At 39.3% G+C, this 262,252-nt stretch overlaps 1 protein-coding gene and 1 long non-coding RNA gene across 10 annotated transcripts; both read right to left on the reverse strand.

The window, feature by feature from the left end:
* Positions 1-672: 672 nt before the first annotated feature.
* EML4 (EMAP like 4) lies at positions 673-160,046 on the reverse strand. 9 transcript variants are annotated; one of them, XM_025994298.2, is made up of 24 exons: positions 159,763-160,018; positions 91,806-91,988; positions 79,288-79,417; positions 75,282-75,455; positions 73,299-73,427; positions 72,505-72,530; positions 72,274-72,306; positions 56,899-57,022; positions 55,512-55,661; positions 54,497-54,566; positions 53,060-53,170; positions 50,964-51,059; positions 45,989-46,123; positions 45,736-45,871; positions 35,232-35,383; positions 33,616-33,741; positions 33,398-33,529; positions 32,632-32,699; positions 18,870-18,958; positions 17,453-17,550; positions 7,646-7,733; positions 7,049-7,147; positions 3,832-3,962; positions 673-3,486 (listed from the first exon to the last, which is right to left on the reverse strand). In XM_025994298.2, the coding sequence occupies exons 1-24, from the start codon at positions 159,785-159,787 to the stop codon at positions 3,016-3,018; spliced, it is 2,976 nt and encodes a 991-aa protein (XP_025850083.1). In that variant the 5' UTR covers positions 159,788-160,018; the 3' UTR covers positions 673-3,015. The 9 variants fall into 9 exon arrangements, with proteins under 9 accessions (XP_025850083.1, XP_025850084.1, XP_072623316.1 ...); XM_025994299.2 differs by lacking the exon at positions 72,274-72,306 and having other exon boundaries at positions 159,763-160,046; XM_072767215.1 differs by lacking the exon at positions 72,505-72,530 and having other exon boundaries at positions 72,274-72,330; positions 73,295-73,427; positions 159,763-160,044.
* A 55,559-nt stretch (positions 160,047-215,605) lies between these two features.
* Positions 215,606-224,730, reverse strand: LOC140600003 (uncharacterized). Its single transcript, XR_012003154.1, has 3 exons — positions 224,667-224,730; positions 224,092-224,192; positions 215,606-221,861 (listed from the first exon to the last, which is right to left on the reverse strand). It is a non-coding gene; the product is annotated as an uncharacterized lncRNA (long non-coding RNA).
* Positions 224,731-262,252: the final 37,522 nt, after the last annotated feature.

Raw genomic sequence — 262,252 nt, forward strand, 5'->3', positions numbered from 1 at the left:
CTAAGTTCTGTCTAGGAGTTCCACCTCCACCTTTGTGTGTTCACAATCGATTGCATAATTTCCCCTTTATGAATCTCCTTTTTACCGAGAGGAAAAATCTAATTGTTCAATGGGTTTGTTCTGATGCCTGTCATTTTGTCTCAGAATTGGTGAAGTAATTTCCACCCCAGGCAGCCTCTCAGGGGTTAGTGTACGTGAGTGGTTGGGAACATATATTCATAGTCACCAAAGATGAATAAGGTAACGAAAACCCCATCATCTCCATGCTTTTAAGACTAAGGAATGTATGGAATGCCCCCATTCTGATTATTTAGAAAGAAAACTTTGTAGCAGCCAACTTATAGCTGTGGCGTGGAGAACATGTCACAAAGCACCACAGGAGAGCTGGTGAAAGCCAGGAGAGCCAGGACTTCACAAAGCAGACACCAGGGGGAGGCAGTGACAGGAATATGTCAGGAAGGTAACCAAGATTGCCAGGATCATCCAGTGTTAAACATTAGAGGACGTGTAGACATGAAATAAAAACGTTATGAGATGGAGCTAGCTGCGACCGGAACACGGTGGTATCCCCAGCAGCAGCAGCAGCAGACAACTGATAAAAAGCTGTGTCTTCTGATAATTGGACAGTCATGAAACTAGCAGTATCAATGAAGTAAGAGTCAAGACATGTGAAACATTTTGATCATTTTATTTTATAATCTTCAAAATTTTCTGCCATGAGACAGGAATGCATGATAGAAATGGCTCAACATCTTCACATGAAACACTTGGATTCATTTTCATTCACAAGTTTTTCTAGAAACATCTACAATTTCATAATCCCACCCACTTGCAACCATTATCACAGATTTAATTGACCATTAAACAGTAGTTGCCAGCAATAGAGAGCTGGAACGCTTTCTGCGCATTAGTAGTGTCTTTTGAAACTACCACCCAAGAGTATCACGATTTTGTAAATCTCATTGTACACAGCAACCCCAAAGGTGACTGGTGTCCTAAATAAATTCCCTGCTTATCATGGAGAGCTCTATCCCCCAGGGACATAAAGAAATGCTTTTTCTTCTAGAACTACTTGTTCTGTTCACCTCAGTATTTTTCTTGCAGGGAATAGCACATGCTGACCTGATGATTTAATTACACTCATATATAGGCAAGTATATATGCCTTATATACTTATTGATGCTCTCTGATAATTCTGAATAGAACATACTGAAAAAAGATGGATTGCTTGGAATTGCTCTTCTTTTGAAGAGAACTACTTTGAGGTTTTTTTTTTTGAACAACTGTAAACAAAAGGAAAGAGATATACATGGACATATACCTATACACATAGAGATATACACTGAGTATTTTCAATGTGGCGTATATCTTCCTATATAGATACACACAAACAGAGTGTCTACACTCACCCCTTCACACATACCCACACCCTTACATACAGCATGTGAATATAAATGTGAGTGTCCTTGGGAGTTCACTGGAGTTTGTATATTAATTACCAAATGATGATGAGATACCTGATTTGTATTACTCCTGAGAAGATACTAGAAGGGAATGACAGTTCTGATGCACTTTGGAATGGCACAATCACGTAAACACTTGCATACTTATACTTAAGACTTCTGAACTCATTCAAAGTTTCTAAACATGATCTAACAACAACAAAACAATTCAGCAAAAAATCAAAACAAAGTTTTTTATAATCAATGTATAAACAAATATATAAGAAATGCATATCTGTCAGCAATTATAGTAGGAAACATGTAAGTAAGAAAAACAGTCATCTGACAACAAAACTATCCAATGCATAATACATGCATTGCCCAAAATAGCAGAGAACAGCCACATCAGAATTGCAAGGGTAAAAAAAAAAAAAAAAAAAAGAAAGAATTGCAAGGGTTACAATAACTCTACTGGAGAAAAATGACCATATATAGCAAGTCTGTTATGTATGCAATTTATAAAAAAATTACTGTGACTGTTACTCATACTTCTATAAAAAAAGAATTTGTAATTTGTGGAGTGTCTTATCCCTCGATATAATCTGTATAAAAATTACAACTAAACCAATGAATTTCAAGCACCAATTCAAACTTACTGTATTTATATTTCTATTATCAAAGGAACAAATTATGAGGAAGGCTAAGCTAAAATTAGCCAAGTAATTCTTAGTTTTATAGGCATGCGGTTTTTCTTCTTCCATTCACTTGAATGCCAAACATTAAAAAAATGTTTAGGCCAGTAAAGGAATCCTTGGAGGAATCCATTATTTCTGAGTATTAATGGTTTAGTATACATTAAAAGCTCTTTAACAAACCACTGCTTTCTTAGTTCTAAGATGAAATAGATTTGCACACAAGAAATGAAGGGACTGTTCCTCATGATCATGACGACTTAGAAAAGGCAGCACCCAGACAGTAGACTAATGAGCACATCTGGACATCTACCGGTAGTGTGAGGAAACGGCGTTAGGACTCAAGGCAACACCACTGCTCGCAGCAATACTGAAGTTTTTAACTAAAAAATTTCTACTAGTCATTTGGGTGGGAGGATATCTCAGTGAGAGAGTATTTTTTGTTTTCTCATTTTTCTGCATCAGGGAAAAAAATATAGCACAGTCTGAGCCAGTAGATGAGTAACAGTGTTTGTGATGCCTCTGGTTGTTCCTGAAGAAAACTTGTTCAGATAACAAGGGGTTGATTTTCAATCCATACAACTGCTGTTTTTGTTTCCAGTATTTACATCATACCACTTACATACACAGTAATTTCTGAGAAATTAATGTGTGTCTTTCCTGTTATTTAGAGTTTGGTTCATTTTCACACCCACCAAACTGAACCTTTAGATGGGCCGCATCTGAGAGACCGCAGGTAAGAGTACTGAAAACAGATCACGCGGGAACCAAGATCTGCATCACTAGTGATCTATCTCCATTACTCCCCAGCCTGTCATCTGAACTCTATCCCAGGATCACATGTAGCTGAAGGAGAAGAGAGTCATGCTGAAGGCCTGGGGTTAAGACAGGGGTGCGGGGTCTTGCTGGTCCTCTGGAGGAGGGGCTGCCCTCTGCTCCTTGATCTCCCTGGATGGCTCCTCATCCAGAGGCTCACCCAAGTCCTCACTGCCCCCTTCACTCTGTTCCTCCATGTGGTCCTCGCTGGGCTCCATAGTCTGCTCCAGGCTGTTCTCCAGAAGTGTGGGAGAATTGCTTATTCTACTTTCTTCTTCAGCTGTCTCATTTAAGGGCTGGGAAGGAGGTGGTGTGGGAGTATCAGACTGCACGGCACTTTCGATGGAGGAGATGGGGGCTTTGGTTAGAGTACCATCGGGTACAATCTCATTTTGAGGCAAAGATAACTTTTCTACAAGTTTCCATTGAATGATGCTCATGTCTTTTCCACCCGTTGAAATCAAGTGACTGTCATTATGAGTAAAGCTGACGTTGGTGACATGGCTGCTGTGGGCACTGTACTTGTGACTGGGAGCCTAGATGAAACAAATCAGACAGGAAAATTAACCCCCGTCTTTACATGCCTATTTACAGCAATGGAAGCGACTTGGTAAGGAAGGTAATTCAAATCAAAGCCAGAGTCATCAAATCTGAGGAATGGAGCTAGCAGTAATTTCCCAGCCATCTTCTGTAATGGTCTTCTCCTTGACCTTACTGGTGAAGAAGTAAATACACAGTGCCGGCCTGGACGCTTAAAGGTGCTCTCCCCTGTGCCCCAGGGCATCACAGGCAGTGATGAGTAACTCTACACATCTCATCATCGACACAAAAATATCCCGATAAAAGGCCTACAACACTAGTTTTTATTAAACTGACTTTACCTTTGCTTTGGAGCAGGGATACTGAAACAGATGAACTTTGCAAAAGTCATCAGCGACAGCAATCACCTTCCTGTTGTGGGATCGTACCAGTGCATTGATATCGGTCCCATCGGATCCTTCTGGCCAGACACCTTTGATATGGAAACACCGGGGTGTAGAAAAATTAGTCTAAAATGTAACTGTGATGCTACATGGATTTTAGAATCTTATTAATTTTCATCTGTGTTCAAACTTAGCTGTTTCTTAGTGCCTGAACATTTCTTAGTGCCTTCACTATAAGGATGAAGTTCTACCCCAAATCTAGTAAAATTAAGTGAAAATAGTCTCAAGATGGAAAATATAAAGGCACAGAAGTACTCACTAGTAACCAGCAGGTGGTGCTAACAAATCGTTTTAGCTTAACTCACCTCAGCATATAAGCTCTTCCTTTTTAATTTATATTTTAAAGATTTTATCTTTATTCATCAGATAAAGCACTGAAATAACACCTATTTTTTAAGACCAACAAGAAACAGGCTTTGAGGTTTTTTTTTCTTCAAGATTTTATTTTTATAAATTTATTAATGACAGACTGAGAAAGGCAGAGGGAGAAGCAGGCTCCTTCCAGGGAGCCTGCTGTGGGCCTTGATCCGGGTACTCTGGGATCACGCCCTGGGCAGAAGGCAAACGCTCAACTGCTGAGCCACTCAGGCATCCCAAAACAGTCTTTGAGTTTAAATTCTGTGCTTGTTTTTAATTTCTCCCTCCCTCCCCCAAGTCACATTTACTGAATCATTGGTTCTTTCATATTTTCCTAGTGATTTAATTATTTGCCAGGGTAGGAATTATTAAAAGTTGATTTCTTGTTTCCTTAAGTAACTCCTATTAGATGCATTTATGTTCAAATGAAGCCCTGAAAATATTGCTTGTTGCATCATAAATTTAATTATGATGCATTTCACTATTAAGTTTTTGATATTTACAATTTTAAATTGACACCAATATTGTTAAATATTTCTAGTAACAAAAAATAGAAATTTTAAAAGACGATGAAACAAAATTGTCTCTCTCATGAATAAATAAAGATAAAATCTAAACAAAACAAAGTTTCTAGGTGGAGCGGAAATTCTGCTAGTTGTATAGCAAGGTGCAGAAACTAAGCCACAGCAGTTTTTCAAAGTAGACTCTGGGGAAGCTGTGTAAAATGTACACACTCTCTTCTTTGCTGTTCCTTCCCTTCAGGTAGGCACTTCCAAGAAAGCCTTGGAAGATTCTTTCTTAATGGAATGCACAGGCCATCCACTAGTCTACCATACTATCCCATAGAATTTTCATAGAAATATTTATGTCCAGAGACATAACAAATTTAATTATTCTGAGTCATTATGAGACACTGGTGATCATGTTCAACATAATTAGCACAAAACTCTATTAGGATTAGATAGAAATTATTGCATACAGAAGGGCTGATATGCTGGTTCAGCGCCATTCTTGAAAAGAAGTTTTTGATAAATTCGCTAAAACAAGTCAAAACACTTCTTAACTGACATCTCTTAAGTAAATATTGTTTCATTACAAGAACGAGGTAAATTACCAGCTATTGGCTACTGTTTCATTTTCACCCAGAATAATGAAATTGTACCTGGCTCAGTCAGGGTTGTTTTTAACTTCTTGCTAGCCCTTACTTGCCTCTATCTTTAGCAGTTGTGTTTAGAACAAGGGCCTATAATGGATAATTTTTCTAATGTACATAGCATGAAGAACTGTTCTCATCTACAATCAGATTGGAGGAGAGAGCCCCACTGTCAGAAGGTAGAGATGTGGTTAAAGGGAAAGTACTAATATTCTGGACATTGCTTTAGGTATAGATATCCCCCCCCCCCCAATATATCCAGCATTCTAATTACTGAGTAGAACATCTCTTTTTAATTCTTTGCAGACAAGGCCTTATTATCTTAACTTTTCCATTTGTCTTATAGCTTTTTCAGAAGGATACACCCAGACTGGGAAAGACTTAGAAAACTGTCACAGAAAAGATTGCAAGAAATATCTAAAACATCAGATCAGTGATTTCCAAATTTTGCCTTTAAATAATGTCTACTAAAAATGCCTTTATATTTCAACAAATGGTGCTGAGCCACCTGGACATTCACATGCACAAGAGTAAGAACTGCTGACAAGATGTGGAGAAACGGAACCCTCTTAAATCACTGGTGGGAATGTAAGTGGTGCAGCCACTTTGGAAAACATTTGACAGTACTTCAGAAGGTTAAACACAAGGTTACCAGTGGAGTCTGGAATTCCACTCCTAGGTATATTTCAAGGGAAAATGAAAACAGGTCTATACAAAACTCTCACATACTTGTTCACAGGAGCATTATTTCTATTAGCTGAAAACTAGTAACAACCCAAGTGTCCATCAACTGATAAATGGATAAACAAAATGTGGTTACATGCATACAAGGGGGTATTATTCAGCCATAAAACAAAGTGCTGATACATGCTACAATGTGGATGAACTAAATCCAGAATAGGCAAGTCATTAGAGAATGAAAGTAGATTAGTGGCTGTTGGGGGCAGAGGGAGGGAGAGGTGAGGAGTGATATAGAACGTTTCATTTTGGGGTGGTGAAAATGTTCTCAAACACACTACAATTCCAAAACCACTGTACTGTATATTTTACTTTTCAAATAAAGATATTATTAAAAAAAAAGATATTATTTATTTATTCATGAGACAGAGAGAGAGAGAGGGAGACACACAGGCAGAGGGAGAAGCAGGCTCCTTAGAGAGAGCCTGATGCAGGAGTTGATCCCAGGAATCACTCCCCGAGCTGAAGGCAGATGCTCAACCACTGAGCCACCAAGGCATCCCTGTACTGTACACTTTAAATAGGTGAATTACATAGTATGCTCAATAAAGCTGTTTTAAAAATAATGCCCTTACAAATTAAAATGCTTCAATTTTCAACTGGAGGAAAAAAATGGGAAGGCAGTCTGTGCTATTATGTAAATTTCTTTAAAGTGTCTGATATTTATCGAGGACCAAAAGTTTGCTGGATTCTGCAGAGAACTTTAAATTGGTTTGATCTTAATACATTGAATTTCTCTGAATCTGGCATTAATAGTGACAGCACTGAAGAACACATGCAGACTCTTTTTCATTTGGAAATGTAAGCAATTATTATATATAGAACTCCTAATAAACCATCTTTCCCCATCAGTTGTCATGTTCTTACCAAAGACTTGAAAGCCCAGTACACAGGTGTATGTTGTCCAATCAGTGTCCTTACAATCCGACCGATTCCTGATTAGTTTGCAGCCACTTGGAATGTCCCCTTTAAATTTAGAAACAGGGAGTATAATCATAATGCCTGTGTACGAATGTATTTGAAAGTGTATCCTGATTCAAACTAGTCATGTTTATTTGTATTTATAGTCCATACACAGAAAAACATTAAGACACACTTAAAAAAGAAACGGTTTATAAAACTTCAAAACTGTTCTCCACTGAAACTGTTTTTTCTTTAAAAAGCATAAATGCCCATGTATTATATTCTTTCCTCTCTCCAGTAGAAGTTAAATACAGAGCCATATTAGAGCAGCAGTCGGAGTAATTTCTTATGACTATATGTCTCCACATATAAATTAATTCGTTGCTTTCTTGGAGAAGTGAACCATATTTGAGACTCTTCATTCCTTAGCGTGCAGAGAAGCACATGCCTTATCGAGTCAGAGAGCCAGCATGCACTCTCTGTACAATTCAAATTCTGTACAGCCGTTCATTTGCCTCCCTGATAGATACATTTCAGTTGGACGTGATCATTCATACTTACAGTACAATATCTCATAGTCTCCTGAGTTAGACATTATATACTTGTTGTCTGGGGACCAGTCAAGATGTGTGATATAGCTGGAATGTCCCTAGGGAGTAACAGATCGACTATTAGAAAGCAGTTAGCATTTTGAAAAATAAATAGTTTAACGACCAACAGATTTTCTAAGTAGCCATTTATCTGGATTTCCTGAAGTGTGCAGAGGAGTATCACAGCCTCTAGAACTGACCAAGGCTCACAGCAGTTCTTTAGTTCTTTTTCACCCTATTTTGTTGGGAACCAAAGATGCAGGTGTGTGAAGATGCCAGCCATACACGAAGAGTTCTGGTAGAACTCTGCAACAGGGGCGCCTGGGTGGCTCAGTCGCTTAAGTGTCGGACTGCTGGTTTTGGCTCAGGTCAGGATTTCAGGGTCGTAGGATCAAGCCCTCTGTCGGGCTCTGTGCTCAGGGTGGGGTCTGCTTGCCTCTCTTCCTCTGCTCTTCCCCTCTGCTCATGCATTTTAGCTCTAAAATAAATAAAATCTTAAAAAAAAAAAAACTGAATGAAAGAGATCTCAGCACAGTGGAAACATGCAGCACCTGGAACCTGGCAGTTTCCTGCCGACCTCTCCACCTAGACAACAGTAAAAATCACCTATCACCTGTGTTAGCCTTCCAAGAAAGATGAGTCTTGCAGACTTGTGCCTTAAAGGACACTTCACAGATCACCTACCCTCAGGCCTTAGTTCAAGTCACTGGTGTCCCCTTTAGAGGTACTTCATTTTAGACAATGAAGGATTCCAGGTTGGTCACAGAGAGTATGGTTTTCCTGGGCTGCTTCTTGGCATCCGTGGTACACCCCAGAGGCTGGGGAATATGGCACAGATACACAGGCATGTGGAGTTCTCCTAGAAAAACTCTTCTCTCCAAAGAATATTTTTTGGAAAAGGTCACCCAACATGAAAAGAACAGCTGGATCCAGTATGATCATCTGGCTCATTAAAACATTCCTTGAACAGGAAGACACAATCTTTTTCTGCTCCAGTTTTTACTAACACTGTGGGAATTAAGACTAAAAACTACTAAATGCTGTATTCTGCTGACTTCCTATATAAGCATTTGATGATTTCTAAGATAAATCACACACAGTCTTAATGATTTACCATAGTCAATGGAGACTCAAAAGCACTTTTAATTCCTACAGTCTGTGGTAAAGATTTAATTTCTATTGTACTTTTTGAATTACTAGCTTTCTGCACATGATTAAAATTAAAATTAAAAAATTCAAAGTACTCAAGTAGGGTTTTTAATGATTCATACAAAGTATTATTCCAGTACCTTTGAAGTTTAACAACACCTGTCCGGAGCTATGATCTCCCCCATGGTGCTGTATGTCGAATATATTTATATCTTTAAATAAATTTAAATGCTATGAATTTGAGCACTGTGAAGCTCCTGAAATCAGCAGAGATTAGGAGGTATACTGGAAAACAGGTTGGAGATCACTTTCTAGGCACAATGGAGACCTACCAACTTCACAAGAAATCAAGTTTCAAAACCAGAAAGATATATGTGGTTACTGGGTATTTTCTGAATTTGGCAGGGGCGTAAGGTTTACACAAAAACTTTTCATGGTGTATAGGAGTCTGATGATGTCTGGCTCTGGCGTCAGGAGCAGCCATGCCTCTCAGATAAGAGAACTGCTGGCTAAATGCATGAAGGATTTTGCCAGATTAGACAGGCAAAATGCAGTCCTCCAGGAAGCATTCACACTAATGTAGAAGTATTTAAAAATATCACCTGGATTGTTGTGAAAAGGCTTTAATAATATCATTTAGAAGAGCACTGGGCCCCTGGGTGGCTTAGTTGATTAAGCATCTCCCTTAAGCTCAGGTCAGGATCCCAGGGTCCTGGGATCAAGTCCCACATCAGGCTCCCTGCTCAGCAGGGAGTCTGCTTGCTTCTTCTTCTACCCCTCCCTTCCACTCGTGTGCATGTTCTCTCTCTCTCCCTTTCTCTCAAATAAAATCTTAAAAAGAAGAGGAGCATTAGAAGCAATGTATATATAATATTCATGTAGTTTCATCTATATGGGACACAGAACATATTTAGAAGGTAAATCAGTATAAGTATTCTCACAAAGAACTCCTGAGTAACAAAAGTACTCAAATATAGAAAAGACCTTGTGGAAGTTATCAATTCATACCAGAAAACCAAAGTGAGTATTTTTCCCCCTCCTATGGGTAGGAGGCAAAGAGAAGATTAAATGTAACTATTTGGGGGTCTATAATGTTACCTTCCCAGATACGTCCTTGCCCTATCCAACTCACAGGCAACAGAAGGTACATGCATAGCTTGGCGGGGGTAGCCTCCAAACACTATCCCAAGGGCACAGACACAGTTGGGAACAAAATCTAGTATACTTCCTTGAAAAGAAACAGTAAAGTACTCTAAGCTGACACTTTCATTACTGCTATGAAATAATCATAGTAATAATCACAAGTAATGGAGCCCAAAAGAAACTACTCTGAAAAAAAATAAAATATTTTAGCTAAATCTTTGTCAACTGAAGGATCATCTTCATCAGTGGTTGCAGCCCTGGTTATATATTAAAATTACATGAAGAGTTTTTTTAAAAAGTAGCAAGGCCTAGAGTTAGGAATCTAAGCTTTTCCCTAAGAAGGTATTCAGGTGTGACCCTCCATCACCATCTAGGAAAGTGCTATCCAATGGAACTTTCTGCAGTAATGAAAGTGTTGTCCACATACACAGTTCAGTGCAGCAGCAGTGAGCCAGCTGTGGCTTCTGAGTACTTGAAATGTAGCTAGTGCTCCCAGGGAATGGGATTGTATATAATTTAATGAACAGAAAGTTGTGATTAGTAGCTGTGGTGCTGGAAAACGCAGGCAGAGAACAGTCCATTCTTACTCTACTCATTTCAAATACCTCTTATTATCTAGTAGATTTCTATATAAACTGAAATGTTTCTGGATCCTTTTTTCTGTTCAAGTAGTCTATCTGCCTATCTCTGCCCAACTGTGATAGTTTTGTAGTTATGTGGAAAATTTCAGATGAACTTTAGAACCATTTTATCAATGCTGAAAGTTTAAGACTATAAAATTTACAGAGTAATTTGTAGAAAACAGGTATTTTTATCATTTCTTTGTATTTCTATGTCTCTTATTTTTTCAGTTCTTTTTTTCAACCATGTTTCCTGTGCTCTACTTGCTAGTTTTATTCTCAAAACATCTACAGTTTTTGTTGCTATTGTGAACATGATCCCCCCCCCCCCCAATCATGTTTCTGATGTACTTTTGCTGGTTCAAGGGAAAGTTATTTTTTTAAATAAATATGTTTTTATTAATTGTAATCTCTACACCCCATGTGGGGCTCAAACTCAACAATCCTGAGATCAAGAGTTGCATACTCTTCCAACCGAGCCAGCCAGGCACCCCAAAGGAAAGCTATTCTTTAGAGTACAGACTGTCAGCTGCCTAGTCAAGCCACATTCTGCACCCCACACCCCCTCGCCTTAGGTACCCAGCTGAAACACTGGATTTCCCAACCTCTACTGCAGCTACAGGTGGCAGAAATCACTGAGTGGTGCTTTCAGGGAAACTTGAAGAGAATGGACTTAGGGGGAGGAGTACCTTTCCCCTTGCTCTGATCCTTTCCTCCTGGAACTAGGATCTGATGACCAGGGGTGCCCAGGAGGCTTTAGTCAGTTAAGTGCCTGCCTTTGGCTCAGGTCATGATCCCAGGGTCGTGGGATCCAGCCCCCCATCATTGGGCTCTCTGCTCTGTGGGGGCGCTGCTTCTCCCTCTCCACCATTTGTGCTATCTCTGTGGCTAGCTCTAATTAAAAAAAAGGGGGGGGGGTCCTGATGACTGGAAAATGATAGAAAATAAAGAAAGATTTTGGGTTCCTGATGGCTTCTGCTTAAATAACACATCCCTCCATTTTTTTGAAGTAATACAATATATCCTGTTACAGTAACACTGAATCCTAATACCTTACTGAAATATTGGACTAGTTTTATGGATTGGTTTCCTGGAGATTTCTAAGTAGTTCAAGGCTTTTTTATTCTCTTTGATGTATATTTTCAATTACCAAAATCTTGGCAAAAAGAACACTTACTTTTACTAGCATTTCTTTCCTATCCTAACAGACTCTGTAACAGTACATCACTGCAACTTCAATATACTTCACTTCCTATGCTACCTTCGCAGTGTTAAAAGAAACAGGAATTGGATGTCAAACAGAAAGTCAGGATGTTGGTGCTCAGGTGAATAAAATCATCTTAATTCTACTGCAAGGAGAGTAGAAACTTTAGGTCAATCAGAACACTTAAACTCTTTAAAGGAAAATCCATGATTATACATAATTAGAAAACCTCTTGAACTTTCATAGATTCAATATTATAAATGCTGAAAAACACCCTTAAGTACAACTCATCTAGTTAACTCATCTACTTTTTCAGTTAATGAGAACAATGCTAATGCTGCTGCTGCTGCTGGCACCCAACATTGAGCAAAGAATGTTCTATGTGTAGGGCATACACTGTAACCTCTAAATCTCCCAGCAGCCTGAATGAGTCCCGCATCGGGCTCCTGGCGTGGGCCTGCTTACCCCTCCTCCTGTGTCTCTGCCTCTCTCTCTCTCTGTGTGTCTATCAGGAATAAATAAATCTTAAAAAAAAAAAAATCATGCTTATCTTTTAACTCATTTCTCTAACACTGAAGATGAGCAGGAAGTACTTTCTTTTTTTTATTTATTTTTTATTTTTTTTTAATTTTTATTTATTTATGATAGTCACACACAGAGAGAGAGAGAGAGAGGCAGAGACATAGGCAGAGGGAGAAGCAGGCTCCATGCACCAGGAGCCTGACATGGGATTCGATCCCGGGTCTCCAGGATCGTGCCCTGGGCCAAAGGCAGGCGCCAAACCGCTGCGCCACCCAGGGATCCCCAGGAAGTAATTTCAAAGTAGCATTTTAAGAAAAGGAATTTACAAGTAACAGGACTTTTCCAGTACATTTTCAAAATAGCACAGGAAAGGCCGAGATAAAGAAACACTTTATGGAAAGCAACAAAACTTAGAAAACCTCATAATCCTCAACTCCTATTACTCAAGAATATTTCAGATAACCAACTGACAGTCTTCAAATTCTTTTTAGCTATTAAATCTTTCTTACATATTAAATCTTACAAGAAAAGCCCAATATGCAGAGCAAAGAAAATCATACCCATACCAGCCCAGGCCAGCCAGCCCCATCCTTAGGGCTTTGCAGAAGTCAAGTGGAAAAGAGCTTCTATCTGAATCCAAAGCTTTTTTTTTTTTTAAAGATTTTATTTATTTATTCACGAGACACACACACACACACACACACACACACACACACAGAGGCAGAGACACAGGCAGAGGGAGAAGTAGGCTCCATGCAGGGAGCCCGATACGGGACGATCCCAGGTCTCCAGGATCCCGCCCCGAGCGGAAGGCAAGCACTAAACTGCTGAGCCACCCAGGCTACCCAATCCAAAGCCTTCTTACAAACTTTTCTATAGCAGGAGTTACAATATTAAACCACTCGGGGCAACTGGGTGGCTCAGTCAGGCATCTGACTCTTGATTTTGGCTCAGGTTATGATCTCAGTCATTTGATCGAGCCTGACTCTGCACTCAGCACAAAGTCTGCTTGAGATTCTCTCTCCCTCTGCCCCTCCCTCCAATGACTGCATGCATGCACGTGTGTGCTTTTTCTCTCTCAAAAATCAAACTGCTTATACAGTTTATGATACAACCATGAACCCCTGAATCCTACAGTTTAGTCAAACCACTTCTAATATGTACTAAACACTAAGAAGATGGATGTTTTCATGGGAAAGAAAGAAAAAAAGGTCATTCTAAATCACAGGATCTAATTAAGGGCAGAAAATGCCACAGATCTGGTCAAGTAGGCTTGAGGGGATGCAGAAAGCCCAAGGGCAGCAGGAAGACAGTGTGCTCCCAGGGGCAAACATGGGACGTGAGAGGGCAGAGACAGGTCACAAAAGAGAAAATAAAAGGCTGCCACAGACAATATAAAGGGATGATGACTCCATTCTCTTCCTCTCCATCCCTCAGCTCGCCCAGAAAGCTACACTTCACAATCAATACAAAATAAGTCAAAGCAGAAAAAGGCCAAGAAGTAAGAATCAAATTGGTACAAGGCCAGCAAGCAGAGAGTACAACCTGACTGCATGTACGAATCTGTCCAAAGAAGTGTTATTCAGGTGGGGATGGTGGTAAGGTGGTCAGCAATGAGTCACAGAGGCAAACCTGGATAGCACCCACCTAGTCTAGGGTAGAGGGACCTGAACCAAGACCAGTTCCAGTGGCAGCTATTGACCTACTGGGGATGTAGGTGCCAAGTTGGCTTACCTCCTGATTATACTCTGTTTTCACATGCATGTTTTTGCCTAAAGAGAAGTATTGGCTGGAGGATATGTTTTTGCCTAAAGAGAAGTATTGACTGGAGGATATGCATGTCCTCGGCATTTATATACCTATTTATTTATTTAAGATTTTATTTATTCATGAGAGACAAAGAGAGAAGCAGAGACATAGGTAGAGGGAGAAGCAGGCTCCCAGTGGGAAGCCTGATGTGGGACTCGATCCCAGGACCCTGGCGTCATGACCTGAGCCAAAAGCAGATGCTCAATCACTGAGCTACCCCAGTGCCCCTCTATTTTTTTTTTTTTTTTAAGATTCTATTTATTTGACAGAGAGTGAGAGCACATGCACACAATCAAGCACAAGCAGGGGGAGCAGCACACTCCCCACCAAGCAGGGAGCCTGATGCAGGTCTCAATCTCATGATCTTGGGATCATGACCTGAGCTGAAGGCAGGCACTTAACTTATTGAGCCACCTAGGCGCCCCTATATATTTTATTTTATTTTAAATGAATAAACTACCATTCTGATTCTGAGTTGGCTTCTTGAGGCTTACTTATAGAGAGAAAACCTGATGGGTCAGAAGAACCTAGGATTTAGTCCCTCACCAGTTATAGCTTTTGTAAACTGGAATGTTAGAATACAGCTCTGGAGAACCTGCATGAATTAAGTCCATTTCTCTAAAATGGAACTTGTTTTGTTTCTTAGCTTATGACTGTGAGCAAGGCCTCTGCCTCTAACAACCTTGTCAAGCATGCCACTAATGAGGCATGCCAGCTGCCCTTTATCATGAAGCACTCCTTTGTGTTCTTGGGTACCAGTCATCTCAACGGACATTTGCACATAAAATGATGCCATGAAGAGGGACAGGCTCCAACTGCTTGGTTAATTTAGGAGAGCGACATTTTCTTTCTTTTTTTTTTTTTAAAGATTGTATTTATTTATTCATGAGAGACACAGAGAGAGGCAGAGACACAGGCAGAGTGAGAAGCAGGCTTCATGCAGGGAGCCGGATGTGGGACTTGATCCTGGGTCTCCAGGATCACACCTTGGGCCGAAGGCAGGCACCCAACCGCTGAGCCACCCAGGCTGCCCGAGAGAGACATTTTCTAAAGTTCTAAATATACTTCTGCATCTATGGTGGTTACTTAAATATTAACTAGTAAGAGGAAAGTATTGGAAATAAAATAGAAAACATTTGTATTTGCAACTCTGAGAGTAATTCCTGATCTCACAACAATCCTATATAGTAGGAGCTGTTATTATGTCCAATTTTAAGATAAGAAAACTAAGATAAGACTCAGAGAAGTTAATGAACTTGTCTAAAGTCTCAATCTAATAAGTGGCAAAAATCAGCATTAGCTCAGTTCTGTCTGTCTTATATACCCTAGCAGACAAAAGATAAAAGCAGTTAATATGAAATTGTAAGACCAGCTGGTAGAAGCAGACAGCAAGGAGAAGTGACAGCTGGAAGCAAAGCATAGAACATAAGATAATTAGAAAAGCAGAGTAGCTGAGCCTTTCATTACAGCCTCAAACAGTATGATCACCTTTAACAGTTCCTAAGGATATCTCCAAATAATACTTTCAAATGCTTTAAAGACAAAAGCTGCCTAACTGGAGAAGGTGAAGTCTCATGCATTGATAAACTTGCTATTTCTCAACACTTCCAAGGTCATTCTCATTATTCAGTGTTACACACTGTTGTTTCCTTTCTGGATCAGTTGTACTATAAGAGCACAGGACAGTGAGATACATATTGAAAAACCTGAGGCATTATCATTATACTGGAAAGTCTGTTCTACTAAGAGGAGAAGAGGGTTCAGGCCCTGGATTTGCCATGTCATGATGCAACCAAGGACAAGTCTTTTATCTTCTCTGAAAGTCAGTCTCTACATCATAAGAGCTGAGTCAAGTGTGTACTACAAGGCTACCTGTAAAATTTTCTGATTCCACAAGATTAAAATTTAATTGATATACTTTCAAAAAGAGTGAGGTAAAAAATTAAGAAAAACTTAGTGCCTAGTAGGGTAAACTTCAGTAACCTGAAAATTCCTTTTGTGGAATATTTCATTTGCTCACGTGGTATAATGAGGCATTATTGTACTATACCATATCACAAGAATTATGATAATAAGTCAATTAGAAGAGATATTTCAATAAATTAATGGATAATGATTCAAAATTATTGTCAAAGCAAAATTATTTTGGATAAATTCTAAAACTTTGATGTTATTTGTAGACCAGTTTATAGGATGGTTTTAGCCTATGGTACAAAATACGCCAAGTACGTGCACACATGCAAGTGCACAAAGTAAGTATGTTTCTTGTTTGAATAGCAAATGGCCTGGGTTTTGCTTATGTATACGCTTCTAGAAACTAATTCTTTTATTTATCCCCCTAAAACCATTTTGTGATCTGTGCTACCACTAATCATTAATTCGTCAAGTAATTTCCTAATCACTTCCTAACATACACACCGAGATACCTTTTTCTATAAAAATAATAGTTAACACATTTTGAGGACCTATTATTTCCCAGGCATGATTAGAAGTATTTTATATACATTAATTTACTTTAATCCAGTAAAGCAGAAACTGCTATTATCCTCATTTTACAGAGGAAAAAATTGAAATAGAAAGTTTAAGTAACTTGCCCAAGGTCACACTAGGTTGTAAGTGGTGAAATAAGGATTTAAATCCAAGTAGTCTGATCCCAAGTGTGTGCTTTCAACCATGATGCTGTATACATAGAGCCTGCCTTTTTTGTCCTGCCGTCAGCTCAAATGTATATTTTTTAAGGACAAGGGATAAATCTTACATATATTCCTGGTATCTAGAATGTTTCTTGAGTTAGAGAATCCCTGCCATAGGATAAGTACTCAGAATGTCTACAGAACTGAATTGAGCCTTTACCTTACAATGATAATGTGGAGGAATTGAAGGAAGTATGTCTCTGCTAATAACTCTCTTAATGCAGACAGATCTCCATATAAATTACTTTACTTTTAGTGGTAACAGGTGATAAAGGAAATTACAGGATGTTGGGGGTGGACAGGAATGTGGGACACTGGTTTAAAAGTGAGATACCCTTTTATTTCTGACTCACTCCATTTTCAAAAAGTGTTATTCTAAGGGTTTCCCTTGGAAATAGCTTTAGAAACTGCCTTATATCTAGTCAGAAAGCGACAGGTATTAAATTCCCATAAGAAGAAGAAACATTTCTAAAGCACAAAGAGAATTGCAATATTCTGCTATTAAGTAATCTGTTTTCAAAGAGATTAAAGCAGTTAAGGATAGAAAATAATGGATACGTCAATGTAAACATTTAACATTTTATCTCAAGTAAAATTTTCCAACACTTTTATAGCTTAATTTTACTTCAACTACTTACAGTGCACTTTCCATGTCTGCTATATTTTCTTCCATTTTCTGAGACTACATAGAGGTAAATAAAGTTGTCATGAGATCCTACAGCCAGGAGGGTACCATCTAGAATGAGACAGGAAAAACTGTTAACTAGAGAAATGTGTTGACAGATTTGCTGCTATTTTATTGGACCTGTACTGAGTATTTTATAACTTTTGAAAATCTCAACAATTTAACTATTATTTGGTATTGGATGAATGAATCCTTCTATCACTAAGCACACTTGAAAAACATGGCCATCTAGTACAGTCATTTTTTGGAGATACTCCTAGGCCTTGGACTTGAGGCTCATCTTCTTTTAGTTAGCTACAAACTGGCTCCAGGGAAGTTAACCTGCTCTTATGGGTCTAAGTACATAGTACTCATAGGCTAAGTGTACAACTGCTCATTTTGGCTGAGCACATATGACCTCTCCAACTTGGGAAGGGACTATGTTCTCTTCTTTTATGGTCTCTTCTATTATTCTTACCATATAACAGATGGTCAATAAAGTCCAACTGATCTTTGGATTTTAATTGCTATGTCTGTAGTAATTTGCTAGTACAGCACTAAAAAAGCCAAACCAAACAGAAAACTTTTCCTGCTTTAAGATAACTTGCCGGGCTTATAGTGTAAAGCAAATACTTTTCCTTCCATGTTCAACTCAAAGAATAGTATTCTGTGCTTCCTTTGAAACAACTTGGAAGCAATCAAAAAGATCCTTTGGATCCCACACCAATCCAACTATTACTGTAATATATTTTCAAATAGAGGCAAATGTTACACTAACTCATAAGGAGGATATGAATCAAAACCATGTTGATTATGGGAAAGGGGAAATCAGAATATTATGGAAACATAATTAACATTCTGAATAAAGCATAAAGAATTATTCAAACAGGGCTAAACGAATTTATCAAATTCTTGTAAGTGGCTATTTTATCTCATTAACAAAATCATTACTATGTAGCCAGTAACAATGCAACTAGATTTTAAAGAACTTGAACAGCCTATAATGTATTTTGAATATTACTATAATTTATGTTTTCTTACATATAAAAAAAGATTGTTAAATAGAAGTAACATTCAGCTTAATACCTATCCAAAATTCCAAGTATGTGTAATTCCCCCCAAATGGGATTTGACTGTACTATATTCTGCTTTCAACTGCAAGTGCAATTGTAACAATTCATTCTAAATTTGCTCGATAATTTAGAATGTTGTTTAACTTTAGAAGATCTTTTGCAGTTTCCTGCAGCAGAATTTAATCTGATGTTGGTGGAAACATATTCAACAGTTAACAGGTTCAGAGAGTAGAGAAAAAAGTAGTTAGCTTTAGTGGAAGTGAAAATATGCAATGACAGAAATGCTGTAAAAGCCAGAATGGGGGTAAATCCTCTTACCTACTGAGTAGCGCATCACAGAGAGCTGTTCATTCCCATCTGTGTGGATAGAAACTAGATCTCTGGTTTCCGCATCCAGAACAAACCACCTGTTAAGAAGTAAAAATCAAGGTTTTCTTCAGATATTAGCACTTAAAAAAAGAATTGCTTTTTCTCCCTTTTAACAAATTTTAATAATGCCCTTTAATATGACATGTTTCCATCTTCCATTGAAGAATAAGTTCATTTTGCAAAATGCTGGTAAATACAATTTAAGTATATGTGCCTAGGCATGTTCTCATTTCTGTTTTAGGTACTCAACGCCAACTGTATCTCTTTGCTAAGTACCATTTAAACAGAAAGTTAAGATGATAGGATCAGTGTTCTTGAAGATTAAACTAGAGATGGGAAAAAAGAAATGAGCTAACTGAAACAAAGACCAAGAGGAACTCAGAGAAGGGAAATGAATGATAGAAGACACAGAATAACTTTCTGGAAGGGTAGAGAACAGGTCGGGCTGAACACAGAGGGAAAGAGGTACAGGTGGTTCAGCGGCAGGAGGAGTGACAGCTGCACAGCTATGGAAATGGGAAGGAGCACAGACAGTATGAAGGTGGGAGGGGAAGGCAGAGGGCCCTTCTTTTGGACTGATTTCAAAGGAAGCAGCAGGGGGCGCTCTGCCTCTCCAAATAACTCCGCATGTGCACACAGCTCTGAATTCTTTCAAAGATAGTTTTTTGTTCACATTAACAGGTAAAGTCAAAATGTAAAAGCTTTTGAGAGGTAAAATAATGGTTAAACTCAACTATATAATAAACAACTTTTCAAATCTTTTAATAAGAGCACTTGAAGGGATGCCCAGGTGGATCAGTTGGTTAAGCCTCAAGACTCTTGGTTTCAGCTCAGGTCCTGATCTCTCAGGGTGGTAAGACGGAGCCCCACATACTGGGCTCCCTGCTCCATGTGGAGTCTGCTTAACTCTATTCTTCTCCCTCTGTACCCTCCAACTGTGCTCACTCGCTCTCTCTAAAATAAATAAATTTTTTTAAAAGGGCACTTGAAGGCAGGGAGATGGTGCTTCAGAAAAGCACAGCAAAATATGAGGTATAGGGCAGCCCGAGTGGCTCAGTGGTTTAGCACCTGCCTTCGGCCCAGGGCGTGATCTTGGAGACCCAGGATCAAGTCCCACGTTGGGCTCCCTGCATGGAGCCTGCTTCTCCCTCTGCCTGTGTCTCTGCCTCTCTCTCTCTTTCTCTGTGTCTCTCATGAATAAATAAATAAAATCTTAAAAAAAAAAAGAGTATAAAGCAAATGTTGGCAATTAGAGACTGGGTAAGTGAGAGGAATGCAGGGTATAAATCACATACACAGCTGCTTGGAGGGCTTTAGAGTTGTGCATTGCCTGGCTCAAATCAGTCACTAAATAAATATTTGGAGAATGAATAAACAAATATAAAGTAAGTCTTGAATAAACAAATATAAAGTAAGTCTTGAAAATGACAAAAGCCAAGTTTTAGGAATAATTATTTAATACTGTAGTGTGTAGGAAGAACTATTTGGTGTGGAGAGAATGGAACAAGACTAGCAAGTCTTGTTTTTAAGATGGGGGAAAAATCCACCACTAAAAGAAGCCAATATAGAAATCATAAGGACAGTTCCTTGTAATTTTGAAGCTTCAAAACTAATACCTGGAAAGAGATCATTTCCATTTAAGCCTAAAAGAAATACTAGTTAGGTGGGAGAAAATGACAAGAAAGAACTTATTTTTTTTTTTTTTTTTTAAATTTATGATAGTCACAGAGAGAGAGAGAGAGAGAGAGAGAGAGGCAGAGACACAGGCGGAGGGAGAAGCAGGCTCCATGCACCGGGAGCCTGATGTGGGATTCGATCCCGGGTCTCCAGGATCGCGCCCTGGGCCAAAGGCAGGCGCCAAACCGCTGCACCACCCAGGGATCCCCACAAGAAAGAACTTAAAAAAATGTTTAGTGATGTTGCTCAACATGCCTTAGTGCATGCAAGGCAGAAGGTGAAAGAATGAAAGACACCAGCTCTTACCCATCAGTGAAATCCCTCTCTAATGAAAAATGCTCATGCGTGAATTTTAGTCACTTGTGAGCTAAGGGTTGAAATGTCTAGGTAGCTAGCCTAATTCATAAATTCTGTCTTCTACGTTGGTAAAAGAAATAGCTTCTATTTGTGAATACCTGAATTAAAGCCAAGAGTCAGAAAGTGGCACCCTGAAGCTCTATGCTCTATGTTTAGTGGTCACTTCCATTCCAACAGGTGTGTTACTTTACTACAGCTGTACAGTACCCACAGATTATAGGTTTCTTTTGAGAATGTAGATTAATCAATTTTTATGGCTACCATTGTGAAACTCCTCTGAGCCAAGAAATGCCAAAGCTGATGCCAAGTGAATTGCCTTTTCAGAGTAAGGGCACAAAATATTCAACTCAGACTCATCAGACAGACCTAAAGAACAATGAGAGACAATGCCACTCTGCAGGTATCAGGTTTCAAGGGTTTTTTTTGTTTTGTTTTGTTTAAAAGATTTCAGGTTTTTAATGAGTTTATGGAAACTTTATTATACTTTCTTTGGCATCTGAATAATTACCATTACTTATTCATGTATTTATTTACTTAATATTTTATTTATTTATTCATGAAAGACAGAGAGAAAGAGAGGCAAAGACACAGGCAGAGGGAGAAGCAGGCTTCATGCAGGAAGCCCGATGTGGGACTTGATCCAGGGACTCCAGAATCACGCCCTGGGCCAAAGGCAGGCGCTAAACCGCTGAGCCACCCAGGGATCCCCTTCTTATTCCAGTACAGAGTATATAAACTAGAACACAAGCTTCTGCTTTAAGATAATTTGGAATTATTATCAGGCTTTATATGACCTAAAGGACCTGATGCATCCTTCTAAATATAATTGCTCAGTATCACAAATGGGAAATCTTTGGTGATTGACTGATTGATTTTTAAATTTTTTAAAGATTTTATTTATTCATGAGAGACACAGAGAGCGAGAGGCACAGACACAGGCAGAGGCAGAGGGAGAAGCAGGCTCCATGCAGGGAGCTTGACGTGGGACTCGATCCCAGGATCACGCCCTGGGCCGAAGGCAGCACCAAACCATTGAGCCACTGGAGGTTCCCTGGTGATATATTTAAATTGCTCTGACTTGTGGGTCAAGTATCTAAGCATAGCACTATCATTTATCTTGACTTCTTTTTTATAAGATTTTATTTATTTGAGAGAGAGCATGAGAGAGATCACAAGCAAGGGGGAAGGGTGGAGGGAAAAGCAGTTTCCCCACTGAGCAGGGAACCCGACTTGGGACTTAGTGCCAGGACCCTGGGACCATGAGCTGAACTGAAGGCAGATGCTTAACCAACTGAGCCAACCAGGCACCCCTTTTCTTGACTTTCTAGAAAGACACAATATTGATTTCTTTAGTGGCAAGAAAAGAATCAAGATTTTAAAATTGGAGAGTGTTCTAGCTTAAAGTCCCTAAATGAACATATTTATGAGTTAAAAAAATATTCATCAAAATATATAGTGTGTCCTCTTGGTGGTAGATTTGTAACCCTCTCACCTTTCCTGTGCTGTCCCCCCATCTTTTACTTATAAGAATAGGAATGATTTTTATTAGAAAAATGTAAAGTCAAAACAGGAGGAAGAGAGTCTAATTCAACCCTTTTATTTTACAAATAAAAACAATGAAGTGTTCTCATTTCAAAACATCTGACCAGTCATCAACCAACTAGTTAATTGATAGAGCTTCTGGCCCTTGTGCTTTTCACTAATAACACACAGGGGAAGGGTATGATTCCACACAAAGTGTTTTCTATGTCTTTGAGATACATTAATATTTAAGGATCCAGAGAAAAAGGGATAGCAAAGGAGGCAGAATAGTTTATAATCTAACTGGGGAGACAGAATGAATTCACAGTGGTAAACAGTTCAGTGTAATATGAATTATACAAGTTACAAGGATTACAAAGTCTCAGAGTGAGGAGTACTCACAGAGGAGATGGGTGATCTAGGATTTCATTATGTCAAATGTGGTAAGAAATAAAGAGGCAGAGAGCAGTAGATAAGAAACTACAAAAAGGGTTGGCATGTATATAAAGGATAACTTGACCACTCTGGTTGGAGTGGTGAAGGAAAGCTTTACCACTTAATGAACTTTAAAGGCCAAGCTAACAAATTTGGATTCCACTGTTTAGGTATCAAGAAGAATTTAGGAATGTGCTAATCCAGTTAGCTCATAGTTTCCCACATTTGCTCAATCCATTTTTCCCGCTTAACATGAGCTCCTCACTCTTCACTGCTTCTTCAAGATCCAAGAACTTCAAGGCAGGACCAATCCCTCCTCTGTGAAGTATTCTCTGACCACTAAGGCTCACTGTAATTTCTCTGCTGATCTTTAAGCATCAATGCCTGTTTATCCAAGCAATATTACATTATTAATAGGTTATGTTCTTTATCTCTTCATGTATTATCTAATTAGGCTATAATCTACTTGGGGTTTGGACCAGGTCTCATATTTCTTTGTGCTACCCACTGCATCTAGTTCAGTGCTTTACAAGTTGCTGGAACTCAATAAGCAACTGGACTTACAACAAGGCAGAACTCAAGGAAATTCATGCTGATGGAGTTCAAAGACATTATGCACAATAGAAAATGAGCTCAGAATATCCGTGGGCCAAGTTAACACCAAATTATAGATGGAAAAAGCTATTTTTTTTTTCTAATTAGAAGCTTTCTCTTTTAATTATGTCAAAGAAAAGTCTCAGCTAATGCTAATATGTTTTTGATTATCACCCCTTTTGAACAGCAGGAGCATTTCTTATACTCAGAACTTTACAGTCAACAGTACTTTAACTACATTGCTGGCTTGCCAAAGTGACGGTCACCATCAATATTGAGGAGCTGAGCCAGATCACTTAAATCTCTCCGGGTCTAGGATTTTGTGATTTCATGTCAACAATTAAATTCTTTACCAACCCACTCACCAAGCTCCCTTCCCAGCCTGCTGCCCTGTCAAAGCTGTCAGTATCACTATAGACCAGAAACTTTGGGATCTTCATGAAATCGTTTCTCTTGGTCTGCCCACTCCTCTTCTCATCCATATATGTTATATATAGTATGTCCTAAATACTAACTCAATTTTATGTATTTCTTTCTTTGAAACAATTTCCAACTTTATTCCTTGCTTTTTATTCTTCTTGTCATCACACTTCAGGTCTATTAATTTCTCTAATTTGGGTGTCTTATCTCCATTTATCAGCCTATAAAATGACTATAGCAAAAACTGTTGATTTGGAAATAGAACTGGGTCCAACCAAGACCAAAGTTCTGTAAACTGTGTAAACTGCTTGGAGAATTCTTTTTTTTTTTTTTTTTAAGATTTTGTTTTTATTTATTTATAGAGACACACACACACAGAGAGGCAGAGACACAGGCAGAGGGAGAAGCAGGCTCCATGCAGGGAGCCCGACGTGGGACTCGATCCCGGGTCTTCGGGATCACACCCTGGACTGAAGGTGGCACTAAACCACTGAGCCACTGGGGCTGCCCTGCTTGGAGAATTCTGTCTGAGTTGATATAGACCTGACATCCTGATGGGATGGTAAATTTATCTGTGGTTCCTCTGAGGTCTGGTATATAGGTTAGGTGTCTTTTGAGAAATCAGTTTCACAAAATAGGAAGGGGAAGGATGATCAATTGGTATCTTGGAAAAATGAAGCAGAATGTATTTTTAATAACTCAGAGATTATAAGCTTTCAAATTAATAATAGTTCAGGTTTATACACAAAAGACATGGTGTACAATGGGAAATGAGCTCAGGAGTACCCATGGGCCAAGTTAGCTTTATGAAAAACTTTAAATTCCAACAAGAAGCCCTAATTTCAAAAAAATGAGACAATGCAGTAAATATACAATGGAATACTAATCTGCCACAAAAAAAGGAGATCTTACTATTTGCAACAACATGGATGGACATAGAGGATATAATGCTAAGTAAAGTAAGTCAATCAGAAAAAGACAAATACCATGAGTTCACTTATATGGAATTTAAGAAACAAAAAGAAAAAGAGACAAATAAATAGGCTCTTAAATACAGAGAACTGGTGTTTTCCAGAGAGGTGGGATGAAATTGATAAAGAAGATCAAGTGTACACTTATCTTGATGAGCGGTGAGTAATGTACATAATTGTTGAATCATACTGTACACCTAAAACTGATATAACACCATATGTTAATTGTGCTTCAATAATAATTAAAAAAAAGAGAGAATGTTATCTTCAAAAATCATGTGTGGGGTGCCTCATTGTAATTTATTAATTAAATGGTTTTGGTTTGACAGATCTAAGATTTTGGTAACTAATGATTAATAATTATAATATGTACTGATATTTATTCCTTTATAAGCTTATTATCCTAATACCAAAACCAGACAAAGGCATCACAAGAAGACTACAGACCAATATCCTTTATGAATATAGAGGTAAAAATCTTAATAAAAAAATATGAACTGAAGCCCGCAACAAATAAAAAGAATTAAATACCATGACCAAGTGGGATTTACCTCAAGAACACACGGTTAACATCTTAAAAATAATATAGTACTCTGTACTAATAAATGACAAAAACATGGTATTTGACAAAATCCAAAACCCTTCTATTCAACAAACTAAGAACAGAAGGAAAATTCTTCAACATGACAGGTGGCATCTATGAAAAAGCCACAACAAACATTATACTTAGTGGTGAAAGGCTTTCCTTCTAAGAGAACAAGAGAAGGATGACCACCCTTGCCGCTTCTATTCAATATTGTACTGGAGATTCTCCTACTTAGGACAATTAGACAAGAACAGCAACAAAAAAAAGGATTCAGATTGGAAAGAAAAACAATTTGTAGATTAATTACATGGTCTTGCCTATAGAAAATCCTAAGGAGTCCACTAAAAAACTATTAGAAGAAATGAGTTTAGCAAAGTTGCAGGATACGAGATCAAAAGATGAGAAGTAGTTGTATTTACATACACCAACAATAAATATTCTGAAAATGAAATTGTTTTCTCATTTAAAATGGCATCAGGAGAATAAAATACTTAGGTACAAATTTAACAAATGTGCAAATCGGTACCCTAAAAACTAAAAACATCTTGAAAAAGAAAAGCAAAGCTGGAGGCATCACAATTCTGGACTTCAAGTTGTATTACAAAGCTGTTGTCATCAAAACGGTATGGTACTGGCAAAAAACACATATAGATCAATGGAACTAGAACAGAAAACCCAGAAATAAACCTACAACACTCTGGCTGATTAATCCTTAACAAAGCAGGAAAGGCTATCCAATGGGAAAGAGTCTCTTCAACAAATGATGTTGGGAAAACTGGACAGCCGCATGCAACATAATGAAATGGAGCCACTTTCTTACATCAAAAGCAAAAATTATTTAAAAATGGATTAAAGAGCTAAATATGAGACCTGAAACCAGAAAAATCCTAGAGGAGAACACAGGCAGTAACCTTTTTGACATTAGCTGTAACAATTTCTTTCTAGATGTGTCTCCTGAGGCAAGGGAAACAAAGGCAAAAATAAACTATTGGGACTTCATCCAAATAAAAAGCTTCTGCAAAGCAAAGGAAATAACCAACAAAACTAAAAGGCAACCTATGGAATGTGAGAAGATATTTGCAAATGACATCTATGATTAAGGGTTAGTATCCAAAATCTATAGATAACTGACAAAACTTAACTCCCCCCCCAAAATGAATAATCCAGTTAAATATGGGCAGAAATCTTTCCAAAGATGATATATATATGGTCAACAGATACATGAAAAGATGCTCAACACCACTGATCATTTGGCAAATACAAATCAAAACTACAACGAGAAAAAAGAAAAAAACAAACTACAATGAGATATCATTTTACACCTGTCAGAACAGAATGGCTAAAGTCAACAACAGAAGAACAGGTGTTGGTAAGGATGTGGGGAAAGAAAAACTTTCTTATGCTGTTGGTGGGAATGCAAACTGGTACAGCTACTTTAGAAAACTATAGTATAGAGATTCTTCAAAGATTTAATAACAGCACTACCCTATGATCCAGCAATTGCACTACCAGGTATTTACCCAAAGAATACAAAAATATTAACTCAAAGGGATACACACACTCTAATATTCACAGCAACATTATCTACAATAGCCAAATTACAGAACAGCCCAAGTGTCCATTGACTGATAAATGGATAAAGATGTGGTTGATATACACAATGGAATATTGCTTAGCCATAAAAAGAATGAAATCTTGTCATTTTGCAACAACACAAGTGGAGCTAGAGATTGTTATGCTAAGGTAAAATATGTCAATCAAAGAAAGATAAATACCTTATGATTTCACTCATGTGGAATTTAAAAAACAAAACAGGGGCATCTTGATGGCTCAGTTGGTTAAGCATCTGACTCTGAATCTTTGCTCAGGTCATGATCATCTTGGGGTCATAACATCAGCCCCACGTGGGACTCTGTGCTCAGTGGGGAGGCTGCTTGGGATTCTCCTTCTCCCTCTGCCCCTTCCCTGGTTTATACATGTGCACACGCCCTCTTTCTCTCTCTCTCAAATAAATAAATAATCTTTAAAAAAAAAAAAACACAAAATGGGCACCCGTTTTTAATCAGTTGGTTAAACATATGCCTTTGGCTCAGATCACGATTCTGGGGTTCTAGGATTGAGCCCCACATTGGGCTTCTGCTCAGCAGAGAGTCTGCTTCTCCCTCTTCCTCTCCTTGTGCTCTCTCAAATAAATAAATAACAATATTTTTTAAAAAAATAAAACACAAAACAAATGAGCAAAGGGGGAAAAAAAGAGAGGGGTACACCAAGAAACTATAGAGAACAAATCGATGGTTTCCAGAGGGAAGGTGAGTGGGGGGATGAGCTAAATAGGTGGTTGGAATTAAGGAGTGCACTTGTGATGAGCAGGGTGTATGGAAGTGCTGAATCACTAAATTGTATACCTAAAACTAATATTACACTGTATGTTAACCAATTGGAATTTAAATAAAAACTTAAAATTTGAAAGAATTGGAAGATCTGAATAAATGGAAAAACATCTGTTCACAAACTGAAAGACTTTAATACTGTTAACATACTTACATTCTCCAAATTGATCTACTAAAAAAAAATCCCTATTCAAAATGCCAACTGGCCTCTTTATAGAAATTGACAAAATTGATTTTAAAATTCATGTGGAAATTCAAAGGATCGTGAATAGCCAAAACAACCTCAAAAAAGAAGAAAGTTGGAGGTTAGAGGATTCACACTTCCCAATTTCAAAACTTACCACAAAGCTACAATAATCAAGGTTGTGATACTGCCACAAGGATGGACATATATAAATCAATGGAATAGTATTGCAGAGTCCAGACAGAAACCAATACATTTTTGGTCAACTGATTTTCAGCAAGGGTATCAATATCATTCAGTGGGGGAGATGGTGTTTTAACAACTGTATATCCACATGCAAAAGAATGAAGTTGAGTATCTACCTCATACCATATACAAAGATTAACTCAAAATGAATCAAGAGACCCAAAGGTAAGAGTTAAAACTATAAAATTCTCAGGAGAAAACACAAGAGTAAATCCTTATGATCAAGAGACAAGAGGAAGAGTAGATAAACTGGACTATATAAAACTTTGAAATTTCTTGTCACAAATGTTACTGTCAAGAAAGTGAAAAGACAACCTTTGGAATAGGAGAAAATATCTGCAAATCTTTTGTGTAAGTTACTACACATCCAGATAATATATGAAGAATCCTTGCAACTTAATAAAAAGACAAAGCAATTAAAAGACAGGCATAGGATTTGAATAGACATTTCCTAAAAAGGCTATCCAAGTGGCCAATAAGTGCATAAAAAAGGTAACTCAATATCATTAGCCAACAGGGGAATTCAAGTCAAAGCCACAAAGAAAAAGCATTTCACATCCACTAAGATGGCTATACTCAAAATATAGACAAGTGTTGGTGAATATGTGGGGAAATTTGGTCCCTTATACTTTGCTGGTGGAAGTGTAAAATGATGTAGCTATTGTGGAAAATAATTTGGTTATCACATGACCCAGCAAGTCTTCCTTGGTATATGCTCAGCAGAGCTGAAAACATGTCCATACAAAAATTTGTATATGAATGTTAGGTGAAAGAAACTAGTTACAAAAGACCACATATTGTAGGATTCTACTTATATAAAATCTCCAGAATAGACAAACCTATAGAAACAGGAAGACTAGTTGCCTAGGGCTCGGGGAAGTGGGTGAGGAAAAGAAGATTGACTGCCAGTGAGTACAGGGTTTCTTTCTGGGATAATGAAAATGTTCTCAAAATAGCTTGTGATCTTACTAAAAACTACTGAATTGTATACTTTAAATGGATAACTTTTATGATATATATCTTAATAAAGCTATTTTAAAAAAGAATCCTTTGGGACGCCTGGATGGCTAGGCGGATGGCTAGGCGGATGGCTAGGCAGTTGGGCGTCTGTCTTTGGCTCAGGGTTTGGTCCTGGTCCTGGGATCAGGTTCCACATCGGGCCTTCTGCTTCTCCCTCTGCCTGTGTCTCTCTGCCTCTCCCTGTGGGTCTCTCATGAATAAATAAAAAAAATCTTAAAAAAAAAATCCTTTATTATGTGAGGATCAGCATGTCAAGTAAGAACTATGTCCATTTAGGACTACACATTTTTTTCCCCTTAGAAATGTTTAACAGGAATACATTATTTTATTTTATTTTTAAAAAGATTTTATTTATTTATTCATGAGAGACAGGGGGCGGGGGGGGGAGAGAGAGAGAAAGAGAGAGAGAGACAGACAGACACGCAGAGGGAGAAGCAGGCTCCATGCAGGGAGCCCGATGTGGGATTCGATCCCAGGACTCCAGGATTACTACCTGGGTGGAAGGCATGTGCCAAACCGCTAAGCCACCCAGGGATCCCCAGAATACATTATTTTAAGTGACAGTTTTATTTATTACTGTGATAATTAACCCACACTTGTGCTTACTACTACTTTGTGTGTGTGTGTGTGCTTACTTTTAATTCCAAGAAGTAAATTTCTAGATTTGGAAATGAAAGGATCTTTAAACATTTTGCTAGTCACCTTTTTTGGATACTGCACAATTTGGACATTCATGTGCTGTATTATATTAAAAAAAATTTCTTGTCCAAAGTGAGACTTTTTTTTAGGCTGAGGGATTAGTGATAATAATCTTAATGGCTACACTGAGGAATTTTCAGTTTTAGATACAACAACCAGGTATTCAGAGACCTATATAAAAAATAAAAATAAATGGAAGTTCTCCAAGAATCAACAGAATCTACCAGATGTGAAACCAAAGACAGGAATAATGGTTAACTATATCTCCATGGACAGAACGTGGATAACTATATCTCCCCTAGGTTCTAAATAATGTCCACTTTTTATTTAGTTATCACATCACTCTAATTAAAAAAAAAAAAAAAGGAAACACCTTGTAAAAGTTTTTGTTATTTCAAAGAGAAAGTGTATGCATAAACAGGGAGAGGGAGAAGCAGGCTCCTTGCTAAGCAGGGAGCCTGATGTGGGGCTGGATGCTAGGACACTGGCTGGGAACATGACTTGAGCCTAAGGCAGATGTTTAACCTGTGAGCCAGTCACTCACAACTCCAAGAGGAAACTGGCTTTAGTTTAAGTCATGTAAATTAAGTGAGTGACTTTTCATTTTCAAGCTTATTCATGACTATGCAGCTACATAAATCTTAGAGAGTAACTTCAGTGAATTTATATCAGATCAGTTTCTCCTTAAAAATTAAGGCTCTACAGAGTGTACACACACACACACACACGGCTCCATTCATCAAATGAAGCAATGTGTTTTAATGATTCAAATCCCTCTAGTCCTTGCACTTCATTCAGTGTTTAATTCCTTTGTATATATAGTAAATTTTTCTAAAGTACGTCAAAGCCAGTGATTTAATCTTCAAAGGGAAACTTTCCTTATATTTCTAAGTAATACACCAGCACCGTAAGCACATGTCAAAGAATATTCATGGAGTAGTGGAAAGCAATCAGCTTTGGAACCATACAGAATCTGAGTTCAAATCCTAGTTCAATCACAAGTGAAAAAAGCTCTATGGGTCTTGGTTTTCTGTCTGTGCATTGGAGATAAATGAATATTTTGTTGCACTCTTGTGAAAATTTAAATACATAAAAATAATTTGGTACAAGGTCTTCACTTCAGCATTTGTGATATTTGTTTTGGGCCCAAAAATCAGAACTCTGTAGTTTTCTGGAAATGAGTTTAGTACTACAGTTCAGTTTGTTTTTAATGTGCTTAACACTTTTTTTGTAAAATAGAAAATAGTTTCCTTCAAATCCTACAAAGTGACCTGCCATACACTTGTCTAAGGTGAAGTAATAATCTAATACCAACATGCATTTTGGAGAAATCTGAGATAGTAAAACCATCTATGTTTGCAAGTGTTCACCATTCACTCTCCCTCCTTATCAGCCTAATCTAAAATACAATTCTTTCAGAATCAAATAGCATCTCTTAAAACAAAACAGAAACAAATAGCATCTCTAATTACATATCCGTGTTTCAAAGTTTATCACCAGAGACCTGTTTTTCCATGATTCTTTTTAAAAGTAGGTTCCATGACCAGTGTGGAGTCCAAAACAGGGCTTGAACTCTCGACCCTGAGATCAAGACCTGACCTGAGATCAGAGTCAGATGCTTAACTGACTGAGCCCCCAGGCACCCCATGATTCTAGATTTTGTAGTGCTGTATAGGAGAAGGAATCTGAATGTTTTGACCTTCTAGAGGTATTAATTTGTATCCAACAACCAAAGGGGAAAACCTGCTATAAAAAAATCCAAATAACTAAATTTAGAATTAAATGAACTGGCTGATTTGAAATATCTGTTACATAAACTGTTTATATGTAAGTGTGTTCACAATAGTTTTACCTCATTAGAAATCAGCATTCCACATTTTCTAGGGTTTAACTTTTGAAAATGTACTTCATATTTTTCTTCTGCCTCTTTAATAGAGAAATTAAGTTATTTAACTTACTCAAGGTACTATATAAGGTCTGTAAAGACAAGTAATTAATAACAATTTCAGGAAATATACTTTTACAATCTATCTGTGTAACATCAAAAAAGGATGACAAACCTACAGAACAATTTATAAAAGCTCAAGTAGGTTATTTCAGTTTCAGTTCCTTTCCCTAAAAGAAAATGAGGATAGAAATTTTCTGACACCACAGAAAATTCGACAAAGGAGGGTCAAGTTGGCTGACTTACCACCTTCTGAAGGAACCTATCCTGACCACTCTATCTTTTCCAAATGCAATCCCTCCCAATCCCTCCTTCTCAATGGCCCACCCCCATGGCTTTTAACATTTTCTAAACTTAGTTATACTGTTTATTTTTTATCCTGTCTCCAACCACACACTAAAAGGTGGCTCCAAAAGGACGGGGATTTTTGTTTTGCACTCTGATGTAGCCTGAATGCCCAGAATAGTGTCTAACAAATAGTAGGAGCTCAAGAAATAATTACTAAATGACTGAATGAGGATACACAACAGATAAGAAAAACAAGCATATTCGTGTGCCACTTAAAAAAGATTAATTCTCCAGATCAGATCGAGAACATTCCTGAATAATGATTAAACATCCCACCACTTCAGATTACTCAGCTCACATTTCCCTTCAAGACCCTACCTGCCTGAGTGCGTTCCTATGGCCACCACTGTGCCACTTGGATGAAAATCTGCACAGTGTCCTGGTTCCTAGAAGAGAGACAGACAGCTGTTGGGGAGTACATGAGAAAGTCTCCCTAAATCTATGGGAATAGTGGCAAAAACATCTGAAAATAATTGGTTTTATATAAACATGGAATTCTGATCAATTTTATTGTAGCCAATGAAAAATACCACATGGATATGAGAGGAAAAAGAATTCCAGAGCAGGAAGGGGTATGTTGGCAAAGTGGTGAGGGAAAAGGACGGCCAACTTGTGGCTAGGCAGTGGGAGGGTAAGGATAATCACAACAAACATGTATATAGTTCTTTAGTCTGCAAAGAACGTATATACACCTTTGGGTAGAAAAGGTGGATGTCTGGGTTGGGCAGGGAGAAAATATAGTAAGAGATCAAATCCAAAAGAAGACAGGAGAATCCGTTAGTGAGCAGCAACACCGCCAGAGGCACAAACATTTCTGTTACAATTTAATGCTCCATAAATATGTCAAATCTTTATTTTTTCTATTGAAACTGACAGAAAAACTGAGCTTTTGCCCTAATTTGCTTCTTTAGAGTGGGATCATGTTACAATTTGTGACTAAACATTCTTCCCTACCTCATCCCTTTACTGAACTGTATAAATACACTTGGTTTTAACCAATGCTGTTCTTTTTCCTTTGCTGCTCCCAACTGCCAGTTTAGGGAGTTTCTGTGGGGAGATTATAATCACATTTTGCTTTACTCACATCTACAAGCCTGGTCCATTCTAGCCTGTGATCCACTGAGTTCCACATGCACACCTGTCTGTCCTGAGCACATGTCAAGAGCAAATCTTTGAAGGGATGTGTGGCAAGACCCCAAAGCTCATCTGTATGACCCTGAAAATGAAATATATCCATTTGTTATAAGAAACAGAGGGTATCATCAAAAATACTCAGTTAATGGTTAAAATCACACATCTTACCTGTACTTCTATTTGGAAGCCATCATTAAATGTTCCCCGTAAAATGAAGTTTCGTGATGTGCCTACTAAAAACTGATCTGTCTTTCCTTCTGCTACAGCTCTAATTGTCCCATATTGATCAGGAACCTAAAAAATAAATTTATAAAGTCACCATACACATAACAACATGTATTAATTGCTATCTGAAGACTGCATTTTTAGCTGTAAGCAATGATGGGGTAATAAATGAAAGAATTTCAAATCTAAAAGTCACAGGGTAATATTATACTAATAAGTTTATTTGTTCAATTACATTGTATAATACAAGTTATAATGCATTATATCAACATTCTGTGCTTTAGTCAGTTTAAAATTTGTTTTATGTGTCTTCAAGAGCTAAGCATTAGAAGTAGGGGAAAAAGGAAAAAGTTCTATTAGACCACATGAAAAATGTGGTCTGGTTTTTTTATTCACCAGTTATTTTAGGTACATCATTTTGTGTAAGACAGTTTTATCTATAATATGGGGAAATAATATATACCCTACCTATTCCTGATTATTATAAGGATGAAAATGTAAGAGTAACACATGTGAAATTTGTTAACTAAAAAGCAACATATTGCAAAGTGTTATAACTGTTCTTCATAGGACTCCTTGGGAGATCAAGCTCACTTAATGCACTACATGGTATACTCGAAGTGAATGGTGTATTAATAAGATAATAAACCCAAGCAATAGCCCTGAAAGAATGCAACTCTTTAGAGAGGAGGACCCAAAGTGACTCCTAAAAGCACAAATAATTGAATTCTGACGGTAATCCAAACTGATGTTAGAAATGGCAAAAGGAAGAATAAATCAGAAGGTGTAGCTTTTTATAGGATATGAATTATTTGTGAAAAAAAGAAGTAGTAAAGGAAGTGGCATTTCCACTATGAACTTAATTGTGATAAAGTGACTCTTCTGACTTCCTTGTCTTTTTGGAAATAAAACCCAAGAGCAGTACTATTGGGATCCTCCTTTTTAGAAAAAATGTTATCCAGAAAACATACTATGTGTTGAAAACACAGAGAATAAATTCAAAATTTATGTCACACACAAAAAAATAGAAGCAATACTAAACTCTGTGAAATTTGCCCTTGCTTTGAGAATCACTGACTTACAGAATACTATTCTTAACCATTTCACTTCTGGAGACAATTCAATTGGCAAACTTTCCCTGAGCACATAATACTTGTCATATTGTGGATACACTTGGTGCATGACATGACACATACATAGATAATTAGTGATTATTATTAAGTCCTCGGTTTAAAACATTATTTTTAATTTTAAAATCAAACTGGCTATTTTTTACACCTTAGAGTTGGATACTGTATCTGATGAATTTTTGTTTAATTTTAAGTCTGCAAGATTATATTTTTGGATCACTAAAAAGTAATCTCAGAAATAAAAACTTAGTCTCCCCAGTATACATATATATTTTTACTTTTTCAAATTTTGTCTAATGAATGGTCCTTTTTTCGAAATGATAAAAACATGCACCACTTTTCCAGGAAAGTGTGTTAACTTAATGTGAAATGAAAGGTAAGCATTTAGAGGACTTAAGATTTTAAATCTTCATGTTGTTTCATTCTTACCTCTATTTCTCTTTCAGGATTCAAATCATGATCCCACAGAATTATTTTTCTGTCTTTCCCTCCTCCAGTTAATAACATTCCATTTCTCATCTGACAAAGTGTGAACACACTGCCATCATGAGCTTTGATTTGTTTGCTGATCTGATAAACACCTAATAAGATGAAAGAAAAATAAAAACACTAGTGATATTTTCCATCAGACTTTAGTGTCTTTTTGGAAGAAAACTTTATAGAGTCAGTAATCAAAAGTTCCTCCTTCTGCATTCAAGTCAATATTTAGTTACTCTGAAAACATTTCAAAATAATTCTTACAAAAAGAGAAGCTGAAGTAGTGATAATTCCACAGACAAGAGAGAATATGAGCTTCAGAACTTACTATCTCTTATAATCATCCTATATGGTAGGGAGGGTAGGTATTACTCTTCTGATTGATTGATTTAAAAGATTTTACTTATTTATTCATGAGACACAGAAAGAGAGAGGCAGAGACCTAGGCAGAGGGAGAAGCAGGCTCCATGCAGGGAGCCAATGTGGAACTTGATCCTGGAACTCCAGGATCATGTCCTGAGCTGAAGGCAGACGCTCAACTGCTGAGCGTAGTAGTTAGTAGGTGTCCCTACTCTTCTGATTTTAGAGCTGAGGACACAGAGGTATTTAAGTGGCTTAACCAATACCACATAGTTAGTGACAAAGCTGTGATGAGGATTCACATCTTCACTCAATGTTCCTTTAAACTTCCCCCAAAGTCTTCATTTCCTGCTGAGGTAACAGCTATAATATTTAATATCCATTGCTGACACGGAGGTCTTCTGCTCTGCCAACAATTGCCCCCTTTACTTGTGAAGAAATGGAGGACTAGGAAAGGTATTGAGGTGGAAGTAGGCACTGGTAGCCTGAAGCAGTGGTTTTTGATCAACTAGAGAAGTATTTTAAAAACTGGTCTGGCTGTACCAATGCGATGGTTGAATGATAGCCCAGCTTTCTTATATGCCCACAGCACTTTTTAAGTATCCAGGAGGGACAAGACAGGTCCATAAAAAAATATTTTCAATAAAGTCCACGTGAAGATTAAAAAAAATTAAAAACAAACAAACAAAAATTATTTATATACATACAATTGGCCCCTGAATAACAGAAGGGTTAGGTGTGCCAACCCCTTGTGTAGTCAAAAATCTATGTATAGCTTTTGACTCCCCCAAATTTAACTACTAACAGCTTACTGTTGACAGGAAGCCTTACTGATAATATCAATAGTTGATTAACACATATTTTGTATGTTGTATTATATACTTACTGTATCCTTCCAATAAAGCTAGAAAAAATATTAAGAAAAATTTAAGAGGGGCACCCTGGGTAGCTCAGTTGGTTAAGCTTCTGCCTTCAGCTCAGGTCATGATCTTAGAGTCCTTGGGATCGAGCCCAACATTGGGCTCCCTGTTCAGTGGGGAGTTCGCTTCTCCCTCTAACCCCTCCCCTGCCCTTTTGCTCTCTCTCAAATAAATAAAATCTTTAAAAAAGAATGCATTTACAGTATTGTAAAAAATGTGTATATGAGTGGACCCATGCAATTCAAACCCACCTTGTTCAAGGGTCAACTATGTATGCATATGTGTATATTTTATATAATCAGACACTCTTTTTTATTTTTTCAGTAGGCTCCACGCCCAATGTGGGGCTCAGACTCACAATTCCAAGATCAAGAGTGGCATGCTCCACTGACAGCACCAGCCAGGCATCTGTCAGGTCCTCTTTATTCAGGGTGAGGATAAGATTTTAGTACTCAAACTATAACCACTTCATTTCCTGAGAACTTTTTCTCTGGTATTTATAATACTGTAACTCAAAGAACTTCTTTATCTGGCTAGTGAGCCTGACATAGCAAGAGTAAAAGCTCTTTGGAAGATACCTGGTAGAATTAATTAGGTTAAAAATGGGAAGGTACTGCTTTGTTTCAATATGGCCAAAGTCAATGAATAGATCTTAAATCACTTGCAAAAGTGAAAAAAAATTACAAGCTTAAAAACTATTCACTGGGAGAAATGGGTGAAGATGGTTAAAAGGCAGACTTCTAGTTATAAGATAAGTAAGATGAATAAGTTCTTGGGATTTATTTTAAATTTTTAAGATTTTACTTATTTCAGAGTACCAGAGAAGAAGGGAAGGTGAGAGCGAGAAGCAGACTCCCCTGAGCAGGGTATCCGACACGGGGTCAATCCTGGGACTCTAGGATCATGACCTTAGCATAAGGCAGATGCTTAATTGAGCCACCCAGGTGCCCCCATTAAGTTCTTGGAATTTACACATAACATGGTGATTACAGTTAACAATACTGTATTATACATCTGAAAGTTAAGCTAGGAGTAGACCTTAAAATTTCTCCTCAAAAGAGAAAAATCTGTAACTGTGACGTGATGGATATAAACAAAACGTACTGTGGTAGTCTTTTTGCAATATAAACATATATCAAACCAAATCAAATCATTATGCTATATACTTTAAATGTATACCAAGTTATATGCCAATTATATCTCAATAGAACTGAAAAAATTCATTTTCTAGACTGTCCATCAGCTGGATGGATAAACAAAATATGGTATGTTCATAATATGTAATAATATTATTATTCAGCCATAAAAAGGAATAAGGTACTGATACATTTCACAACATGGTTGAACCCTGAAAACATTAAGGTTCCAATAAAAGAAGCCAGTCACAAAGTGCCATATATTGTATAATTCAATTTATGTGAAATGTCCAAAATAGGCAAAACCATAGAGACCCAAAGTAGACAACTAGTTACTAGAGGCCAACGGGAGGGAGAAATGGGAAATGACTGCATTATAATGGGCCCAACGTTTGTTTTTGGGGTGATGAAATGTTTGGAAATTAGATAGTGGTGATGGGTGTAAAACTTCATGAATGTACTAAAAATCACTTAATTGTACATTTTGAAAGGGTAAATTATATGGTATGTGAACTACATCTCAATAAAGCTGTTACTGAGATTGTTCACTTTTAGCTGCCACTTTATTTAAAAATTAAATAGTCCTAAAATTTGTAGGACTTTGGTATTCTGGAAAAAAGAATGCTACAGCTAACTCTAAAAATTACTCAGTGTGAGGGATCTAGTGATACAGGTATTTAATAAGTGGGTATATTTGGCAGGAAGATAGGAAAGGGCTTGCCTGATTTGGAGTAGAGCTTGCTTGAATCAGCAGAGCTGGGAGAACTCCAACAAACCTGCTATTCATACCAACTGCTCAGCTTACGTCAACTTTCATCACCTAAAAATACTTTGAACACCACTACAATTGTGTCTGGTAAGATAGCCAGACAATGATCTATCATGGCTCAGATGTGACCAAGAGAGAAAGGACATGAGAAAGATGTAATTTTTTTTTTTTTTTAAATAGGTTCCATGCCCAGCATGGAGCCCAGTATAGGGCTTGAACTCATGATCCTGAAGATCAAGACATAAACTGAGATCAAGAGTTGGACGCTTAACTGACTGAGCCACCCAGTCACCCTGAAGTGTGACATTTTTAAGAGTACTGTTGGCTTTGTTTGGGCATTAAAAAAAAAAAAAAGCAAAGGGCTTACTTTCTTATGAATAGTCAAATTAACAAGAGTAGTATGAAAGTATTATGGTACCATGCAAGAAATTACAAAAAGCAGAGATGTGGATTTCATGGATCTCCATCAAAATGTAGAACAATGCAATACAGTTTTTCTATTTTAAATTCAGTCTTCATACTTCCATGTGACAAAAACCTCATTAAACACTTCAGATCTTCCTAGAATGATGGAATGTTAGAAAACAGAAAATAAACTTGAGGAACAAATACTTCATTAAGAATAAAAATACAAAAAAGAGAGAGAGAGAGAGAATAAAAATACCTAGGTAGTATCAGCTCCATGAGATTTCCACTCTCCACCTCCTCCCCCTTAAGAGCTATTTCCTGAGGAGGACCTAATATTAATTGAGATAAAATTTCCGTGCTTCAAATTTAAACACATTACCAAAGTTCCCTTTAGATAGTATTTTTTTTTATTTATGATAGTCACACACAGAGAGAGAGAGAGAGAGAGAGAGAGAGGCAGAGACACAGGCAGAGTCTCCAGGATCGCGCCCTGGGCCAAAGGCAGGCGCCAAACCGCTGCGCCACCCAGGGAACCCCTTTTAGATAGTATTTACCAATAAAACAGATTATCGATCGAAAAATTCTTTTCATGGGCCTGTATTTTTGATCTTCCAATTTAAGCCAAAAATACCTACCAAGAAAAGTAATTATCCTTTAATTTGAAAACCTATTATACCTCCAGGTGTAATTACAGCCAAGTCTATCCAAGGTCAATCGCAAAACCCTTTTCATTTCTAACAGAAAGTTTCCTTAAAAAAGCAGTTTACCTTGATTGCCAAATAAGGATAGTTTGGGGGGTTTTCTGTGTCTGTTTATGGAATTGAGTGTCAGATTTTGAAATTTATGTTATACTATTAGCAACGGGTCAAATGTGCCTATGTTGATTGGAGAGCAGGTAAAATGGTGTTTCTTAGTTTCTTTCTTTCTTTCTTTTCTTTTTTTTTTTAAGATTTTATTTATTTATGAGATAGAAAGAGAGAGAGAGAGGCAGAGACACAGAGGAAGAAGCAGGCTCCATGCAGGGAGCCCGACATGGGACTCGATTCCAGGTCTCCAGGATCACGCTCTGGGCCGAAGGCGGCGCTAAACCGCTGAGCCACCCGGGCTGCCCTGTTTCTTAATTTCTTAAAGGTATTTGGAAAATATTTAAGAATAATGGAAATTTAATGATCTTGTAACATTCCCCTCTCCCCCCACTGAAAACTTAAGAATTATTTCATGAAAGAAAATTTTGAACTTTCTCATGTATGTAGGAAATAGGAAGTATCTTGTACTCACATGAGAAACAGAAAATACTGAAACAATGTAAGTGTTGACTGGCAGATGAACTGATAAAATGTGGTATATGCACACATACACAATGGAATAAAAAAAGAGGAAATCCTGCCATTTGTAACAACATGGATGAACCTTGAGGTATTATGCTAAGTGAAATAAGTCAGACACAGGAAGGCAAATGCTGTGTGATCTCACAAGTAAAAATTTTTAAAAATGAACTAATAGAAACAATAGGCTGGTGATTGTCAGAAGTGGTGGTGGTGGAAACAGGTGACAATGATCAAAAGGTACAAACATCCAGTTATAAGATAAATAAGTCCCGGGGATATAATGTACAGCATGGTGACTACAATTAACAATACTATATATTCTACATCTGAAAGATCCTGAGTGTAAATCTTAAGGATCTGTGGTAATCATTTTGCATATATACAAATATCAAATCATGATATTGTTTATTTTTTATGTTGTACACTTTATGCAATGTTATATGTCAATTATAGCTCAATAAAACTAGAAAAAACAGAAAATACTAATTACTTTGAAGATTCATGTTAATTAAGTTAAGGAAAAATATTTTGGATGCAAGAAGAAAAAATACAAGAGAGCTTATGAAGCATAAAGTATAGTTTTGGTCTCTTTTCATATCTCCCAGATTACTTCTGCCATACAAAAATATCCCTTTATTAGACGTTATCACTTATCACGGTATATTCAGATCTTGGTTGAAAAGAATGCCAGCCACAGATGCAGAAATATCATACTAGGGAATATGCAAAATGGATCAATCTACTGAAATTTTGGCAAGAATTTAAAAATGGAGGGGCAGGGATCCCTGGGTGGCACAGCGGTTTGGCGCCTACCTGCCTTTGGCCCAGGGCGTGATCCTGGAGACCCGGGATCGAATCCCACGTCGGGCTTCCGGTACATGGACCCTGCTTCCCCCTCTGCCTGTGTCTCTGCCTCTCTCTCTCTCTCTCTCTCTATCATAAATAAAATAAAATAAAATAAAAAATGGAGGGGCAGCCCAGGTGGCTCAGCGATTTAGTGGAGCCTTCACCCCAGGGCATGATCCTGGAGACCCGGGATCGAGTCCCACGTCAGGCTCCCTGCATGGAGCCTGCTTCTCCCTCTGCCTGTGTCTCTGCCTCTCTCTGTCTCTCATGAATAGATAAAATCTTTTTTTTAAAATTTTTATTTATTTATGATAGTCACACACATAGAGAGCCTTTCTTTGCAAAAAGGCTAAGCCCCAAGTTTTTCAGACAAAAACCAAAATAAAAACCTCTCCCTGGTTTGCCACCTCAGCACACATTAAGGCTAATGAAGGGTACATTTATACCCAAATTCTGCTTAGTGTTGGAGGATGACATGTCAACAATTTTGATAGACAATGCTGTTCCCTTGCATTTCTAATACTGAACAAACGAGCCCAGGAAAAAGAAAACAGAGATGAATGGGAAAGGATTTTTTGAGGGGAAGGGGGTGGATTTTTAAGAACCCTCAATCCACTGCCATTCCTTCTCATGACTTTGAACCTAAAACTGGACAAAAGAAGCTAAAGAATGCATGGCCAGTGACTGAGATCAGGATCACTGGTAATACAATTTAAGGGTTAATTTCTATTCAACTTACCTGCCAAAGAAATTCAGCTAAATGGATAGGGGAACACACTACTATAGCATCTCAAAAAGTATATAGTATAAAAATCTGCACAATTGTAAGAAATCTATGACACTTTCCATGAAAATAGTGCTTTCATCAGTACCACTTAAATTTTATTCCTACACTAAAACCCAAAGGTGATTAAAGTCATTTCTTTAACGATTAACAAATAATTTTCAAGCAGCTAGTACCAAATGCCAGACATTGTGTTAGTCCTAGGAAAGTCTATTAGGAAAGACAGACGTAAACTAGGGTTTTTGTTCTGAGCAGAGAAATAAGGATTCTTTTACTCCTAAGTTATTTGTGGTGAGTCTGATGCAGATTCCAGAGAGACAAAGCGAAGCTGTTTGTGTGTTTAGGGTGAGGTGGATGAGTAAGAGAAACAGCTGTACTCCTCTGCCATTCCCTAGGGGAAATGTCTCAGAAAGCCCAGGTTGCTTTCCTGTCAACTTCCACCTCTTTTCTTGTGTATTCTCAGAGTCTGATTGGTCTAGCTAGTTTTCTTTCTGCTGCTACCACTTGTTGCTGCTAATAAAGAATCTTCCTGTTCCCAGCCCACTGATTTTAGAAGATCTCTAATTTTCTCTCATAACCTTCTACTTTGAAGGAAGCATGGTACTCTGGACATTTTTTCAGCTTTACTTTTCTTAAGCAGTAAAAAATAATAAAAAGTAAAAAAAAAATGAGGTTTTAAAAAGGCTATTTTCAGTGCTGTTCCTCCAATTTTCTCATCTACCATAGAAAAGGGCAAAATATATTTGTGTGTCTGGGTACAAATGGGACTTAGGAATATATCTGTATTGGGGCACCTGGGTGGCTCACTTAAGCATCTGCCTTTGGCTCAGGTCATGATGGTGGGGAGCAATGCCACATGCTCTGCTCAGTAGGGAGCCTGCTTCTCTCTCTCCTTCTGCTGTCCCCCCCACCCCCACTTGTGCTCTTTCATGCCTGCTCTCTAAATAAATAAATCCTTAAAAATAAAAAAGAATATATCTGTATTTCTGAGGACAATCAATTCAAGATAAAGCTAAAGAAATGCCAAGGCCCACTATGGGGGGTGGGAAGAGGGGCTGTAGTAAGAAAAAGAATGGGACCAAACTATGGGTTTATTCCTTTTCCCTCCTCTCTCATTTTATGGCCTCTTTCTCACATGGCCATGCATAGTGCCCTCAAAGAAACCACCAGACCCAAGGGAGATTGAACCCTCTAGTCTGTTGGTAAGTTGTGAAAAGGAGAAGAGAAAGGTAGGAAATGTGCCACAAATATAGTAATCAGGAATCATTCATTAATACTATACCATAAATAACTGCTAATCATCAGCTTTCAAGATCTTTAATCTCAAAAACAGGCTTTTGAGAGTTGGAAAAGATAGTTTTAATCAACAACTGTTTAGAAAATAATACCTCTAAATTTATAGGATTTTGGTTTTTTATTTAAAATTCATTTATTGGGATCCCTGGGTGGCGCAGCGGTTTGGCGCCTGCCTTTGGCTCAGGGCTCGATCCTGGAGACCCGGGATCGAATCCCATATCAGGCTCCCGGTGCATGGAGCCTGCTTCTCCCTCCGCCTGTGTCTCTGCCTCTCTCTCTCTCTCTGTGACTATCATAAAAAAAAAAAAAAAATAAATAAATAAAATAAAATAAAATTCATTTATTATAATATGTTCAATATCCATAGATAAGACAAAGATTTCAACTGGATCCTAATTCCAACAAGTAGAACTCTGAAGTAACAGTCTGATTATGTAATGTTTTACTACATTACTATTCTTTTTTAATTCATTAAAAATAAAAACTTTAATACAAGTCGTCTTTTTTTTTTTTTAGATTTTAATTTATTTATTCATGAGAGTCACACAGAGAGAGGCAGAGACAGAGGGAGAAGCAGGCTCCGTGCAGGGAGCCCAGTGAGGGACTTGATCCATAGACCCAGGATCACCCCCTAAGCCGAAGGCAGACGCTCAACTGCTGAGCCACCCAGAGTTGTCTTTACTGAGAATAGTGTCATCCTGACCCTCCCCCACCCCTCATCTATCCACATAAGACATCATAACTTCTAGAGCTCCAGTCTCAGAATTAAGATGGAGGCTCTTGCTCTTTTTCAAAGATAATTCTTCCTCATGCCCAATCCAGGCATTCTCATCTAAGATTTTTAGTCTCCTCTTTACTGGCAACTCCCATTTTACTTTCAGGTTCTAGGCAACCTTAAAAAGACTACTGACTGACTCTAGTAACTCTCTACTTCCCATTCCATTTTCATCTTGGATTCTCATTTGAGACCGGCTCCTCTATACTTAGCTGTTTTGGGGCTTTAATGTTCTGTTGATATTGCAAACTACTAATGGTCATTTCTTGGTTTTTATTCTTAACTTCTCTACAGCACTGATAATCCTAGAAACTTTCTCTACCCTTCTTCAAAGGCACTAAATAAAGAGTTCTATCTCAATTTTTTTTTTTAATTTCACTTCTACAATCCTTGCAGGGTCTTTTTTGGTTATCTAACTGGGAGGATAAAGGACCCCTGGCCTCATAACTCTTCCTCTATGGTGAGCTCACCTCACCTAGAATTTATAGTTTTTCCTCTTTTCTTTTTTGGTTACTTATTTATTTGACAGAGAAAGTGCGAGAGAACACAAACAGGGTGAGTGGAGGGGCAGAGTGTGAGAGATAAGCAGGCTCCCCACTAAGCAGGGAACCCGACATGGGGCTGGATCCTAGGACCCTGGGATCATGACCTGAGCTGAAGGGCAGACACTTAACTGATTGAGCCACCCAGGAACCCCTAGCTCAACTAGTGTTAAGGCTTCTTGTGTATAACTCAAAAAAGCTGTGTCTTAAGCCCTACTTAAATTATCAATTTTTTAGTATGTATTAAAATTGATAGGAGAAATTACAAAACATTACTTTTAAAATCAAATTTCCTTCAACTCGGCTATCTATTGTCTCTGTTAACACTCTTACATGATAAACTAATTTACCTTATCCTGGATGCCTCACATTCATATCCATCCTTCCACCTCTGCTTGAACTGTTTCCCTAAACTGGGATCAAGGTTCCATATCTTTTGTAGTCTTGTACATTCATTATGGTATAGCTTAAATAAACTGTTTCTTTTGTGAAGGCTTTATAAAACACTAATGATCAGGATGATTTCTCTCTCTCTCTTTTTAAAGATTTTATGTTCATGAGAGACACACAAAGAGAGGGGCAGAGATATAGGCAGAGGGAGAAGCAGGCTCCATGCAGGGAGCCTGACGCGGTACTTGATCCCGGGACCCCAGGATCATGCCCTAGTCCGAAGGTAGACATTCAACTGTTGAGCCATCCAGGCGTCCCAGGATGATTTCTCTCTTAATCTTTATATTGTTTAAATTAACATGTATCTATATCATCTCTAATTACGTTGTATTAGCCTCCTAGAAGGAAAGGTTGAATATAGTCAAATATAGGCTATATATGCTCAGCTAATAACTGTGTATAGAATTTAATTTTAAAAAACAGATTCCATCGGGATCCCTGGGTGGCGCAGCGGTTTGGCGCCTGCCTTTGGCCCAGGGCGCGATCCTGGAGACCCGGGATCGAATCCCACATCAGGCTCCCGGTGCATGGAGCCTGCTTCTCCCTCCACCTGTGTCTCTGCCTCTCTCTCTCTCTCTGTGACTATCATAAATAAATAAAAATTAAAACAAAAAACAAAAAACAAAACAGATTCCATCATGAAAAATCTTAAAAACAAAATGCATTTGGAGGACTTTCTCCTGGTCTGGGTAAGAGCCAGCCTGCAATAGCCAGACATGTGCTTTAAAAGTGAGGACTTTAAAAATAAATAAATAAATAAATAAATAAAATAAAAATAAATGAATGAATGAATGAATGAATGAATGAATGAATGTGAGGACTTTAATGTGAGAATACTGTACCTTTAGGCCCTTTCCCAGGGGTGGGTTCTACAGTAGTTTTGCTCCATATAAGTATGACTCCACCTGAGTCGCCAGTAAGAACATCTCCATTCCCCAAGAATGCTAAACATTGCACAAATTTTGGTTTTTCATATTTCTGCAATGAGACAATGAGAATTTTCAGTTTTTTTCTTTGCCATGATGGTTTTGTTTACTCAACAATTTAAAAAAAATCAAAAGTTTTATAATGAAGTTATAACATTCTGATCCTTACCCCAAAAATTCCCTGTTTTCTTGTTAGTGAATTACCACTCCAGGTCCAGAAAAAGATATGAGATTTACCACATGTTATTATGGTGTTTGCATCTGTTGGATGGAACTCCACAGCCAAAACAACTTCATTTGTTGTCTGTGGATAGAGAAATAAAGCTTTAGATGAATGTATATCCCATCTCCATCAAGCACCAGTTATAGCTGCTGACAATCAAAGACTGGGAAACATTTTGAGAAAATGCTTTTACTTCCAAGATCAATTTTCCTAAGAAATTTTAATAGATTTTTAGAATAATGATTTAAATTTGATGTCTTCATACTACTGTATCATCTTTTTTGCTATTTATATATAATAATTGGACTAGGAGAACATATGAATTAGTTTTATATTCTTTTAATTTCTTACACATTCAGGGAAAAGTACATTAAAGCTAGCAAATGCAAGAGCCATGTGCATTCTATCATGAAGACGGACTGTCATTTTGATTAAAAAAATTCTTAACTTTTTTTTAATATTACTATTGACCAAGAAAATATTACTAATTTAGAGATTTGTCATCAGGCTGAGGGCTTAAAGAATAGAATGGTCACTACTGATTCCTATAGAAATGAAAAAACAAAAAACTACGAATTCTTTTCTTATGCTTTTTCCTCAAAAAAATCTAGAAAGGGAAGGAGTTAAATTTAAAAGAATTGGAGAAAGAAAACAGGCATGAGAATCATAAAGGCATTACCAATACAGTTTTTTCACTGAAATTACTGAATTAAGGATATTTTTAAAACAGCATATTTCTATATATTCAGTAAATCACAACTGAATTATCAAATGTTTTATGGCAAAAGCACCTATTCAAACTTAACAGTGAGGTAAAATATATACGCTTATATGGCTGCTTATTGTTAGCTGATGTGAGTATTCCCATTTTTTAGAAAGATTTATTTTAGAGAAAGAGCATGAGCACATGCACAGGTGGGGGAAGAGGAGGAGGGGCAGAAGGACAGAATCTTCAAGCAGATTTCAACATGGGGCTCCATCCCATGACCCAAGAGATCACGACCTGAGCTGAAACCAAGAATCAGACACTTAACAGACTGAGCCCCCCAGGTGCCCCATTTAATGTCCATTTGTTAACTTAGGTAAGAACTTCAGGTCTATAAGAACACTTCTTTGCAAACCAAACATGATAAAGACAATAATCTCATGGACAAAGTGAGTTAAACATAATACATTTTACGTTTTTTTAAAGTAGGTTCCATGCTGGGTGGGGCTCAAACTCACAACCCTGAGATCGAGACCTGAGCTGAGATCAAGAGTCAGATGCTTAATTGACGGAGCCACCCAGGACCCTACATTTTTTGTTCTTCTACCAATAAAATGACACTTGATCTAAATTTAAAATTTTTCCTATGGCTCCAATATTTCTGCAAGTTTTACTTTTTTACTACTAACATTTGGGTTTGAGGGTCTTACATAGACACATATATAAAACCCAAATCTTTTTTAAAGTTTGTTTGTTTGTTTGTTTGTTTATTTATTTATTTATTTATGATAGGCACACGAGAAAGAGAGAGAGAGAGAGAGAGAGAGAGAGAGAGGCAGAGACACAGGCAGAGGGAGAAACAGGCTCCATGCCAGGAGCCCGACACAGGACTCAATCCTGGGACTCCAGGATCGCGCCCTGGGCCAAAGGCAGGGGCCAAACCACTGAGCCACCCAAGGATCCCCAAGACCCAAATAATCTAATCTGAATGCTTTTTCCCATTAACCAGAATTCAGATTATAAAATGAGGCAAAAGAGCAGTAACTTTTCTTGCTATATAATTCTTCATGATTATATATACACCTAGTAGGTCAAAGTAAATTCTAAAGATAATGTTAATAACAAAACAAAAATTACTTATCTTTCAGAGATGACTTTTTTTTTCAAAGTAATCTCTATGCCCAATGTGGGGCTTGAACTCACAACCCCAAGGTCAAGAGTCACAGTCTCCCAACTGACCCAGTCAGGTACCTCGATATTGCCTTTTAAAAACTGCAATGCTGGGATCCCTGGGTGGCACAGCGGTTTGGCGCCTGCCTTTGGCCCAGGGCGCGATCCTGGAGACCCAGGATCGAGTCCCACATCGGGCTGGCTCCCGGTGCATGGAGCCTGCTTCTCCCTCTGCCTGTGTCTCTGCCTCTCTCTCTCTCTCTCTATCATAAAAAAAAAATAAATAAATAAAAAATAAAAAATAAAAACTGCAATGCTGAACAGTCCTTAGTTTTTACTTAGACAAGTCAAAACTACTTCACAGTTGAATCTTATGCCCAATGAATTAATCGAGGGTTATAAAACCAACTACAAATATTTCCAGTATACAAACCCATAATGCTAGTGGTAAGATTCAATATATAACTTGAAGTAATCTATGAAATTAAATCACTTGGGGTGGTGACAATCTTACAGGAGATTTTACTTTAATTTTTATTGATGTATATTATGTATACAGAAAAGTACTCAAATCCTAAGTACATAGCTTGATAAATTTTCACAAACTAAACACTTCTGTACAGCACTTCATATGGGTGCATATATTGTAATTTGTCCATTCTCATTACTGTATTGTATTCCTTTGTATGTAAAGACCACAGTATTGATTTATCCATTCTCCTACTGACTGGCATTGGGGTAACTTCCCTTTTTTGGCTATTTTTCGATTACTTGTCTTTTGGTCAACACATGGAAATACTTCTGTTGGGTTTATATCTAAGAGTGGAACAGGATGGTAGAGGTATGCACATGTTTATGATAATTCAACTTTAGAAGGTAATGCCAAACAGTTTTCCAAAAATGGCTGTGCCAATTTCTATGTTCAACATATAGCAATGTATGAGAGTTTTAGTTACTTCACATTCTCATCAACATTGTTTTGTCTACTCCTATCCTTTCATATTTCCACATATTCTCAGCTTATTAACTTCCATGAAAATCATGCTGAGATTCTATGTTGCCAGTACAGAACAATATGCAGAGAAGTAAATATTTTAAAATTTTATTTTATTTATTCATGAGAGACACAGAGATGCCAGACACACAGGCTGAGGGAGAAGCAGGCTCTCTGCAAGTAGCCTGATGTAGCACTTGATCCTGGATGCTGGGATCCCACCCTGAGCCAAAGGCAGACGCTCAACTGCTGAGCCACCCAGGCATCCTGGGAAGTACTATCTTCATAATACTGTTTCCTATCCATGATTATTATATATTCTTCCATTTACATAGGTCTTCTTTAATTTCTGTCAGAAAGGTTTTAAAGTTGCCTTATTGAATTTTAAACATTTAAATTAACTAGGTATGTATCAACTCCTCAAATTTCTGGGACTTAGGCAAAAATAGAGCTCACCTACAGTGGAGGAGAATAAGGTCAACAATACACGAGGAAAGGAGGAGAGACAAGAGAATCAGTGACCCAGTTCCTGAACCAAGTCATTCCTGAGACAAAATTCCTCTTTAACCTTTACTAACGGTGTTCTTTTTCTCCTTAATCATGAATCAATAAATTCTCTTTAAGTTATCTGTAAGTTGTTTTCCAGTCACTTGCCCTGGAAAGAGCTCTAATACAGACATCTGGGATACAGAGCTTAGGGAACTTTGGTATGAGAAGTGAGGGGGAAAAGGGTTTCTACCTTGTGCAAGAATGTGGAATTTAGTGAGAGGTGAAACTGACTGGGGGCTAAGGAAGATGACTAGTATAGATTGGAACATGTTGATTTTGACTTGCAGGATAGGACATCAAATAAAGATGCCTAGCAGGCAACAAGAAATATAGGTTTAAGTGTGCAAAAGAGATGTGGGCTAGAATTAATTGATACGGGACACAGAGATAGTAACTAAGGCCACAAAGGCATATATATGATATACTAGTGGAAGACATGGGACATAACTCTGAAGAATACCAACACTGAAGGTCCTGAAAAGGAGATCAAAGAGTGGCCAAGAGGAAGAAAACCACAAGACTTCCTCTGGTAGCCTTTACTACAAAGGATCAAAATTTACCCATTTCATTTCAGTATAATGTCCCAATGTTTCAATGCTGAATTACTCTGAATGATGGCTGAAAGACAATCTATATCCTCATTTGTTTTTCATGGTTTGAAGTTTCCTGGCATGTCATATTCTTTCCCAGTAAAATCAATCTACTCTCTTTCTTTCATAAGATTAACTTACACTAATTAAAAGAATGACTCTTCTCGACCGAGCTGAAAGCTTGAATTCAAGCTTATACCAAACAAAACTGCTAAGAGAGAGTAGTACACAACTAAAGAGGAATGTGATGTTATTTAAGAGTACAGCAAATATGTCATAGGCTTTTTATAGTCATCTTGTCACTCTGAATCCCTCTGAAAGCCAGTAGGAGGGAGGCCATTTCCACCCATATGAATACAGTTGCAATGTTAACCTCTTCTTTTACAATTTACAGCCTGATGCACACCAAGGGATCAACCCTATAACAATTATAAATGCTGTAGCATTTTATGTAGTAATCCCATAAATGTAATTAAGACTAAAAAAACTTACTGTTACATATGCACATAGGATTTTTGGTATGTCATTTATATTTCTAAGATGAATTTTTCTGTTAGATTTTAAAGATTAAATGAAGTAACAAATTTTGTTAAAGAAGCCAGGTCGATAGCCCTCTACTTTGGCATTTCAGTAGCACAACGTGCCTGAAATATCACCAGAATTTGGTTGAAGATGCTTGACTATTTTATCTTAAGATACTTTAAAAACTGACTTCAGAATCTATAGATACTATCACAGAAACAACAGATTATAAATAGGTATTATTTAAAAATACCATTAGAATGATGGCAAATCAATAAATCTAATGAATATGGCCAGTTGCTATGCTCTTGTAATTTAAGGATATGCAACATTTTTCTAAGGCTCTACAATATATTCTAAAAATAATAATTAAAATTTCTTTTGGTTTACCTTTATTTCCGCTCCTTTTGATTTTTTCTGCCAATCCCATACGGTAAGCATGTGCTCATTGGAGTCATCGATAACACATAAATGAACACCTGAATCCTAAAGAAAAGCCGATTAAAGGCATTTAAAAATTTTCAGACAACGCTGACTTTCTAAGAAGAAATACCATATTACTAAAACTGCCAACATTAAGATAATCCCAAATCCTTTAAACTCACAACTCCTTGAAAGAAAAGGATTATACCATTTCCTGACATTTTCTTCAGAAATATAATGAGGATTCTTGAAAAAATATTTTCTATTTTTAATTTTTTCCCCTAGGTTAATTTCCACTTGCCATCTAGTTACTTCTGTTATTCAGAGATAGCAGTTTAGCTTTCCATGATATACCTTACATTAACATAATATAAATAAAACAAATCCTCTTCTACTTTATAAAAATATTTTTTAAACTCTTGAGAGAGAGAGAGAGAGAGAGAGAGAGAGAGAGAGAGAGAACATAGGGGACAGGGGCAGAGGGAGATGGGAGAAAATCTCGCGCAGATTCCCCACTTGGGTGGAGCATGACGTAGAGCTTGTCTCATGATCCTAAGATCATGCATGACTTGAGCTGAATCAAGAGTCAGACACTTAACTAAGCCACCCAGGTGCCCCTCTTTTCTATTTTTCTGAAACCATTTTCATTCACATAATTTAAGTCTCAGTTTAAGGGGAAAAAAAGGTGGATGATATTTAAAAATTACTTGTTTTCTAGTAACATTTGCAGTATATGCCTAATGATGCATATGGGAGAAAGACTGTGGTAAAGAGTAAGAGGTATTAAGGGAGGGGAGAGCTTACTCTCTTCTATCTTTTAGCCTATATTGGAACAATTACCTAAACTAGGAAAAGTTAGAGTATGAGGCAATACAAGAGAGTCTTTTTTTTTAAAAGATTTATTTATTTATTTATTTATTCATATGAGAGAGAGAAAGAGGCAAAGACACAGGCAGAGGAAGAAACAGGCTCCATGCTGGGAGCCCGACATAGGACCTGATCCCGGGACCCCAGGATCCCGCCCTGCGCCAAAGGCAGGTGCCAAACCGGTGAGCCACCCAGGGATCCCCAATACAAGAGAGTCTTAATGGTACCAATAAGATGATAAAAGTCCCTGCTACAGAAATTTAGGGGTAAAAAAGGTAGTGAAAGTCCTTCTGTCTGCTTATCTCCTTATATAAACACCTTTGTCACAATTCTTGTCTCACTGGATTTCTGGACATTCAGTACCATCAAGCTAGCAAAGTTCCTATGTCCACCCAAATTTATCTTTCTGTTCTAAAAATGTCCCTTCCACTTCCATGTCCCACAAAACGCCCATAATCCATAATAAACCTGCTGACAGCTAGGAAATGAAGAAGTAATATGAATACATATAAAGTGTGAATGAGGCCAAATAAAATCTGGAGGGATATCTGTATCTGAAATTTAAAATCACGGAACCTAAAATGTAGATCTCCCGGACAGTCTATAATAATTACATACAATTCAAGAATAAATACAGTGTTTCAATGGGTAATATCCTTGTTTTATTTTCCCCTCAGAATAAAGTCTCAAGGTTTAAATAAGATTGTTAGGTACTCAATTTTAAGCTCACGTGGTCATCAATTCAGAACCAAGATAATTCAAGATTTTAGTGAGTACAAAGGCCTGATTATTTCATTTGTTCCAACATGACATCAAGCAAAGACAGTAATTGTGCAGAATCGGCCAACCTTCCTGTCTGTGAATTTCCTAAATAAAATAGATTTATATGATTCAAGCTGAAGCAAAAGCACATTCTACTGCTTATTTCAATTATATGCTATGTATATATTCCTCTAGCCATCTCCTGCAACTACACAGGAATCCTATTTCAGAACAGAAGTATAATTAGGTATAACAACTTATAACCCAAATAAACCAAAGTACTTTAGTACCTAGGTTAAAATGCTGGTCATTGCTAAGCATTAGCTAACAATTCAGAGTTAGCACTTTCTATAAATGTGCGCGCGCGCACACACACAACTGAGTTTTCTGCTTCTTTGTGCAGCCTGCTTACTTCTTGAAAAATTGTTACTTACTGCTTTTGAAAAATCCAGGCATCCTACTCCACGCTCAAAGGTCCCAAGTCCAATAATTTGCAGTGTGGATAAACTAACTGAATCCCACACTCTGACATGGGGTTGCAGAGGCTGCAAAAACAAAGGGAAAAACACAAGATAGCAAGACTAACTGGTATTCAGGGGGGTACAAATAAATACTACTACCACACAGAACTGTCTGCTATCTTTAAAAAACAGTAGAGATGGATAAATATCTAATATAAAATAGCTACTACATTAGACATGATCCCAAAGAATCTTGAACAGGTATTTTCTTCTCATCGTATGAAAGTAAGAAAATAACAGTGATATTAGTAGTAGCAGCAAATGATGTAGTATTTACTATGTCATATACTCTTTTTTATAAAAGATTTTTTTATTTATTAATTTGAGAGAGACAGAGAGAATGAGTGGCAAGAGCATAAGCAGGAGGAAGGGTTAGAGGGAAGCAGATTCCCCACTGAGCAGAGAGCCGGATTCAGGGCTGCTCCATCCCAGGACCCTGGTATCATGACCTGAGCCAAAGGCAGACACTTAGCTGACTGAGCCACCCAGGTACCCCTGTCATATACTCTAAGTACATATATTAATTCATTTAATCCTCATAATCTGATGAACTTATGTACTACTATAATCACCATTTAACAGATGAGGAAACTGAGATACAAAGAGTTAAGTAATTTGCCCAAAGTTACACAGTTACTAAAAGGCAGAGTTAGAATTCTGACCCAGGCAAATTTGCTCTGGATACTCTGCTTTTAACATTACTTTCATTCCCAGGAAAGTAATAGTTTTTTTTCTAAACAGTGTCCAACAAATTGCTAAACAAACAGCTCCTAAATAGAATTGGAACTGGTAGGGGTCTTAGAAGTCATTTAATATGACCATCCCAACTCCTTTTTCTAAATAAAATGAAGCCAGAGAACGTCATGGGTACAGTCAGACATATTAATAAGTCATCAAAAATACTCACAGTTGATCCTTATAAGTAAGGGACTTATTATGTAAACCAATTTAATAACATTGAATAGGAACTGAAAATTTTTAAAGTGTTACCAGTTCTAGGCATCTATAAAATCAAGAAGTCCATCAATGTAGTGAAACTTCTGGCAAACACTGATAAGTTATGCTATGTTAAAAAAATAACAAGCTTATGAGTCCTCCTAATTTTCCAAGTAAGTAGTTTCCTTAGGGTGAATACTTATTTTTTGAGAAAAACATTTAAGTAGTATGATTCTCAAAATTTTATTTTCTGGAATGTTCTCACATTCTAGTATTTTTCCCCCCCACTTATACTAGAAATCCCTTAGTTGCCATTTAAGAGAATGAAATAAGCAAGCTGTGGTTAAAATTATGATTAATTCCATTCTAATGGCAATGTCACTGGTACAGCACATAAAACACTATGCCACTCACCCTTCCATCTTTATCCACTCCAGCTATCTGTCCAGTTGCGATCCTAATTTTGTCAGGATGTATAGCAAGGCTAAAAAGCAGTATTAACAATTTTAAAAATGGAAAACATGTGAAACAGCTGAAATATGCCTTGGTATCAACATCTGTCAAACATTTTTCAGTTTTTAATCATTAAAAAATTCTCATTGTGACCTGTTTTATTTTCTTTAGCAAATCAAGTATCAACCATCTAGAGGATTTCTTTTCTAACTTTTTGGCCATACTTTTTCTTTTTTTGCTAAACTAAATAGAACACTAAATTCACAATTGTGACAGAATAAGTTAAACTGTCTTAATCTGTTCAAGTTCCTTTCTAGTCCTGCACATGCACAGAGACAGATGGTTTTTATCATAATGAAGAAGCAGTTGTGCACGGTGCAAATGTTATCTATTACATAGTCAGCATTTTCCCTGTTTGCTATCTAATCCTTATACATATTATTGACTTAACAGCTCTATCATTTCTTCTCTTCTACAAAGGAGCACAGTGAACATATTCACACATAGTACCCCCAACCTTTTAATTAGTTCTTAATGCTAAACTCTTGTAAGTCAAACTTGGTGCAAGAAACTCTTAAATACAAACTGAAAATATTGCAGCATATATGCCCACAGGATAAACATATGAGTGACTAGCAAAATATTTAAAAAGATGTCTTCCTATCCATATCTAGGCTCTACATCTTGCAGCCAAGGGGTAAGCTCATCAAGAATGTAAATTTTTTGTAGTAGGTATTGCTCATTACTTTCCAGAAGAGTACTAATTTAAATTGTCCTAAGAAATAAAAATGCTTTAAAAGTTCCAACTTCCCCATATTAAAATGCCTCTTTTTCAAATATACTCTACAGAATGCCTATAGTATTCTTAAGATCTCAGTTCCCCACAAGAAACCATTTCTAAAAAAAAAAAAAAACCCAAATTAAAAAGAAATGCAAAAATGACAAAGAAAATAGAGAAGTGTTCAATGATACCAACCATTTCACACAGTCTGTGTGACCCAGGTAGTGTCGCTGAGTTCTCTCCTCATAATTAAACAATACTACTACTGATGCTATGAAATACACTATTTCTCCGGTAGGAAGAAGGTAAACATTAGCACGACAGTCCTTTCCTCGATAACCATATCTTAATCACAAGAGTCAAGGTTTTTAATAAACACAATTTTTAAGGTGTAAACTAACAAGTTTTGCATGGATACCTAAGGGAATCAGGAAGGTATAAAGAAAACAGGACTGTCAGAACTAGGAAACTCAAGTCCTGCCACTATTCAGGGTGCAATCCTGAGTTTTTAATTTGTATAAATCTTAGTTTCCTCATTCCCCAGACAAATACCTATTGAGTTCTTAATACGTGGCAGATATAAAGCTCAACATACAGTTCTGAACAAAACAGAGACTGGGTCCCTGGGGCTATGCCCTGGCAAAGATGACAAAAACAAACACCAACTATATCATTAAAAATCATGGAAAGAAATATAACAGTATCCTAGGAGAAAGGATAGAAGAAACACCTAATTTAAAGAAAAGTGAAGAGAGGGATCAAAAGAAGGGATGAGAAAATGACATTTATGCCTGACCTAAATAATGAGTATGACAGTCAGGTACAGTTTGGTAGGCAGAGTGTTTATTAAAAAGTAGAGAATTACAGGACTGGTGAGTTTTCCCAAGCTAAAATCTGCAGAAATGAGGGAATGAATGAAAGAGCAGAGGAAAGAGGGTATAGAAGAATGGAGGCAGAAAGCAGAATTCAAACTACTAACTCCATTCTGCTTCATGGAGTTTCTCAAAGGTTCTAAGAGAAAAATTTCTCAGTGAAATTAAGAAAGCTCTTTTATATAGTCATTTTTTATAAAGTCTGGCTGAGAAATTAATTCTGGAATTAGAATCGATCTTATTAATTTGAGCTATTAATAACATAATTTACATTATTTCACAGGTTACAAAATGCTTAACTGATGTTTCCTTATTTAATTCTTATAACAGCTAAGTAGGAGTTATTAACCTCTTTTTATAAGGGAATTAAGGTTCAACTAGGGGTGGCAGAGCTGAGACTCAAACACTAGTCTTCCAATTCCAGTCCAATGTCTTCTCTACCACACTGAAGTCGCTGCCAAAACATTCATATAATCCTGTTTGCCCTATCCTAAAGATATTAATTTAGGTGGTTTTATATTGCTAATAGCAAAATATATATAATATGTGAAGGATGAAAAGTAACATCTCTTTACTTTCTCAAGTGGTTGCTATGTTTATAACATTTTTTTTTTTTGTATAGAGACAATTTTGATAGACATTAGGTAAATGAATTTTTCTTAAACTGAAGACAAAGCAAACAAATTTGCTGTCATAATACAGAAGGATACACCCACTCCAGTTTCAGTTTCTCAGGAGGCAGTTCTGTTCTGATGTCATCATAGTTTTCAACATCAGAAGGAATGAACATCGTAATTGGCCGACCTCGCATAAACATTTTAACATATTCTCCTTCTGTTGAAACACAAGACAAAAATTAAGTCAATTTTCTGAATAATCATAGAGAAGTGGATTATTAAGGTGATATAGTAAGAACAAGACAAAAAATAGCTAGTTCAGAGTTATATTCTTATTATACATAATTATTTTTATATAAAGACCTTGTCTAAAACATTGTAGGAAAAAACTGTTGGTCATTTCCTTAAATGATAATAACTATGTTCATAATTAAACTAAACTAGACAAGAAAGCCAGGAGAAATGAGGTAGAAAAATGAAAAAAAAAATTATGATGAAAGTTTTTCTGACAGTTGAAAATAAGAGATTATCAGGGCAGAAAATAACCATATCCACCATAGTACTTGATCAACCTACTGATGTTTAATGATATACAAAAAACCTGACCTGAGAATATCTCATGAGGAGAAGAGTCAAACAACGTCCTCTAAGTCAAGATGCGAATAGAGAACAAGCTCTGTCACACACAGCGAGTACAGCTGGAAGGGAAAGAAGACCAACTTCCCTCACTTCACAACTGTGCCTACAATCAGGGTTGGGTCTAAATTTAATTCAATTACAATACACTAACATTTTGAGGTGCCTGGGTGGCTCAGTGGTTGAGCGTCTGCTATTGGCTCAGGTCATGATTCCAGGATCCCGGGGTCAAGTCCTGCATCAAGCTCCCTGCATGGAGCATTCTTCTCCCTCTCCTATGCCTTTGTCTATGTGTCCTATGTCTCTCTCCGTGTCTCTAATAAATAAAATCTTTCAAAAGCCAAACACCAAAAAAACCCAACACATTAACAGTTTAAAGACAGTGCTAGGAAATAGTTTTCTAATTAGCAGCACAGGTTGTAAGACATCTTTTATTTATACAAAGCAATGGTTGTTTATAAGATGTGCCACAATCAAAAACTAAAAATGTTAAAGTCTAGAATCAAATCATATTTATTGTGTATCTTTAATAAAAGGAAACAAAGGGATCCCTGGGTGGCGCAGCAGTTTAGCGCCTGCCTTTGGCCCAGGGCGCGATCCTGGAGACCCGGGATCGAATCCCACGTCGGGCTCCCGGTGCATGGAGCCTGCTTCTCTCTGTGCCTGTCTCTCTCTCTCTCTGTGACTCTCATAAATAAATAAAAAATTTAAAAAAAAATAAATAAAAGGAAACAAAACTTCACTAAGCAGATGAGATTGTTTCTTAAAAACAAAAACCAAAAAGCAACACCCATCCTTGGCCCCAGCATCCCAATGACCTACATATAGATAAGTTTAGTAGAGGGGAATGGTGATGGTGAAATGAAAAGAAAACCTAAACAGGAAGGAGAAAAGCATGGGACTGAGTACAAAAGCACAGCATGTGTCTAGCACCTACCAACTGTTCAGCATGATATGAAAAAACAGCATTAGAAACAGACTGGAAAACACACACACACACACACACACACACACACACAGACTGAAATGTGGTCATCAACCAGAGGCTGATACAACTCTAGGACCTCTAATAATAACCAAAGCTACTAAGGAGAAGAATACATAATAATTCAATAGTTTAAATAATGCAAACCATGGAAGAAGAAAGATAAATTACTTGATGAATGTCTGCAAGTATTTGCGCTTGTTATGGGTGAAAAGTTCAAGTTATTTTTATTATTATTACTCACTTGTGCTTGGCTTCATGGTTTGATCTAAGAACAGGCTAAGACCTCCCACACCACAGTTTTCACACCACATGAGATAGGTCTTTATTACTTCGGAATCTAAGAGTGGGCTCTGCTTCCTGATGATTTTTAGCATTGCTGGACTCCGATGAGAACGAAATGATTATCAGCTGCAACTATTTCTCTTCTGCAAATCATCTCTATCTGCATTCTCCTTGTCCTTTCTTATAGGTATCAACTTGTTATATAATTGTCCTTAAGTTTTTTTTTTTTTTTAAAAGCATAAATTCTTGGGGTCCCTGGCTGGCTTAGTCAGTACAGCATGCGACTTGATCTTGGGGTTGTAAATCGAGCCCCACACTGGATATAGATTCCTTAAAATCTTAAAATGTATATTTATAATAAATATAATAAATCATAAAATATAAACATATTTATTATAAATATATATTATTTCCCCCCTTAGAGATAAATATTCTGTCCTTTGGAATTTCCCCCAGGATCTTCATCAAAATGCTTTCTGGATGGAAAAAAATAATTAGAAGATGAGTCTGCCACTAAAAAGAAATTAGATGTCCAAAGGAAGGGATTTAGAAGTGGTATCAAAGAAAACAAAAGCTCTCCCCTTTGCTAATAGAGACAGCTCAGGATACCTTATTAATGTCTCTGCCAGTTATCCTTTATCAATTATTCCTTTATCCTTAACAGCACAAGAAACTAAGTAAAAGCAAAGAAACTATCTAGTAATTGTCAACTTTTCTAATATAAAAATGGCTATGCAGGTCAGGGTAAGAATATTTTCTCTGCCTAGAAACTGGCAGTATATATGTTGAGGGCCTAAGATGTAATCTAGAAACCATGAACAATTCCTGAGACTGAGGGAGGCAATATCTTACAGTGGAAAGAACATGAGCTTTGGGAAAAGACTGAGATCTGCATTCCAGCTTTACTGCTGACTAGCTGTGTGACTCTGGTCTCGTTTTCCTAATACACAAAATGATACTATTACCACCTGTAATTATGATTCACTAAATAAGACATCACACTGTAAAGGATAATATGAGATCCTCAACAAATATTGATTCCCTTACCTTTGAGAAGGAATTGTGACCATTCTGAACACTGTCTAGGAACTGCTTATGTGATTTAACACACTGTAGTATCCTCTTCATAAGCTTTAAATGGTCCACAGAACAGTATATATAGGTAAATAAGCTAGACTTCTATCATGTACACTTTTAAGATTTTATTTATGTGTGAGAGAGAGAACATGAGTGAAGGGTGGGGCAGAGGGTAAGGGAGAAGCAGGGCTCTCTGTGAGCAAGGGGCCCAACTCTGGGCTCAATCCCAGGACGCCAGGGGTCAGGACCTGAGCCGAAAGCAGATGCTACACACCTTCGGCCTGCATATAGCACACAGGTCACTAGTCTGCGATCTCTCTCTCTCTCTCTCTCTTTTTTTATTTTATTTTATTTTATTTTTTTAATTTTTATTTATTTATGATAGTCACAGAGAGAGAGAGAGAGGCAGAGACACAGGCGGAAGAAGAAGCAGGCCCCATGCACCGGGAACCCGATGTGGGATTCAATCCCGGGTCTCTAGGATCGCGCCCTGGGCCAAAGGCAGGCGCCAAACCGCTGCGCCACCCAGGGATCCCTCTCTCTTTTTTTAAAAGAACATCATCTTTACCTTGGGAATCAGATAAGATATGGTGTCAAAGAAGAATCTCTTCTCAACCACTGTTGAGTACAGATTTTCACCACAAACTTTTTCTTGAGACTGTCAGACTTTCTGATTTTATAGTGAAAGGACTTAACAATTTGCTTTATCCCAACACTACTTTCTGGCTGTTCTCACTATAAAACTACAGTACCATGAAAGTCAAGAGGGGATGGGCCATGGGACCAAAGAAGATTATGAGATCAGTTACATTTGAGGAAAAAAATGACTCAGCTATTTCATGATCATTAGTAAACACAGTATAGGGCTTTTCAGAATTAAATAAGGAAGTTGCTTTTTACTGAAATATAATTAATCTCAACATTTTATCTCTTACTTGGCACTTTGAAAATTCCTTGGACTGAGTGGGAGGCTATACGGTATAGTGGAGAGAATACAAGATTTGTGATCCAGACAGTCTTGGTTTGAATTCCAGCTTTACGACTTACAAGTTTATGTCAAATAAAAAAACAAAAAAAAAGAATTTTAAAAGAGGTAGGAGGGAGGACCAGAGAGAGAGGGAGAATCTCAAGCAGGTTCTACACCCATTATGGTAAAAACCCTGAGATCATGATCACCCTGAGCCAAAATCAAGAGTCGGATACTTAACCAACTGAGCCACCCAGGTGCCCCTAAATATTCTTAATTGAACCTGACCAATGATAGCTTAATTATAAAATAAGAAGTTCTGTGGATACTATTGATAAAAATACTATAATCAATACCAAAATACCATTGGTTTGTTTCTCTAGACACATATTATGTTGGAACTTGTAGAAATTTAAGAGTTCGCCTAGTGCAACCCCCTACTTTTAGAGAAGGGGAAACTAAGGCTCAGAGAGGTCAAGTAAGTTTTTAGACTGTGTTCCAAAATTTTATTATTTAGAACTTGTGAAGCATTTTCATTCTAAAACTATGTTCTAGACCTGCAGCATCCAAAACAATAGCCACTGGTTACCAAATACTTAGAATGTAGCTAGTCTGAATTGACAGCTCTAAGTGTACAATACAGATTTTTAAGTCTTAGTATGAAAAAAAGAGTAAAATATGTCAATGACTTTTTTGTACTGATCACACATTGAAATGATATTCTGGATATACTGGGCTATTTATTTATTTATTTATTTATTTATGATAGTCACAGAGAGAGAGAGACAGAGAGAGAGGCAGAGACACAGGCAGAGAGGGAGAAGCAGGCTCCATGTACCGGGAGCCCGACGTGGGATTCGATCCCGGGTCTCCAGGATCGCGCCCTGGGCCAAAGGCAGGCGCTAAACTGCTGCGCCACCCAGGGATCCCCTGGGCTAAATATTTTTAAACTTACTTGTATCTTTTTACTTTTTAAAATGTGGCTATTAGAGCATTTTAGTTAATCTATGTGTTATACATTCTATTTCTATTAGACAGTACTATTCAGACATTAGTAAGGTCCTCAGAAGTCCAATTACCTCATAATAAGCTTACTTGTAATCCAAATAGAAGCTGGAGCTTTGGGCCCTAATAGTAGGAAATCAGAGAGTACAAAAGAAGGTGTTTTTGTTCTATTATCTGTGGGAAGAGTAAACGCTAGACAGAATTTTTTTTTTTTTTAATTTGACTGTGAAAACAGTGTGTGCAACCCAGTGTGCAAGCAGGAAAGGAGGGATAGGGAGAAAGAATCTCAAGCCGACTCCATGCTAAACATGGAGCCTGAGGCAGGGCTTGATTCCACAATTCCAGAGATCATGACCTGAGCGGCAATAGTCCATGCTTAATAGGCTGAGCCACCCAGGCACCCCTAGGCAGAAATTTAAAACACTTGATTAACACAGGTTGAGCCACCCAGGCACCTCTAGGCAGAAATCTGAAACACTTGATGTTAACACTTTCCTTCCTTTGTCCTTCCCATTGCTGGCACTTCCCCTTTGGTCTACTTTTGTTAATTCAATCTTCTACTTTAGCATCTCCCCTAGACTGTCCTATGCTGTGAAGTGCTCCAAACTGCAAAACGATCTTCATATTCACCGAACTTTTTAGGATAGTTATCTAAGGTGTTTTGAGAAAAACAGTATTGCTGAAATGATTCAGACAGATATAAATAACTAATTACTAAAGTTACTTAAGTGTTTAAATAGATGCTACCCCAACATGGAGCCCAAACTCAGGACCCTAAAATCAAGAGATGCATGCTCTACTGACTGAGATAGCCAGGTGTCCCATACTTTCTTATATATTTAAAACATACTTATCAAAATTCATTAATAGTGAACTAACAGCGAGGGCAGCCCAGGTGGCTCAGTGGTTTAGCGCTGCCTTCAGCTCAGGGCGTGATCCTGGAGTCCTGGGATAGAGTCCCACGTCAGGCTCCCTGCATGGAGTCTGCTTCTCCCTCTGCCTGTGTCTGCCAATCTCTATCTGTGTTTCTCATGAATAAATAAATGAAAATCTTTTTTTAAAAAAATAGTGAACAGTGAAAGGTAAAGTAGACAGAGAAGTTAGTACTGGGCATACTCTGCTCCAAGATCAGTTCCTCCAGTGCTTTTTTTCCCCATTGCTTGCTCCCTTTTTGGACTCAGAAATTAAACAAACAACAACAAAAAAGGCTTTCAAAGGTAACAGCAGAGATTCAGGGTTTTGGACTATGATTATACTAATTTTTGTAATGAGTACTGCCTATAGAAAATCTTCTGAGCTTCTAGAGTGCTTACAGTTTAACATATCTTCCCCGCCCCCAAAGTTTCCACTTTAGTAACCCAATTTTACTTGTATTTTACAATCTTCAGAACTAAAGAGCCCCCCACTCGCTGAAAATTGAAATGAAAATTTTATATTTAACTATAATGTAGCAGAGTGTGATGCTATCCAATTCCAGCACACAGATAATTGGAGAATCTTAATTTAGTTTAGCTTTTACCAGTTCTATTCCCCAAAATCGTAAGGCTCAAGAACAGATGGGTAAACAAGAGGCTAGAAATACTGATTACAATTTTATAGTAGAAAGTGATGAAGAACATTCCAAGTAGGCTAAAGTCTTTTTTCTTTATTTTTTTAAAGATTTTTATATTTTACTTATTTATTCATGAGACACACAGAGAGAGGGCAGAAACATAGGCAGAAGCAGGCTCTCTGCAGGGATTCTGATGTGGGACTGGATCCCAGGACCACAACCTGAGCCAAAGGCACTCGCTTAACTGCTGAGCCACCCAGGCATCCCATCTTAAAAACAAAAAATTCTCAAAATATTTCAAGTCCTAGTTAATGATCCAGTTATATTGTAATAATTTGATATTTTAAAATTCCAATGAAACAATGTAATCTGTAAAAATCCTTGGACTTTGAAGAAGGAACTTGATTTGTACAAGAGTCTAAATTTCACCCCTTTTCAAAGGTCTAGCTATAAAAATAAAATGTAGAACCCTAAATTTTAAAAAAAGGAGGTGTAACCCTATTTTGCAGATTTAAAAAACTGTTAGTTGGGGGTGCTTGCCAAATATTACGTAGTTTTACTTGCTAGGACAAGAACCCAGGTCTGAAAAATATGACTGAGTAGTAAAATGTTATCTTAATTTTCTTTGTTCCATAGGCAGACTTCTACTGGCTGGTAAATTTTACTGAATTCTTAAATTACACAGGAGCAGGGGTCAGGGTGGGGATACAGAATGAAGATATAAAAGAAGTGAAGCTAACCCCTTAGGAGCTTACAGAGACTGCTATGTAACTGCTAATCAACTGTTATATGTCATAATGACAGTTTCAAGCCCACTACTTCAAGAAAGTAATTACTTTCTTGAATCTAAACCCCCTTTAATCAGATTTCTCTTTGCTATTTTGTTTGTAACTGATTGTCATAAAAATAACTTTAAGTGTTTGCTTAAGTATTCTGGATTATTTTTACTACCTAAAAAAGACTTTCTTTGGGAAAAGATGGGAAGGAGATCTCGCCCAACAATACAAGACACATAAAAACTTCCAAAAGACTTGTTGCTATATTGCTGAAAACTTTTCTGAGCTAAGCAAAATATGGTCGTATTTAAAAAACTCCCTCAAATCACTCATTTATATCCCCAGGAAAGTTATTTTAAGCACTAAATTTTTTTCATTTTATCTGAATATACCAAGTTGCATTTAATTTTTTAAAAATAAATTCAAAAGATAAACCCCGGTATCAAAATACTCATCTCTCTAGATCTTTTTTAAAAAGGATTTATTTATTTCAGAGAGAAAGAACGTACGTGAGCATGAGTGAGGGGGAGGGGAAGAGGGAGAGACTCTTCAAGCCAACTCCCCACTGATACGGAGCCCATAATGGGAGCTAGACCTCATGACCCATGCCATCATGACCTGAGCCAAAACCAAGAGTCCGATGCTCAACCAACCTGAACCACCCAGGTGCCCTGCCTCTACCTTTTTTTCTTTTATTTTTAAAATGATTTTATTTAATTTGGGGGGTGAGGGAGAGGAGCAGAGGGAGAAGGACAAGCAGACTCTATGCTGAGCAAAGAACCAGAGTCAGGGCTTGATCTCATGACCCCAAGATCACCACCTGAGCTGAAATCAAGATGGATGCTTAACTGACTGAGCCAACAGAGGTGCCCCTCTTTTTCAATTAACTATAATAGTAAGAGAACCAGGAGGTCCCAAGGGAGCAATAAAAACCTGTATGTGAAATTCTAATTAAACAGAATTAAAGATGCTTCTACTTTACCTTTAAAATGTTTTATTTATTATTTTTAAAAGATTTTATTTCTCTGACAGAGAAGAGACGAGACGAGACGAGAGAGAACATGCAGAGGAACAGGGAGAAGCAGGCTCCCTGCTGAGCAGGGCGCATGATGCAGGGCTCGATCCCAGGACCCTGGGATCATGACCTGAGTCGAAGGCAGACACTGAGCTACCCAGGTGCCCCGATTTATTTATATTTTTTAAAGACATTTTGGGAGAGTGAGTGAGAAAACAAGCATAAACAGGAGAGGCAGAGGAAGCAGGAGAGACAATCCCAAGCAACTCTGCCTGTGAGGAGCGTGGAGCCTGATGCAGGGCTCAATCTCATGACCCTAAGAATAGGACCTTAGTCAAGACTAAAAGTCAGATGCTTTACGGACTGCACCATTCCGGTGCCCCTATGTTTCATTTTTTTTAAAAAACAACCTGAGTCAAAACAAAATTTAAAGATTTAATAAATACGGATCCTCAGTACATAGGTGCTTGCTATATAACTTGTATATGTTCCTAGAAAGATTAAAATCTTTCACAATCTTCAAATAGTTTAAAAAGCTTTATTAAAGGCAATAGTCAATAACATTTTTGGTAAAACTGTTCCTTGGAGAACCACTGCGCAGTTCAGGAATGTGGCATGTGATGTACTATGGTTCTTTCTGCAATTTGGTATGTATCACTGAATAACTGTACTTCTTTTCTGCTAAGCCTGATCACAAGTTTCAGAATTCAAAGTGCTACAGGAAAACAGTAATAAGCGATAGATTAAGAAACACACATGCAGGCTAACTGCCGTTTCTGGGCAGTGGATTTTGAACTATGCTATCTCAGTTTATGGATGTGCTTGAGGAATGGAGATTTTTTCTGTTTAACTACATTTTCTGGTTTAGATTTTTTAAAAAAAGCTTATGCCTATGGGTTCTGAAAATACAGTACAGATGATGTCTTTAACCAAAACAAAATAAATCTGCACAAGACTAGGATGTTCTGTTATGAAAAGTCATATTCTCCATGTCCAAAAGGGACAGGCTGGGATGTTTCTTTCAGCTGAAGATAAGGAAAAGGGGATGTCAAGAACACATACTCTTAAAAGTTGGGATTGTTTATATTTAAAAAAATAACTGGACAGTCTTTAAACATATTTTAATCTAGAAGACTGCTAACAACATCAAGAAATAAGAATCACTGCTTCATAGGACTTAAAAAAACCAAACCAAACAAAACCAAAGAATCTCCAACAGAGAAAAGGTTCCCCTGTCTGGTTTCCTTTTAAAATACAGGGAATAGGGCAGCCCTGGCGGCGCAGCGGTTTAGTGCTGCCTGCAGCCCACGCCATGATCCTGGAGACTGGAGACCCGGGATCGAGTCCCACGTCAGGGTCCCTGAATGGAGCCTGCTTCTCCCTCTGCCTGTGTCTCTGCCTCTCTCTCTCTCTCTCTGTGTGTGTGTCTCTCATGAATAAATAAAATCTTTAAAAAAATAAAAAATAAATAAATAAAAATAAAATACAGGGAATACGTGGACAAAGCCCAGACCTAAGGACCCAAGTAATGTTTATGTTGCCTATTTAAAATGATCCAATATCTACATTTCAGAAGTGAGTATATTTTTTGGAAGTGCAATACTTGGTTTCCTGCCCTTTCTGCGTGTTGTTCACACTAGAAGAGACTTAAAGCTAGCACTTTTCTTCCTAAATTCTGGAATTGCAAGGTTTTGTATGCTATCTTAGTAATAAGGATAAATTCTACCTGTGGCTCAATTAAGGGCTTTTGACCTTTTTGGTTTGTTTCAAACTGCACACCCTCTCAGAAGGTATATACTCCCTCTCAGTAAGTAACACAATTTACAGACAGCAGTGTCAGTAGAACACTGCTATCCTTTATATTCTTGTAGATAAATTTTAGCTATTCTTTCAGATACAATGCTCAGTTTACAGAGGCGTGATCAGGTTTTAGGACAAAACATGCCTGGAGCCAGAAAGTCTGAAAACAACGCATGGCATGAATAAAAAGCACCTACATTCAAATTCTTTAAAAGATAAATTAAAAGCAAGTTAGCTAAGGTATGAGGGGCTGTCCTACATTTTCTATTTACTGCAAGAAAGAGCTTTCAAAAAGTTATTAAAAGAGACTCTTCGCGACATTTTAGTCTTAGCCTTACTCTAAGTGAAGAAACTGAGGTCCAAGGTCTCAGAGTCATAGGGAAATCTTTATTACCGAATGAATAATGTTTCATTTTTTTTCATGATTTCTTTTGGAAAATTCCTAACTCCCACTCATAAATTTCAACTATTTAGGATTCTGATTCTTTAAACTTCCTATGGTACAGGTCATTTCATCTCTAACTAGGTCTCACGCTTACTATTCTTGCACTTCCCGTTATAACACTTTACTTCCCTTTCCTGAGTGTGTAATGAATCTTCTGTTACTTAAAATGAATCTACATTTAATAAATGTAATGATTAACAAATACAGAAATGTATGTACACTATAATCAATGACTTCCTTGCTGTCTCTTAACATAGCAAGAAAGCAGCTCTTGCTCTTGCTTCAGGCCTTGTGTATTTTCTTTTCTCTGCTCATGAAATTCTTTTCTCCAGATAACCATATACTTCACTCACTTCATATGGTTTAATGTCACTTTATAAGAAACATCTTCCCTAACCACTCTATGTAAAATAGCAATTCTCTCCTCTCCTCATTCTTTCTCCTGACACATTTTTTTTCTTATTATATAGAATATAAGTTCCACCAGGTGGGGGAAAAAAAAAAAGTTCCACGAGTGCAGAGACTGTAACTGCTGTATCCCCAAGTGCCTAAGGGCAGGGCCTGACAAAACAAGCACTCAATAAATATTTGTTAAAAGTGGGACGCCTGGGTGGCTCAGTTTGAGCCCCTGCCTTCAGCCCAGGGCGTGATCCTGGAGTGCTGAGATCAAGTCCCAGTCCAACATCGGGCTCCCTGCAAGGAGCCTGCTTCTCTCTCTGCCTATGTCTCTGCCTCTCTAGGTCTCTCATGAATAAATAAAATCTTTTAAAAATAAACAAATAATAAATATTTGTTAAAAGAATGAATGTTTAAAATGTATATCTGATAAAGAATAATAAAGAAACATACCAGAACTATAATGGCTGTTAAAATGACAACATTACTCAGGTTTGTTTCCCCTTTCTCCAATTTTGTAAAGGAATTTGGTATTTTCAGATTATCTAAACAACTGTTTTGGCTATACCAAATTACTGAAGGGTTTTAGGTAGTATATATTTCAAAATGACTTTTAAAGTATTTTTCATCTGCAGTCATTTTTAGACAGCTAGTATGAGATAAATACTTCTCAATTCTCTAAGATATTATAATAATTGCTCTCTCATCTGAACACACCTACAGTTCCTGTATTGATTTGGTAGCACACATGCATCTAAGCTTAGATCACTGAAGCAGCACTATGAAAGGAACTAAGAGAACTAACAGTGTAATCTGATTTAAGCAGATTTTAGAGTCATTCAGGTTCTCAACATGATCAATTAACTATGTACTAATTCTAAACAGCACAAGTTTAAGATGCTACAAGAGAAAAATAATTTAAGATTATTTAATCTTGAAAAAAAGCCATAATTTGAAGACATTCAGGTTCTCCTCTAGAAAGGAGGACATATGACACTTTTAACATATTTTAAAAATGTAATATACTTGATAACTCTAAGGATGAGTTTAAAGGTTATACTAATTTTATTAGAGAATTTGTCAGATTGTTACCTATTTTCCCCAATAGATAATTTTATAAAAGGCATTTACAGTACCCTATGTTAGCTCAAAAAACTTTATAAATAACTTATAATTATCAAATGTATAGTATGGTGTTAGAACCTAACCTACATCTAACAATGAAAAACTCTATAGGAAAATTTCACAGTTTAACCTGAAGTGCTAAGTCTTTATTTCTCTTGCAGTGGGAGCAGAATCCAACAGAACAGGAGAAAAGTGATGAAGAGAAATTCATGTTTCAGGGATTTGAGTGTAGATAAAGACTGAACTTGGTAAGAATCTTTTTGGTGATATAACCTTTCTTCCCACACCTAACTCAGAGTGTCCTGTGTACATCCCATTCCACTCCACTTCCTACTGCTTTCAACTACATATAGTTCTCTTTCTTCTGCCAGAGTACTGATCAGACATGCAGTTTTATGGCTCTTCTTGTACTCTACTGTGGCTGAAGGATACAGGACCTTCAGGTCAAGCTTCTTCTGCTACCACTCACCTAAATGACCAAATGTAAATAGTCTTCTTCCCAAATCAAAGCAGATGACTTAGAGCAAGTCATATTTGTCATTGTCAAAAAAGAGCTAAAGAAATTAATAAATATTTTTAAAAGGTTGTCCAAAAATGATAGATATTTTGGATATTTAATACCTAAAGTGTAAGAAAATGTGTTGTAAAATATGCCATGCAAAATGAATACAAATTTAAAAAACATATCTACTTCTATCAAATGAAGATAATCTATTTATCTTTTCATCTTACTCCACACATTTGAGTACAAGATTTTACTGTCAGATTTACATATATTAGTAACTAAAATTTACTTGGTACTTTGTGTCAGGTATTACATTTTATTATCTTTAATTTTTATATTAACTCTTTGAGGTATTACATTTTATTATCTTTAATTTTTATATTAACTCTTTGAGGGCTTATGATTGTCTCAATAATGAGAAAACAAAGACTAAAGGTGAAATAATCTCCTCAGGGACACACAGCTAAGTAAATGGTGAAACTGGTCTTTGGACTCCAAAATACATGTATTATTACAGGTATTACATTTTATTATCTTTAATTTTACATGTTTAAACACTGATACTATGCTGTTTGCTACACATCTCTACAAGTAGATTAAGTCTTACTGAAACTGAAAACCACAACTTTTCTTCTTTTTCACACATCTCCACCTCAAATGTTCCTTCATTTTACCTAGTTGCTCAAGCTAGCCTTCACAGATTAGATTCCTGCTGTTCCTTTTCTCCTATATCCTTACCTATCTTATCTCTTAAACCATTTAGAATCCATCTACTTTCTATAGGCTCTGTTTCAATTACGGTTAGGCTTCAACTACCTCACAAGCTGAAGCCCAAGAGTTCTCTATGAAGGTACCTTCTAATGACGGAGTCTGTATCCAAGCAGAATATAGCAGATTAAAATGGAAAAATAATAGACTCAAATTCCAAAAGTAAGGCTTAATGCAAGCAACACTTAACGTTATTAAATTCCAACACCTGCGACAATCTAATTAAAATTCTTGTAACTGAATTTTTCTACATCCTTTTCTACCTTTTTTTTTTTCTACCTTTCCATTTTATCCTTCTTCCTAGACACTAGCTAACACCCTGCTTAGTGGTGCTTCTGTAGCAAAATCCTTCACTCTTAAATACGTTTATTTGCCTGCTTACCTGAATGACTTTGAAAACTGTTACCAATATAAACCACTCACTTACTGTATACTAATCTTATGTTCCTTTTACCTTCCAAAGAACATACAACATGAGAAAGTGGCAGGCAGCTCTACAAGGATTTTATAAAATTTGAGCTCATTAGCAAACTATACAATAATAATAGCACTGTTTTATAGTTTTACAATGTTTTCTATTTTTAAAATGTTTTCTTTTTTGAAGATTTTATTTATTGGGGCGCCTGGATGGCTCAGGTGGTTAAGAATCTGCCTTTGGCTAGAGTCAGGATCCACCCACTACCACCACCCCCGTCCTTGGATGGAGCTCTGAGTTAGGTTCCTTGCTCAGCAGGGAGTCTGCTTCTCCCTCTGACACTCCTCCCACTTGTGCTCTCTCACTCTTTCTCAAATAAATAAATAAATAAAATCTTTAAAAATTTTTGAGAAAGAACAAGCATGAGTGAGGTGGGGAGGGGCAAAGGGAGAGGGAGAAGCAGATTCCCCACTGAGCAGGGAGCCTGATCTGGGACTCAATCCCAGGACCCAGGGATCACGACCTGAGCGAAAGGCAGACACTTAACTGACTGAGCTACCCAGGTGCCCAAAAGTGCTTTCATATACATTACTTCATTCTTCAGTCATGAGGTAAGCTTTATAGGTACTATTCTCAGGTTAGAAAACTAACTCAGAGACATTGTCATTTTGCCTAGGTCACAAGGCTATTATTATGCAAAAGAGCCAGGACCAAATTCTAGACAGAGACTCTGCATTCATAGTTCTTTCCACTATTTATCACTACCTGTATTTTAAAAAAATGTTCTGATATATAATAAGAATTATCTTTATAAATAATATTTCACTTTTTCCTTTCAACCATTACTTTAGCTATATACTTAATTATAAAGGAAGGAGAAAGCAGGACCTAACTATATTAAAATGACAGCAAAATTGAACTTCATTCAGAATTTCTACATAAAAACCAATAATCCAAAGAAGATTACAAATAAATATTTTTCTTATTAGAATCAAAAATGGCAAAAATCCATAGCAATTAAGTTATTAATCTTTAACAAAAATTTTAATCACATTGTATCTGGTTAATAGCCCAGAAAACAAAGATAACACACAGAAATAAGCTGTAAAAAGCAGGCACAGAAAGGACATGCTTTCATTTAGAACAGCATGCTTCAATTAAATTTGCAGGCAATCTAAGAAGAATATAAAACTGATGTAATAGAACTTACCTACTTTGCAATTAAATTAAATACACATTTATAGACAGTCTGCTCTCCTTTTTTGGTCAGAACAAGCCAACAACAGCAAGTAGCCAGAAATTACAATTAATATAAAAGAACAATTCAAGAGGAAATGGATTTGCTAGACTCATTATGTACTCAGTCTTAGCTTTGAGAAATGAGTGATTATTTGCAATGAGGTCGGCAAGACAGGAAATTGAGTTAAAATTTATCAATCTTTTAAATGGCTTTTCTAAGTACTTTTTTTTTTAAAGGGGAAATTCTCTTTAGTATTTTATACCTCTTTATAATGACATTTATTTCTATTGTTGACCATGAATCTTCAGAGCTCACAGAAATAAAATGAATTTTCAGAATAGCTGGATTCACTAGTCCAAATTATCCTAGTTCTCATATTAAGAGGAAAGTCAGAGAGTATAAATAATGAAAAGCCAAATAAGAGATCTAGGAAGAAATTAACTTAGAAGGCGACCAACTGTGTAGCTTATTCTTACCTTGGTTGTTTTTTTCACGGGTTGACATTTTTGCTGGTTGAGACAAAAATGACATATCTTACAATAAAAACTGAGCATTTTCTTAAATGACTATAATAAATGCACTTCTCTTTGATTATTATGAATAAAGTACACTGTACGGAAATAAGCCAATATTCTTAACAATTAGCAAAAATTAAACTGATATAGAAAAAGAAGATAAATATTTTTTCAAAAGAATTTTTAACTTACCTTGGTTGATGATGACATCTTTATGCCTACAAAAAAAATTTCAAAGGCATTTATAATTTTACTTGGCTTATCATAAGAATCACCTAATCATTTCTTTAGGCTTATCTAAAGAAATTATAAAAGCTTCAGTGTCTAAGCCATACCCCAGATAAATCTTTAGAAGTGAAATTCAGACATTAGTATTTTTAAAAGTTTGTCACTGGTCTCAACTATTAATATATACTGTTTAATAAAACAGTAATTAGGGCAGCCTGGGTGGCTCAGCGGTTTAGTGCCTGCCTTCAGCCCAGGGCCTGATCTTGGAGACCCAGGATCGAATCCCACGTCAGGCTCCCTGCATGGAGCCTGCTTCTCCCTCTGCCTGTGTCTCTGCCTCTCTCTCTCTCTCTCATGGAGCCTGCTTCTCCCTCTGCCTGTGTCTCTGCCTCTCCCTCTCTCTCTCTCTCTCTCTCTCTCTGTCTCTCATGAGTAAATAAATAAAATCTTTAAAAAAAAAAAAAATAAATAAAAAGTAATTATTCCATAAGACTGTCTAAGCAGTGAAAGTATAGAAAGAACCTACAAAAAAAAAAATAATCAAAACTTATGATTAGTATAATTTATTTTTTGAGTGGAGAATATTATCACAGAAGGATAGCTTTCTTTCTTTTTTTGAACACTTAAATACTCTTAGAAGAAAAAAATTATAACAGATTTTTAAAAATGATTTGAAATAGGTACATAATTGTACATGCAAGCATTAGAGTCACAAAATTACTAATTTTCAGATATAACTGAGAAAGTGTAATACTTACTTGTCTGCATTTTTTATAACTTTTGATATTAATTTTGATGTTGAAACCGCTCTCAATAATTTATTACGACTCTCATCTGAATTTTCCCATGAATTATGCGATTTTTCAGCTGTTGGTGTTCGTTTTATGCTGAAAGAAACATATTAATTTCTTAGAGAAAAATTCTATGAGTAGCAAGGACATGTAATTGACAGCTTAAATAGAACATAAAAGCAGCAATTAACATTTCCTTTAAGCTAATCCAGAAAAGAGAAGGAAGGATTAGTTGAAAGGTTCCGCCTGGATGAGTGAAGGAGTTAAACAAGGCAATGACCAAGTCTGTTTATAATTTTCACTATTAGAAGATTCACTAGAACAAATATTACTTGATTAAAAAGTAAATCTGTACTTTTTGTTAAGAGAAAATTCATGCTTACATTTCTGAGTAAAATATTTCACATAATTTGTGAAACCGCATGAGTCTGTGGGAAAAAAACGTATTTTTTCATAGTCATTACAAAGCTGTTTTCATCTTTAATATTCCTGTGTAATCAAATGACACTTTCTAAGTAAAACATAGGATTAAAGGTAAAACTCCTATGACATTCTTTAAAGACAATTTTTACCCATGATCAGAAATAAACATGACTTACTTAACATAAGAATGTTATATTATATCAACACTTATTCCATATATTTTTGAATGAAATTCTTTATTTAGAAATGATTTTTAGGCTGCGTTGCTAACTATCCTACCACTCATCCAGTCTCCAATACTTCTTGCAACAGTATATCCAAAGAGCAATTTAGAATGGCAAAGCACATTTCCAGGAGACCTTAAGAAGCTGAAAAAAAGATCTGGGACAAGGATACCAAGTCAAATCAGAACCTTAAAGAGACTGATTATAAAAAAGCCACCTTTAACCACACACAACCCAAAGTTATATAACATTAATAAAATATATCCAAGAAAAACTCCACATGAGACCAGACAAAAAAATTACAAACCATTTAGATAGCATAAGAATCTGCATGAGACACAGGCGAAGCATTTTTTAAAAGTTAAACATGCATCAATCAAATGAAGAGTGTTGTTTTCCCAAATTTCTATTCAGGATTTGAGGCAGAATATTAAATTGATCAAATAAAAACATATTATAAGTCTTTGAGGAATGGTTATCATGTATTTTACTAAATCCTAGCTAGTTCTGGGAATGGTTTAATATATTCCTAAGATTTCCAAGCAGAAGTATGATGAATAAGAGTTATCTATACCTAATCATAAAGATTGAATTCCCATTTTTAAAGTAGGCAAATTTCCTTAAGTTGGTCTAAAAATCTGATTACAAGGCAGGTAATAGCACTGAACTCCCAGCATGCAGGTTTAGATTCCCAATTTAGGTTCACACACATTGTTAGAATGTTTCTCCCTTCTCCCCCTCTCATAACTTTAAAATATTAATTATTACAGACACAGAGAGAAGCCCTCAAGCAAGCCTTTAGCATAGAAAAGACCAGGTGAAATGGATTTCTCTACTCAAGCAAGAACTTATCCTCCCAAAACCCAAAACTGAAACTGAGATGCAGTCACAATGAAGAGCCATTTGCGGAGAAGGGCCCTTGCAAGTTTAAGGTTGTAATGATGCCAAAATAGGAGGATAATTACATATGGCACTTTTCTGTGCATGGTTATAAATTTATGCACAGTTTATATAGATTTTTGTAATTGTACTATAAAAATATTGTTTGGTTATTAAGGCCTTCCGTTTATCAAATTGTTTGTAACTTAGGTTTTCTCTTTTCCAGTTTCAACTGAGAAATTTTGACCTTAAATCTTCTTTCTCCAAAGTGCTAAAATAAAGATTTTACAACAAAGAAGACTGGGGGTGAGGGGCCACCAGGCTTTTCTCTTGGAATCCATGGATAGCTAACTTTTCTCAAGTTGTAGAATTTTAGGTATCATTACAACCATTCCCTAGCTCTGTACTCAGGGACAGTTAAAACCTTTTGGTGGGAGTAGAATTCTTGCTTTCTTGAGTTTGTCTGTGTATTTGGAGAGGCTGTGAAGAGGGCTGGGGAGAAGGTGATGCTCGAATTTGTGGACTTTGATCATTAGAATGAGAGTCCTCTTTTTTTTCCCTCTGTCCTTGTGGTTTTTCTTTCTTTTTTTCTGTACCACTGTAAAATAAAGTATAACATGGAACAACACATATTTAAACAAACAAAAGATATTTCAAACGATGGAAAAAGTGATTACTATAGATTTCAAAATCCTAAATCATACAGCTAATACAATTTACACCGCTTTCAATTAATGATAATATTTCTGTGAAAATTCTGGAAGCTATTAAAATCTTCAGGGAAGAATTTATATGAATTCTAAGGCAATATATCACCTATGAAGATTGCCCTTTGGGACCAAAATAGCCCAATGCATTTTGCCATCTTGGCAGATTTGGGGGAACAATGGCATCTCTCTTAACTGACCTCAACTTACCCAAATCAGAGCATCAGCGACACTTCCCTTTACACATAAAACTCAAGTAGATTATTCTGATTCCCATTTCTTCTATGTTTTTCTCCTCTTGCTGGTTGAGTTTTAAATCTATCAGGAATTATAGATATCCCTCCACTGATACAGAACCTGCTTATGCCACTTGTATTGATTATTTTAATTACATAAATTAAATACAAATAAAACAGACAAAATACACATAGAAAAGAAAAACTAATTTCCATGACAACTAAGTTGAGTGCTCTGGAAAGACCCCTAAAATAAAGTTACTTAAAAAAAAAAAATTGCTATTAAATTTTATATAGGTGAGACAGTTATAAAAAGTTGAGGAAAATAATAAGAGATGGGTTTTTTGCAAAGCGAGAGTTTTACATTTCTTACTGTCTTAAAATTGAAACTAACAATTATAAAAAATAACATGGGTATATTTTATGCAAGACAGTCAAAAAATCTAATCAAAAAAATCTAATCAACACACACAAACAGAGAAGCTTGGCCTTTCATAAAAAAAAATAAAAACAAAAAACAAAACAAAACAAAACAAAACAAAACAAAAAAACCTGATAAATCTATGTGAATATATTTAGAGTTAAACTAAGATATTTATATATAAATTCTTAGGATTCTGCACTTTTGATTCTTAATTAATGAAGCCCTTGCATTCTCAATCATTGGATAAAAGTCCTTTTATGGCACATTTTGGGCAATATTACAAACCAGGTAGAACCAAAATCTGAATTCCATGGTTGAAAAGGCAGAAAACCATGAACTGTCTTCAATTCTTAGAGTTACAATTTGACTATGAGATGCATGATCTACAAGGAAGTGTGTTCAAGAACATTTTAAACAAATATACATAGTAAATACAATTTATTACAGAGTAATAGTAAAAATAAAAATTTTTAATTAATTTAAGAGGGACACCTGGGTGGCTCAGTGGTTGAGTGTCTGCCTTCAACTCAGAGCATGATCCTAGGATTCAGGATCAAGTCCCACATCAGGCTCCTTGTAAGGGAGTCTGCTTCTCCCTCTGCCTATGTCTCTGCCTCTCTCTCTCTGTGTCTCTCATAAATAAATAAATAAAACCTTAAAAATAAAAACAATTTAAGAGTGTATGCATGTGGGGGGGAGGGGGCAGAGGGAAAGAATCTCAAGCACACTCCCTGCTGAGCTGGAGCCCCACAAGAGGCTCAATCCAACATCCCATGAGATCATGACCTGAGCTGAAACCAAGAGTCAAGTGCTTAACCCACTGAGCCACCAAGTGGCCCTAAAATATAATCTTTAAAATGACATTTTATCTGATTGAGTTCTGATACTTTGGACTTCAGACCAAAGGGGGCTACCCCAATTTTCTATTTATTGTTCAGTTCTTTAAAATATGTGCTGAGAAATACAGTTCTACCTCAGAAATATCAGACTTTGAAATTCAAAACTGAGTTAGAAGAAAATAAAATAAAAAAAAACTGAGTTAGAAATTCTTTCTTGTTGGTCTTCATATGATCCTGAATGTACAGACCACCAGTCTTGGGGGGGGGGGGGGGGGGGGGAGTAAAACCTAAAAGAGAATTTCCTCCTGGGTATTTAAAAGCAAAATACAGGGATGTCTGGGTGGCTCAGCAGTTGAGTGTCTGCTTTTGGCTCAAGGAATGATCCCAAGGTACAGGGATAGAGTCCCACATCGGGCTCCCTACAGGGAGCCTGCTTCTCTGTCTCTCTGTATATGTCTCTCATGAGTAAATAAACAAAATTAAAAAAAAAAAAAAAAGGCAAAATATAGAGCCTCTGTATCATGAAGTAACAAAGTCAGCTGGTCTTTTTTTTTTTTTTTTTTTAAGATTTTATTTATTTATTCATGAGAGACAGAGAGAGAGGGAGAGAGAGAGAGAGGCAGAGACACAGACAGAGGATAAGCAGGCTCCATGCAGGGAGCCTGATGTGGGACTCAATCCCAGGTCTCCAGGATCACTCTCTGGGCCGAAGACAGGTGCCAAACCACTGAGCCACCCAGGGATCCCCAAGTCAGCTGGTCTTAAGATTACTTACTATTGTGCACAATACTGATCACTGTACAGGACTATAGTTACATAAGAAAATGGGCTGAATCCAAACTATTACTAAATACAAGGAAATTTATTAAAAATGTTTAAAAATTTTTCCACAATGTATTTGTTTTCTTATAATTTGTCCTTTTCTCCTAATGTGAAGCATAGGCAATACATTTTGGCATGTTCTGGAGAACAAAGTCTGCATTCTACCTATAATGGCAATGCCTTCAAATATTGAATTCTAAGAGGGGATTTTAAAAGGTCTAATGATCAGGGCACCTGGCTGTTCAGTCAGTGTAGATACAACTCTGGACGTCGGAGTTAAGTTCAAGCCCCATGTTGGGTGTAGAGATAACTTAAAAATAAAAGTTCTTAAAAAAAAAAAAAAACAAAAGGCCTAAAGATGTTGTCATTTCTTCACTATTCCTGTAGCCAAATGTCCGGTTAACATTTATAAATCCAGGGGATCCCTGGGTGGCTCAGCAGTTTAGCACCTGCCTTTGGTCCAGGGCGTGATCCTAGAGTCCCGGGATCGAGTCCCGCATCAGGCTCCTGCATGGAGCCTGCTTTTCTCTCTGCCTCTCTCTGTGTCTCTCATGAATAAATAAATAAAATCTTAAAAAAAATTATAAATCCACACTAATGAATAATTCAGTCACTGGCATTAGTTTATTAAGGCAACCATTTTCTATCAGTACATTTTAAATATTTTTCCATTACTTAAGATTTTTCCTCAGTTATTCTTTGAAGAAAACAGTTGTAAGATTATGTAGTTGATCTCTTATGGTCTCTCCAAACTCTATAAGGGATAATTTGCTAAGAATTACACAGAAGTGGAAAAAGTCTGTAAGCAATTTTACCTAAACAACAGATTAATTTATTGATGAAAAGAACATATAGAATGTAAATGTGTAGTTTATTGAAACTGTTTTTCTGCTATATTTCTACTGCTCACCTACCTGCCATCCTCTAACACACACACACCACAGTACTATAATATTTAAATTACGCCTTAATTTTATAGTCATGGTTAAAGAATAAAAGTTATGTGTTCAGCTTCCTCCTAATATATATACTGAAGATTCTATTTTTCCTTTAAAAACTGCTGAATCAAAGGCACTGCTCGCTATAGAAAATTTGCTTATGTAATTAAATATAATAATGCTTATCTGGCCAACAAATGCTTGTTAAAAAGAAACAAAAAATCAGGAAATGAAAATTCTTTCTTTAGTTAGAACAAAAGGCTTCCTCACGCAACTCCATAGATACCATGAATGTAAACCAGGTGATTATAGGCTGGGTGTCTATATTCAAAGCTAAAAGATTCAAAGGACATAATCACTTTAATTCCAAGAGCTCTATTTCATATTTTTTTAAAAAATAGAATGGATTATTACTTTCAGACAATTTTGCAATGTTAGCTTTCCTTTCCCTTATAAATGGGTACCTTTTAGCAGCAGATGAAAGAGTTTCTTTTCTTGCAATTGCGACAGAGCTGGTGTGGCTTGGCTTTCTGTTTGCACCACTCCCGTTGGTTATACAGGACATAGAAATAGCTTCTCGAAGGCCTGGCTGGCCTAAAAGTGGTTAAGAAAAAATTTTACATCAAACTTCAAAATACTCTTCAAAGATTGGTAGTTTAAAAAATTAAGACCATCACAGTTTAGAACTAAGTAAGCAAACTGCCTGTTCTCTGGTATGCAGCATACTATATTGTTGTCTCTAAACTTAATCTCATCAAAACAGACCTATAAAAAGGACATGCTAAATTACTACACTGCAGCTAGACTTACTTTCTAGCTAAATGGTTTGCCCTCTACACAGAGCGGCTTTAAAACATATGGTTCAAAGTAAATCACAAATCTCTACATCACTGATTTTCAGAAATCACTCAGGTTCTACTGAAATCAAATTATTTAGATATCCTAGAACCATAAATGTTAAATCTTAAAATGTTATTCCATATAAATAAAGCATAAGGGTATAAACCAACCTCTGCTTTCTTAATTTACATAGAAGGATTGGAATAATTATGTGATAGGTTATAGTGGTGTGGTTAGGAAGATTCAAAGTTATAAGATAAAACAGGTTTATCTAATAAGGGGCCAGTTCATTTAAAAATTTGAGAATAGAGGGATCCCTGGGTGGCGCAGCAGTTTGGTGCCTGCCTTTGGCCCAGGGTGCGATCCTGGAGACCCGGGATCAAATCCCATGTCGGGCTCCCGGTGCATGGAGCCTGCTTCTCCCTCTGCCTGTGTCTCTGCCTCTCTCTCTCTATCATAAATAAATAAAAATTAAAAAAAAATTGAGAATAGAAAATAGATTTAAATTTCTGGACTCTGTTTTTTCACATACACACAAAATCTAATTTGGCCAGTATGATGTTTGTTTGCTTGCTTGCTTCTCAAACGTACAGAGAACAAAAACCTTTTATGTATAGAGCCTAAAACATCTGGCACCCTGGACTGTTCCATATATGATGGTATGACACTGCATTTTTGACAAGAACAAGCTGCTGGGGGCCACTTGTATCATAATCATCTATAGTGTTTTCTTAATATAGAAATTCCTAGACCTGACCGCAGACCAAATAATTCAGAAGGAAGATGGAGACCTATTTCACTTTCTGAAATTTCTTAGGAAAATTTTCACTTATAATAATGTACAGCATCCTTCAATTATGCTAACATCACTAGTCATCAGATCTGTTGCTAGTCTGCCAAACAGGTGACTTCTAATTGTACTGACAGCTTTTATTTTTATTATTGTGGTAAAATACTTATAACAAAATTTAGCATTTTAAGCATTTAAAAAGGTGTAGTTCAATGGTATTTAGGATAGTCACAATGTTGTATAATCATATCTGATTACCGAACATTTTGATCACTCCAAACAGAAATCCTGTACTCACTGGTCACTCCTGATTCCCTCTTCCCCCCAGACCATGTCAACCATTAGTTTGCATTATCTCTGTTTATCTGCCTATTCTGAATATTTCATATACATGGAATCATACAATATGTGCTCTTTTGTGTCTGGCTTATTTTACTTAGCACAGTGTTTTTGAGATTCAACCATGAGGCAGCATGTATGCATACTTTACTATTACTTTTTATAGCTGAGTAATATTCCATTGTATGAATATACCACATCTTGTTTATCCATTTATCTGTTAAGGGACATCTGGATTGTTTCAATCTTTAGGCAGTATGAACTGTGCTGCCATAAACATCTACACGCAAGTTTTCATTTGAACATCTGTTTCAATTCTTTTGGGTATGTAATTAAGGAGAAGAACTGCTGGGTCACGAGGGTATTTTGTTTAACTTAATAAGGAACCATTAGCACAGCTGCTGCACCATTTACAATCCCACCAGCAATGTATAAAGGATTCTTACTTTACCACATCCTTGCCAACACTTGTTATTTTCATTTTCTTAAAAAAAAAAAAAAAGATTTATTTATTTTAGGGAGGGGAGAGGCAGAGAGAAAAGGAGAGGGAGAGAATCTCAAGCACAGTCCCTATTGAGCATGATGTGGGGCTCAATCTCACTACTCTGAGATCACAACCTGAGTCAAAATCAAGAGTAAGATGCTTAATGACTGAGCCACCCAAATGCCCCACATTTTTTTAAATGATAGCTATCTCAGTTAATATACGTACTATTTCACTGTGGTTCTGATATGCATCATCCTAATGAGAATCTTACTGAGTTTGTTGGCCATTTGTATATTTTCTTTAGAGAATTATCCATTCAAGTCCTTTGCCCAGTTTTTAATAGGACAATATGATGTAAATTGTTCATAATGCTCTCTTACAATTCTTTTATTTCTAAAAGGTGCCCACTTTCATTTCTGATTTTTTTTTCATTTATGATTTTAGCAATTTAAATCTTCCTTCTTTTTCATTCTAAGTTTGTCAGGTTTGTTGATCTTTTAAAAAACCAACTTTTACGGCATCTGGGTGGCTCGGGTCATGATCTCTACATCCTGAGATGGAGTCCCCTGTAGGGCTCCCTGCTCAGCAAGGAACCTGCTTCTCCCTCTCCCCACTACTTGTGTTTGTTCTCTCTCAAATAAATAAATAAAATTTAAAAAAAAGAAAAGAAAAGAAGAACTATCTTTTGGTTGCATTGTTCTGTTGTTTTTCTATTTTCTACTTCGTTTTTTTAATCCATTTTTTTAAAGATTTTATTTATTTATTCATCAGAGGGGGAGGGGCAGGTAGAGACACAGGCAGAGGGAGAAGCAAGCTCTATGCAGGGAGCCTGATGTGGGACTCGATCCCGGGACTCCAGGATCAAGCCCTGGGCCAAAGGCAGGCACTAAACTGCTGAGCTACCCAGGGATCCCCTCTATTCTCTACTCGTTTATCTCTAATCTTTATTATTTCTTTCCCTTTGCTAGCAATGGGTTTAGTATTTGAGATCTTTTTTAACATAGGCACTGACAGATACAGATTTTCCTCTGGGCACTGCTTTTGCTACATCAACACCTGATTTTGAAATATAATTTTTTAAATTTTTTGTTACATACCAAAAAAACCCCTATTAACTACAAACAAACAAACATATAGTCTGCAATCCACTTTCTATGCCTTTCAAGGTCCCAAACCTCATCTCAAAAGGAGATCAATCACACCCACTGGGTATGGTGGTACTATAGCTGTATACCTATTACATTATAGCTCTTACATCAAAGACAAAAACCAAAAAAATTCAAGTGTTGTAAAAGATGTGAAGAAACTGGAATCCCTGTGTACTTCTGGTAGGAATGCACCTCAGCCTTCTGCAATCTGGCTATCATCTAACCACTTCACAGACATTTTTCTTGTCAAGATGGTGATCTCGGTTCTTTGTCACTAAATTCAATGGATACTTTCCAGTCTGTATCTTGCTCAACTTTCCATCAGCACTGAATACTGCTGATCATTCAGGCAAGAATGGTATTCAGGCAAGGGAAATAAATGTCCTTAAGTTCTTTTTCTTTTCTTTAAAGATTTTTTATTTATTTATTCATGAGAGGCAGAGAGAGAAACAGGCTCCCTGTGAGGAGCTGTAGGCAGCACTCAATTCCAGGGCCCCAGGACTACAACCTGAGCCAAAGGCAGACGCTCAACCACTGAGCCACCCAGGCGTCCCTGTCCTTAGTTTCTAGAACAGTGCCTTTGCCTGAATTTCTTCTTAGCTCTCTGATCATTCCTTCTCATTCTTACTTGCTGAATCTTCTTTTCCTGTTTAGATCTTCCCCCATCCCAAAGATTTATTTATTTGAGGGAGAGAGCACACATGTGCATACACAGGCATGCTCTAACAGGGAGAGGAGCAGGGGGAGAGGGAGAGAATCTCTAAACTGACTCCCTGATGAAAGAAAATGTTTACAAAAGAGTAAAAGGCAGATACTGGCATCAAGGAGTTCATAATCTTGCAAGAGAATCATACTGGCAATAAAAATATGTGGTAAGTACAGTAATAGTGATATGCACAGAATATCATAGAAGTACAATGACACATAATTCTATAAAGGTAACTAGGAACACAGAGCTCAAGAAAGATTTCCTGAAGAAATGCAGAACAAAGTGTTAAGCCAGGTAAAATTTGATGATAGGATACTTAGATCTTATTCTAGTATGTGTAAAGAAACAGAATGTAATAGCAAAGTGGAGTGTGTATGTGTACATGGAAGGGAGGAGGTGGACAAAAAGCTCTTTGTAAGGTGAGAATGTGGAAGAAGAGGGAACAGAGTTCACATGGGAGAGGTAAAGAGCCACTCAGATCTTGGAGACTATCTATAGAGGATAGAGACCACTAAAAGGTTTTGAGGGGGGGAGGTGTTACATTTACATTTTAGAGCAAACCCTCTAGTGGCTACCTGAAGAGCAGATTTCAGGGCAGTGGTCCAGACTTAAGATGATAGGGACCTGAAATAAGAGCCGGTAGTAGGAATGCAGAAGAGGAGTCAGTTTTAAGAAATGTTTAAGACTTAAAGAAGAGAATAATGAGCTCAATTTGGGGAAATTTTACATTTATGAATTCTGAAGGACATACACACAAGCAGAACAATCTAGTATGTAGACAGACAATTCTGAAGTGAAGTCCAGATCCAAGAACAATTGGGGAACTGGCACTAGTAAGTGGCTGTTAAAATCATGTCGGTAGAGGAGTACTGATGCCATCTCCTGCAAGGAACCTTCAACTCCAGTATTTATCTTATGTGCTCCCACAGCACCGTTTTACCTTTTTAATATTAATTACCTATTATTTTGTAAAACTGACCTATATTCTCAGTTTATCTGAGATCCTTTGGGGGAAAGGAAGTGAGTGTTTTTTATTTCTTTAATCTCCAGCACCTAAAACTTTGCCTTGTACAGTGAAAAAATGAAGGAAACAGACACTGTCAATACAGTAAGGGGTGGGGAGTAATATTTATTATCAAATGCTTGCTATGTACTAGGCACTGCCCTAGGTAATTTACAAGTGGTATATCCTTTGATCTTAAGCATAATCCTAAAAGGAATTTACTATTATCATCCCAATTTACTGCTGAGGAAATTAGAGAGATTATTAGCAGGTTCAAGTTCTGTTGTAGTAGGCAATGAATGAAAATCTGAGTCCAGCCAGAAGGAATAGTAAGTAGAAAGAAAAAATTCTGTCTAATGTAGAGTGACATTTTAAGCTGTGCCAGGATAAAGATAGGAATTCACCAGAGGGAGTATGGTGAAAGGAAATTCTAAGCAGATAACAGTACTAAATCATCAAGGTCCCCAGACACAAATAAAAATAGCAAGAAAAGGCCAAAAGAAGATTTCATGGACTCTTTCAATCCTACAGTTTAATTTGAGACAGTTCTCAGTAGAGGGAATCCTCAGTATTTGGATGAAAGAGTGAATGATCTCCCCAAGGTAGAGGCAATGCATTAAGTAAAGCAGAGGCAAAGAAAAAAAAAAAAAAGGAACTGTGGGGAGTGCTTGTTTTTCAGTTGGGAAGTCTAAAGTGTAGTCTCTGAAAATCAGGAACTGGAAAAATGGAACATAATTACACAAATTCATGACTAGAAGGCACCGTTACACACACACACAGCCCCTCTCCTCCAGGGCTTGAGCATTATTAAGTCTGAGCTGTAATCTCAAAGATTAGCCTACAAGACTGGAAGCAACAGAAATTTCTAGTGATCAAAGGTACAAAAGTAAAAGTAGTTCTAATTCTGAGCATCAACCCAGCTGAAATAAGGAGGAATTTAAGCTAAATTTATAAACCAGGAAGGTATTTAGTTTAAATAACTGTAGAAACCATCACAATGCCAGGTCAAAGTCAATAATTTTTATACTTTATGATGACATGAGAATACTAACCATGTGGTTTATATTCCTGATGACAGATCCAAGCATATGACCTTTCTGATAACTTAGCCTGACAATTTCTAAATATTAATTTCATTATACTCTAGACTCACATAATAAAGTTATCATGAGAAACTATTGAATATTCAAATTCTCAAAATCCACCAACTGGTGGCTCAGTTAGTTAAGCATCTGACTCTTGGTTTCAGCTTGGGTCATGATCTCAGGGTCAGGAGACTGAGCCCCAAGTAGGGCTCTGCACTCAGTATGCAGCATAAAGTCTGCTTGGAATTCTTTCCTCCTCCTTCTCCCTCTACCTACGCCTGCCCCGCCCCAATAAATAAATAAATTCTGGCTACCCTCAACCATAACACCCTTTTGTTCTTGCATCTGTCCCAATCCCTCTCTCTAGAGTTTTTTGTTTTTTTTTAATCACAACTTTCCACTTCTTAAACTTTCTTCTTCCCACATTCAATTTAACAAGTACTTACCGAGTCATCCCAAGGATAGCTATGTTAGTAAGAAACTGTCTCTGCCCTCAAATAATTCACAATCTATCAGGAACATCAAATATACATACCAAAACAGACATACAAAAAACCTTTTAAATAATTTCAAGAGACAAAAAATGGAAATATTTTCAGGAAATAGTTTGAGCCTTAAATGATGGAAATACTTTTGATCAGGAGGAAGGTAAAAGTGGTCCATGGAGTAAAAAACTCTAGTTGATATTCAAAATCTGTTATTTATCTCAGATTCTCTATCATATGCCCCACAGCTCCAACTGTAGACCTCTTCCACTCTCTTCATCTAGTCAAGCTCCTTTCCTTTGGTCTCACAGGAAGGTGTACTTTAGTCCTTTTAACTCCTAATGGCCACTAATTTTTTAAAAGTATATTTTGAGCTGAGGGCGCCTGAGTGGCTCAGTTGGTTAGCATCTGACTCTTGATCTTTGAGCTCAATGTCATGAGTTCAAGCTGAGCAAGAAGAAAAGACAGAAAAGAAAGAAAAAAGAAAAGAAAAGAAAAGAAAAGAAAAAGAGGAAGGAAGGAAGGAAGACAAGAAAGGAAGACAAGGAAAGAAAGAACAAAAGAATGAACAGAAGGAAGAATGAAAAAATGAATGAATGAAAAGTACATTTTGAGCTGAAATAACCAAAGGATTTGGCTTTCATACAGAAATGGAACTCTGGAAACTGTGATCGCTGCCTGGTCTGAGGAAGTATCCATTCATATACTTCTATATACAAAGAGCATCTTAGAAATCTTGGATCTGCTGTCAATTAATAAAACACTCCCAACTCCTCCTACAATTCAGTCATTTTAGCTCAAAGACCCATCAAGAAAATTTACACTTTCCAACCTGATTAGTGTAATTTACTTATCAATATCATTTACAGCAAACTTTGGCAATCTCTGTCTTCTCCCAAATGTTATTTGGAATAAGAGGCAATGATGCAGACCTGTGCCGATATGCTATCCCAGATTCTACATAATTAGGATTGTTTCTTTCAGAAAACTGACACCCTCTATGTTTAAATTTTGCCTCTGGGTTCTCTCATTTCTCAAGTGGCATTTGCAATGCTTGGTACTTGTGGTTTACCAGTACTTTGCTGGTTTAAAATGACTGATTCTCACCTTCAGATACATTTGATTCCTTTGCTTGTATACCACTGTATGCTAACAGCTTGTCTTCACATAATGCCACTAGACTGTATTCTCAAATTACAGTCATTTGGTCACCCCAAGAGGTCTTAATGGGTTTCCCAGGCACCAGCTGTGACATAATTTGTCTTCCTGGCAGTTAATATTGCCAAAGTGTTCCCTGGACCTTCCCGTTTGTTCCAAAGTACAGGTAATTTTTTTTTTCTTTTGGCAGGAACTCAGTTGCAACTGCTGCATATATTATGAACATATGCCGTCAAAAGGAAAAAATTCTCCAACAGAAAAGAACGTATATGAGAAACTTAAATGACTGGCTACCTTAAAAACTGTTGGGGAAACTTTCTACTTCAGTTAAGCGTCTAGCATAAGAAAAAATGGGGCTTAGCTTTTAATACTGCTGGCACACTGGAGAGGATAAACTGAAAGAAAAGAAGTAAAAACACTGAAATGACTAGTTAGATGTATTTCTGATTTTGGCATTTACTGAATGGCGATAGTACTATGAAGTGACACAGTAGAATGTCATTAAGCCATCAGCATACTTACCATTAACATTTAGTTTTAGTCACACCTAAAGCCAAACCATGCCCTCCATATCAGCACTATCTAGCAACTAGAGGACCTTATCAATAAGGAAGCTGACCTATATTTTTAACCACAGCTTCATCAAGAGGTTTCGCATTCATCTATCCATGGGGGTTTAGCCTTACTTCTAAAGAAAAATCCTCTGGAAAATGTAGCTATCTTAAGAAGATGACAGTGATTATTGTCCTGCCAATAATCTATGTTAAAGTGAGTAAGTTCTACTTTCACAGAGGACTAAAAATATTCACATAAGATAAAATTCTTACCTTTTCAATAAAGAAAAAAATACAAAATCCCCACAAAATAATTTCATTTTTAAAAAGTGTTTTATAAAAAATTTCATTAGAAAATACTTTGCTTAGAATGTTTATTCCAAATATTTGTATCATTAATGTATTAATCCTGTTTAATATCAAACTGACAGTTGATTAAGGTGCCTATGTGGCCCAGTTGGTCAGTTATCTGACTCTTGATCAGGTCATGATCTCAGGGTTGTGGGATCAAGCCTTGTATCAGGATCTATGCTCAGCATGGAGTCGGCTTGTCCCTCTCCCTCTGCTCCTCCTCCGCACTTGCTCTCTCTCTCTTTTACAAACAAAAACCTGACAGTTGATCTATTAGGCTATACACAAATGTCAATAGTGAAGAATTAGCTAATTTTTTCCAATTATTTCTACTGTGTACTACGTATAAATTCCAAGATAAAGCTGTTTAGAATTTCCGATAATAAATTATAAAACTTTAACTACATATTTCTCTTGATGTCTAAATATCAATCTTGGAAAACATAACTCATCAGGCAAGTTTTGCCACTAAAGGGAACTAGAGTAATTAATCCTTAATAATGAATTATGCTCATCTCTAAAATTTCCCCAAATTATTATATAAACAGCCCCCCTATTAATCTATTTTATGGACAGGATTTCAAAGTCTGTGCCTAAAATAATGAAGTAACTTAATAATCACTAATGGACCCCATTTCAGAATGTAACCATATTGGCATCTTTTTTTATTAAGAATTTATTTATTCATGAGAGACACAGAAAGAGAGAGGCAGAGACACAGGCAGGGCAGAAGGAGAAGCAGACTCCATGCAGAGAGCCCGCTGGGGGACTCAATCCCAGAACTCCAGGATCACGTCCTGATCTGAAGGCAGACGCTCAACCACTAAGCCACCCAGGCATCCCCATGTTGGCACATTTTAAGAATAGGAGTCACAGTAAACTTATGAAGTACAATCAATGAAAAGGAGTTTGGTATCTAATTAATAAGGTTATTAATAAGAATTAATAGTTGGTAGTGTGTGGGTGGGTGGGGGGGGAGTTCCAATATAGCAGCTGCAGATGGCTCTGTAACTCCAGAACTGAGTAAAGTCTCCACTAAAGAGCCTTAAATAAAACTGATCCTAAATTCACTTCAGAGACAAAGGAACTATGACTAAGGATAACTGGAAAAAAAAAAAAAAAAAAAGACTAGAAAGACTGCTGCCACTTTCATACTTACAAAAAAGTATGTTCCTGGAGAATAGGAACTACAGCTATTTAACTGTATTTGTATTTTTATGACACTGAAACAGATAGTGCTAAGTAACTGGTGTATTATACAAAGTATCATCATCTACCAAATTTTTTAATAGCAATCTTTAAGTTTCTCTATAAATGTATCTTTTTAGGATTTTGTTTATTTATTTATGACACACACACACACACACACACACACACACATAGAGAGAGAGAGAGAGAGAGAGAGAGAGAGAGAGAGGGAGAGGGAGAAGCAGGCTCCATGCATAGAGCCCAATGTGGGACTCGATCCTGGGTCTCCAGGATCACACCTCGGGCCAAAGGCGGCACTAAACCGCTGGGCCACCAGGGCTGCCCTCTATAAATATTTTTTTACTGAAATACCTTGGTAAATAAAAAACCAGAAAAAAAGATTTAAACAACATGCTGTTGTTTTGGCATAATAAATTATTAATTTTTTAAACTAGTATGAACTATGTGAAATAAACTTTCAAAAATATTGTGGATAACAATCAAGCACCATATCATTTTCTTTTTCAGAATTAAAATACTCATACGGAGTTAGAAGCTGAGGGTATATAACATTAGTTATAGATGGTAAGCATGTTCTTTCTCTACACCAAGTTTACCTTCCCTGTAAAGCCCACATACATTAATTGATCTGGCTCCTCATTCTACTCTAACAACTCCAGAATCCTTTCATTAAAATCAATTTATAAGCAAATAAAGTTTTGCCTGGCTTGATCTTGGCAGTCCTCAAAGTTGGTTCTCAAAAAAGTGTAAAGACTGCCATGTAACATTATTAGCCAAAGTGGTTTCCATTAAGTCTTTTGCTAAACTTATTCCTTGTCACTGACACATTTATCTTATTAACCGCTACTGGGGAGAAGATCGATCAACCCACCTCTCTAACTCTACATTATTAACTATCTAGGCCCAGTGTCTTTGAGGGTAGGAGGTCTGAGAATGGAAAATCATGTTGTCTACCTACACCACATCCTCTTTATCCATTCATTCACTGAAAGTACAGCATAGGGAATGTAGTTACTAATATTATAATGAGGTAGGTGACAGTTACAACACTTAACCATGGTGACTACTGAGTAAATAAAATTGTTCAATCATGATATTGTACACCAGAAACTAATACAACATTATATGTCAACTATATAGTTCAACAATAAAAACTAAAAATAAGAACAAAAAAGAAAGAAAAAGAATGAGAACCATAATGCCAGGCCGAATGAATCACCTCCATGATCTCAAGGTAACTCAACAATCTTTTTCATATGTCTATGGTCTTCCATTCTCTCAGCATTCCAACCCACCTTTTTCACCACCCAGAAACAGTTTTACCTTCTTAGAGAGCATCGCTATCTCCTGAGGAAGAATAAAGTTCCAGCCCTGAAAACTGTGAATGTTTATTAGCCTCTGTTTCGTTTTATCTCTTTCCAATCTATCTCAGAAGAAGTATAGTTTCTTACCTGCTCTATGATCCTTGCTCAAATTCTCAGGAAACTTACCTCATCAATTACCATCCTCCACTGACAGTCCCACTAATACCATCTTCCTCTCTCCTGCCTTTTTTGTCCTCAACACATCCTCTACCTACTACCATCTTCCTCTCCCAGGCAAATTTTCTGAAAGCATGGCCACAGTGCTGTTCTGTTCCACAATTCTCCTCAACTGCTGCTTCTCAAAATACTGTAATTTGATTTGCAATTCTATCACTCGACTAGAATTGCTTGTGGAGGTTTCTAGCAATCTCATAATTGCCAAATCCAATAGTCACCTCTCAGTCTTTGTTTTATTCAACCTCTTTGTAGCATCTGGCAACAGGAATCACTCTTTTTTTGCTGAAATATAGGCTCCCAACACAACTCTCCAGAGCCTTGTTCTCATTTTTACATCCTCTTTCTATGGCTTCAACTATTATCCATAAACTGAATATTCCCAAATTCTTACTGCTAGCCACAATTAACATTAACACTAGACCTGCAATTCAGTGATCTATATGTGTCTATCTTCACATCATATATACCTCTAACCGAATATTCAGAAACAGAATTCAGTCTCTTTTGCTACTGCCAAAATGGGGAATAATTACACCAATGTCCACGTACTCTATGAAAAAAAAATCAGTAAGATATATGAAATAACAGAATCAATTGTTTGATTAACATGAAAGAATTTTAAATTCTTTCTGGGTGATTGGAGGAAGGGAAAGGCAGGCCACACAGTATCTGCTCCCAACTCAGAATAACAGCATCCTAATGACTGTTTCTTTCAACCTACAAAACACTCAATATCTAGAAGTTAAAATTAACATTGTATTGGGGTTAGTATTAAGTTTCAGAGTATAAATTCTTCAGGATTCTGCTCACAAATGACCACCAAAGGCTTGGATAAGGCTACTTAAATTATAATGATTTTTATAATTTTATAATTTCTGTAAAGGTGAGAGGACTGACTCAAAAAGTACATATGAGTGCCTACTTGGTATGTTCAATGCTAATTACTATGGGTGACGCAAAGATTCAGTTCCTGCCCTCAGTAAATTTGTTACCTAACTGGAAGATACTAAATTCACACATATACTATGACATAATAGCCTGTAAGTCCAATCAGTGGTATTACAAAAAAATTCCCATTTAAAATAATAAAGAGTAAACTTTCAAAATATCTTGGGAATAAAAAGGAAATGAAAAACAAACTACAGTCACAGCTAATCCAAAAGAGAAACTATAGCTTATATTATTCCCAGTTTCAATGTCACCGATAAAATACACAAGTTTTATAAAATATTGCAAAGAAAGTGTTGCAAAAAGCGACTCCTCCTACTTTAATATACAATTACCTTTACTTGGAACTGATTTTTTCACTGAGGCTACATGATCTTCAGAGATTGCAAGACGCCTCAAAACATCAGCCAAAGCTGCCTTTAGCACAGTGATTTCATCTTCTTGTTGCTGAACTCGTAATTCAAGAGCTGAGAGGCGATCTTGAACATCAGATGTACTTGCAGCAGAAATACTATCATCTATAAAATAAAGTATGGATTTTTTTAAAGTGAACTTTTTAAGAAATAACTTAAATAAGATCTATTCAGGTAACTCTTTAAAAGATGATAAAAATTGGGGGAAAAGCCCAAACCACCATTTTTACACAGATTAACTTCTATAAATATTTTCATAGCTATTTGAATGAATTAAAAATAGTAAAAGTTCACATATCTGGCATATAATTAAAGTTATGAAAAATTTCCCCATAATCAAATTTTCTCTATTATTATATATCACCTTAACTGTTTTTTTCATTAAAATGTTCTTGAAATATATCATTTTGGAGACTTCTGGAAACTTACAAGACAGTAAACTACCCAAAGCACCTTTTTTTTTTTTTTAAAGTTTTACTTATTAAAAAAAAAATAATAAAAAAAATAAAGTTTTACTTATTTATTTGAAAGAGAGAGAGAGCATGCACATGCACATATGCATCCAAGGCGGGGAGTAGAGGGAGAGAATCTTCAAGTAGACTCCCCACTGAGTATGGAGCCTGACTCTGGGCTGGATCTCATGACCCATAAGATCACGACTTGAGCCAAAACCAAGAGTCGGACACTATCAAATGAGTCACGCAGTTGCCCCACCAAAGCATCCTTTTTAATTACATCATTATCCCACTTTTCTATGAAAATAAAAAAGGAGTACAAATCACTTCAGTTTTGCTTTGTATATCAGATTGGAAACCACTCACCTTCAGCATCAATGATCAGAAAGCACTCTTTATTTCTGTCTTTACTATTACACTCCTAAAATGCCACAAAATATTGCTGATATATTCTTGCAGTTCTTTCTAACCCCCTGATGTCCCAATCTCTTAGGGCAGGGAGGTAGTTGGAGGTGAGGAGGGGAGTGTGGTTTCTAAAGTACATAGCTAGTATTTATTTGCCTTAGGTATGTAACAATAATAACAAAAAAACTATTTAAATGAAGTTTATAACATGGCAATTACAAACTACTTCCAAAGCTATGTAACTTGAGAACAAACTGTTGGGTCAGTCAGAACCCAAACATAAAGAAACTTCAATTGTTGTTGGCTAATTCACATAAGCAGGAAAAATCAGAGGGGAATTCAGGTTCTTACATAAGAATGGTTTGGACCAGAGTGACATAAACCAAGTCAGTCATTCACACAATAAGGCACAGTGTGCCATTTTTCTCATACTGAGATAATGTGCTATTCATCTTCTTAAAAAGACAATTTAACTCAGACTTTAAAAAAAAATCTTCAGCATTTAAAAAGCAAAGCTATCACCATCTATTACGGTGCAGTAAACAATATTCAAGTTTAAGATCATATATGCCTACAGACGTCTCAGGAATACATATGTACTCTCTTCTGCCTTTAGAGGTGTTTCATGGACGATATTTGAGAATTACTGGTAAAGGAAAAAATTATTTTCAATTTAGACTTTAACAACAATTAGTTGTATAATCTTAGGCAAATTATTTTACTTCTTTGAACCTCAATTTCTTCAATTAAACCTTTACACAGGTTATGAGGAAGGTACCTAGGACATGTCTGACATCCAATAAATGTTAAAATACAACAGAAGAGTACCAAAGTTATAATTTGGGATATATGGGTGCATTTTTTACATAAAAGGCAGTTCTGTCAAACTCTGAGGTGCTTAAAAAAGGACTAGTAAGAACAATTCACTCTCTCACTTTAGAAATTTTAACATTTGAGGTTTTTTTTCATTTCCACAATGGTCCAGCTAAACACTGTGTGTGTTGTATTATGCCACTATGATTTATTTTTAAAGATTTATTTATTTTAGGGGTGGGGGAAGAGTATGTGAGCAGGGGAGTGGGGGACAGAGGGAAGAGGAAGAATCCCAAGAGGACTCCATGCTGAGTGTGGAGCCTGATACAGGGCTCCACCTCATGATCTGAGCCAAAACCAAGAGCCAGATGCTTACCAACTGAGCCACCCAGGTGCCTCAATGACGAGGTTTTTATTATGTGAAACTTGGACAGTTACATGAAAGGTGGTTCAGTTGTAAATATCCTAACATGACCTACTAGATACTGTGATAAGACACAAAGGACAGTTTTCAAAGGACATAACAAACCCAAGGTTAACTATTAACATTGTCCTGCATTTGTATTGTACCTTTCATATTTATTACCATATCCCCCCTCCTCACACTATCTATATATTTGAGGAAACAGCTTGAAAAGTTAAATAGCTTGCCCAAGGTCACCAAATTAGTCTTGATACCTGAGACTCAAACACAGGACTCTTGACTCACGATATAAGGACCCTTTACTCTATTTCACACTGCATTCTTACAATAATCATAGGACCAAATATATTTTTCACAAAGCTACTAACAGGGTTTAAACTACTGAGTGACATACTCGGGTTTTTGTTTTGAAAAAGTTATTTTGGCTGCTGTGTGAGAATGGGCTGGAACAGAATAAAAGTAAATATAAGACCAGACAGGAGGCTATTGTAGTAACCCACATGAAAGGTGATGGTGGTCCAGGACAGAGTTACAGTGTCTGTGTATCTCAATCTGTTCAAGACAAATGTATCTGCTGTATTAGTATAAACATTATCACAATGCTCCTTCTTGCACTCTCAAATTTCCTCCGTTGGATGATCTATTACAGGTCATTAACAGTGGAGACACAAAAGAGCACAACAGTTGATCCCCACAGTTTCTCATAGTTCTAAAATTCTGTAACCCGTTCCTGGCTAAAATCTTGGTTCTTGACCTCTTCAGGAGCAAGAATCTCTTTGGGAATCCAACAAAAGCTATGTATGGAAGAGAAGTGCATGAACATGGCTTAAGTAAATCTGTTTGCTACTTGCCAGCTCTGTGACTGGTTTCCTCCTATGTAATTTCTTCATGCTAATTAGTACTTACCTTAGGCTTGGAATTTTTAGATAAAATGCACAGTACTGCCATGTAGTTAGGGTTCAATAAGTTTCTATCCTGTATAGATACTCTTTACTACACTGTTTACTACTGTCACAAAATTGGAAATGACCTAAAGTCCATGGATGTGGTTAATAAGCTATGATACATTCACACTGTAGAAAATTAAAAACAATGAGGTAGGTATATAAACTAAAAATTTGAAAGATCTACAAGACAACTTAACCAAATTTCAAAACAATACATACTGAATAATTTATTAAAATATACATATGCACCAAAATACTTCTAAAAAAACCCCCAGAGTTTTGTATTTAAAAATGTATATAATGTACACATAGAAAAGGTCTAGAAGGTTACACATCAAACTGGTGATTGTTATTCCTGACTGAGAAAGGTTTAGAAAGATAGGAGTAAAAAGCAATTTTTGCTTTTCAGTGTATTTCCATATTATCTAAAAGTCACCATAAAAATGTATTGTTACTTAAGTTAAAATGCATCGCTTCTGAAGCTTGAGTTCTTAAAAGTTTCCTCCACGCACTGTTCCAATTTTATTTTAAAAACATACTAGAATACAAGGCAATTAAATTTGCACTCACTAATCACTAAAGCTAGAAAACAGACTATCTCTGAAAGACCAACAACCTCTCCTGCCATTTTATAGATAAACTAAGACTGGGTAATCAGGTGAGTTACTCTTGGTCATGCAGCAAATTGAGGTTAGAGTTCCTCCCTCAGATGACTTTATAGAATGCATAGTTCTCGCTCTGTTTTGAAAACTTTGTTCTTTTTCTTCTCTCCATCTCTAATCCACCACACTCTTGTTCACAAAATATATCAGTTTGTAATAAAATATATACTTTCTGGGAGGCTGGTTTTCTGTTTTTGTGTTTGTTTTGGAGAGAAAGAGGAGTGTGGGACAGACAGGGAGAGAATCTTAAGCAGTCTCCATGCCCAGCAGGGAGCCAATCTCACAATCCTGAGATCATGACCAGAGCTGAAATCCAGAGTCAGAAGCTTAACTAATAACTGAGCCACCCAGGCACCCCTCTGGGAGGTTTTTATACTCCCTTTTCTTAAGTATATTAGCTCCTTTTCCTTATGCCACAGTAGCCTCTGATGTCTTTGCTCCTTCTCAAAATGGTTTCTAGCCTTGAAAGCTAACATATGAACTACAAATGAATTCTCAAGGGTTGTTAAATTCACTGTGGGGTCAGGGGTTGAGGTAGGTGAAAGGAGAGAAGAAGGAGTTCATCAGTAACTAGTAAACTTCAATATTCAATCTTCAATATTATAGTTTAAAACTACAATCACAGCTGTTCATTAAGCTTTTACTACAATGAATCGGTTAATTTGGCTTTTGAGTTAAGAAGTATATTATCTTTGTAGGGGCACCTGGGTAGCTCAGTCGGTTAAGTGTCAACCTTCTGGTCATGATCTCAGGGTCTTGGAATCCAGTCTCGTGTCCCTCTCATGGAGGGAGGAGACTCCATGCTGAGCAGAGAGTCTCCTCCCTCCTCTCCCCATTTGTGCTTGTTCTTTCTCTCTCTCTCTCTTTCTTTTTTTTTGTTCTTTCTCTTAAATAGGTAAATGAAATCTTTAAAAAGAGAGAGAGAAATACATTATCTTTGCAGAGATAAATATATTCTAAATACCCAAAAGTTGTCAATCCAGCATCACATCAGAATATGACATGCCTATACATTCTAGCACCTTTTCAGTGCCAATGACTTTGTATAAATCTTTCCAAAATAAAATGATTTCTTGCCTTCCTAACAAGGGCATGCAATTATAATTTAGTCACTTCTAGATGACTCCATCTTCACTGAGAATATTACTTTGTGCTATAAGCACTGTGAGAGAATGATGCCTTAGAGACTACTATAATTCTAATTAAATAATTGGAAGAATAACATTTTCAAATTTCTAATCTTTCTCCCTACCTTTTCTGCTTCCCTCTTTGTAGTTAAGATTAACTATACCTATCTATAGCAACATTCCTTCTCAATCTAATTTCCTACTTTATGGGATATTGAATAATCAAGCTTTCTGAACTCTTCATAAGAAAATATTCTTTGAAATTAGGACTTCTCCATTTAAAAAATTATATTAGATATTAATATTACATACACATCCATTATGTATATGATATATACAAACTAAACAGAGGAAAAAACAGTCTCAGCCATAATATTTGTGTCATTGGAGGCCCAGAAGAAAAGTGAGAAAAAGATTCCAGCTGAAGAAAAAAAAAAAAAAACACACACACACAAAGAATTAATTGCTAAAGTTCCCAAGTTAAATTAAAATTTACAAATTCAGGGATCCCTGGGTGGCGCAGTGGTTTAGCGCCTGCCTTTGGCCCAGGGCACGATCCTGGAGACCCAGGATCAAATCCCACGTCGGGCTCCCAGTGCATGGAGCCTGCTTCTCCCTCTGCCTATGTCTCTGCCTATGTCTCTGCCTCTCTCTCTCTCTCTCTGTGTGTGTGTGACTATCATAAATAAATAAAAAAATTAAAAAATAAATAAAATTTACAAATTCATTAAAATTAAGTATATATTGAAGTCAAATCCAAGTAGATCAAAGAGTTCAAGGCAAAATTATAAAACCTTTACAAAGTAAGAGGGACTATTTTCATACCCTGGAAATAGAGGGGAGGTTTCTAAATGAGTGAGACACAGAAAGTACTAGGCATAAACCAGAGAGTGATATATCTACATTAGAATTCAGAATATATCCTAAAAGACAAAATAAGGAGAAAAATCAATTTAAAAACTGGGAGAAGACAGTTTTAACACCTATAACCAGTAAAGGATTAGTAACCTGAATAAAGAATTCATACAAATTATAAGACATAATCCTACAGAAAATTTGGTAAAAATCTTGACCAAGCATCTCAAAGGAAAAGGAACAAATGGCCAATGAGTATATAAAATAAGGCTCAATCACCTCAATTAATTAATAATTTTGGAAAATTAAAACCATATGAAATACTATCCTATACTCACTGAACTGGCAAAGCATTTTAAGTGTGACAGTATCAAGTGTTCCCCAGGATAGAGTAACTCATACATTATTGGTAGTAGGTAAACTGTTTCAAAGACTTTGGGTGGAAAAAAATCCAACTATGGAATTATCTGGTAAAACTGAAAATGCACACATCTAATGATCCAGAAATTTCATTCCTAGGTGTATATATCCTATCCTATACTAGGGCTAACAAAGGTTTTCTGTTAAAGAGCTAGATAGTAAATATTTTAGGCTTTGCAGACCATACAGCCTCTGTAGCAACTACTCAGATCTGCCTTTGTAATACAAAGGCAGCTACTGATAAATACATAAATGACTGGGTATGGCTCCATTGCAATAAAACTTTATTTACAAAACAAATTGTCTGCCAGGGATTCCCAGTCTCTACTCTTACACATACACCAAGAGATAATCGTTCAAGAATGTTTACAGTAATATAGTTCAAAATAAAAACAAACTGGGAAAGAGCTAAATGTTCATGAACTGTAAAATGGGTAAATAAACTGTGATACAAACATTCAACAGAATATTACAGAGTGGTAAACTATGGCTACGTGCAACATCATGTATGAATCTCGATAGTATAGGGAGGTATCTGCAGATAATATAACATCTTTGTCATAAAAACAATCAAAACATATATTGTATTATGCTTTGGCGGGGGGGGGGGCAGTCAAGTGATTTTTCTCTTCTGAAAACAACTTTGGGGATGAGTAAATCAGAGTTGGTTTCCTCACTTTATTTTTTGAAGAACAATGAAATTATCTTTGCAAATTGAATTCCAAAACAGATAAAAAGTAGAGTTGTACTTGCAAAAAACTCTGAGGTTTTGTCATAGAAACAACTAAACCAGATGGTTTTTATGACAGTTTTGAGGGCTACTGGTAGGACCCTTACTTGCCTATAAATCTTTGGTGGGGAACATAGCCCATTTCAGAAAAGTATATTATTCAATACACAATACCATCCAAAGAACACATTTCTGATCTCCCTTTGCTAATGTTAAGACACTTGCAGGCCTTACTGGGTAGAAAGATAATGCAGATTAGAAGATCAGAAGAGCTAGTTAGCATGAAGAAACATGAAATGACAGTAATACCATGCACTGTTTACAACTTAAAAAAATATGGCACTAGCTTAAAGGACTATCAACAGGCAACTGATTAAATAAATGGTTGCACTATGGTATACTACGTAGCTCTTAAAAAGGATGATGTGTATTTCTAACCATAAGCTGAGTGACATCATACTATGAAGAACAAAAAATCTGCTAGGCACAATTATAGTATATTCTGTGTGGAACTGTATATCCCTAGGTTTACATGTACATACAGATCTACAGTCCACAGGTATATGAGAAGCAGGATTTCTTGAGGATTTTTGCTATCTTATACACTTTTAGATGAATTTTCTGCACACTTATTACAATTCTGTGTAAATAAAATTTAAATTATTTTCTCAGTAAAAAAAAAAGCTAAGCTAAGCTAATTTAGGCTGTGATGTAAACCTATTTTGTAAATTTTCAATGCAAATTTGGTTAATTTGTAGATTTTTAGCATAGTGAATTAAAGTATTTCTGTAAAAGTATAAATATAAATATAATGATGTTCAAAAGAATATTCTCAGGCTAAGAAGAGACACAAAAGTCAATATAATACACTCAAAAGAAGACCCGGTCTTTAAACATTATTTCTTCAAAATACAAAGCACAATTATAAATGACCTGTCACATGAGTAAATTCCTATCAGAAGGGACTTAACAGCCTAAATGATTTTTTTGTTTTGTTCTAAATTGGAATTGGTTGTCTTCAGATTTTATTGCATAAAGACAGAAGTATTCAAGGACTATAATCAAGAAGTCATGCACTATGTATTCTACAACAGCTAAAATTTATTTGTGGAAATAAACCAAGTATATCCATAAAAACAGCAAGATGTATTTATATTTATGCAGGAAACAAGATTCCCTATTTAATCATAATCTACTTCCAAAAATCACACTTGTCTCTCCAACAAGTTTTAATTAAATAAAGCATTTCAAATGTTAAAAGCTTGGCTGTTTTATTTTGTTAGCAAATGACAACATTAATTACTTCTAGTTAACAATATGATTATATGAAAGTAAGATTTCTGGCTTTAATGAAATAATACAAGTAATGCTAATTTTTTTTCCATTTTTACGACTCTTTTCATTGTAATATAGTTTTACTAAAAATTCATCTACTAATATAAATTAAAAGAGAGCTCTGTTGAGTAAAAAAATGAAAAACATTTTTGCTGCAGTACTCTGGGTATGGTTGCTGGTCCCAAGAAGGACTTTTACTTCACTGTATCACCAGGATTCATTCACAATTAAAATGGCCTCCCCCCCGCAACTCTTACTTAATTTAACACAAAATAATTAAAAACAGATAATTCTGCTTCTGATGAAATTTTTTGGTTAGGCTTCAGAGAAGCAGACATCAAGCTTAATTACACAATTTATGATTTGCTATTAGAGAGGCATTTTTAGATTATTTTCCATTAAAAGCTGCTGTTTTCATTTTTTCCCTCAAGAATAATAATAATGGCCATCCTTTTGGGGGGGGGCAGGGAAAGAAAAAGTTGAGTAAAGCCCACTCTGCCCTCACAATACAATTATATTTGTTTATACAGTGAGTTCAGTCTTAAGTACTTTATGAAGATATACCGGCAAATACTTATGCCATTATTGACACATGTTTAAAGAGAGGAGCGGGGGAGGGGGGAGAGAATGGATTTAGATGCATTCCCAAGTCCTCAGACTTCTTTTGTCATGAGTACAGTCTATGAGACAGGTCTGAATTCCTAGGAAAGGAAAGATACGTTACCAGTGCAGAAGTTCATAAGTGTAGAGGAAACACACACTGAAGCGAGACCAGGCAAGCTGTCTTCCATTCTTACCACCTACGTTACAAGCAATATAAACCAGTTCTGTCTGCATTTCCTGCTGCCTTCCCAGATAGTTCCAGAGCAAATCCCAGCTCTCTAAATCTCACGACATACTTTACATTCTGAGGAAATCTCCCGGTCCAGATGGCCTACCACAAAGCACTTCTATGTTGGCACAAATAAAAACCTCTTAAGATAGCTCTTCTCCTGCCCCTTTGCTCTCTGAAGAATAAGTTTTCTACTTCTTTATAAAGAGCAACAAAGACCCTGAAGGAGAGAGCAAACAGAGCTTGCAGCCAAAAGGGGGATAAAGATACAGACAAAAAACTTGGGCTGCTTTGAGGAATGATTAAATTCCAGACATAGGCAGAAACACATGAATTAAGACACTACATGAATATTCACTACAATAATTTTGTTGTTCTAAGACACTATTTTTCTTATCTTCTTTTAATCAGTTAAGGATAAGATACAATTGCTTCAGATACAAAACTCAGTTTTTGTCTTCTGAAACTGAAACACAAAACATACTAAAGAGTTTCTATAAATAAGAGTTAAAGCCTGCAACGTATTTTCTGTACTAGGAAATAAAATAAACAATATGTCTGCAAAGTGGCAAGTCACATTTCCTTTTTCCTTGAATAAAATAAAACCTACTTGAACTGTAAATAAACTAAAAGAATTATTGCTTTTCAACGATTTCTGAAACTTTAGTGTTAAAACATGGCTGACTCATTATAACCATTTCACTTAAGATGAATTAACAATGAGAACATTTTTAATTAACTAATTCTCCAAATTACTGCAAAATAATACAGTTGCACTAGTAAGTAACCTATAATAGTAATAAATAATCAAATGGTTGGATATTCCAATTTTAAACTACTTGTGCTCGCAATAATGTAAATGTATAAGGGAATTCAAATTATAAATCTTGACTCAGTCTTATAAAACCATATAAAACCAAGTTAAAGTTAATGAATGCAATATGAATTTATTCTTTTGATAATTTCTTTACTTCTAAAGCTAATCAAAGAGCTAATTCATGGAGGGAAGTGTCAAAACTAAGCTACTGGAGGTTTATTTCTTCAATTAGTTGCTTTTAGAAAGCTTTGTAATTGAGAAAAGGAAATTTAAATCAACTCAAAGTTAAACAGAAACAACAGGACTGGTATAAACACAGACACAAATACACACACGAACACCAAAAAAATACTGTGAAATGGATGGAGCCTACAGAAAGGATAAATAACTACCATTTACAACAATGTGGATGGAACTGGAGGGTATTATGCTGAGTGAAATAAGTCAACCGGAGAAAGACAATTATCATATGGTTTCATTCATATGTGGAATATAAGAAATAATGAAAGAAACCATAGGGGAAGGGGAGAAACTGAGTGGGGAAAAATTAGAGAGGAAGACAAACCATGAGAGACTCCTAACTGGGAAACAAAGGATTGCAGAAGGGGAGGTGGGGGGTTGAGGAACAGGGCAACTGGGTGACAGACATTAAGGAGGGCACATAATGAGATAAGCACTGGGTGTTATACTATACACTGGCAAATTTAATTAAAAAAAAAAGAAAGAAAGAAATGGATGAAAAACCTAAACCAAACTGAACATTAAGAGCTGTGCAACAAAAACTGAGTCAAGGATAAACTAACAGAAAAGCTGATAAAAGATGAAAAAATGAAGGAATCCAGATCTAACATTTTCAAAAAGCCTATATGGAATATAGTGGGAACCATCACAGGAGTGTTTCCTCAAGTGAGACTTGAGAAAGTACTTCTCTTTCAATTAATACCTGGTACAGATTCATCAAAGTACGGGAGCAGCCTGAAAGATTAACAGGAGTTAAGTAGGCCAAGGAGGGTACAATGTGTTTGAAGCAAAGGACATTTAGGAGAGATCACAGAGGTAAAATAAAAGCAGACAGAATGGGAAATATGATACAAAAGAAATGTGGTATGCTTGGCACAAACTAGAAAGGAGTTCAAAATCTTGCTACTGACTCATGAGAGGCTCTGAAGCAGAATGTAGGTTATTATATTTTTCTTCAATCTCTAGACAAATATAAGACTTGTTTTATAATTTAAGTATCAACTACTCTTCTTTACAATACATGTAGCACAATGAAATGATAGTTCACAGCCTCCTAAGATTAAAAGGGTTTTAAGAAGTTCTATAACCAAGTGTTTTCTAATACAAAACAAAAAGGCTCATCTTATACATCACAGTATATGGGACTTTTTTCACCACCTTCCACTTGTAGATTACTACTAATTTGTATATTATACACCTTGAACATTCCTTTCTTCTCAAATCAAAATCTGATTTGAGGCCAGAAAAAAGTGTGGTTCCTAATCTCAGCTTAGTTTCTATGCTCAAGAATTATCTTCTTTATTTACTATTACAGTCAAGTATCTTTTCCAAAGACCTATTCATTCATTCAAGTATTTCAGTACCACTATATATAGAAAAATTTCAAGATGCTGCTGAGATAAATATTTTAACACCAGGAACTGTTCGACTAGAAATTATAAATGCAAAGAAGGATAGGGGTGCCTGGGTGGCTCCGTCAGCTGAACATCTGCCTTCCGCTCAGGTTATGATCCTAGAGACCTGGCATCAAGCCCCATGTGGGGCTCCCTGCTCAGTGGGGAGCCTGCTTCTTCCTTGCCTCCCTACTCATGCTCTCTGTCGTTACCTATGTTTCTCTCTCCCAAATAAATAACTTAAAAAAAAAGAAAAGAAAGAAATGCAAGGATAGATTTAAGAGATGATACTCAAAACAGAATTGATGGAATATGGTCATTGATTAGATGAGGGAATTAAAAATAGGATGACCCTGGGGTGCCTGAGTGGCTCAGTTGGTTGAGCATATGACTTTTGATTTTGATTCAGGTCATGATTTCAGGGTCCTGGTACCAAGCCCCCTGTTGGGCTCCATACTCAGCACAGAGTCTGCTTGGGATTCTCTCTCTGCCCCTCTCCTCGTTTGTGCGCGTTCTCTCTCAAATAAGTAATTATCTTTTAAAAAGTAAAATAAAAATAGGATGATCCCTAGGTTTCTAATTGGACAACAGAGTAAATGTTTAAGGTAACATTCATTGAGATAGGGATTAAAGAAAAAGAAACAAGATGGGAAATGAGCAAGTAGAATGATGAGTGGGTTTTGGAGGTTTGACTTTACAGTCCGAGGTCAAAACTGTAACGAAAGCGTAACTAGGTCCAGGTCTTTTTTTTTTTTTTATTTAAAGATAGAGGCCTAAAGGGATACCTGAGTGGCTCAGCTGGTTAAGCTTTTGGCTCAGGTTGTGACCTCAGGGCACTGGGATCAAGTACTCTGTGGGCTCCACACTCACCAGGGAGTCTGAGGATTCTCTTCCTCTTCCTCTGCCTCTCATATAAATAATAAATCTTAAAAAAAAAAAAGGCCTAAAGTATAAGGTGTACATTTGGGAACTATATTAGAATATAATTGCTAGCTGGAGTTACAAGGATTGAGATTTGGGGTGATAAGAGTATAGGGCCAAGGTTACTTTAAGCACAGCCAGAAAAAAGGAACCTGCACAGAATACAGAATAAAAACTGTCGGAACGTAGTCATGGATTCAAAAAGGGACATAATTTTAAAGACTTCATCAAGATTAAAGGACAAGGACTGAAAATAGTCCATTGGATTTGGCAATTATTAGGGAACTTTTAAGTAGAGAAGTTTCTGTGGAGTGATGGAGACAGAAGGATGACTGTGATGCACTGAACTGTGACTAGGAGGTAAAGAAATATTTTCAGGCCTTTGGTTGAAGTTGAAAGGGAGGAATAAATCAATGAGGGATGGGGAATGTGTTGTGCAAGGTTGATGATGGGGTTTTTGTTCAAAGTATTATTAAGAGCAGTATAATTTCAGAGCTTGGAGAAGGAACCAACAACAGAATGATCTGTACTAATATGAAAGGGCATACAGCAAAACTCTAGTGTTAGAGAAGATGTGAAGGGCTAAAATATAAAATATAGCCCAGGGGTGCCTCATTGGCTCAGTAGGAGGAGCATGCAGCTCCTGATTTCAGGGTGTTGAGCTCGAGCCTCACATGGGGTAGATAGATTAAATAAATAATACATTTTTTTAAGTGGAGCCCAATGTGGGGTTTGAACTCATGACCCTGAGATCAAGACCTGAGCTGAGACCAAATGTCAGACCCTTAACTCATTGAGCCACCTAGGTGCCCCATTTAAAGAAATAAAACTTCAAAAAAGAAAAAAGAGGGCAGCCCGGGTGGCTCAGTGGTTTAGTGCCACCTTCAGCCCAGGGTGTGATCCTGGAGACCCAGGATCGAGTCCCACATCAGGCTCCCTGCATGGAGCCTGCTTTTCCCTCTGCTTGTGTCTCTGCCTCTCTCTCTCTCTCATAAATAAATCTTAAAAGAGAGAGAGAGAGAGAATACAGCCCAAAGAATGAGATTTAAAAAGGGACACTGTTTGGGGTGCCTGAGTGGCTCAGTTAACCGTACGCCTTTGGCTCAGGTCATGATCATAGAGTCCTGGGATCAAGCTCCCACATCGGGCTCCCTAAGTCGGCTTCTCCTTCTGCCGCTCCCCCTGCTTCCTAATGAGCCAATGAGGCACCCCTGGGCTATATTTTATATTTTAGCCCTTCACATCTTCTCTAACAATAGAGTTTTGCTCTCTCTCTCAAATAAATATTTTTTTTAAAGGGACACTTTTATCTATGAAGGAAGGGAAGAAGATCAAAGCAGGCACAGATGTTTGTTCTATACCTACAGTTTTAATCTGTGAAGTAGAAAACAAGGTCACCTGCTAAAAAGCTGGTAAGGAGCTAGAGGGGATCCGGTGCCTGGGTGGCTCAGTTAAGTGTCTGAATTTGACTTGGGTCATGATTCTATGTTCTGGGATCAAGTCCTATATTTGGCTCCCTGCTCAGCGGGAGTGTTTCTCCTTCTCCCTCTACCCTCCCCCCTACTGGTACTCTCAAATAAATAAAGAAAATCTTTTTTTTTTAATATTAAAAAAAAGAGAGAGAGAAAGAGAGAGAGCGCGCCAGAGCTGAGTGTGGAAAATCTATACCATCTGACACATCATAGTACAGGATATTGTTAATTATCTTTTAATAAAGTTACATCCGAAATTCCTAACTATACTGCAAAGTCCCCTAGGAGAGAAGTTATTTCTTTATTTTCCCCTACACCTGTAAAGCACCACAGCAGTTACAACCCTCCAAAATACTGGCTGATTTATTGTAGTCGCAATGTAGAATCAGCAGAAAAGACAGGATAAAACAAGGGTGAGACAGAGACTCGTTTTACTTGAGTGACATGCAAAGTACTGGGGCTGTATTAGCAAAACAGAACCACCGTGTGAGAGGTTTTATGGAAAGAGGATCTGGAAGAAACAATTTCGGCCAGTGACTGAAAATGACAGAAAAGACAGGTTATCTTTCAGTACCTTAAATATTTCTTTCCCTTTTGGCTTCTTTCTCTGAATATCTCCTTTTCCTCTTTTGTAGCTGGACTTTGAGATATTTTCTCCCTCCCTCCCCTGCCCCCTCTCTTCCTTCCTCCCTTTCTTCCCCTATGCCATAATATGCCCCAAATGAAGTGTATTTTTGTTATTGTTGTCACAGTTTTATAGATCTAGCTCAATCAAGAGGTTAGATATTTTTGCACTACAAGGCCTCAACCCAGGACTCCAAACAAACTTAAAACTTATTTCACTAGAATTTTATTTTTATGAGTAAATAAGCTAAAATGTCTCTCTCCTAAAACAAAACAAAACCCACTCGATTCCCCTCCCCAATTCCTCAGACTAACTCAATCTTTTCTTTCTGTATTTAGTCCTAAACTCACTCATTCACATTTTTTCTCCCCCTCTTCCCCCTGCCCCCACCCCTCCTGGTAAATCATCAGCCCTTGGCAGAAAATGTAGTATCTGTCTTGCTTAAGAAAAATATTCTATCATCAAGTCTTCATTAACAATATTGTTTCTGGGATTTAAAGTTCATGTGTAACTGAAAACTTATTTAGTATGTATATAATGGTTAAGAATATAGTGCTGGGGGTGCCTGGATGGCTCAGTTAAGTGTCTGTCTGCCTTTACACTTGATTTTAGCCAAAAGGCCGAGAACCTTAGAACAAGCTATTTAAAAAAAATACTGATGAGATTTTTTTCTAAAGCAATGTAATCAGAGAGCTATGTAAACCTATAAACCATCAGGAAAAATATTACTCCTAAATAATTAAATTATAGATATAACCCAAACAATATGATTTTAAGTACTAAATATTAGAATGTTAAGTAAGCTCAAAGTATATGACATTTTAGTCTATTTTTTAAAGTAAGTAGCATTATTGCTATAAAAATAACAAATTTTTAGACTGCTGTAAAATATTTACTCATTCTACATTTTACTGTGTGACTGTCAGGCACTATGCTAAATTCCGAGAATACAAATTCAATTTTAGTTCTTCTCATTTCAAAAAGGAAACATTTTTATTTTCTTTTATTTTTTTATTTTTAAATTTCTATTTATTTATGATAGTCACACAGGGAGAGAGAGAGAGAGAGGCAGAGACACAGGCAGAGGGAGAAGCAGGCTCCATGCACTGGGAGCCCGACATGGGATTTGATCCCAGGTCTCCAGGATCGCACCCTGGGCCAAACGCAGGCGCCAAACCACTGCACCACCCAGGGATCCCAAGGAAACATTTTTAAAGGTACAATTTGGAAAAAGATATTGCAACACATACAAAAAATATGTAAATATCAATAAGAAAAGAGGTCAACCTGATAGAAAAATGTGAAAAAGATGAATAGGCAAACTTGTTTGTAGGAAAAGAGGGCAGATGGATCAACTTTACTAGTAATTAAAAATACAAATTAAGGGGTGCCTGGGTGACTCAGTCAGTAAAATGTCCAACTCTTGATTTCAGCACAGGTCATGATCTCTTGGGAACATGAGATAGATAGCACTCTGTGGTGGCTCCATGCTGGGCATTGAGCCTGCTTGGGATTCTCTCTCTCCCTCTGCTCCTTGCCTACCCCTTAATCCTGGTTCATGCGCACCTGCTCTCTCTCTCAAAATAAATAAGTAAACCTTAAAAAAAAAACCCAAATTAAAATCACAAGCTATGATTTTATATCCACTAAATAAACAAAACCTGTAAACTCTGGCAATACCAAATGTTAGCATCAGAATTTTATGTATTTTGACGATAAGGGTAGATTAATAAACTACCTGAAGGAATAATCCAGCAAGATTTACTAAATATTAAGGTATTTCTCCTCAAAGGACAGAAATCAGTTTTACTGACAGAGTAATTTTTATTAATAAGGTATAGATGGTCTTCTCCATAATCAGTGGTATATTAACTTTATGTCTATTTCTCCATGGCTACAGAAAGAGAGAAAATAAGGAAGATTAAATTTTTTATCTAGTGCCAAATTAGAAAATCCAGCATTTTCATGGTACTACTTGATTCAAAACGTTTGCTTATCTATAGGGAAGCTTCTCAAGCTGGTAGATACGATACACATCTACAATAGAAAATAAAAACATACTTTGGAGGGAAAATAAGGAACTAGTCAAGAGTTCTAGGTGAGGACAGATTATGTTTACATTTTCAGAAAACCTTTCTTATTTCCACAATAAGGAATATTTTTTAAAAATTTTATTCATTCATGAGAGAATAAGGAATATTTTTTAATAAAATCAGCAACATATGATATTCAAAGGATTTGATATTGCTGGATAAGGAACTGAAAGACAGAAAAAAAAGTTATTTTCCAAGCTTCTACCATATGCCCAACACTATATTAGGTGTATGGTAGGATATACAGGTGATGTAAGTTATGACACAGTCCTCTCAAAAATGCAAAAATCCTTTAAAAAAAAAAAGCAAAAGCAAAAGCACTAACATATAAAAAAGATAATTAGGGACACTTGGGTGGCTCAGCGGTTGAGCATCTGCCTTTGGCCCAGGGCATGATCCCCACATCCTGGGATTGAGTCCCACATCGGGCTTCCTGCATGGAGCCTGCTTCTCCCTCTGCCTGTGTGTCTGCCTCTCTCTGTGTGTCTCTCATGAATAAATAAATTAAATCTTTAAAAAAATAAAAAATAAAAAATAAAAAAGATAATTAAATCACAACCAAGATGAATTTCTAGAAATCGATGAAATAAAATCATTAATTTCAACAGAGAAAAGGCATTTCATGAAAATTAATATTCATCAAAATGAAAATGTTAAATACTATGAACAGAAGGGAAAATTCTTAATCTGATTTAAAAAGGCATTGTAGTAGATATTTTCTGCATTTCACACTCTTGCTAGCTAGACAAACACATACATAAACACAGATGTGTTCTTACAATAACCGACTCCTTTCACCAAAAAGCAGGGTCTGTGTTCCCTCCTATTGTATCTGGTTGAAGACTTGTGACTGACTACTCTAACCAGAGTATGGCAAAAGTAATGCTTATATGACTTCTGAGACAAGGTTGTAAAAAAGGATATACAGCTTCTACCTGGGAATGCCTGCTTTAGGAGAAACCAGATATGCTGTGAAGAAGCACATACTAGCCCATATGGTGAGACAACCTGGAAGGTCTCAGGTGGAGAGGAAAGGAGGCTCCCAGCAAAGAGCCAGCATCAACAAGAGACATACGAGTAAATGAGTCTTCAGATGGTTCTTTGCCTTTGCATCTTGCAGTCAAGGCTTCAGACAACACAGAGCAGAGACAAGCCTTCCATGGTATGCCCTATCTAAATTCCTAATCCACAGAAACTATAATCATAATAAATGGTTGCTTTGTGCCATTAAATTTTTAATTGGTTATGCAGCCACAGTAAGTGTAACAGGCATATATCAAAAATTTTAAAGCTACACCATATTTAATGTTGAAATACCAAAAGCTTTCCTTTTGAGATAAGGAACAAAATAATCAAAGATGTCTACTCTCACCACTTCTGTTTTATACTGTAATCCTGCTCAGTTCAGTAAGACAAGAGAAATAAAGATTAAAATGTTTAAATTTACTTATGTAACCTTACTGCTCATTTAAAATTTTTTAAATTAAAAAAAATAAAATAAAATAAAAATAAAATAAAAAATTTTAAATTTAAATTCAATTAACATATATTATTGGATAACATATGTTAATTATAATGTATTATAATATCATTATATTATTCAGATAGGTCAGTGACTCGTCTGTCATATATAATGTACAGTGCTCATTACATCACATGCCCTCCCTAATGTCCATCACACCCAGTTACCCCATCTCCCTATCTCTCCATCCCCTCTCCCCAGCAACCCTCAGTTTGTTTCCTCTGATTAAGAGTCTCTTATGGTTTGTGTCTCTCTCTGATTTTATCTTGTTTTATTTTTTCCTCTCTTCCCCTATGATCCTCTGTTTTGTTTCTTAAATTTCACATATAAATGAGATCATATAATAACTTTCTCTGCTTGACTTATTTTGCTTAACATAATTCCCTCTAGATCCAACCACAGCATGGCAAATGGCAAGATTTCATTTTATTTTTTTTAAAGATTTTTATATATTTATTCATGAGAGACACAGAAAGAGAGGCAGAGACACAGGCAGCGGGAGAAGCAGGCTCCTTGTAGGGAGCCTGACATGGGACTCGATCCTGGGTCTCCAGCATCAGGCCCTGGGCTGAAGATGGCGCTAAACCGCTGAGCCACCCGGGCTGCCCAAGACTTCCTTTTTTTTTATGGCTGAGTAGTATTCCATTGTGTGTATATGTACATACACATCTTTATCCATTCATCTGTTGATAAACAGCTGGGCTCTTTCCATAGTTTGGCTATTGTGGACATTGCTGCTATAAACATTGGGTTGCATGGGCTCCTTCAGATCACTACATTTGTATCTTTGAAGTAAATCCCTAGTAGTGCAATTGCTGGGTTGTAGGGTAGCTCTATCCCTAAAATGCTTTTAAATGTAGAGCTCACACCCTAAAATTTTATACACACACACACAAATATATATATATACACAAATATAAACATAAACTATTGTGTTAATATGTTATGAACATTATAAAATATATATAAAAATAGAAACTTGGGGATCCCTGGGTGGCGCAGCGGTTTGGCGCCTTCCTTTGGCCCAGGGCGCGATCCTGGAGATCTGGGATCGAATCCCACGTCGGGCTCCCGGTGCATGGAGCCTGCTTCTCCCTCTGCCTATGTCTCTGCCTGTCTCTCTCTCTCTCTCTCTCTCTCTCTGTGACTATCATAAATAAAATAAAATAAAATTCTTTAAAAAAAAAAAAAGAAACTTGGAAAGTATGGATAAAAATAAATATCTTAGATATCTTCCTAATAACAGCAATTGCTTCATACTTTTTTTTTTTAAGATTTTATTTATTCATGAGAGACACACAGAGACACAGAGACATAGGCAGAGGGAGAAGCAGGCTCCCCACAAGGAGCCTAAAGCAGAACTAGATGCCAGGACACTAAACTGCTGAGTGACCCAGGTGCCCTACTTCATACTCATTAGAGTTTGTTGTGTATCTGTGTGCTGAAACACAGCATACTTATTTCTTCCAAGTGAAGTGTTTTAATCTCGTGGTTATAACTTTTTGTTACTTTCACACACTTCCATATATTGCCTTATTTTCTCAGTGGGATTTAATCATCAAGATGTTTATAATATTTGAATTTTAGGCAGCCCTAAAGTGGTGAATATTATTAAGACTTGACAAACTATTCCAGGCTTTGGTAAATAATGATTATTAGTTAATATTTTAAGTGATTATATATATATTTATATATTATATATTTAGGGAAATTTATATATTATATATTTAGGGAAAATTCAAACATATTTCAAACAAGTCTTCTCAATGATTTTGACTTTGGGGAGATGATTTCTTATCAGACCTGATGAGATCACTAATTTTATTTTATTTTTATTTTTTTATTTTTATTTATTTATGATAGTCATACAGAGAGAAAGAGAGAGGCAGAGACACAGGCAGAGGGAGAAGCAGGCTCCATGCGCCGGGAGCCTGATGTGGGATTCGATCCCGGGTCTCCAGGATCGCGCCCTGGGCCAAAGGCAGGCGCCAAACCGCTGCGCCACCCAGGGATCCCCGAGATCACTAACTTTAAACCTGTAAGGTATCTGGCAAAGAGCTTGAACCAAAAATAAAAGGATTTGCTGTGCCAACTTTCTCCTCCTGTGTTTATCATCATCAATTTATTTTTTTTTAATTTTTTTTATTTATTTATGATAGTCACAGAGAGAGAGAGAGAGGCAGAGACACAGGCGGAGGAAGAAGCAGGCTCCATGCACCGGGAGCCTGATGTGGGATTCGATCCCGGGTCTCCAGGATCGCGCCCTGGGCCAAAGGCAGGCGCCAAACCGCTGCGCCACCCAGGGATCCCCTATCATCATCAATTTAAATCTCTGGTTTCTTCAGAGAAATCTTTATAAAGTCACTTATTTTGTGAGAATCAGTTAATGCAATAAGTAAACACACTTAAGAGGGTAGAGGTAAATGGTGATATAATGCAACACAGAGAGAGTAAATGAAAGAGCTCCACTGTAAATTCCTCTGCAATGTGGAACTCCCATTTCTCCTTAGGTGATAGATGACTAATTGACAGGACTGAGGGAACCTGTTAATCATTCTATTCAAAACAGGTCAGGCATAATTTCTTTCCTTTATTTTGAATTTAAAAAGTAAATACAAAAATTCTAATATTTTTTTCCTGCACCACCAATAAGTCTCTTACACACCTCATTCTGAAGACCTCTGTCTTGGAGGACAGCAGGGAAATGGCCACAAGAAATTTGGAATTTAAGTAGCTCATCTGCTGGTAGTTAGATTTAAGGAAAAGGAAATCCTTGAGAGAAATGAGACTGGAAGCTAAGAAATAGGAGATTGTTACACCTGTGCAGATCAGTGGTCATGGTAGCCTAAATAAGGCTGAAGGAACATAATGGGGTAAAATACATTTCTGCAGATGGTGGAGCTAATTGGTAGCTTTATTCTCCCAATTCCTTTTATCTCTACCAGCATCTCTATCCAAGATACCCAAAAAGCAACTTTTTTCAACTGACAAACTGTATATATTTGATGTGGATATTTTTTCCAATTATACGTGCGATATATGCATATGTAAATAAGATCACTTTTAGAGAACTTTGCTGCTTTGAATGATCTATAATATACAGTATGAGTGAAAATACCATGATTATTTGAAAATAGCTTCAGAACATATCTTCACAGCATCTCTCACCCACCCACCACAAATTGCCACCCCTATGCCCTTCCTACATAGAAATTTTGAAGCAGCTACCTCTGGCACAAAGAAGTCTCAACTGCTCCTGTACCAAAACAAAACAAAAACCTAAACACATAAACACACATTTGGTTTTTTTTTAAATTTTTACTTATTTATGATAGTCACACAGGGAGAGAGAGAGGCAGAGACACAGGCAGAGGGAGAAGCAGGCTCCATGCACCGGGAGCCTGACATGGGATTTGATCCCGGGTCTCCAGGATCGCGCCCCCGGCCAAAGGCAGGCGCCAAACTGCTGCACCACCCAGGGATCCCCACACATTTGGTTTTTTAAAAACTTTATGTTAAATGCAATCTGTCACTTTTTAATTTGTGAAAAGCTCAAAGAAAAATCAAGTATCAAAACTAAAACAAGCTAACGATTTGCAGAACTTGGAAATTTATAAAAGAGGCTTTTCCAAAAGGTTTTCAACTGTTTTCTTATGAAAAGGGGTGCTTCAACAGATGGGGTTTCTGTTATAATGAATCAATTCAAGATCTACAACTAAACTTATTCTTGGCTTCAGAATTCACCTAAGTTCACTGTGAGTTCCTCACTCCCAAGAGCCATCACTGTTTAAATGATGTCACTGATAAATTAGGCAAATGTGCCTCAGTTAAATTTTTAGTAAAATATATAACAAACATTACCCAACTACATTATACCTATATTAAAAGTTTTCACTGACTTTGAAAAGAACAAAGGAGAAAAGGTTGAAATCCAAAATTCAAATATTTTTAAAAAAGATTTTATTAAAAATAAATAAAATAAAAATAAAAATAAATTAAAAAGATTTTATTTACTCAATTGAGAGAGACAGAATGGGGGAGGGGTATGAAAAGGAAGAAACAGGTTCCCCGTTGAGCAGGGAGCCAGACTTGGGGCTCAATCCCAGGACTCTGGGATCACAACTTGAGCCAAAGGCAAACCTTTAACCAACTGAGCCACCCAGGCACCCCTAGACTCACATTCTTATTGTCAAATAAAGCATCCTCAAAATTTAAAGGAGCACCCTCTTGTACTTCTAGCATGGAATTTTATTGTGTTGTTTAGATAGGAACCAAGTATGAAAGCCTGACACCAAAGTAAATATGACAGGACAAATATAATTCTCCTTTCCTCCAGCCTTCTATTCTCTTCAGATTGACTGAGCAGGATCCACATAAATGAGAGATACAAGTAGTAATTCTCAAGTGTAGAATACATGGGTTTCCTAAAGCCCACTCTGTAGAGGATGATATAATCTAGACCACTTCAGATCTAAGACCCATAAAATAATCCCATGATCAATTTAGCATTCTAGGAATTTTCCAAAAATGGAATGAACAGAGCCCAGATCAAATTCTCCATATCTTTCCCAAAGTGAATCTACATATTCAAAAGTCAAATCCAGACCATTTTTTTCTCATTATGCCATATACATTTGTTGATAAATTTGATACTTAGGTATATGTTCTCACCAATGTAGCCATCAGGCAATGTAGTTCAAATTGCAATATAGCAATTACCTAACTGCTCATTAAGACAATAAATGCATGCACACACAAACATGTCAAATGTCCAGAAGCATATTTTAACAATCCCCAGAGAGCATCTTTTTCATGGCAGAAAGCTCTGTTTAGATCTGTATTATGTAAAGAACTTAATTCAAGCACAGTGAAGCCTAAAAGACAAATGTTAGGTTTCAAGTATCTAAAGTTACAACATGAAAAATAGTAACCATCTGTTTCTACAGAGGGCCAAACAAGATGAAATATACTCAATATATAACATGAAGAAGGTAGGTAAGATTTTTTTTTATAGTAAAGATTAATTCTAGGAAGAATGAATCTTAACAATCAAGGACTGTTTTCTCTAGAAAAATCTATTAATAAAACAAGACACTCAATTGCCTTGATGGGTTCAGTATAATCTTGCATCACTGTAGGAAGATTCAAAAACTATCTTCTATAGGACTGTATCCCTACAATTATAGAATTCAATTTGTTTGACCAGTCTTGTCTTAGTAGCTTATTATGCCCAAGCTAGGAGAAAAATTTGAAACTACCACTTATGAGTATACATTATATTAGCAAGTGGTAATGCACTGGCTACTGCTTCTTGGAGTTCCCAGGAGTTCCACAATCAACAGGAGTAAAGTTCAGAATAAATATAATACACATATCTAGTTCTTGTTCTTGACACCAAAGGCTTATAATATGCTTAAACTTGCAGGTAAACTTTAATAGGAAATTTAATTAACCCAAGTCAGAGAGTATCTGTCAGAACACTGGTGATAAAAATGAAAATTTACTTGACAAAAATGTTTCATCAAAGCTAAAGTACAACTTTTTCTACTTGACAAAAATGTTTCATCAAAGTTGAAAGTACAACTTTTTCTACTTGCTCCTGATGCAGAACTGAAGTCCATTTTTATTCCTTCCAATTTCTTTTCAGTTTCATCAGTTTCAACTCTTAAGATTGTATTAGTCAGAGGGATGGGATAAACTTTACATATAACCAATTTCAGGCAATAATAACATGTCACTGGTTCAATAGCTTTCCTCAATTGGAAAGCTACTTAATTGTCCAATAGTGGCATGGTTAAAAACAGTTCTAAAACAAACACACACCACCACCACCACTAACAGTGGTCCTGCCAATCAATGAAATAGCAAATACTCATTAATTATCAGGCTATGATATAATCTAAATGCTTCACATATTTTTAAAAATCTTTTTAAACTATGTACACTAGCAATTATTATAAAACGTGAAATGGAAAAAGAACAGGAAACATATTAATAGCTGTGATTATGCTGGGATTGTGGATGCTTTTAAAATTAAAAAAAAAAAAAGAAAGAAAAGATTTCTTTTTCCTCTATAGATCTTAGACTAAAACCAATGTTTGGCTGGATATGTGACAAATACAGCAGGATGAAAACTTCCCAACAGATAAGTTCTCAGAGAGAGAAGATACACTAATAGAAATTCTTTATATTTTCTGACTATCCTCCAACGTGAAAGGATCAGAAGGAAAAGTAATTTAAATCCGTTATCTGGGGCAGCCCGGGTGGCTCAGTGGTTTAGCGCTGCCTTCAGCCCAGGGCCTGATCCTGGAGACCCAGGATCAAGTCCCACGTCGGGCTCCCTGCAAGGAGCCTGCTTCTCCCTCTGCCTGTGTCTCTGCCTCTCTCAGAATCTGCTTCTCCCTCTGCCTGTGTCTCTTTCTCTCTCTCTCATGAATAAATAAATAAAATCTTAAAAAAAAAAATCTATTACCTGATTATCTGCAACTTTTAAACTCATCAGAAAATAAGATATATTGATAGACACACATGGGTTAACATGGCAAAATGCTAATTACAGAATCTAAGTGGTGGATAAATAGGTGTTCACTGTAAATTCTTTATATTAAATATTTTTCATAATAAAACAGAAAAACTATCCGAGGTGGACACACTTCTACAGGAAAATATACACTGCAGAGTACTCTGGAAGTTCTATAGGAGAATAAAAATATTACAGTAGCTGAGTTTCACGAAAATCAGCTTGAATTATACGATTTGAGTAACATTCGGTTAAAAAAAATTTTTTAAGTTTAATTTACACTGTGTGAAGTCCTAGATTTCCAGATCCTGTAGTACTGCTAGTCTCCAAAATTGACCCCACCCCCACCCCCCCCATACCACCCCCTGCTATATTCATGTCCTTGAGTAGCTCTCTCCTTTTAATCTGAGCTGGCTCCATGACTTGCTTTTGAACAACAGAAGTTGCATAGCTTTCAAAGCTAGATACTAATAAGTCTTACAGATTCTAAGACTTTGGTTTCTTTCTTTAAAAGCACTGAGCTGGCTTTTAGAAGTTTAACTACTCTAAACCACCATGCTGGAGAGGCCACATACATGTGGCTCAGTTTTATAGTTCCAGCTAAGCCCAGCCTGTCAGCCATCCAGACATGTAACAGACATGTAAATATAACTGTCTGACCTTCTAGTTGAATATCATCAAGTGACCTTAATGGAGAAGAACTGAATGATTAAAGCTCTGCCCAAATATCTGACCCACAGTAATGGTTAGATATAACAACATGGGGGATCCTTGGGTGGCGCAGCGGTTTGGCGCCTGCCTTTGGCCCAGGGCGTGATCCTGGAGACCCGGGATCGAGTCCCACGTCGGGCTCCCGGTACTTGGAGCCTGCTTCTCCCTCTGCCTATGTCTCTGCCTCTCTCTCTCTCTCTGTGACTATCATAAATAAATAAAAATTAAAAAAAAAAGATATAACATGATTGTTGTTTTAAACCACTAAGTTTTGGGTATTTTTTAAAAACCAGAATTAAAAAAATAAATAAATAAATAAAAATAAATAAAAATAAAAACCAGAATAAATGAGGAACCTTAAACAGTAACTATTTAGTTCAAATCCTACATGTTTATAAGCTGACCCATTCTCAATGAACTAAAAAATAAAAAAGAACTCTAGGGGTGCCTGGGTGGCTCAGTTAGTCTTGTTTTCGACTCAGGTCAAGTTCTCAAGGTCGTGAGATGGAGCCATACATCAGGCTCTCTGCTACTGAGCCTGGAGCCTGCTTAGGATTCTTTCTCTCCCGTTGTCTTCCCTCCATGTGCGTATGCACACTCTGTCTCTCAAAAAAAAGAGAGAGAGAGAGAGAGAGAGAACTCTAAAATCTAGGCTTAGCAGGTAAGAATAAAAAGATAAAGGAAAAGGCTGTACCTCTATCTAGCTATTCAAATATACAAACCCTAATATGTATTAAAAACTCAACTAAGCAACAAATAGACCATTTTTTAACCTTTTTTTTTTTTTAACATTTTGGGTGATATTTATAGAAGAGCAAATGTGTTATAGTTTTTGCTATTTAGTTCATGCTGAATCTATTATCTGACATTCTGTTAATGATCTGTGACTCCCACTTAAGTTGCTTTCTTAAAGAGTTAATAGAGAATGAACTGAATCTAAAAAGAGAAAATGTCATAAACCTCCAGTTTGGTTTTCATTGACTCGGGAAAAATTTTAGGGACCACAAAGTTGTGTTTGTCACCTACCACTTAACACAATACTTGATATAAGTAAAAAACAAAACCAAAACCAAAAACAAACAAACAGACAAAAAAAAGTTCTGTGACTATATACATGGTAGGTGCTTGATAAATGTTGATGGAATATAAAAAATTCTGCACACTTAGCGCATAAGTTATAATTGTGTGAAAAAACCATAAGTTGGTATATCTATAGAACAGTCATCAATGCCCTTCATTTAATACCAGTTTTAAGAAAAGGCAAAAGTACCTTCTAACTAATCATAAAATACGAATTAAAAATTCAATTCTTACATGTCATAAAACTAAAAATTTAGAAGGTATTAAACTATTGCCTTATTAATCTTTTGTTTTATATGTATGCTTCTAGAATTTTTGTATGCTATTAAATGATCAAACTATTCCTTTCTTCCAATAAAAGCAGCAAGGCAAGATGAAAGAAAAAAAGGAGATTAGGTTAAATGAACTAAACTGAAGCACCCATTTGTTACTTGAAGCCTCAAACAGTACATAAAAGTATAATTTAGAAAGATTCAATCCCTAGAGATTAAAAAACTACAAGTTCTTTGCTTTAATGTAGTTCAATTTATCTTTCTTTTTCCTTTATAAATCCAACAGGAGACCAGATAAATCAACTGTTTATTTATACAAAGGAAATTCACATAACAATGGAAATGAACAAACTACGACTCTAAAAATCTTGCTAATATAATGCTAAGCAAAAGAATCCAGGTACAAGAGCTATACTGAATGATGTCAAAAACAGCCAAAATTCATCTACAGTATTAGAAGTCAAGATAGTGGTAATCCTTAGGGGAGATGGAGGAGGAGTAACTAAAGTTCACTAGGAGCTTCTAGAACTATGGTAATATTTTGTGATCTGTGTTCTATGTTATGATCTCTGTGGTTTTTCTTTATGTATACTGTACTTCAATTAAAACTTTACATTAAAACCTGCAATGACATGCATAAAACTAGGGTGAATGATGCTAGGCAAAATAAGTCAGAGAAAGACTTATGATTTCACTCATATGTGCAATTTAAGAAATAAAGGTGACCTAATTTTTAGACAAGTTTATTTTTTTTTTAAATTTTTATTTATTTCTGATAGTCACAGAGAGAGAGAGAGAGAGAGAGAGAGAGAGAGAGAGGCAGAGACACAGGCAGAGGGAGAAGCAAGCTCTATGCACCGAGAGCCCGATGTGGGATTCGATCCTGGGTCTCCAGGATCGTGCCCTGGGCCAAAGGCAGGCGCTAAACCGCTGCGCCACCCAGGGATCCCCAGACAAGTTTATTTTTAAATATAATTTTATATCACTCAATAGATAGAAAGTCATGTTATGGGGAAGAGAAGGAAATATTTAAAAAGAGGGAGGGAAACAAACCATGAGACACTCTTTACTATAGGGAACAAACAGGGTTGCTGGAGGGGAGGCTGGTGAGGGGATAGGGTAATTGTGCAATGTGCATTAAGGAGGGCACTTCATGTAAGGAGCACTGCGTGTTACATGCAACTGATAAACCAGTCTATTCTACCCCTGAAACGAATAATACACTATATGTTTTAACTAACTTAAATTTTTTAAAAAGTTACATTGAAATGGGGGGGAGGGAATAAGATTTTAACATTTTTACACATGAAGAAGTGGTATTCCATTTTAGTCGTGGTATTTTCTTTTTTTAAGATTTTTATTCACTTTTTTGAGAGAAAGAGTGCGTGCACAAGTGCACACACAAGCAAGAGCAGAGAGAGAGAGAGAAGCAGACTCTGAGCAGTGAGCCCAACTCAAGGCTCGATCCCAGGACCCCAGGATCAAGTCATGGTATTTCCCGATAACATGCTCACTTGTTTGCAAAATAATGACACAAAATGATACCACTTATAGATGGTATGAAGATCACATAAGCCAAATCATAATGTAGAAACTGACCACCAAGGTTATGTAACACAAGGCAGAGCTAGGACTAGAAAAAAGCCCTCCAAACTCCTATTCGTGCTTTACTATTACACAATACTATCAACTCCTCTTTCTCTAGTAGCTACTTTAAAGATACTTGCAGATATACTCTTATATTCTGAAGCCTACAGCAATATAGTGGTAAAATGATGGCCTAGAAAAGACACTGTTAAATTGTTAAAAAGACACAGAAATATATGAAAGGGATAATAATCTGCCTTGCTATGGTATGTACAAGTACAGTAAATGTATCTGCTAAATTCATATCAATATATGTTAATTGTATAGAACAGTTCTAGTTAAAAGAAGATGAGTATTTTAGCAGTGACTTGTTGGGTAAGAGAAACTTTCTAAAAATGCCCACTCAATAGACTCAAACATTTATAAAACATTATGATTTCTTGTAATAAAATATAGGTAGCTAAAAATATTTACTCTTTAATAGTCTACTCTTTCATGTAATTCCTTTCCTTCTCTTTAAAATGCTAACGTTGGGCAGCCCTGGTGGCACAGCAGTTTAGCGCCGCCTGCAGCCCAGGGTGTGATCCAGGAGACCTGGGATCGAGTCCCGCATGGGGCTCCCTGAATGGATCCTGCTTCGCCCTCTGCCTGTGTCTCTCTGTGTCTCATGAATAAATAAAAATAAAATCTTTTATAAATAAATATACATACATACATACATACATACATGCATGCATACATACATACATACATACATACATACTACAGTAGGGGGGCACCAGGGCGGCTCAGTGATCCCGGGTCCTGGGATCGAGTTCCACATCAGGCTCTCCCCGCAGGGAGCCTGCTTCTCCCTCTGCCTTTCTTTCTGCATCTCTCATGAATAAATAAATAAAATCTTAGGAAAAAAAAAAAGCTGGAGTAGTTACATAAAAAGCGTAAATGGTTATTAAAAGGTGAATTTAGAAATCTAATATTTACTTTAATTCTTTAAAGGTGACTTTAAATATATGCTACTTCAATTTTCAAACACCATTTATCACTCTGTAAACAAAATAGGCAATAAATTAGAAATTTTTCATTAAGAAATTAAAACCAACAACAAGAACATTATAATCTTAACAGATGATCAAAAAAGTCCCAAAGCAGTCAAGTACCATGATGACTAAAGAAAGCCATTATGTATGTTTACATACTATTTTTAAGTGGGTTATTCTATGTCTGGGAAGAAAATATTACTGTTTGCTGCCAGTCTAAGTTTGTATTACCCACCAGGAGAAAGTAAATTTTATCCTAGTCAGAATACTGGCAACACATTACTGCAGTAATAGCAACAAAGTTATACAACTTTGCTTCAACATCTTGGAACATAAAGATTTCAAAGTCTCTAATAAAATCTTTAAAAAAACAACACCAAAATCTACAAATAAGAATGTTATTTTTTTATTTGAGAGAGAGTGAGGGAGAGGGAGAAGGAGGCTCCCCACTGATCAGGGAGCTCAACATGGGACTCAATCCCAGGACCCTGGCATCATGACCTGAGCAGAAGGCAGGCTCAGACTTCGCCTACTGAGCCACTAAGGTGCCCTTCATTTGCAGATTTAAAATATCCAAGAGTTAGAATTAACTTTCATAATTAGAACTGACCCCTTTACACATGTCAAATATAAAGCAGTGACTTTAAACTTTATTACAAAAGTCAAGGGAATTTATCCATTGGTTCTGATACTTTTTTTTAAAAAAGATTTTATTTATTTACTCATGAGACACACACACACACACAAAGAGAGAGAGAGAGAGAGGCAGAGACACAGGCAGAGGGAAAAGCAGGCTCCATGCAAGGAGCCTGACGTAGGACTCGATCCCAGGTCTCCAGGATCACACCCTGGGCAGAAGACAGCACTGAGCCACCGGGCTGCCTGGTTCTGATACTTTCAAACTACTCCAGTTTGTATCCATTTAAGACTCCAACCCAACCCAATTTCTTCATTCTTTTGTAGGTAATACTGACTCAGTTCATCACTCTGATCTGAAATGACTTCATCCACCTTTAGGACCTCACTTCAGGTCTCATCTCCAAGAAGCTCTTCCTTTTATTCAAAATTGAACCTTTCCTTCCTTAACTCTCATAAGCCTTACCTCTATCATATAAGACTTAATACCCAGTGGTAGGTATATCACTGACTTTTCTCAATAGATCTTAGACTGTTGACCAAATACAACTGTAAACCTCTTCACGATAGACGATATCTCATACTTTTCAATCTCCCACAGTACCTACTATGGTAGGTACACCAAGCACATTATAAATATTCCAATAAATGTCAAATACTTTTAAAAAGTTATACTGTAGTTGTGAAAAAAGCAGCATGCTCTATTGTACGAAGTATATGAAAGTATGAAAAACAAAAGTTTACATTGCCTTTTCTAAATTACTTCAAGGAGAAACCTCAGTTTTTAATACCTAACACTGTCCCAATATTTAAACATAACTGATTTGTTAGATAAACCTAAGAATTTTCCTTAACATGACTTTCTATCTATTGAGTGATATAAAATTTTATTTTAAAATAAACTTACTAAAAATCAGGTCATCTTACAGCGCTAGAGAGTTCTCAAAAAAAGCGATGGGAGTATGTCAAGAGGACACAAGAGCCAACTGAAAGAGCGTCCAGTGGCCAAAGTTAGAACAATGTAAGCAACAAAATTTAGTAATATTGTATTATAACCCGAATTATAAGATAAACACCCATGAATCCATTCTAATATAAATGATTGAATATATTAAGCAATGAGGGAGAATGGGCAAATCTCCTATATAGAAGAATTCCAAATAAATTATGTAGACACACTGCCTTCAAGGAGGCAGAGCATAACTCCCCATTCCTTAAATGTGGACTCTACAAAATCACTTCCTTCCAAAGAATGCAGTTTGGAAGGGTGGAGAAGAATAATTTTACAGCAGAGAAATCTGACAAGCACTACTCCAGCCAGGTGACTGAAGTCAATATTAAATTATAAACCGTGTTACTGGGGATCCCTGGGTGGCGCAGCGGTTTGGCGCCTGCCTTTGGCCCAGGGTGCGATCCTGGAGACCTGGGATCGAATCCCACGTCGGGCTCCCGGTGCATGAGCCTGCTTCTCCCTCTGCCTATGTCTCTGCCTCTCTCTCTCTCTCTGTGACTATCATAAGTAAATAAATAAAAAATAATAAAAGATTTTAAAAAAAAACCATGTTACTACTATGTATATAATAAGTACCAATGTTTATATGTATATGTAACTACATATGATGTTATGAAAAGGTATTTTATCTTTGTGGTCTTCCTCTCCCAACCCATAATAACCTCAGTTTAATCATGAAAAACATCAGACAAATTCCAAAGTAGGAACATCTTATGACCAACACTTCTCAAAATTGTCAAAGTCATCAAAAACAAGGAAAAACTGAGAAATTGTCACAGCCAAGAAGAGCCTAAATAGACATGATAAGTGGGTGGGATCCTGGAACAGAAAAAGGACATTAGATAAAAACTATAAAGAAATCTGATAAACCATGGACTTTAGTAACAATGTATCAATATTGATGTCAATAACAAGAAGAGCTTTGGGGGGAGAGTGGGAAGAATGTGGAAACTCTTATATTGTTCAATTTTTCTGTAAAAATTTAAAACTTTTTTTTTAAAGATTTTATTTATTTATTCATGAGAGAGAGAGAGAGAGAGAGAGGGGGGGGCAGAGATATAGGCAAAGGGAAAAGCAGGCTCCCTGCAGGGAGCCTGATGCAGGCAGGACTCGATCCCAGGATTACAACCTGAGCCAAAGGCAGATGCTCAACCACTGAGCCACCCAGGTGCCCCTAAAACTGTTCTAATAGTCTATTAATAAAAAAGGTCGTTCAAAAAAAAGTCATTCTAAATTATTAAGTAAAATAGTACCAGTTTGTAGGAGAATGGGAAAAATCATTAAGTTGGTACTCAAATGACTAAAGTTTGGAAAACAAGCATGAAGAAACATTTTGGAAAAAATTCACAAGGCTTTCACAAGGTCCAATTTATTGCACACTAGTTTTATCATTTCCTCACCCATAAACTGCGAAGACTATACCTACATCAAAAGACTGTTGCGAGGATTAAATCAGATCATGAATAACTGCTTCATCAATTATATAGTTCTGTACAAACGTCAATCATCATGAAAAGCAATATAACACATTCTTTTGGAAAAAAGGTGTTAATTCTCTTTTTACAATCATACCATAATGAAGTATTTTAAGTACTTAAAGGAGTTAAGATTAAATTCTAGTGCCTAGGAACAGGCACTTAGGGGATAAAGCCATAAGGAAAAAAAAGAAATGATTACAGTAGTTTCCCTCTTATCCACAGTTTTGTTTTCTGCAGTTTCAGTTACTACAATCAACCACGGTCTGAAATATTAAATGGAAGATTCCAGAAATAAACAATTCACAAGTTTTAAATTATGTGCCATTCTGAGTAGTCTGATGAGATCTCAGGTTACCCCACTTGGTCCAGCCAGGGATGAGAATTGTTCCTTCATCCAGCCTATCCATGCTGTATATATGGTTTCCACCCATTAGTCACATATTGTAGATATGTATATACAAGAAAACACACAGTATATATATGGTTTGGTACTATGTGTGGTTTCAGGCATCTAGTGGGAGTCTTGGAACCTATCCCTGAAGATAAAGGACTACTGTACTACAAAATCGGGATTGGTAATTTTGGAGGGAAGGGAATGTGATTGGGACAGGCATTATGTAGGAGCTTCCAGAGTGGCTAACAAAGTTCTAGTTCTTGTTCTGGACTGAGATTACAGGGTGTTCACTTTATAATAATTTACTAAGCTACACATTTGAGGGGGGGGGTTGTTTTACTTTTATAATAAAAAGGAAAAAAGAGAAAGGAAATAAGCTTCCAAAATAAATATATTGTAAAAAGAACATTCAACAATGCCAAAACAAAATCTTAAATAGAAAATTTAGTCCTTTTATTATAAAAATCAGTACCCCTAAAAATTGTGGTTCTAAATGATGTGAAACATAACTATGTAAGTTTCAAAACAGGTATGAAAATGAATGTTTACTTCAAAATCCAAATCTCCACTCAGAGAGTTAAATCATGAACTCTCTACTCAGAAAATAAGACCTCCCTCCAAGATGAGTAGGAAGACTAAGAGGATAAATACAAATATGGATTGAAACCAAAGTGGTAGATAAATGTAATTTGTATCCCTCCACTGACAAGATGAACCAGAAAATTTGAACTGTCATCACAAAGGCTCTTGCATACTAATATCTGACTTCAGAAGTTGTCAATACTCATTTCCAAATATTGTCATTTTCAGAGGACTCTCCATTACAAATCTATATTGCCAACACCGAAGTTAGGGAAAAGGCTTCCTACAAATAATATATGATTGTCTAAAACACAGAATAATTAGAAAATTAGTGCATCATCAGGAAAGCAAAGGTGAATTTACATTTTATATTATGCCAAATTGAGAGAACTTATTTTTCAATTTCAACCAACCAGAACTGAGCCAGTAACTAGAAAATGACTAAAAAAGAATCTGTCATAGTCAAAACTTAAACCATAAAGTACTAAGTACAAAAATCACTTATTTTCAGTAAGGTTCCTCTGGTCCTTGATTAGAACTGTGTGCAAACCAATGTAATCTGGTTTTCCAATTCACAGAAAATGAAAAGCAATAAATCAAAAAGTGATCCTTAGGTGAAGGTGAAGCTACAGTAAGCAAGAACTCACCAATAAGAAAACAATTTTTAAAAAGACACAAAAAGTCAAAGAGCACAGGGTCCAAGATCATTCAGTGCAGAAGTAAACAATCCTAAGACATTTCAATCACCCTTTAGATACTGCATTTAAAAATTACTTATGTGGAAAAAAAATTACTTATGTGAAAATTAGTTATACTTGATATTTTTATGTTATTATATATTTGGAGGCTGTATATGTATACATATAGTTACATATACTTATAAAAGTTTTGGTTATGTTTGAATATTACTTACATAAAACACGTATATTATATGTGGTATTATCAGATGGAGGAAGTGTTATATCTCCAAATCAAAAACAGTTACTTCATTTTAGAATGTGATCAATAATCATGCTGATACGTTTATATTATTTATATATAACTATATTGAAAAATAGCAATAAACATATTGCTTATGTGTACTGAAAATTTACTCAGTGCTACATGCACACTCAGTATTCACATATTTAGAAATATTAGATAAAACCAAATAAAACTGCGCCAATGTACAACTGTTTTTGACCTACAAAAAAGGTCTTTAAATTATCTGCATATCTACAGATGTAGAAATTAACCAAAGACAGCTTAAGTTCAAGAGTATATAACCAATAAATGGTAGGTTCAGAATTTGAACCCAGGCCTGTTTTTTTTTTTTTTTTTTTTTAATTCTTGGAAGTACAGCCTATAGTCCCTTTTCTCCCCCTATTCCTCTTAGTGATTCTGCTATTTAGTACCATGTAATAAATTCCTTTCTGCTCAAACTAGCTAGAAAAGACTCCGGGTTTCTGCAACTACATGTGATACATAATGGTTTTGTTTTTCCCCAAACATAATTCATTAACTAATCCATCCTCTTTCCATTAGTTTGAAATGTAACCTTCATCATATGCCAAATACTTTATATACTGGAGTCTGTTCTTTTTAAAAATATTTTGTTTATTCAACTGCCAACACCACACTTTTTTGATTACTATAACTTTATAGTAATTGTTAGTATGTGTTTGGATAAATGCCCAAGCCTGTCTTGATCACTGATCACTTGATTCAAACTCACCAGTGACTATTATAATTCAACTGTGAGGATTCAAATTTTATTATTTGCCAAATTAAACAGAAGTTGATATTCCTCAAGCTAATGAAGGTAGTAATGCCTTTAAATGTTTCTTATAGTAAATAACTCCACCACAGGCAAGCCCTTGCACTGTTTTAAGAAAAAGAACCACTTTACCCAAATGATCAAAGAAAACATGACAAATAACAGAAGGACCATCTACCGTGTATCTCTTACACAATGCACTCTAAGGACACAACGTCATTCAGTATATGTGCCAAAAGTACATATACTAAATCTAATCATGATGAAGCATCAGACAAACCCAAATTAACAGACATCCTACAAAATAAATCCTCAAAAATGTTAATGCCATAAAAAGAAGGAAAAAAAAGAAGACTGAGGAATGGTTCAGCTCCAGATTAAAGAAAGAAAGAAAGAAGAAAACATAAAAAAAAAATTTTTAAGATTCTATTTATTCATGAGAGACACAGAGAGAAAGGCAGAGACAGAAGCCAGCTTCTGGCAGGTAGCCCAATGTGGGACTTAATCCCAGGACCCCGGGATCACGACCTGAGCCCAAGTGAGACAGACACTCAGCCATGAGCCACCCAGATGCCCCGAAACATAAAAATTTAAATGCAATGCACAATTCTAGATTGGAAGAGGAAAAAAATGCTCATGGAACAAACTGGTGAAATTTTAATAATGTCTACAAATTTAAAAATAATATTGTAATGTGTATTTCTTAATTTTGATCACTGTACTGTAGGTATGCAAGTGAATGCCCTTATTATCAGGAAATGTACACCAAGGTACTTAGGAATAAAAGGGCATTATATTTGCAACTTATTTTCAAATTGTTCAGTAGAGGAAAAAAGTGTAAAGAAAGAAAAATAAAGCATACGTGGCATAATGTTAACAACCGAACCTGAGTGAAGATATTCAGGAGCTCTTTTCTATAGATTTGAAATTATTGCAAAATAAAAGTTAAAGGGAAAAAGAAAGGAAAAAAATCCATTTTAGAAAAAATTTCCATACACACAGAATTCATGGTTTCTACTTTTCCCCCAAGTTCTAAAATATGTCAAAAACAAGCACAAGATATGGTCTCTATTCTTCTTTTTTAATATTTTATTTATTTATTTATTTATTTATTTATTTATTTGGGGGGGGGAGGCAGAGACACAGGCAGAGGGAGTAGGCTCCATGCAGGGAGCCTGATGTGGGACTCGATCCCAGGTCTCCAGGATCACACCCTGGGCTGCAGGCGGAGCTAAACCGCTGCGCCACCTGGGCTGCCCATGGTCTCTATTCTGAAGGAGTTTTCCCATTTAGCTGAGGTGACAAAAGCAAAAATATTTTTTTAATAAAAAAATGTCATAGTGGGAAAAGAGTAGATATCAAAAGAATGACAGGCAATAAAGTGCCAGGAATTTAATGGGAAAAAAAGATCACAATGGACAAGTGTAGTCCCACTAAAAGAGAAAACATTAGATTTAGGTCTCTAAGTAAAACGTGGCTAGACAAAAAGAGAAAGAACTTTCCAAACGCAGATAAATGAATGAGTAATATAGATTGACTACACAGTGTGTTAACACCCAAGAATGAAAATCAGGGCCAGAAAGGAAAGCTGGAGCCAAATTATGGAGAGCTTTGAATCCTACCCTAAAGAAAATCAAATGTCATACTACAGGTAATAGCCAATCATTAAATTGATTCTGACATATTAATATAAATAATTTCTACATTTATTTATTCATGAGACAGGGGGGGGGGGGGGAGAGAGGCAGAGACACAGGGAGAGGGAGAAGCAGGCTCCATGCAGGGAGCCCAACATGGGACTCGATCCCAGGTCTCCAGGATCAGGCCCTGGGCCAATGGAAGGCGCTAAACCGCTGAGCCACCCGGGCTGCCCAATTTCCACATTTCTGTCTAGAATCTGGACTGACTCAATTTGACAATTCCTAAAAAGAACCTTTCCTATTGTGCTAACAAGATCTTTTGAATGCCTGCTAATTTGGGCATACCACACAGAATACCAAACATTTATTAAATGCTTATTTGGGGTTAGCCACGTAGCTGACTCTGCACCAACCATATAGTTCCTATAAAGGACTGTTTAAGTCAACACCACTGACACCTATAATTGGTATCAGTCAAACAGAAATCAATTTACTTTTAGTGTATCTTTTCCTTATAAAATATTAAAATGTAAATATTTGCTGATAAGTTTCACTATGTGTAGGGATAGATTTTTACTTTATTACTGTTGATTTGCCAACACAAGTTTTCAGTAAGCGTTAATTCAGATATATAATTCAGACTCATGTATCGGTGATCACATCTGGAAAGATTTTTTGTTGCACATAAGCCAAATTTACACTTAATTCATTCTACAAGGTCAAGTCTATAAATGACAAATTGTACTAAGATGCCAATTTTGTAAATTCTGCATGAATCATCTTTCTGAGAGCCCTTCATTATATATATATCCAGCACCCTTTTCCCTTAGCAGAATCAAATTACCTCAGAACCTAATACACAAAAAGAAAAGGCTTAATTAGAAACAAAGTTTTTTTCGATGATTATAGAACGAAATAGCAATTTAATAGGAATGACTAAGACTTGAATATGTATGATTTCTAAAAGCATATGGTGTGGTAATAGGGAGAATTATAATAGTAAAGGCTCTCATAATCTTGGCATTTTATGAGTATCTCCTCAAAAGAATATTTACTACAATCATTGCTAACTTTTAACTGTATATAGCAATACCAGTTTACTATAAAGAACCATGAGAAGAATTCTTCATTTCTGTTATTGTTGGTGGGGAAAAGAACAATTATAGCAGGTCATTCAGCAGGGGTAAGCAAACTATTGCCCAGAAGCCAAATCCAATTCCACCACCTGTTTTTGTAGGGCCAAACTAAGAATTATTTTTTATTTTTAAATAGATGAAAAACAAATTCAAAGAACAGTATTTCAGAACCAAAATTATATAAAACTGTGTCCATAAATAAAGTTTTATCAGAACATAGCCCTACCCATTCTTCTAGGTATTGTGTGGCTGCTTTATAAAAACAGCAAAGCTCAGTAGTTCTGCCAGAGACCATGTGGCCCACAGAGCCTAAAATATTTACTATCTGGCCACTTACAGAAAAAGTTTGCCAATACCTGCCACATAGCAATGCAGACAAGAGATTAAGCCTTAGGCACTAAAATCTGGCCAACCTAGATTCAAAACCTGTTTATGCCACTAGTTAACAAAGCCTGTCCAGTGATTAAATGGCTCTAAAACTCAGATTTGTGAAAATTTCTTTTTAAAGATTTTATTTATTTATTCATGAGAGACACAGAGAGAGAGGCAGAGACATAGGCAGAGGGAGAAGCAGGGTCCAGGAAAGGAGCCCAATGTGGGACTCGATCCTAGGACTCCAGGATCATACCCTGGGCCAAAGGCAGACACTTTGCCACCCAGGCATCCCTTACTGCGAGAATTAAGTGGGTCAATACATGTAAAGAACTTGGAGAACCTAATACAGACTTGTACTCAATGTTAGTGACTATAATTACATATTCATTTAATTAAATCACTACGCTTTTTTAAAGTAGGCTCCACATCAGCATAGAGCCCAAAACAGGGCTTGAACTCATGACCCTGAGACCAAGACCTTAGTTACAATTCCTAGCCAGCATGTGGCCAAGAAAAAAAAAATCTAAAAATTAGCATAGATTACAAAATCTTCAGAAATTCAACTCTAGAGCACGTGGTTGGCTCAGTGGTTGAGCATCTGCCTTTGGCTCAGGTTGTGATCCCAGGGGTCCTGGGATCAAATCCCATTCGGCTCCCCACGGGCAGCCTGCTTCTCCCTCTGCTTATGTCTCTGCCTCTATGTCTTTCATGAATAAACAAATCTTTTTTTAAAAAAAAAAAAAAAAAAAGGAAAGAAATTCAACTCTAATGACGGAAATGAGAATACAGGTATACAAGGAAATTTACATAGACTTCAAATTTTAAACTAAGTCATAAATCTAATCTAAAGACTATGGTCTTCCAAACTTGGGAACTTCTACCATTCCCATGTTGCTGTTATAGTCAACAATTAAAGGATGCAATTCACTTCATTCATCTGGGACATCCCTAGGAGAACACAGTAGGCAATCCATGGCAAATAGGGGAGATGGCAAAGACCTGGACTAAAGGATAGCAGTGGTAATTTTTGGGTGGGCCATCATTTCCTATTTCCTCTATACTACCTTGCAAAGCACTGGAAATTTCAGTCCTTTGCTTTATATGCTATTTTCTCCAACCAAAGATCTAGTAAAAGTTATGCCAATATAATTATATGAGTGCCTGCAAAATTATATGAGTGCACTACAAATGCCAAAAAAAAAAAAAAAATTAAAATAACCTTTAGGGATGGATTTAGAAGTGTTATGACCTTTATTTTGTTTTTAAAGATTTTACTTATTTATTCATAGAGATACAGAGAGAGAGAGAGAGGCAGAGACACAGGCAGAGGGAGAAGCAGGCTCCATGCAGAGAGCCTGACGTAGGACTCGATCCAGGGTCTCCAGGATCATGCCCTGGGCTGCAGGCGGCGCTAAACCACTGCGCTAAACCGCTGCGCCACGGGGGCTACCCAGTTATGACCTTTAGAGCCAAACTGTTGAACTTGAGGATTACTATCTCTACAAAGAAAATTTAAGTCTGAATTAGAATCACAATTACTGAAACTATCTTTTCACCTGAAAGAGAATTCAAACAAAACATAGTTTTTGATCCTTATGAACAGCAAATAAAAGAATACATATTTGAGGGGTACCTGGGTAGCTCAGTAGGTCAAGCATCTGCCTTCAGATCATCAGGTCATGATCCTGAGGTCCTGGGATCAAGCCCTGTGGCAGGCTTGCTGCTCAGTGGGGAATTTGCTTCTCCCCCTCCTTTGCCCCCTACCCCTTGTACTCACTCTACCTCTCTCAAATAACATATTTTTTTTTTAAAGAGTATATTTAAGGGGTGCCTGAGTGGCTCAGTAGGTCAAGCATCTACCTTCAGCTCAGGTCATGATCCCAGGGGTCCTAGGATCAAGTTCTGCATAAGGCTCTCTGCTCAGTGGGGAGCCTGCTTCTCCCTCCGCCAGGCCCCCTCCTGTATACTCTCTCGCTCTGTCAAATATCTTTTAAAAAAGACATATTTGAATGAAGAAATTAAATTTGCTTTGACAACCACATATTAACACTTAACCATATAAGCATTACACTGAATTCATAAAAGATTACTACCTCTAACTAAGAGTATAGCAAATTATAATTACTTTTGAAATATTTTCTTACTCATCTCTACAGAGTACTGATATTTCTATTCTAAATATTAGCAACCCTATTTACCCAGCCATTGTTCATCTCATTAAGAAACAATACCCTACCTAAAGGAGGGAAACTGAGTGGGGAAAAATTAGAAAGGGAGACAAACCATGAGACACTCCTAACTCTGGTAAACAAAGGGTTGTAATGGGAAGGTGGGTGGGGGGATGGGGTAACTAGGTGACAGGCACTAAAGAGAGCACTTGATGTGATGAGCACTGGGTGTTATACTATATGTTGGCAAATTGAATTTAAATTTTAAAATATTAAAGAAAAAAAGAATACCCTACCAATATTTTTTTTAGACTGACACAAATGACATTCCACGCAATTATTAATTACCTCCTAGAAAATGGTCTCCTTCCATGCTTCCACAAATATACTTAGATAACTTTAATTTCCCTTACACTTTCACCATGTGACTAGTAAATGACAGGCCTTGGGATTTCTGTTAAGATTGATTCCTTCTCGGAAGGGAGAAGAAATGTGTGGGAAATATCAGGAAGGGAGACAGAACATAAAGACTCCTAACTCTGGGAAATGAACTAGGGGTGGTGGAAGGGGAGGAGGGCGGGGGGTGGGGGTGAATGGGTGACGGGCACTGAGGGGGACACTTGACTGGATGAGCACTGGGTGTTATTCTGTATGTTGGTAAATTGAACACCAATAAAAATTAATTTAAAAAAATAATAATAAAATAAAATTTTCACTGTAAAAAAAAAAAAGATTGATTCCTTCTCTTTCCCATCCATCCTTTTTCCTGAAAGATTACCCTCCTTTCCAATGCTTTTTACTACATCCTTTGCCATGCTGCTTCTTTTATAAACAAACTTAGCTAGAGCCCTTACAGGACCCCACTACAGGTATCTTTCTCTCTACCTCTCATACAACACACCAGAAGATATCAGCATTTTATCTTCTCCCTATATGAAGAACACATATGATTACTCCAAAAGTCTCCTGCTACAACCTTTCTCTTTTACTTGTAATTAGGCTCTATCTAACCTTCATTACTACATCAACCAATTTCCCAATCACTCCCCAACTTACACAGAATTTTAATGTCCGTTTTACTATCTTCCTTGCCATTTTGGTCATCAATCTGAGTGACTTTCAGATCCATGTGAACATCCTATAGTTGCTCTCCTCCTTAAGGAGAAGATATCTAATTACAATGGTCTTTATCTCCACTACTCAATGAAATAAGCTGCCTTTGTGACCCCTCTCGATCTTACTACCCAGAACAGTTACACATCTGAAATCTTAAAATTCATTACTGTAATCTATAACCAAGCAGTTCTTTTTTTTTTTTTTAAATTAATTTTTATTGGTGTTCAATTTACCAACATACAGAAAAACACCCAGTGCTCATCCCGTCAAGTGTCCACCTCAGTGCCCGTCACCCATTCCCCTCCAACACCCGCCCTCCCACCCCCTTCCACCACCCCTAGTTCGTTTCCCCGAGTTAGGAGTCTTTATGTTCTGTCTCCCTTCCTGATATTTCCCAACATTTCTTCTCCCTTCCTTTATATTCCCTTTCACTATTATTTATATTCCCCAAATGAATGAGAACATACACTGCTTGTCCTTCTCCGATTGACTTATTTCACTCAGCATAATACCCTCCAGTTCCATCCATGTTGAAGCAAATGGTGGGTATTTGTCATTTCTAATCGCTGAGTAATATTCCATTGTATACATAAACCACATCTTCTTTATCCATTCATCTTTCGATGGACACCGAGGCTCCTTCCACAGTTTGGCTATTGTGGCCATTGCTGATAGAAACATCGGGGTGCAGGTGTCCCGACGTTTCGTTGCATCTGAATCTTTGGGGTAAATCCCCAACAGTGCAATTGCTGGGTCGTAGGGCAGGTCTATTTTTAACTCTTTGAGGAACCTCCACACAGTTTTCCAGAGTGGCTGCACCAGTTCACATTCCCACCAACAGTGTAAGAGGGTTCCCTTTTCGCCACATCCTCTCCAACATTTGTTGTTTCCTGCCTTGTTAATTTTCCCCATTCTCACTGGTGTGAGGTGGTATCTCATTGTGGTTTTGATTTGTATTTCCCTGATGGCAAGTGATGCAGAGCATTTTCTCATGTGCATGTTGGCCATGTCCATGTCTTCCTCTGTGAGATTTCTCTTCATGTCTTTTGCCCATTTCATGATTGGATTGTTTGTTTCTTTGGTGTTGAGTTTAATAAGTTCTTTATAGATTTTGGAAACTAGCCCTTTATCTGATATTATAACCAAGCAGTTCTTATCCTTCAGCTCTTTCATTTTCTTTTCCCATCACACTACTCTTTAGTCTCATGGAAACTTTGGTATTATGCTCCTCCACTTTCTGCATATTTATAAGCCTTGTCTTGGCTTCAGTCCTTTCCCTATCCAGCCAAAGCACCCAAAATATATCCCTTCAAACACTTTGACTATATTACCTGCAACTTTTGGTCCCCAGTTCTTTTCACACCATTTCTCCATCTCTCTAAAGTTCTGTCCTCCCATTACCAGCATACTGCAGAGAGAGTGAGCATGGACTGGATACACACCACGGAGGCCACCACAAAATCCAGAGTCATCAAACCCATCTGGGTCTCTACACTTTCCAAGTAAACTCCTACTCCCATTAGCCTCAGCAACTATTCCAAATCTTCAGAATTCTCTTCCAGTTTTCAATTCCACTACTTCTCATACTTTCAGAATATGTCCTCATCTCCTCTCTCAAAAAGAAAACAGACTTCAGGTAGAGTACCCCTCTCTGAACTAACATCCTTACCTCTTTTTCTCCAAAATCCATGGCACAGTTGTTTCTTTGGTTAAATAGTCATCCTTTTTCAGTCCTCTGTAGTTCACCTCTACTACTATCTGCAGGGACTTTGTGCCCATTATACATGTCCTACCTGTCTCACACCTAACCTATCTACTGGTCACTTGCTCTCAATAGATAAATACATTCACAGCCCCACCAACTCAAAGAATTCATCCTCTATTTTAAGTCAGGTCCCTGCTAGTTCCCTGAAGAAAGCTTTGGTTTCTTACTTCAGAAGTAAGCTACAGTTGCTGTTTTGACATTTTCATTTTCCATTCACCACCTATCCTGTAGCAAACTGATCTCTATAGTTCACTAAAGTCACTAATAATTTAATCCTCACAACAACCCTATGAACTAAATAGAAGTTCTATCCTCATTTTATAAATGAGGCACAGAACATTAAATAACCTGTCCAAGGACATAAACTATTGATTGTGGGAGCCAGGATTTACACTCAGGCATCGTGACTCTCTCTAGAGCCTGTCCTATTATAAGCACATATATTCAAATTACAAGTACATATATCATTCCTTTAATTCTATCTTACAAATCCTGACTAGAGGAGAGGGGTGAGGGTAGGCACATCTTGAATTGTTTCCAGAACTGTAATCTCTGTTGAGAGCTAATGATACACTTAATCAGGCTTAACTGACATTTATTCACTATCTTCTTTATTCACTGGTTTTCTTCTGAAATTGTCAGTAAATGATTACTTTCAAATCTTTATTAAGATGAAATATTCAGTATTAAAATACATTTCCTAGACATTTAAAATTACTAATTTATTGAAAAGATCTACAACTTATGTTGTTTATACTACTCACCTTCCTTTCTTTCTAAAGTCTACTGTTTTTAATTTACTGCTGGGAATTTTCATTTTATTTCTTTTTAAAATGTTTTTAGAGTGGAGGAGAGGCCAAGGAGGAGGGAGAGAGAATCCCAACAGGCTCATGCCCAGCACAGAGCCTGACACAGGGTTCAATCACACAACTCTGGGATCATGACCTGAGTCAAAATCAAGAATTATCTGCTTAACTGATGGAGCCACCCAAGTGCCCTGAAATTTCATTTTTAAAAAATTACATTATTTGGTTAAGTAGAGGTCTTAAGAGAGAGGTTTGAGAGAGAGCATGAACACTAATGAGCACTAGTAGGGGGAGAAGGAAGCGGGAGAGAGAGAATCCCAAGCCGACTTTGCTGAGCACGGAGCCCCATGCTGGGTTTGATCCCAGACACTGAGATCATGACCTGAGCTGAAATCAAGAGTTGGAAACTCAACCAACTGAGCCACGTAGGCACCTCCCTTGTACCAAATTTTTAACAAGAAATGTAGTTACTGCATAGAAAACACATCTTTCCTTTTCTCACTCTTGCTCTTTCCTCAGGCTCTTGGGTAGACTAATAACTAGGTTTGTAAAGCAGGCCTGTAATCTTTCCAGCTACCGGCCAGGTAAGTGTATGCAGCATAAGCACAGAAGATTGAACTCTTCCCATAAGCAAGTCCCATATTCTAGCATTTGTTAGAGCAGCCAACTCCCAACTAGTCCGTATCTATGTGTATTCTCAAATTCCAGTATTACCAGAAAGTCTAAATTTTAGAAAGGGATAGGGGCATGTGCATTAATGATATGTCCCTTATTTATCTGTTAGAACTTGGAAAGAGGACGGCTAAATGATTGGCAGCCCTAATCTAAGTGTTTACTATAAGCTAGTGTCAGCATCATAACAATATTATACTGAACTAATAAGCACATATTAGGTGCTAAATACTTTTACACATCCTTTTAATCCTGATCTTGCAAGGTGAATATTTTTATCCAAACTTATTAATGAGAAAACGAAGGCTCAGAAAAGTTAATTAACTTGTCTAAGCTTCCAATGCTAGTAAATTTTATAAGCAAGGGTCAGTATTAAATCTGATTCCAAAATTCTCAATTACTACTACACTTGGCTTAATGAAAATAAAATAGTCCACCTAAATGTAGTCAAAGTATAGCATGAAATAGCACCAATATTTAAACAATGTTCAAAGATACATCTGTCTGTCATGAAAAAGGAATAATTGCTCCTATAAAGTTTGGTTAATGAAATACTAGGTACTACAGGGAATTCAGTTACTGAAAAATAATTAACTTTAATAACACTTGGTACAATAAAGATTGGAGGAAAAAAATCTCCAATGATCTAATACTCCATTTCCGTCCAGGCTTCCTGTAGTAAATGTATAATGTTGCAATAAAACTCTTTGAAAAATGAATCATCTTGAACCAAACATAATCAACAAGATAATGATTAACTAAAGGCTGGCACAAATCCTACCACAGCAATATAATGCAAATTTAGCCTCTTGAAAGATAACTCATGTTTAACATTAGTATCTCAGAAATCTAAGACAGTGGCTGGGTCTTTGCAATATGACTATATATAGACCTAAGTATATGCAGAACTACATTTAAAATTTTCCTGCCTTCAATTTTTATAATTCTCATCATTTACCCACAAAATATAACAAATGGGCTTTAGAATGTCAGGTGTACATTGTCCATTTTTCACAAAACTCTGGAAAACTATTTCCTAATGCTCACTACAATTAATGTATTTCTGCTTATTTTAGTTAAATCATAAAAACTGAGCATGACACATTTGACGCTGTATTACTATGAACACTGTATCCTTTTAAAAATGTAATAATGTATTGTTTTTTCACAAAATTAAATTGGTGAATTATCATGCAGGGCACATGCTCTAATGTTTCAGCTTGGTAGCACAATGGAGTTACCCCATACACTCTTACTTCAAAACAATACAAATCTACCAAATAGCTAACGCAGGTTAGAAAAACTGGCTAAATTAGGATAGCCACAAAACAAGGCTAAGTTAGCTGGATCCTGAAGGACTGAACCTTTAAGTCTGACCTCAGAAGCACAGTTTCTTACAACCAACAAGCTATTTACCATGTAACTAATTGAAGAGCTAATTATTTTATAATGTAATAATCAAAGCTTAATTGGGAACTAAAGCAGTCTTTAACAGTGCTGTTTTGTTATTGTTCACAAGGAAAAATATGAACTTTAATCCTTATCTCATATCACATACAGAAATTAATCTGAAACAACATACACTTAAAAGTGAAAGCATTAGCCATAGGAAACAACAGTAAAAAAAAAAAAAGGTAAGTTAGACTTCATCAAAATTTCAAAATTCCTGCTAATCAAAAGATACCTATAAAAAAATAACTGAGCAAGCTGCAACCTGGAGAAAAACATTAAGGGCACATATAGCTGATAAAGAACTTATATTCATAGCACGTAAGTTCAACAAACAATAAAAATATAAATAATCCAGGGGCATCTGGGTAGCTCAGCGGGTTAAGTGCCTACCTTCGGCTCAGGTCATGATCCCAGGGTCCTGGGATGGAGCCCCACATCAGGCTGTTCCTGCTGAGTGGGTAGCCTGCTTTTCCCTCTGCCTCTGACCCTCCCTCTGCTCTCTCTTGCTTTCTCAAATAAAAATCTTAAAAAAAAAAATCATATACAAACAATCCAATAGAAAAAAATGTGAAGTGAAAAATAACCGAAAAATATACACATATATTTTATCTAATCTCATTTAAAAGGAATTGATTTTCTTCACCAAAGACTGCAGGATATTCCAGGTTTAAATAAACCATTCACATTAGAAAAGTTTATGACAACCTTTATGAGTATATTTGCATAGGACATAAAAATAAGGCATTATAAGTATGATTTAAAATGAGCACATGAATTGCCTTGAAATTGGTAACTGGGAAATTCTACAACCATTTGACAATAAAGATCAACACATTAAAAAGAAGAGTGCATATAATGGTTATCAGATAAATAACAACAGTGAAAAAAATGAAAACAAAGTATATCAACAAGGATCATTTAAGAAATCTCAGAGATGAAAGAACTTAAATAATTTAGTCCTTATAATAGCATTGGATTGGGTTTGACCCTAAGAAAGTTGCAACAGTAATTTCTTTCCTAAGAAATCTTTCCACTCTCAGTCTAAACAATTACACAACAGACATAACTCTAAATACTTCTCCTCTTTTTATTCGTCATCCCCAAACCTTTTATTAGTTTTTCCTTTAGTAAGTTGTATGCACATTATGTAGTATTTACTATGAAGCATGCTGTGATGTAGCCAAAGACTAATGTTTAGCTAATGGATCCAACCAGCCAAACATGTCAAATCTCCCAATTTGCTCTCCACCATCTCAGAGCCTGCAAAGCAATTTTACTACTGTTGTGTTTCACCTACCACTTCTCTAGATGAGCAAAATCCTGAATGCCTTTTACACGTGTACCAAGAATCTCAGGGTCTCCAGAGAAGGACTAGGAAAAACTAAAAACAATGATAGTGAAATCAATTATTCTGAAAACTCTCAGAGAGCAGCAACTGCTTTTTAGGCTTTTGAATTCTAGTGGAAGCCAATTATTCCAGCAAAACACATTCATATTTTAATATGTGAGGTTTCCAAATGACCCGCCCTTATTTCTTATCCAGCCCTTCACGTTATAAAAGGGACAGGAGAGGACTGAGATCTTTGCCATAAAAGCATATTAATATTAGAGGGACTGGAAGTGGTCAAGAGTCAATGGAAAGAGCACAGACTTTTGAAGAGAAAAGAGTAACTTTCAGTGAGGTATAAGACCTAGACTCTTGGGAAAGAGACAGTAGGAACTTTTAAATTTTAATTTGAGATGGTGATAAAACAAACACGTGGCAACGAAAACGAGTCAAAAAGAGCAGTGAATTTGGTACAAATAGGTAAATGAAAAGAACATTAAATCCATCAATTAAACAGTGATTATAAATAGATTCCATTTGGCATTGCTTGTCCAACTCATAACTCCCCCCTCAATGTTCTACTCTTTCCCTTCATTTGAGAAACTACTCAGTCATCCTCATATTATTCTAAACATTAGTTCTGAGAACTGTTACCTTCCTACATGATGGCCTTGCACTTCCTACACACAATGAGTAGTTGTGGGATTAAAAACTGGATGTAGGGGGAAATCCCTGGGTAGCTCGGCGGTTTAGCGCTTGCCTTTAGCTCAGGGCATGATCCCAGGGTTCCGGGATCAAGTCTCACACTGGGCTCCCCGCAGGGAGCCTGCTTCTCCCTCTGCCTCTCTGCCTCTCTCTGTATCTCTCATGAACAAATAAATAAAATCCTAAAAAAAAAGAAAAGAAAGAAAAAGAAATTCAAGTTTCAGTGCAGTGTCCTATTTTATTGAATAGGAACACACCCAATTGTTATGTATATTGTCCATGGCTGCTTTTATGCTACAACAGTTAAGTAGCTGCTTTTACAGAGAGTTTGCCAACTCCTATGCAACAAGATAAAACATACACCAAAGCACTTAAAATGCTTGTGTTAGGAAAGTAGGGTCTTAATTGCATCTTGTCTCTACCTTTCCCATCTTTGTGTGATATTACTTTCTATGAAAACAAAATTTCAAATTAAAAACAAAAAACTGAAAAAAGGCTGTAATAGCTTCTAATTTCCCTCCCTCAATTGCATAGCACTTCCAGCTCATCTAGGTCTTCCCCACAGCAAGTAAACAGCACCACCAAATAGATCAGACTAACAAACTAGGAGTTAGTTACCCATGAATTAGTCCTTCTCTTCATTCTTCTTCATTCTTTTCATCCATCAGCATATGCACAGGCTCTTCAAAATATATAGGGCAGCCCGGGTGACTCAGGGGTTTAGCGCCGCCTTCAGCCAAGGGTCTGATCCTGGAGACCCAGGATCGAGTCCCATGTCGGGCTCCCTGCATGGAGCCTGCTTCTCCCTCTACCTGTGTCTCTGCCTCTCTCTCTCTCTCTCTGTGTCTCTCATGAATAAATAAAATCTTAAAAAAAACATTCCAAATGCTACCATTTCTTTCATCACTACTACCCAAACCCCAATTGTCCACGTCTTTCACCAGTACTCCTTCAAGAACCTCCTAAGACCTGAGGTCGTAGGGGTCTGGAAGGAGGGGACTTAAGGTAACAAGGTTTGGCAAAAGAAGTAAGTAATTAGGTAACTCACACAGAACTCAGTCTAAAATTTAAGTTTTACTACTCTTGTTCTCATTTTGGCAAGAATATCTCAACCTCAACACAGTTCTTCCCCCCACTCCCACCATTTATTTACTTACTTATTTAGGACTATATTCCCTATGTTGTACCTTTCATCCCTGTCACTATTTCCTAACAGGATGAGTTTTGTTTTTTTTTTAAGATTTTATTTATTTATTCATAAGAGACACACAGGGGGAGAGAGAAGCAGAGACACAGGCAGAGGGAGAAGTAGGCCCCATGCTGGGAACCCGACGCAAGACTCGATCCCAGGTCTCCAGGATCAGGCCCTGGGCCGAAGGCAGCGCTAAACCACTGAGCCACCCGCGATGCCCTGGATGAGTTCTTTTAAAAGGAATCTTTCAGCTTTCATTTAACAAATCCTGTTGCTTTTCCCCTGTATTTCTAAATTTAAAATGAAACTGAATACTGATTCCAATTGTCAGACACACCACTGAAAAAATGAAGCCCAATTTTGATTTTTTAATGTGTCTTGTGATGTTGGTAACCAAGAAAATGGACTAACTGTTCTCTTAGAGCTCTATATTTTAATTAAATAAAATTTACTGGTGAATTTTTTAAAAAGCCCTCATTCTCCAATATTCAACATAAGAGAATAGAAGCAAATAAAAAAAGTAGTGTGGTGTACTGGATTTTTGAAGGCATAACACTTGCTTCACCAACTAATTATATGATCTCAAACTAAGCCTCTTAAATATTATAGCTTCTTCACTTGTAAAATAAAGATATTAATCCCTACTCTAACTCCTAAGATCATTAGTCAACCAAGAGATCATATTCTTGAAAGTAATTTTATTTTTTTTAAAGATTTTATTTATTTATTCATAGAGTCAGGGAGAGAGAGAGGCAGAGACACAGGCAGAGGGAGAAGTAGGCATCATATAGAGAGCCTGATGTGGGACTCGATCCAGGGTCTCCAGGATCACGCCCTGGGCTGCAGGTGGTGCTAAACCGCTGCGCCACCGGGGCTGCCCTTGAAAGTAACTTTAAAAAGTAAACTCTAAAATATAATATAAAACATTAACAATCATTGAAATATATCATTTTCTGTCAGTCTACAAAGTTTTAAAGTTAAATCTATTTTCTCTATATTATTTTTCAAATGTTAAAAAATTTTACTGAAATCTTTACCATACAGTTATAGTAATCAATACACTGATACTTAATGATAAACAGCAATGTATGGAACAGAAGAGAGTCTAGAAATAGTGACGAGTAGTCTATTGATTTTCAGCAAAAGTGCACCAAGGCAAATCAATGGGCAAAGGCAAATCTTTTCAATAAGTTGTACTAGAACAAAGGATTATCAATGTGCAAATCTTAACTCCTATACTATACACAAAAAATAACTCTCAAGGGATCACAGACCTAAAAATAAGAACTAACCCAATTAACTTCAATAAGAAAATAACAGGAGAGAAACTGTAACATAAGAAATATATATTGGTTTGATTTCTGCCTCCAGTTTTTGGCATAGAAATCTCAAAACCCAAAAAAAAAAAAAAAAAAAGAAATCTCAAAACCCTTAGAATTTTCTGAGTGATAAGGGTGAGAGGAGCACTTGGAGTAAGTAAGCAAAACTTCCTTAAATAGGATCCGAAAAAAAAAGTTGGATTTCACCAAATATGAACTTCTCACTCCTCAAAAGACACTGTTCAGTAAATGAAAAGTTTAGTCACAGTCCGGGCAAATATATCTGCAAAGACAATCCAATTTTTAAAAAAATGAGCACCATGGGGGCACTGGGTGGCTCAGGCAGTTAAGTGGCTGCCTTTGGCTCAGGTCATGATCCCAGCGTCCTGGGACAGGCCTGCATCGGGCTCCCTGCTCAGTGAGGAGTCTGCTTCTCTGCTTCTTCCTCTTCCTCTGCACCTCCCCTCTGGTGAACTGACAGATTAACTGGTGATACATTCATACAATGAAGTGTTCTTCAGCAATAAAAAGGAACAAACTGGAACACTCAACATGGAAGAACTTCAAGAGCATTTTGCTAAGTGAAAAGCACAAAATATCAAAGATTTTAAGGTTATAGCTATACGAAATTCCAGAAAAGATAAAATAGAGTGACAGAAAGTAGATCAGTGGTTGCCAGTAACTGGGGGTAGAGAGTACCACTGCAAAGAGGTATGAGAAACTTTCTGGAGTAATGGAAATGTTCTACGTCTTGACTGTTGCAGTGGATACCCAGCTATATAAAATTTTCAAGGCTTACTGTGTACTTAAAATTAGCATATTTTATTATAGGTAAAGTATAGTTCAATAAGGCTGATTTAAAAAAACAAATTTTGAGGCACCTGGGTGCTTCAGTCAGTTAAGCATCCAACTCTTGGTTTCAGCTCAGGTCATGATCTCAGGATCATGAGATCCATCCATCAGGCTCCACACTGGGTGTGGGGCCTGCCTGAGGTTCTCTCTCTCCCCTTCAGCCTCTTCCTCAGCCCACTGTATCTCTAAAACAAAACAAAACCCCTGAAATCTCAAAACTACTCACTCTTCTTTTTCACTAAAATCTAGGTATGATAATGAGGTGTTCCCCAATGTTTTAAAACAAATGACTGTGAGAATTTGCTATTAAGAATATATTTTAGAGTAGCCTGGTTGGCTCAGTCAGTAGGGCATGCGACTTGATCGGGGTTGTGAGTTCAAGCCCCATGCTGGGTGGTACCTTAAAAAAAAAAAAGTATTTTATTTGGTAACAAAATTGCCAAATTCCCAAAGGAACAGAGTAAAATTCCCAAAGGAACAGAGTATGCTCAGTTTTGAGGAAGTCCAATAAAGTCTGACAAAACACAAGACTGCCTTAGCCAGGGTTACACAAAATGTCAGTGATGAGGCAGGAACCTAGTAATAAGCAGAGGAAGAAAATTACTCTCAAAACCTGCTCTAAAGTGTCTAACAACACTTAGTTGTACAACTCATAGGAATCTATCTTTATCTTATCTGTTGGTTTTTTAATTCCCTCATTTTCCCTAGGGTATATGGTAAGTCAATATCTTATGATTTAAAAAAAGGGGGGCGGGGGGGATACTGAAAAGATCCACAGAAGATGCTCCAAAGTTGAAGCCAGGTGGTAGGGAAGGTTGGATACCAAGCTAAGAGTTTATCTCATAGAAATTGGAAATGATGTTTTTGAGCTGGGGATTGACAAAATATTAATATAATGAAATAATAATCTGGTGTCCATATGGAGATTAAATCAGAATAGGAAAAGATGAAAACCTGCTTATAGTGGGTCAGAACACTTAAAACTACATCAGTGGTTTTCAAACTACTGAAACAACTTCTTTGTTGCTGCCATGACAGTCATATCCTTACATGTTTCATCCAAAAAACATCTAATATCATCTTAATAGGTACTACTATTGAACAACTGTTCAGAGCACAGCAAATAGCCCAAACTGCTTTAAGTACCAAAGTAGGTGTTAAAGTCCGGAAAGAAAGAGGGCCACAAAGTGAAAGAGGTGACCTCATGCTTATCACACAACCCACTGTTTGCCTTCACCATCACTGCCACCCACAAACAGCTGTTTGGAGATCGCTGTATCCTGGGAATTCTCCTTAGTAACTGAACAGGAGTCCTGAATCTAGGCTGATAAACAGATAAATGTATAGTAATTAACCTGGTTAAAAAAAAAAAAAAGATTTTATAAAAATACAATCAAATTCTTCTACAAGAAAAAATATTAAGACTGAAAGGAATACATGTCCAAATACTAGAAATTATTAAGCAAACAATAAAACCTCAAATATGAAACAAAAATACAAATTAAGAATCCTGGAATGAACATCTAAGAAAGTATATATACTCCAAAACCCTATCATAAGATCAGATGCAGTGACTAATATGCATGGTAACAAAGCAGCCTTAGCACAGGTGTCAATGTTTTACCAATCTGTTTTTCATCCCCAAGATTACTTTTCTCTAAATTCATCTGACACAACCAAGCCCCACATAGGTCATATCACCATCTAGCCCACGAAAAAAGGACAGTGTGTTTATAATTGACAATACAGACATCAATGTTTATACAGGAGTCATGACGTCCTACTGTGAATAATTAAATGAAATATGTTTATCATCTATCTCCTCTCACTATAATATAGGCTTCAGTAGAGCAGTGGTATTTGTTTCTTTTGTTCACTGACATATTCCCAGTATGAAAACAATTTCTGGCATGTAGGAGTTGCTGAATAAATATTTGCTGATTTTCATTTTGGGAGCTATACTTAATTTCAGTCACCAAAAAGCTGTCACAGATATTACTACAATCACCATCCCCATGTAAAGGTTGTAATAACAGGTTTATTAAATCTACTTAAGAGTTACACTTGAGGGCTTCTTCTTCTTCTTCTTTTTTTTTTTAGGTTTTATGTATTTATTCATGAGACACACAGAAAGAGAGGCACAGACATAGGCAGAGGGAGAAGCAGGCTCCCTGCAGGGAGTGTGATGCAGGACTTGATCCCACGACCTGAGCCAAAGACAGACGCTCAACCACTGAGCCACCCAGGTGCCCCTTGAGGACATTTTTTAAAGCTGAAATTAGGATGTTTGGGTCCCAGAGAAAATCATTAATTTATGTAAAGTATCTGACATTGTTCCTGAAGTCAGACCTGAATAAAAGTGCCTTGACCTTGTTACCCCTTTTCAAAAAGTTATTCATGTGAACCAAATTTCTTGAAATGTAGTCCATAAAGTATAGCATCAATGACTATTTCCTAAAACAAGTATACAGAAGATCACAGACTTAATGATCACAGGACTCACTCTACAACAGAGACAAAGAAAAAGCAAATATCTTGGAAAACTACCACTCACATGGGTGACAGAGAGGACAGAAGTCATAGAATTTAACTGTCTTAAATTAGGCTGACCCCAGGAGAGCAGAGCTGGTAATGGTGGTGCTGGCTGAAAATTACAACCAAAGTGATCTCTATTGGTAGCCTGTCATTTTCTCAGGTATGTGGAAGAAGGGGGGTGGAGGGGAATATCATTCCTTTAAGCAATTTCCAAAAGCTGGGAGGGCCACTGTGTCCTGACCTCTATTTTTCTGTTTACAGTCTAAACAAAGAAATGCATCTGGAAAAACAAAACAAAAAACCAAAAACTCACAAAGACTAGATGGTGGAGGCTTAAGGGAGTCCCTCCATGTTTTCAAAGTGTCCTATACTTCTCATCACAATTTTTATTACTTTGCATTTTAAAAGCCTACAATATAAGCTCCATAAGGACTCTGTTTATAGCTGGAAGACTGCTGAGCACATACCAAGCATTCAATAAATATTTCCTGAATAAATATGGTCTGAATCCCCCACAGAATTAAAAGCTTCATGAGAGCAGGGATTTCAAGTGTTTCATTCACCAATTTTCCAATGCACTTAGCCAAAGTGTGATCCAAAGAAGCTAATCAACATCCATTTACTTAACAAATGTGTTTATGACCAGGAAACAAAAAAATAGGTGGTCTGCCTGAGACACTAACTCATACCCTTAGCCACTATAGTATGCACTAATATACCAAAATAAGGAGTTTCACAGTGTACATACAATCATTAAGTCTCACAAAACTTTCAAGAATTCAAATACTAGTTACTTTCCCAATCATCTCCTTTACTCTAAAACTTTATTTCCCAACAATTTAAGTAATCCATAATACTAGATCATAAAATTTCAGAAATTGTTTATGCCAAAAACACATCCACACTAATTATAATTGGAGAGACTAAAAAAACAAAATGAATGCCAAGAGATACTCAAAGCAGTCAAAGAAAATCAAAGGCTATGCTTCAACTAAACTGAAAACAGGATATCCTTCAAAATTAAAAAAAACAAAAAAAAAAACAACAAAAAAAAACCTCCTACTCATTCATCAACAGGATTCAGTTATAGCACTTTTTTGGAACAAATGGCTCAAAGAAAATTGCAAACAAATTTTGTCGTTTGCTCTGATGTGTCACTTAAACATCAGCATTCTACTATACTTGAATATTACCATAAGGTAGTCATCTCAAGACGAGCATGCAAAAGCAAAAGATGGTTTAGGAAAAATGTGAGACATCAACACTAAATAGTTTTGTTTTAAAACAGAAAGTCATCTCAACTTTAGGAAGTCATCAATTTTGGAAAGTCAGAAAAAGTGCATTCTCTGAAAAAAACTTAAAAAAGGAAAAAGTGCATTCTTAGGGATATGACAAATATAATACAACATAATTTGACTCCAAAATATACTAACATCTCACTGGTATAGGGATTTATCTTAACAAACAACCCCACAAAAAGCAAAAGATAACCTTTCCTTTTTTTTTTTTTTTTAGCAAAAGATAATCTTAACAGAAAGAAAATACTGGGAATATAAACAGTCTATAATTTAAAACATATATATATATATATATATATATATATATATATATATATATATGATCTCTTCACATTTGCGAACTAAAAAGTTCATGCATCTTATTAAGGTCCTTATTCAGAAGTCTATTAATTTTCTCTAAAGAACATCTGGGGCAGTCCGGGTGGCTCAGCGGTTTAGTGCCGCCTTCGGCCCGGGGTGTGATCCTGGAGACCCAGGATCGAGTCCTGCATCAGGCTTCCTGCATGGAGCCGGCTTCTTCCTCTCTGCCTGTGTCTCTGCCTCTCTGTGTGTCTCTCATGAATAAATAAATAAAATCTTAAAAAAAAAAAATTTGGTATCCTGTTATTCACGTATCACCAACATTAGCAATACTATGATCCTGTCCCTGTAGATGCTACATCATACAATTTAAACAAGCATTGGCACTGATCTCTGGATTCCTCTTTTTTTGAGATTCAAATCAATTCTTAAATATAAGTCAAACAAGCTTTGTTATCTCATCTCCCAGCCCACAACAGATTTAAAATTGGAAATCAAAAGAAAGGCAAGACTAGAAACAGTAACCAATCCAGAAACAATGAGCACTTCTAGAGCTTCAAGTACCATTTTGGGCCCAAAGGAATGACATTTAGAGAAACAGCTGACTGCAGAAATTGGAACAGGAAGGGGCTAAAAAAAAATTTTTTTTTTAAGTCCATCAGAAAGCGAGGAAGCCAGCAAAGACCACTATGATCAGGACTCAAGAGTCAGTCTGGAGATGCTTCCACACACCAATGATGGGAAAATCTGAGCATAAAAAAAGTAATGGCAACACACTGAAATACGTAAAATTACAAAATACTTAACTTTCAATTTAAGTATACCGAAGTCCATGAAACACATTTTAAAAACACCAAATGATACAATTAGCATTGTATTAAACTCTACAGAACAAAAGGTCTGATTTTCTTGAAAAAATCGCAAAGAAAAAAGAGAAGGGAAATAAACATATTAAAAGACCAGACACAGGGACACCTGGTTGGCTCAGTGGTTTAGCGCCTGCCTTTGGCCCAGGGCCTTTGGCCCAGCGTGTGATCCTGGAGTCCTGGGATCGATTCCCACGTCGGGCTCCCTGCATGGAGCCTGCTTCTCCCTCTGCCTGTGTCTCTGCCTCTCTCTCTCTCTCATGAATAAATTAAATCTTATATAAAAAATTTTTTAAAGACCAGACACAGCAACTAAATGTAATGATTAAATCTAGATTAAAACAAACCACTGTAAAATTACACTTATGAGACAATCAGGATATTTGGATATTTGATTTTAAGAAATTACTAATTTAAGGTCTGATAATGAAAAAAAGAGCCCTTATTCTCCAAGAAATAAAAATTCAAATGTTATGGGTGAGATTTTGTAAATGATACAATAGAGAGGAAAGGATAAAGCATACTGACACTAGGTGACAAGCAACAACAAGGAAGACAGTTATATTTATGTACAGTTGTTTAATGTATGGAGCAAACAGCCCTACACAGAAAGCTCTTGAAGGCACGACTGTGTTACAGCAAAGAACCATGTCCAATGCTCATAATAACCACCATCAGTCATCAAAAATAAGTTAAATTATGTTCCATATACACAGCTTAAGGAGACCAGATGTCCAAATAATGGAATACAATGCATTAAAGTTTGTATTTATACTTGCTGAGAAGGAAAGATAATTTTGTAAGTGGAAAAAAACCTGGTTGATTTTGCTGCTTAAATATATTTTTTTACCCAACCCCTCTAACACACATAGCACCTAACAGTACCTTACTCCTCCAAGATAACTGCTGATTGCTTAAATACAGAAAAAGAATGGTAATAAATATAACCCTTTTTAAAAATATATTTTATTTATTTATTGACAGAACACAAGTAGGGGGAGCAGCAGACAGAGAGGGAGAAGCAGACTCCCCACCGAGCAGGGAGCTAGTTGCAGGGCTCGAACCCAAAACCCCAAGACCTGAGCCAAAGACAGACACCCAACCAACTAAGCCATCTAGGCACTCTCCAATATAATCCTGAATGACCTTCCACTGACAAATATCTTCAAATTAACTTACTTTAATGATCTAGTCCCTGGTTTAACATGATTTTTTAAGTGTAAGATAAAATACTATGTAGTTACAAATTACTAAAGAACCATAAAAAAGCGAATTTAAAATGACTTAATTTAAACTGCCATCTGAACCCTACTTAAAAGTATATAAAATACATATGTATTATGTATGGGCTGAATTATATGTCCAAATCATTTCACTGTCTCAAAAAGCAAGAAAGTCCTCAAAGAATGATGGAAACATATCAAAAGAATGCACAAGCTAGCATAAATGGACACTCACTAGCCAAAATGGGGCCAATGTGAGCATCAAAATAAATAGTAATGGGTTATAGCCCATCAGAAAAAATATGATACTTGAGTCCATACAGATATAAATATACCAGTAAACTGAAGGCCCAATGAGTAACAAAATATTTACAAAGTTTCAAAGCACCTCCTACAAAATACTTATTAATGACAAAAAAATTTTTTTTAAGTGTTTCCACAGTGGACACCATCTTAATCAAATGATCAAAGTGGACATGACTAGTAATGGGACAAATCAAAGTTATGCACCATATGACAGGATGCAATGAGATACAAAACACAGCTTCACCTCTGTGGCATTTGTGCCAAGGATAGATGAATTAAATTAGGAGGAAATATCAAATTAAGGGACATTCTACAAAACAACTGGTCTGTAATCTTGCAAAGTACCAAGGTCATTAAACCCAAGAGAAACTAGGGAACGAATCCAGAACTAAAGAGACATGACAAGTAAATGCAACACTTGATTTTGAGCTGGATCTTTTTTGATATAAAAGACATTAAGTCAATCAGCAGGACACCTGGGTTGCTCAGTGGTTGAGCATGTGCCTTCGACTTAGGGTGTGATCCTGGGATCAAGTACCACATCAGGCTCTTCCCACAGGGAGCCTGCTTCTCCCTCTGCATGTGTCTCTGCCTCTCTCTGTCTCTCTCTCTCTCATGAATAAATAAAATCTTAAAAAAAAAAAAGAGAGAGAGAGAAAATGTGCAAAATCTGAATGGGTCTGATGATTAGATAGTATTATCAATATTAATTTCCTAGTTTCCTTGATTGTAGTATGGTTATGTAGGAGAATGACTTTGTTTATAGGATATACACACTGCAACATTAGCAGTGACAGGGCATCAGTTCAACAACTTAATTCTCAAATCATATGAGCACAAAGAAGACAGACGCCCCCACCACCTCTTGGACTACAGTAAAAGCTGCAACATATGCCTATAGTGGCAGCTAATGAGGTCAGGCAATAAATACCTGAAACCAGGCAGGTTAAAAGATAAGGACTGAGACTGCTTATCTGACACACCACTTAGTGAGTATACAGATAATCTGGAATGCAAGCCCACAGGGGCAAGATCATTCCACTTTTCAAGAGAAACCAGAGATCCAGATTTTTATGCGAAATTTCCCAATTTTTAAAACATTTAAAAGGGCCAAACAAAACATGTCTGTCGGCTAAATCTGAACCACAGCTGCCTCAGGCCCAAAGGCATGTTTCTCAAACTGAGGCCTAGGGATAAAAGGAAACCACATGATATACATGGAACATATTCTTACAGCCACAGTTTGATCCCCTGAGTTTGCCTCAAGTTTTCAGAGGAAACATTTCTATACTTTTAAAATGTTCTCCTTTAATCTGGAACATTCCACAGCCTTTCTGTGTCTTTATAACATTAACATAAAAAAAAAAAAAAAACAACCCACAATCTTCCCACCATTTTAAAAAATAGGATGTTCCCCTATTTGGAGTTCAATGTTCCCTCATGATTAGATTCAGGTTATCCATTCCTGGCTGGAGTACTACATAAATGATGTGTTCTTCTCAGGGCATTACTTCCAGAGGCACACAATGTCCACTAGTGCTATTTATTTTGATCACATACTCAAAGTGCTGTCTGATTTCATCACCATAGAGTTTTTTTTGTTGTTGTTGTTTTGTTTTTGTTTTTTTTACTTCTTTGCAACTAAAGAGCAATATATGGGAAGATATTTAAGATTATGCAAACAACCTGCTCTCATCAAAATAATCCCTTAGATATAGTATCTATCAATGATTCCCGTCTGGACCATTCTTTATTATAATGGTTGCAAAATAACCATATGAATTTTTAAGTTAAATAGACTCCAACTTTTGGCTATACTTCCAGATTCCTCAGGTGTAAGCACTCAGCCTCCTCTACTTTAGGAGCACCACAGTACTATGGTTTGAGTTCAAGACTAGAATAATCAGACAGAGCTTCCAGAAAAAACAAATGTACTGAGCCATGCCTTAAAGACTGGAATGATTTCAAACAGCTAATGAGGTGGAGAACCAGTCAAGACACAGCTTCATAAGGAAAGCAAAACAAAACAAAATGAAACAAAACAACATAGTGAATCCTTTTGCAAAGTAAAAAATAATACCATAGTCTATCAGTTTTATAAAACCATATTTCTACATACTGAATTTGCCTAAATTATACTGATTCTAGAACTGTAGATACATTTTTATTGCTATTTAACTATAGTCCAATCATTATACTCAGATCCTAAAAACTTTTCAAAAACAGAGAACATAATTCATTATAACTATTTCTTTTTTTTTTTTTTCATTATAACTATTTCTGATTGTTCATCCACCTTTCCAGGTGGATACCAACTTTCTCATCTAGTCTCTCAAAGACTGGGATCAGCCACTAAGTGTGTATTTCACCTGACTGTAACTCACAGAAATAAATTTTACACTGCAACCTAAGGCAAACATATACAACTGAAATTAAAAGTTTCTTGAAGCAATATCATGTGAAGCACTGATATTTTATAATTTTTCTTTCTATTCTTTTTTTTTTTAAGATTTTATTTATTCATGGGAGACACACAGAGAGAGGCAGAGATACAGGCAGAAGGGAAAAGCAGGTTCCATGCAGGGAGCCTGATGGGTAACTCAATCCCAGAACCCAGGGATCATGACCTGAACCAAAGGGAGACAGACACTCAACCACTGAGCCACCAAGGTGCGTTGTCCTTTTTTTTCTTTTCTTAATGTTGATCTTCACCCAAGATAAATTAATTTCTAAATCCATAATAATAATCATGCACAAGAGCTACATTTGAAAATACCCTAGAACCAGGCAAAGAATTTAAAAAAAATTTTTTTTTAATTTATTTATTTGTGATAGTCACACAGAGAGAGAGAGAGAGAGAGAGAGAGAGAGAGAGAGGCAGAGAGACAGGCAGAGGGAGAAGCAGGCTCCATGCACCGGGAGCCCGACGTGGGATTCGATTCCAGGTCTCCAGGATCGCGCCCTGGGCCAAAGGCAGGCACCAAACCACTGCGCCACCCAGGGATCCCCAGGCAAAGAATTCTTTAGCAGATTTTTGTCTGTGACAAAATTTTCACTCATTTCAGGTAAAATGAGAAAAATAAGAACATGATGAGTAATTTTTTAAAGGATTCTATTCTCAGACTGTGTACAATAACTTTGTCTTCAAAAGCTCTTTTTTTTTTTTAATGAAACAATGGTGAAAGTGAAGGTTGTACGTTGTCAATTATATATAGGTCCCCTAACTTTTTTTCCTCAAATTTTACTGGATCTAAAATATCCAATGTTGTGCTGTGATATTTCAAAGATACATGAAAGTGTCAGTCCTTAATGGCTTTATAATTTGGCTGGAGACATAAGACTAATAATATTTTTAAGACTTGTCATAATTATTTCTACCTTATAAAAAGAAAGATTCTGTGATAAGTGCCCTAAGAATTCTTTTAGGTTAAAAGTTCAATATTTGGGGCTGGTAATGAAAGGGAACAAATAAGGAAGGGTTTTTAGAAAGGACACAATATTTGAGTTGGGCCTTGAGAGGTACTGAGAATAGTCACAGGGAGGACAAAGTGCCAACAAAATCTGGGGAACAAGAAACAGGTCGTTTTGCCCAGAACTTTTCAAGACTGTAGGAGATGATACTGGAGGACCTTGAAAATAAGGCTAAGGGGCACCTGGGCAGCTCAGTGGTTGAGCATCTCCATTGGCTCTGGTTGTGATCCTTGGGTCCTGGGATCGAGTCCCGCATCAGGCTTTGCACAGGGGAGCCTGCTTCTCTCTCTGCCGATCTCTGCCTCTATGTCTCGAATGAATGAATGAATGAATGAATGAAATAAAATAAAAACAAGGCTAAGGTGTTTGAATTCAGTCACCAACGCAATGAAGCTAACAGAGCAAATGGCAGAACCAAAGCACTGCCTTAGAAATATTAACCTGAAGTCCTCCCTCCCTTATAAAATAAATTAGACAGGTGGAAATTCCTTAAGCTATACAATAATCCAAACACAGAATAGTAAATATTTAAACTATAGTGGCAGAAAAGGAAAATAAGGGATGAGAAAAGGTGACAAGAACTGAAAAGTCCCAGAAGACGTGTTAATGCAGTAGGCAAAAATGGCAAAGAACCAAACATGGTTCTGATATTTCAAGGCTGTAGGATATAGACAGTGGAAAATAAGGAAAAGAAGCTGATTTAGAGGAATCAATTCAGATTCAGGTATGTTATAGATGTGTGAGTGGACCATGAAGAGTCAGTAGTAGGACAGAGAAAAGAACATTGCACTCCATCAGAAAAATCTGAATTCAAATGAAAAAATGCATCCAAAAATAAACCTCTAGAATGCAAAATTGTATCTACAGTATGCTTTTTATGTTAAAATTAGACATTGGAAAAGCCTAAAAAGTTTATCAACATGTTAACATCAGCTGCATACAGATGAGCTTCTTCTGTATTGTTTTCACTGGATACAAATCCAACAAATCAGGCCTCCAACCAAAAAGAGGAGAAAGAAAAATAGATTCAAAAAGTCTTTTTAAAAAAATTCACAAACTCTCTGAACCTCAGGTTCTTCATCTATAAAAGAATAATTTCTTCTCTTTCAAGATTAGTGTACAGATTAAATGATATAAAGTACCTGTAAATTACAAAGCAATATGCAAAGTTAAGGCATTATAATAGTCTGAGAGAGCTAAACTACAGGACACGAGATCACACAGAGACACAGAAACTATAAATTTGGGGATCTTCCATACTGAGGTAATAGTTGAATAAATTGATTATAGACCTATTCTAGCCTTAGAATCTTTCAAAATCAATACATCTTCCAAATTTCTTATGAATACTGAAGTTTTACATATTATAGAAATGCACTCATAGGGACACCAGGGTGGCTCAGCGGTTGAGCGCCTGCCTTCGGCCCAGGGTGTAATCCTGGAGTCCTGGGATGGGGTCCCGCATCAGGCTCCCTGCACGGACCCTGCTTCGCCCTCTGCCTGTGTCTCTCATGAATAAATAAATAAAATCTTGAAAGGAAGAGAAAGAAGAGAAGAGAAGAGAAGAGAAGAGAAAAGAGAAGAGAAGAGAAGAGAAGAGAAGAGAAGAGAAGAGAAGAGAAATGTACTCATGTACATAAAACTAAGACAGTACTTTTCCTACGTTACTCAAACTTAAACATAAGGCAGAAAAAAGACCTAGTAATTTCATTCCCTGATATTTGGACTGCTAAATAAATTATTTCATTGTTTTTTTTTTTTTTATTTCATTGTTTTAAAAGCCAGGCTCTACAGAGGTAAATTTAGCAATCTCCAAATGTTCCCTCTCAGAAGTTAGATGCTTTATACATAGCACAGCGTTCTAAATGGTGTTTCTCCCCTCTACTCCCATTTCTGGTACTTCACTTATGCTTAAACATTCTCTGGATATCTATTTAAAACCAGGTAGTAAACTCCTAAAGGACAAGAAGCATGTCTTATATTTGTCCTTCCCATAAGAACAACCAGGCACAGTACTGGTCACAAAATAGGTATTAATCCACATACATGCTGAGAAATACTCTACCTCATGTGATAGATGTTGTAACGACCATATAAGAATTACTTCTCATTTCTTGTTATATAACTTAAGCCTATCTTAAGCCCCTCAAGAGACAACTAATAAATAATCTTACATGAGAAATATTATGGGATTAAGAATGCTTAAGACTAGATTAATACTTAAAAAATCATATACTGCATTTTTTTTTAAGAATGTGAGATGAGAAATCATAGTTCTAATACTGAAACGTTAAAAAGACGTTTCTTGGGACACATGGGTGGCTCCGTCAGTTAGACATCCGACTCTTCGTTTAGGCTCAGGTTAGGATCTCATGGGTCTTGGGATGGATTCCCACGTCTACTGCCAGCCCCGCACTCAGTGGGGAAGTCAACTTGAAAGATTCTCTCCCCATGCCCCTACCCCTACCCTCTAAAATAAATTAAAAAGTAAATAAACATTTTTTTAAAAGATTTTCTCAAAATATTTAACAAATGGGAGCACACTGATTCCATCTTGTTTGTTCAGATACCCTGCACCAAAATGTTATGTTTCTTATAGATACTACCCCTACAATTTCATTCATTACAATTTTTTAAAGATCTTATTTATTTATTTGAGAAAAAGAGAGCACTTGAGCATGAGGAGGAAGGTGCGAAGAGGGAGAAGCAGACTCCTCCACTGAGTAGGGAGCTCAATGCAGGGCTCAATGTCAGGACCCTGGCATCATGACCGGAAATGAAGGCTGACGCTTAACCTTAACCGTTTAACCTTAACTGACTAGGCCACCCAGGCACCCTCATTCATTACAATTTTCATTTAAAAAACTTTTGAGTTTTGTTTTTCAAGTAACCTTTGGAACAGAAAGTGAATACTGATCTGGTTAACTACAGGCTTTCTTTAATGTAAAAGCACTGACAACCTCTAGGCTAATTCCATGATAAATGTCTCAAAACCAAAAAACCTTATTATGAAAAAGATGCTAAAAAGACTAAGGATAAAATGCACCTTTTTGTCTGTGTGGTGATTTGATGGCAGGATATGAAGATAAGATTGTTTAGGGTACTCCCCTCCCCCTAATTTTTAAAAACTTGTTTCCAAAGCACTGCCTTTTTAAATTACCATAATCTGTGGACTAAAAGATACTATGCCTAAGGGAAATTCCATAGAACAAGCACCTGCCAGCCAAACTACCTAAAATTCATCTGCGGCAGAGACTAAAGCACCCTTTAGTTGTTTTTATGTAAAACAAAAGTAATACGACAGGTACACAATTTCAATGTGGCACACATAACATGACCAATCACCTAACACTGCTCTCAATAATCTCAGAAACCACTACACGCAATTTTCATTTACACATCTTATAAAATGTATACAATAGTGTTTTCCTTATGTAAACACTCAGCAATCACGGGCACAGTTTGAATTTTAAGTTTTCTACTTTACAAAATGATCCAGCATAAGATTCTCTTAAATAATCAGTTTCTCTAGAATCATTATTTATAAAGCACTTAACTTTTCTGCTTAGATAAATGAAGTTTTCTCACATTTCTTTTTTCGAGAACCCATCTGGCAAACAAAAGGAGATACACATGTATACTTCCTTGAGCATAAATAAATGCTTTCAATACTTGTGACCCCAGATGAACTTCACATGTTTTAGATTCCTGTTTAGTTTTAAAAACAGTTTCTAAACACCTTCTAGAATGCAAGTGCTTGCCTTTACATTCATAGCTTTCTTAATGATAAAATAAAGATCAATGTAACGCTAAGCTCTAGACTAATAAACTGCAGGGAACAGAAATAAGCAATCTGGCAAGAGCTAAGCAGAGCTCTGTTTAAAGACTACCAGTAAAATATACCAGCATCACCCTACCCCCCACCCTTAAGAGGTTTCAATTTAAGATGGGGCCTAGTTTTACTCTTATAAGGGGGACAGAAAGAGAAAGCACAAAGCTCCTACTTAAAACCATCTTCATTAGGAGCAGCTCCAGAAATAATACCAGGAACCATTTCTTTCCCTCTCTGATGACACAGGTTCCTCTCTTTAGAGACAGACTAGGCATCTCCCCTGCAGCTGATCAATACTCTATCTACAGAAGTTTCATCCATTCAAGGATGGTGTCAAATGAATACAAAAAAACCCTAACGTTAGGGTCAGCTATGACTCTTTATGAAAAGTGGAGCCCCACAGCAATTCATCTTCCTCTCGGTTGCCTCAAGAATTGGATAAGAAGGGATAAAGTTATTTAACGTATATCTAACGTATATCTACGGTTTCGAAATAAACTTAAATTCCCCCAACTGGTGAGAAAGATTCTCTCAAAACACTTAAAGAAAATGAAGCCTTGCAGAAGTCCTTGGAATCAACAGGAAAGAAGTAAAAGCTGATTTCTCCTTGGGTAGTGATCCCACCATTCCTAAATGCTGAGGAGCCGACTGTAATGCAATGATAGCTCAGTCCCATATCATCTCCAAATACACTCAATTTTTGCCCTAGTATTCTATCACCTCTTTGTGAACATACAGGACAAGTCTTTCAGTCCACTATGATTAGCGAATAAAGCAGGCACAAGGCAAAAAAAAAAAAAAAAAAAAAAAAAGGCAATGAAAAATTGATGCCTCTTTAAAAGGAGCCAAGACTAAAACAACCTCACTATGTAAGGAATTATAAAACATCAAAGGTTAGATAATGGACAACAGGTGCCCTTGGGAGGAAAGAGTAACACTCAGATGTCTCCTATTTTAGGTTTCCACTCTCAAAACACTCTAATGTGTGTTTTTCTTATCTTCCCATAAAGGGTTAGAGCCAAAATTATGGTTTCTACTATTTAATACTACAATGGGTCCACTGCTCTTCAACTAACTTTTTTGACTTTAGATTTGAAAAATTCAACTAATCCCAATATGGCTGAATAAAGTATGGCCTATGGCCAGATCATGCACTGATCCATGCACATTAATCAACCAGGGATTTATTACCAAGAAATGCAAAACAAAGGCGTCCGAATACAAACTACCTCCACATAAAATACCGAAAATACAAATCCAGCAGCAGCAGGTATCACATAACTGCAGAATCAGCCAAAGCAGAAACTGTTTCTCTCACCATTATAACAGTTGAGCTCAATCTTTACTGTAACCAGATTCCAAAGGCCTCAAAGAATAGTAATTCCAGACACAGATTATAGGGCACTTAGTACTGAGTACCAGCCGCTAGTTCTGACTCCCTTAGCCAGTCACAAAAAATTTACTACCTTTATTCTGCTGAAAGGGAACACTGAAAGGATACTGCAGCCTACTTAATAACCTCTTCCATTCCACAAAGACAACATATTCCAAAAATGGAGAATCCTTTCTTTCCCTAACAGAGGCCCCCTTTCCTATGGATTCACTGGGCACAATTACTTCTTCCCAGCATGCTCACAGAGCTAGAGAATACTTCTGCTTTCACTCTTCTTTTAAAGAGGGTCCCCCAACACAGATGCACCTCTTCCCTTCCTATATTAAGCGAATGATGCTTCAGTGCTCCTAGTTCTCTCCACCACTGCAAAATGTTCAGAGAAGTGGAAGGAGAGAAGGGAAGTTATCAGACACTTTGAGAGGTACTTCAAAGTAGTCTCCAAATTTAAAGTGAAGACTGGGGGCGGGGGGGTGCCCCTTCCTGAAGAGGGAATGGGGGTTCTTACCCCAAGAAGGGCCCCTCTGCGTGGGTAAGGGGTGCCTCCACTCTGAAAGAGAGCTCAGTTATGAGGAAAGGGAGAAGAGTGTCGTGCCCTGAAGAGGTCAAGGTTTCAGAAAGGGGTGCCCCAACCCTAAAAGGTGGGTCTGTGGGGGGAGCCGCGAGTGTATGGAAAGGGGTGTACCAGATGTTGGGGGGGGCCTCTCCGAGAGGGGGTTTCCACTCTGCGGGAAGGAGGGCCCTGCACTGAAGGGGACGCCGGGAGGAAGGGAGGGTCTTGCTGAGGAGGACTGGGCATGGGGGGAGGGGTCCTGAGTGCACCGGAGCCAGCAGAGGGGCGGCAGCCTCGAGGGGAACATGTGCGGTGCAACTACTACCATCCCCAGGGGCAGGGTGGAGAGCAGGGCCTGGGCTGTGTGTGGAGAGAACGAGACTCCCACCCCGCGAAGAAGACGGACGACTCCACAGCCGTACTCACCGAGGCTGCCGGCGAAACCGTCCATCTTGCGGGGAAAGCGCCGGGCTCCGGGCTCAGCGGGGCGGGCACTTCATTCAGCGGACCGACACAGCGGCCGACGCTGAGCCTCACCCGCTCGCTCTGTAGGTCGCCCGGCTCGGCTCCTAGCCCCCGCCTCCGTCGTCCGTCCGTCCGCCCCGGGGCAGTCAGCCGCAGCCGCCCGGGCCACTTCCCCGTCAGGTTGAGAGCCGCGCCGCTCCGCCGCCTGCCCGGCCTCCCTCCCAGGCAGCAGCCGCGAACGCCGCGCCGCGCCCCGCCCCCGCGCCCGCGCGCAGCGGTAGCCCCGCCCCCGCGCACGCCGTCACGCTTCCGACTCCGCCTCCCACGTGATTGCACGGAGGCGTGGTCTTGCCGACCCTTCCCTCTCACCTTGCTTCGGCCCCGGAGTCCGGCCGCCTTGCGTCGGAGTGGTGGCTGCGCTTGCGCAGTGGTTCTGCGGAGGGCCTGGGACTTGGGTGTTGAAGCTGGTGCGGAATGGGTCAGGATGGGGTTGGCCTCTGGTCTGAGTTTCTCAGGAGCGTCGAGGGATTCTCGCTCGTAGCCCTCAGGGAGGCTGCGGAGGCCCATTGGAGGTCAAGCCCAGACCCCTCACACATAGACGATTGTCACCCGTTGTGTCCTACGAGGACACCACGGAGGCAACCAAGTGCGGGGAGGACTCCCTTCCTCCCGGGTTCTCCCTCTACCCTAGTAGGGGATGTATCAAGGGTAAGTCTAACTAACTCAAGGGTTCAGGAGAGACTGGAAGCAAGGAATGTTAGTGCTGGACAAGACCCAAGACTTCATCTTGCCTCCTCTTTAGGAAGAGCACTGAGCCTTAGGAAGGACCTGCCCTGCCCACGGTCATGGAGCCTGGTAGAAGCAGAGCTAGAACTCAGGCTTGCTTACTCCCCTTGGTGTTCTTTCCACCAGAGATGCAAAGCAATCCCTTATAGGGAATATAATAGGATTGCCCACTAGAGAATTATAGCAAAGAATTTTCATGAACTAAGCCTGAGTTCTCACCCCAACTCCATGTGACTCAGTAGGTGAGCCTCAAGTCACTAAACTGCTCTGGAACTAAACATTATTCACTTGCAAATGGAATGACTGGACTTGTAACCAAAGCATATACATATACACAAACTTCATCAGCCTCCTCCCTTCCCCACTCACCCCTATTCTCCATCCTTTTTTTTTTTTTTTTTCTTTTTTTTTTTTCTCCATCTTTCTAAAGACCTTCCAGTGGTTTCCAAAGTTCCTCTTGGGACTTGGTTGTGTGGATCGGAGTAATAAAGAAAAGAATTGTAAAGGTGCTCATGAACTAAATTTATGTAAACAGTAATTAATAGCCGAGTTAGGGAAGAATTAAGAGTCATTCTAGACCAGTTGCAGGAGAAAGGAACAAACTGAAGAATGGAGATGAGAAAGATGAGGTTAGCAACTATCATAATGACAGGGACTTAGAATTAGTTAAAAGGATTGTTAAATATTTTGTTTCTATCCTGCAGCATACTTCTCCCCCCCCCCCTCCCCGTGCCTCTTTAAAAATCTCTAAATCTAAATTACTCTTCATGTCTTTTTTGGATATCAGCCCTGTATGTCTTCTGAATACCATACCATGTGGAGACAAGCCATAAGGCAGCCAAGATAAATTGAGGTTACAGACTAAATGGTGTCCAGAGTTTCCTTCTGTTTCAAAATTAAATTATTTACCCAAACTTTCCTCTACCATGAGCATTTTTATATCTGTAAGTTTCTATGAAGTCTAACCATTTAATGTTTGAGAAGGCCTCAAATCTGACAGCTACTCTTCTGTGTCTGCATGCAACACCCTCTGCTTTAGGTTAATTAAGAACTTCCATTGATATACTAAATACATATATATATATTTTTTTTTAATTCAGAGAAGGATCCACATTTTGTGGGATCTGAAACTCTTCCTATTTGTTGAGCCCTTCTAAAAAAAACAGACACAAAATTAGGTTAAATGAAGTACTTACTTAGATGCAGACAAGAAATAACAATAGGTTACACATTTTAAGAAGACTGCAAATACTACAAATGTTACAAAATCAAGAAACAACATTCAATTAACTGCGCAACATAACTCCAATATTTTTTACTAAATTTCTCGATTGAATACTCTGATTATTTTTTCATATGACAATGATTATTTTTTCTTAATAGATATCTTTTACTGGGATTCTGCTATATGACAGGTGTTTCATATATAATACCTATTATATCCAGGTGTTTTATGCCTAACTCCATTCCAGTGTTACATCAAGCCTATGAGGTCAGTGTTATGAATATGACAGTGGTTTTTAAATAACTTTCTAATAGGATAAAAAGATAACTTAGTTTTTCCTCTAGCACTGTTGATCAAATTTGTCTTTATTATTGGGATATAGTTGGAATGCATAAAAAAACTGCTTTGCACATATAATACAGCTGTTTGTAGCACTGCTGCAGGAATTCTGATTAATTCTATTTCACCTGATTCCCACTTTAAAAAAAGAAAATAAATAAAATGTATGGTGAATTTTAAATTATGCATACTGCATTGTTGAGTATATTCCTGATAGGACAGAACTTCTATTTTGTTTGACATCAGTGACAACCATATATATATATATATATATAATATTTATAATGATTAGAGAATTTTCTGTAGGCTAGCTTCTAGCTTTTTATGTTTCAAACCTTATTTCTCCCATAAGACTACACACACTTCCAGTGCTAGCCATATGTTCATAATATTTTATGATCCCTAGCCCTACCACTTCCATGATAGGATGCTGGGTTCCTGGAATCTATTACTAAACAAAGACAGCCAGCAATAATTTAATTAAATGTAAGTGACTGTAACCCATGAAAGCATCTCATTAAGCCTGAAATTAAATGTATCTCCAATTCAACTTTCTATTAGCTAGATACCTAAAATATCCAAACCCACTCCAATACCACCTAACATAATGGTAAATGTGACAAAGAAGAGATTGTAGTGGAAAGACACACTTTCCTAGAGCCTTGGAAGAGACCTCTAGAGCCTAAGTTTCGTTAACTTCATGATTAATCTGCCTCTGTTTCAGTTAGTTTTTTTTAAGAGCTCATACATGAGAGAGAGAGACAGAGAGAGACAGAGAGAGAGAGAGAAGAGAGGGGAGAGGCAAAGGGAGAGGTTGAGAAAATCTTTTTTTTTTTAAAGATTTTATTTATTTATTCATGAGAGACACAGAAAGAGAGGCAGAGACATAGGCAAGAGAGAAGCAGGCCCCCCACATGGATCCTGGAACTCTGGGATCACGCCCTGAGCTGAAGGCAGATGCTTGACCACTGAACCACCCAGGCTGAGGTTGAGAGAATCTTAAGTAGTCTCCATGCCCAGCTTAGAGCCTGACATGGGGCTAGATCCCATGAACACAAGATCATGACCTGAGCTGAAATCAAGAGTTGGGCACTTAACTGATAGAGACGCCTAGGCACCCCTCGGTTACTTTTATTTTTAAAAAGTAACCCATGCTCATCCTAACTCGTGAGGCCAACAACAACAACAATAACAATATATATATATATATTTTTTAATTATAAATATAATTTTAAATATATATAAATATATATTAATATATATAGGCAAAAACAGGAAAAAATGAAATAAATGCTCATACAGATAAAGGACAACTAGGAAGAGAGATATAGCAATCATTCATCCACAGTAATTCCAGAATGCTGAGATAAGCATTATGAAGGGCAAGAAAAGTACTCCATTAAATCTTACTCTTCTTTCCAAGGAATTTCCTTGTCCATTGTACTCCATGGTCACTGGCTTTGCTATTTTACTACAGGGTGTTGAGGAATACACCTTCCTTATAGGCTGTTCAGCTCACTTCTTACTGGTGCAAATATGAGATTCAAAGGTTATTTCCATCTCAAATAATCAAAGGATTTCTTTGAGAACATGATTACCTCAAAAACTTGGTAGGCTTCTAATCCATTTGCTTCCAGTCAGCAACATATGCCAATAGCAACACCCATACTTCTTTTCTACAAATAATTCTCAAGCATGATTTATGTCTTTGCTTTCCTTCCCCAGTTCTTCTCTCTCTCTGAATTTAATGGAGGGCTAATTTGACTTGGATAGGACAACCACACTCTTAATCAGATAATTGTAGTCTGGATCTAAATGGACCTTTTTTACTCAAAGGTATTTAATATTTTGTTTCCTATCTGGTTATCTAGAAGTAAGTAGTCAGCTTTCTAATATTTTTGCTTCCAAATTTCTGGACTTCTCTAATTCTCTTTTATTTCTGTTTCCAAATCAGCTTATTCTTGCTTGACTTTTTCTCTTTCCTGCAATGCTTTACTAAAGTTAGCAAATAGCATACAACACACATTATTACTCTTTCCAAAAATTTCCTCTAGAGCTATGGGCTTACTAGGCAAGTAGTGTGCTACCTTCCATGTTGCATAAGCAAAGGTTGTAGCAAATCTTTTTGCCCTGACATAACAAGCTCTCAAGTAATTCAATATTTGTTTTCACACCATCTCCAACCTAACTATGAATTCAAGATCACCTGTTTTAGTTCTTTTTTTCCCTACAGCACTTTTTTCCCTACAGCATTCAACTCAAAGCTTTCTTTTTCTGTGTTAGTCAAGATAAGCTAAGTGCTATTACAAACAATACCCAGATTTCAGTTAGCTTAGTATGATAAAATGTTTTCACTCCTATTAGTATCCAATGCAGATCATCAGGGGACTCTGCTCCATGAAGTCATTCAAGGATCCAAGCTTCTATCTTGAACTCCACTCTTTTCAGCTAGTGATTAGGAGTAATAGTGGAAGAACACAAAAGATCAATTAAGAAGCTTTTATGTTCCAGGCATAGAAGTGTGTCCACCACTTTTATCCACAGTCTATGGGCCACATCTTATATCTTAATTGCATGACTGCACTTAACTGCAAGGAAGGCTAGGAGGTACAGCCTAACTGTGTAAGCAGAAGAAAAAAAGAAACATTTTGGTGACAACTAGCCAAATAGTTCCTGCCATACTTCTCTTCATAGCTCTTATCAGAGTTATAATTTTTCATTTACTTGAGCAATTACTCAATAAGCATTTCACTCATTACATTGTATACTACAGGGAGAGCTTTTAGAATATAGGAGAGGTAATACATCCCAGTGGTTATGAGTGCAGGCTCTGAGATCATACAGTTTAGATTCAAATCCCAATGCTACCACTTAGTGGCTATGTAACACTAGCTCTTGCCTCAGTTTTTTCTTCTGTGAAATGAAGATGATAACATTTCTACTTCTTAGAGTTACTGAGAGGATGCAATGAGATAATACATGTAAAGCCCTTAGAACAGGGCCACTAAGTTGTAAGTATTCAGTAAGTATTACCTGCTGTTATTATAAGTGGGCTTGTGTTGTGCCTATTTTTGCTTAAACCATTGTATACTCAGTGCCTATTACAGAGAAGCTGGTCAATAAATATTTATTAATATTGGACAAACATAGATGAACTCTAGTCAGTCTGAATATATTATTCAACAACCAATGCCCAACTATTTTAAAGCAGCCAGGATTAACTTTTCTGTTTTATATTTATCAAATTAGATCTGACAAACTGTTTACTAATGCCATAATAAAGTAGAAGATTGACCATCAAATCCCTCAAAATAAAAAACATAACTATATATTATCATCAAACAAGCACACTTAAAAATCCAAATATACTATACAATTACCAATTATTGGGAGGCTATTTAGATTCTTCAAAGGATTTATCTTTAGCTAATTTTCATTACAGAACTCCCCTTACCCCCTCACTGTGAGCCCCTTAAGTGCAATTTAATTCACATAAATTTTCCAGGAGTCCACTTTGCAAAGAGCTAAGTATAGCTATATCAAATCATACAAGTTTAAAACATTCTCTTCATATGAAGAAACTTGACTGTGCATAGTTACCTTCCCCTCTATGTCAAAAGTGAGTTTATAGTGGGATGAGTTTCAGAATACTTTTATTTTTTTTTAAAGATTTTATTTATTTATTCATGAGAGACATACAGAGAAAGAGAGGCAGAGATACAGGCAGAGGGGGAAGCAGGCTCCATGCAGGGAGGCCAATGTGGGACTCAATCCCAGGTCTCCAGGATCAGGCCCTGAGCTGAAGGCGGCACTAAACCGCTGAGCCACCCGGGCTGCCCCTAGAATACTTTTAAAAATACATAACACATATTGTCAAAGCCTTGACCTGAGATTTTTGTTTTTGTTTTTTAAAGATTTTATTCATTTATTCATGAGAGACACAGAGAGAGAGAGAGAGGCAGAGACATAGGCAGAGGGAGAAGCAAGCTCCATGCGGGGAGCCCAATGTGGAACTCCACATCAGGGACTTAGGCCCTGAGCCAAAGGCAGACGTCCAACAGCTGAGCCACCCAGGCGTCCCTTGACTTGAGTTCTGAAGAAAAATAAAAAATTCCTACACCGGTTTCTTTGTTTGGCTCTCATTAGCTAGAGGACCTTGAAAGATAACTATAAACTCTTTCTGGCGTCTCAACTTTTTCTCTCTCAGCGTCAGTCAAGAATACGTTGTTAGTGGTCTCCTGTGTCGTTGGTGTGGATCCAACAGCTCTTCAAGGAGTCACATTGCATGAGGGTTGAGTTGACGGCTCTCATGCATGATCTGTAAACCCCGAGACCAAACTTGAGGGTTTTCTGTGTGTCCTCTAGGTTTTTCATTTCACTTTGCTGTGGTACCGTAACTCCATTTACAGCCAAATCAGTTTCGTGATGTTTAAAACTTTTTCTGATGTCACATGGAGGAAAGGAACAAAAGTTTTTACAAAGTAATAAAAGTTAAAACTGAGCTGTTTAGATGATGCTGTTTTTACCTGTCTGTTCTTGTCCGAAAGTGACATATTCCCAGGAAGAAGAGGAAGGTTCCACTTGGTTCCTTAAATCGCCAAAAGCCCCAGCTCAGATTTTACCCCCTACCCCCAAATTCTTGTGACATTATTTCCTGGTTGGTTGATGCCAAGACATCCTTTTAATGGTTAGAGAGGATCAGTTATTTAAATGATTTCATATCAGTGTTGTATTTGTGGTTTTCCAATAAAACAACCTTCAGGGGAAAAAAGTGTCAGTCAAGAATAGACATAAGAATAATGAAGGGTGTTTTGTTTTTAGTTTTTCTTAGATATGTTGGGCTTTCCACTCTTTTTATTTTGTTGTCTTAAGGTTATTTTATTTTATTTATTTTTTTAAGATTTTATTTATCTATTCATGAGAGACACAGAGAGAGAGAGAGAGAGGCAGAGACACAGGCAGAGGGAGAAGCAGGCTCCATGCAGGGAGCCTGACATGGGACTCGATCCTGGGTCTCCAGGATCAGGCCCCTGGCTGATAGCGGCACCAAACCACTGAGCCACCCAGGCTGCCCTTAAGGTTATTTTAAGTCTAAAATAGTCACATTTTAGTCACAGAATTGTGTAGTCACAGAATTGTGTAGAGTATCCACCTGAGCTTATGTGTGATGGAGAATAAAACTAAATTTTTTTTGGAAAAAAAAAAGCTTCTTTATTTTAATTATATGTTTAACGTAAGCAGTGTGTGAAAGAGCTCTAAAATCTGTAAGAAGTTAAATGGCAGGGTTGTTCTAGCTTCTAACCATAAAGAATGGTTAACTGGATAACTGGATAAGAATTGGTTAAATGGATAACTAAAACTATTGCAGGAGAAAAAAACAGTGTGAAAGGATATACCCCAAAGTGTTAAAAAGTAATTGCCTCTAGGAAATAAAATTGAGTGGAGGAAGGCAAAGGTAGTCTCTCTTCAGGGGGATTTTACTTTTATATTATTTTAATGTCATTAATGTGTTTTAATTTTTTAAACCACTAATGATGCAAAAACAAAAAAAAAGGATTTTTTAAAATTAATATGCAGTGCATATTAATTCACACACTCACCCACAAACTGTATCTGTAGAGACTGGTTTAAAATATCATGCTTATTAAATAATTGTTTTACCAATCTTGGCATGATTATTATCTTTCACCTAAGACTTTCCAGACTTGCTGACCTCAGAAAAGAATCAAGCAATTAGCAGTCCTGTAAATTCTTGGCAAGAGTTTATGTGAATGAGATCTATCCTGTGGGGATCACTAAACATGCCTCACTTAGGAGGGGGGGGGGGTTGCTGTGTGGTTACATGAGTGAGTAAATGAATGTGGATGCAAGTTAATGTTGATAGTTCTGATGGTGCCACTCATGACTAGCAGAGAGAAGAGACTCAGTGTGGGCTGAGTAGCTAAGTTTTCCCAGTGCCAGCCTAGAATTTATGCCATGAGAGCTTGAGATTGTAGAATGAGTTTCAAAATTTCTTTTTATGTGCTAGAGCTTCACCATATTTACTGAATGCTGGGCAAACCTTAGAAATGATAACTAATAATTTTCATCTGTCCACTATACCTATACACATTTTCCCCACAAGGAATTGATAGCAGGCTCTCACAGAATTGAAATTCCGCGGGGAAATACTTTAAAATAGCAATGTAATAGTGGAAAGCAGCCAATCAGGGAAATTCAACTCTCAAAACTAATAACACAGGAAGTTCTCTACTTGCAAATAAAATATTTCCAAAAGGTCATTGGTAAGTTAGCTATTTGAAATCAGGAACAATACTATTGATGATGGTTAGATTGCCAGCCCCCAAAACATGTAGGATGCTGATCCCAACCTGCCTGCATTAAAACCACATTGATGACAACCTTATTCAAGGTTTTGAATCAGACAGGTCTGTAATTGAATATTGTCCATTATAAGCATCTGTGGGCTGATGTTGCAACCTAAATGCAAATTATAACAATACCATTCTGACTCTAAAAGAGCTGACTTACAAATGCCCTCAGAGATATGTTTATTACCCCCCATTTTTCAGACCCAAAAAATGAGCATCCGAAGTATACAATTAGAATGTGGGAAAATCAAGGTTTGAACCTATGTTAGTCTGCATCTGAGGGTCAAATTCTTTTCACTGCACCAGTTTGCCTCTTAGCCTCATTGGAATCCTCATTGTGGAGATCCTTGAATGCCAGGCTGAGACATCTATCAGCAATGTAGTTTCAGCAACAAGTGATACGATCAAAGTGTTGTCACAGAAAAATTAACTTGTGGGTGGATAAACTGGAGGAGGCATTGAAAGTGGGGAATGCAATTAGGATGCTGTTGCAGAGAAGTCGTCACTGTAGAAAGGTCCAAGAAGAAAGGAGTGTGAAGGAAAACAACACATGAATAAACAATAAACAAAACCTTCACAGACCTGGATGACTGCCTCAGAAGCTGAGGGAGAGGAAGGGGTCAAGAGAGTTTTGAGGCACAGTTCCTAGTGATGGAGAAAATGATGTCAGCATGAAATGCAAATGAAATTCAGGAAATGAGGTGATCATAGAAAATAAAATATAGTGATTAATTGCCATATATCGTTGGCCTGCACTGGAATCTCTTTCCTTCTGTGGGAAGCTGAAGGGAATTAGAGGTCATTTTTGGCATAACTTAGATCAATTGTAAGCCCCAGCTCAGCTTCTTAAACAGGGGGGAGCACACAAAAACTAGCAGTTAGGTACCACACTGGAAGAAGTTAGGTTGAGAAATTGAAGTCCAGCACTGATGGTGGGGCGGGGGGGGCAGGAGACAGGGAGACAGCCAGCTCCAGGGCAGCATCCTCAACAGATTCCTCCTGTGGGGTGAATTTGGGTTGCTCTTCATGCCCTAGGCTGCCTGGGTTCCTGCTTGCTTCCCTGTCGACCCAGTGAGCCACCTGATATCCTCCCAGGGAATTCATTTTCTGTGTGACTTAGCCAGAGGGGATATCTGTTGTTTGCAGTTAGGAACTCTGGGTGGTACAAATACTGCCTTTACTTTCAAACAGATTGTGCTAGCATCATGCTCAGATGCTAAGATGCCTGGATGGAACCCTCCAGCATACAGTGTGAAATGTGGGACTAGAAATTAGGAGAGGGCTGGGTCTGGGAATATAGATTTAGGGTATTTCTAAATAGAGCCAATAGAGACTTAAGCCATGAAAAATCATCAAGAGAAAAGATTTAAGAGAGAGAGACAGAGAGAATGAGAATGAAATAAACAGAGTGTAGGACTTCAGGAACCACCAATATTTACTTAGGAGGCAAGAGGACGAGTCAGGGAAGAAGCAGTAACAGTTGTAGGAAGCAAATTAAAATGAATGCCATAAAAAATAAAAATTAAAAAAATAAAATGAATGCCATATCACCAAGACCAAAGGAGCCGAGACTTTAAAAAATGATGAAAATCAGATGATATTAAACACTACAGAGTCCAAGGAGAGGAAGACTGAGAAAGAGGCACTAGATACAGTGATTAGAAGGTCACTGGTTTTTTTTTTTAATTTATTTTTTTTATTTATTTATGATAGTCACAGAGAGAGAGAGAGAGAGGCAGAGACACAGGCAGAGGGAGAAGCAGGCTCCATGCACCGGGAGCTTGACGTGGGATTCGATCCCGGGTCTCCAGGATCGCGCCCTGGGCCAAAGGCAGGCGCCAAACCGCTGCGCCACCCAGGGATCCCAAGGTCACTGGTTTTTAGAGAGCTGTTTTATCATGATGGTGGGAAAGGATATCAGGCTGTAGTAGGGGTGAAGACTAAGGGGTGGTATGAAAGCAGAAGGAGAAATTACAGGCTATAGTTTAAAGAAGTTTGGCAGGATTTTGTCTGGCTTATTCATTGCTGTTTTTCCAGCTCTAGAAAAGTACCTGACATATGGCAAGTGCTCAATAAATATTTGTTGAGTGAACGAAGAGCAGCAGCAGAAGATTAACTTGAGCTGAAGAATGGTAAAGGAGCACATTGGGGTAACTGAGTCTACTTGCAAGCCTGGGTTACCAAGTCTTCTCTCCCTCTTCCTCCTTCAGCTGGAGAACCTGATTTCCTAGACTCTTCGCTAGATACCTACTAGATGCTTCCTCCCCACCCCACAGTACTATTCCCCTTACTCCACTATTCAGTTTGTACTGTAAGCTAATATAATGACCATTCCTTAGATAACAATTTCTCATCCATATTAATTTCTTATTTTCCTCAGAAAATACAGACGACCTGATAAAATTAAGTCCGATTAGCTAGAAACCTGATTTCAGGAATACCATCAGATGATATTGTAATAGCACATTTTTAAATATTCACTACTCTATGGTCCTGTAAAACACCAAAATTTATTTTTTTTAAATTTATTTATGATAGTCATACAGAGAGAGAGAGGGGCAGAGACACAGGCAGAGGGAGAAGCAGGCTCCATGCACCAGGAGCCCGACGTGGGATTCGATCCCGGGTCTCCAGGATCGCGCCCTGGGCCAAAGGCAGGCGCCAAACCGCTGCGCCACCCAGGGATCCCCAAAACACCAAAATTTAAATCTAGTAGTCAAATGACCAAATATTGTATCGAAACATTGTAAACAAATTTTATAAAAGCCTAAAGGTAAAATGGCCTGTGATTTAAATAACAATAAACAAAAAAGGTAAGATTTATTTAAAAATTTTCTCTCGGGATCCCTGGGTGGCGCAGCGGTTTAGCGCCTGCCTTTGGCCCAGGGCGCGATACTGGAGACCCAGGATCGAATCCCACGTCGGGCTCCTGGTGCATGGAGCCTGCTTCTCCCTCTGCCTATGTCTCTGCCTCTCTCTCTCTGTGACTATCATAAATAAATTAATTAATTAAAAAAAATAAAAAATAAAATAAAAATTTTCTCTCTCCAGATGTCAGAAGTCTAAGGGTTAAGAACAGGTATTTGAAAAAATAGGAGTACCTGGGTGGCTCAATCAGTTAAGCATCTTTTTTTTTTTTTTTTTTCAGTTAAGCATCTAACTCTTGATTTCTGCTTAGGTCATGATCTCAGGGTTGTGGGATGGACACCCCCCCCCCCCCCCCCCCCCCCCCGTCAGGCTCTGGACTCAGCATGGAGTCTGCTTAAGAGTCTCTTTCTCCTCCCTCTGCTCCTCCTCATACCCCATGCTCACGCATGCTCTTTCTCTCTCAAAATAAATAAATAAATAGTAAATAATAAATAAAATTTAAAAATGAAAACAAAAGTTTTAAAAATAAATTGTAGGGGGTGCCTGGTTAGTTTATTTGGTGGAGCATACTGATTCTTGATCTTGGGGTTGTAAGTTCAAGCCCCACCCTTACCAAAAAAAAAAAAAAAAAACAAATTAAAAATCTTAAAAAATAAAAAAAATAATAAATTTTAACTAGAAATGTAAGTAGTCTAAATGGTTCTTAAGTACAATGAAACACTTGGACTATAATAGTAAGATTAAAGGCCTGGAGGATTCCCACCCCTAGGTTATGGTTCTTCATGGATATAATTAAAGCACATAAAGGCTTTCCAATGCACTTAAGAATCAGTTTCCTTTTGCCTGCAGACTTTAGGGAGGTAGTCTTTGAGTTCTTATTATAGGTCCATTAGAGGAGAAAACTTAATGGGTGTTACTGTATTAATTTGCCTTCAGGCAGTCAGAAATTATTTTTGGAGAAAGACAGGAAGAAAAATAAAATGAATTATTTGCTTTTGATCATGGCACTCCTCTTAGTTTCTTTTCTAGATAACGTGCATGCAAACAGAATGCATGTGTGTGCATGTGTGTGTGCCCCCGTGTAGGTAGTCAAGAAGCTTTTTGGATCTATAAAGCTTCTCCTAGTCTAAAGCTTGGCTTTGCCCACACTGAGTGCTTGATCAAGGTATGAATGATCTGTGATAGCAGACCATTTCCAGTTACATAGGCCAATGAGGGTCATTATCAATGTCCTTCCAGCACAATAGTGGTTCTTCATTCTTGGGTACCTGGGGACTTGCACTTAACTAAATGGTCATTTCCAGAGAAGTCCTTGCTAGCCATGTCCCCTCAATGTAAACTGTGAAGGCTGAAGTTTTGGGAGGATTTATGAATATGGTAGTCTATGAATGAAAATGATATGAGATTACCTCAGACCTAAAACTTTCATTCCAAAATGGCAGCATTTTTGCACCAACCTGTGTGGCAAGACATGATCCAGGTACACACATGTACCTGGCATCCCAGTCCATGCCATAAGATGGGCCAAAGCAAGAAGTTATTCGTATGGAAGCGCCCCCAGGGAGCTTCCCAGCGCCAAAGGTGTGGGGAAGGCACCTTGTCATCAGTGAGGATCAATTGGGCATCAATTACCAATCTCAGTCATCCAGGATTTTGCACAAAACCAGGCTCACTGGGGGATCCCTGGGTGGCTCAGCGGTTTAGCGCCTGCCTTCGGCCCAAGGCACAATCCTGGAGTCCCGGGATCGAGTTCCTTGTCAGGGTCCTGCATGGAGCCTGCTTCTCCCTCTGCCTGTGTCTCTGCCTCTCTCTCTCTCTCGCTATGTATATCATGAATAAATAAATAAAATCTTAAAAAAAAAAAAAAGAAAAAAAAAGAAACATATGCACAACTAAAGACATGAACAGGCATTTCACAGAGGGAGAAATACAAATCACCAACAATTCTGTAGAACAAGAATATTTGATATGTGAAAATTAAAATAAATAGATACCTGTGCCAGAAATCAAATTGGGAAAGTTAAAAAAATACTATTTAGCATAGATTAAGAGGTGGGTAAACAGTCTTATATACTGCTAATAGTTGTGTAAAATGGTTAACATTTCTGGAGAGCACGTTAGTATTTATCAAAAGCTCTAAAATGTGACTTACCTTTAACTCAGTAACTTCACTCCTAGGAATTAGCCCAAAGGACATAATCAGAGCTATCGGAGATATCTACCAAGGAGTCTCGTCACAAGTTTATTTTTTAATGTGCAAAATAAAAAACAACCTACAACAAGAGGAGATTACAAAATAAAGAATACTGTACGACCTCAGGATTATAAAAGAGATGATTGTATGTATATAGATCTATAGATAAAAGAGTGAAAAAATATCTACAAGAATGTTAACAGTGGTAATCTCTGAATTCTGGGACTCTGGGTGATTTTTATTTTGTTCTTTGTACTTTTTTCTATCTCTGTAAACCACTTGCATTACTTCGGTAGTCAGCAACAGTCCTGTTAAGAACAAATAAAAGGAAATGTACAGGATTCCAAGCACTAGCCTGGTTCTTTTATGGTTTAATTACAATTCAGGAGATGCAACTAAACTCCTGCTTAGTCTTCATACCTGCTTGGTGGAGGAGTTGGTGTCAAGTGTCTAAAGCAGAGAACAGAGTTCTCATGTACTTCCAGAGAACTACTTCTCATGAATAATGAAGTCAGAGAAATTGGACTGCTTGCATAGATGTCTTCTTTGACCCATACTTCCCTATTTGGGAGCAGAGTCACCTACAGGGTAGATGTTCTCTTGTAGATTGTGCCCTACACATTCCTGCCCACCTGGGGGGCTGGGGACTCCAAACAGCTCATGGTTATCCTTAAAATGAGGGGTGCACTTAAGGGAGAGCCAGGAGAGTTGGTGGGAGCACAACATTTGTGATGCTTCTCTCAAAGCTATGATATAAATCCTCCCTGAAACTCTTCATGTTCTCCTGTCAACATTAGATAAGTCAGTCTGGTCCTGTAAGTGATTTCCATGCCCCAATTCACATTGTCCCAATATCCCTATAATATTTAAAGTCTTGAGCACTGTAAGTATATTATGTAAAAACTAGTAGGCATTTACATAGAGCCAGAATACTTACAGGGGTAAACTTGAGAGAATTGGAGACAAGGTTTTCCCTCACTCATGTTACCAGAAGATGAATTATTACACATTGCCTTTAAAGTAAAAAGGGGACAGTGAAGAATAAGCTCCCTTTGAGGAATCTGGTGAGTTCTCTCTGTAGGGAATATTGAGGTTTCCTCATACCAACCCCTCTAAAGAAAGACTATTGTGAAGTTAAAGAAAGGCAATTCTTTTGACATGGAAATTAAGACATATTTTCTTGGTGAAATCCCTTAGTAACAAGCCAGTACCTTCTCATGTCTGTGCCTGTGTCCTGTCATGTCCAGCATCTTTATTTGGTTTTTAATTTTATTTATTTATTTGAGTGAGAGAGTGCAAGAGCATGAGTCGGGGGAGAGACAAGAAGCAAGGGAAGAAGCAGACTTCCTACTGAGCAGGGTTAGAGCTAGTGGGGCTTGATCCCAGGACCTGGGATCATGGTCTGAGACACTTAACCGACTGAGCCACCCAGGCACCTATGTTCAGCATATTTAGTTATTTAAAGATTTTATTTCTTTGTTCATGAGAGACACAGAGAGAGGAAGAGATACAGGCAGAGGGAGAAGCAGGCTCCATGCAGGGAGCCCGATGTAGGACTCAATCCCGGGTGTCCAGGATCACACCCTGGGCTGAAGGCAGGCGCTAAACCTCTGAGCCACCCAGGGATCCTATGTTCAGCATCTTTTTTTTTTTTTAATTTTTATTTATTTATGATAGTCACAGAGAGAGAGAGAGAGGCAGAGACACAGGCAGAGGGAGAAGCAGGCTCCATGCACCAGGAGCCCGACGTGGGATTCGATCCCGGGTCTCCAGGATCGCGCCCTGGGCCAAAGGCAGGCGCCAAGCCGCTGCGCCACCCAGGGATCCCATGTTCAGCATCTTTAAATGAGCACAGCTAATCCCCTGAATGTGCAAGTTACCCCATGAAGATGTAGTAAAATGGAAACTCATACAATTCTGGGGGTATGGAGTCCTTCTGGGTATGATCTTTCCAGTGGGCAATTTGTCAGTCTCTATTGAAAGCCTAAAACCATTCATACCATTTGCCACAAAAAATAAAGTTCTGAGAACTTTTCAGAGAAATAATTTTTTAAGTAGGCTCCACTCCCACCATGGAGCCCAATGCAGAATTTGAACTCTTGACCCTGAGATCAAGACATGAACTGAGATCAACAGTCAGACACTTAGCTGACTGAGCTGCTTGGGCACCCCAGAAATAATTTTTTAAATTAATTTATTTATTTATGATAGTCATACGGAGAGAGAGAGAGGGGGGCAGAGACACAGGCAGAGGGAGAAGCAGGCTCCATGCACCGACGTGGGATTCGATCCTGGGTCTCCAGGATCGTGCCCTGGGCCAAAGGCAGGCGCCAAACTGCTGCGCCACCCAGGGATCCCCAGAAATAATTTTTTTAACATGCAAAAAGACTACATAAGAATCTTCATGGCAGTTTTGTTTACAAAAGTGAAAAACTAAAAAAAGAAAAAAAAAGTCCAATGATTGGAATTAGTTAAATAGAACCTGGCATAATCACACCATAGGGTACTAAGAGGCCATTATTCATTATATACTTCTTATGCATTTGAATAATATTTAAGGAAGACTCATGATATAAAGTGAAAAAATATGTACTATAAACCCAATGTAGATATATTATATATACACACACCTACACACAACACACATTTGTTACATATATATACATATATGTATACACACACACACACACACACATACACACATATATATATATAGAGAGAGAGAGAGCAGTCTTAGTAGTTTGCCTTCTCTTCACATATCATGATTCTATTCTCCATCTTGCATGACTGTAGGATGTCCAATCCCATCTCCAGGTTTTTCTGAGAATCTCCAGCAAGTATTTACATATTCCACAATCCATGCTGGTTTCCACTGGTCACCTGCTCTAGGACTCTTCCCCAATTACCCCAGGATATCTCATAATGGCTTTTCCAGCTGGCTGTCACTCTCTAATCTACCTTACCATGAAATATGAAAACCTTCTTCCTATTACCCAAGATACAGCTAACATAGGCTACAATTTCAGCAAACTTTGTGAAGTCTTGAAGATTACATGAGGGAATTACAGTGCAGAAAAAGAAAACTTAAAAGTGGATATTGGATATCACCTCTTCTAAAGCTCCCTTGTGGAACCCTTTCCAGGGGCTCCCTCTGAGCAGTGCCTCCTCTCAGCTCTCAGCCTGCCGCTGTGGCATAGGAGCTTGCCCCACCCACCCTCCGGGATGGGGCTCTCTCTCTGGTACTTTTGACCCAAGTCCTGGAGCCCCAACTTCTTATTTATTTATTTAATTTAATTTTTATTTTTTTAAAAAGATTTTACTTATCTGTTTATTTGAGAGAGAGAGAGAGAGGGGTGCGGAGGAGGAGCAGAGGGATAGGGACAAGTGGACACCATGCTGAGTGCAGAGCCTGACACTGGGCTGGATCACACAATCTGAGATCATGACCTGAGTTGAAATCAAGAGGTGGACACTTAACTGACTGAGCCCACCCAGGCACCCCTTCAACTTCTTATTTCTGACCAACAACAGAGGAAATCAGACATTTCAACAATCTGGACAGAGGTATACCTGCCCCTGATAAAAATATGGCTCTGTGTGTGTGTGTGTGTGTGTGTATGTGTGTGTGTAAGATTTTATTTATTTGAGCACATGAGCAGGGGTAGGGGCAGAGAGACAAGCTCCATCCCAGAACCCCAGGATCATTGACCTGAGATGAAATCAGATGATTAACTGACTGAGCCATCCAGGTGCCCCATGGCTTTTTGTGTTATTAAACAGAAGCCTCAGCATCTCCATCTAAAACATCTGCATTTGGATTATTCCAAATGGTTCAGGATGTCCCTAAGGACAACTGGTTGCCACTACTTTTGGATCCTCAAGAACATAAAAACAGTTGTTACTTAAAGACGAAGTCTATTTTCTATCCTTGGAACAACATTCAAGAAAAGATTTTAAAAATTCAGGATGCAGTTTCAGATGCACCATAACAACAAATAATAACCAAGAATTTCTCACTATGTACGACAGTAAGCACTAAGCATCTATAAACTCATTAATCTTCCTGAGACTCCTCTATGGTAAGTGCCATCACTGACATCCACACGTAGGTGGGGAAATTAAGACAGAGAGCTGTTAAATAATTTGCCCAAAGTCACAGAATCATTAAGTGGTGAAGTGGGGCTATAGCTAGGTACTCTCATTTGAGAGATTTAGCCACTCTTAGCCACTATATTGTATTGCTTCACAGGATGGGAGGAAAGGAAGAAATGGAAAGTAAAGGAAAGAAAAAGGCGACTTGATGTTTTTCCCCAAATTGTCCAAAAGGAACTTTACTTTCAGAATTAAGAACTAGAATATATCTATATCATCTACATCTGTATCTCTATCCCTCTCCATATCTGTATTTCTGAATGTGTTGGGAAAAGATACAAAAAGCCACTTTAGGCATTGAACCTTCATTTCCATGGTCTACACTGATCTTTCCTACTTAACCATGACAGTAGACTTCTTTTCTCTAAGAAATGCTGCTCCCTTCCATAAGTAGGCTCCCAGGAGACTGTATTTATATTCTGTGACCTCATGCTCTGGCTTCAGTTGACTGACCTAGGAGACTACCTAACTCACATCAGGCCAATACAATTTTCTTACTTAAAGATTTCAACTTGGAATTGAGAGCCAGTTAGTCAATCTGGGATTGTCTCTTATACAGAGGATGCATATAGTCAGAAGAATTTAACTGCTATAGCAACCAATCCCCAAATTTCAGGTGGCTTTAGTTTATTTCTCCATAATATTCATAGTTCAATGTACGTAGATGGAGATGGGGAAATGCTATGCTCCACAAATTTTATCAAGTACCCAGGCTCCATCCATCTAGTGACTCAACTCTCCAACTATTCTCTAAGGCTTTTGTCAACGGAAGGGGGAGAGGATTGAGGGGTCTGGAGTAGGTTTTGTAGTTGGTCAGGTCTGGAAGTCAGATGCATCCCTTCTGCCCACATTGCAAAGGCTGTAACTCATTACATAATCCCACCTAACTGCAAAGAATAGTGGGAAATGTAGTCCAGTCATATGCTCAGAAGGAAGAAAAAATGAGTAGGTGATCATCTAGTTAGTCTCTGTCACGACATACATGTTTTGAACTATGTGAACTATGGAGTTTGTCGTCTGCTCTATGCATTAAAAATCTAAGAAAGCAAAAAAAAAAAAAAATCTAAGAAAGCTTATTTGTAGAGAGACAAGAATGAAGAAAATGTCCAGAAAGAAGTAGAGATTACAGGGGGCGGGGAAGGGAGAGGAGAGATAGAGATAGAGATAGAGATGATGCAGAGAGAGAGAGAGAGAGAGAGAGAATCGTATGGTTTCGGGGTTTCTACTTTGTGACACCCCTTTTGTTTTGTTTTGCTTTGTTCTGTTTCCATATATGCATAATTTCTGTAGTAACAAAAATTGTTTTTTTTAAAGATTTTATTTATTTATTCATGAGAGACATAGAGAGAGAGAGAGAGAGAGAGAGAGAGGCAGAGACACAGGCAGAGGGAGGAACAGGCTCAATGCAGGGAGCCTGATGTGGGACTTGATCCCCAGGACTCCAGGATCACGCCCTGGGCCAAAGGCAGGCACTAAACCACTGAGCCACCCAGGGAACCCTGTAGTAACAAAAATTGTATTGAGATGTAACTCACACCCCATAAAATTAAGCCTTTTAAATTATACAATTAAGTGGTTTTTAGTATATTCAGAGTAGTGCAACCATCATCACTATCTAATTCCAGAGCATCATTATCCCTCACAAAAGAAACTTCAGGAGCACCTGGCTGGCTCAGTTGGTAGAGCAGTTGACTTTTGATTTCAGGGTCTAGGCTTAAGCCCCATGTTGGGTGTAGAGATTACTTAAAAATAAAATCTTTAAAAAAGAGAGAGAGAAAGACTCTAGGCTCATTAGCATTCACTCCATTTTCCACTCTGCCTAGCCCCTTGCGACTACTACACTCTTTTCTGTCTCTGTGGATTTGCCTATTCTGGCCATTTCATATAAATGGAATCACACATTATGTGGCCTTTTGTGTTTGGCTTCTTTAACTTACTCAAGGTTCATCTATGTTGTAGTATGCATCAAACTTCATTTCTTTTCATGGCTAAATAATATGCCATTGTATGGCTATATCAATTTGTTTATCCTCTCATCAGTGGATGGGCATTTCAGTTGTTTCCACTCTGCCCATTATGAAGAATGCTGCTGCGACATTGGTGCACCAATTTTGTGTGCATGTACCTTTTCACAGAAGTGGAATTGCTGGGTCATGTGGTAACAGCCCTGTGGATTAACATTTTGAGGAATTGACACTAGTTTTTAAAAATTCTGGCTGCCCTTCAGCATCCTTCACACAAATACATGAATTCTTTCTTGTTTCTCTTCGTTAATCAACATGAGTCAGTTTCAATAGTATTATTTGTGACCTCAAGGACCTTAACAAAGTCACCTATTCCTGTTGCTTCTGGTTTACACTTTCCTGATTCCTTGGTCCCCCTTTTGGCTCTACTTTTGCCTGCCTTTTTGATAATGCTTTAGTTTGGCTTTTTTTGGCTACAAGCATCAGGCACTCATTCCAGTTAGCACAAGAATGTTAAGAAAAATACATGATAAGATAATGGGAGTTTTCCGAAACCCAAGATCAGGAACCATAATGGGCTGGCTTCAGAGAAACCAGCGCCAAAAGCTAGTTCTCAGTTTGAGGTTGCAGTACTGACCCCACCCACAGAAATTTGTAAGTGTTCACAGCATTTGATCATTGGAAATATAGTTCAGGCATACCCCTTTCTTTTTTTTTTTTTTTAAGATTTTATTTATTTATTCATGAGAGACACACAGAGAGAGAGAAAGAGAGAGAGAGAGAGAGAAGCAGGATTCATGCAGGAAGCCTGACATGGGACTCAATCCCGGGTCTCCAGGATCATGACCTGAACTGAAGGCGGCGCTAAACTGCTGAGCCACCTGGGCTACCCAGCCATACCCCTTTCTGTCCTGCTACTAATGGGTCATGTATCTTTTTGCTTTCATGCCACCTCTCTGAGAAAGGGACTTTGATTCACCCAGCATCTCTTCCTACCTGGCTACACAGGCCAAGGGAATCTAGCCAATCTATGGATTGGCTGTCCTTGAATCAGGTACCCACTTCTTGTCCAATCAGCTGTGAGAACAGAGAGCTGGATCACAAGGAACAGAACATGACTGTTGGACCTAACATTTTCTTTAGCAGGGATGAGGGGTTAGAGCAGTTTCCACTAGATGATACTGGTATAGAAGGGCATGGCCTCTTCGTGGTGGTTGCTATTTTTAGTGAAAATGGATCACTTCTTTTTCAATTATTTGCTGTCTTTTGGCCTTAGCAATTCTGTCGGGATATAGTTTCTTGTATCCAATCTCCAGCTGTATGCATTGTAATTAAGGGAAAGAGGAGCTCGTGGTCCCACCCCAGGCTCGAGCACCCCCCTGTGAAAGGAGCTGAATTAGGCATAGGCGATAGAGACATTCTGTCTTCTTGAATGGTGTGAAGAGTGAAGGAGTAGAAAGGAGTCCCTGAGAACACCCTGTTTCCTGTTCCCCTTAGCGCTCCCCTCACTCTATCTTCCACCCTATTCCCTGAAACAGTATGGGCTAGAGCCACAGTCAAGGCTCAGAGAGTACAGCTAGTTGTCTGCAATTGTCAGCTCTACTCTCAATATGTCACAGCTGGAACAGAACAGGAAACTCCTTGAGCCGAAGTTAAGCATTGAGATGGGTAGAAAAGTGGCTGTAAGTACTTTCTTTCTATAAGGACAGAACCCAGAGATAGAAGTTTATGTATAAAAGGGAAATGCAGGGATCCCTGTGCGGCTCAGGGGTTTAGCTCCTGCCTTTGGCCCAGGGTGTGATCCTAGAGTCCCAGGATCAATTCCCATATCAGGCTCCCTGCATGGAGCCTGCTTCTCCCTCTGCCTCTCTCTCTCTCTCCCTCTCTCCCGCCATGTCTCATGAATAAATAAATAAAATCTTAACAACAAAAATAAAAGGGAAATGCAGGTTTTAGTATGTTAGAATGAGCAATAACTTTTGAAATGAAAACTTAAACTGTTACAATAAGTTCTTTCCAGAACATTAAATTGCAAGTGTATATGTCCATAGTTTTTTCCTTGACAAAGCCAAAAATTTTAAAAACCCATTCAGTTTTAGAAAATCTTCCATTTGGAAAGATACACTGATTTCTAAAGAGGGTAGGCTCATAGTCTGCCCTAATTTTATTTATTGTTCCTTGTATTTTTAAAAAAAATTTATTTATTTATGATAGTCACACACAGAGAGAGAGGCAGAGACACAGGCAGAGAGAGAAGCAGGCTCCATGCACCGGGAGCCCGACGTGGGACTCAATCCTGGGTCCCTAGGATTGCGCCCTGGGCCAAAGGCAGGCGCCAAACCGCTGCACCACCCAGGGATCCCTGTATTCTTTTTTTAAATGTGCTTTCTGTAGCTAATATCAAGTATGGATTTGCCAGATTGTCTGGAGATATTCCAAAAGAAATATCTCACCCATATCTTTAAGGAAAAAGGCATTTAGCATACACATGCCTAAAAGCTAAAGTAGCTTGAGGGTAGGGATGGAGGCAGTGATGAAGGACAGAGAAGGCAGGGTTTCATTTTTTACTAGCAAACTTTTGACCAGACTTTCTGAATCTCAGCATTTCAGGAATCTGGACTGGCCAAGTCAGTTGTGAAAGACTCATATGCAGTAGGAATCGGAAAAAGAAAAGATTATTTGCATGAGTTTTTCACTACCTAATTGGATACGCACTGTTCCATAACTGGGCACAACACAAACATTTTTGTTTATTTTAAGGCTGTCTGCTGACCTGCATTATGAGTTGCTCAGCAGGCCAGCGTGGCACAGAGAGGCAGAGTGGAGAGCTCAGACCCAGGACCTCTGAAGGCCAGTGCTAGTATCATCATTTGAAGGGCTTTTTCAACGCTTGCTGGCTATTGTCAGAACAGTCCTTATGAAGGCTGGCTCTTGGTAGTTTCAGGAGTCTTGTTGATTTAGCAATCAAATTGCCGTTTTAGAGTACTCGTATATTCCTACATATATTCCAAAAAGGCTGAATTCCCATTCACAACATGGATGTAAGATGTGACAAGATGGGGCTCAGAGTCTTCCCAAAGTGATGCCATGGATTTTAGAGAAGAGATACACAAAGTGTGGACAGAGAGGCCAGGAGTATGAACCTAGGAGCTAGACTGCATGGGTTGGAATCCTTTCCCTTCTTTTCCTAGCCCTGCAATCTTGGGTAAATTACTTAACCTGTCTGCACCTCGACTTCCCAATCTGTAATAATGCGGATTAAATAGCCCCTACTTCAGAAGCGTCATAGTATTAAATGAGTTAATATTTTGAAGGTGATTAGGGCATTGTGCCACAGGTAGTAAGCACTTACATGTTTGTTCAGTAGAAGTAAATATACTGAAAGCTAGTGTTGATTGGCTCCAGAACTCTTCAGATGAGAAAAGGCTGCATGCTAGAAACAGGTGAGATCCTAGGGAAGGCTCAGTGGATTGAGCGTCTACTTTCAGCTCAGGTCATGATTCCAGGGTCAGGGGATGGAGTCCCACATTGGGCTCCTTGCTCAGCGGGGAGCCTCCTTCTCTCATTGCCTGCTGCTCCCCCTGCTTGGGCATGCTCTGTCTCACTCTTTCTCTCTCTCTCTCTCTCTCTGACGAGTAAATAAAATTTTACAAAAAAAAAAAATTAAATGAGAGAGACATTTCATACCACTGAAACCCAGAATCAAGCAGCCATTCACCCAGTTCTGCCTACTTCTACAGCAGCAGAAGGCACACTCCCCATAGGCACTCTGTGCTAAGCAGAAAGGGCAAAGCTGAACCCAGCATGTCCAGGATGTTCTTCCAAGCTTGTGAGTCAAATAAATCACTCTGTCCCCAGGGAGGAGAAGCAGTCAAGGGACAGAAAGGGGGCAGGAATTACATTAATCGAATGCCTTTCATTTGGAAGGCACATTCTCTTCTGACAAGGACTCTGCAGGCGTTAAAAGAAGGGAATCTATCTGCAGTGCATGTATGGAAATATCTCTAAGGTAACATTTTGGGTGAAAAAAGCAAAATGCAGAATATGTATAGTCATAAATTTATGTAAAATTTTATTAAAGGACATACATAAATATGTACTACCAAGAATAAACAAAAAACAGTAATAGTTATGTTTTGGGGGAAGGACTCAGGGAGAATGGGAAGTTTCTATTCTTTTATACTTTTTAAAAACTGTTTTGTTTTGGGGGCACCTAGGTGGCTCAGTGGTTAAGCAGCTGCCTTTGGTTCAGGGAGTGATCCCAGAGTCCTGGGATCAAGTGCAGCATTGACCTCCCTGCAGGGACCCTGCTTCTCCCTCTGCCTATGACTCTCTCTCTCTGTGTCTCTCATGAATAAGTAAATAAAATTTTTAAAATTGGGATGCCTGGGTGGCTCAGCGGTTGAGTGTCTGCCTTCAGCTCAGGGCATTATCCTGGAGTTTCAGGATCAAGTCCCATGTTGGGCTTCCTGCATGGAGCCTGCTTCTCCCTCTGCCTATGTCTCTGCCTCTCTCTCTGTGTCTCTCATGAATAAATAAATAAAATCTTTTAAAAAAATCTTTAAAATGGTTTTATTTTCTTCCCATATATTCACAACTTTTATTATTATCATTTTTTAATGCTAATGGAGTTGTCTGGACTGTAGGATTCATGATTATTGTTGTTTTTCATCTTTATAATGCCCTGCAAAAATAAGTTATAATGCGTATTATTTAAAAAAATAAAAACAGGGCAGCCCTGGTGGCTCAGCAGTTTAGTGCCACTTTCAGCCCAGGGTGTGATTCTGGGGACCCAGGATCGAGTTCCATGTCGGACTCCCTACATGGAGCCTGCTTCTCCCTCTGCCTGTGTCTCTGCCTCTCTCTCTCTGTGTGCCTCTCATGAATAAATAAAATCTTAAAAAAATAAAAATAAAAACAAGGCAGCATAAGAAAAAAGTGCCTTCTTAGCTTCAGGAGTCCTAATGAGCTATAATCAGAGAGACGCCAGACTAGTCAAAATTGGAAGAAAGAGCTATAATCACAGGAAAAAAACTCTCTCCACAACTTGAAGTGTCCCAGAAAAAGCAGCCGTAATGACAGCACACCGACTTCAGGAAAAGCAGAGACAAGAGGAGCTGTGGCAGGGCCTGCAGGGGCTGGTGTGGGTGATACTGTGAAATTATGTCAGAAAACAAAAACTACCACGACGACCCAGGGACCCCGAGAACAAGAGAGACAAAAACTGCCACGCAAGGACTGGGGACTCCCAAGAAACAGACCAAAGGGGCTGAGGTGTAAGATAAACCAGAAGGAGTTTAGGAAGAAATGCTGAAGTGATTCTGATTCACGGCTTGACGGGACTCAGGACTTGAGTGGCCTTAGAGAAACCGGGTTAGACTTGTATAACCATGGCAGTGGGCTGGAGAAACAGGATGGATGGTCATTACCCCGCTGCCTCGGGTAATCAGAATGAGGTCAGTGTGACAGACCCACAGCCAGGAAAGGTAGGTGCCTCAATCAAGAATCTCATCTCTCCTCCTTCTGCCTGCCAAAGCTCTGGCAGAGAGGAGCATCATTACAGGAAAGCATGCACGTGGCCTAATTACTTGTCCCATTCTTCCATCACTAGACCAGGCCCAGCAAGAGAATTCCAGAGAATTGATTTTCATGGGGACGAAATACAGTGATTCACTGCCCAAATCACTGAACAGATACTTTAAGGCCCAAATTCCTTATGGCAGCTTTGATTTACCACACGCTCCACGTTCCAGCTAGAGTTTGAAGTGAGCCTCACTGCCCACGTGAAGCCATTTCTCTCTGTACTCTGGCAGTTAAATGCTCAAGAAGAAAGATTTCTTCAACTTCCTTTGGTTCTCACAAAACGAAAGCAGCCGTTACATAATAAAGCCTGTAAAAAAGGCTCCATGGGTTAAGAAGTCCCTGATGTTTTTCCTGCCTTCGGTCATTTTCTTTGTTTAAAGTATTCAGAAACAGTGAAAGTTCAGGAAGAAAAGAAACATCTCCAACAGGAAAATGAGAGAGAGTTAGGCAGCAGCTAAGCTCACTCAGACGGCCATGAGGCTGTAACTTAATCTTGACAACAGTCTTTCCTGGAAGAGATTCGAACAGCGATTTATCATTTTATAATTTGTGGTTTAAATTGGAGCCATAAACCAAGCAGATGTATTGGTTTGAGGCACTTTTGATTCCTGTTAAGCCCCAGGAGGCAGGAAGACAGCTTCAATCTTGAGGCCCCAGGCTCTTGGGGTTTCACGGAGAGAGAGAGAGCACAAAGGACGAGGTTTCTGTATTCACTCTCTTTCCTTAGGAAATGTATGGAATGTATGCCTTTGTTTGTTTTAGACTTGGGGGAAAAAAAGCAGACTTTGATAGCTGGAGCCAAGAGCTGGCCCCCTCATATCTATGGAGGGTGGGTTTTCATATGTTCCAGGGTCCCCTGGGAAATGAGAAGCTGGAAGCCAAGAGGGGGAAATGGGTGGAGAAAGGGGAAGCAGGGGGAAGGGAGGAGTGCCAGAGATAACTCTGCTGACTTCACAGTTTTCCACTGGGGCCTGCCCTGCCTACCTCTGTTGACATCAAAGCTCTCTGCGCCTGCTCCGTCCACCCAGCCTGCTGCCGCCAGTGGGAAAGAAGGAATTGGCTAGGAGCCCTAGCACAAAATTAAGAACAAAATTTCTGAAATTAACTTTGCTTTAAAATTTTTTTTCTTCAGCCTAGATGGCAGTTCTGGGGTCACCTCACACTGGGGTTCAAGCATCCACTGAGAGTAGAAGACAGCTTTTACAGAGATGTCTTCAGAAACTTGAGCAGCTTCCCAAGGTGTCTCACTGGTTCTACAACGGTGTTGGCTGTCTGTGGGCCTCTGGGTGTGGCTTTCACAATCATGTTGGGGCACCTGGATTTGGGAAGACTTGCCTCCTCTCCTCGGAGCAATGCAGCACATCAGATTTTTGCTGGCAGCTGAGCTCCCATGTCTGTTGCCATCCTGTTGCTCCCTGCTGCTCCCCATGCTGGGATTTACTTGTTTTCCTTCCCCTCTTTCTTTTCCCTGCAGTTCTCTTATCTACCTGGTCCCTGGAAGGAAGCAGAGGAAATAAGATGACCATCCTGTCTGCTGTCACTAATGACTTGGCATTCTAAGCCCACGATGGAAAACATCGCAGCACCCTCGCCAGACAGACGCAATCACCAGCCCCAGACAGTACTGGAAGTGTTAGCTTTAACCGTCTTCTCCTGTTTAATGTGAATTTAAAGATGAGCCTGGCCTCGAAGTGGGTGCTTTGGAAGTCCAGCTCCAGCAGCAAACCTGAGCCCTATGAGCAGTTTAGAAGGTTCTGTAACCAGTTACAGATCAAAGGATGCCAGTGCTCTTCCTCTTCTAACTTTATCACTGCTGGCCCTAGGTCCTGGCTCAAGAAAGTTCTTAGAGGAGTCTTGGCCTCAGCTTTTCTGGAACATGGCCATACTGCAGGCTGTCTATGCCTGCTGTGTCCAGCTTTGTACTTGGACAGAAGGGCATATCGAAGAACACACGATTCTCATCCTTAAGGGAAAGAATAGAAAGGTCACATTTTAGATAGGAAATCCATGAAGGAGATAGTCCAAACCCTCTGTTTTAAAACCAGGGGTTTTGAAATTGGAAAATGAAAGCTTAGACCAAGTGAGTTAAGAGACTTACCTAAGGTAAGGTTTCACTGGTTAATGCCACAAACAAGAATCAGAATCAGAGTCCATTTGTAGCAAATGGATCCTGTGGATCCAAATCCAAACATCAGCGTCACTTAAAACCGGCTTACTACAACAGATGGACTGAAGTTCTTACACAGTTAAGGTAGGTGACAGGAAAACCTACCCTTGGTTTTCTAGATTCAAACTAACTCTACCCATAACCCCGTGCATCTCCCCCACCCCCCAACCCCCCAGTTCTGAGGTTTCAACCGAGTACTATCAACACATTTGAAATTGATTCAAAATGGTTTTTGGAGAACGATTTCCGTTCAGCTTGCAGCACTCTTGAGGCCCTCTTCCAAAGAAGAAACATACCGGCATTCTATCTGGGCTAGACACAAGTCAGGCTCTGCCTGCCTGGGAGTGTGTTGTCTCTGTCTTTGACAGTCTGATGGCTACAGCTCCAGGCTCCTGCGCTTCAGTCAACAAGACCAAATATCTGCAGTGTTGGCTCGACTCACAGGCCTTAATCTTCAGCTCCCACAGAGCTGAGACAATTCTTTTTTTAAAGAGGCATTAAGGATATATTAAGCTCCTCTTCTCTGAATTCCCTTCCTGAGATTTCCATCATCACCCCTTTGCTACTATTCACTAAACTATCCAGTATGACCTAGGTACTAGAGAAAACAAGACAGACTTGGTCCATACCCTCATGGGATTTTTGGAAGTGCCACGGGTAATCACTGCAAAACCAAATTTGGTTGAAAAATAAAATATGACGGACAGCCCACAGCCTTCTGTCTCCTTCCTGCATCCACCCCACCTGACAAAGCGAGGGATCTAACACTCACGTTCTTCAGAGTTCTCTTGGCTCACTTCCCAGCTGCGGTCAAATTCTCTGCATGCTTATTCCTCCTTTTCTGGATTACTTGTGGAATTGCCAGGAGGGCAGAGACGTGAAGAATGCAGGCAGTGAAGAAAAAAAAAAAAGCATCTGCAAACCATTGAGTGAAACCAGTTGCGGTTGGACAGAGTCAGGGTTCTCAGTTGCAAGCAACAGAAACCAACTCTGTCTAATCTAAGCACAAAAGGGATTGGTTGATCGGCTGTCGAGTAACTCACAAGAATTAAAGAGAAGGATAGAGAAACAGGCTCAGAAAACACAGGGATCAGTCAGTCAGGCTTATACCCTGGGCCACTGGCACAGTCACAGCACAAAAAGGGAGAGCTGGGGACACCACGGCAGCTGCAGCCCTGGACCCTGGACACCACCTGGGCACACCTGCCCTGGGAGCCTCGACATCTTCGTTGCCCTGCAGCATCCCCCAGAAAGGACTCTACCCTGTCCCTGGTTGTTGGTGGCTTCTTCTTTTAAACAGATTTTATTTGAGAGAGGGCATGAATGTGCGTGTGTGTATGTGTGGCGGGCGGGGTCGGGGTTGGGGAGCAGACCCTCTGCTGAGCAGGGAGCCCCTCTGGGCGAGGGGGGTTGGGGGGCTCCATCCCAGAACCTCAGAATCATGACCTGAGCTGAAGGCGGACACTTAACCCACTGAGCCACCACCCAGGCGCCCTGGTGCCTGTTAACTTCTGATTCCGTCTGAAGCAGGTGCACCTGATTGGCCAAGTCCCACTGTGTGTCCATGCCCAAGGAGGCTAGAGAAGAAAGCATCTGGCCTTTAGGGCTCCTTCTTAGGGTACTAAGAGTCACAAGGTTGCAAATGTCCTAAACTTGGGAGAGTGCCAAAAGGCACTCTGACTAATCCCCCTTCTTCTAATCACAAGTCAAGGCAGGGAGTGGGGGGCGGGGGCTGGATCAACACTGCTGGCCTACCAGAGAGTTGGAAATGAGCCCAGGATCCACATTCTAGCACTAAGGGCAGTATCCATTGACCTGAGAAGCAAGCCCTTTAGGATGGCCAGCACAGCCATTTGACCTCCTCCCCAGGAAGGAGGGAAAGACTTCTCCCTGGCCATCCTCTCTCCCTCCCCGGGCTCCGGGGGTGTGTGTGTGAGGTGGGGGGAGCAAGGCATGAGGCTTCCTGATGGCTCAAGCAGCCCCTCCACCTGTACATAGATTAGCTCTGCCTATTCCAGCCATCCTTTTTCTGTCAGCAGGAAGGAAATCAGAGCTGACACCGTCTAAAAACAAAAGACCTAAGCCTCTGTCAGAGAGTTTTACCTTTGGCTTTGACCTCTCATCCCAGACCTGCTATTTAGTATTTTGATAATCTGTGGATCTTGACATAAAGGTGATTCATCTTGGTTTTGTCACTATAACCTCCAAGCACAAGGATTGTTGCATCTGAGATGGGGACAGGTGGGTAGGGACCGGGGACAAGTGTGCTAATCAGCAAGCCCTCAAAGCCCCAGGCCACAGTTTCCTTTCCCTCATGTTGTGCAGCCAGGGTGGTGGTGATGGTGGTGGTGTGAGGGGCGAGGGTGGGGGTGAGTTTAATCTATGGTTTATTTTTTGTTTGTTTTAGTCTCCCACCCATTTAGGGAGTTGGTTAAAAAAAAAAAAAGAAGATGACAACCCAAATAAACTAAAAAAGGAAAGTCTTTTTTGAGTCATCTAATTATTTCTTCTCTGCCTTTAAAGAGTGGCAAACTAATCCCCAAATGTAGCACTCATTAAAGGATGATACACATGGTCAGGCAGGCTCTCAAGCCATTCCCAGGATCCTAGGCTAGGGTGGGCCCTTGGTGACACACTGTTTTCCTTTATCCTTTTCCTGAGGATGTGGCTGGGAAGGACCTTCTAGGCAGGGTGGGTAATTCTAACAGTCTGATTCTAGCTCGCAGGGAGCAAGGTTGCTTGGGAAGTGGAATGTTCCCACCCATCTTTCTTCTAGTCCTTCTCGCAGGCCTGGTTTCTACAGCATCCGCATTTTTTCCTTAAGGCTGTCAGAAGCTGCTAGCAGAGCCACATAGAAAGGCTTCCTAAAAGCTCTGGGCAGTTGAAAATGTCTCTGTGCCCCTTTATTAATCAGATCATGGAAACCAATAAATTTAGAATATATTAGCTTAGCTCCTTATAAAATTGCCCTCACTGACTGAGGTTCACTAGTATAGTCCCTGGACACCTGGGTGGCTCAGTGGTTGAGCGTCAGCCTTTGGCTCAGGTAATGATCCCAGAGTCCCACATTGGGCTCCCCACAGGGAGCCTGCTTCTCCTGCCTATCTCTCTGCCTCTCTCTGTGTGTGTCTCTCATGAATAAATAAATAAAATATTTTTTAAAAATAGTATAGTCCCAAATTTTTTACAAACAGATAGAAAAAAACATTTTTTTAAATCTTCTGAAAACTCAAGTGAAGACATTACCCATTATGTTTCTGAGTTCCCTCCTTTTGTTATACTATGTTGGCAAATAGAATTTAAATAAAATATTAAAAAATAAAGATCTATCTGATAAATTTCACTTAGCTTTTAGCATAAGGAAAAACATTACATTTCCCCTCATGAGCTGATATTGCTTCCCTTTTTTTCAGACAATAACAGTGATGTAACCAATTGTGTTTCCCTTTTTGCTTTGACTGTCAGGGAGCCCAGACAGTCAAAGTAAATATAAGTCCATTTACAAAATTACCTTATCTCCAGTTCCTGCTCTTCCTTTTTGTCTATGTGATTTCTCATCTCCGTTTTATCTTCCCTTTAACTGCCTCACCAGTTTGTACATTTGATTTCAGCTGCATTAGAGTTTTTAAAAGAGGCAAAGTGTAACAAACAGCAAGGCCAACCAACAAATCAGTAACATGATCAAAGTCACCCAGAACTTGATCTCACTTTTCTGATGTCCCCAGGCTTATCTGAGAGACTAACTTACAGGCTAGAACATATGCAATTATTACTAGAATACATTCTAGTGTTTTTTTTTAATTCTAATTTTAAATTAGAAGGATAAAGGTTTTAGGGATTGAGGAGACAGATTATAGAAGATTAGAGCAGTCAAAGAAGGCTTTCTGAAGGAGGCAGTAGGTACTGTAAGCTTTGAAGCCTTGGATTCATTTCATTGGACCTACTGTATGGTTGGTTTGGACTAAAGGAGGCATTGGGAAAGTACCTGGGACTTTGTCTGGTTGGCTCTTTCCTCAGGGGCACTTTCTGAACTTCTCTGAGTAGCCAGTACACTGCTTTCTTAGGGAGCAACTATGTGAAGGTGATAGGATCAGTTCTCAATAAAATGGTGAAATAGGTAGCACTGGTCCGGGTGCTATTGGCATTTTAGGTGGGACAATTCTCCATTGGAACTATTTTGCCTACTGCAGTAAGTTTGGCACCCTGGTTAACATCCACAACATGCCAGTAGCAATCCCCAGTCATTGGGAAAGCCCTAAATGTCTGCACGCTTTTCCTACTGGAGGGCAGTAACCACCCAGGTGAGACCTACCACTCCCTCAAATACCCAAGATTCTCCTCTTTAGCCTGCCATCCTCAACTAGGATTTCCAGATTTGCAAACAAAATAGAGAACTACCAGATAAATTTGATTTTCAGATAAACAACAAACAATTTTTTAGTACAAATATGTCCCCAATATTATATTATCTGTTGCTTAACCAAAATTCAAATTTAACTAAAGGGTCTTATTTCATCTGGAAGCCCTATTCACAACCTGTCACCAGCACATATAAACCTGCCTCCTGGAAATTCTAACTGGGTTGATCATTGCTCTGTGTGCTGGACCATTCCCTACTTCTTCCCTATGAGACTCATCTATTTTGCATTTCAGTTCCTCATGTTCATTCTCTTTTTAAGCCTCAGTGGGATGGTTGATACTCTTAATCAAATGAACAAACTCTTAATATGTAGACTAGTTATCCCAACCAGATAACACCTTTAAAAGAAAATTACACAGATGTTTTTATTAAATAAATTTTAAAAAATCTATGGCACAAAGATGTATTTGGAATCAGTTATGGTATACGCATAATTCAAAATTGTATCCAATATTTTTTATAACCAGATACTATCTTACCTTAACTTAATTAAAGTACACACCAGACTCCAGAATGCCATCAAATTGAATGGTGATGGAGAGGACACATGGGGAGATAAGACCCATTCTTAGGGCTTATAGCTGATGCCACAGGACCCTAAAATTTCAGTGATTCCCAACTTTGCCTGTACATTAGAGAGCTTTAAAGATGACTCATGTCTGGTCCTACCTTCAGAGACTCTGAGTGAATTATTCTGGGGTGGAATGTGGGCATAGGGATTTTTTTAAACCCCTCCTGCTCCCCAGGGTGGTTATAACATGCAGCCAAGGTTGAGAATCACTCATGTACTCTTTTATTTATTTATTTTTTTACTCATGTACTTTCTGAGAAAAGAGAGAAAAAGGAGAGAGCAAGACAGGACATGAAAGGGAAAGAGAGAGAATGAGACCCTGGTTTCAGGAGCTCTGCTTGGCATTGGTCACTGAGGGGATTTGGAAGAGTCCAGAGGCAAACACATTCCACTCAAGCTGGGGGGAAAAATTCAAGAAAGTAATATACTTCGAATGTGTTCCATTTCCAGCAAAACAGATGTGAAAAAGAACTTTTGAAGAACCCGGAGAATGCCACATTTTGTGCCAGACACCATCCTTAGAGATGCCCCAGTTTACAAAAAAGAAAAAAAAAATCCCCTAGAGAGAGTCCCATTTTTCTGTAGTACCCAGTGATTTAACCAATGCCAGCATCAGGTTTAAAACCCAGGCTGTTCACACGCATGGCCTTGCCAGTGTTGGCTAAGCAACGAGCTTCTGATGTCAACATGGGCACCTCAGAGAGGCTGCCCTCTTGGCTATGGTAGGCTGTGAGCCCAGGGTGTCGGGCCTTGTGCTATCACACACACCGGCCTCGCCTCTGACAAGTAGGTCAGCATAGACATGGCTCCAGCCTCCACCAAGAAGTGTTTGCCGCTGGCAGGAAGCTGCTTCTGCAGAATTAAAAACCATCAGAGTTGATCAAAGGAAGTGCAGGGTAGGCTGGCGGGCGGGCCAGATCCTAATCTCTGCTTGCTGGCCTCACACATCACTGCACATGAGTCACCCCGCTGAGCTCAGCGGACATGCTGTTTGGATTAGGCTTTTACAGGCGAGGTTTGCCAAGCTTGCCTTTGCCGGCTCGGCTCACTGCACAGAACAGCAGAGAAGTGAGGAAGGAAGGTGGGGATGTGGGTTAGATGTGGCTGCCCAGGTGCCAGGGAGGAGGCGGTTGGCTCCCCAGGTACTCACGACTGTGGCACGAAGGAGTGGTTGTGAATCCCCAGCCCACCTTCTCAGCTCAGCCTGATGAACCCCATCCTGAGCACAGAGCCCACACCAGGCCCACACATCCTTCCTCTCTTGCCAACTCTCCAATTAAGATGTACTATTACAGGACACACATTTTGCCTTCACTCAATCATTTGCCTCTCAAAGAGCAGGAATTCCTTTTCTCAAAAGCAGGCAACACTTCACCACTCAGGCATCTTGCTCAAAAGCAGTGGAGTTCAGCAAAAAAAGGGAGGAAAGTCAGAAAATAAAAATTCCTAAATTAAGAGCCAACCCATAAAAGCAGGGCTTCCCCTAGTGCCTGGCTGCTGTGACATCACCATGAATTACTCAATGAAAATGGTGTCAGAGTAGCAGTTCGGTTATATGTGGAGAAGACACAGAACTCTGCAGAAAATAAGTAAGGGTAGAAAAATCCCACCCTGCACTTAGGGCTTTAAAAGCTGCCTCCAGAATTGCTGATTTCCCCGGGCTTAGAGCAGGGCGGGATTCTCTTTTGAGCAACACCTGACAAGGTCTGGATGCTCAGGAGTTGTAGTAGATAGGACCCAGTGGTCTGCTCTGCTTCCTTCTGTGAAAGCAGTGGTAGGAACAAGACCAAAATCCTTTGTCTCAGACTCTGCCAAGTTTTGCTTCTGTGGATGGTAACTTGGGAAGAGGCAGCCCCCGTTATTTTGGAAGCCAAGGATTTTTGGCTTGTGGTCTCTGCCGGGATTCTCTTTAGAGTATTTTAGACTTTCACTTATTAAAGGCATCTAAATGGAGGTGGCAGTCCTTGACATTTTCAAAATAAACGTTGTCACCGGTCCCCACACTGCTGTTGACTCTACACACATGTGTTCAAACCGAACATCGCTCAACTGGCTGTCATTTAAAAAGCATTTCTTGTGCCTGGCTTCAGGTTTATTCTTACCTATCTTTAATTCTCAGCGTGATCGTATTTGCTCATGAAACCCGTCTTTCCTTTTGTCCTTTATTATCATCACTCAAAAATTTTCCACGTTAATGGGAAGGTACCATCCTGGGTAGCCTTCCAGTTATCAAAGCATGGTGGCACAGTGTAGCAGAGTCGTTAGGGTCTGGCTGGCAGGAAAGCATACGTTGAAGCCTTGGCTCTGTGCTCAACTAGCAGTGTGACCTTGGAGCAATTTTCTTAACCCTTCCTTTTTTTTTTTATTTTTTATTTTTTTTTATTTTTAATTTTATTTATTTATGATAGGCACACAGTGAGAGAAAGAGAAGCAGAGACATAGGCAGAGGGAGAAGCAGGCTCCATGCACTGGGAGCCCGACGTGGGATTCGATCCCGGGTCTCCAGGATCGCGCCCCAGGCCAAAGGCAGGCGCCAAACCGCTGCGCCACCCAGGGATCCCCCTTTTTTTTTTTCTTAACCCTTCCTAACCTCAATTTTCTCATCTGTAAAATCTGGACAAGTGAGATGACTCGTTGGTGAGGACTAATGAGCTCATGCAACTTAGTGAAGTCCCTGGCACCAAGTAAACACAGAATCAATGTATTACTATTTATATTGCAATAATTACTCTGCAACCAGCATTATATAGCTAATGGTGGCAAGCTTAATGGGAACGGATAGCTTACAATCTTTCCTTCTGCAATTCTCAATGCCCGGAGAGTTAATATTTGCTTTAATCAAAGGTATTTGCCTGACAGTATCTACCTGTGTTACCTACTTCTATTTGTTTAAAAAAAAAAAAAAAAAAAAACTGCAAGAGTGGAGGATCATTTTAAGTGATTAAAATGTATTTACCCTTGGGGGTTCCTTCTATAACTGGAAGAAGAAAAGCCTCATACCTCTCTTCAGGGCTTGCTATGAATTGGGGCCACAGGATGCAGATTCACTTCCTAGTTAGAGGAAACCCTCGGTTGGAATTTCACATGGCTCAATGTAACAAAGAAGCATATCTACCAAGCTTCTACTAGTAGCAGGGGATGATGGTAACAATTGGAGGTCTTTCCTTTTAGAAAGGCACAGCGACAGGTGGTGTTTCTGGTGCACAGGTAGGCACAGCCTATGGGTGGAGGGTGAGAAGGGGGAATTGGGCTGCTCTGCATAACAAAAGTAAAGCTGTATCTTTATTTAGTTGGGAAGAATATGTTATCTTTAGGAAGGCAGCCTTCAGTTCCATCCAGGTTGAAGCGAATGGTGGGTATTTGTCATTTCTAATGGCTGAATAATGTATTGTGCTGAGTGAAATAAGTCAATTGGAGAAGGACAAACATTATATGGTCTCATTCATTTGGGGAATATAAAAAATAGTGAAAGGGAATAAAGGGGAAAGGAGAAAAAATGAGTGGGAAATATCAGAAAGGGAAACAGAACATGAGAGACTCCTCACTCTGGGAAATGAACAAGGGGTGGTGGAAAGGAAGGTGGGCGGGGGGTGGGGGTGACTGGGTAACGGGCACTGAGGGGGGGCACTTGATGGGATGAGCACTGGGTGTTATGCTATATGTTGGCAAATTGAACTGCAATTTAAAAAAAAGGAAGGCAGCCTTTTTAACATGGGTTTAGACAGAGACTGATGTTTTGCCTTTGGGGTGTGTGTGTGTAGGGGGGGGTGTTTGTGTGATCTATGAGTTACCTGCAGGTGATCAGAAGACCATAGGAAGAATGAGGAGGGGTACCTTGACTTTGTGTTGGCAGAGGAACCTGGAAGAGAACAAGAACTGGGGAAATGAAGCCTACCACGGATTATCCTGGGAATCATCTAACTACATGGCATGATCCTCACTGGAGTAACTCAGACTTTGAGAAATATATTGTTCTGGGTTATTTGTATCTTACAGATGATCATATTTGGGGTAGAGGTTAAAGGTTGGGTGGACCTTGTTGGGTGAGAATATCATGAAAAGAGGGTTGCACTAAAATCTAAGCTCTGTGATAGCTTATATTATTTTCTATTGTGTTTGTTCACTGTTCTATTCCCAGCACCTAGAACAGTGCCTGGGACATAGCAGGTACGAAGTGAACAATTACCGAGTGAATGAATTTCACCATGGAGAGGAGAACAGTGGGCTTACAGAGGAAAAGAAGAAAAAGAGGATGGGCCTTGGACTGGTGAGCAGTGCTAGGAAATGGGGGATGCCCGTGAAGGGAACTTGTTAAGGGTTTTTTTTCTTCTGTGGGCTCTGGGAACAATCATATTTACTATTTAGCTTTTTTCTTCCTTGTACTTATCCCCAAACTTAAAACGAAGCAGTTTATACACGAGTGTATAAGACAAAAAAGGCAAATGTGGTTGCCCTGCATCATCCCTTGAATTGTTCTCTGTTGCTGTTGTAACAAATGACCACAAACTTAGTGGCTTAAAAATACCACATGTTTATTATCTCACTGGTCTGGAGGTCAGAAGACCTAAAATCAGGTGTTGGCAGGGCTGTGTTCCTTTCAGAGAGTCTAGGCTACAATCTGTTTTCTTACTCCTTTCAGCTCTTAAAGGATATACTGCCTGCATTCCTCAGCCCCTTCCTCACATCCTTCAGACTTCTGCTTCCACTACCACCTCTCCTTCTCTGACTCCTCTTACTCTCCTGCCTCCCTCTTTCCCTTATAAGGACCCTTGTGATTACACCGTGTTCCCCCAGGATAATCTCCTCATCTCAAGGTCCTTAACTTAATCACATCTGCAAAGCCTTTTGCCATGTAAGGTAACACATCAGAGAATCCAGGCTTTGTGCATTCTTGGGGGCCATTATTCTGTCTACTGCACCTGTGAGGCCACTGTTAGTGTCACACTGAAGGAGAATGGCAGCCTCAGAGCATAGGCTAGGACTCACACTAAAGCAAGCAAAGACCCTGACTGAATGTGGAGTTTAGGAGCCGGTGAAAGCAGAGGAACAGGGTGCAGCCTGTACTGGCTTTGGAGATGAGAGACCAACTCCCTTTCTGCAAATACACTGGAAGAAAGTGATTCTTGGTAACAAAGGTAGAAAAGATAAATTCAAGGTTACAGGGCCTGCCCAGATAGCACTCAGGTTACAGCTCTTTTCCAGTTTGGGGGTAGAGAATTTGAGACAATTTGTAAGGTACAGTGCCTGGTTTATAGCAGGTGTGCAATTCAATAAGAGCCATCTGTTACTAATACCAGATGGAGACGGGTCAGGGGGCTTACAGAACCCCAGGTGTCTGGGGAGGCAGGTCCATATCCCCGACGTAGGGGAAACAGGAAGACCTATCAGAAGGGAATAAGGTATGAGGCAGGTGTGCAGAGGTAGAGTTTCAAGTGCTCTTTATCTTAACTTCTTCCCACACAAGCTAGGAGGAAGCATCTGGCCAGTTCTTTAATGAAACTTGGAACTCACTGGTATAGTCAAGAAGGAAATATTTTTGTGGTTTTTTCTGTGGGGGAAGAAAGTAATAAATCTTTCTGTTGTTGAAGGAACACCTTTCAGTGGTGTAGCTCTGAGAGGGATATATTATTCTTAAAGCATACGTGCTTGAAAATTTGTTAGAATCAGGCCATTGGGGAGCTTCATGTAGACCCCAAAGGGCAAGAATAAAGTATGAATTGGTGGTCACAAGCTCTACAGAAGATAGTCACAGAGAAAACAGATTTAAAAAATAGACATTCCCACTAGAACAGCTAGGTTTTCAGGGTATTAGCTCTATAAAGCTCATCTGTATGTCCTCATGGATTTTCTGTGGAGCCCCTCTTCAGCAGAGGAGTGTCCATAATCAGTGCCGGCTCTGATGAATTGTATGTAGTAGTAGAAGAGGACTCAATTGGCGGGGGTTGTGGAGGAGGAGGTGGCACCTGACTGGCTTAGTCTGAGGAGCATGCAACTCTTGATTTCAGGGTTGTGAGTTCGAGCCCCATGTTGGGTATAGACATTACTACCAAAAATAAATACACTTAAAAAGAAGCAGAAGAAGAAAAAGAAGACTGGACCTTGTTCTTGAGGAGATTGGTCATTCAGCACAAATGTGTTGAGCCCTTGCTTTATACCTGGCACTGTTCTAAGTTGAGAGGATACAGGGATACAGTAGTAACTAAAGCAGACAACAAATAATAAATGTGTCAGGTTGTGATAGGGAAAACAAGGCAGAATAAAGGGGTTGCTAGTGGCAGGGGATGTATGTTATTTGATGTAGGTGGTAGGGAAGGCCTCTCTGATAATGGGGACTGCTGCAAAGACCTGAAAGAAGTGAAGGTGGCAAAGGGGCAAGTCACACAGGTGTCTGCAGAGTGGTCCAGATGGAGGCAACATTTATCAAACCATGTGAGAACAGCTTAGTTTCTAGTGGGCATTGTGTACAGTGCTGGCTCAGGTTACAAAACTCATCCCACTCTCCGCACTTGGCCCTCACCCACAACTGCAGCTCCTGGCAGCTCCTTGTATAACTTATTCCAACCTCCCGCCACAGTTGCCTGGACCTGAAAAGGGCATCCTGTCCAAACTGGGACAGTGAGAGTCTGAGATGCTGTGGTAGCAAACTGCATAAAGTGATGTGAACCAGAGGAGGGCAATAACAAGGCAAAATTAGCACTAGCTGCCAGCCTATGTCGGCTGACTTAGGGTTTTGATACAGGAGACTTCAATTAGAAGGCCTGGAGGCAGGAAGAAGCCCAAAGCCAGTGTGGGATCTTCTACGTGACTCACTGAGAATGGGTTTATCAATCTGTCCTTGAGTCAAAGACTACCCCCTCAAGCCTATGCTTAGGCAGTCCCTATCTTTACTGAGGTAAACCAACCCAATGTATCCAGTCTTCCTAAATCTCCTGGGATTAGGGGCAAGATTGCAAAAGAACAGCATATAGTAAACAGAAATATTTATACTGAGGTTGCTTTTGCATGAAGCAACATTCCCCTGGTGCTCCCGATACATACATGCCTGATAAGTAGAAATGTAGAGTGGATTTGTCAAATCTCTTCTGCTCTTATTTAAGGCGTTACCTTTTCAAGAAGCCTGGGTGTTTCTATCTTGACAATGTAAATTCTAGTGGTAGGTGTAAAGTAGTTAAAAAAAAAAAAAAGCCAGTTTTCAGATGAGGAAAGCAATGCCCTTCTAATACCTGAATATCCAGGGGGGATGGAGCAAGTCAGGTTCTGACAAGCCTCTTGTTCCAAGCTTTGCCATCTCCTGGACTGCAGCCTCTCCACAGCTTACTCCGAGTTGGCTGAACAGTTTTCTTCATGAGTAAAATGCATATAGTAATGTTCTCCTAGGGAGTTTGTGAATTTCCAAGGTGTTTCTCTGCTGAGCTATCATGAAATAAACTGTAAAGAATCTTACTGTAATATCTTGCACCAATTACTAAATGCCTAACAAATATCAGTAGTCCTAAATAAGTACTAGTGTCTAGAGAGGCTATGTCAAAAAACAAAGTCTGGGCACCTGGATGGCTCAGTTGGATCAAGTCATGATCTCATGGGTCCTAGGATTGATTGAGCCCCTTGTCAGCTCCCTGCTCAGCGGGGAGTCTGCTTCTCCCTCTCCCTTGGCTCATCTCCCTGCTCGTGTTCTCTCACTCAACTCTCTCAAACACATACATAAAATCTTAAAAAAAAAAAAAAAAAAAAAAGAAAGAAAGAAAGAAAAAAGAAAAGAAAAGAAAGAAAGAAAAGTCCTTACTGGTTAAAGATGCATGCTGAAGTATTTATGACACTGTGTCTGGGACTTGATTTTAAAAATTCTTGTAAAAAAGAAAAAAAGAAAAATGTGCATACTTGTGGGGGTATAGGAATGGAGCAGGGTGATAGATGAAGCAGGATTGGCACATATGGAGATTGTTCAAGCTAGGTGGTGGAGACATGGGAGTTTATTATTCCGTTCTTTCTTGCTTTATGTGTTTGAAAATTTTCATGATTAAAAAGTTAAAAGAGAGGGATGCCTGGGTAGTTCAGCGGTTGAGTGTCTGCCTTTAGCTCAGGGCGTGATCCCAGGCTGGGGATCGAGTCCCACATCAAGCTCCCTGCGAGGAGCCTGCTTCTCCCTCTCCTTTGTCTCTGCCTCTTTCTCTGTGTCTCTCATGAATAAGTAAATAAAACCTTAAAAAAAAAAGTTAAAAGAGAAAGAAAAAAAATGTCAGTGTCTGACCCACTGTTTTCCCTCTTGACTGTTGTTATGTAATATCAGCTGGGTCCTAATGTGGGGAATTTGATTATGGGAGTTTTCACAGTATGACTTAAACAAAGTGAAAAATTTGACAGATTATTTCTGGAGAGTGGAACAGTCAGAGTTTCCAAGAAAAGTGATGTTGAAATGCATAACAAAGATTCTCTGCTCAGTGATGCAGCCTGGTGGGGGGGGGGGGGCTCCCTGTCAAACATTCTGGGAAATTGTTGAAGGGGGTGGCCCATGCGCTCAGCACTTACTTGTGCAGTGTAGGAAAGATCCACATACTCCCTGAAGCTTCAGTAGTCCCTTGATGGGACTTGGACTTCATACCCAGGGTTATAGCTGGGACCATGTGATAGTTGCAGGTCAGTCCTGTGTCCTGGCTCTCTGGATGTGGCATTCTTCCAACCTCGGTGACTTCCAAGGGTGACGCTGTTGAAGGAGGTGTCTGTGGTGCAATAAGGCAGTTTGTAGCCACTCTCCAGCATTCCCACAGACTGTTCCAACTAAGCCCAGAGAGGAGGACTGGAATGCAACACGGGAAGTTGTATCCTCTCATCCCGTCACTAGGCCTGTAGGGTGGGGTGGAAATCAGCCTTTGGGCAACCACACCCAGCTCCCTATCCACTCTGGCCAGAGACTTTACATTCTCAACAGCTGCTGTCTGCGTTTGGCTTTCAACTTGGCTGCCTTGACCCAGCTCCCAGAGACCAGTTTGCAGGGGACAACTGTGACACTGGCATTCCAATCATATCTGACCTGCACCCCTTCCCCAATACTCTCCTGCCACACACATTGTATGCCTTCATTTCCTTTCTAAAACTGGGTTTATCACAGGAAGTACCTTTGATTTGCCTCCTGGTTTTGTTGTGGAGTTTCTTAAGACTTTTGCAAAGGTCATCACTTAAAATGTGGGAGGAATTGATTCATGTTTTAGTGGGCTTCAGTGAGTAAGAAATAATGGAGATACATTCATCTTATGTTACTTGCACCACTCTGTGGGATAAGACTGTAGTGATGCTTTTGGATGTATCTTGGCCCTTCCGTGTCATAATTAATTTTATAAATCAAGATATGGCATGGACTACGAACTTGGTGGTACTGCCTTTTTAAGGGCTCGTCACCCCTTAAAATCATTCAAACTTTTCCACATAGCAATCGTAGTCCTAGAAACTTCTACAAAAGGAAATCATTCAAAAGAATAAGAGAGGAAGGACACCTGGGTGGCTCAGCAGTTGAGCATCTGTCTGCCTTTGGCTCAGGGCATGGTCCTGAAGTCCAGGGATCAAGTCCCATATCGGACTCTCTGCATGGAGCCTGCTTCTCTTCTCTCTTCCTATGTCTCTGCCTCTCATGAATGAACAAATAAAATCTTAAAAAAAAAAAAAAAAGAGGAAATCTTTACATGTACTTAGATGTTTATGAGGTAGTCACTTATAATGGTGAAAACTTCAAACGATGTACAGCAGCAGGGAAATGGTTAAACAAAGGAAAACCATGCAGTTACAACAAATGAAAATTAAGAAGACTATCCTAGGACAATGAAAAGTGCTTATTTTTTTTAAATGATTCTCTCTCTTTTTTTTTTTAAGATTTTATTTATTTATTCATGAGAGACACAGAGAGGCAGAGACACAGACAGAGGGAGAAGCAGGCTCCATGCAGAGAGCCTGATGTGGGACTCGATCCTGGGGCTCCAGGACCACACCCTGAGCCAAAGGCAGATGCTCAACCGCTGAGCCACCCAGGCGTCCCTGAAAAGTGTTTAAATGACGTTAAACAAGAAAGTTGAACACACAAATGATATGAACTGTATATTATAAGGTTTTTCAGCTGAATGAAGACTAAAAGAAAATTTGGGAGAAGAGAAAATGGTGGAAAAATGAGTTTTATTTTTCTTTTTAAATACCTTTAGTGTTGTAGACTTGTTTGTTAACAAATAATCCTTTAAAAAAGATACCCAAGCTCCTCACTTGTTGTGGTTGTCTTTTACTCTGGGTAATAACTGAGAAAATAGTAAGAACATAGAAGCCACATTAGCAACTACCAAGTCTTGAGCTCAGAATGTGACTTACTGATAATGAGAGAAGTCAGGTAAGGGGATATGAAGGTAACAGATATAGAACACAGGTCCAATAAGGCAGTTGGGAAGAAAATGATTTGCATAGTTGAATATTTATGAGAAGGAACAAACTCACATTGAATCATTAATTCATTAGTCTATATTGAAGCTGGTATACCTATGAGAGAGAGAGAGAGAGAGAGAAAGAAAGTGTGCCAGAGAGCTTTAGTCTTTGTCTTGTCTATTTCATTAGTCTTTCTCTTTATCTCTCTGGAATGCACAATGTTTCTAAAACTTTAATGGTCCCTTTTTTTCTTTTGATTGATCCTTTCCCCGGGGGCAACTGAGCAATTCACCTGGAGGAATGACTCAAATCATTCCTGATTTTAAATATTAATCCTTGGCCAACATAATTAACATAATGTACCAGCACTTGGAAAGACTCAAACAAAACAGCCTTTACACATAGGAGATGCATCCACCCCAAGCTGCTCTTCCGTATAATCTTGCCCCAAATTTGCATGAGTGGCTTGGGGCAAAACCTCCTAGTCCTTGGCTGCCAATGTCATGTATTAATGGAGTAAAGCAGGCTGACAGTCTGCAGCCTGAGAAGGTTTTTGGAGAAGAGCCTATATGTCAGGGTTGATTACAGCCTGGTTTAAACCTTAGGTTGTGGATGGACCATGAAAAAAGCAGATTGATGACTACTTTGTGGTCAGATGACCCCAGATACTTAGATATTTCAAGAGGGAAAAGAAAAACCTTAGAATCATCTCCAGGGTATAGACACTGTGGTAGGTCCAGTGCAAATTATAAGCTTTGGGTTAGACATGGCTCCTGCCCACAACCCAGAAGAGTGTATTAGAGGGACAGGATAGAAATAGAGATAGAATTCAAGTCAATAAACATACCTCACAGAACAAAATACAAGTAGCTCAAAATGATCAACTTTGAGTTAGAAAACCTAGGTTTAAATCCTAGCTAGGTTCTCTGTGTCATCTTGGGCAGGTACCCAGACTTATTTACTTTTTTTTTTTTTAAGAGAGAGCCAGTGAGTGAATAGGAGCAGAGGGGTGGAACAGAAGGAGAGGAGAGAGAGAATTCCAAGCAGGTTCCATGCTCTCGTGGGGCCTGATGTGGGCCTCCATCCCATGACTGTGAGATCATGACCTGAGCTAAAATCAAGAGTCAGATGCTTAACTGACTGAGCCACCCAAGTGCCCCAGCTTAATATCATTTTCAAAATGGCAATGAATAATGCCTACCTCAAAAGTATTAAATAAGACAATGTATTTGAGAATCTGTTGAGGGATCCCTGGGTGGCGCAGCGGTTTGGCGCCTGCCTTTGGCCCAGGGCGCGATCCTGGAGACCCGGAATCGAATCCCACGTCGGGCTCCTGGTGCATGGAGCCTGCTTCTCCCTCTGCCTGTGTCTCTGCCTCTCTCTCTCTCTGTGTGACTATCATAAATAAAATTTTAAAAAATTAAAAAAAAAAGGAGAATCTGTTGAGTCCACAAGATGGAATGCATAAGTCAGCATTTTATTTATTTATTTTTTAAAATTTATGATAGTCATACAGAGAGAGAGAGAGAGAGAGAGAGAGGCAGAGACATAGGCAGAGGGAGAGGGAGAAGCAGGCTCCATGCACCAGGAGCCTGACATGGGATTCGATCCCAGGTCTCCAGGATCGCGCCCTGGGCCAAAGGCAGGCACTAAACTGCTGTGCCACTCAGGGATCCCAAGGCAGTGGTTTTCAAAGTTGACGGCACATTCAAATCACTCAGAGGTTTAAAAAAAATGTTGATGCCTGGATCCCACTTCCAGAGATTCTAAATTAACTGGTATCATATGTGGACTTGGCAGTGAAATATATAGAAGGGTAGAGGAGAAAAAAACAAATCCAAAATTATAACTAAAGGTTTTAATACCCTTGTCTCAATAATTGATAGAACAAGCAGACAGAAAATCAGTAAGGATATGACAGACTTGAACAATACTATCAACGAATTTGACTTACTTGACATTTTAAGAACATTCCACTTAACAATAACAGAACACACATTCTTTTCAAATATATACATAGAACATTTTCCAAGATAGACCACATTCTAGGCTATAAGATAAGCTTTAAGAAATTCAAAAATATTCAAATCAGACAAAGTGTGTTCTTTGACCACAGTGGATTAATCTAGATAGTAATAACAAAAAGATATCTGGGAAATATCCAAATATTTGGGAACAAATTTAGACAATTCTAAGTAATCCATAGGTCAAAGAAGAAATAAAAAGGAAAATCAGGAGATATTTGGAACTAAATGAAAACACAACATATCAAAATTTGTAATATTCAGCCCAAACATATATTTATAGGGAAATTTATCACACTAAACACTTACATTAGAAAAAAAGGAAGTTCTCAAATTAATGATCTTAGATTCTACCTTAGGCAACTAGAAAAGGAACAAATTAAACCTAAACCAAGCAGAAAAATGTAAATAATAAGTATGAAGAAGTCAGCAAAATAAAAACAAAAACAATAGAGAAAAATCAATGAAACAGAAAGCTATTTCTTTGAAAAGGTCAATCAAATCGATAGATCTGTAGCCAGACTCATTAGGAAAAGGAGAAAGGATATAAATTACTAGTATCAGGAATGAGAGAGGTGATATCATTACAGATTATGCAGATATTAAAAGCATTAGGAGAGAATATTAAGAACAACTTTATGCCAATAAATTTTATCAACTTGGAGAAGATGGAAAAATCTTTGGTAAATGCAAATTACTACAGCTTATTCATAGAGAAATAGATAGCCTGGATAGTTCTATATCAAATAAATAGAATTAGTAGCTAAAAATCTCTCCACAGAGAAAACTCCAGTCCCAGATGGTGAATTCTATCAAATATTTTAGGACGAAATAATACTGATTCCATACACAAACACTTCAAGTAAATTGAAGAGGAGAGAATATATCCTAACTCATTCTTTGAGACCAGAAATTACTCTGACACCAAAACCAGACATTACAAAAGTAGAAACCAAAATTCCTCAGTAGAATCGATGCAAAAATCCTTAAGCAAATTTTAGCAAATAAAGTCTAATAAGATATAAAAAAAGATAATAGATAATAATCAAGTGGGGTTTACCCCAGGAATGCAAATTTGGTTTGATATTTTAAAATCAATTTAATTCACCATATTAACATGAATATCTTATAGTTGGATATAATTAAAAGAAAAAAATATATGAATATCTCAATAGAACCCCAAAATGGATTTGACACAATGTAAGATCCATTTCTGATTTAAAAAAAAAGCAACTCTCAGCAAAGTTGGGAACTTCTCAACTTGAGAAAGAGCATCTATGAAAAACATAAAGCTAACATCATACTTAATGGTAAAGACTGCTTCTTCTCTAAAACCAGGAACAAAGCAAACTGTCCACTGCCATTACTTCTATTCAACACTCTACTGCTTCTTGCTAGTTCAATAAGATAAGAAAAAAATAAAAGGAATCCAGACTGGACAAGAAGAAATAAACTGTTTTTATTTTCAGATAACATAATTATCTATGTAGAAAGTCCTATGGAATGTACAAAAAAGGGGTAGCATTAGTGAGTTTAGAGAGGCTGCAGGATACAAGGGCAATACTAAAAATCAACTCTATATCTAAACCGTTTCAAGGACTGTAGGAAATTGAAATTATATAACTATTAGCATTTGTAGGTGCATAAAAATATCAAATACTTAGAAACAAACCTCACAAAAGAAGCATAAAACCTGTACACTGAAAAAACATTGCTAAGAGAAATAAAAGAAGTCCTAAATATATGGAGAGATTTATTGCATTCATAGATTGAAAGAGTCAATATTGCTAAGATGCTAGTTCTCCCCAACTAGATCTATAGATCCAATGTAATCTCAATCAAAATCCTACTAAGCAAAAAAAAAAAAAAAAAAAAAAAAAAAAAAAAAAAAAAATCCTACTAAGCTTTATAAACCCAGAAATTGACAAATTTATTCCAAAATTATTTTTCTTAGAATAAATAAAGAATAAAGTTGGATTTCAATAGTAAAGCTACTAAAATCAAGACAGTGTGATTTTTTTTTTTTAAAGATTTTGTTTATTCATGAGAGACAGAGAGAGAGGCAGAGGCACAGGCTGAGGGAGGAGCAGACTCCATGCAGGGAGCCCGACGTGGGACTCGATCCTGGGTCTCCAGGATTAGGCCGGGCTGAAGGCTGCGCTAAACCACTGAGCCACTGGGGCTGCCCAAGACAGTGTAATTTTACTATGAAGACAGATCAGTGGGACAGAATTGATCCATAAATATATGGTCTATTGACTTTCAAAAAAAGGTGCAAAGGCAACTCAGTGGAAGAAAAACCAGTCTTTTCAATAAATGGTGCTGTAGCTACTGGATATCTATATGCAAAAAAAAGTAAACATCATTCCAAACCTTGCATCACATATAAAAATTAACTCAAAGTGGATCATAGGCCTAACATAAAATCTAAATTATAAAACTTCTGGAAAAAATATAGCACAAAATCTTTGTGACTTTAGGGTTAGGCAAAGATTCCTCAGATTTTTACCAAAACAATCCATAAAGGAAAATTAATTGGACTTCATCAAAATTAAGAACTTTAGGGGATCCCTGGGTGGTGCAGCGGTTTAGTGCCTGCCTTTGGCCCAGGGCGCGATCCTGGAGACCGGGGATCGAATCCCACGTCGGGCTCCCGGTGCATGGAGCCTGCTTTTCCCTCTGCCTGTGTCTCTGCCTCTCTCTCTCTCTCTCTCTCTATCATAAATAAATAAAAATAAAAAAAAAATTAACTTAAAAAAAACTTTTCTTTGAAAGACATTGCTAAGGGAATAAAAGGATTGGGAGAAAATATTTGTCAACTATATATCTGACAAAGGACTTATATACAAAATATATAAAGGACTCTTAAAACTCAACAATTAAGTAAACAAAACAAAATGTATTATAGAAAATTAGAAGGGGCACCTGGCTGGCTTAGTCAGTAGAGCATGGGACTCTTAATCTCAGGGTTGTGAGTTAAAGCCCCACATTAAAAAAAATAATAATAACAAAAAGATTTGAAAGACTTCACCAAAGACTCACACCAAAGAAAAATAAGGATGTAAAATATACATGAAAAGATTCTCAACATCAGTAGTTATTAGGGAAGTGTAAACCAGTACCATAATGGAGAGACCATTACTTATCTATTAGAAGGCTAAAATAAAAAATACTAACAGTATCAACTGCTTGAGAGGATGTGGAACTGGAATTCTTTTTTAAAAGATTGTACTTATTTATTCATGAGAGATACAGAGGGAGAGGCAGAGACTAGGCAGAGGGAGAAGCAGGAGCCCGATGCGGAACTTGATCCTGGGACTCCGGGGTCACACCCTGAGTGGAAGGCAGACACTCAAGCCCTGAGACACCCCAAGTGTCCTGAACGAATTCATATACACTTCTAATGGACAAGTAAAATGGTACAACCACTTTGAGAAACAGTTTGGCAGCTCATTTTATTTTATTTTTTAAAGATTTTATTTATTTATTCATGATAGACACACACACACACACACACACACACACACACACAGAGAGAGAGAGAGAGAGAGAGAGAGAGAGAGAGAAAGGGCAGAGACACAGGCAGGCTCCATGCAGGGAGCCCAACGTAGGACTCAATCCCAGGACTCCAAGATCACACCCTGGGCCGAAAGCAGGCGCTAAACCACTGAGCCACCCAGGGATCCCTGGCAGCTTATTTTAAAGTTAAGTGTATGCCTGCCACACCTACTTCTAGGCATTTACTTAGAGAAGTAAAAACTTATATAATACCTATACATTGAAGTTTATAGCAGTGTCATTCATAATTGTTTAAAACTGGAAACAACCCAAATGTCCTCCAGTGGTGAATAGTTAGACAAAATGTACATCCATACAATGGAATATTACTCAGCAATAGAAAGGTGAAGCTATTAAAACATGCAACATTGTGGATGAATCTCACAATTACGCTCCATGAAAGAAGGTAGACACCCCCACCAAAAGCAGGGTTCCATTTATGTAAATTCTAGAAAATGCAAACTCATGTATAGTATCAGAAAAGTAAGTTGTTGCAGGATGAGGGGAGAGATTACCAAGGGGCACAAACAATTTTAGGGGTAATTAGCTTGATCGCGGTGATAGGTATATAACATATCAAAATTTACCCAATTATATACTTTAAGTATGTGCGCAGCTTATTGTTTGTTATTTATACCTCAAGAAAGCTGTTTTAAAAAATGTAATCCTCGGGGCACCCGGGTGGCTCAGTGATTGAGTTCACCTGCCTTCTGCTTAGGGGGTGATCCTGGGGTCCTGGGATCAAGTTCCTCATCAGGCTCCCTATGGGGAGCCTGCTTCTCCCTCTGCCTATCTCTGACTCTCTCTGTGTGTCTCTCAAGAATAAATAAAATCTTTAAAAAAATGTAATCAGGTGACTAATGTACAGCTAAGTTTGAGGAATACTGGAACACATATATAACTAAAGTCTTTAGCCTTTGGCTTAGAGGTTGGGCTACCATTAACCCACAGAGATTTTTTTGTTTTCCAGATTCTAGCCAGTTACAAATCTGAAATCTACAGGATAGCTACAGAATGAGCGTACAAATCATCAGATGGATTCATTTTAGTAGTTCCAGAGCCTTCATTTTAAGCTGCAAGGAAGTACTAGATAAAAATTGCTAATCTGAAATGAAATACAGCAAGAGACTCAAGCCTTTAAACTTCCAGGGCTATAAATCACCCGTAGTGCAGAGACAATTTTGGAACTGGGGATTGATGAAATTGCTCCTCCCATGCCTTACAGACTCAGCTTCTGAACTACCCTTACTTTATTAGAGGTTGTTACTTGAATCCATTCCATTTTCTGCTTCTCTTTTCTTTGACTTAATCTGCAGGGCTTCCAAGAATAGGTACTTGAATGTATTGAAAAAGTTGCTTTGTTAGGCTATGTGAGACTTCCTCAAATGAGTATATTTCTTCTCAATAACTCAAACTATGAAGGACCTGATATTGGCTGAATGAGACCAGTCTGTCCACTGTGTCCAGTGTGTTCAGAGGCAGGGGAATGACCTACAGTAGCATTTATTTAAAGGATTATTTATTTATTTATTCATGAGAGACACAGAAAGACAGAGAGGCAGAGACACAGGCAGAGGGAGAAGCGGGCTCCATGCAGGGACCTGGATCCTGGGTCTCCAGGGAGATGTGGGACTGGATCCTGGGTCTCCAGGATTACACCCTGGGCTGAAGACAGTGGTAAACCGCTGAGCCACCCACATTGCCCAGTAGTATATTTTAATCTTCAACATGCATATGAATCACCTGGTGGTCCCATCAAAATGCAGATTCTGAGTCAGTTAGGGGTGGAACCAAGATTCTGCATTTCTAATCAGCTTCTCCTTGGTAATACCAGTGCTGCTAGTTGGGTTGCAAGACAAATGACCTTTCAAAGTCCTTTCATCTCTGGTACACTATGAAGCAATAATGATCCTAATAGGGAAGAAGTCATTCAAGCCAAAGGGAGGAACAAATCTATTACACTGCATTTGATGACACTCTCAAAGTTAAGAAATCCCTCATTATATAAATGTTTATACATGTGTTTAAGAGTATGGATGCATTTGTTGTGAATATCTCAGAAGGTTTACAAAATGTTGTTGATTGAATTTTCTTACCTTTTTCTGAAAAGGATTTGCAATATAGAATGGTTTCTGTAGGTTATAGTTAAATCAACTGAAGCCACTTTATCATTGTTGCATCCAACCACCTCTTGTGTATGCTTCTCTCCCCCTGCATTTCTTTTCCCAAAGGATATATAATACTGAGGTATGAAAGTTGAATGTGTACTATACTACACAGCTCATGTTTTCAGTTCTTATGACAAATAGGCTAGTCTCTCTATAATGATAGTGAGAGGATTATGTTGCATGTCCTGATTTTTCCTCTTTTTTGAGGCAAAGACAGTTTTGGTAATAGCAGCAGTTGCTTTTCATGATTTAGAGTTATAGTAAAATCTGCTGGAAAGAATTGCAGGACAGTTTTGAGGCCTGGTCATGAATCTTCCTCGGGAAGCTGGCTGCAGCCTTTGGGTGGGTCTTTCTCACCCACTACTTACTTTCTTACCCCTCTGCTTTATACATCAAACTGCATGATTTTTTTCCAAAGCAAATTCTTGATTTTTGGAAAGGAATAGAGTAGTTGAGTTTTGCCTAAAATGGACACATTTAAAGAAACACATTTCAAATATATGCGAATTTGCAATTTAAACCCAGTGTCCTTGATGTGCTTAAAATCAGGCCAGTCTGTTTTCATCAGAATTCTTATTATGGGTAATTTTCCATCTCAGTTTACCTTGCTATTTAAATGAGTTCATCATAATTTTCAATGAAAATAATGGAGAAAAATATGTCCACGAAAGCTAAGAGTAAATCCATACTCATAGTTCTGTATTCCTTGTCCAGGATTCCTTGTTTGCTGATTACAAGAGCAATTTTCTGTCTTTCAAGTCCGTTTCTGCAGAAGAATTTGAATCACCACTGGAATGAGTGTGGTAACGGGAGTAGCTCTGTCAACAATATGTGACACGAGGGAGGGGAGCAGAGGAGCAGGGCTGTCTGGACGATGGTTTTGGATGGGGTTTGGGATTTTTGTTGTTGCCAGAAAACTCGAAGTTCAAAGAGAGTAGGAAAGCATATTGATTAGCTCTGGACTGGTCAAAGACTAGATTTATATCTGAGTTTAACTAATGTTTTACACATGGTCTCCGTTGTGTTTAAAAGATGTTGTACCCGGGTTATTTAAAGACTAGGGCCAGCTGAAAGCAATTCTTCTTCTTGTCTTCTCTCCTCCAAACCATGATCATTTAGTAGGCAGTTAAATATTAAATCTCTAGGAACAAAAGAAGTGTGACTGGCCCAAATGACCTGTGATCTCTGAAGTCCCCACTGGCGTCATAAGATTTCTGTGGCTTATTATTCTCCCCAAACCCCTATCCCAGAGGCCATGTACACGGGGCTATCTGGAGGACCAAGGTGACCCACTTGCTTATGTGCCAATTCATCTTTCTTTTCCCAGTTTGTCAAAGATATTTGGATTTCCTGATATAAATTTCAGCCCCAATCAATTTCCATAAAAAAATTATGTTGCTACATCATTGATGGTATTATGGTAAGCTCTTTACACGAATTGAGTATTTAATTCTCGGGGCGGCCTGGGTGGCTCAGCGGTTTAGCGCTGCCTTCAACCCAGAGCCTGATCCTGGAGATCCCGGATCGAGTCCCACGTCAGGCTCCCTGCGTGGAGCCTGCTTCTCCCTCTGCCTGTCTCTCATGAATAAATAAATAAATTTTAAAAAAAGGTTAAGGAAAAAAGTATTTAATTCTCATGATAACCATTCTACAGTTCGGAAACCTGAGGCTCACTCAGGTAGGTTCCACAACTTGCTCAAGTCCTCAAGGGCAGGATCCAAAATACAGACAATTTAACCCCAGAACATATGCTCTTAACCATTATGGTGTCCAGCTTCCCTCATCTGTAGATTCCTTCAGGACTTGGGAACAGATGGAGTTTGGGAAAGGGAAAAGGATGTGCACTGTTTAATAAAGCTGCTTTAAAGCTTCATATTGTTCATCTGTTCAACAGTAGCCTGTTCCTGCTCAACTCTTCCAGAAGTATACTTTCAGTTACAGGTCACAGTATCACCCCATAGCAGACACCTTTCCCTGCTAAGTGGCCTCCACGCTAATTCTCTCCACATGGGGTAGGTCTCCTCTAGCCAGGTTTCTATTTTAAAACCAGTCCTCCTGGTCAGATTGGTGAGCCCCAAGCTGGGTCAACAAGATTCTTTCTATTGGAAATCTGAGACTGGGAAAGAAGGATGGAGTTCCCTGTGTTTGGAACCATTCTATGCAAAGTTAGTGTAACAGGCAAACTCAGGTAGGAAAGCCATTTTCCTCTACCAATGAGAGAAAGGAGAGAGGAGGGGAGGAGAGATGGGAGGGGAGAGAAGGGAGGCTAGGAGAGAGACGGAATATAAAGAACAGGAAACAGACACACAGAGAAGCTGAGACCAGATAGGGAACTTTCTGCCAGCTTTCCAGTACAGTGAAGCATTCCTCTTTCCCCAAGAATATACTCCCCTTTAACTTAAGCTGGTCTGAGCTGGTTTCTGTCCCTTGTCATTAAAATCCTGATTAATGGGCACCTGGGTGGCTCAGCGGTTGAGTGCCCGCCCTCAGCTCAGGTCGCGATCCCCGGGCCCTGGGATCCAGTCCCACATTGGGTTCCCCACAGGGAGCCTGCTTCTCCCTCTGCCTGTGTCTCTGCCTCTTTTTCTCTCTGTGTGTCTCTCATGGATAAACAAAACCTTCAAAAAAATAATAAAATCCTGATTAATACTCATTCAAAGTCCTATAAGATCCAGGGACTCTGACACTTCTGTATCTCCTCAGAATCCAACAAAAGACTGCGAACAATCAGCGTTTTCTTCTTTCTTTCCCTAGTGTTTTCCAACCCTCCCTGCTTCTTGAATCTATTCAACCATCTAACTGTATTGTTTGAATCCAGACTCCTTTCTCTCCTGTTCACCTTACATTCTACCATGAGATTGGTCTTCCAAAACTTGGTTTTCCCCCATTTGTTGCCTTCCAGCCCCCAAATCATCAGTGGCTCACTAACCTCTAATTGTGCTTCATGGAACGCCAGAGATGTTCCATGACAAAAAAACTTCTGTGGTTAAAGACTCTTGGGATATGTGATTCCCCTCTCTTGACTCTGGCACATACATAAGCATATTAAAGGCTTTGAGAAGTTCTGCTTATAAGTCATCTCCACCACTAACAAACAAAAACAAAAACAAAACCTAGCTTGAATGTGTTTGATTTAATGTTTCCTCCTTTCTTGCTGTAACACTGACAGTGCAAGGGGAAATACCTATGGAAGCCTTTTGGCTCTCTGCCTCTATGCCCCAAATATGAGTTATCTGATTTGATTGGCCATTTCTCCCTCAGTTGCAGCCAGATGAGCCACCTTGCTTCCTGTGCTTTGTTCCCTCTGTGCCTTTGGCAGTGTCCCCTCTGCGGAATCCTCCTCCTTGTCCACTCCACCTCCAAGCTTCATCTCCCTGATGGAGCTTTCTCAAGTTACCCAAGTCCACATTGTGCCTATGCTTTCGTCACCTCCTAAAGCCCTTGTGATCTGAACTAGAGTTAGCATTTGGTCATACAGAGAGTCTTGTGTTTCTAATTAACTCTTTTATTTATTTTTTTAATATTTTTAATTTATTTACCACAGACACACACACACACACACACACACACACACACACACACAGAGAAGCAGAGACACGGACAGAGGGAGAAGCAGGCTCCGTGCAGGGAGCCATATGTGGGACTCGATCCCCGGTCTCCAGGATCATGCCCCGGGCTGAAAGCAGAGCTAAACCGCTGGGCCACCTGGGCTGCCCTCTAATTAACTCTTTTATAACTGTATGTTTATTAACTTTATTAAGAAGACTGCAAGTTTCTGAAAGGCAGAAATCACATATTTTCTTCTATAATAACCAGCCAGGGACTAGCACAAATGCAATGAATGATTTGGGCTAACTCCCTCATAGAATGACAAACGTTTTCTCCCCATCTGCTAAAGAATGGTCTAGTCTTGGCATGTAGAGGTAAGGCTGCTCAAAGCCTCATGCCAGGTTTTCTGTGAAGAACACAAGGACAGCTTAATCCTTGTGAAGAGTTACTTCTGCCATGGCAAGGTTCTCTTGGGTATAGGATTTTAAAGGGATCCTTATTGGCTTTGTAAGGGATGGATGTCAGCATGTCTGAAAATAGGAATTGTGCAAGATAACCTTGCCACAGTTAAATTTCCATTCTCAGAAACAGGCTAACTGCTCTTCCATATAAAACTGGTTAAATCTATATAGCACATTCACAGCAGAAAACCATAAATAGCTTTTAACAAATCATATTGTTGAGGAATATTTAATGACTTGGGAAGACATTTATGATGTATTGTTAAGTGAGAAAGAATTCTAAAATAACCACTATCCTGTTTTTATAACTTGATTAAAAAAGAATATTTATGCATTGAAACAGCACTGGAAAGGCAAACTAACATCACTGGTTATATCTGGGTGGTGGGATCACAAGTATCATTTTTTTTTTCAATTCCTTCTTGTATTTTTCTGGTTTTCAACATTGAACATGTATGACTTCTGTAATCAGAAAAAAAAAAAAATCCAAAATACAACTCCATGTTTTTTCTGTTTCCCCAGTACTTGCCTTCACATTGAATGTTTTAAGTCAGATTCAGAACCCCAGAGAATCCTCTCTATTTTAACTTTGTGCCTTAATCCCTTGTTGGCCTTGGCCAGCTTTCTTTTTTTTTGACTAGGCATTGGGGTAATATAGGAATGTCTCAGAATTCACTGATGACCTAGACACTGTTTGGGGTCAGCATTCAAGGTGAGTATAGACCTGTTCTGATTCCTTTTATTCATTTCTCCCCATCTCATTCTCTTTTCCCCTAGAAATAAAATGCTGATAGATATATATATATATTAAAATCACCTTCTGGGGGCTAAGATGAGACATGGAAGAGAGGCTTAGGATCACGCAATATCTTCACAAGAGTATATATAGCTTTACCTACTACTGCCTAAGATTCCAGTTCAGCTGCTCTGCTCCTGTGCTGATCAGAATAATAACCAGAAAGAGCTAAGACTTGGAAGGAATTTGAGCAAGCCAGAAACCCTTATGTTGGAAATGAAGAAAAGAAAAGATCCAGGGAGGCAGGGAAAGGACAAAAGCATCAAGAGTTCTGTGTGTGTGTTTGTGAGACAGAGAGAAAGAGAGAAAGATGGAGGTGTAGAGGGTGGGAGAGGGGTGTGGGCTCAGTTTTGGGAGAGTGAAAAGGAAAGAAATGGACAGCTGTGAATGGAAAAGAGAGGTTTGTCTTCTGAGAATATACTTAACCCCTTTGACTTATTCTCATGAGATTGGGTAAATATTTTAACTGATTTAAATTACATTTCTCTACAGGAGTGCTATTTCTTCTATCCCCATTGTTCTTGGGTTACACAAACATGAATACCTTCCTCAAGAATGGAAGAATTCTAAGGAGAAAATGACATAGGCTTACCCCACTTCAATGCCTATTGGCCACTTGTTTAGCATCAGGTGGCCTCCATCAATGCACATATATTCTACACGATGAAAGGTACAGTTGAGCATGCTCCTGTGTTGGAAAAGACTCTGCACTATGGTTTGAGTATATTCTGTGCATTGGGGTGTTGTTATCATGTCTGGTCAAGAGATATCTTCTAGGGCCTCTGTCCACAGTCTTTTGGAAACTAAGGGATGCTTGGGGGTTGTTTAGTGTTTTGAGGCAAAGCCTCAAGACTGTAAAGGCTTCTGAAATTCTGTTTCTCTTTAGGACAGGTCAAGCCTCCTGCCCCAGACCCTCCTCTGGTCTCAAGCCCCTATTGCAGCAACTTGGCTGATACTCCAGAATCTGTAACCAAAAGGTCTGGAAGAACTTAGAAGCCTCATTTAACTTGGTTTATCCTGAGTGCACAGGCTCCTTGCATAACACTGGCATCTTTGGATAAAGGATATGCTGGCAGTTAGCCTCAGGGCTGCAATTGCTGAAAGAAAGGAAGGCATGGCCTCCAGAAGGCCTCTGTTAGCAGGGGACATGGCAGGGGCCAGCCATGCAGAACTATGAACCCATCTGCATCCGATAATTGCCGAATTCTGATGAAATGGGACTGGAAACTGCGCGAAATATCTGCTACTGCAATATCCTCTAATGAGAAGGCACTTCAGGGAACAGGAGGAGGAGACGTGTTTCTTTTCCCAAGACTTCACTCATAGGATCCTCTCTTTTTGCCTTTACTTCTTCTGATGCCTCTCTGTCAAACTGTGTAAATGGCTCATATAAGGCTAGGAAAGCAGCTAAAAAGCAATTGTCCAAGAATGGCAATTGGATAAGTCAGTGTCATTGGCCCAGGCCTGTATTTACTTTCTATTAAAGTCACTTTATTACCTACTATGTGGGAGATCTTACCTTTCTCTATCTGTAATTATAAGCATGCAGCTCAGTTGTTCATTTCAACTTGACCAGACTTTGCTTGTTAATCATGTGTTGCAAGTCAGGTCCAGTTGCTCTTGCTAATTCCGTTTTCTTCTTTGTTCTTGGCCTAGCCATTTCGGATGACCAAGGAAATAAATTCTTCTCTGTTTGGATTCTTTTCACTCATTAAAAAAATAAATATATATTGTCTCCCTACCATATGCAAGGCATTATTCTGAGCATTTGGGATATATTTGTTAACAAAATAGACAAAGATTCCTTGTGTGTGACAGTTGGATAATAAACATAACAGATGTAAATTACACAGTATGTTCGAAGGTAATAAATACCTTGGGGACAAAAAACCCCAAGACTGGGACACCTGGGTGGCTCAGCGGCTGAGCGCCTGCCTTTGGCTCAGGGCATGATTCCAGAGTCCCAGGATCGAGTCCCACATCGGGCTCCCTGCATGGAGCCTGCTTCTCCCTCTGCCAATGTCTCTGTTTCTCTCTGTGTGTCTCTCATGAATAAATAAATAAAATCTTAAAAAAAAAAATCCAAGACTGTGCAAGTTATGGGTAATCTGGAAAGTCGGGATATAGGGGAATGGGCAAGTTTTGGTATTAAACAGGGTGGTTTGGGTGGAACTCATTGAAAAGGTAAGATATAATGATTGAAGGAGTGAGAAGGTTCATCAGGTAGATTTATGGGGCAAGCATGTTCAGGTCGAGGGTAGAGCTAGAGCAGAGACCTCACTGTGGAAACATGCCAGGTATATTGAGGCACAAGAACAGCAAGGAGGCTGGATTCCAAGAATGAGTGTGGATGAGAGTGTCAGGAGAAAAAGAGAGGTAAGAATGGCTACTGAAGGGTTTTGATTAAGAAGTGCTATGATCTAAGGTATATTTTAAAGGGATAAGTCTGGCTTCTGTGTTGAAGGCAAGAATAGAAACAGGGAGAATTGACAGGAGGCAACAGTAGTAATTGAGGTGACAGATGATGGTGACTTGGACAAATATGGCAACAATGAGGGAGATAAGATATAGCTGGATTTGGATGTACTTCGAAAACAGAATTAATTTCTGTCAGATCTGAGGTCTATGTAATAGGAAGACAGGAGTCAAGAGTGACTATTTTTGGGTCTGAGCATCTGGAAGAAGACAGTTGCTTTCAATTGTGATGGGAAAGGCTACAGGCAGATCAAGCTTGGGGAAGCAACTCATGAGTTCCATTTTGGACATCCTGAGTTTGGAGATACGGAGCAGACAGTTCGAAATACAGGTCTAGAGTTCAGAGAAGGGGTCTGTGGGCTACAGAAATAAATGTAAGTCATGGGCATATTGATAGAATTTAAAACTACACACCTGTATAAGATCAAAAGAGGCAGATAAAAAAGAGTAGAGGACTAAGGTCTGAACCCAGGGTACTTCAACATTTAGAGATCAGGCAAAAGAGGCAGAACCAGAGAAAGAGACCAAGAGGGTAGGGGTAGTGAAGTAGGAGAAAAAAACAAGAGAATGTGATGTCCTCAAAGCCCAGTGAAGAAAGTGTATCAAGGAGGAGAATGTGGTCAACTATATCGGATGCTATCAATCAATAAGATGAGAACTGAGAATTGACCACTGGATTTAGTAGCATGTAAGTCATGGTAACTTTGATAAGAACAATTTCTGTGGAGTGGTGGGGATATAAGCCTGATCTAGAGTTGGTTTAAGAGAAAACTAGAGGAGAGGAATTGGACATAGCAAGTCTAGATGATTCTTTCAGGAGTTTGCTCTAAAGGGGAGCAAACAAATGAGACAGAGGCTGCCAAGGGAAATATGGCCATTAAAATACCTTGTTGTTTTTTAAGATGGGAGAAACAATGGGATACTTGTGTGCTCATGGAAATGGTCCAGTAGCGAGTGACAATTTGGTGTAGGAGAGAAAAGGAAGAGTTGCTGAAGTAATGTCCTTGAATAGGTGAGATGTGATGGTGGGAATCTTCAGAGTTCTCTTCTGGTTGCTTGTATTTTTCCATTGGAAAAAGAATCCAATTAGCAGCTGAGACTGAGTTTGGGAAGGAAATGTTAAGGGTTTGAGAAAAGAAGGTATGGAACTGTCATCCAGGAGCATAAGTGAATGAATGGATCTGGGAATTAGAAGTATGACCACTGGGCAGTATTAAGGACCCACTAGAGTTCCGTTAGCATGGATTTAAAGTAAGATTGAGCTGTGTAGCTGTGTGTTTTTCTCTAGCCATGTTCAGCTGCAGGTGTGGAGGTGTGGAACAGAGTTGGATTTCACTAGGTCTGTCGTCGTGCCAGGTGACTGTGACAAAGAAAAGAGAGAGGCAAAAAACTGAGAGTGCGTAGAAGTGGTGGGGATTGGGGTATAAATAGATGACAGGCCAGGAATTTACACTAGGTAAGGAGGAGAGAAAGAATATCACAGAGACCACAGTGAAGCCTGCTGGGCTTAACAGATAGTGGAGGTCCTGGTGGGGTCAAAGGATGATTGGGATCATGTGAGGAAGTGAGCTGGAAAGACAAGAGGCTGGGGGTCAGTGAGTGGGGTATGTGAAACTGGGATCATGGAAGGGTTGCAGTTATGGGTAATCATAACTCTGGGTTGAATGGAGGGAAAATTATTGGAGGAGTTGAAGTGACTGAGAGACCTGGGTGTTGGAAGGATCATCTGTGTGGATATGGCAATTACCAATAGTTGAGATGGCATTGGGAAGTGTGATGGTAAAGCAGGATCTAGAATAATCGAAATATGATCCCTGGGGGTCAGGAGAACACAACAGTGTTCAGATAATCCGATGACATGAAATCCTATGCAAGACACCTATCTCACCTACATGCCACCTGTCTCACATCCAGGCCTGTGAGAGAATGAGGGCTGTGAGAGAAAAATCAGGCCTTGCTTAGGAAGCCTGCCAGGTCTCAGGGAACTCGGGGGGAGAGCCCGGTGTCCTATAGGGAAAGAAGTAACAAGAATGGCCATACGATAGGTTGAGGACAAGGGAGATTTTGCTAATCATGGTTTATGAACTCTAGAGGTCATGAGGGAAGAGTTTCAGAAATTAGGGAGGATAGAAGGCCACAGAATAAGGGAAAAACAAGGCCTCATAGGGGATCAAAGGCCTGGAGACAAGGTGACTTGGGAGCTAGAGAGATTGTAGAATTGACGCAATCAGGGACAAAGACACAGTGAGATCAGTCCCATTGGATACAAAGTAGATGATGGTGGCAAGACTGAGTGTTGGGATTCAGGAGGGATTTCAGGGGCTTCTGATGATGCGGGAAGGTTCGGGAACCTCTCTGAATAGAGCGTACTCCTGACCAAGCCTGGCAACTACCCCCACCCTCTGTAATTTTTCACTTTTTCCAAAGGCTGCATCCAGCAGTTATGACAATTCTTTTTTTTTTTTAAATTATGACAATTCTGACTGCCATATTGTCTACTGGTTTTGAAAGAAGTCAGATGTATTTTCCTGATTCCTGAAATTTCTGTTTCTCTAAAAGCCCTATCATCACATCCACCCTCTCCCCATCCCAGAGTACACATCCAGGGCTCCGCTGACACTTGTCACATGGACTGCTGCCCAGAGAAAGGTCTGAGTTCAGTCATGGAGCTGCCAGCCTCCCAGATGGGCATCTGGGGAAGGGCAGGGTAGCCCCAAGGTCTGTCAGTTCACCTCAAGCTATGTCATCTATTCCCACATCTCCATAAGAAGCCTCTTCCCCTCTCTGCCTGTACAATAAACTGCTTTGGCAGGAAGAGCTTCCAAATTCAGGGAAGATGGCTTTCCCTCATGTGGTCCACGTTTCAGAGAACACATCTGCTCACCATCTTGGTGAATGAGATCGTGCTTCAGTCCCTGGCTGCCCAGGCCCCAGTTAATCATTTGGTCCTCGTCTTCATTCAGCTCCTCTTCTGGGCTTAGCTCTATTCTGGTCAAAAGCCAGACCCATTCCTTTGGGCTCGCTCACAGCCTGAGTCGGCAGCCCTCTAATCATCTCCAGGGTTTGCTTCTGGATGTTACCCAAGGCACTTCCAGGAGGAGGATTGGGGAAGACAGCCCAGGATGCTAATAAAAACTTGGTGTTTGCTGAGTTAGAATAAAGGATGAACTCCTGGGAAACAGGTGATGTTTCTGTTGTGCATCCATGACAGCTGTCTGAATACTAATTTCTCATCTCATGGTCTTCTAGGACCCTAGAAATCTCTGCTCTGGTATGTCCTGATGCCTTGTCTGGAGGAGTTCCGCTTTCTGTCCTACACTCACCTTAATTTACCACAATTAATCTCCTTAATATTTTAAGTATGGTAAAATGTCCATACCGGCAGTGACTAGTCAGGTTCAATAATTACCTCTTTAGTGAATATTTGCATTTAGTGAGGGAGATGTGAGTCAGCAAATTCCAAAGGCAATGGACCAGGCTGTAGGGTGGAAAACAGGATGGGACAGTCAGGACTGTTGTGGAAGGTACATGTCAGTGCAGCCAGATCTTCAGATTTGAGGGAGAAGCTAAAACAATCTAGATATTTCTGTGTGATCTTCCGATTGTAAATGTTTGGTTATTAACTTAAAAAAAATGCTAGGAAAGCCAAACAAAATATATCTTGGGACCATGGCCCAAAGTGAGATAACAGTGACCTGTATAAATTTAAACACACGTACGGTTCTTTTATAGTTGATTTTAGTAAAAATAGCCACTTGGGTCTCCATGTGGTCCTGAAATCACATAGGAAGGGCTGGTCTAGGGCTGCCCCTGACCTTGGTGATTTGCATATATCCAGTCCATTTAGAATTCTGCATACAGGCATTTTGTTCCTCTGTACACTGGGGTCTTGAGTTGATTGCCTGGGCCACTCAGAAAAGCCATCCAGTTCAATGAGGCTGCAATCACTCAGGTCTGTGAGGGGCCAGTGAGTGTTGCAGGAACATCTTCCTCACTGTGAAAGGCAGTTAAAGACAATGGGTAAGAGAGCACTGGATGGGATGAGCACTGGGTGTTATACTATATGTTGGCAAATCAAACTTTAATTAAACAACAAAGAAAAGAAAACAAACAAACAAAAAAGACTCCAGTGGAGTTGTTTCTACTTCTGGTCAGAGAGACCATCAGAGGTGATTATCCCACAGCAAAAGTTCAAGTCACCACCACTGAAGTCAGATGCCTGGATTCAAACCTCTCTGGTGCTAACAGAGTATCAGATTCCTCATCTGTAAAATGGATTGTTTCCCAGTACTTTCTACATAGGATTTGTTGAGATGGGGACCCCTGGGTGGCTCAGCAGTTGAGCATCTGCCTTTGGCTCAGGGTGAGATCCCAGGGTCCTGGTATTGAGTCCCACATCAGGCTCCCTGCATGGAGCCTGCTTTTCCCTCTGCCTACGTCTCTGCCTCTCTCTGTGTATCTCTCATGAATAAATAAAATGTTTAAAAAAAAAAAGGATTTGTTGAGATGGAGCTGGTAAAGTGCTTCCTTAGCATGGTGACTGAAGAGTACGTTCCCACATTGGAAGAGGAGTGTGACTACATTTTTCAGATTATCTAGTATGTGTTAAAACGGAGAATTTATCTAGTTAAAGTTATTTTTACAGCCACATTTAAAAACTGGTAGGTCAGATCTGTTTCACTCATCAACTTCAAACCTGCCCTGCTCTTGCTACGCTCTCTCCAAGCCATCAGATCTCCGAGTTTCCTGGGGACATCTTTTTGTGTCTGAGTTCCTTAGCTCTTAGGTGGGAGAGCTTCACTAACTTTTCCCCCATTGGAGTCTCTTACCGCCCAACAGGCTCTGCTTCAGTGAGCTGTACCCCATGGAGTCCCATGCCTGGTAAATTGGCTTAGAAAGTCCCACTAAACTCTTGGGAATCAGCCTGCTGGGATGGCAATTCTCTTTTCTAGTTGGACTTTATCTCCTCTTTGCACATACTCTTAGCTTCTTCTTTCCCTTCTTTCAGATCTATTCTGCCTCCAACCTATTTCCCCCCCAAAAAAGTGCTACCAAAAATTTAGAATCAAAATGTAAATTGTAAAAACAAACAAACAAACAAACAAAACCCACAAAAAAAACCCAAAATGTAAATTGTAAAATCTGATTGAGGTTGCTTTCCAGCTGAAGGCAGCATCTCATCCATCTTGAAAGAGGAGTCAGCCTTTCCTGAAGACTGGCCTCAGCATGGGGGTTGCATGGGGGTTCTATGGGAGAAGCCTTCTAAAAATACAAGAGAGGATACACCTACAACTGGGAGTTAGGGAGAGGTATCCTAAGTAGAGGGAAAACCTTTAGGCTGGGGGGTCAGAGTGTCTTAGAGAGAGAAAGGGGAAACAGGCCTCTGACACAGATGAAGTCCACCCCTCCCACTGTGAGACACCCGGCTGCAGAGCCATGGTGGCCTGAAGTGCCAGTCTCAGAGAAGGGTGGGTGGGAAGGGGGGCTGCCTGAGAGCTCAGTCTCCTGGCTGGACTAGCATATTTATAGCACCTGTGTTTCTGGACGTGTCTCTACCCGTCTAGATTTTTGTAGTCTGTGGCTGTAGCATGTGTGGGGAATGAGAGGGCCACATCTTGCTGCAAGAGCTGATTCTTGGCCTTGGGACTCTGGGTGGAATGAAAGTTATAAAGTCAAAACAAGGGGCCATCTGGGGGAACGGGCGGCAGAATGGCTCTTTCCTGCTGCCTGCAAAGCAGTCGGTTGGTCAACCGGGGCTTTCCAACACCACCTAGTGTTCTATTTATGGCAGCTGTGGGTAGGGTGAGGCAGGTGTGGATGGTGGGGGAAGCGGACCCCACCCTCCCAGTTGCCTGACGCTGTGGCTCGGCTGTTTCCTCCCAGTTCCTCCAAAGGGTTAAAGCCTGAAAGAATGTTCTCTCCCTCTGGGGATCTGCACTTTGAAAGAGGAGCCCGGAGAGCACGTGGTGGCCCATCCTCTGTTCCAGAACAGTAAAACCAGAGTCCAAATTTGTAGACCCATCATCCGGGTCCTCGTCTTCATCTTTCCCTAATCAGTATGTGTCTGGCTGCTCTCAGACTACATTTAAAAAAATGTAAATAGCTGCCTTTTCGGCTTTTCAGGAACCCAGAGAACAAAGACTCCACAGGAATGGACTCTGGACATATATGAGGGAGCAGTTTAGGGCAGGTTTGGCTGGGAGGCCGCCATCGACTGTGCCTACCTGTAAAGCCGGCCCTGACTGCTCCAGAATGTGAGACTGGAAAGGAGGCCACCGGCAAGGCAGGTGGGAAGATCGGGGAAAACTGAAGACAGTAGCGATACCTGGAGAAACAGAAGCATCGTTGACATTTGTCCAGCACGTGATTTTCCCTATTTAACCTCACGGCAGCACAAAGGAGGAAGCACTATTGTCAGGGTCACCATTTCACAGATGGAACAACTGAGGCTCTGAAAGGCTTAAGGGACTTGCCGGAGGGTGACGCCGCGAGTGGCAACTGCAGTTTCAAACCCAAGATTCTGGGGACTCGCAAGGGTCGCTGGAGGCCGGGGCGGGTGGGGGGTGGGGGGTGGGGGCAGCCGGGGCTCCGGAGGCAGGAGGGCGGCTGCGCGGGGGCCGGGGGAGGGGAGCCGAGCCCGGGGGCGCCGCGCAGGCCGGGGCTGCGGGAAAGGCCGGCTCGGTGGCCCGGGGACGGGAGGCGGCCGGCCGGGGCAGCTGCCACACCGGGCCGGTGACTGGGCCGCGCCGCCCGCCCCCCCTCGGGGCCGCTGCGGTCGGGCAGCGAGCAGGCCACATACCGCGCGGCTCAGAGGAAATGGCTGGAATTCCTCCCGCGGCGCCTCGCTCGGGCCTGGGCGGGGCGGGGCGGGGCGGGGCGGGCGCCCGAGGGAGCTCGCGCAGGCGCTGCGGGGCGCTGGCGGCCGCCCGAGTTGGACGCGCGCCCGGGGCTCCCCGGGGAGCGCTCCCGAGCTCGAGCAGGGGCACAGGCCCGACCCCCGCGGAGAGCCCCCTCCCGGCCCAGCCTCCTGCCCCCTCAACCTGCCTCTGGCTCAGGTTGTCTGGGGGGCCCTGTGGGGAGTGGGGCTGCACCCCTGCCCCTTGGGCATCGGGCCTGCAGCCCCTGGGATGCCACGCAGCGCACAGCACACACCACACACAGGGGCCCCTGCGAGGGGACGCGCTGAAGCCCTCCTAGTGAGGCCTCTGCGCGTCTCAGTCTCAGCCTCCGCTTCCAGGAAGCTCTGGCCCCATAGTTGCAAATGTCCTAGGCCTGGCCTTCTGGGGCTTTGCTGCTGCGCAGGCCTTTCTTTACTACAGGCCTTGGGAGCAGGGCAGGAGTTGGCTTGAGGGGAGAGGCCGACCCGCAGGAGAATGCAGGCCGCTGGGAGGTATAGGATGAGGACCTGGAGGCGGGGTGCCAGGTTAATAGCGACAGCCTGGGCAGTGACTAGGCCCGAGTAGTGAGGCTGTCTCAGGCTGTTCCAGAGTGTGGAGTCCTTTTTGGGGAGAGCTTAGCCTAGGAAAGCTCCTGTGCTTCCCCTGGACTGGACCAAAACATAACTGGGGGGAGGGGAGCATTCAATGGAGGACCTTAGGTTGGGGCCCAGTCACGTCTGCTAGCAGAGTAACTAGCCCCTGGGGGCTTGAACTGGGGCTGGTTGACTCAGGATCTGTCCAGTCAAGAGTGACGTTTGGAAGGGCCTTTACCTCCTGTCCCATTACTGGAAACTCACTCCCAGGGGCTTGTGCACTTAAACTCTTCAGGAAGATCCACACGTCCTATCTTTGGCTGGCAAGTCCCACTTGGGCTTTCAGCTCACATATCTTCTCTGTGAATTCTTCCTTGACCCTCCACGGTATTCTCCTCCCTCAATCTGCTTCCACTGCCTACATCATTTCACCTTTCAAGTGGGATGTGACCAGTTTGTTAAATATATCTTCCCAGTTGACAATAGTCCCACAAGGTCAAAGGCTGATCAAATCTTACTTACCTTTGCGGACTCACTGTCTAGTACATTGCTTGCCTTCCTGCAAAGACACTTTAAATGTTTGTTGAGTGAGTGAATGAAAGAATGAGAAAAAGAGGAAGGAATTGTGTGCACAGGTACAGACAGAAGCAGAGATCACAGGAAAAGCAAACCGACAAGGATCCTGTTAGAAAGCTCTAGTCTTTGCTTCCTGTATATATAGAGAGAAGCTAATCTCTGGGCTGTTGTGTCTTCTCTCACCTGCCACCCTCAGGTAGGTCCAGTCCAGATGGCCTGACACCATTACTTACCCCAAACCATTGTGACATTCACATGGTGATCTGAACCTCAATCCTAATGCCCATTCTCACTTTTAAAAGATTTTATTTATTTATTTATTTATTTATTTATTTATTTATTTATTTATTTATTTTAGGGGAGGGGCAGAGGAAGAGGGAGAAGCAGGTTCCCCGCTGAACAGGGAGCCCCTGATGTGGCCTGATCCACCAGCCCTCTCACTTTTTTACCCTGGTTTTAGGTTCTGGGTTTGGCTTTGTTAAGATGTGCCATGTTTCTCTCTCCCACCCTTCCCCATCTCCACATTTCTCTGCTCTGGATTCAGGAGGGTCTTATTCCACATCAAGTGGTGCTGCCCACCTTTTCGGAGGTCTGGGGCACACAGAAGGTGACGCCCTGGCCCAAGGCTGAGAGCAGTGATGGTGGTGACCCAATGTACCTCTGAAGTGGGCTGACTTCAAGCTTGGAAGCAGGGCAGTGACAGAGTTTCCCAAACTGACCCACACCATTTCAGAGTCCAAGTTACCAGCTTCAATTTCTGCCCTCTCCAGGGGCTTCTGAGAAGCCAGACAAAGGCCTGGGGAGGGACTCTCCCGCAAGTGCCTGGGAGGAAATGGAACCAGAATCAGGCCTGTCCTAATGCACTAGCCCTTCCTCAGGCAGGTCTGGTGGGTGTCAGCAGAACTGGGGAGGGGCAGGGGGGGATGAGGTGTCATTTCCAGGGCTGTCCCTGGGTGCTCACTCATGAGAAGCAGGCTCAGGAAGCCTTGGCCGACCCTCCATACAGACATAGGCAGACAGAAACACAGACAGCTCACAGTGACAGTATTGGTTCTGGGAATTTTGGAAGTCAAAACCCCTACATTTTTCACAAGAAAAAGGAACAGATTTTGGCATCTTTGCTCCAGAAACAGGAACTGACCAAGACAGTGAGTGACCTCTGACAATCACTTCCTCATCTCAGTGCTCAGAAGGGGGTGGGTTCCCTAAGCCCTTCTATTTTCTCCCCAGGCTTCTGTGGGCCGGAGCCCTAGGGTTTTATGGAACAGTAGAGGGGGGGAAGGTTAGTAAAAGGGAAATAGGCATGGCACAGGAAAGAACGGGAGATATTTTTAAAGTGGTGTGTCCTTGAGATTCGAGGAGGCCAGGAGGCTGATGGAGATGGGATCCGGGCCAGAAGGCATCTAACAGGTGCACAGTATTGCTTTCATCTCCTCATGGAAAGAGCATCCATGTTGTGTGTCCCTTAAGACCTCGCGATTCCTTGGACCCATATCTCATAGCACCGAAGTACAGTAAACACCCTTACCTGTATCACCTCCCTTGCATTGATTGAAGACATACTACACATCAAACATGTTGTTAGGTACTGAGTGAATAAAGGACAGCTTTTTCCATTGCAGAATTTAGACCTGAATAGAGGAATTGGCATTCAAATAAGAGAGCATTAGGAGAAGGAAGCTGACAATAACTATTGCCAAGAGAGGAGGGAGAGGCCATATCAGGTTGGGGTGGAGTAAAAAAGCCTTAGGAAGCTGGCTTTTGAGTGGGCCTTGAAAGGCACATGGGCATTTGCCATGTAGAAGTGGGGAAAGAGGGCCTTCCAGGGCAGGAAGGAAGTGCATCAACAAAGGTGAAGGGGAGGTCAAGGGCAAGCATGTTCAAGGCACTAAGGCATAGGGCAAAAGTGGGTACAAAGGAGTAATAAAAGAAATGGCTGAAAAAAAAGAAATGGCGGGAGTAGGAGGTGGGATCCATTTTGTGGAGGGTCCTGAACATCAGATTCAGGTCTGTGAGATTTCTGAGGGCCACGAGGAGGACTTGATGGCAATGACATGACAAATCGACAAATCGTGCTGCTGGCAGCTCAGAAAGAAGTGAGGCAGAGGGGAGGACGGGGAGGGAAGGGGAAGCAGCCAGACCCATGTGTGATAACTCAACCAGACCATTAAAGAGTTTTATGTTTCCAGTCCCTCCTATGAGCAACTGACCTGAAATGGGTTCCATTGAGTAGATCTTTGTTGGTCAAAGGTTTTTGGTATAAAGCTCTGAGCATCAGTTCTCCTATGGGAGAAAAGTGGATATTGAAGGTGGTTTCTGTGTTTCTGTGTGAAAAGGCCAGAGTGGTAATTGTAGTGGGCAATTGGAGGCCTTCCTCCTCCTGGACAGGCCAGTGAGGACTGCCTGTCCTAGCATGGGGAGCATGAGTAAAGGAGGTCACAGGTTGGGTCTCTGAAAAGAGCAAGACCTTAGGGTAGCCCAGATCTGGGGGAGAGACGGTCTTCTGAAGCAGCTGGGGTGGAGAGGGGTCTGGGAGGAGGTGTTAGGGGCCAGAGGAGCACTGGGAAGAGGTCTCTGAATAGACCCCACTGAACCCTCTGCTGCTGCTCTGTGGCTTTGTCCTTTTTTTTTTTCTTTTTTAAAAAATATTTTATTTATTTATTCATGAGAGACAAAGAAAGAGAGGCAGAGGCATAGGCAGAGGGAGAAGCAGACTCCCTGTAGGGAGCCTGATACAGGATTGATCCCAGGACCCCAGGATCATACCCTGAGCCAAAGGCAGAGGCTCAACCACAGAGCCATCCAGCTGCCCCCTGTGGCTTTCTCCCTAACAAAGCACTTCTCACAAGAGATGGGAAGGAACTTTCTCAGTAATAGACAGAGAAAGTTGTATTGGTTGTTGGATTTTTCAAGTAAGCTCTATGCTCAACATGGGGCTTAAACTCACAAGCCTGAGATCAGGAATTGCATACTCCACTGACTGAGCCAGCCAGGTGCCCCTGGGGGTTGTGTTTTTTAAATAAATTTTATTTATCTTCCTAGATTGTGAATGCCTACAGAGCAGAGGTGGTATTTCCCACACGTCCTTGTGCTCACTAGGCACTAAGTAAAAGCAGAAGGAAAGAATCAGGGTCAGACACCACATTATGAGGGAAGTCTTAGAGGAGACAGCAGTGACTAAGTTTGCTGTTTTAGCTTGAGTCCCCTTCTGGGCTCCTCTGTGACTTCTGTGGTTGTGGCTGACATCCCCACCACTCTGTACTTCTCTGCATTCCCCCGCTCCTCCTGCCCACTCCCGCCATCTCTCATTTCTCCCATGGAGTATGTTAGCATTTCATCAATTCATTTCATACATATTTATTATTTCGATTTGGCAGGTTCCCTATTAGATAGAGGAACACAATGGTGAATATTGCTAATGATGGAAACAGATAAAGACCCTAGAAGGTCCTGGGGATCCCTCCATGGCCTGATGGGGTCTGAGATGCTACTTGGCTGAAAGAGGCAGCATGGTCCTGGCTAGTTATGATTTTGTGGCGCCATCTGCTGGCCATCTGTAGTCACGTAGACAGGGTTAGGTGTAAATGTCGACCCAAAGAAATGGACTATTAAAACATAGAAGATGTTTTAATGTTTTAATGCACAATGCAGCTGTGTACGTACCTAAAACATATACGTGTTCACAAACAAAGATATATGGAAACATAGACATGTAATCCCAGGTAGAAATTCAGCACAGTATTTTACTCTTGGTAGGACTCCAATCAATATAGTTGACCCTTGAACATCTCGGTGGGGGGTCGGGGGAGGATAGGGGTAACTAGGGGCTCCTACTCCCATGAATTTGAAAATCTGCATATTACTTTTGACCCCCCCCCAATCTTTTTAAAAAGATGTATTTACTTATTCATGAGAAACACACAGAGAGAGGTGGAGACATAGGCAGAGGGAGAAGCAGGCTCCCTGCAAGGAGCCCGATGCAGGACTTGATCCCAGGAGCCCAGGATCACACTCAGAGCCAAAGGCAAACGTTCAACCACTGAGCCACCCAGGCGTTCCAAACCTCCCCAGATCTTTTTTTTAGACCCCCCCCCCCCATCTTAACATACTAATAGCCCACTGTGGACTGGAAGCTTTACCATTAACATAAATGGTCAATGAGCACAAATTTTTTATGTTATATGTATATATATTGTTTCTTACAGTAAAGTAAGCTAGAGGAAAGAAAATCAAAAGAGAGAAAAGAAAATACATATACCGTGCTGTACTGTATTTATAGAAAAAAAATCCACCTGTAAGTGGACCTGTGTGGTTCAAACCTGTGTTGTTCAAGGATCACTGGTACTTGCTAGTCTACAAAATAAAATCCAAATTCTTCAGATCAGCTTTGTTTCAGGCTTATTATTCACTACCCTTCCTAGCCAATTGGCTAAGAATGCTTCATTGTCACTTGCCTCTTGCGTAGCCCCCCCTCCCCCATTATTCTTTAAGGACAAGTTCAAATGCCTCCTCCCCTCCCCCCTTATCTCTCTAGCTAAGGTAATGACTTTCTCTTCTGAACTTTCATAATTTTATGATACTTATCCTTTAACTGACTTGCATTTTAGTATGGGGACATGTGTTTTCTCCTTTCCTAGTCTGTAAGCTCCTCAAGGGCGCTTGACTTGTGCTTGACTCATATTTATGTTTCCCCATAGTGACTCGCACATTCCTTTGCACAAAACTGAGGCTCAGTATTTGCTGAATGAATGAATAAATGACACAGTCACAGGCACAAAGGTAACACACAGAAATGCACATCTATTTACATAAATTTCTTTATCCTTGCAAAAATGATACACATTTATGTGAAAGCACAGAAACACATGTACTTTTGCCTATAGCTTGAGTAGACATGCTATTTACATTAAACTCTTTGTTATTTCTGCTGTCTTCATTCTAATCCAGATCTTCATCCTAACCACTGACAGCAATGGCCTCTTAACTCCTTTCCACTTTTCCATCGTCCCCAAGCTGTACTTTCCTCAAATACCTCTTTAGTAATATTATTCTTTAGCTCAAGAACTAAAGCGAGCAGTTCTTGTTGGCTTGCATGATAAAATCTGGAAAAAACAAAATCCTTACTTTTCAACTCCCCCTTCAGGTAAGGGAGTCACAGTTATAACCAGTGAGAAATGAGTGGAAGCGGGTTCTGGGAAAGTTTGTCATTGCCTGTTCAAAGAGACAGTTGTGGTTGGTGCCACATGTTCTCCCTCCTTACTGCTTTGAATGTGGTTACAAAGGAGCTGCAGCAGCCACTTTGCAACCATGAGGAAAAAAAACCCAACCTGTTGCTCCTGACCGTACTGAGTGGCTGAACAAATGCTACTACTACTAGATTACTTGTGTGTATATATATATATTATACATACTTGTGTATGTATACACCAAAACAACCCAAAAACCTCTGTTTGCTTAAGCAACTGTAAGTTATGTTTTTGTTATGCTCATCTGGATGCAATCCTAATTCATGATTTTTAAATACTCTCTTTCCTCCAATACAAGTCAGATTTCTTTAACCTGGTGTTTTTTATTTTAAAAAATTTTTTAAAGTGTTAAATGCTTATTTATTTATTTTTAGTAATCCCTACATCCAATGTGGGGCTCAAACTCCTGACCTCGAGATCAAGAGTCACATGCTCTTCCAAGTGAGCCAGCCAGGTGCCACAACCTAGTATTTTTTTTTAGACTGAGCCTAAAGGATGAGAAAAAGGAGACACAGGAAGAGCAAGGGGAAGAACCTTCCAGACAGAAGGAACAGCACTACAAAGGTCCTGAGGCACAGCATTCATGTTCTGGCCCCTATTCTGTTCATCTGGCCTGGATTCCCAGTATTTCCAATACGTTTTCATGGCCACACCCTAGCCCAAACCCCTATCCTCTTGCCTGGTCAATTTCAGTAACTTCTCAATTTATCTCCTTGCTCCCAATACTGATTTCCCTTAATCCACTCTTCTCACAGGAGCCAGAGATCGATTTATTTATTTATTTATTTGCCAGAGATCTTTCTATTTTTTTTTTAAAGATTTTATTTTTTATTTATTTATTCATGAGAGACACACAGAGAGAGGCAGAGACATAGGCAGAGGGAGAAGCAGCCTCCATGCAGGGAGCCTGATGTGGGACTTGATCCTGGGACCCCAGGATCATGCCCTGAGCCGAAGGCAGGTGCTCAACTGCTGAGCCACCCAGGTGTCCCACCAGAGATCTTTCTAAAAATAATTCAAATCAAATGCCTTTTCTATGCTTAAATCCCTTCAGTGTTTTTGTTTTTGTTTTTGTTTTCCTGCTCTGCCACTCAAGCCCAAACTCCTGAATAAAACCCAGAGTTCTACAAGGATCTGCAGGGGCCAGTTCAGTAGTTCTCAACCCCATCCTCACATTAGAATGACCTAGGAGTATTTTTAAAATGATCAATGGCTGAGCTTCAGTTTTACACGTTCTGATTTAATTCATATAGGATGTGGTCTGGGGCATGGACATTTTTACAAATTCCTAAAGTAGATGCAGAAGTAGAGTCAGAGTTTAGAACCTCCGATTTAGACCTTGACTATTTTTCCATCCTTACCAGCACCACCATGAATGCATATGGCTCATTATGCTTTAACTGTGTTGGTTTTTTTCAATTCTTCAAATGTGCCAAACTCTTTTTTTCTGCTTCAGGACCTTTGTAAATGCCGTTCCTTCTACCTGGAAAGCTCTTTCTCTTACTCATCCTGTCTGCTTGTTTTTTTCATCCTTCAGGCTCAATTTAAATATCTCCTGTTCAGAGAGCCCTCCCTTAACCATTTCATTTAAAATGGTCCCCTTGGGAAACCCCAGTGGTCCAGCGGTTTAGCGCCACCTTCAGTCCAGGGCGTGATCCTGGAGACTGGGGATTGAGTCCCATGTCAGGCTTCCTGCATGGAGCCTCCTCCTCCCTCTGCCTGTGTCTCTGCCCCCCCCCCCCCCCCCTCTCTCTCTCTCTCTGTCTGTCTCTCATGAATAAATAAATAAAAATCTGAAAAAAAATGGTCCCCCTGTCATTCTCTTGTTGTAACTTCCTAATTTCTTTTTTACTATGTGTTGCCATTTAAAAGTTTTAAATGTCTTTTAAAATGTTTGTTGCTCCAGACTATAGTTTGCAGAAAGGCAGATTATGGCTTTTTTTGGTGTGTGGTTCACTTCTTGTGATCAGAGCCTACCATAGGGCCTACTGTATAATAGGTATGTTAAGAACTGTGAAGGAGGCTGAAATTCTACTTACAAGTTAGCAGGTTAGCTTGCTGGTCTTTTATGGATGCTGGAAGAAGACACAAGACTCCTAGGTCAAAGACAAAAGACTTTATTACTCACAGCAATAGCAGTGGCCAGAGCATCTGCATTTGCACTGGTTCCATGAGTCCCAGTTCCCACAGGGTGATGTGAAGAGGTCCTTGTGACACATGCACAGGTAGTAGGTTACATTACAGAAGAAGAACACTGAGCCTAGGGAAGCAGAATCATTTATAGGGGGCAGTAAACTTACTTGACCTTTGCCTTGCAGGGAGACATTATCTTTATAACACTGGACAGTATACAAACCTGCCCTTTGCTCCACAGGGAGATATTGTCTTTAATTTTCAAGGCTGTTCATTGTACCAACAAGTTTGGAAGGATAGTCAGGAATAAAGAAGTTGGTGCCTTGGCCTGCAAAATGGGCAGAAACAGAGAACTCTTTGTTCGCTGAGGCTTTCTGCCTAGCACTCTTTATAGACCTGGCACAGCGATGGGGCAACCCAAACAGAGCCTGCAGGGCTCATTTAATTGAAATGCCTGAGATTAGAGGTCCAGGAGGCTGGGATGCCTGGGTGGCTCAGCAGTTGAGCATCAGGCTCCCTTCAAGGAGCCTGCTTCTCCTTCTGCCTATGTCTCTGCCTCCTTCTCTGTATCTCATGAATAAATAAAATCTTTTAAAAGATGCATCTTAAAAAAAAAAAAAGGTCCGGGAGGCTGAGGCAGCTGGAATTTGTGGGACAGAGTACTAGGAAGGAGGAAATTATGCAGAGAAAGAACTCTAGCAATTCATGTGGGGCTCCCTTGAGTTTTGGCTAAAGTACTAAGCTGTGCAAGTGTGGGTAAGACTCTCCTAAGCCAGGCAATGGCCAGCTATTGGAAAAATAACTACCAGAAAGTTGTAAGGTGAACAATGCCCAGAGCTCACATCAGGTTGGGAGATGTTGGAGTTCTGATCAGCCAGGCAGGAGTATGGAGAAACATTGAGGCATTCAGCAGATATCTTAGTAGTTGGCTAACACTGGTCCTAGAGTACTCTAGATCAGGGATTTTCATTCTTGGTATCACTGATATTTTTGGGGGAGAATAATTCTTGTTTTGGGGGGCTTTCCTGGGTACTCTACAATGTTGAGCAGCATCTCTGGCCTCTAACCATTAGAAGCTGGCAGCACTTTCCTGGTTGTGACAACCAAAAATGTTTCTAGAAGTTGCCCATGTCATGGGGATGGGGGAGGGGGGAAATTGTACCTAATTTAGAATCACAGCTCTAGACCCATTCTAACAAGGCACAGAAACAGCCTTCAAATCTTTTAGATTATCTTTAAGTAACTCGACTATCTGCCCCCCACCCATCTCAATAATCTTCAAAGAAAGAACAAAATTCAGCCACTCAACAATGTAACATTCATGTTGTCCAGCAGCTTCCAATAAAAACTTACTAGCGTGCTAAGAGGAAGGAAAACATTACCCCTACCCAAGAGAAAAATCAGTGATAAGAACTAGATCTATAAATGGCAAAGATTATTGAATTAGCATACAAGGACTTTAAAAGAACTCTTATAAACATGTTCAAGGATTTAAAGAAAAACATGAGCATGATGAGAAGAGAAACGTAAAATCTAAAAACGAACCAAAGTATTAAATTTTCTAGAACTGAAAAATACAACATCCAGAGGGAAAAATTCACTAAATGGATTCAACAGCACATAGATTGGAGATTGCAGAAAATATCTATGAATGTGAAAACATAGAAACTTTCTCAACTGAAGCCCCCGGAGACTCAGTTCCCTGTGAGATAATATCTGCAGTCTAATACATATATAATTAGAGTTTTGGAGAGAGAGAAAAGAATGAATGTGGCAAAACTATATTGGAAAAAAAAAGTCTTAAAAATGTCCACATTTGATGGAAGCTAAAAACTCAAATATTCAAGAATCTCAACAAACCCCAAGCTGTATAAACACAAAGACAAACACACCAAGACACATCATATCATTGCTACAATCTTATTAGGAAGAGAAAAATCATAAAAGCAGCAAGAAGAAAAAGACCTTACATACAGAAACCAAAGATAGGAATGAACACTGACTTCTCATCAGAAAGAGTGAAAGCCAGAAGAAAGAAGAACGATATTTTTCAAGTTTTATAAGATGTCAACCTAGAACTCATATCCAGCAAAAAATACCTTCCAAAGTGAAAAGATCATTTAAAATTCTTCAAATGAGATGAAAATAAAGATATTTAAAAACAACAAAACACCAAAGTTGAGAGAACTCAGCACTGGCATAAATGCACTACATGAAATGTTAAAAAAAAAATCCTTCAAATCAAAGGAAAATGATAGCAGATGGAGACTTTAACAGAGAGGGATGAATTATCAAAGCTGACAAAAGAAAAAATAAAAACACGAAGAGCTCTGTATCTATGAAAGAAATTATATTCATAATTCTAAATCTTCCCACAAAGAGTACCCCAACTCCAGGCTTTTCTGGTGAACAGATAAAGAAAAAATAACACCAATGCGTCACAAACTTTTTCAGAAAATAGGAGAGAAAGCACTTCTCAACTCATTTTATGAAATTAAAGGAGGGAATGACAAATATTTTAGACTATTTTAGGCGGCTGCTGTTTATCCTCTTGATCCTGTTGGTCCTCCTTGTTCTTTTTTTTTTTTTGGTCCTCCTTGTTCTTTTCCTCCTTCTCCTCCTCCTCCTCTCCCTCTTCTGGTCTTTCTTCACAATCCTTTACAATTGTAAAAACCATTCTTAGTTTACAATCCAGAACAAAAGTGGCCAAGGGTCAGATTTGTCCTGTGGGCCCTAGTCTGCCATCCGCTGAGCTGCAGCATTAGTAAACTACACAGATTTTTTTTTTTACTAAGGACTTTGGTGAGATAGAAGAGGGGTAAAACTCACACTAAACAGCAAGAATCTAGTGAGTACTACCTTCAGAAAATGTCTAAATAGATCATCGAAAGATGAATGGATAAAGAAGCTGTGGTCTATGTATACAATGGAACATTACTCAGCCATTAGAAACGATGAATACCCACCATTTGCTTCGATATGGATGGAACTGGAAGGTATTATGCTGAGTGAAGTAAATCAATCGGAGAAGGACAAACAGTGTATGGTCTCATTCGTTTGGGAAATGTAAAAAATAGTGAAAGGGAATAAAGGGGAAAGGAGAGAAAATGAGTGAAAATATCAGTGAGGGTGACAAAACATGAGAGACTCCTAACTCTGGGAAATGAACAAGAGGTAGTGGAAGGGGAGGTGGGCGGGGGGTTGGGGTGACTGTGTGACGGGCACTGAGGGGGGCACTTGGCGGGATGAGCACTGGGTGTTATGCTATATGTTGGCAAATCGAACTCCAATAAAAGAATATACCAAAAAAAAAAAAAAAAAGAAAATGTCTAAATATTTTGGGGTTTTCCAGTTATCTTTTGTTATTAATTTCTAGTTTAACTCCAGCTCGGCCAGAGAATGTGTTTTGTATAATTTCAAGTCTTTAAAGTTATTGGGGTTTGTTTTATGTCCTCCCAAATGGTCTATCCTTGTAAATGATTGACACACACTTGAAAGGAATGCGAATTTTGCCGTTGTAGGGTGGAGCATTCTATAAATTCATTTAAGTCAAGTTCATTGATAGTAATGTTTAGATCGTTTATATCCTTACTGATTTTCTTTCTACTTGTTTTATAACTTAATTACAGCTTCCAACTGTAATTGTGTATTAATCTATTTCTCCTTTTAGTTCTATCAGTTTTTGCCTCATGTATTTAGAAGCTCTGTTGTTAGGTACTTACAAATTTAGGATTATTATGCCTTCTTGGTGAATTGACCCCTTTATCACTAAATAACATCCTTCTTTATCCTGGGCAATATGTAATATTTATTGTATTGAAGTCTATTTTGCTTGATGCTAATCTAGCTGCCATACTTTTTCTTTTTTTTGCCACCATATTTTGTTTTCCATCCTACTATTTCTGATGGATGTTTACACAGTATATCTTTTACCATTTTTTAACTTTTAACCTATGTAAATCCTTTTTTTAAAAATTTCATTAATTCATGAGAGATACAGAGAGAGTGGCAGAAACATAGGCAGAGGAGAAGCAGTCTCCCTGCGGGGATCCCATTATGGAGCCCTATCTCAGGACCAGGGGATCATGACTCGAGTCAAAGGCAGATGCTCAACCGCGGAGCCACCTAGGCTTCCTCCTTTGTATATCTTTATATATAAAATGGGTGGGATGTCTGGGTGGCTTAGTGGTTGAGCATCTGCCTTTGGCTTGGGCCTTGATCCCGGGGTCCTGGGATTGAGTTCCACATCGGGCTCCCTGGGGGTGGGGGGCTGCTTCTCCCTCTGCCTGTGTCTCTGTCTCTCTCTGCATGTCTCTCATGAATAAATGAATGAAATCTTAAAAAAAAATGGGTTTCTTGTAGATAGCATATAGTTAAATCTTGCTATTTTATCCCATATGACAATCTTTGTCTTTTCATCTAATTTTTTATACCATTCATATGGATCAAAATTTAACATTTCACCAGTTATTTTCTATTTGTTTTGTCTGTTCCTTGTTCATATTTTTTTCTCTTATAACAATGTAATCCCTATGCTTTCCTCCTGACTTCTAGACTACTATCATCCATTTCAGTTTTATGTTCTAAACCCACAATCCTTTATTTACTACTATTCTGGTTTAGATAGTCACTTATCTACTATAGTAATTAGAAATAAAAAAATCAGGATACCTGGGTGGCTCAGTGATTGAGTGTCTGCCTTTGGCTCAGGTCGTGGTTCCAGGGTCCTGGGAGCAAGTCTCGCATCGGGCTCCTCACAGGGAGCCTGCTTCTCCCTCTGCCAATGTCTCTGCCTCTCGCTGTGTCTCATGCATGAGTAAATAAATAAAATCTTTATAAAAAAAGAAATTAAAAAATCTTTTTTATTTACTTCAATTTTAATTTTTTCTGGAGATCTTAATTTTTTTTTGTATGGGGCTCTAATTTCTGTTTATTATCATATCCTTTTTCCCTGGAGAACCTGCTTTAACATTTCTTATAAGAGAGACCTACTGATATTTTATTTTGTTAGGTAGTGTTTGAAAAATTTTTTATTTCTCCTTCATTTTGGAAAAATATCCCACTATGTATGAAATTCTGGGATGTCTTTCTTTCTTTCTTTCTTTCTTTCTTTCTTTCTTTCTTTCTTTCTTTCTTCTTTCTTTCTTTCTTTCTTTCTTTCTTTCTTTCTTCTTCTTCTTTCTCTTTTTTCTTTTTTTAATCTTTCAGTATTTTAAATATGTCAGTCCTTTATCTTCTGGCCTTCATGCTTTCTGATGAAAGACCTGCTGCAATTCTTATCTTTGCTCCTCTGTTATCTTTGCATCTCCTCAGTGGCTCCTCCTTGCAGCCTCTGCCTCCCCTCCACTGTCCTGAGCAATAGCACTCTGGCCCGAAATATGCACACCCGACCAGTTAAACAAAAGCCCGTCTCCTTAGAGGGTAGTTGAACCTTTGTAACTTGAGCATCTGTTGTTGCCTTTAATGGTCTGACTCCTGCCAACCCTGCCCATATCTCCATTCAAGAAGCTTCTAGAATATTCTTTCTGACCATATCCAGCACTCTCCCTGAGAGGAGTTCTGAGAAATGGAGTTTTCTCCATTCTGTCACACACACATATGATGTAGATTCAGTGATGAGACCTGAAGTTTCATTGCCCAGCATACTCTAGCCAGGATGGTGTGATGGAGTTCTTGCCCTCTTTTTTCATCCTTAAAGTGTATGTACCCTGAGGTTGGGAAGGATTTAGGTGCAGAGTGCAAACTCAGAGCTGCTTTACTAGGGCATTAATGGGTAGTATTATATGTCCTTCAGCTTTGTCCTGGGGGAACATTTTTAAAGTTATTGAACAGAAATATCTGTAGTGAAATGGAAGGAACCAGGCCACCCTTGGAAAATTAATGCAGAAAGACAAACATAGTAGGGGAGACTTTCCCCTACCTTGGCGAGAACCGCAGCATTGGAACTGCTGCAGTCCTGGGCCCCCTGGGCTCCAGCAGAGAGTGGTATTGTGTGAGCAGAATGAGGTCTTTCAGTACTTGTGAGCTGTCTACTAGGGAACGGTATTCTGACAGAGGACACTTAGGTGCTCCCATGTCCTTTGGGGAGCACCTCTGGCCATAACAGCTTCACCATTCCCATCTAGAATGAGTTAGGGGCCAGAGTGAGGAGTGGTAAAGGGACACACACCGGAGTTTGCTTATGGAATGCACTGTTTGTGCTCAGTTGGCATGCTTGTATGGGATGGTTTGGGGGAGCACTGCCACTTTCCTTCACCCCATTGCAGTAATGAAAATAAAACATGTTACATTGAAATGTAAAAAGACAAGTACAAAACACATACAGGTATTATTATTAATTCAATTTATAGGGTGGCTGTTTTTCTGTGACCCAATTTTTTTGATCTTCAATTCTTTCATAATATTTCATATGCATATTATCTTGTGAGGTAACAAAGAGGAAATCATTATCCCAGTGTATAGCTGCGGATGAGGAACTCCATCTGTATAAACTGTGTAATTAAAGGATGCTCTATTAGAATCTCAGCTGCTTTAGGGGAGCTGCCTAGTTGATCTGTTGCTGACTCTCCAGTGTCTATAGTAGTACTCCGTGCAAGTACATGTGCAACAAATATTTGTTGAATGAGTAACGCTGTAGTGATCTACACTGTAAAGCAACTATTCCTTTATGTTGCAGGTAAAGTTCCATCTTCTGTTTTATAAACTTGGTTTGAATGTTGTTTTTTTTTTAAAAATATTTTATTTATTTATTCATAGAGACAGAGAGAGAGCGGGGGGGGGGGGGTGCGCAGAGGCACAGGCAGAGGGAGAGGCAGGCTCCATGCAGGGAGCCTGATGTGGGACTTGATCCAGGGTCCCCAGGGTCAAACCCCGGGCTGCAGGTGGTGCTAAACCACTGCGCCACCGGGGCTGCCCTGAATGTTGGATTTTAAGAAAAGTCTGGGCATCACTGCAATGTGAGCCAAGGGATGTTTAGTTTTAAGGAAAGGATAAAGGAAAGGAAGGTGAGGAAGAGGGTAAGTGCGGAGGAATGCACACATCTATCAAGGAGAAGTCATAGAAGCAAGTTTTGTATTCCCAGCAGCCCTACCAGCACCCACTGTCCAGAATGGGTCAGTCCTGTTTCACACACACAAAAATGGCAGCATCTTTGCTGTGCCTGATGGCAAGTGAGTACTGATTAAAATCCCCCCACCTCATCCCTATTTTTGTAGCTATTTTTGTCAAAGTCCCAAGTGAAACCTCAGATGATGAGAACTTTTCATATGGAAACCATAACATCAAGGATGTTTGCTTGTATCCCCATTCCCTGGACCAGTTGCTTCCCAGGATGAAGGGCTGAGTACAAAGTTAGGGAGAAGTGTGTCTGAGCCCAGCCCGAGGCAGGCAGGGCTGGGTGACCATGTGTGAAAACCCTTCAGATCTGATGGAAGGTCAATGGACTGATGAAGGCCCTAGGTCAGGGCCTGGATTTTATATATTTTATATATTTTTATGGGGCCTGAGACCCCAGCTCTGTGATAAGAGCCATGACAGGGTTGTGATAGAGTATGTGACGCAGGGTTTCGAGCCATCTGGTATTTGGTTTGCCAATTATTTTCAAGAACGTATTATCTGTCTGGAACTGTGAGAGGCTCTGAGATACAAAGATGAGTAAGACCAGGGTCCTTTGAGGATTTGCGATGAAGTATTCCAAAGGGGCAAGTGACGGGATTTACAACAAGGGTCATGGTGGAGATTGGGAAAGAATCATAACGGGATTTGTTAAGGGTTATGTGTGGGAGGTGAAGGGGGTAAATAGAGTCTTTAATTGCTGTAGAGTCCATTTTATAGCCTCTTCTTGCTGCAATCTGTAGGCAGAGTGGAAAGCTGAGGCTGATTTCTGTGTGGCTGGGGGCTCTGCCAAAGCTGAGAGGTGGCTGCTGGCCCCTGGTTGCAGGGACCTTTACAACGTGGAGGCTGAACTGGGCGGGCTGCAGGCCTCCTCTGTGTGTTTCTCACTTTTGGCCACCAGATGGCAACACCTTCCTTTAAACAGAACCAACGTCACCTGATTCTTGACACAAAATTGTTGTTCCTTGTTCTGAGGACATCTAGCTGCCCTGAAGAGTTTAGGGAAGGGCTTGGCCACCCTGACTATCACAGAGTTGTTTGTTCAATCACATTTATTGATAACTTGTTATGTGTCCGGACCTGGCTCTGTGTTCTGGGTGGGGTGGAGGGTCAGTGTACAGAAGTGAAGCCCACAAGGTTACTTCTATGGCTCTTCAAGCCTGGTCAGGAAGACAGGAATTAAGCAAATAATTATAAAACAATGAACTCATTTCAATTGTAGTAAATGTTATAAATGATAAATATAAAGTGTTATTGAGACCATATTAAGAGGAAGAATTTGATCTCATTTGGGCTGTCAGGAAAGGCTGCTCCATTAATGAACCATTGTGTGTCCTCACTGCCCCTTCACATACCTTGTTACATCTACCAGCACACACTCCATCATATTCTCATTTTAGAGTTTACGGACTCCCCAAAACATCCCATCATATAATCCTGTCATGGACTCTACAGCAATTAGAGACTCTATTTACCCCCCTACACCTCCCACACATAACCCTTAACAAATCCCGTTATGATTCTTTCCCAATCTCCACCATGACCCTTGTTGTAAATCCCGTCACTTGCCCCTTTGGAATACTTCATCGCAAATCCTCAAAGGACCCTGGTCTTACTCATCTTTGTATCTCAGAGCCTCTCACAGTTCCAGACAGATAATACGTTCTTGAAAATAATTGGCAAACCAAATACCAGATGGCTCGAAACCCTGCGTCACATACTCTATCACAACCCTGTCATGGCTCTTATCACAGAGCTGGGGTCTCAGGCCCCAGACTGGAAAGGCTTAGGCCTCCGCTGCCTTCTTCCTTCAAGAGGGGCGTGAGAAGGAAGCTGCTCATCTCTGGATGCTTTCCTACCCCTCTCAGATCCCATCAGCCAGACAAGCCCCTGCCTTCCTCAAGCTAGGCACTGCTTGGGCACAGGCCAGGTCCTGTAGTCTGATTTGGTCTGTGTCACCCACACCCATTGATGGTCACCCTTTTACCTACTCCTCAGAGCGTATTGGGCTCCTCCTGATTATGGGTCTGCTCCCCATGCTCCTAGTCTGAGGCTGAGGCTTCACCTTCCCTCCTCTCTGAAGGGCCAGAGAGCACAGAAGGAAGCACCCCTGGGCTGAAAGGGGCTTCAGGCAACCATCCAGCCCTATACCTTCCTCTTCCACCCCTCCCTCTCCCTTCCCTGACCCCTCCTGTTTATCTAGTCTTTCTTTTGGGAATGTAAACACACGGTTGCCTTACTTCACAAGTGAGAAGTGGAAGAAAATGTAATGACCAAGTTTAACTCGGTCATGAAGCAAGGGAGGAGATAAAGGTCCAGGGAGCAGAAGTCATATGTCCACACTTCACAGTGGTCTGGACAAAGCCAGATCTTCCATGATCCATGCTGTGTCCTAGAGACCACCCCTTAAGCAGCCTTTTTGTGCACATTAGCCAAGAAATGCTACTTCCATTAGGAAGGCACGTCCAATGCAAACCACTCTAGAGATTGCATTTCAAAGATTGATAGACATGGCTTTTGCATTATCTGCTGTTTCAGATTAGCTATGCTGTGGCTTCATTCTTTAGTGCTGATATTGGGGGTGGGAGGGATGGGGAGTAGGGGGTGGAAAGCCCATTTTGAATCCCTCTTGCAGGCCTCAGGCTCTAGCCTGCAAGACTAGGCCCAAGAAGGACGGGGTGATCCATCCTACATATTCAGTCCGTCAGGAGATTTCATTGTTTAAACAAACATTTCAGCGAAACCATCCAGCTGGGCAGTGATTTATGGCTCTGGCTGCAGTTTTTCCCCAACAAAGATAAACAATCGTACAACTCTTGGGACTGGAGCTGGGACTCCTGGTTCTAATAACTTGGAGCCGGCTGGACCACGCCAGCCATTGCCTGGTCTGGGGTTTGGTTAGGATCTGTTCACACTGGTCCTGCGGCTAAGCCACAAACCTTGGGGGACCATGTTGTGTTTGGACGCTAGACCCATTGCCTACAGGGCAGGGGAGAGTGGCAGGCAGGAGAGAAATAGCTCAGGGTTGAGGCTTCAGGCCCATTCCCCTCTTCCAGGAGGGCAGGAGTGTTTTGCATTCTGCACAGTGGTTATTTGGTGGTTTTGGTCAATAGTATCTGTTCTTCCTTTTTTTGGTAACATTATGTCAATTTCCTCCTGAGGAGTTATTTCAGGATGTATACCATGCCCATGTGCTCACAGAATCCACTCAGTCCTTGGCTCTGAATCAGGCCCTACCCATCAGGGCAATACATTGCTGTAGTCATAGTGATTGGCTGTATATGGACATCTAATACATTAAAAGAAAGAGAGAGGCAATGAGACCTCTGCTGGAGCTGCTAAGAAGGAGGCAGATACCCCTTCTCTTTGGACTTGAATTTGAGATGATGTGCCAAGTACAATAGACCACTAGAGCTGTTGCCACCATCTTGCCTTCATAGGGGATAGCCTCTCAATAATGGAGCCAATACATAGGATGTGAGGTTGAGGGTGGAGAGAGAGAGACAGGAGAGAGACTGGCTCCTCCACCCAAGTCCCTTTTTTGTTTAAAGGTATTCTTTCACTTGCACCCAAAAAGAAGATTAACCAATACCTATCACCTGACACAGTAGGGGAGACCAACTGGGGAAGGCAGCTCCAGCAGCTTTCAGCCCAGCTGCTTGAATGTGATGGTTTAGCCAGAGAACAGTAACTCCTTGGTTATCCCTCCCTCACCCCCGCCACTGCCCCTCATCAGTCTGAATACTTGTGTCTACAGTTTATTTCAACAAAAGGTTAAGGAAATGGGCAGATGCAGAGATGAATGAAATGCAGCTCATGTTTCCCCTAGAGTTCTTGGTTTATTTAGGGCAGATTGAGATGCATGTCTCAGGAAAAGAACAAAGAAGGTAACTTTGTGCAAGGGAAAAAAAAGCTCACATCTGATTACTGGGGACCAGTGAAGACTCTATGGGGAAAGGGTGTTTGGGATAAATTTTGAAAGATGAAGAAAATTTTGGTAGACAGAGATGGGCAGAGTCTTTACAAAGATGAAAAAGTGTGATGAAAATCAAGGAGGAGGAAAAGACTCTTAGGGGAATATCAAAAAGTAGAGTTGGACTGTAGGGTAGGAGACATTTAGGGGAGTCAGCAGCTGGCAAAGTAAATTGATGTCATCTAGGCAGATGCTTTTAATGAGAAGCTTGTTCTTAGTTGATGTGGTAATGGGGAGTTGTTGAACACTGTTGAGCAAGACTGTGCCTTGATTGGATTTACTCTTGTCTATAGATGGGAGAGGGAGAGACTGAATGTGGAAAAACCACTGAGGAGGTATCATTTATAGGACAAGGTGAAAGTGAGAGAGGAAGAAAGGCAGGGAATAAAAACAGGAAGTCATTCTAGTTGCTATTCATTCTTACTTTAAGAAGTGTGAGGGATGCCCTGGTGGCTCAGAGGTTGAGTGCCTGCCTTTGGCCCAGGGTGTGATCCTGGAGTCCCCAGCTGAGTCCCACATTGGGCTCCCTGCCTGGAGCCTGCTTCTGTCTCTGCCTGTGTCTCTGCCACTCTCCCTCTCTGTGTCTCTCATGAATAAAGAAATAAAATCTTAAAAAAAACAAAAACAAAAACAAAAACAAAAAACAAAAGAAGTGTGAGATTCCTGGAGCACAGCTTAAAGTTCAAAAGTCAAAACAGGAAAGTTTGATATATTTAACTACATAAAACTTTAAAGTCTCAAAAATGCCATAAATCAAGTCAAGGGCAAAGAAAAACTGGGAAAAATATTTGCCACACATATGACAGAGGGTTAATCTCCTAAATATATATATAAAGACCTTTTGTATTTCAGAAATAAGAAAATAACAAACAATGGAAAAATGCACAAAGGACATTAGTAGATATTTCACAGGAAAAAATATAATAGTCATTAAACATGAAAATATAATAATAATTAACATTTATATGGTTTTATATTCACTTATGCATTTAGTTTTCACAATAACTATATGAAGAATGTATTATTATCATGATACCTATTTTTCGATGAGGAACCAAAAACGTAGGTTCAGTAAATTGCCAAAGTCACCCAATTAATAAATGGTTGGGTTGGGATTTGAATCCAAGCAGTCAAGGACCAGAGTTTGTCCTGAAGCTTATGCTACACTTCTTCCTCAATATCACCTATTGTAAAATAAATTCAAAATAAAAGTATAACAAAACATCATTCTTTATATATCAGATTGGCAAAGATAAAAAAAGTTTGGTGGATGATTAGGAAAACTGGGAGGAAGCTACCACTCTCACGTATTGTTGGCAGAAGTGTGAACTGGAACATTAATTTTGGAGGCAATTTGGCAATTTCTATAACAATTTTAAATACACATTTGCTTTAACCTAGAAATTTCATTCCTAGCATTTTCTAGGGGAGGTACAAAGGGAAACATGCAGAGATATTTACGGTACCATGTTCATATTAGCAAAAGATTGGAAACAAGCCAAATAGGGGACTTGGTATGTGGATTATAGTATATCCATAAAGCTGATAAGAATAAAAAGGCCTGGGCAGCCTGGGTGGCTCAGCAATTTTTATTTATTTATTATTATTATTATTATTATTATTATTATTATTATTATTTTTGGCTCAGCAGTTTAGCGCCGCCTTCAGCCCAGGTGTGATCCTGGAGACCCAGGATCGAGTCCCACATCAGGCTCCCTGCATGGAGCCTGCTTCTCCCTCTACCTGTATCTCTGCCTCTCTCTCTCTCATGGATAAATAAAATCTTTAAAAAAAAAATAAAAGGCCTATTTGCATATTATGGAACAATTTCTAAGGTATATTCAATGAAAAAGGCAAGGAGAACAGGGGGTAGGGTATGCCGTGGCATACGCATCTTCATTTATGCTTACCAGGAAATGAAATCTGTCTCTGAGGAAGAGAGCTGGGTGTCTGGGTTAGGGATGAGGAGGAGGAAGTTTTTTCATTATATATGTTTTGGTGTTATTGAAAAACATTTCTAGTGTGTTCAGGAATCATGTTTTCAAAGATTAAAATTTACAATAAAATATAGTACTCCATGTAATAAAAACCATAAAGGAAGATGTGATTCCTCTTTCACTCAATGTCCAGCTTGTCACCCTCTTTGTTCCAATGGGAAGGAGAGGTGGGCTGTGCTGTGGGGCTGCACATAGAACTGAAAGACAAGGAGCCAGTTCTTGGGAGTTTGGTGATCTTTACCAGGGAAGTGATATCTTGCCAGGTGGGTATTATTTTAAGATAGGATACAAGCAAACTCTTTCTCTTTTTTTTAAATGTTCCATATATCAGAATTTATCTCCCTTCTTCTTTAAACACACACACACACACACACACGCACACACAGAATTAAAGTCCCTTCTGAAAAATTCCAGTCTGTTTCAGATTAATTTAGGGGGAAATGATTTTGCCCATGTCTAGGCAGGGTGGTGCAGTCATGGTGGGAGTCAGAGAAACTCAGGGGCCAGGGATTGGCAAACACCCCTAAGCCACTCTTTTTTCACCTCTGGAGTGGTCCTTCACAAACCTTACTTTGTGTGCCTTTTGCAAGGATACTCTGCCTTCAGGGCGGCTGGTTTGATCAACTATAGGTGGTTTAGGGAGTGTCTGAGCTAGGTTGAAGCAATTGGATGGAGTAAAAGACACAGAGGAGACTTTAGGGTGGGATGTGGGGACTTTGAGGATTTTAGAGAAAGGGAGAGGGCAGCCCTGGTGGCTCAGTGGTTTAGGGCCACCTTCAGCCCAGGGTAGGATCCTGGAGACCCGGAATTGAGTCCCATGTCAGGCTCCCTGCATGGAGTGGAGCCTGCTTCTTCCTCTGCCTGTGTCTCTGCTTCTCTCTCTCTATGTCTCTCATGCATAAATAAATAAAGGGAGAGGAGAAAGAGAAGCAAAAAGAAGGCCCGAGTAGCTGAAGTCCAGACAGCAAAACAGTACAAAAACAAGGATAGGAGGGTGTGTTTTATTTTTCATTTAAAAATTTTCTCTATTATTACTATTATGATTATTACTATTATTTTTAGGGAGGGAGAGAGGCAGAGGGTGGGGGCAAAGAGAAAGAGAAAATCTTAAGCAAGCTCAATCTCCCAACCCTCAGATTATGATCAGAGCCAAGATGGACTCCAACCCTTAACCAACTAAGCTACCAGGTGCCCCTAAGAGGGTACATTTTAGAAACAACCCTGTATTGGGCATCTTTGTGAACTTTTTGGTGCACTTGTTCAATTATTTCTTTAGAATAAAGTTGTAGATGTTGACCATCTAGGTCAAAGTTTATCGTATGTGAAATTTTGATTCACATCCCCAAATTGCACTCCCATGAGATTTTATCAGTTTCACCCAGGTGGTGTGTGAGTTCCCCTTTGCCTCTATACTTTTGCCAATCCATTCAGAGAAGTTTTGTTGCAGAAGATGAGAATTTGAGGGAGTTCATATCAGACATTCTTCTTTTTCTCAATAAGATAAGAGGCAAGATCCTGGACTGAGCCCCTCAGAATGAGGTTAAGGCTGTGGCTCAAGGAGAGTGGAGGAGTTGAGAAGACTCAGAGCAATCGCTGTGGGAAAAATGAAGCCATGAATGGGAACAGGTGAGACCAGATGAGATGGTTTATCCAATTGTGTTTTTCTTATTTGCTTGCTCTTGAGGACTATCTCCTTTGGTCTGGAGGTACTTTAATGAGGGTTTCTGGTTTTAATTTAAAAAAGCTAGTTGGGTGGACAATTCAATTTAACTACAAAAGCATTAATTTAGTGCCAATTCTGTGCCAATTACAAGGCGTGCAAAAATGAGTAGGATGTGGGACCCCATCCCAAGCTACTCTCATCCAATAGCAGGTATAGACCTGTCATCAAGAATCTTAATGCAGTGTAATACTGGGATGACAGAGAGAAGGAATGGTTGCAGATGTAACATTGAAAAAAGAGTAACTGCTCAACGAGGTGGAGCCATGCTCTAAGTCCAAGTTTTAAGAGTGAGTAGAAGTTCTCTTACTAAGGTATGAAAAGCCTTATTTAGATGCCTGCCACCTAGCATGCACTCAATCTAACCTTCTTCCAGCTCGTGAATGGGGAGGGAGGTTTTGAGCTGCTTCATAGTAGGTATTGGCAGGTTTGGGGGTGGGGCTGGGGTGACAATCACAGAGATTGAGGGCCCTACTTCCCTTTCTTAAAGATTCAGGTGTCCTGGGATGTGGTGGGGCTGGGAGGGGTCACATGGATGTAGAGAGAACACAGTATGGACCCTAGTGCTGGCTGCTGTAGAAAGAAGAGCCACTGGTAGGCCCATCAGGGGGGACAACTGTGGGGTCCCTGGGTGCAGGTGATGGCCAGTGTCCAGGGTTCTGGTGGCAGCACTGCCTCTTCCAGAGGCCCCTTGCTGGCATGGTCTTCATCTGGTCTGTGTGGGCTTTTCAGGCCAGGGACCCACCCACCTCTTCCCATTCTCATCACCTTCCCTCCTCCTCGTCCCCTCACCATCTCAGAGGAATCTTCACTGTTTATTTTTGAGGAGTGTAGAGGAAGGGTGGAGAGAAGCCCTGCTCTCACTCAAGATGTTTCTCCTAAATATTTTAATCTTGCCCAGACATCAAAGCTTGTATTTTTCCTTTTCTCCCTATCACATCCTTCCCTTGAGGCCGAAGCTGCTTGAGGATTGAGTGGAGGGTAGGGGGTGGGGAGTGGGGGGGCAGCAGAGAGCTCCCGAGAGGAAAAGCATTGGTTATTATCTCCAGAATGTTTCCTGCTGCATTTTAGTTGTGGTCCTGAGGTCACCACCCACCTGGTAGCCCAGGAGGCTACCTGCAAGTAATGTCATAAAGGACAATCGCCTGAGGACTGATCTTGCAACCAGGATCGCCAAAGTGGCAATATATGTTTGTAAAATGAAAATATACCTCAGGCTTGAAGGTATAAGAATGTCATTTCCATTGTGTTCTATTGGTCAAGTCCAGGTTCAAGGGAAGAGAATTAGACTCCACCTATTAATGTGGGGTTTTACTGGAAGCTTTGATTTTGCCGAGCAGTTGGTAGGAGACTCCAGCTGAGGACCCCACTGTGGTGACATATCTTAGTCTCAGTACCTTGAGTCCCTGGTCACTTGGTTTTGCCTGTATTGTCTGCCCATTGCAGGGAAAGAAGAATTTTGGGGGAGTTGGTGTCATCAGAAGTGGGTCCAGGTGGTCAGGAGCACCGTAGGGAGGGAGTGTCATGTTAGCCTGGGGTCCCAGACCCTGTTTTGTTCAGTTGACACAGAGAGACTCCCATCCCCAACCAAACTGCCACTTCTGTCAGCCTCGGGCCACCTGCTGACTTGATATTCTCCTTGGGCTGCTTCCCGTGAGGGACTTTCAGGGGAGAGGACAGTATGACCCACAACTGGGAGAGGAACTCACAGGAGGCAGGGGGTGAGGAGAGAGAGCTTAAGGGTTGCAAGAAGCCGCCTAGCAGAGAGGACGGCTGACGAAAATTACAAAGTCTGATAATCTTCCATCTTCACAACTTTTCATCCGAAGCATGAAATTTAATCAGATGTTTCAGGATCCTGGAGAAACAAACGAACTAACACAAGAGCATAAAATGGAATCTGGGGGCAGGTGCAGCATCTGTATTATTATTACAGTGAAGACAGATATTGGAACTGGCTGTGAGATGGGTTTTGGAAATCCTGTTATGTTGCTATGGGTAAACAGGCCCTGGGGAAAAATTGCTTTTCATTTCCTGAGATAGGAAGGGTAGGAATGGGGTGGGAGGAAGTGGTCATGAATCTCTGGAGACAGCAGTATCCGCACCCTCTTCAGCTAGGGAGAAGTCAGGTTGAAACCAGATGGCAAATACTTCATGACAAAGGACATCGCCAGTGGAGGGGCACGTCCTGGGCCAGGAGGTTCACGTGTCTAGTGCCAACACACCCGTGGTCAGGAACGGTGGTCAGCCTGTCTTGAGCTCCCACTGTGTACTCAGTCATGGCACACGACCTGGGCCGTTCACACTGTATTCCAAATGAATGCCATTCCTTGGAGCACATGAAAAACCACCACAAAGCTTAGCTTTTAAAAGCAACAATTTATGATAATTTTTCATGTTTCTGTGAGTTGACTAGGCTCAGTTGGGTGGTTCTCACTTGGGGTTTCTCATATGGTTTCAATCAGATGTCTCTGGGATTGCAGTTATATGAAGGTGTGGTGGGGCAAAGTGATTGAGGTAGTTCACTCACATGACTGGCCATTGACACTTGCTGTCTGTTTGGGACTCAGGGACCATTGACTTAGTGGTTTCTCCATGTGACTTCCGTTCCTAACACCATGTTGGCCGGGTTCTGGAGTGGGAGGGAGTGTCCTAAAAGCAAGTGTTTAAGAGACCCTGGAAGAATTTGTAAGGCTTCTTATGACTTGGGCTTGAAGGTATAAGAATGTCATTTCCATTGTGTTCTATTGGTCAAGTCCAGGTTCAAGGGAAGGGAATTAGACTCCACCTATTAATGTGGGAGTGACACGCAGGCACAGGGAGGTAAGGAATTGAAGGTGGAATTTTTGGAGGCAAGCTACCATTCACACAACATAGGACACTTAGGGACGCCTGCGTGGCTCAGTGGTTGAGCGCCTCCCTTCGGCCCAAGGCGTGATCCTGGGGTCCAAGGATGGAGTCTCACATCGGGCTCCCTGCAGGGAGCCTGCTTCTCCCTCTGCCTATGACTCTGTCTCTTTCTCTCTCTCTCTTTGTGTCTCTCATGAATAAATAAAATCTTAAAAAAAAAATAGGACCACTTAGAAGAGTCCTATGCTTGTTTCTATGCTCTGTTGTCCTCATCTTGTAATTTTTAATAATTGTTAACAAGGGGCTCCTGTTTGTATTTTGCAACAAGCCTTGCAAATTAGGTAGCTTGTCCACCGTAAGACCCATTGTGAAGTATTTGCAGCGTGGTGAGGGGTAGGTGTATGCTGGGTTCTGTGCTCTAAGGATGGGACTCCTGAGAGTGGAGAACTTGCAGGCTAGGTGAGGATACAAGACTTAAGGGAAACACTGAAGCTGGTAAATGGCAATGTCTGAGCAGAAGTTAGGCTATGATTGCCACAGGAGGGCCAAGATGCGGTGGGGAGGATCCTCCTATTTCGTTTGTTATCTTGGGCTCGAATTCAGACTCTCAAACCATGTTGGGCAAAGCCTTCCTTTCTTCCAGGAAGTTTATAAATGTCCTCTTACTCTCCCCACCCTACTTCCTCTCTTACTCTTATTCCTAGGACCCTTGTGCTGAAGGCTTTTGGGGAGGGGCTTTCCATCTGAGGACTGGCTCCTAGGGTAGGGGTAGGGGCAAAAGGGAGATGCAGAGGCACATGAGCCTAATGTCCAGCTCAAGCTGAAGATCTTGAGTGAGTCACTGAAAGATGCCTGAAGGAAGCTGGGCAAAATGTGGTCAGGGTTTAGGGGAGGAGCTGGAGGGAAGGGAGGAGGGGCTCTCTGATCTCCTCTAGGGAGCACAGTGAGTTCTCTGGTACCCTGGACAATGCCTCCCTCTTAGTCCTCAGCCAAATGCCTCACCATTCTGCAAGGCACAGGGCATACCTTTTTTTCAAGGGTGGAAACTGGCTCAAAGGATCCTCTAGTGTCTGGACCCAGCCCAGCTCCTAATTAGGGCACAAAGCCAGACAGCCCCTGAGGGAGGGCACCACCTCTTTATAAACACTGCCCAGTTTCCTTCAGGGGTATCTTCTTGCAGTGAAGAATGTGAAGATAACCTTCTGCATTAACAGGGCATCAGAGGCTGATGACCCATTTCTATCTTTGGGAGGCTGAGAGGGCTAAGGAGGCTTCTGCACCTTGGGGAGAGGGTTCAAATATTTCCCTAAAACAGAGACACCTGCAATTGGCCCATCCAAGGCCTAGTTCTTAGCTAGTGCTAGTCCATTGCCTATTTACACTCAGATTGGTTCCTTGACTTTAGTGGGCTGTTCTGCAGGATCTACATTTCTCAGTCTCTGCCTTTTGGCTTCCAGGGAAGTTCACTCAAAGGAAGCACCCTGACAGAAGACGAGAAGATGGGAGGAGGAGGAAAGGTGGGGGTATTTCTTTCTCTTTGCTTCCTTTGGTGTCTTTGGCAGAATCTTGATCTTTTCATGACTCCAGCTCATATCAGATGACCCCTCTCTCTGTGGTTGCAGTTCCCATTGGACAGTCTTTCTCACTTTCCTTTCTCCTTCTGGTCCTAGAGCGAAGTGGCTTCCTGCTATTCCCCCTGTCTGGATCATCTTATCATTCCTACATGGCTTCTTAGCTCTTCATCACTAGGTATCAGGTTTCCTCTGAGTGCTATCACTGTTCATCTGCCTTTTATTATCCAGGAAGCCCTGGAGGTGAGGAAAGGTCCTGTGACCTTGGCTCCGGATGGAATCTACAAAGCTTAGATCCGGGTGGATCCAAATGTTATGCACACCCATGACTGTGTTCTAAGCCTGAGAGGAAACTGAGAGGGCAGTTGGCCTGTTCCCCCCAAGTCCAGGTCACTAGTGGTCCTTGGACTGGCTGACTAAGGAGGAAGAGGCTCAGCCATGGCAGGTGAAGGGCTAGTAATGGCTGATGTGCACAGAGGCTGGGGTGGGGATGGGGTGTGCTCTAGTGACTGCTCTCTGCCCTTATGAGGTCCTCTGATGTGGTGTCCACTTTTACTGCTTGTGTTTTTGTGCTTTGGAAACTAGTGACGAGAATATGCATGTGGGTTGAGAAACAGTATAAATGTGTAGTTTAGAGGCTATCGTAGATACACAGTGTGAGGCATACTGACCTACATAGAGGAATATGGATTGGGTTTCCATATCTGCGAGGATGTGGGTCTAGCCTAGATAGACCTCGACATGGCTCCCAAGATCATTTGGTCTCCAAGACAAAGTCTTCAGGGTCACATGTACAGAACAGAGTTTATAAAGCACTTGTTAGCTAGGTCTAAGAAAGGGACACATGGGAGCCTAACCCAAGGCAGCAGCTGTAGGTACCTGCACCTTCCTTCTGTAGTTGGTGCAGAACTCCTTCCACTGGATGCACAGAACAGTCTGTGACTAAGTCACTTGCCATATGGTGGTCAGGAGAGCTGTTGGTCCCTGATGGGCTGGCTGGGCCTTTCATTAAAAAAACCTGATCCTATTTATTTTGGTTCTTCCTTCTTAGTAAATAGGATCTAGGGGGTTGGGGAGGGAGAAAAACAACAGGCAAAGGGGCAAGAATCAGGAAAACTGGTATAGTAGCTGACAGAGAAAGAAAGAGAGAGAAGTTACCCCATGATGACCTTCAGCTTCTGTCTCCTGGATCCTCATCGCCGGGACAACCAGTCTCAGGCCACCCTGACTGTTCTGCTGATTAGCCTGGCCTGGGCCCAGGGGCCACGGGTCAGGCTGGACCACAGTAGGACCTGCTCCATGCAAGCCTTCTCCCCTTCTGAAGGCTGGAAGCCAACTTCTGGCGATGCCACTTCTCCCCACCCCCTTTTTTTTTCTGGGCCCACAGCCTTGTTTTGATAATCTGTCTGGGGCCCTGCTTTATGTTCACTGGCCTCTTCCCCACTAGATTCAGCCTCTGGTAGATGCTGGGATCTGCTGAGGGACCTTTGTGGTGCTGCATGCCTGCTTAGATCTCAGAATCCCCCTCTGGAATTGCCCGTCGCTGTGGCCCATCTGCTGGTGGGGACACCCTGTTAGCAAATGCTGGGAGACCTCCCACTCCCCTCCCCCGCTGCCGACTGTTGCTGAGCTACCACCTGCCGTGTGTTTCCACACCCTTGCACACTGCAGTCTGCCTGTCACTCTGGACGGCTGCCCAGCAGCTGCAGCTGAGGCTGTCCTGCCAGCACCTTCCCCAGCCCGATGGGTGGTCCTGTCCGGTCCTGGCCCTCCCAGCCTGCTTCATCGGCTGCATGTACTGAGCCACATCTGGCCGAAGACATTGCTGGAGTAGCCTGGATGGGCCTGGATGCACTGACCCTCAAAGAGATGGGCCTCCTCCGTCAGGACCTCTTGGAGAGGGTCGAATGTGGAACCCAATAGGATGAGATAATAATGATGATAACAGTGAATGTTTATTGAGGACTTCTGAAGTAACAGGCTCAGTGATTTACCAACTCTATGTATACCTTGCAACTACCCTGTAAAATAGGTATTATTATGTCCTCTTTTCACAGACAAAGAAACCACTGCTGCATGATATGAATGAATCCATGTTAAGGTCCCACAGCACATAATTTATGAAGCTAGGACTAGACACTTCTGCTTTTTGGTCCTGCTTTCTGGACACCAGGAATCAAAAAAGAAGAGAAGATGTCATTGGTCTAGGTTATTAAGCCCCAAGAAAGGAGAAGGGAGGAGGATAGGACAGGATGGACAAATGAATGGCCTATCCCTCCTTGTCCAGAAGACAGTGGCACAGGGTGATGTGGGATCAGGAACTTTCCTTCAAAGGTATGGATTGTAAATAATTGCCTGCCATGTGTTTGGAAGATGTTGGCTCCCATTGGGAAGAATCTGTTTGGAGGAATCTGCCACAAGTTTCAGCTCCCCTTAGGAACACAAGATCCCATAGGTCCTACTGGGCTCTACAAGCTGTGATGGGATCAGGCAACAGGGGTGTAGCTGCAAAATGGATCAGGCTTTGTGGGGTCCTGAGATTAGTCTTGGGGTCCTACCGTTGTCACAACTGCCAAAAGTGTGATTTTCAGAGAGTCCATTCAAAAGGAAATTCTGCCTTTTGGTTTCACCAAAGAAGGAGCTGTTTCAAAAGGGATTGTGTGGTGAGGAGTTCTACTCTGAGGGTGCAGTGAAGGCCAATGTAGCCCAGGCTTGATTCGAGTTACACAGGTGCACCCCACATGGTGGGCCATGTGTGCTGCTGCCTGGGCTCTGGAACCTGCGGGGTCCTCCATGCTTGAAATAGTCTGAATCTGCTGACTTGGCAAAGATGGGGGTGGGGGGTTGGTCGACATCTGGAGGGGAGGGGGAAGGAGCCCCCAGTGACTAGGCCGTGGAGGGGCTTGCCAGCTTTGCCTGCAGCCCTGAGCTCCCCCTTCTCTCCCCTTGACCACAAGAACAGTGTAATTCTCCTCACGTTAAAAGTAAACATCTGGCATCATCTGCAATGCTCAAAATAAACCAGGAACTAATAGGAGGCGTTTGTAACCACAATAGGTCCTGGGTAAGGACGGAAGGGGTGGTTTGCCACGTAAAAGCCAAAGCTGGCTAGTTGTGGTGCCTCAGTCCATTTGTTTCTTGATGGGTGGTTGATTAGTTGATTGATGCATAAACTCCTAGAAGATCCTGCTGCTGCAGTTTGCCATGACTCCCAGGGCAGCTCCCAAGGACATTACATTAACCTCGTGAAGCCAAGTGGTCCATGGTATACACAAGTCCAGGGCCAAATACACAAAGAGCTGGGGATAATGGGAAAATAGTGTGGCAAGGCACTGGGATCACTGTGGGGAAAGGGGCTACCTTCCAGAAGTGGAGCTTGCCTGGGCCCCTTCACAAGAGACAAAAGATGCCAGCGTGGAAGCAGGTCGGTCAGTCGTGGTGCCAAAGGAGAGGGCAGGGGAGACAGAGGGAGTGGGATAGAGCGGAAGACAGGGCTTCATCTTGGGGTCAACCTTCGGAGCCTGGTCACTCATGTTGGGACAGCAGTATTAGAAGAGACAGCAATATACACACGGACCTCTCAAGTCCGATCGACAAGCTGGAAACAGCCTGGGCCTGGCTGGCACCATCGGACAGCTGTGAAGGGGCTTAGGGATGAAACTGGCCGTATTTGAACGGCATCAAATCTACTCCTCATAGCACACTAAGTGTAAGTGACAGACGGAAAAACAAATTAATATTACAAATGTCACCAGCTTTCACGGTCTGGTAAGAGAAATGCTTCCAGGGACAGATTCACAAGCCTTCATAATTCTGAGGACTAATATCCTTCATCACCCTCATCAAACGTCCAGAAGTGGTGTAGTTCTCACTAAAGAAGAGTGAGCTGGAGGACACAGAGCAGGTTGGGATGCCTAGTGCTCAGAAATCAGGCAGTTGGCTGTAACTTCAAAAGTGGGTTTTAGGGCAGCCCCGGTGGCCCAGTGGTTTAGCGCCGCCTTCAGCTTGGAGTGTGATCCTGGAGTCCTGGGATCGAGTCCCACGTCGAGCTCCCTGCATGGAGCCTGCTTCTCCCTATGCCTGTGTCTCTGCCTCTCTCTCTCTCTCTCTCTCTCTCTCTCTATGTCTGTCATGAATAAATAAATAAAATCTTAAAAAGAAAAATGGGTTTTATGCTGGAGGTCACAAACTGCCTGACGACTAATAGTTGGCCCACAAATGTCTTTATTTTTAAATTTGAATTAGAGGCCAAAACACACGAATCAGAAGAATCACAAAAAAAGGAAAAAAAAAACCCCAAACCAAGCTTCTGATTCCCTTGAAATACCTATGCGCTCAGGCCTAAGTTCTCCAGATGGCATCAGGCCCTGCAACTCCCTTCCCTGCTGGCTTCTGTAGTCACTTGTGACTCCAATTCTAGTATTAAGCCATCAAGCACGTTTTATGAATCAGGGAGTTAGTGGGGCTGACTTTCCAAAAGTCCAATTTAAATGAAGGCTATATAACAAAATGGGAGAGAGATTTTGGTCCTATTTTAGGTGAAAAGACTGAGCCACTCCTTTAATCCGTTAAGACAATGATCTAATTAAAATTTGTTTGATTAATCAAACATCACAACATGCAAGAAAAGTTCAGGAAATTAAAAAAAAATCTAATTAGTTTGTCATCCTTGCAAAATTTTTCATTGTGTGCATTCCTTCCAGTCTTTTTTTCACACGCATTTTTACAGGGCTATATATATGTGTTTGCATCCTGCTTTTTTTATTGAACACTGTAATTTACATGTTTTATCACATTGCTTTATAATCCTCATTTTTTTGTGATTCTAAATAACATTTCAAGGACCATCTGCGTGCATTCAGATCTTTTTTTTTTTTTTTTTGTATTTTGAAGTATTTGCTCGGAATATAGTTTCAAAAGTAGCACGAATGGGTTACATATATAACTTGCGTATTAAAGAGTTAACCTGACCCCAAAGTACCCTAAGTCTCTTCATCTCAGCAAAGTGTTGGAGAGGCTGTAGGAAAAAAAAAAAAAGGTCATTTCAGCATATGTGATAGGATTGTGGGTAATTAAAAAAAAAAATTTCAGCATGTGAAGTCCTTTCCGGGAATAGCACTATCTTGAGACCCAAGTCAAATAGTACTAAATGTGCTAAGCAGAGGCTTGTGTTTAAAGAAGAAACTCATTTGCTCTTAATAACTGCAAAATGCTGCATAGCTCAACGATGGAGTCAGAAAACTTCACAGAGCATCAAAGCCTGGTTCAAAAAGATATGGGAAGCCAAGATACAAGACAAACTGTCTTTCCCCATTAAAGCATCTTTGTGCCTAAGTACGATAGTCATTCCTTAGAACAATGGCTGCCTTTAAAATTTTTTATTGATGGGAGAAAAAAAATGACGAAACAAGACCAGAGCGTTGAAAGGTATTCTATATCCTATAAACAACCTAAAGAAGCATGTAAACAAGGTGATATGTCATAAAATGAAATGTGATACAGATAACCTACCACTATCTTCTGCACGTGTTCAGATGACTAACAAGTGCCTTAAATCTCTAAGTCATGGAAAGCAAGCACTCTGTATTTTATTTTCATTTTGCTTACACGTCTTTCCGTCAAATAAATAAGAAGACCGACAAGGTGGAAGAGCAGGACAAAATGAGAGCCTTTTCTAAAGACTGACCTCTGTGCCAGAGGGGCTTCTGGGAAGTGGCCTATGAGTTTTGTTTCCATGCAGAGCGAGCCAGCAGCACCTCTCAGGGCAGGATTATGGAGCACTTGAGCAAACCCCACCTCCTGTGGAAAGGCAGCCTGTCTTTGGTGAGGAGAAATCATGCCTCCCTAATCTACTAGAGCTCTTTGAAGGGCCAAGTAAGTGTATGGATAAGGGAGAAACAGTAGACACACTCTATTTACACTTTTAAGGAGCTTCTGACAGGCTCCACACCAAAGCCTGTTGAGTCACCACGGGAATGGGGGGAATGTCTGGTGACAATAGGGAACTGGCTTAGAGATAAGAAATATGGAGTAAGGATACATAAGCCTTTCTTTGGATGGAACAGTGTGAAAGGTAGGGCTCCTGGTGGGGGACTGATTCTCCTGAGGGTCTGGGCTAACTGGGTTAACTGGCCCTTGGCAATCCAAGATGTGACCATCAAGTGCTCTGTGTTCACAAGCCACATGTGCAAATCAGCTTCATTGCCCGTGTAGTCACAGCTCATATATTACCTTGTTGACTTTGTAACGTCTCCCGTGACATTGAGAGGTCCTGAAAGGCAGGGGCATGTCTGATATTTCAGCATTCATTACAGTGATTGGCACTTCAGAAACATTTTGTGGCTTAAGCAATTGAGAGGAGCTAGTTGTACCTTGAAATTGTCTGGCTTGCCGATGATGCTGAACTCTTCTCTGTGGGGAAATATCAGCCAAAAGCTGTAAGCGGCAGGGAGGCGCAGGAGACTCACGAAACGGTCTGATGTTCACCATGGGCAAGGATAGTTTGAGTAAAGCCTTGAGTGAAAAATAATTCAAATGGCACTTTGTTTTTTATTATAAATTACACAGAGAGTACATATAAATGTATATTGATAATATTGAGGGTGAGAGATTTGAAGCTCTCAGTGTCAGCCCAGGAAGGAATTTTGGGTCACTATAATCCAGTGCTTCTTAACCTATGTTTCATTATGGCTCCCTCCCTTGCCAAGTACTCTTGGAGATATTTTTATCTTTTTTTAAAAATTTAATTTATTTATTCATGAGATACACACAGAGAGAGATAGAGACAGAGGCACAGGCAGAGGGAGAAGCAGGCTCCATGCAGGGAGCCCGACGTGGGACTTGATCCCAGGTATCCAGGATCACACCCTGGGCTGGAGGTGGTGCTAGACCACTGAGCCACCCGGGCTGCCCCAGATATTTTTATCCTAATTGCACCATCTTCATGAAATTTTCATAGCATGTGTATACTCTGTATCTGTTTATGTACTTTGACCCTTTGGAGGGTCACTAGCCACATTTAAGTTCCTTTCATGTCCCAAGAGCCAAGTTTTGTCTCCTCGGGGATGATCACAGCCCTCATGAGAATGCATGCTGTAGAGGACTCCCTGACAATTACAGACCTTACTATCAAGGTCCCTCTGGCTTCAGGTGGGTTTGACCAATGGAGGGCTTCATAGGAGATGGGAATGGACAGAGGGGCGGGAAGGAGAGTAACATGAGTGTACGTATTCTAGCTCCCACCTTGTGAAGTCATCTTGTCTGGCTGTGTCCTTTGGTCACTTGACTCCTTCTAGGTTCTCTGCGTTCTGGTAACAGATTATATACTCCCCTCCCTTGGGAGGGGTTAGTAATAGCTCTACTGTTACTAGCCCCAAGTTACAGCACTATCCCTTGGAGTTCCCTTGTACCTACACATGTAGAAGTTTATCTTATGTTCAGTGTGCTCTCCTATTCCTGTTGGGACCCTGAATGATCGAGGGGAAGGTCTTATCGCTGTACCTCAGGAGAATATCCTGCATCTGGGAGCAGGCCAGCAGAGGGTAGATGGGCAGTGGAGGGTGGGGGGCCAGGTAGGATGCGGCAGGAGGACAAGTAATTACGGCCCTAAAAAAAGAGGCTGAGATTGGCCTTGTTCTGATTTATGGAATGGGGTGAGAGCATGAACTCTCCAGACATGGAAGGTCATTGGGGATCCTCTAGAACTTGAGAGGTAATTTTAAGAAATAGCATGGTTGATCTCCTTTACATAGTTGGGACTTACATAGCACTTTCTCCACCTGATGGTGTAGCATTGGCCTGGATTCACAAAGAAGTTACCATACCAAATAACAGTCCTGCATGATAGACCTCAAAGAGATCCTTTAAAAAGGTCGAGCTCTTTGGGAACATCCTCACTGTTATGGGATGAGCCCCAGAGGCAGACCTTGTCTCCTTAAATTGCCTTTTGGTGTTTTGTTTTGTTTTGTTGTTTTGTTTTTTGTTTTTATCAAAGGCAGGTGTGGCTCTGAGAATTGTTTCCAAGGGAAGTACAGGTCTGAGCACATCACTGATCTGGGTTCAGGGAGACGCTGCACTCCCATGTAAGACAGTGGGTAGAGGGGAAGGAGCACAGGCTTTTGGAGGCTAACGTCCTGGCTCTTTACCTTCTGGGCCATCGCCCGTTTCAGAGATGCCATGGGGTTTAAACGAGAAAGTGCATGTAAGGGCGGCCTGGCTCTCTTCCCAGCCGACTGAGTAGTCTCATGCTCTGAGTCTACCAAGTCTTTTACTGGCTCTGCCCCTGAGAGCAGGGGGCAACCAAGCTTTACATGCTTTGGGCTCCAGAAGCCAGAGAGTGAAAGCAAGAAGCCGTTGTCATGGATGGCGGGCGGGTGGGCACATTATCCTGAGGCCTCCTAATCCCATTTTCTGCTTTCATGTTAATCCTCTTCCTCCTGTCTGCCACACACTCAACTCCCAGGGCACTGATCCGGAGAGCCCGGCTCCACCTCCTCCAGGCGATGGCAATGTTCCCTATTGGGGGTGCTGGAGGTGGGGCGTGGCGACAGACTGGCTGTGCCTGGTCCTCCCCAGCCCACCTGGATGCTCTTCCAGGATGGGTCACAGATGAACATTGAGGGTTCAGCTCACTCATATAAGGACAGATCAACCAGTATTTTCTAAACACTTACTGTTTGCTGATACTGGCTAAGATCTTTTCGGTCCCTGCAACACTCCTGTGAAGCAGATATTATTTAGCTGAAATTTGGAGGCTCGAGGAGTTGTCACAGCCCAGATCACACAGAGAGCACATGCAGGACTGGCCAAAATTCCTCCGGAGGCTCTTGGGGGACCAGTGGCAACGTGACCCCCTCTCATATTGCTTCCTACTTCCCAGCCCTAGGAAAGGACCCCCCTCTAGCTTCCGGGTCTGTCACCTGAAGCTTCAGTTGGGTGAACTGCTATTTCTTCGATGCACGAGGCCCCGGGGTAACATTGGCTGTACAGTGGAGTGGAAAGAACATAGACTCTGGGGAGGTGTGGTTCTGGCTTCCGCAGGAAGGGGACAGGATGTACCCAGGAACTGAACGTTTTCCAGGGAGACAGGTGGCTACATGGTAAATGGCCATGGGGAGACGGGAGAAGGATGATTTGGCCTCAGGCTTTTTTACTCACTGTCCCCTTCCTTTCAGGGCACTCTGTCACCTCTCCATTCCCAGCTGCGAATGCTCTTTTCTCTGCCAGAACAAGACTAGCCATTTTTGCCCTCAGATATCTAGATTCTGAGGTAAGGCTCACTTGCCAAGGAAGAAGCAATCCATTACCCCCTCAGCCTCCTGTGCCTGAGTCTTTCTAAAGAAGTTTGATGCACTCTGGCATTTTAGTTTGTCACCCACTCCAAATAGGCAAGGGCTCCCTAAGTCTTATTTAGATTGCTTTTGCTACCATTCTCCCTCTCCTCTGGGTCAGGCTCAGAGATTAGGGTGGGATTTGAATGCTTACTAAATCCCTTAGCAGCTGTCATCTAGGCTTCAGTTTTCAGGTCCATAAAATTGGAATGATAATTGTACGTTGCTGAGGCCAGAGCCTGCTCCTCTCCTCGGGTCATTTCTAGATACTTCTAGAGCCTGGCAGGCAGTTCTTGGTTCATCTTCGGCTTTCTCTTTTCTTGCTGAGTCACATGCATCCTGGTCCCTATGGGCCTATCTGCTGACTGCAGTCAGAGTCTTGCTTTCCCTCTGGGCTGCACAGACC

Source organism: Vulpes vulpes, chromosome 8, assembly GCF_048418805.1.
Source record: "Vulpes vulpes isolate BD-2025 chromosome 8, VulVul3, whole genome shotgun sequence".
NCBI classification, from domain to species: domain Eukaryota; kingdom Metazoa; phylum Chordata; class Mammalia; order Carnivora; family Canidae; genus Vulpes; species Vulpes vulpes.

Bases quoted from the DNA above. Each gene is read 5' to 3' on its own strand.
- EML4 (XM_025994298.2), bottom strand. From the start codon at position 159,787: ATGGACGGTTTCGCCGGCAGCCTCG. The intron at 72,307-72,504 runs GTAAGTTAAAAA...TGTCTCAACCAG, and splicing joins AGATGTCATCATCAACCAAG to CAAAAATGTCAACCCGTGAA. The intron at 33,530-33,615 runs GTAAGATGTGTG...TTTCATTTTCAG, and splicing joins GCTTCCAAATAGAAGTACAG to GGTCATACAGATGAGCTTTG.